Below are 288,358 nucleotides of genomic sequence, written 5' to 3'. Positions count from 1 at the left end.
ATGAGCTGATGGAGGAAGTAAAACACTGTTAGTTAGAAGCAGGATAGGCTTCTTTAAAGAGAAGGGTTTTCAGGGATCGTCTAATGATGGATAGATTGGGGGACAGTCGGACAGATTGGGGTAGGGAGTTCCAAAGGATGGGGGAAGCTTTGGAGAAATCTTGGAGGCGAGTATGGGAGGAGGTGACAAGGGAGCTAGAGAGCAGGAAGTCTTGGGAGGACCAAAGAGAGCGGCTTGGTTGGTATTTTGGGACTAGCATAGTGATGTAGCTGGGGGCAGAGTTGTGGATGGCTTTGTAACTTATTGTTAGTACTTTGAATTTTATTCGTTGGGTGAGTGGAAGCCAGTGGAGGGATTGGCAGAGAGGGGTGGAGAGCACTGAATGGTTGGTAAGGTGGATGAGTTTTGCAACGGCATTCATTATGGACTGAAGGGGGGATAGTCTATGTAAAGGTAATCCAATGAGGAGGGAGTTGCAGTAATCGCGGTGAGAGATAACCAGGGAGTGAATTAGAAGCTTGGTGGTGTCATTAGTTAAAAGGGGGCGTATTCTGGAAATGTTGCGGAGGCTAAAGCAGCATGACTTGGAAAGGGATTGGATGTGGGCCTGAAAGGACAGTTCAGAGTCTAAGGTTACCCCTAACACCCCGGCATGTGGGGACGGACTGATAGATGTGCCATTGATCTTGACAGAGAAGTCAGGGGAAGGGGCACATGGAGGAGGAAATATTAAGAGCTCAGTTTTAGATAGATTCAGTTTGAGGAAGTGGTTTGACATCCACGCTGATATGTCTGTTAGTAAATCTGTCATGCGTGAGGAGACTGATGAGGTGAGCTGAGGGGCAGAGAGATAGATTTGGGTGTCATCAGGATATAAATGGCAGTAGAAGCCACGGGAGGCTATCAGCTGACCCAGGGAGGACGTGTAGATTGAGAATAGTAGAGGTCCAAGGACAGAACCTTGGGGGACCCCAACGGTAAGAGGAGTTGGAGAGGAGGAAGTGGAGTTGTAAGTGACACTGAAGGTGCGATGAGATAGGTAAGATTCGAACCAACAGAGAGCGCAGCCATGGAGACCAAGCATATTGAGTTTTTTGAGGAGGAGGGGATGGTCAACTGTATCAAAGGCAGCGGAAAGGTCCAAGAGTAAGAGTACAGAATAATGACAGTTGATTTTGGCTATTAGTAAGTCGTTTGAGTTTTAGGAGGGAAGTTTCTGTGGAGTGCTGTGGGCGAAATCCAGACTGAAGGGGATCAAGAAGGTTATTCTCAATGAGGTGGTCGCTCAGTTTGTTGTAGACTAAACGTTCAAGGTGTTTGGAGGCAAAAGGGAGTAAAGAGATGTGTCTTAGGTTGTTAAGATTGGTGGGGTCTAGTGAGGCCTTTTTTGGTATGTGAGTGAATAGCGCATGTTTTAGAGGGTTGGGGAAGATGCCAGTAGAGGGTTAAAGAGTGTAGGATAGAGACAGATGGTGACTGTAGTATTTGAGAAGGAACAGGGTCCAGAGGGCAGGTTAGGTGGGCATTAGAAAAAAGTTTAGTGACTTTCTCTATAGTAGCTGGGTTAAAAGAGGGAAGTATTGATTGTGCAGAAGGACAAGGAGTGTAAAGTGAGGGAATTGTCTCAATCTTATTTTTTAAGTGATTAGCAATCTCCTGAGTGAGTTAGTGGGTGGAGGTAATGGAGGACGAAGTAGAGTGGTAAAGGTAGAAAAGAGTTGACAGGGACTGTGTGAGAGGGTGTTAATGAAAGTGATAAAGTAGGTCTGTTTGGCAGTGTGGAGGCAGGAATGGTATTTTTGGAGGGCAGATTTATATTGGCTGAAATCCTGCTGTGACTTAGTCTTACGCTACAGACTCTCAAGAGCGTGGCTCTGTTTTTTGAGGCTTCTGGTATTGTCTGTCTGCCAGGGTTGTAGCGGACGGGGCCTGATTCTGTGTGTAGTGAGGGGGGCGAAGGTATTCAGGGTGGACGACAGTGAACTGTTGTAGACAGAAGTGGCCAAGTTGGGGCAGGACAAGGATGAGATTTTGGCATAGAGACAATTTGTAGCAGAAAAAGGAAGAGAAGGGTTAAGATGGCGAAGGTTTCTACGGGTAATAGTTTGGTAGCTGGAAGGCAAGTAGGAGGAAGATAAGGAGAGAGTGAAACTAATAAGGTGGTGATCAGAGAGTGGAAAAGGAATATTGGAGAGGTTGTGCGGAGTGCATAGGTAGGAGAATATGAGGTCAAGGCAGTTGCCAACAGAGTGAGTAGAAGTGTGTGTCCATTGTTTTAGGTCAAAAGAGGATGTTAGGTTCAGCAGCTTAGAAGTACCGGGAGTGTTAAGATTAACAAGGATGTTGAAGTCACCAAGAATGATTGTTGGAATTTCAGAACAGAGAAAGTAGGGTAGCCAGGCAGAGAAGTCGTCAAGGAAGCTTGATACCGGTCCAGGGGGGCGATAGATCACAGCAATTCTCAATTAAACTGGAGAAAATAGACGAATACAGTGAGCTTCAAATGAGGAGAAGGACAGAGTGCAGGGTGAAAAGTGCTTTGAGGGGATAGGAAGATTCCAACACCACTTCCTTCATAACACTCTTCCGACCCCTGCACTCTGTACATAACACACAAGACCCCTGCATTCTGTACATTACTTACCCTTGACCCCTGCATTCCGTACACTGTGCACTCCTGACCCTTGCGCTTGATACTTTACATTCTCCTGACCCCTGAACTCTGTTCATAGCACACTCCTGACTCCTGCACTCTGTACACAATACACTCCTGCACTCCATAGTTTACATACTTTGACCCCTGTTCTCTGTACATAACACACTCCTGACCCCTACACTCTGTACATAACATACTTCCGACCCCTACACTCTGTACATAACACACTCCTGACCCCTACACTCTGTACATAACATACTTCCGACCCCTACACTCTGTACATAACATACTTCCGACCCCTACACTCTGTACATAACACACTCCTGACCCCTACACTCTGTACATAACACACTTCCGACCCCTGCATTCTGTCCATTACATACTCCTGGCCATTGCATTCTGTACACAATATATTCCTGACCCCAGTGCTCCATACTTTACATACTCCTGACCTGACCCTTGTGACATTTGTATTGTTAAACTTTTATATTTAAGTTTTCTTCAAACCATCCTTAGTTTTTAATAGGACATTGCTAATTTATGCCCTTATAAAAAAGCGTGCTGCACCCTGATGATCTTTGGTCTGTTCCATGTTATTCAGGTCATTCTCCACCTCTAGAGCGTTGCCTAGCCCTGTTATAACTTGCCGCCTCTAGCAGGTAATCCACATAATCCGGTTATCAGAAGGACTGTACACCAGTTGCTGTTTATAGACAGCAATCATTAGAGATGTTTATTGAGCACTGCAAGTGGAAGAGACACAGAAAATATAAAACGGTAATTAAAATTTCTGCTGACTCCTTAGCTTTTAGAGAAAATTAATGTTTTATTTATAACGCCTTAAGATATTCAGCAGAGCCTTGCAAAAAGCAGATAAAACTGCCACTGTTTGAAAGAGCCTAACATCAAGCAAACTGAATGAGCGCCGGGTTCCCAGGAGCTTACAGTTTGTCAGGAAAGATCACTCCTTTAAATGTATTTTTAACTAGATACCGAAAAATGCCCTCTATCAAGTTGATGGTGTTTTATTTTTAGCCTCCACCCGAAGGTAGTGTATTCTGTGGGTGTTTAAATGTCCCCTAGCTAAATATTCCTAATAACTGTTATAAAAGACAAATGCCTTGTGTGTGCGCCTCTACTGCCCCATAGTGGTCGGTTTGTGGTGCAGCAACACAAACTTGCATGGTTTATAAAAGAATAAATATTTGCAATTTTTTGTTTAGGCAAACTTCTAAAATAATACACTATTGTTTGTTGTGGTTTCCCTGAGGTTTTTATTTTAACTGGGCTGTGACGTGATTTAAGAGTGGTTAAAATTAAGAAATAAAAGTGTAAATATACAGAATATATACAAAAAAAAAGATATAAACTTAAGTTCACTTTTTTTTTTAATTTAAAGCAGAACTACGGACAAAAAATGAATATTCAAGTAACAGGAAAAAAAAGGTTTTGCTGCAATTTATCCATGTAAAAACAAAAGGAGGGGGCACACCAGTCTTGTGTATTGACCAAGACACCGTTTACAGTATCTCACAAAAGTGAGTACCCCCCTCACATTTTTGTAAATCTTTAATTCTAATTTTTCATGTGACAACACTGAAGAAATGACACTTTGCTAAAAATGTAAAGTAGTGAGTGTACAGCTTGTATAACAGTGTAAATTTGCTGTCCCCTCAAAATAACTCAACACACAGCCATTAATGTCTAAATCACTAGCAACAAAAGTGGGTACACCCCTAAGTGAAAATGTCTAAATTGGGCCCAGTTAGCCATTTTCCCTCCCCGGTGTCATGTGACTTGTTAGTGTTACAAGGTCTCAGGTGTGAATGGGAAGCAGGTGTGTTAAATTTGGTCTTATCACTCTCACTCTCTCATACTGGTCACTAGAAGTTCAACATGGCACCTCATAGCAAAGAACTCTCTGAGGATTTGAAAAAAAGAATTGTTGCTCTACATAAAGATGGCCTAGGCCAGTGATGGCGAACCTTGGCACCCCAGATGTTTTGGAACTACATTTCCCATGATGCTCTGGCACTCTGCAGTGTAGTGGAGAATCATGGGAAATGTAGTTCCAAAACATCTGGGGTACCAAGGTTCGCCATCACTGGCCTAGGCTATAAGAAGATTGGCAAGACCCTGAAACTGAGCTGCAGCACAGTGGCCAAGACCATACAGCGGTTTAACAGGACAAGTTCCACTCAGAACAGGCCTCGCAATGGTTGACCAAAGAAGTCGAGTGCGCATGCACAGCCTCATATCCAGAGGTTGTCTTTGGAAAATACTGTAGACATATGAGTGCTGCCAGCATTGCTGCGGAGGCTGAAGGGGAGGGGGGGTCAGCCTTCTCAGTGTTGTCAGTGTTCAGACCATATGATGCACACTGCATCAAATTAGTTTACATGGCTGTCGTCCCAGAAGGAAGCCTCTTCTAAAGATATTGCACAAGAAAGCCCACAGTTTGCTGAAGACAAGCAAACTAAGGGCATGGATTACTGGAACCATGTCCTGTGGTCTGATGAGACCTATATAAATGTATTTGGTTCTGATGGTGTCAAGCGTCTGGGGCTGCATGAGTGCTGCTGGCACTGGGGAGCTACAGTTCATTGAGGGAACCACGAATGCCAACATGTACTGTGACATACTGAAGCAGATCATGATCCCCTCCCTGCGGAGACTGGGCTGCAGGGCAGTATTCCAACATAACGACCCCAAACACACCTCCAAGACGATCACTGCCTTGCTAAAGAAGCTGAGGGCAAAGGTGATGGACTGGCCAAGCATGTCTCCAGACCTAAACCCTATTGAGCATCTGTGGGGCATCCTCAAACGGAAGGTGGAGGAGCGCGAGGTCTCTAACATCCCCCAGCTCCGTGATGTCATCATGGAGGAGTAGAAGAGGACTCCAGTGGCAACCTGTGAAGCTCTGGTGAACTCCATGCCCAAGAGGGTTAAGGCAGTGCTGGAAAATAATGGGAGCCACACAAAATATTGACACTTTGGGCCTAATTTGCAAATTTTCATTTAGGGGTGTACTCACTTTTGTTGCCAGTGATTTAGACATTAATGGCTGTGTGTTGAGTTATTTTGAGAGGACAGCAAATTTACACTGTTATACAAGCTGTACACTCACTATTTTGCATTGTAGCAAAGTGTCATTTCTTCAGTGTTGTCACATGAAAAGATAGATTAAAATATTTACAAAAATGTGAGGGGTGTACTCACTTTTGTGAGATACTGTATTTAAGAATAAAAAGTAATGCACTCACAAACAATGATGAGCATCAAGCCCATCACAAAATTTCCAATAGACAAACCAGAACCAGTAGCACACCTCCAGATGGATGAAGAGGATGTCCCAGAGTTCTACAGATGCTAACGCGTTTCACGGGTGACCCCTCTTCATCAGCTGATGAAGAAGAGCACTCTTGAAATGCGTTAGCATCTGAAGAACTTTGGCACATCCTCTTGGTCCATTCAGAGGTGTGCTACCAGTTCTGGTCAATGGACCAGTGCATTACTGAGTGCATTACTTTCTATTCTTAAATAATTGGTGTCTTGGCTAATGCACAACGCTGGTGCGTCCCCCCTTTTGTTTTTGCATGCATAGTGCTTTATGATTCTTCAAGGAGATGGGAAGCAAGGCCAAGTGGATTTTAGAAGACCGTGACCTTGGTTAAGGGCTGGAGATGCCTGAAATCTAGAGGGAGCCTTCCCAAAAGGACTGGTGCCATACCTTAGCGCAGAAGTGATATTGTTTCAACTTGATGTTTGCTGCAATCTATACCTTCAATCAGGAGCTGTGCCCTGCAGTACCTCTTTGCCATCAAACAATGTCCTCGGTCTTTTGGGATGAATAACAGATAATATAATTCAACCCAATTTTTCTCACCCAGGCCATCATGGACCAGCAGGGCCATGGATAAGGGGGTACCACCAGTCCTCCTGTACGGGGCCAGGCCACCAGGGGGGCCCAAGCAGCTGGGTGAATGGGATGTGGACAGGGAGAGTGATCAGTGCTGAGGGGAGGTGATTACTGAAACCGATCCCCTGTATAGGCTCTCTCTACAGCATCTGAAAGCTGGCTTCTTCTCCTCTGCTTTCCACCGGCTTTTAACTGCTGCAGAGAGAGCCATCCAGGGGATCAGTTCCAGTAATCACCTCCCCGCCACACCAATCACTCTCCCTGTGCACCATATGTCTTCCCCTCTGCTCAGACTCTCCTGTGTGCCCACCCCCGCACTGCTGCCAGCTTCCCTCCTCTCCTTCCCACCGGCAGCTGCAAGGTCACAATAGGATACTTTAGAATGGAGATTGGGGGAAGGGTCTGGTAAATATGTTGCATATACCAGCCCAGCCAATTCCTTTTCTGAATGAATACAATGAGTGATCAGTACTCATTGTGGTCATTCATAACTGAAGCATAGTAAACTGTTTATTTGGGGGCCTGTCAGATTGGCCGTATGGGTACCCTAATTTCTAACAGCAGCCCTGTGGACCAGGCATGGAAACCTCTGTGTAGGCAGTAAAGCAGCACAGTGATAAGTTCATCTCTCTGTCACTCTGCTTTTCTCCTCTATCAGCATGCTCCACTATTTGGCTCCTTGTGCTACTTTCCCTTCCTCTCTCTAAACTTTGCTGTAAAGGGACTGCAGGAGTGTGATACCATTGTTCAGCACTGCTTCAGATAGCAAACCTGATTTTGTAACATGTGTGCATGTTTGTATGTTTAGTGTGTGCATGCATGTATGCATATGCATATAGACACTATATTGTGTCCATTATTTCTAAAAACATACCCACATCACCAGCATTTATTTTTGTTAACTAATAGAGCTAAGAATTTTGGATGCTGATGAATGTATCCAGACTGTCTTGCTATCTGAGTGTCATTTACCAGTGATGGCGAACCTCGGCACTCCAGATGTTTTGGAACTACATTTCCCATGATGCTCAACTACACTGCAGAGTGCATGAGCATCATGGGAAATGTAGTTCCAAAACATCTGGGGTAAAAAGTGTGTATATGTCCCTCGAGCTACTCAGAATAATAGGTGAATGTGTGAGTAATAAGTGAATGTAAAAGCACAGAAAATGGATAAAGTGAATAAATCAATCTGCAGCAAAACCTAATAGTGTTCACAGCACATAACAATAAGTATGATGTATAAAAGTGATCTTGCACAGACTGGAAAATATTCTTAAAAACACGTAAAGTGCAATGTGCAACCAATGGGAGTAGTGAAAACCTCAAATATAAAAAGCTATAAAAAAACTAAAACAAAAGGTATATTGGCTCCAACAAGGGACATCAAAAATAGTGTAGGAAGGTGATAGCAAATGTCCAATTCATGTGCAAAAAAATTGGGAAAATAAATAAATGTGCTAAAAAATGTATGTGCAAAAAAAAATTAGAAAAAAATATATAAACAATATATAATAAATAATATATAATATATTATATTATATTATAATATAAATATATATATATATAAATAAATAAATATATATATATATATATATATATATATATATATATAAATAAATAAATAAATAAATATATATATATATATATATATATATATATATATATATATATATATATATATATATATATATATATATATAATATTAAAAGTAGTTCACTACAAGAAACAAAAAATCAATATTTTCTCATCTTCCACGGAGAATGGTGAATAAAGGAGGAATGAATGTTCACAGAGTAGTGGACAGAGATGGTATGATAATGGAAAGCCGAATCAATGCTCATCAGTGTCCATATATGACTAAATTAATTCTCAATAAGTCAGTCTCACAGAACTCTCACCTCGTATACTGTATTAGATCGCATGATTGAATAGAATTTTATAGTGAACGATTTTTAATATATGTTTATTTATATATTTTTTTTCTATTATTTTTTTTGCACATACATTTTTTGCACATTTATTTATTTTCCCAATTTTTTTTTGCACATGAATTGGACATTTGCTATCACCTTCCTACACTATTTTTGATGTCCCTTGTTGGAGCCAATATACCTTTTGTTTTAGTTTTTTTATAGCTTTTTATATTTGAGGTTTTCACTACTTCCATTGGTTGCACATTGCACTTCACGTGTTTTTAAGAATATTTTCCAGTCTGCGCGAGATCACTTTTATACATAAAACATCTGGGGTGCCAAGGTTCGCCATCACTGTCATATATGATTTCAGGGACGTACAGTATTAACAGTTGTAGCGGTACCCCCGTAGGGGCTGCTGAGAATTGTGGTTTGTCTGTCACCCTGCCCAGCCCTGCATTCACTCTCAGGCACTCCAAAACATAAAGCAGTCAGTGAACTTTGTTTTTTTTTTTGTTTGTTTGTTTTATTGAGTGGTATACCCTGTTTCCCCGAAAATAAGACCTAGCGTGATTGTCGGTGATGGCTGCAATATAAGCCCTACCCCCCAAATAAGCCCTAGCTTGTTTCCCCGAAAATAAGCCCTACCCTGAAAATAAGACCTACAAGGACTTTAACTAGGGCTTATTTGGGGGGTAGGGCTTATATTGCAGCCATCACCGACAATCACGCTAGGTCTTATTTTCGGGGAAACAGGGTAATTTGGACGGGAATGGGAGATAGGGGTGAATAAATAGACATAGCAATTGGTTTTGGGACAACTATGTACACTCCCTGTACATACTCCTTCTGCTTCCTCCTGCACAAACTTTCTTGAAGCTCATTACACCTCACTCCACCAGCTCATCACTTGCTGCAGACTGTTACTCCTAGTCACCTCCAGCACATCACTTGGTTCCCCAGGAACAGCTAGCACTAATTGTTGGTTAGGCCTGACACTGACTCAGCCGGGCCCCAATAATGCCGCAGAAAGCGTCTTTGTGCTAGCTGCCCTACTATGGCTACTGATCCCAGTAGCCAATGTAGGGTGCCGGAGAGCCTTGGAAATACTCAGGGACAGCTCGGCTGAACTCGGAAACCCTCGGAAAGGCTCAGAAACCCTTGGGAGCGGAGTATCTCCGAGTGTTTCCAAGTGATTCTGAGTATTTCCGATGGCTCTGAACCGTTCCGAGTGTCACCGGCGCCCCCGCACGTCTCTAACATCCACCAGCTCTGTGATGTCGTCATGGAGGAGTGGAAGAGGACTCCAGTGGCAACCTGTGAAGCTCTGGTGAACTCCATACCCAAGAGGGTTAAGGCAGTGCTGGAAAATAATGGTGGCCACACAAAATATTGACACTTTGGGCCCAATTTGGACACATTTACTTAGGGGTGTACTCACTTTTGTTGCCAGTGGTTTAGACATTAATGGCTGTGTGTTGAGTTATTTTGAGGGGACAGCAAATTTACACTGTTATACAAGCTGTACACTCACTACTTTACATTGTAGAAAAGTGTCATTTCTTCAGTGTTGTCACATGAAAAGATATAATAAAATGTTTACAAAAATGTGAGGGGTGTACTCAAAGTGAGGGTTCACATATACTTTAAAGTGGATGTAAATTAGAACAAAAAAATATATCTGCTTTCCTAATAACAACTGACCACTCTAGGCATAAGTGCACAGTGTGGTCAGTTCTCTAGCTGTACTGAAAACTCAGCCTGCTGTCCTCCAGTGATCAGACCAGTGCTGACATGCCCCAGCACAGCCATTCACTGGGAAGATCAGTGTGCTGAAGTTTCTCCTCCCCCAGCTCTCTGAGCTCCTTCTGCAGCTGAGAGTGAATGTGCAGACTTATAAAAAAAAAAAGGAAAAAAAATATATACAAAAATGTGAGTGCACATACTTTTGTGAGATACTGTGTATATATACATATTATATATATATATATATATATATATATATATATATATATATATATATATATATATATATATATATATTGTTGTTTTGGTGAGGTTTTTTTTTTTTTTTGATGGCCTTCACATTGCGTTCTCACGGTGTGTTTGCGAAGGTTCCCAGGACTTTTACATAAACCGTAGCGCAGGCAGTAAATAAAGCGTATCCCGCTGTGCACACATGACACAATACAGATCCTGCCCTATAAATCCACGCACAAAGAACCTGTACATCAGTGAGCAGAGCGAGGCACGGAGCTCATAAAAACCTCACTGTATAAATAGACTCATCCAGGACAGGCACATCCTGCAGCGTTTAGAGAAGAAAAGGGACATCGAATTCTTTTATTTTGAAACTTAAGAGAAAATCCCCCTGAAGCTGCGCTGGCCGGGGGAGCGGTTTTTCTGATGCTCATTCCCATCAGTCAGCGCTGACTGCTCTTCAGGTATTGGGTGACTGCACACCATCAATACACACATCCACCGAGGCATGGTCTCATCCCCGCCCGCCTATGTACAGATGTATGCCAAGCCGCTGCGGGGAAAACGCCGGCAAAAGAGCAGATGTTACCTTTAGCGACTAATGAGGTTTCGTGCCCTCGGGAGAATGGGAAAGCACTCTGGTTGCTATGGGCAACTGTGCCAGTCTCCTGTGTTCCATAAATTAGACCCAAACTGCTCTGGAGAGAGAAAATGCAGAATGCCCGGTGCTAATGCCAAGAAAAGACTGTTTATTAAAAATACAGGAGGCTAGAAAATGAGAACTTACTACTTTCATGTTCCATAGAGCATAAACCTGATCGCTCCCTCTTTGTATTTAGTTCTTTCTGTTATGAGGTATTAAAGAATATGTAAACTCAACATTTCATATTCCTGGTATGTGTCTCAGTCCCCCTGATTTCCTATTAAAAACTGACCGCACTAAGCAGGAGAGCAGTTCTCTAGCCTGCTCTCCTCCAATGATCAGACCTGTGCTGCCACGCCTGACCCCCACACACACACACACAGCCATTCAATGGGCAGATCAGTGTGCTGCTGTTTCTCCCCCCACCTCTCTGAGCTCACTTATAAAAAATGTGCTAACTTATAAAAAAGGTGTTCAGAATGTCTTTTTTTTTTTTATATCTATACACAAATGCCTTGGCTTTCGTTTCTATTTTAAACGGAATGGGTTGTGAGGGTTCACATATACTTTAAAGTGGATGTAAATCAGAACAATACCAACTGACCACTCTAGGCACGAGAGCACAGTGTGGTCAGTTCTCTAGCTGTACTGAAAACTCAGCCTGCTGTCCAGTGATCAGACCTGTGCTGACATGCCCCCGCACAGCCATTCACTGGGAAGATCAGTGTGTTGAAGTTTCTCCTCCCCCAGCTCTCTGAGCTCCTTCTGCAGCTGAGAATGAATGTGCTCACTTATAAAAACAGGAAAAAAATATTGTTATAATCTATCTATATATCTATACACAAATGTTTTGCCTTTCATTTCTATTTTGAACTGAATGGGTTGTACAACATGAGGGTTCACATATACTTTAAAGTGGATGTAAATTCAAACAAAATATTGTATAACATTCTTTGCTTACTTTTGGTCTGTTAAATTTCCCATCAGAAGCATTATGCTAAACTGTGTCTGCCTGATAAGACCAAAAAATACCTGTTGATCCTGTCAGAGCCAAAAATCCAGAGGGTTTCTAACTCCCTGTGCAGTCTGCTTGCACTGCAAGAAAATCCCAAACAGACCTGCCCTGTTCTCCTATTGGACTACAGAACACCTCCACTTATGGAGAGTGGTGTTCTATTAATTTGAGAAGTGTCACATACACTAAATTACCAAACATATTGGAACTCCTGCCTTTACACGCACACAAACTTTAATGACATCCCAGTCTTAGTCCGTAGCATTCAATATTGAGTTGGCTCACCCTTTGCAGCTATAACAGCTTAATCTCTTCTGGGAAGGCTGTCCACAAGGTTTAGGAGTGTGTCTATGGGAATTTTGACTATTCTTCCAGAAGCGCATTTGTGAAGTCACGCACTGATGTTGGATGAGAAGGCCTGGCTCGCAGTCTCTGCTCTAATTCATTCCAAAGGTGTTCTGTCGGGTTGAGGTCAGGACTCTGTGCAGGCCAGTCAAGTCCTCCACCCCAAATTCGTTCATCCATGTCTTTATGGACCTTGCTTTGTGCACTGGTGCGCAGTCATGTTGGAACAGGAAGGGGTCATCCCCAAACTGTTCCCACAAAGTTGGGAGCATGAAATTGTCCAAAATGTCTTGGTATGCTGACGCCTTAAGAGTTCCCTTCACTGGAACTAAGGGGCCAAGCCCAACCCCTGAAAAACAACCCCACACCATAATCCCCCCTCCACCAAATGATTTGGACCAGTGCACAAAGCAAGGTCCCACCCCCATCCCTAGCAATATATAACTAGGCATCTCTTGGGAAAGGCGCGTTTGTAGATGGGGTTCTTTCTCAAAGTGGGGATATTTCTATAAGTGGGAGCACTTCTGACTCTGCACTTCAGCAAATGCACAAAGCGGAGGAACACAAGAAAACACCTTGAAAAATACCACACAGACTACAGGTGACCATGTTTACACCTTCCGCTCTGCCTCCCCCTTTTAAAATGCACTGTCTACCATTCCTTCTGACAGCTGTGTCCTCTATGCTTAACCGCTTCCGGACCAGCTGCCACAGTTATACTGCGCTAGGTTGGCTCCCCTGCGTGAGCCGTCGTAGCTGTGCGACGGCTCTTTAAGACACCTCCGGCGGCGCGTGTGTGTCCGAAGCGTGTCCCCGGAGCCGATGCGAGTGCCCAGCGGGCGCGATGACCGCCGGGCACCTGTGATTGCTCGTTACAGAACGAGAACGGGGATGTGTATGTGCGTGTAAACACACAAATCCCAGTTCTCTTAGGGGAGAGGAGACAGATCGTGTGTTCATACTAAGTATGAACAACGATCTCTCTCTTCCCCTAGACAGTCCCATCCCCCCTACAGTTAGAACACATCTAGGGAACACAGTTAACCCCTTCATCGCCCCCTAGTGTTAACCCCTTCCCTGCAAGTGTCATTTATACAGTAATCAATGCATTTTTATAGTACTGCATTTTTATAGCACTGATCACTGTATAAATGTCACTGGTCCCAAAAATGTGTCAAAAGTGTCCGATTTGTCCGCCGCAATATCATATTCCCGATAAAAATTGCTGATTGCCACCATTACTAGTAAAAAAAAAAAAATAATAATAATAAAAATGCCATAAATCTATTCCCTATCTTGTAGATGCTATAACTTTTGCGCAAACCAATCAATATACGCTTATTGCTATTTTTTTTACCAAAAATATGTAGAAGAATACATATTGGCCTAAACTGAGGAAAAAATGTGTTTTAAAAAAAAAAAATTGGGGATATCTATTATAGCAAAAAGTAAAAGATATTGGGGGTCATTTACTAAAGGCAAATCCACTTTGCACTACAAGTGCAAACTACAAGTGCAAAGTGCACGTGAAAGTGCACTTGGAAGTGCAGTCGCTGCAAGCAAAATAAAAAACAGCATTTTAGCTTGCACATGATTGGATAATAAAATCAGCAGAGCTTCCCCTCTTTTCAGATCTACCCCTCAGATGTACAGCGACTACACTTCCAAGTGCACTTTCAGTGCAATTTCAAGTGCACTTTGCACTTGTAGTTTGCACTTGTAGTGCAAAGTGGATTTGCCTTTCGTAAATAACCCCCATTGTGTTTTTTTTTTTTTTTCAAAATTGTCGCTCTTCTTTTGTTTATAGCGCAAAAAATAAAAACCGCAGAGGTGATCAAATACCACCAAAAAAAAGCTTTATTTGTGAAAAAAAAGGACGTCAATTTTGTTTGAGTACAGCGTCGCACGACCGCGCAACTGTCAGTTAAAATGATGCAGTGCCGTATCGCACAAAATGGCCTGGTCATTGAGCAGCCAAATCTTCCTGGGCTGAAGTGGTAAAACAAACTCTCCTTCACACCTCTCCTCCACCCCACACCTTATATATACAGTATATCAATCTCACTTCTGTCCTCTCCTTATTACTACGCTCACCAACTCCCGCTAATTTTAAATCCACATGCACAAAAAAACTCCAGGACACTGGTACATGTCCCTTCATATAAATCACACTCCCGCATTACTTCCCTCACCCTTCTGCTTCTCCTAACCTCTGGTGATGTATCCCCAAACCCTGGGCCTCCTTCTTGAACTGTACTCAACGCTCCTATTACCCTACACCCTCTGGCTGAATCCGCAATGCACACAATCTAGTTCCTATTTCTCTTCTTCCCAAGACCAGACTCCCTTTCTCTTGTGCCCTTTGGAATGCCCGCTCTGTCTGTACCAACTCACCTCTCTCCATGATCTCTTTATCGCTAACTCATTTAATCTACTCGCCATTACCAAAACCTGACTTCATAAATCCGACACTGCGTCTTCTGCTGCCCTATTCCACTGTGGTCTTCTCCGGACTCACTCCCCCAGACCCAGTAGACGCAAAGGAGGGGGTGTTGGAATCCTTTTAGCCCCACATAGCACCTTTCAGGTACTTCACCTACCTCCCTCTCTGTCACTCTCCTCATTTCAGGCGCACTGCATTTGTCTCTTCTCCCCGGTTTCTCTAAGTATAGCTGTGATATACCGCCCCCCCTGGACCAGTATCAACCTTTCTTGATGACTTCTCTGCCTGGCTACCCTACTTTCTCTCTTCTGACATCCCCACTATCATTCTCAGGGACTTCAACATCCCTACTAATATTAACACTCCTGCTACTTCCAAACTACTCAGTCTAACTTCCTCCTTTGACCTACAGCAATGGATACATGCTTTTACTCACTCTGAAGGCAATACCCTTGACCTGGTTTTCTCCAACCTATGCACTCTGTGCAACCTCTGCAACTATCCTTACCCTCTCTCTGATCACTAACTTATTAGTTTCACTCCACCTCCTCTCCCTCCAACCGCCTAACGGTTATCCATAGAAACCTACACCACATCAACCCTTCTCTTCTCTGCTACTGACCACCTCTATGACAAAATCGCACCCCTGTCCTGCACCAACCTAGTCACTTTTGTCTACAACACTTCACTTCTAGCCTCTCTGGCCACACTGGCCCCCCTCACTACACACAGAATCAAGTCCCATCCCCTTCAACCTTGGCAAACAGATGACACTAAAAGTCTGAAAAAACATAGCCTTACTCTTACGCCTGTGGTGTAAGACGAAGTCCCAGAAAGATTTCAGCCAGTATAAATCTGCCTTCCACAAATACAATTCCTACCTCCTCACTGCCAAGCGGACCTACTTTATCTCTCTCATGAACACCTTATCATCCAGTCCCCGTCAACTCTTCTCTACCTTTTAACTCTCTACTTTGTCCTCAACTGCCTCCACCCACCAACTCACTCACTGCCCAGGGGATCGCCAATCGCTTCAAACAGAAGATTGATACAATTCCCGAGGAGATCTCTACTGTTCAGATACCCTCCATGCTTTACACTTCATGCCCACAGGCACAATCATTACTTTCCTCTTTCAACCCCACCACTATAGACGAGGGTGCTAAACTACATGCTAACGCCAATCTTACCACCTGCCTCCTGGATCCTGTTCCCTCGCAAATGCTACGTTCACCCTCTGGCTCTATTCTACACTCACTAACCCACATCTTCAATTTCTCCCTCTCTTCTGGCATCTTCCCCAACTCTCTAAAACATGCACTTGTCAGCCCCATACTTAAAAAGCCCATCCAATCTTAAGAACCTACACCCCATCTCCTTGCTCCCCTTTTTATCCAAACTCCTTGAACATCTGGTCTACAACTGACTGAGCAACCACCTTGCTGATAATAGCCTTCTTGATCCCCTTCAGTCTGGATTTCATCCTTAACACTCCACAGAAACTGCTCTCTTAAAACTAACAAACAATCTTCTAACAGCCAAAACCACTGGACACTATTCTGTACTCCTACTCCTGGACCTCTCTGCTGCCTTCGATACAGTTGACCACCCCCTCCTCCCCAAAAAACTCCATGCCTTTGGTCTCCGGGACTGTACTCTTCCCTGGTTCTCTTCCTACTTACTGTATCCAACTGCACCTTTAGCGTTACTTACATATCTACTTCCTCCTCTCCTCTTCCTTTCTCTGTTGGGGTCCCCCAAGGTTCTGTTCTTGGACATCTCCTATTTGCAATCTACACCTCCTCCCTGGGTCAGCTGATAGCCTCCCATGGCTTCCAATACCATCTCTACGCTAACGACACTCAAATCTATTTCTCTACCCCTCAGCTCACTCCTTCAGTCTCATCACATATCACTAATTTAATATCCGATATATCAGTCTGGATGTCACACCACTTCCTCAAACTCAATCTATCCAAAACCAAACCTATTATTTTTCCTCCCCCGTGTACCTCTCCCCCTGATCTTTCTGTCAAAATCAATGGCACAACCATAAGCCCATCCCTGCATGCCAAAGTCCTAGGTGTAATTCTGGATACTGAACTCTCCTTTAAGCCCCACGTCCAATCACTGTCCAAATCTTGTCGCCTCAACCTCTGCAACATCTCCAAAAATCTCCAAAATACGCCCCTTTCTTACCAATGACACAACAAAGCTCTTAATTCACTCCCTGGTCATCTCTTGCCTCGACTACTGCAACTCCCTCCTCGGCTTACCTCTACATTGTCTATCACCTCTTCAATCCATCATGAATGCTGCTGCCAGATTCATTCACATTACCAATCGCTCTGTGTCTGCCACTCCTCTCTGTCAATCCCTCCTCTGGCTTCCGCTCACCCACCAAATTAAATTCAAAATACAAACAACTACTTACAAAGCCATCCACAAGTCTGCCCCAGCTACATCACTGACCTAGTCTCAAAATACCAACCTACTCATTCTCTTCGTTCTTCTCAAGACCTCCTGCTTTCTAGCTCTCTCATCACCTCCTCCCTTGCTCGCCTCCAGGACTTTTCCAGAGCCTCTCCAATCCTGTGGAACTCCTTACCCCAATCTGTCCGATTATCTCCTACTCTATTAGCTTTTAGACCAGGGGTCTCAAACTGGCGGCCCTCCAGCTGTTGTGAAACTACAAGTCCCATCATTCCTCTGCCTGTGGGAGTCATGCTTGTAACTGTCAGCCTTGCAATGCCTCATGGGACTTGTAGTTTTGCAACAGCTGGAGGGCCGCCAGTTTGAGACCCCTGTTTTAGACGATCCCTGAAAACCCTCATCTTCAGAGAAGCCTATCCTACCCACACCTAACAACTTTATTTTCATTTTCTCCATCTGATCTCTCCCCCACACCTGTTACCTTTTGTTCCACTTGACCCTCCCTTCTAGATTGTAAGCTCTAACGAGCAGGGTCCTCTGATCCCTCCTGTATTGAATTGTATTGTAATCGTACTGTTTGCCCTCATGTTGTAAAGTGCTGCGCAAACTGCTGGCACTATATAAACCCTGTATAATAATAATAATAAAGACATGGATGAGCATGTTTGGGGTGGAGGAACTTGACTGGCCTGCACCTAAACCCGATAGAACGCCTTTGGGATAAATTAGAGTGGAGACTGCGTGCCAGGACTTCTCGTCCAACATCAGTGTCTGACCTCACAAATGCGCTTCTGGAAGAATGGTCAAACATTTTCCATAGACACACTCTAAACAGCCTTCCCAGAAGAGTTGAAGCTTTTAAAGCTTCAAAGGGTGGGTCAACTCAATATTGAACCCTACGGACTAAGACTGGGATGCCCTTAAAGTTCATGTGCGTGTAAAGGCAGGCGTCCCAATACTTTTGGTAATATAGTGTATGTCAAACATTTTTCAGGATGCAGGGTCACTTCCCCACCATGCCACATTTCCTATAACCTAATTACAGGTTGGGTGGAGGGAGTGAACCAGCGAGAGTTCACTTTTTGAGTTAAGTTTCCCTATAAGTCCCTGCCTCCTCCACCCCCATCAATGTTGAACAACTTTTTTTTATATAGATAATTCTTTTTAATTTTCTGGGTTTTTTTTTAAATGTTATCTCCTGTGGCCTAGGCAAGAATGACATTTCCTACTTCTGCAGTTTCTTCATATACCCCAGGAGGCTGTGGGAGCCCATTTACCGAGTGGCGGGTGGGCATGTAAAAGGGGCTTTGTGATTGACTAGAATTGGCAGCAAGAGCACAAGTCCCTGACCTGCTCTTGTCCTTTTGCTAGAACACTATCCCACCTGCTGAGGCCGTACCCTCCGCCATATTGCGCCCACTCCGTGCCAGAGGCCTCCAGACGACATTCCCTGGCGTTGACCTTAATACCCCAAGGATGGAATGTCTACACAAATTAGTAGATTTACTGCACTTTACTGATGGAATTTAGGGAATGGCATAACAGGCACTTCACATCGACATACATTCACTTCATAATACATAGTCATTCACATTTAGTGGATGGTCCGCAGTAGCCACATGTGAAAGCATATGCAGCACTTTAAGCAGCCATCTTGCTCCAACAGTCTCTCTGTAGACACCTCTTCCGGGACCCTCCAGGGGAATAGCCCCACTCAGGGAACTCTTGGCCTTTCCTAAAAGGCCTTTTGCAATCTGCCCTATCCCCCATCTCTATAAGGGTCAGAAAGTCTAAGACCAGATCTCCTGGGTGCAGGTCTAGTCTTTCCTAGTCTCTTGCCCTGTACAGGTCCTCTAAGTGCTGGTTACATCTGTGCTTGTACGGGGTGCATGGCTCCCAAGTGCGCTAGGGCTCCTCCCATTCTGGTTTATAACTGGGTAATTACTCACCCATGACTTCACTACAGGAGGGCTCTAACTAAATGGGGCCTAGCACCTGATGACACTGTCTGCTGTAACCAGACACTATTCGAGCACAGAGCCACCTAGTGGCAGTCTAGCTAACTGTACCTGCCTACAGGCAGATCTGGCACGTGTCATTGGGGGCCTGGCTGCCTTAACCCAGAAGAAGCAACTGGGCTCCCGATGACTGAGTGCACCTGAATCACACCAAGATAATGCTGGATCTGCTGGACAGGTGACTATGCTTTCTGATGGTAAAAGGGGATGACTGGGGGAGAAAGCAGAGAGGTGAAGTTTCCCTTTAGCCACTTGCTGATCACCCTTTAGCAGTTTTCCCGCTACAGGGCAGCAGCTGTGCACAGGATCATGTCTATATCTGTGATCCTGACTTTCGTGTAGTGGGTGTGAATGCGCGTTGGCAGCGCCTCACTCCTGCTGTGATTATACACAGTGGGAGCCGATCAGTGGGTACTGCGGACTCGATATCCGCTGGCACCCACCAATTATCAGCCAGAGAGATAGAACGGCATTCTGCCTATGTAAACAAGGCAGATTTCTGTTCTGACAGGAGGGAAGGCATTGATCCTGTGTCTCTGCACAGCAGTGATGACTAGGATCTATGTCTTCCCCTAGTACAAGCACCTTCCACACTGTACACAGGCTAGGCACACATTTAACCTTTTGAACCCCCCCCTGATATTAACCCATTCCCTGCCAGTGTTAATAGTACAGTGACAGTGCATATTTTTAGCACTGATCACTGTAATACTGTCACTGGTCCCCAAAAAGTGTCAGTGTCCAAATATCCACCGCAATATTGTAGTCCCGCTATAAATCGCTGATCGCCGCCATTACTAGTAAAATATAAATAAAAATTACTAAAAATTTCCCATAGTTTGTAGATGCTATAACTTTTGAGCAAACCAATCAATATACACTTGTTGGGATTTTTTTTTACGCAAAATATGTAGCAGAATACATATTGTCCTAAATTTATGCAGAAATTTGACTTTTTCTATTTTTTTATTGGATATGTTTTATAGCCGAAAGTAAAAAATATTGTTTTTTTTTTCAAAATTGTCAGTATTTTTTTGTTTATAGCACAAAAAATAAAAACCTCAGAGGTGAACAAATGCCACCAAATGAAAGCTCTATTTGTGGGGAAAAAAGGACATCAATTTTATTTGGGTACAGCATCACACGATTGCATACCTCCCAACTTTTTGAGATGGGAATGAGGGACACCTATCAGCAAAAGTATGCAGGCATAAGACACACCCCTTGCCACACCCCCTTAAGGGAAAATTGTACAAAAAAACAAGATTTATTAAACCCACAAGTGCTTTTTTATCACTACTATTCCTTTATATTGGCTTTTGGAATTTACAAATGCAGCAAATTAGAAATCAGATGAAAGGTTTAGCACTGGAAACACTTTTTGATAGATAAAAAGTGCATTTTATATACAACCTGGGGCGTTGCTAGGTCTACAAAAGATCTGGGGCTAGAGCCCATAGCAGCATAGTAAAGAAAGTCATACACTTGGGCGGGCATACACATGTATATACAGTAATATACGTGTGTGTGTATATATATCCCCAGAGAGCCCCCCCACTTACATCAGGGTCCCCAGAGAGCCTCCCCCTTACATCAGGGTCCCCAGAGAGCCCCCCCTTACATCATGGTCCCCAGAGAGCCTCTTCCTTACATCAGAGTCCTCAAAGAGCCTCCCCCTTTCATCAGGGTACCCAGAGCCCCCCCCCCCACTTACATCAGGGTTCCCAGAGAGCCCCCCTTACATTAGGGTCCCCAGAGAGCCTCCCCCTTAAATCTGGGTCCCTAGAGAGCCTCTGCCTTAAAATCAGGGTCCCCAGAGAGCCTCTCCCTTACATCAGGGTCACCAGAGAGCCCCCCACTTACATAAGGGTCCCCAGAGAGCCTCCCCTCCCCTTGGGGACCCCTGCAGAGACTCGGGGATATTGGCCTCAGATTCGGAGCTATAACCCCAAAAGCCACCCCCTAGCAATTCCCCTGCATACAACTATATAGATCTGACTGACCAAAATGAGGGACAAATGAGGAGGAATGAGGGACAATTGGACATTGTTCCAAATCAGGGACAGTCCTTCGAAATCAGGCACAGTTGGGAGCTATGCACAGGCTGGAAGGAGGGCAACGCTGGATTCTATAGACTAGCAAGTATGTATTTTTTTATTCCATATACAGTGCCTTGAAAAAGTATTCATACCTTTTTTATGTGATAGGCCAACACAAAGTGGCAAATAATTATGAAGTGAAAGAAAAATGATAAATGGTTTTCAAGATTTTTTACAAATAAATATCTGAAAAGTGTGGCGTGCATTTGTATACAGCGATCTTCCGTCTGATACCCATAACTAAAATCTAGTGGAACCAATTGACTTCAGAAGTCACCTAATTAGTAAATAGAGTCCACCTGTGTGTAGTTTAATCTCAGTATAAATACAGCTTTTTCTGTAAAGCCCTCAAAGCTTTGTTAGCGAACCAACAGCATCATGATCGCCAAGGAACACACCAGACAGGTCAGGGATAAAGTTGTGGAGAAGTTTAAAGCAGGGTTAAGTTATTAAAAAAAATATCCCAAGCTTTGAACATCTCACAGAGCACTGTTCAATCCATCATCTGAAAATGGAAAGAGTATGGCACAACTGAAAACCTACCAAGACATGGCCGTCCACCTAAACTGACAGGCCGGGCAAGGAGAGCATTCATCAGAGAAGCAGCCAAGAGGCCCATGGTAACTCTGGAGGAGCTGCAGAGATCCACAGCTCAGGTGGGAGAATCTGTCCACAGGACAACTATTAGTCGGGCACTCCACAAATCTGGCCTTTATGGAAGAGTAGCAAGAAGAAAGTCATTGTTGAAAGAAAGCCATAAGAAGTCCCGTTTGCAGTTTGCGAGAAGCCATGTGGGGGACACAGCAAACATGTGGAAGAAGCTGCTCTGGTCAGATGAGACCAAAATTGAACTTTTTGGCCTAAAAGTAAAACGCTATGTGTGGTGGAAAACTAACACTGCACATCACCCTGAACACGCCATCCCCACCGTAAAACGTGGTGGCAGCATCATGTTTTGGGGATGCTTTTCTTCAGCAGGGACAGGGAAGCTGGTCAGAGTTGATGGGAAAATGGATGAATCCAAATACAGGGCAATCTTAGAAGAAAAAAAAATAAAGACTTGAAATGCAGCGCTAATGCCGCGTACACATGATCGGAATTTCCGTCAGAAAAAACTTTTATGGTTTTTCCAACGGAATTCCGCTCAAGCTTGCCTTGCATACACAAGGTCACACAAAAGTTCCCTGAACTTTCGACCGTCAAGAACACGGTGACGTACAACACTATGATGAGCCGAGAAAATTAAGTTAAATGTTTCTGTGATTTTTTTGCGTGTCCAAATTGCATACAGACTAACGCATTTTCGGATAGGAACTTTTCGCCACCGAAAAATAGAGAATATGCTCTCAATCTTTTGCTGGCTGGAATTCCACCAGCAAAAGACCGATGGAGCATACACACGGTCGCATTTTCCGACAAAAAGCTCTCGGAGCATTTCCGATCATGTGTACACGGTCTAAGAGAATATGACAACCCCGGAGATCCCTCCGGGGTAGATATTCAAACGTGAAATGTTGAATGATTAAATGAATACACATTAAAAAAAAAAGTGCTCAGTGCATAAATGAGAACAATTAGATAAACTAATGTGGACATGAACTGTTATAGAGCAAAATACCATGAACAGAAGAAACATATATAGTCCATACGTTAGTTACACATAGAACGTTTTCTGATCAAAACTTTTCTACATAGCAATATAGTTATAGTAAACACTCATAAAGTCCATGAAGACATTCAGTGTATACACTCATAAGTCCATGAAGACATTCAATGTATAATATTCCATCTCATGTGAGTAATATTTAGATGTTGCTATTCCTATGAAGAAATTGACAGAACTGTAGTATACAGAGTAATTTTCACACACGGCACCCAGGGATGTGTATCCAACACCAGGGAAGGGGGACGGGTACTCTTACCCCAAATCGTGGACACACACACGCCAGCGGCGGTGGGTCAACCAAGCAAGTAACAATCCTCCAGGACACACTCTCCAACTGGAACTCCTGTAGAAGAGATGATGTGTACCAACATCTACATCCATGGGGCCAGTGATGACACAAGGTATGAGCTGTGACAATGAAGATTCCAGCAAGGTGGTGTTATTTGTCTCCAAAAAAAGAGCATGAATCATAGGAAAAAACAAAAAGGCCTCCACATAGTGCAGATAAATCCGAGATATAAAAATGTATTCAAATATAATAAATAGAAAATCGTACAGACATCAGATGCGCACATAGCGTGATCACAAAAATCAATAAAAAGCGTGGTATGTAGAGCCAAGCAGGCTATGTACCCGACATGTTTCGTACAAGAGGTACTTCAACTGGGGCATAAACCTGCTATTTCACACAATGCCAATATATAGTATTCATACAGTTCAGTTAAAGGTATCCTAAACCGCACCAGCTGGTGTCTGCACTCCCACTGGGATTATTCATCCAATCAAGAGTCTCAGACCTCTACACCACATCATTCACGTCATTGCGCCACTCCCCCCAGGTCTTTCTAGCCATTTATGAGCCTGGAAAATCCTCATTGCTTCATTGCGTTGCCGCCAAATTACATCATCGCACATCGCTGGTAACAACGCTTGCGATCCAAGCCTCGTATTTACTCCGCATCTCATATGTCAGATGCAGGATGGTATGGCAACCAAATGCTCAGTGAAGTAGTGACGCCCATACTGCTGGCATATACGTGGTATCACGTGACTGTATGAGTCATCAGTGGCTGAGTCTACTACAGAGTATATTCCGTGCGGACATAGCCCTCTCTGTGGATAGTGACAAGGCATGCGATGTATGTCACGTGATCAGGAAATGCAGAATCCCGCTGTTTTCCGAAACTAGGCAACAGTGGTGAACGGCTGACAGTAAATAGGCATCTATAGATATGTTACAATACTTGACATATTAATACAAAAAGAACACAGTTATGATGATACATGTCCCAGGGGGTTATAAAATAAGGAGACATAGCCCCCTTGCCGCATGGAACCGGATTTGTCCTTGTATTCCCTAGCAATGGAAAATAATAAAGCAAATGCTTTGAAGGGCAACCGCAATGATCACATTTCAGTAAATCAATGTAGGCCAATAAGATCTAATGTATACGGCGCCAAACATTGAATCAAATATAATAATGGCAAGGTACCCATCATCCTGTATCATCATAAACTGTCATGCAAGAAATAAATTACCAACAATAAAAAATATTAAAAAATATATATATATAAAAAATAGGCAAGTCTACCTATAAGATGACCAAAGGCAAGTATAAATTGTAAGTATGCGGGAAAACAACCTATAGCTCAAGCCTTATTAATAAAAGCATTGATATCCCAGTCAATATTCAACCCATATGGAGAAAAACTTTTAAGCTGGTTCCTAGATTGTAAGCTCTAACGAGCAGGGCCCTCTGATTCCTCCTGTATTGAATTGTATTGTACTTGTACTGTCTGCCCTAATGTTGTAAAGCGCTGCGTAAACTGTCGGCGCTATATAAATTTGGTATAATAATAATAATAATAATATCCAGAATGTCTCTGAGAGACACCTCTTATGCGTGATTCTCCCCTCTAATGTGGGATAAATGTATCAATCAATTGGAATTTAGTACTTGAAGGGTTTTTATTGTGAAAATGCAAGTAATGAGAGAAGTGGGCATCTATTAATGCCCACAGCATGGGATTGTGGTGGTCAAAAAAAAAAAAAAAACTTTTTGTGTAACTGTCTCTTTAAATGCGGACCTGACAGGTCATGAGGATTGCAGGCGGGAACAACGTGAGGAAAAACACGTGTTTCTTGAAGAATTACACGTGAGTGGGGGCTATATAAGACCCCCGCATCTAGGCTCCTGTCACAGTTGACCCAGAGTGATTTGGCGAGCTCCACAGGCTATAATACAGAGCTATCATACGGGAGCTCGCTTGTCACGTGAGGTCATGAAGATGCTCGTCAGAAGGGTCCTCGAGAAGGCAGCATCAGAAGGTGGAGAAGAGTGGCTGCAGAGATGCGTGGCGGAATTTGAGGCAGAGACGGCGCTGGATGCGGGAATGGAAGATCCGTCGGCACCTCCTTCAGCTATCAGAGTGGATAGCGAGCTGGTCTCATCTCTGCCTGGGCTACCCGCATCAAGTCAGCACTCTCAACCCCGCAGGCTACAACAAAGCTTACCCCCGGAGCATCCTAGGTCCTCAATAGCCTTGCGTGAAGAAGAAGAGTCTCGCCCATGTGAAGAGGAGGCTGATGTTGTCACGGCGAATCTGCGCAGTGGCCAGCGCGTTTGGAAGAAGAGGAGGGCATTCTCCCTGTCTCCCCGCCGCGTCAGCAAGGGGAAGAACACGACAATCCCCGCCTCCTGTCAAAGATGTTCCTCTTTCTTTTCAGGTAGTTCCAGGGCAAGCGTCATCAGTTTCCATGCCAACAGTGTCGCAAGTGTCCAGGCTATCACAGCTGGACACTGTGATGGCTCCTCAGCTGCCAGAATCTCCTGCAGGTGCAGCGGTTTCGGGTGCACACAAACAGAACAGTAGTCTACTCAATGATCAATCGCCTGAATGGTTCCAATAGGCGATTGATCATTGAGTAGACTACTGTTCTGTTTGTGTACACCCGAAACAGCTGCATCTGCAGGAGATTGGTGAGCTGGTGAGTCAGCACAACAACAGTTTGCACAATTGCCTTATTCTTTATCAAGATTTACTGATTTTTTTAAGTAATCCACAGTTATCATTACCTGTTTCTTCTCCTGCTAATGTTTGGTCTACAGCTGCTAACAATACGATGCCTTTTGCTCCACTTGCTTCTGTTAATGCTGTTAATGTTAGCAATATACAGGAACCCAATGGTGTATCTCATGTGTTGTCTCATGTTCCTGAAATATGTTATAAGGAGGTATTGTGAGATATTTCACCTTTGGGTTTTCATTTAGCATCAAATACAAAAGGTGAGTTTAATGAATTATTAACATTACTTCCTAGCACAAAGGATTTTTCTATAAAAAATGATAAGAGATCTGATGATGTGTTTGAAGACAGGCATCGTACAGTGCCAAGATCTTTTCATAACTGGTTACAAGCCTTCTGTATTTTTTCGGCAATAATGGGTGAGAAATTCCCTGAAAAATGTAGCGGTTTATTTCAACATCTTGAGCATACTCTTGAGGCTTATAAAAATTTTGGTGGTTTTGGCTGGTATAGTTATGATGAGTCATTCCATCAAAAAATGGCTGTTTATACTAATCTTAAATGGGGGTTGAAGAATGTCGGTTTATGGTTAAACCTCCTCATCCTTCCCCAAAAACAATTTTTTACAAAACAACCGACTTTGAATCAAAATGTTTCTTCGGTATATAAAAAGGGTGTATGTTACGCCTTTAACCACTTTAGCCCCGGACCATTATGCTGCCTAAGAGGACTTTTTCCAATTTGGCACTGCGTCGCTTTAACTGCTAATTGCGCGGTCATGCAATGCTGTACCCAAACGAAATTTGCATCCTTTTCTTCCCATAAATAGAGCTTTCTTTTGATGGTATTTGATCACCTCTGCGGTTTTTATTTTTTGCGCTATAAACAGAAAAAGACCACAAATTTTGAAAAAAAATATATTTTCTACTTTTTGTTATAAAAAAAATCCAATAAACTCAATTTTAGTCATACATTTAGTCCAAAATGTATTCAGCCACATGTCTTTGGTAAAAAAAATGTCAATAAGCGTATATTTATTGGTTTGCGCAAAAGTTATAGCGTCTACAAACTAGGGTACATTTTCTGGAATTTACACAGCTTTTAGTTTATGACTGCCTATGTCATTTCTTGAGGTGCTAAAATGGCAGGGCAGTACAACCCCCCCCCAAATGACCTCATTTTGGAAAGTAGACACCCCAAGGAAATTGCTGAGAGGCATGTTGAACCCATTGAATTTTTATTTTTTTTGTCCCAAGTGATTGAATAATGACAAAAATAAATAAATAAATAAATATTTACAAAAAGTTGTCACTAAATGATATATTTCTCACACAGGCCATGGGCCTATGTGGAATTGCACCCCAAAATACATTCAGCTGCTTCTCCTGAGTACGGGGATACCACATGTGTGGGACTTTTTGGGAGCCTAGCCGCGTACGGTGCCCCGAAAACCAATCACCGCCTTCAGGATTTCTAAGGGTGTAAATTTTTGATTTCACTCTTCACTGCCTATCACAGTTTCGGAGGCCATGGAATGCCCAGGTGGCACAAAACCCCCGCAAATGACCCCATTTTGGAAAGTAGACACCCCAAGCTATTTGCTGAGAGGCATGGTGAGTATTTTGCAGCTCTCATTTGTTTTTGAAAATGAAGAAAGACAAGAAAAAACATTTTTTTTTTTTCTTTTTTCAATTTTCAAAACTTTGTGACAAAAAGTGAGGTCTGCAAAATACCTCTCAGCAAATAGTTTGGGGTGTCTACTTTCCAAAATGGGGTCATTTGGGGGGGGGGGGGGTTTGTGCCACCTGGGCATTCCATGGCCTCCGAAACTGTGATAGGCAGTGAAGAGTGAAATCAAATATTTATGCCCTTAGAAAGCCTGAAGGCGGTGATTGGTTTTCGGGGTCCCGTACGCGGCTAGACTCCCAAAAAGTCTCACACATGTGGTATCCCCGTACTCAGGAGAAGCAACAGAATGTATTTTGGGGTGTAATTTCACATATTCCCATGGCATGTTTGAGCATTATATCATTTAGTGACAACTTTGTGCAAAAAAAAACAAAAAAAAAATTTGTCTCTTTCCTGCAACTTGTGTCACAATATAAAATATTCCATGGACTCGACATGCCTCTCAGCAAATAGCTTGGGGTGTCTACTTTCCAAAATGGGGTCATTTGGGGGGGTTTTGAACTGTCCTGGCATTTTATGCACAACATTTAGAAGCTTATGTCACACATCACCCACTCTTCTAACCACTTGAAGACAAAGCCCTTTCTGACACTTTTTGATTACATGAAAAAATTTTTTTTTTTGCAAGAAAATTACTTTGAACCCCCAAACATTATATATTTTTTTAAAGCAAATGCCCTACAGATTAAAATGGTGGGTGTTTCATTTTTTTTTTCACACAGTATTTGCGCAGCGATTTTTCAAACGCATTTTTTGGGGAAAAAACACACTTTTTTAAATTTTAATGCACTAAAACACACTATATTGCCCAAATGTTTGATGAAATAAAAAAGATGATCTTAGGCCGAGTACATGGATACCAAACATGACATGCTTTACAATTGCGCACAAACGTGCAGTGGCAACAAAATAAATACATTTTTAAAAGCATTTAAAAGCCTTTACAGGTTACCACTTTAGATTTACAGAGGAGGTCTACTGCGAAAATTACTGCCCTCAATCTGACCTTTGCGGTGATACCTCACATGCATGGTGCAATTGCTGTTTACGTTTGACGACTGACCGCCGCTTGTGTTCGCCTTAGCGTGAGAGCAGGGGGCGACAGGGGTGCTTTTTTTTTTTTTTTTTCTTTATTATTTTTTTGCTTTTTTATCTTATTTTTAAACTGTTCCTTTCATTTTTTTTTTAATCATTTTTATTGTTATCTCAGGGAATGTAAATATCCCCTATGATAGCAATAGGTAGTGACAGGTACTCTTTTTTTAAAAAGTTGGGGTCTATTAGACCCTAGATCTCTCCTCTGCCCTCAAAGCATCTGACCACACCAAGATCGGTGTGATAAAATGCTTTCCCAATGGCGCTGTTTACATCCGGCGAAATCTAAGTCATGAAATGCTCGTAGCTTCCGGTTTCTTAGGCCATAGAGATGTTTGGAGCTACTCTGGTCTCTGATCAGCTCTATGGTCAGCTGGCTGAATCACTGGCTGCATTCTCAGGTTCCCTGTTGAGACAGGAGAGCCAGAGAAAAACATGGAAGATGGTCGGGGGGCAGTCTAGAGGCTAATTAGCCGCTAGGATTGCTTTTACATGAAAGCCGACTGCTGGCTGAAAAGAATGATACCAAGATGATACCTAAACCTGCAGGCATCATTCTGGTATAACCACTCAAAGTCGTGAATGGCGTACCTGAAGACAAAAAAATGGTTAACAATAAAACACAGTAAACGGTAAAGTATAAAAAATTGCATACCTGAAAAGCAAATATGGTAAAACATAATAACAATATAACATTGCAGAATAGAATACAGTAAAAAAGAGCAGAACAATAGAGAGAGAGAATAGAGAGAGAGAGAACAATAAAACAACAACTATTTTTTTTTATTTTATATATTTTTTTTTTTACACTTTTTTTGTAACTAACTTTTATACCTGTAACCGGTTCCAGGTTCGGGTCTCTCAAAATGCGATGGCATCTTGGGAGATCCTGTGAAAGTGTGTCCTATTCTGTGCAATGCTGTACCCTACGCTAATACTCAACTAGTGAATGGTAGCATTCAAAACATTCACCAATGCAAAAACCAGGAATGTCAGGACAGGAGGGACAATAATAGCGGGCGTCACGCCTATATCTGCGCTTGCTGCAGACACGACATCTTTTTTGGGGGGGTTCGCTGAGTAGGGGTACTCGGGAGGACATAAAGAAAATGCCTCTCATGCAGCCGACTGCATTTGGTTGGGGATGTGAATGGGGGAAGTACGGGCGCTGCAGAAGTGGTGGGTTCCCAATTATTAGGATTGGCGAATGCAGCAGGAAGGGCATTATGGGCATGACGGGCCTGTTTGTCTTCTTCTTGGTGGCAGCGGGACACTACTTGTGCTTGCCACCTCACCAGCTTGAACTGCACTTATGGGACTCACCACGTCACCAAGTGTTACTGCAGTGCTGGTTTGACTACGACCGGGGTGTACTAGGCCGCTGGTGCTTGCCAGTTCACCAAAACGCTACCAAAAAAACTGTTAGCGATCGCAGGGATCAGGCCTGACTCTGCGAACGCTGCAGTTATGCGTTTAGTGTTTTGTAAGTGACAGTGATCGATCGATACTGCACTTGGGTGGGCTGGGCTGGGCCGGGCGGAGGGGCAAAACGCAGGTGCTAGCAGGTATCTGGGCTGATCCCACTAACACTGCGTTTTTGGGAACCCTAAACTTCTGGGGACGCTAGTATAGATCTGATCGGATCAGATATTGATCCGTTCAGATACTATAACACTAAGGGAGGTGTACAGTGCGTGCGTGGGTGTTAGCGGTACTGGCGCTGCCTGGGGCTGGTGCTTGCCAGTTCACCAAAATGCTACCAAAAAACTGTTAGCGATCGCAGGGATCAGGCCTGACTCTGCGAACGCTGCAGTTATGTGTTTAGTGTTTTGTAAGTGACAGTGATCGATCGATACTGCACTTGGGTGGGCTGGGCTGGGCTGGGCGGAGGGGCAAAACGCAGGTGCTAGCAGGTATCTGGGCTGATCCCGCTAACACTGCGTTTTTGGGAACCCTAAACTACTGGGGATGCTAGTATAGATTTGAGCGGATCAGATATTGATCCGCTCAGATACTATACCACTAAGGGAGGCGTATGCTGCGTGCGTGGGTGTTAGCGGTACTGGCGCTAATCTGACGCTGCCTGGAGCAACGCATATCACCGCCGGGCGATCAGGGGGCTAAACCTTTATTAGGTAATATACGGCGGGTGCCCTGACACTATAAAAAATAAACAAACTAACCAGCGTCACCCGTAACAGTTATACGGTGATCAGTGGTGAAAGGGTTAATTAGGGGGCAATCAAGGGGTTAAAACATTTATTAGGTAGTATATGGGGGTCCCTGTCGCTATAAAACGCTGACGGCGAACCTAAATATTTACCACCCTAACTAGCGTCACCAGTGACACTAATACAGCAATCAGAAAAATGATCGCTTAGCGACACTGGCGACAGGGGGTGATCAAGGGGTTAAAACTTTATTAGGGGGGGTTAGGGGGGTACCCAAGACCTAAAGGTGGCTAACCCTAACTGCCCTAACACAGTAACTGTCACAAACTGACACCATGCAGTAATCAGAGAAAAAAAAAAACTGCTTGGTGTCAGTGTGACGGGGGGGGGGGGTGATTGGGGGGTGATCGGGGGGGGATCGGGGGGTAAAGGGGGGTGTTTTGTGTGGCTGGCATGTTCTACTGTGTGTGTAGTGTTTGTGCACTCACATTACAGTCTTCTCTCCTCGGCGCCGGAACGGAAAATACCGAGCCGAGGAGAGATGACATCATTTCCTTTGCTGCTGTTTAGCATACAGCAGCAGAGGAATAATTCTATTGGCCGGCGGCGATCGCGAGGGGGGGGCCACGAATGGATGGTCTCCCCCTCATCTCCAATCGCCGCTGTACAATAGCCGACCGCCTCGGGCACCGGGGGGGTCCGATCGGACCCCCCGCCTGCGGGAAGCAGATCACGTATATGTACGTGATTCTGCCTGCCCGTGCCACCTTGCCAAAGTACATCGGCGTGAGGCGGTCGTTAAGTGGTTAATGAGTCCCTGTGCAAATGGTCCACCTCATGCCGTTATGAGCATGAGTGTTCTTTTTGTTTTGGGACTCACCCTTTATCTAAATGTTTTAAAAGGACCTATTCCCACACTCAGACCAGGGACAATTCAAAAAGCTCGCACACCAGTGAAGTTGGAAAAAATGTATTCTTGGCAACTTCTCTATCCAGACAAAGCGGAAATTTTAATTGAAGATTTTTCTATAGGTTTTAAGCTTCCAGTTTTTTCTGGTTCCGGTTGCAATATGGTAAATAATCTAAAATCAGTCCATATTCACAGTCAGGTAGTTAGGCAAAAGTTGATGAAAGAGATTTCAGCTGGTCGAGTGGCTGGTCCTTTTGTATCTCCTCCTTTCAAAAATTTTCGTATATCCCCGTTAGGATTGGTACCAAAAAAGGAACCTAATACTTATCAATTAATACCTGATCTTTCTTTTCCAAAAGGCAGTTCACTGAATGATGAAATTGATAATTAATTATCCTCTCTAACATATGCCACCTTTGATGATGCTATTAAACTTATCAGACATTTTGGTAAAGGCGCTCTACTAGCAAAATCTGACATTCAATCTGCTTTCAGGTTACTGCCTTTTGCATCGGAATCTTTTAATTCATTGGGTTTTTGTTTTGAGGGTTCTTTTTTCTATGACATGTGTTTACCTATGGGTTGCTCCTTATCATGTCGGTATTTTGAGACCTTTGCAACTTTTCTACAGTGGGTTCTTTTGCATGAATCCGGCTGTGATGGAATAATCCATTATTTGGATGATTTCCTTTTTATCGGACCTCCAGATTCACCGATATGTGCCTTATTGTTACAATTATTTTTAGCTATTGCACAATTTTTTGGCATTCCTATTGCATTTGAAAAAAACTGTTCTTCCTGCTCCAGTTATCAAATTTTTAGGGATCAGCATTGATACCAATTTGTTTCAGTATCAACTTCCTTTATTAAAAATTTCTCGGCTTCAGACTTTGATTTGCCTTTATCTGCGTCGGAAAAAGGTTTTATTAACCACTTGCCGACCGCCGCACGACTATATACGTCGACAGAGCGGCACGGGCAGGCAAAAGGACGTATATGTACGTCCTTGCCTGCCCGCGGGTGGGGGGTCCGATCGGACCCCCCCCCGGTGCCTGCGGCGGTCGGCAAATCTCCCCCGGCGATTGGAGGTGAGGGGGAGGCCATCCATTCGTGGCCCCCCCTCGCGATCGCTCTCAGCCAATGGGATCATTTCCCTGCCTCTGTATTGTACACAGAGGCAGAGGAAATGATGTCATCTCTCCTCGGCTCGGTATTTTCCGTTCCGGGCCGAGGAGAGAAGACTGCAATGTAAGTGCACCAACACTACACACACAGTAGAACATGCCAGGCACACTAAACACCCCGATCCCCCCCCCCGATCGCCCCCCGATCCCCCCCAATCACCCCCCCCCCCCCGTCACAAACTGACACCAGCAGTTTTTTTTTTTTTTTTTTCTGATTACTGTATTGGTGTCAGTTTGTGACAGTTACAGTGTCAGGGCAGTGAGTGTTAGGCCCCCTGTAGGTCTAGGGTACCCCCCTAACCCCCCCTAATAAAGTTTTAACCCCTTGATCACCCCCTGTCACCAGTGTCGCTAAGCGATCATTTTTCTGATCGCTGTATTAGTGTCGCTGGTGATGCTAGTTAGGGACGTAAATATTTAGGTTCGCCGTCAGAGTTTTATAGCGACAGGGACCCCCATATACTATCTAATAAATGTTTTAACCCCTTGATTGCCCCCTAGTTAACCCTTTCACCACTGATCACTGTATAACCGTTACGGGTGACGCTGGTTAGTTTGTTTATTTTTTATAGTGTCAGGGAACCCGCCGTTTATTACCGAATAAAGATTTAGCCCCCTGATCGCCCGGCGGTGATATGCGTCGCCCCAGGCAGCGTCAGATTAGCGCCAGTACCGCTAACACCCACGCACGCAGCATACGCCTCCCTTAGTGGTATAGTATCTGATCGCATCAATATCTGATCCGATCAGATCTATACTGGCGTCCCCAGCAGTTTAGGGTTCCCAAAAACACAGTGTTAGCGGGATCAGCCCAGATACCTGCTAGCACCTGCGTTTTGCCCCTCCGCCCAGCTCGGCCCAGCCCACCCAAGTGCAGTATCGATCGATCACTGTCACTTACAAAACACTAAACGCATAACTGCAGCGTTCGCAGAGTCAGGCCTGATCCCTGCGATCGCTAACAGTTTTTTTGGTAGCATTTTGGTGAAATGGCAAGCACCAGCCCCAGGCAGCGTCAGGTTAGTGCCAGTACCGCTAACACCCACGCACCGTACACCTCCCTTAGTGGTATAGTATCTGAACGCATCAATATCTGATCCGATCAGATCTATACTAGCGTCCCCAGCAGTTTAGGGTTCCCAAAAACGCAGTGTTAGCGGGATCAACCCAGATACCTGCTAGCAACTGCGTTTTACCCCTCCGCCCGGCCCAGCCCAGCCCACCCAAGTGCAGTATCGATCGATCACTGTCACTTACAAAACACTAAACGCATAACTGCAGCGTTCGCAGAGTCAGGCCTGATCCCTGCGATCGCTAACAGTTTTTTTTGTAGCGTTTTGGTGAACTGGCAAGCACCAGCCCCAGGCAGCGTCAGGTTAGTGCCAGTAGCGCTAACACCCACGCACGCACTGTACACCTCCCTTAGTGGTATAGTATCTGAACTGATCAATATCTGATCCGATCAGATCTATACTGGCGTCCCCAGCAGTTTAGGGTTCCCAAAAACGCAGTGTTAGCGGGATCAGCCCAGATACCTGCTAGCACCTGCGTTTTGCCCCTCCGCCCGGCCCAGCCCAGCCCACCCAAGTGCAGTATCGATCGATCACTGTCACTTACAAAACACTAAATGCATAACTGCAGCGTTCGCAGAGTCAGGCCTGATCCCTGCGATCGTTAACAGTTTTTTTGGTAGCGTTTTGGTGAACTGGCAAGCGCCAGCGGCCTAGTACACCCCGGTCGTAGTCAAACCAGCACTGCAGTAACACTTGGTGATGTGGCGAGTCCCATAAGTGCAGTTCAAGCTGGTGAGGTGGCAAGCACAAATAGTGTCCCGCTGCCACCAAGAAGACAAACACAGGCCCGTCATGCCCATAGTGCCCTTCCTGCTGCATTCGCCAATCCTAATTGGGAACCCACCACTTCTGCAGCGCCCGTACTTCCCCCATTCACATCCCCAACCAAATGCAGTCGGCTGCATGAGAGGCATTTTTATCTCCTCCCGAGTACCCCTACCCAACGAACCCCCCCCAAAAAGATGTTGTGTCTGCAGCAAGCGCGGATATAGGCGTGACACCCACTATTATTGTCCCTCCTGTCCTGACAATCCTGGTCTTTGCATTGGTGAATGTTTTGAACGCTACCATTCACTAGCTGAGTATTAGCGTAGGGTACAGCATTGCACAGACTAGGACACACTTTCACAGGGTCTCCCAAGATGCCATCGCATTTTGAGAGACCCGAACCTGGAACCGGTTACAGTTATAAAAGTTAGTTACAAAAAAAGTGTAAAAAAAAAAAAAAAAAAACACAAACAAAAATATAAAATAAAAAATAATAGTTGTCGTTTTATTGTTCTCTCTCTATTCTCTCTCTCTCTATTCTCTCTATTGTTCTGCTCTTTTTTACTGTATTCTATTCTGCAATGTTTTATTGTTATTATGTTTTATCATGTTTGCTTTTCAGGTCTGCAATTTTTTATACTTTACCGTTTACTGTGCTTTATTGTTAACCATATTTTTGTCTGAGTACAGCATTCACGACTTTGAGTGGTTATACCAGAATGATGCTTGCAGGTTTAGGTATCATCTTGGTATTATCATTCTTTTCAGCCAGCGGTCGGCTTTCATGTAGAAGCAATCCTAGCGGCTAATTAGCCTCTAGACTGCTTTTACAAGCAGTGGGAGAGAATGCCCCCCCCCACCGTCTTCCGTGTTTTTCTCTGGCTCTCCTGTCTCAACAGGGAACCTGAGAATGCAGCCGGTGATTCAGCCAGCTGACCATAGACCTGATCAGAGACCAGAGTGGCTCCAAACATCTCTATGGCCTAAGAAACCGGAAGCTACGAGCATTTTATGACTTAGATTTCGCCGGATGTAAATAGCGCCATTGGGAAATTGGGGAAGCATTTTATCACACCGATCTTGGTGTGGTCAGATGCTTTGAGGGCAGAGGAGAAATCTAGGGTCTAATAGACCCCAATTTTTTCAAAAAGAGTACCTGTCACTACCTATTGCTATCATAGGGGATATTTACATTCCCTGAGATAACAATAAAAATGATTAAAAAAAAAAAAAATGAAAGGAACAGTTTTAAAATAAGATAAAAAAGCAAAAAAATAATAAAGAAAAAAAAAAAAAAAAAAAGCACCCCTGTCCCCCCTGCTCTCGCGCTAAGGCGAACGCAAGCGTCGGTCTGGCGTCAAATGTAAACAGCAATTGCACCATGCATGTGAGGTATCACCGCGACGGTCAGATCGAGGGCAGTAATTTTAGCAGTAGACCTCCTCTGTAAATCTAAAGTGGTAACCTGTAAAGGCTTTTAAAGGCTTTTAAAAATGTATTTATTTTGTTGTCACTGCACGTTTGTGCGCAGTTGTAAAGCATGTCATGTTTGGTATCCATGTACTCGGCCTAAGATCATCTTTTTTATTTCATCAAACATTTGGGCAATATAGTGTGTTTTAGTGCATTAAAATGTAAAAAAGTGTGTTTTTTCCCCAAAAAATGCGTTTGAAAAATCGCTGCGCAAATACTGTGTGAAAAAAAAAATTAAACACCCACCATTTTAATCTGTAGGGCATTTGCTTTAAAAAAATATATAATGTGTGGGGGTTCAAAGTAATTTTCTTGCAAAAAAAAATAATTTTTTCATGTAATCAAAAAGTGTCAGAAAGGGCTTTGTCTTCAAGTGGTTAGAAGAGTGGGTGATGTGTGACATAAGCTTCTAAATGTTGTGCATAAAATGCCAGGACAGTTCAAACCCCCCCAAATGACCCCATTTTGGAAAGTAGACACCCCAAGCTATTTGCTGAGAGGCATGTCGAGTCCATGGAATATTTTATATTGTGACACAAGTTGCGGGAAAGAGACAAATTATTATTATTTTTTTTTTTTTTTGCACAAAGTTGTCACTAAATGATATATTGCTCAAACATGCCATGGGAATATGTGAAATTACACCCCAAAATACATTCTGCTGCTTCTCCTGAGTACGGGGATACCACATGTGTGAGACTTTTTGGGAGCCTAGCCACGTATGGGACCCCGAAAACCAAGCACCGCCTTCAGGCTTTCTAAGGGCGTAAATTTTTGATTTCACTCTTCACTGCCTATCACAGTCTCGGAGGCCATGGAATGCCCAGGTGGCACAAACCCCCCCCAAATGACCCCATTTTGGAAAGTAGACACCCCAAGCTATTTGCTGAGAGGTATAGTGAGTATTTTGCAGACCTCACTTTTTGTCACAAAGTTTTGAAAATTAAAAAAAGAAAAAAAAATTTTTTTTTTTGTCTTTCTTCATTTTCAAAAACAAATGAGAGCTGCAAAATACTCACCATGCCTCTCAGCAAATAGCTTGGGGTGTCTACTTTCCAAAATGGGGTCATTTGGGGGGGTTTTGTGCCACCTGGGCATTCCATGGCCTCCGAAACTGTGATAGGCAGTGAAGAGTGAAATCAAAAATGTACACCCTTAGAAATCCTGAAGGCGGTGATTGGTTTTCGGGGTCCCGTACGCGGCTAGGCTCCTAAAAAGTCCCACACATGTGGTATCCCCGTACTCAAGAGAAGCAGCAGAATGTATTTTGGGGTGCAATTCCACATATGCCCATGACCTGTGTGAGCAATATATCATTTAGTGACAACTTTGTGCAAAAAAAAAAAATAAATAAATAAATTGTCACTTTCCCGCAACTTGTGTCAAAATATAAAATATTCCATGGATTCAACATGCCTCTCAGCAAATAGCTTGGGGTGTCTACTTTCCAAAATGGGGTCATTTGGGGGGGGTTTGTGCCATCTGGGCATTTTATGGCCTTCAAAACTGTGATAGGTAGTGAGGAGTAAAATCAAAAATGTACGCCCTTAGAAATCCTGAAGGCAGTGATTGGTTTTCGGGGCCCCGTATGCGGCTAGGCTCCCAAAAAGTCCCACACATGTGGTATCCCCATACTCAGGAGAAGCAGCTAAATGTATTTTGGGGTGCAATTCCACATAGGCCCATGGCCTGTGTGAGCAATATATCATTTAGTGACAACTTTTTGTAATTTTTTTTTTTTTTTTTTTTTTTTTCATTATTCAATCACTTGGGACAAAAAAAATGAATATTCAATGGGCTCAACATGCCTCTCAGCAATTTCCTTGGGGTGTCTACTTTCCAAAATGGGGTCATTTGTGGGGGTTTTGTACTGCCCTGTCATTTTAGCACCTCAAGAAATGACATAGGCAGTCATAAATTAAAGACTGTGTAAATTCCAGAAAATGTACCCTAGTTTGTAGGCCCTATAACTTTTGCGCAAACCAATAAATATACACTTATTGACATTTTTTTTACCAAAGACATGTGGCCAAATACATTTTGGCCTAAATGTATGACTAAAATTGAGTTTATTGGATTTTTTTTAGAACAAAAAGTAGAAAATATCATTTTTTTTCAAAATTTTCGGTCTTTTTCCGTGTATAGCGCAAAAAATAAAAACGGCAGAGGTGATCAAATACCATCAAAAGAAAGCTCTATTTGTGGGAAGAAAAGGACGCAAATTTCGTTTGGTTACAGCATTGCATGACCGCGCAATTAGCAGTTAAAGCGACGCAGTGCCAAATTGTAAAAAGTGCTCTGGTCAGGAAGGGGGTAAATCCTTCCGGGGCTGAAGTGGTTAAAGAACTCCAGTCTTTTTTGGGAATGTTAGCCTTTGCGTCTCGAATTATGCCTGCTGGCAGAATCTTTTCTAGGAGACTGTCAATGTCAATGTCCGGTTTCAAATCCCCTTTTTCGCATATTAGCCTTACTTCAGATCTAAAAGATGATCTTTTAGTCTGGTCACAATTCCTTATGGATTATAACGGTCGGACCTTTTTTCAGGAAGAATTTGTTTTTTCTGCAGATATGGAATTGTACACTGATGCTGCAGGTTTGCTTGGTTTTGCAGCGATTTGGCGTACGCACTGGTGCTGTGACTCTTGGCCTCTTTTTTGGGTTTCCAGCAAATCTACAAAAAATATTGTTTTGTTGTAATTGTTCCCCATAGTAGTGGCCTTTGAGATCTGGGGTGAATTTTTCGCTAACAAAAGGATCTTAGTTCATTCAGACAACAAAGGAGTGCTTTTCGCATTAAACTGTCTTTCTTCCAAATCTTTGTGTGTAATAAAACTTCTGCGCTATTTTGTCTTATTATGCCTAAAATTAAATATTTGGGTTAAGTCAAAATATGTTCCTGGTAAGCATAATGTAATAGCTGATGCATTATCTCGTTTCCAGATGACCGGTTTCAGGCAGCTTTTTTCCCGAAGCGGACCTAGTCGGTTACTCTTGCCCAAGTCATCTGTGGGATTTGATCTAACCCCTGTTTTTTCGGCTATTCAGTATTCTTTTGCTCCTAGAACATGGACCGAATATTTGGTTGCATGGAAAAGATGGCTCTTATTTAATGAAGAAACGTGTTTCTCTGGGTTTTCACCTACGGAACAATCAGTTTTGGCTTTTCTTTGTTCACTCATGCAGAAGAAACTATCTTTTAACCATATTAATAAGAGTTTGGCAGGAATTTCTTTTTTCTTAAAATTTTATAAATTGCCAGTTTGTAATAGTTTTTTCTCAGTCCGCCAAGCGCTCAAAGGATATAGGAGACAAACTTTTACACCTGATATGCGTAGACCCATTTCTTTGGATTTATTAACAAAAATTTGTTTAACAACTCCTTTTGTGTGCCGTTCAGAATATGAAGCGTTGTTACTTCATTCAGCTTTTGTTCTGATCTTCTTTGCAGCGCTTTGTATTTCTGAAATGGTTCCACATAATAAAAAAGGTAATTCAGGTTTAAAATTTGAGGAGGTTTCAATTTCACAAGGTGATGTAAAGGTTTTTATCAGCAGATCAAAGACGGACATTACTGGTAAAGGGCATTGGCTTACTTTACATGCCTGTGGCGACTCCATTATTTGCCCTCATGTGGTGGTTTCAAAATATCTTTCTTCTAGGCCTTCATGTTCGGGTAATTTTTTGGTTCATTTAGACTATTCCCCCCTCACAAAATTTCAATTTTCAGCCTTATTTCAGCGCTGTTTGTCTCATTTAGGTCTTTCTCATCTTAAATTTTCTACCCACTCATTCCAAAAAAATTATAAAACAAATAATAAAATATATATAAAATAAATAAAATGTGTATGTTTTTGAATTATGTCTTTATATATTAATATTTAATAGTTTATTCTTTTGTACAGGCTACATTCCCATGAGAGAAGTGGGCATCTATTAATGCCCACAGCATGGGATTGTGGCGGTCAAAAAAAAAAAAAAAATTTTTGTGTAACTGTCTCTTTAAATGCGGACCTGACAGGTCATGAGGATTCTAGGCAGGAACAACATGATTTCAGGCGGGAAAAACACGTGTTTCTTAAAGAATTACACATTAGTGGGGGCTATATAAGACCCCCACATCTAGGCTCCTGTCCCAGTTGACCCAGAGTGATTTGGCGAGCTCTCCTTCCCTCCCACCCTGTCGCAGCCCCTGTTATGTGGTTTGTCACCCTTGGATCAAGGGGGGACTTTTGCTGAATGTTTTTTATTTATGGTATTTGCTCGAGTTCTATGACTGAGCGAGATATTGATATTTTAAAAGTTTTTAAAGTTTCTATTTATCGATGAATTTATTAAAGAAAAGATTGATACATTTTATGTTTATATACCAATAAAGGTGCCGCGGCCATTTTTATCACCATTTAAAAAAAAAAATAATAATAATAAAATATATATAAAATAAATTGTGTGTGTTTTTGAATTATTTCTTTATATATTAATATTTAATAGTTTATTCTTTTGTACAGCCTACATTCCCATGTCTGTGGTTTGTGCGGCCTTATTTGATAAGAGCAATATGCTCGTTTACCCTAAAGGAGAACGTTCTAATAGTACATCCTACATACTGCTTATTACATGGACACATGATAAGATGATAAGACAATAAAGCTAGTGGCATATGTAGTAAAATATTTCTTTTCGTAAATTGCAGACATGGTGGTAGATTCAAAACTTTCGGTTTTCCTTCGTCCGCACACATTGTGTATGCAGACATTACATTTCCGACACGGGTAGTATCCCTTAAGGTTATTGAAAAAAGTTGGTCTAGTGGGGAGATTAATCACATTAGGGGCAATCTGATTCCTTAGGGATGGAGCTCCCCTATAAATGTCCCCAGCCTTGTCGGGAAGGACAGGGCCCAAAAGTGGGTCGTTTTCAGTACTTTCCAGTGGCGATTCGAGATGCTTTTAATTTGTTTGTGCTGTACAGAAAATTGGGTAATAAAAGACCATTTCAATTTTGCATCAGATGTGCGTTTAGGTTATTCAGTAATAAGCGTACGTCGATCTAACAAAGAGACTTTGTTAATTTCTTCATCAATGTTTTGTTTTTTGAATGTGTATTCATTTAATCATTCATCATTTCACTTTTGAATATCTACCCCGGAGGGATCTCCGGGGATGTTATATTCTCTTAGCGCTGCATTTTCCATTTTTTATTTTTATACACAATATGTCTTATTGTTGATGCTGGCTGCTGTTTTTTTTTTTTTTTTATTAGTAGCGCAACTTTTTTCTTACACATATTCTTAGAAGAAAGTCTGCAAAAGACTTGAGACTTGGGGCGGAGGTTTACCTTCCAGCAGGACAACAACCCTAAACATACAGCCAGACCAATAATGGAATGTTTTAGATCAAAGCATATTCATGTGTTAGAATGGCCCAGTCAAAGTCCAGACCTAAATCCAATTGAGAATCTGTGACAAGACTTGAAAATTGCTGTTTACAGACGCTCTCCATCCAATCTGACAGAGCTTGAGCTATTTTGTAAAGAAGAATGGGCAAAAATGTCACTCTCTAGATGTGCAAAACTGGTAGAGACATCCCCAAAAAGACTTGCAGCTGTAATTGCAGTGAAAGGGGGTTCTACACAGTATTGACTCAGGGGGGCTGAATACAAATGCACGTCACATTTTTCACATATTTATTTGTAAAAAAAATTACCATTTTCCTTCCACTTCACAATTATGTGCCACTTTGTGTTGGTCTATCACATAAAATTCCAATAAAATACATTTACGTTTTTGGTTGTAACATGACAAAATGTGGAAAATTTCAAGGGGTATAAATACTTTTTCAAGGCACGGTAGGAACAATTACCAGACACTACAAATAACATTTTAGTTAGGTAGGAGTGAAGTTCCCCTTTAAGGTTTCAGCAAGCGTCTGCTCATGTTGTCTCCCGTCAGTCCCACATTGTCTGATGTAATGGGAGCTGGTGTCCTGTCAGATGTGGCAACCCGTCAGAAAAGGTAACGGAAGTGATGTTCCACCACCGCCATCTTGCTACACCCCACACTCCTCCACAGTAGTGATACACTGAGAAGGGGGCGAGCGGACATCTTGTTACACCCACCGGAGTTTTGTATTTCACAGTTATTTTTAACAGTAAACAGAGCATATATCATAGCTCCAAACTGTCCCTGATTTCGAGGGACTGTCCCTGATCTGGAACAATGTCCCCCTGTCCCTCATTGCCACTCATTTGTCCCTCATTTTGGTCTGATCTATATAGAGTATATAAAATGCACTATTTATCTTTCAAAAAGTGTTTCCCAGTGCTAAACCTTTCATCCAATTTCTAAAGTGCTGCATTTGTAAATTCCACAAGCCAATATAATGGGAATAGTAATGGTAAAAAAAGCACTTGTGGGTTTAACCAATCAATATCTTTTGTACAATTCTCCTTTAACCACTTAATAAGGACCAGCCTAGTTTTGGATTTTAGGTGTTTAAATGTTTAAAACAGGTTTTTTTGCTAGAAAATTACTTAGAACCCCCAAACATTATATACAGCTTTTTTTTCTAACACCCTAGAGAATAAAATGGCGGTCGTTGCAATACTTTGCACCGTATTTGCGCAGCGGTCTTATAAGCGCACTTTTTTGGGAAAAAATTCACTCTTTTGAATAAAAAAATAAGACAACAGTAAAGTTAGCCCAATTTTTTTTTATATTGTGAAATATAATGTTACGCCGAGTAAATTGATACCCAACATGTCACGCTTCAAAATTGCGCCCGCACGTGGAATGGCGTCAAACTTTTACCCTCAAAAATCTCCATAGGCGACGTTTAAAAAATTCTACAGGTTGCATGTTTTGTGTTACAGAGGAGGTCTAGGGCTACAATTATTGCTCTCACTCTACTGGTCGCGGCGATATCTCACATGTGTGGTTTGACCACCGTTTTCATATGAGGGCACTACTCACGTATGCGTTCGCTTCTGCCGCGCGAGCTCGTCGGGACGGGGTTTTTTTTTTAAAAAAAAATTTATTTTTATTATTTATTTTACATTATTTTATTTATTTTTACACCGTTTAAAAAAAAAAATTGTGTCACTTTTATTCCTATTACAAGGGATGTAAACATCCCTTGTAATAGAAAAAAGCAAGACAGGTCCTCTTAAATATGAGATCTGGGGTCAAAAAGACCTCAGATCTCATATTTACACTAAAATGCAATTTAAAAAAAAAAAAAAAAGTCATTTAAAAAAATGACATTGAAAAAAATATGCCTTTAAGAGGCGTGGGCGGAAGTGACGTTTTGACATCGCTTCCGCCCAGCAGTGTCATGGAGACGGGTGGGCGCCATCTTAGCCTCACTCGTCTCCAGGCACAGCACGGAGTAGGACGCGATTGCTTCCGCTGCTACCGACGGCTCCGGTAAGCGGCGGAGGCCACCGGATCGCGGCGGGAGGGGGGGCCCCCCTCCCGCCACCGATAAAAGCGATCTCACAGCGAATCCGCTGCAGAGACCACTTTTATCAGAAAGAGGACCGCCACACGAAAACGGGGATACCGGGGTTATGGCAGCTAGCTGCTTCCATAACAATGATATACCCCTTCAAAGTTTGGACGTACATCGGCGTGCGGTGGTCCGGAAGTGGTTAAGGGGGTGTGACAGGGGGCGTGTCCTATGCCTGCATAATTTTGCTAATAGGTGTCCCTCATTCCCATCTCAGAAAGTTGGGAGGTATGATATATGGTGAAATACAGTATTTAGAAATCCATTGGACTGTTTACATGTAGAATTATAAAAGCAGCGGTGTTCTGTCAGATTAGCAAACCTGTGACATCAGCAGGTTTGCCACTGCTTTTAAAATTCAACATCTAAACAGTCCGTTGGATTTCTAAATCCTGTATTTGACCTTATAAGCTCTGTTTACTGTTAAAAATAAGTGCAAAACGCCGGTGGGTGTAACAAGATGTCCGCTTGCCCCCTTCTCAGTGTATCTTTACTATGGAGGAGTGTGGGGTGTAGCAAGATGGCAGCGACAGAACGTCACTTCCATTACCAATTCTGATGGGTCGCCTAATCTGACGGAACACCTGGATTACAATGTACACAACTGGCTTCTTTAAAAGGATAATACAAAGTGCAGCGTTATGTTCAAAGGTCAAAGCCATAAGACAGTCTGTCAGATTTCATACATTTCCTCATTTGCTACAGTAAACAGAAATCGGATTGCTATGGATTACCATTGTCTGAGCTGTACCATGGCTGGGGAACCACAGGTAAAGACAACAAAAACTCCCTGAATTCTGGTTGGTCTCTTGGTTGTTGGCTTGGCACGGCTCCATGATGTCATTTGTCATCTGAAGCTTTCACATCCGGTTTACAAATTAGCCATACACTTAAAGCGTTATTAAACTCCAAAACCAAAAATGTCATATACTGCAGCTTTCCAATCATTAGATGTGGTGGCTACATTAGTTTTCTTTTTTTCTTTTTTTGACTTTTTCCCTCTGTTTTCACCTGGTGATCTGGCCAGTAACACACCTCCTGTATTAGAGTCCTCCCACTCTGGATAAAGGAGCACAGGGGGGGTACCTTTGGACAGCAGCATTGTCAGTCTGGGGGAGGGGGTGTGTTAGATGTACTAGCAGATTTATATACACTAACAAATTCAAACCAAACACCAGCTAAAACTTTATAAGAAGTAACAGCAAACCATTTTTTTTTCCTTTTGGGATAAAGATTTTACATAAATAAATAAAAGCTGGACATTTTAATCACTTGCTGTCTGGCCCATAGCAGTCTTACTAATTATTTTAATAGAAAAAAAAATCTATGTACCTTTTTCCTAATGAATATACCACTGTCATATGACCCAGATCTTTCCCAGCCTGTCTGCAAGGAAACATAAGCAGGAGGAGCTTCTAGTCCTCTGCTGCTGGTCACATGTTCAAAGTTTAAAAAAACAGCCTTTGGAATACAGAGTAAAAAGAAATAATTAATATCAATACACAGTTTTTAATTGTCATACAAATATATATTTGAAATCAATTCTTTATTCATTTTTGGCAATAACATGAGGTGGACGGACTGTCAAGCCCCTCCAGCCTGTGTCTTAAGCAGTGGCGGCTGGTGGTATTTTTTTGGGGGGGTCGGCAAACAATGCCCCCCCCCCCCCCTGGTAGGTTGGTTGCCAGCCCCACACTTACCGCAGCTAGGTTGCGGGCAGCACTTCCTCCAGGCTTCCCCTGCGTCTCCTCCTTCTCGGCATCACGGTGGCTTCCGCCGTGCATCCCCTCCCTCCTCCTACTAGGCAACCAATAGGATCTTTTCTCCTCTCGGGCAATCAGGTGATGGGTCTCAGGACTCGCTTTCGCTTCCTGATTGGCCGGGAGGAGAATAAGGAAGACAATAGTGAATAGACAACAGCCTCAGGCTCTAATCATGTGCTTCCAAAAAAAAAAAAAAAACCCATTGGAATCCATGCATCCGGCGCCCTGCATGTAGATTAGGGGCCAGGCACATGGATTAGGGGAGCGGTGCCCCTGCGCCCCATATGGACTGGTCACTGGTCTTAGAATAAGTAGGAGGTGAAACCTCCATTAATCTACATGTAATATCCCACCCCTATTGTGTTTAGCTGGTTAGTGGGCATGGAGGAGGAGGAGGGAAGGAGTGGGCTGTCATTTACCACTGTGTATACGCTCACATGTGTGACTCTATAGTCACATGGGCTACTCAGATGTGATAGGGAGGAAATGTTCAGCATAGAAATTCACTGAAAACTGAGCATGTGCAGAGTTGCCAACACTGCTCTGCAAAATCCCTAGATGAATTGGGGACATGGACAGAAGGGGGAGATAGAGAGCAGCAGGATCAATCAGTTTTTTTACAGAATACAGAAAAGAAATCTCATAGTGACTGAGTGAGTGTGAACAGCATGTAATACGCCATTTATTGATAGTTTTTATGATGGGAGTTTAGTGACACGTTAACCCTTGCAGTGTGGGTACAGCCCCACTACAAGTGAGGATTTTCAAGTTTCTTGGAGTTTGGCTTTAAGGATTCTTTGTATTGTTATTCTCCATAAGGCACAATACAGCACATATGCCAATAACTACAATAAGCCCTTAAGGAGGTTGGGTCCTCTTAAAGAATAAGTGTACGTAAATATTAGTTTAATCCCATGCTAGGATTATCCAGTGTCTTCAATATCAGGAGCTATTATATGACAATTTCTATACAGTAAAGCTTTCAGTCTACTATCAGTAAGCTTGTGTCAACAAACAGAGAAGCCACACAGAGGTGTCTCTGGTTCCCTTTGGCTGTACAAATCTAAATGACATTCATGCCAATTGTGAACAAGATTTAAAAGATCTGGCTGAAACCATGCATACTAAAAGGGTGCTAAGCAGTTTATCCAGCATAACTCTATACAGATCACTGCGTATGTTTGGAAGACAGGGTAATGGAAATTAGGGGGACCCTTGGTGAGGTGGAAAAGAGTCAAAGTTATATTTGCAAAGATGCTTCATTTGGTTGGAAGTAATAAAACAGCCAAAATGTTCAAAATCTGTAATTACCCTTTAAGACATTTTTTAATGGCATACACATAATATTTATTGTGAAAAAGTATTCATACCCCTTGCAATTTTCCACATTTTGTTATGGTACAACCAAAAACGTAAATGTATTTTATTGGGATTTTATGTGATACCCTGTTTCCCCGAAAATAAGACCTAGCGTGATTGTCGGTGATGGCTGCAATATAAGCCCAACCCCCCAAATAAGCCCTAGTTAAAGTCCTTGTAGGTCTTATTTTCAGGGTAGGGTTTATTTTCAGGGAAACAGGGTAGGGCTTATTTGGGGGGTAGGGCTTATATTGCAGCCATCACAGACAATCACGCTAGGTCTTATTTTTGGGGAAACAGGGTAGACCAACACAAAGTGGCACAGAATTGTGAAGTGGAAGGAAAATGATAAATGTTTTTCAAAATTATTTACAAATAAGTATGTGAAAAGCGTGGCGTACATTTGTTTTGAGCCCCCCTGAGCAAATACTCTAGAACCCCCTTTCGCTGCAACTACAACTGCAAGTCTTTTTGGGGATGTCTCTACCAGCTTTGCACATCTAGAGAGTGAAATTTGTGCCCATTCCTCTTTGCAAGATAGTTCAAGCTGTCAAATTTGGATGGAGAATGTCTGTGAACAGCAATTTTCAAGTCTCGCCAGATGCTCAATTGGATTTAGGTCTGGACTTTGACTGGGCCATTCTAACACATGACTATGCTTTGATCTAAACCATTCCATTGTATCTCTGGCTGTATGTTTAGGGTCATTGTCCTGCTGGAAGGTGAACCCCCACCCCTGTCTCAAGTCTTTTGCAGACTCTAACATGTTTTCTTCTAAGATTGCCCTGCATTTGGCTCCATCCATCTTCCCATCAACTCTGACCAGCTTCCCTGTCCCTTCTGAAGAAAAGTATCCCCACAACATGATGCTGCTGCCACCATGTTTCACAATGGGGATGGTGTGTTCAGGGTGATGTGCAGTGTTATTTTTCCGCCACACATAGGGTTTTGCTTTTAGGTCAAAAAGTTCAAGTTTGGTCTCATCTGACCAGAGCACCTTCTTCCACATGTTTGCTGTGTCCCCCACATGGCTTCTCTCAAACTGCAAACAGGACTTCTTATGGCTTTCTTTCAACAATGGCTTTCTTTTTGCCACTCTTCCATAAAGGTCAGATTTGTGGAGTGCACGACTAATAGTTGTCCTGTGGACAGATTCTCCCACCTGAGCTGTGGATCTCTGCAGCTCCTCCAGAGTTACCATGGGCCTCTTGACTGCTTCTCTGATGAATGCTCTCCTTGCCCGGCCTGTCAGTTTAGGTGGACGGCCATGTCTTGGTAGGTTTGCAGTTGTGCCATACTCTTTCCATTTTTGGATGATGGATTTCAGCTTTCGGCTTCAAACGTGCTTGGGATAAACATAAATCTATAGTCAGACAACAAGGTTAATAGAAAGAAACACAATAAAAACCAAAAAAAAATGGACATACTAGATGGACTATTCAGTCTTTTTCTGCTGTCACGTTTCTATGTTTCTATGATTGAAAAGTGCTCTGTGAAAGCTTGGGATATTTTTTTTTAAAAAACATCTAGGGCAATCAAGGGATTAACTGTGTGCCTAACATGTGTTTTTGTATGTACTATGTGGTGCTTTCACTAAGGGATGTGCTGGTTTTCTCTGCTTTTTCAGGCAAAAAAAACGGCACATCCCCGCTGTCAAGACAGAGCTCTGCATTGTTTACATAGACAGAGCTCTGTCCTGTCTTCCTCCTTGCTGATCAGCAGGTGCTGGCGGTCATCCATTGGCTGGCACCCACTGATTGGCTTGTGCTGTGAGTCTAATCACGCGTACCCCCTGCCAGGAAGAGCAGAATCACATTTATATATGTGATTCCGCACAGCCGGCCCACACTGTAGCAGTAAAGCTACAGTGCCCAGTTGGCCAGGGGGTAGAGCACATAAACCATAGACATCAGGTTCACATTACATTTTTTCTCTTAGAAGCTCATCTTTCAGCGGTCAATTAGTAAAAAATGTTGGTGCAACCTACGTAAATGTAATGTGCTGCAGTGATGGTAATCTTCACTATTTAGTTCAATGGTATCCCACTAGAGAGGGCTCACAAGAAACCTGCGAGGGGCCCAAGGTTTCCACTGCCCAGAGTCCTATTCAGAGTTTATTCCAGGGCTGTATACAGCAGTCTTTCTCATCCTTTTAACCCTGGAGGAACCCCAAAAATCATTGTCAGGTCTTGAGGAACCCTTACTAAAACCAATTTATCAGGGATCAATAGGAACAATGCCCCTTATACTGGTGGCCAATAGGAAGAATGTCCCCCTTAAAGTGGTGCTCAGAATGCCACCCTTAAAGACAGGTAAAAAGATATTTGGTGTCATGCTGCTGGCTTTGCTAAGTGATGGTGAACCTTGAACTCTGTAGGCACCATCAAAAAGGTGGTTTATCAGCCACAGCTCAAGGAACCCCTAGCAACCTCTGGAGGAACCCTGGTTGAGAATGGCTGGTATATAGGGTATCCATTGTAAAATATTTTTATTTTCTGGTTATCTGTTATGAAATATACTTTGTATTCATTATGGAATATTTGAATTGGTTATCCGCCATAGTGTAACATGGTATTCATTATGGAATATTTGAATTGGTTATCTACCATGGTGTAACATGGTATTCATTATGGAATATTTGAATTGCCTCTGTCTATTTATTCTATAGGTTTGTTTCCATTTCATATATCTGTCAGTATAACCTCTGTAAATACCATGAGTATGAATTGCTATTTCCATAATGTGCATTGGATCAATAAAAGTCCCTCACACCATTGCATTGTATCCTGTTGTGCTGTGGATTTTGCCCTTTTTCTCCTATTTGTCAGTAGAATCACACACAGGTCATCTATTCTGCATGGGGGAAGTGTCAGACTTGTAATAGGTTAAGAGGAACATAAAAGAGGCTGTAAAGTAAGTGCAATAAGAAAAAGGTCATAACAGCTTCAAATGCCACAGTATATTGTAAATACTTGTTTCCTCTCTATTCACACGTTGCATGGTTGACACATACTCAGCCAAATTCTCATGCTTTGCTGGGTTTCTGGGTTCTGTTCCAACCAGGGACAGAATAGCACAGCCATTCTCAACCAGGGTTCCTCGAAACCCTGAGATCCCTCCAGAGGTTGGGTCCAACTCCACTTGGCGGAACCAGAGACATGATACTAGTGATCTTTCTAGCTGCCTTTAAGGCTAGATTTAGACATGCATCTAAATTTCTCTTTCTTCTGAAGCATGATTGGCCTTCTGATCGTGCTTCAGAGGCTACTGACAGGCGGTAAGGAAGCGATGTGACACCTCCTCGCCACCTGCTTTAACCTCATTTTTGCTGACAAACTTACCGCAACTGCATGCATTGATCAGGGTTACGGGGAGTTTTGTGGCACTTTTCCATTTGCTTGAGTGTCTCGGCAAGTCCGACGATCGCTACATGTCAGGTAAACTTTGCTACGAGTGCGAAGGCCAATCAAGAAACCCAAACTCACTCATCCCTGTCTTCATGGACCTTACTTTGTGAACTGGTGCGCAGTCATGTTGGAACAGGAAGGGGCCATCCCCAAACTGTTCCCACAAAGTTAGGAGCATGAAATTGTCCAAAATGTCTTGGTATGCTGACGCCTTAAGAGTTCCCTTCACTGGAACTAAGGGGCCAAGCACAACCCCACACTGTAATACCCCCTCCAGCAAATGATTTAGACCTGGAGAAATGTCTAGCCAACAGGAGGTGTACAAATATCTGGGGACACCGTGAGAAGGGGCCTGGAAACAGGATCCAAGAGACTGTTTGCTGGTAACCCCTTGTGTGACTGCATCAGTGTTGCCGAAGTGGGGCTTGCCCTCATGGGTGACCCAGAAGTGCTTGTGTTTCTAGTCTCTGCTGAGAGGGGGATGTCCCTGTAAAAGTAGACAGAATAGAAAGTGTCCTCTAGATACTTTGTGCACCGAATTTGGAGTGTCTTGAAGATTCCCTGCACCCCAACCATGTTCAACCAGCAATAAAGAGACAACCACTGCCTGGTTATTGTGAAGTGAGGGGCGGCACAGTGGTGTAGTGGTAGCACTCTCGCCTAGCAGTAAGAAGGGTCACTGGTTCGAATCCCAACCACGACACTACCTGCCTGGAGTTTGCATGTTCTCCCTGTGCCTGCGTGGGTTTCCTCCGGGTACTCCTGTTTCCTCCCACACTTCAAAGACATGCTGGTAGGTTAATTGGCTTCTGTCTAAATTGTCCCTAGTATGTATGAATGTGAGTTAGGGACCTTAGATTGTAAGCTCCTTGAGGGTAGGGACTGATGTGAATGTACAATGTATATGTAAAGCGCTGCGTAAATTGACGGCGCTATATAAGTACCTGAAATAAATAAATAATAAATAAGTGAGACTGTCCAAGTGTCATGTGCCTGGCTGCCTGTACTCAAATAAGAAAAGAACATGGGCAAATTAGCGAGCCCTGTCAGGGGTTTGCGCTACATATTCAAACAGGTAGTACCTCACCCTCTCCCAATTATATTGGAAAGGTAGATGTTATTGTCTACAAAATGAATGGGGGATGTGAAAATTGTTGAATCGCCCTGTTCTAGTTTCATAATCCCATCCTTGGTGTCAGGAAGGCTTTATAAATGTTAATCTTTCAAATTACATGGCTGAAGGTGAGAATTGTTGTCAAAACGCTGGGGTTGAGATGTTATAACAGCATTATATGTGGAAGACAGATGGTGTTGAAGGTCCAATGCCCGTTCATTGATGGTTAATACAGTCTAAAGTAGATGGCCTCTCTCATGCCTCTTGTGAACCAGATTTCATACAAGAGGCCATTTTTATACATCAAGCTGAAATGACCATTGTTGAACAAGGATGGATGCTTTCAAAACCATCTATATTCCACATAAAAACTATTTAACCCCTTGATGCCAGCCGCATGCATATTTGCAGCCGCTTGGCGGGTGGGCCTTAACGCTGAGTGGCCGCATATATGCCGCCCTGTTAAAGCAACTTACCGTGCTAAGAGCACGCTTCCAGCATGGTAGCTGGCAGGCATAGGTGTGCGCAGCCTATTGCATTAGGGTGTGCACCCTAAAGCTCAAACACACATGCATGTGTGTGTGTCTACATATATATGAAATCGGCAAATTGATCTCTCTGCCGGCACAGTGAAAGAGAAGAGCATAGACACTTCTCTTATTGCAGAGCCAGTAAGAGGTAGATCTTTCACATGTTCCTGCTGCTACACAGAGCGATAATACTAATGCGCATGGGGTGATTAGGGTGTGTCTGGGCACACCTGGCACACCCTGTGCGCACGCCTATGCTGGCAGGTACCAGAAAGCTCCCAATGCATGCTCGCAATTGAGAGCTTTCCGATCATATGACCGCTGTGATAGCCAATCACAGCAGTCACATGATCCGAATGCCTGCCTCCACCTCCTGGATTTTAGAACTGCTAAAGGGCCCAGAGGCAGTCGGCGTGAAGAGTTTAACCTCTCTACTCAATTCATATGACATTTTAACATCTCTATTCAATTCAAACCATCAACCATGTAAATCAGAAGGTCAAAGATGAAGCCCTCCTGACACCAAGGATGGGATTATGCAACTAGACCAAGGCGGCTCCACTTTTTTCACATCTCCATCTTTTTCTGAGGCAACATCTGCCTTTCATGGCTGATTGGGTCAAGGTATTGGTGCTACTCATAAGGACATAATTGAGGTATTGTCCTGACACTTATTGAAACTGAAGAAGTGGCTTGGACAAGCTACGAAACATCTTCAAAATTACAGAACAAACCTGGTTGAATGTGACTATTACTAGCTATACCATGACCTGGATAAATGAGAACCTTCACAGACGTAATGGAAAGGTTTGTTTTAAGTTGATTGCTCCCAGCCAGAGCACGTGTTCTTATGTCATACCAATTTGACTAAACCGCATGGGGGGGGCACTTAGGCGCATGATAAAACACGCATTTATTAAATGCGTACATTTGAATATGTTCTTTTTAAAACAGAATAATGTATTGTAATGTAATGCCAACAATATTTGTCAAGCTACACTTTTCTTTCAGAAACTTAGTAGCGTGCTATAGAATAGCGAATCGGAATAGGAAGTGCTATACGTATACAAAGAATAAAGTGGCTGACACTTGTAATTCTAAGAATTATACACTCTCCTTACTGCCTGTATCTTGCTTTGCTGTTTTTCATATAGCTAGCTGACCTACTTTAAACCTACAGGGACGGATGTGGTAGCACTGTGATACCTCATTGCTAGTGATCAGTCCACACTATGGTTTCCAGTTAAGTGGGTCAGATATGAAATAATCTTCTTCATATGCTATGTGTTCTTTTTATACACGTGCAGCATGAAAGTGGAAACATTAGACTGGATCCAGCTTATCTAGATGTGCCTTTTTTCGGAATGCGAAAATGCAGAAAAGAGGAATTGGACATGCAGTGACTCACTAATTCACTAATTAAAGGTGTATGAAAACTCAAGAACAAAAATGCATTATATTGCAGTTTTTAGTCATTAGATGTGGCAGCCGCATTAGTTTTATTTTTTTCAGGCTATTTTCCTTTATTTTGACCTGCCAGTAACACACTTCCTGTCCAAGAGTGACAACGTTCACTCACTGTACTGTATCTATAGAGGAGCAGAGATGAATTTCTGGCAGAATCAGCAGGTATTTTTGACAGCTATACAGATATAACAAAACTATTTTAATTGTACATTTAAGAGAAAAAAGAGAGAGAATAACAGAAGTTCATTGTTAGGTTTATATACACTTTAAGACTTGTTTTGCCATATTTGTTAGAGTCTAGGTTAAAGTGGTTAAATTATTTCTGCCCCTCTGCAATAACCAGATGTACTACACAGCATGTGTGTTTTTTTGTCTTGTTTTTTAATTTGGCAGCTAAAAGACCTTTTTTTTTGTATCGCCAATGTGGGAGGGGCTGAGTTTCCCCTTTGACGTCAGCCTGGCGGTCAATCGGTGATGTGAACAGAGACATTTAGGTGCAGAATTGAAAAAAAAAAAAAAAAAACACACACTGTGTAGTGCCTCATGTTATTGCAGAGGGGTTGGCAGGAATTGGAATCATTAACTTTTTTCAGACTAAATAGTGGCTGGAGGGGTGGGGGGCGAAGGAGACGGCTCATTACACAGACTTAGAAGCTGACAGGGAGAGAGGGAGGGGGAGAGAAGAGAGCAGCTGGATGGCGGAGGCAAAAAAGACTGACCACGGTATCATGGATCAGCAGTCATCATTTCTGTGGTCAGCACACTAAGGGGGGACACAGGAACAGGCAGGATCAACCAGGTATATTACAACATAGAAAGGGCCAGTTTCTATTGTACTGGCTAATTTTGGCCGATATTTGTCCTGTATGTACCCAGCATTAGACTCTCTTGCTTTGCTCCTTTCTTCTCCAGAAGACAGTTAGTGATGTGGTCCCTCTGATCTAATTTATCCTTAAATTTGTATGATGTTAGATTCAGACCACTTTTCATGAATTCCGATGATCTGAGCCAAATCCCAAATTTGATGTTATTTTTTGATAGTTCGGATTCCTAAAGGGTTTCTGAGAGAAAGGAACCAAAGGATGCTCCAAAGGCTGCTCTTACCTTATGTCTGATTTTGCTGTTGCCTGAGCACCCTTAGCTTGACTGCCAGTGCCACCAAATGCAGCCTTTCTATCTCAGATTTTTGGTCCCATTGCCTCATCAGGCCGGGCTGCCAGGAACTTTCAAAACCACAATTTTTCATCATTTGCTTCTCTGTAATATGCATTTTTGGAGCCTTGTTCAGACGATCTTTGACTTCAATGTCTTCAAGTTCAGAAATTCCGAATTTCAGAGGTTCAAAAATGTAAAAAAAGTTCAACCAAACCAAAACTTAAAGAGGAGTTCCACCAAGGGGGTCCATTAAAAACACTTTGTGTGCCCTTAAGGAGCACACAAAGTCATAAGCAGTCAACCAACCAAGAGAACTATATCCATATTGCATTCATTTATCTAGTAATCCAATGTGGACAGCTTTGTTTTTAGCCAATGAATTTCCTGCATTGCCTTACAGAATGCCAGGAAGGTGTGCCAGAGCAAAAAGTGTATCCACCATTTGAAGGCTCAGCAAGTAAAATAAGAAGAGGCACTGAGAATATTTAAAGAGAAACTCCAGTAAACAGCTAAATGCACATTTGAAATACATATAATGCAGCTGTGTTACCTGTCAAAGAGTTTGCAATTCTTTCCAGCCAGTCTTGAGATTTACACAGCTATGTCTAGCATCAGAGCTACATTGTGACCTGACCTTTCTTTGCTGCAGTGAAACAATGTAGCTTGGTCACCTCTCCTCCCTCAGCCACTGATTGGACAGTGAAAGATCAGCACACTGATGAGCTCACCCCTCTGCTTTTCCCTTATGTCAAAATGTTCCTTGTCAGCTCATTTACAACCAGCAAATGTGATTGGCTCCCAGTGCTCCCCCTCTCTTGCCCAATCTGAGCTCTACTGTATAGAGAATTATTCTCTGCTGCATAAACTGATTCTTTTTTGAATATCTGCCCAGAGTGCACCTTTGAAGATATGAATAGGCAGTCCACTATGTTAGTTTTCAGGGCTGGTTTAAGTAACATGTTCATGTCATGCACTTTAAGAAAAGAACAAAAGCTGTGACTATACAGGTTTTGCTAAAGAAATGATCAGTTTCTGAAAAGAAGCTTCCTTTGAAGACCATAAATTTAGCCTATTACCTCTAGGCACGTGATTTTTTCCCCCGCTTTGTAAGAAACAAAAATGTACCACTAGGCATCACTGACCTGTGCCTACAGGCTGAAAAACAAAGGGGACTAGTTGCATCTACAACTCACGTGATGGAACCAGTACAAAGACCTTGTAAACCCAAAAATGCACAGGGATGAGTATTTCTGAGTTTGGTCAATACAGAGAAGAGTAAATGGGTTGCTCACCATCCCCACCTTACCTGTAGAGATCACAGGCTCACAAAAGACCCAGATGAGAATTTGATCTAGGGGTGATGGTGTGGACTTGCCACTTTCATGCCTTGTAGGAACAATCAGGTAGTTTCATATAATTGCATTTGTGGCAGAGAAAGGGTTAAATTGAAACTCTAATTTTGTTGTGAAAAGCAACAATTTCCTTTATTGTAAGAATTTAGGGAGATTATTTGCCGATTCTTACTTGCTCCTTCCCTCTAGATATGAGATTGTCAATACCCTTAAACTCAAAGAAGTGGGTGTGCTAAGTTAGAGGGTCTGGTGGTCTCTACAAAAAACCTGAAAGCTGAACGTGTTACAGAGGTGCCCGTCGTTAGATTGTGGATCATGCCATGTGGAGGAATGACTATTCAGATTACGACGATGACCTTAATAATGGAGTAAAAACTAGTAAAAAAAGTCCTAAGTGCAACCACTCAAGTGTGAATACACTGTTACAAATAAAGAAAAAAAAACACATACATGGGGAGGAGCAGCCTATGACATCACTGGAAGTCTACTGGCTGCCATTTTCTGTGAGCTAATTTGTATATACTTGCCTGTATCCTGTTATGTACCAGTGTAGTGCATTATAAAAGTTGAGTTTTCATTTTATTGGGTTAAATTTAATAAAAATATTCTTATAGTTACAGGTGCATCTCAAAAAATTTGAATATCATCAAAAAGGTAATTTATTTTAGTAATTCAATTCAAAAAGTGAAATTCATATTTTATATAGATGCGTCGCACACAGTGTGATATATTTCAAGCATTCCTTTCCTTTAATTGTGATGATTATGGCTTACAGCTAGTGAAAACCCAAAATTCAGTATCTCAGAAAATTAGAATATTACATAAGGCCAATAAAAAAGGGATTTTTAAAACAGAAATATTGGCTTACTTAAAAGTATGTCCATGTACAGTATAGTATGCACTCAATAATTTGTTGGGGCTCTTTTTGCATGAATTACAGCATTAATGCAGCATGGTATGGAGACGATGGGCCTGTGGCACTGCTGATGCGGTATGGAAGCCCAGGTTGCTTTGATAGCGGCCTTCAGCTCATCATTGTTGGGTCTGGTGTCTCTCATCTTCCTTTTTGACAGTACCCCATTAGGTCAGGCGAGTTTGCTGGCCAATCAAGCACAGTGATGCCATGATCATTAAACCAGGTATTGGTACTTTTGGCAGTGTGGGCAGGAGCCAAGTCCTGCTGGAAAATGAAATCAGGCTCTCCATAAGGCTGGGCAGCAGAGGGAAGCATGAAGTGCTCTAGAATTTCCTGGTAGAGGGCTGCGCTCACTTTGGACCTGATAAAACACAGTGGACCAACACCAGCAGATGACATGGCTCCCCAAATCATCACTGACTGTGGAAACTTCACACTGGACCTCAGGCAACTTGGATTCTGTGCATCTCCACTCTTCCTCCAGACTCTGGGACCTTGATTTCCATGGGGAAAGGCAAAATCTACTTTCATCGGAAAAGAGGACTTCGGACTACTGAATAGTCCAGTCCTTTTTCTCCTAAGCCCAGGTAAGATGCTTCAGACGTCTCTGGTTCGGGAGTGGCTTGACACAAGGAATGCGACAGTTGTAGCCCATGTCCTGGATATGTCTGTGTGTGGTGGCTGTTGAAGCACTGACACCGGCCGTAGTCCACTCCTTGTGAATCTCCCCCAAATTCTTGAATGGCCTTTGCTTCACAATCCTCTCAAGGCAGCAGTTATCCCTGCTTGTTTACCTACATATAGTTACATAGTTACATAGTAGGTGAGGTTGAAAAAAGACACAAGTCCATCAAGTCCAACCTATGTGTGTGATTATGTGTCAGTATTACATTACATATCCCTGTATATTGCGGTCATTCAGGTGATTATCTAATAGTTTCTTGAAGCTATCAATGCTCCCCGCTGAGACCACCGCCTGTGGAAGGGAATTCCACATCCTTGCCACTCTTACAGTAAAGAACCCTCTACGTAGTTTAAGGTTAAACCTCTTTTCTTCTAATTGTAATGAGTGGCCACGAGTCTTATTAAACTCTCTTCTGCGAAAAAGTTTTATCCCTATTGTGGGGTCACCAGTACAGTATTTGTAAATTGAAATCATATCCCCTCTCAAGCGTCTCTTCTCCAGAGAGAATAAGTTCAGTGCTCGCAACCTTTCCTCATAACTAAGATCCTCCAGACCCTTTATTAGCTTATAGTTACATAATTAGCTTATAGTTACATATCTTTTTCATACCTTTACATACCTTTTTCTACCACAATTTTTTCTTCCACTCAACCTTCCATTAATATTCTTGGACACAGCACTCTGTGAACAACCAGCTTCTTTAGCAATGACCTTTTGTGACTTACTTGTGGAGGGTGTTAATGACTGTCTTCTGCACTGTCAAGTCAGCAGTCTTCCCCATGATTGTATAACTTACTGAACGAGACTGAGAGACCGTTTAAAGGGAAGCTTTACAGGTGTTTTGAGTTAATTAGCTGATTGGAGTGTGACACCATGAGTCTATAATATTGAACTTTTTCACAATATTCTAATTTTCTGAGATACTGAATTTTGGGTTTTCACTAACTGTAAGCCACAATCATCATCAAAATTAAAAGTAAGAAATGCTTGAAATATATCACTCTGTGTGTAATGAATCTATATAATATATGAGTTTCACTTTCTGAATTGAATTACTGAAATAAATAAACTTTTTGACAGCATTAAAATTTTTTGAGATGTGCCTGTATCGGGAGAGCACTATTTGTGCTTGTATCTTTTTTTGAGTTTCCTGCACACTTTTATTGGGGGGTTCTTGAGGTGGGAGATGGATTGAGATTGCCTGTGGGAAGGAAGGAGAGCATCATCCATGGCACAGTAAACCTGGCTTAAAGGGAAAAAGCGCATTAGAACTAATGAATATTGGCTCTAACTATAAGGTGAGAGTTTTGGCATAATGGTGATGGGCACAGCACGATAAGATTAGGAGAAATGCACATATATGTTTAAAAGAAGATCACAAATTTTTTTCAGCACAAATGATAGGAAAATAAAATAATGGACACACATTTTTACGATTGAGAGGCTTTTTATTTTTATTGTTTGGATGCACATGATTGTGGACTGTTAACACTGCTTAACATTTTTTCATGCATATTTTGGATATAAGAAATACATGTTTAATAGTTGCCTATACATATAGAGAGATTGTTGGTTTAAATTTTAATATTATATTGCACAGCACTGTAGAACATTGAATTTTTTTACTTGATAATGGAGTATTTATCAAACATTTGTATCAAACATTTTTAGAATGTAATAATTTAATAAATACACGATTATCAAGATCTTCGTGGTAATGTGGATATTCATTCCTCAACATGGTATGATCATAAAAACTAACAATGGCACCTCTGCGACATGTACAACTTTAAACACACATTTGGCAGCACACCATGGATCTTCAGATAGCATCCAAAAACTTTTATTTAAAATGATCACATCACAGCAGAAGAGTGCAATGTTTCGGGGCCACACTGGACCCCATCGTCAGGCATGTGATAGGTGCATACAGTAGTGCAAGGACATTTAAGGTACCTTCTACCAATTAAATACAAGGCTGTCCTCTGCCATCTGACATCATGTGACTTCATAAATACCTTAAACAAAGAACCATAATGGTATCTTTACATGCCGATCATTAGTTAATGAATAAATGAAGAGGAGGTCTCATTATTGTTGTGGATCCCAGCCTCATATCTCAAATGTGTACAATAAAGCTCAATACCTGACTGGACACATTTGAAAGATGTGCCCGATTGAGGAGACACAATTAGCAGGGTCCAGTGTCATTGTTGCCAATTGGCCGAACCGTTACCCAATTCATGTGCACTGCTGTGGCAGCACCAGCGCACTCGGGCCAGCTGTGCTATGGCAACAAAGATGCTAAAGGCTGGGCTGCAGATGCCATGGATATCCATGACATCAGGACTCCCATTCAACGTTCATCTTTCAGGTTTTTTGTACTGACCACCATCACTCTACCATTCTGACATACCTTGGATTGGGCCCAAGCCCAGTTGAGAATTGACAGCGACGCTCCTACCCTTTCTATGGAATCAGCCATATTCTCCCCAAGGTCTACATCCAAGTTGCAGTCACCATTCTTATATGGCCACTTACAACCTCAACAATGTAAGTCCGACCACTGTCACTCTACCATTCTGATGTGCCTTGGATTGGGCCCCCTTGAGCATTGAAACCGACTCTCCTACCCTTTCTGTGGAATCAGCCATATTCTCCCCAAGGTCTACATACAGGTTGCAGTCACCATTCCTTTATGGCCACTTACAACCTCACCAATGTAAGTTCTACTCCTTTTTTTGTTTTGCTTGTTTGATTTGCTACGTTTCTCTTTTACACCCATGAGATACCTAACTACTAAACCATAAAGGGCTCTCCGGCATTCACCTATTTTCTCTTTTTTGTGGATGTTTCCATGCATTTGCATCACTAGGAACACCCTTTATACAACACAGAAGTTGGAGGTTCTGGCCGCTACAATCACATCAGTCGCATTGTTCTAATAGGAGGAAAACTGCTAGAAACAGCATTAAGCTGATTTCATAAGCAGTCACTGCCATTTCTGGGGGGTTCTGTACACAGTGTACACAATGCTCCCGGAGTTGGCAAGGAAGTAACATTTGAACATTTGAAAAAGCATAGCTGGCTGCAGATTTTGAAAGGAAAGTTTGTGTTTATTGAATTACATTACAAAATTACCTGCTTAGTAAATATTTTATGTTATATCCATTGCATTTGGTCAAACTGGAATTTTCCTTTTAGGGCTAATATATTCTGAAAATAAGACTTAGTGCCTGTCCACTGGTCTTGGACTCAGGACACCAAGACAAGTCCAAAGAAGGTTTTTCCTTCAGCATAGTCTACAAGGTGCGGATGGCTTACATGGACATACAGCTTTTGTCCCACTTTTAGGTTGGCAAGTCCACCCTGGCTTAGGCTGGCTGACCAAGTTTCAAGGTCCGAGGGAGGGCTATTTACACTTTCTGACCCAATCAGCAGGGTGAGGTTTACATTGGTAGATTCATGCAGAGTGATGACCTCGCTGTGCAGTCTTATATCGGTATTCTTGCCGGTGAAGCCAACCTGACAATAGACGTAGTAGAGACCTTTGCGTTTGGTCACCAGAGTGGTGATTGGAGAATGTGTAACATTACGAGTGAATGCCACTTCCGAATCGGAGCTCCATCCCATAGTATGCATCTGTGCTGGCCTATGGCCTGTGGAGGAAGACAATGATTTGGTAAGTGTGGTGTGAAATTCATATCATTACATGAGGCTTCAGATCTTGATTGTGTATATGACAGTTCCAATATAAAAGGAAACACACCAAGGGTAATACACATGCTTTTCACTCCTACAATGCCAGCTGCTTAACTGTCATGTTGATCCTAAGCTAAAAAAAAGATTTGGCTAAAAATACATAGTATATTGGTGGAGCAATACTGGCAGGGCCACTGATAAGGAGATACTGCCACCCCTCCTGTATGGAAAATATTAATTAAAGCGGGATTACGGCCAGCGAAAATTTTTTTTTAAAGTCAGCACTGTAGCTGCTGACTTTAAATAAGTACACTTACCTGTCCTGGGTGCCCGCGATGTCGGCCGCCCAAGGCCGACCCGTCCCTCGGCTCTCGGGTCCCGGCACCACCATCTTAACTAAGGGAAACAGGCAGTGGAGCCTTGGGGCTTCACTGCCAGTTTCCTACTGCGCACACGTGAGCGGCGCTCTGTGAATGGCCCCGTGGTTTTCTGGGAACACACACAGTTTCCTGAAGGCAACGGGGCCGCTCACTGACAAACAGGACACGCCGCGGAATAGGAAGAGGCATATTAGGAAGACTGCCTAGCAACAAGGGTTCAGGTAAATTAAAAAAAAAAAAATTTTCACTTTTTTTTTTTTTAAGATTTTTGGTGCATTTTTTTTTCAGGGTGGCCCTCCACTTTAAGAAAGACCATCTGTAAGTCACCTACTGGAGTTCTAAACCAATCCTTGAAGAAAGAATTAAATATCCAAGTATATATATCATAGCTCCCAACTGTCCCTGATTTCGAGGGACTGTCCCTGATTTGGAGCAATGTCCCTCTGTCCCTCTTTCCTCCTCATTTGTCCCTCATTTTGGTCTAATCCATATAGTTGTATATAAAATGCACTTTTTATCTTTCAAAAAGTGTTTCCCAGTGCTAAACCTTTCATCCAAATTCCAAATAGCTGCATTTGTAAATTTTAAAAGCCAATTAAAAAGGAATAGTAGTGGTAAAAAAAAGCCCTTGTAGATTTAATAAACCTTTTTTTTCAGTTAATTCTCCTTTAAGGGGACGTGACAGGGGGGCGTGTCCTATGCCTACCTATGTTTGCTAGTAGGTGTCCCTCATTCCAATCTCAAAATGTTGGGAGGTATGTATATATTCCGAAACATGTTGGGATCTTTGGTGTCCATCGACTCTGTTTTGACCTCCAAATTGTGAGATCATCATATGGTCTAGAATTCAGTTGTGTTTATTATAACTTTCATATGAATATCTTTTTGTGTTTTAAAGCTATTATATGTGACATTTATGTCATTTTTTGTTTGTGTATATATATAATTTTCTAATCAATACATTTCTACTTTACTATACTTTTTTCTACTCTGTATCTGGTATTTTTCTTTGCCCACAAAATCCCTAGGAGCACCCTCCTCTTTTCTCCCCCTCCTGTATGGGGCATGGGCCCTGGGCCCCATCAGTTCATCGGGGAGGCCCAGGCAGCTGACAAGCAAGGGGAAGGGGATAGTGGACAGGGTGGAAGATTGGTGCGGTGGGGTTTGGGGCAATTACTGAAACTGATCCCCCTGTGACTCCGCCTGCAGCAGCTGAAAGCCGACTTCTCCTCCTCTCCCTCCTGCCGGCTGCAGGGGGATCAGTTCCAGTAATTGCTGCCTCGCCACACCGATCACCCCCACTCTCCACAATCCCTTTACCCCTGCTGCCCAGGTATTGTTTTAGGATAGAGAGTGGGGGGGGGGCTGGTGGGGAGAGATACCAGTAAATATGTCAGATTTTTCCTTTCCTTTTCTGAATGAACACAATGAGTGATTCATTCTGATCACTCACCATGTTCATTCATAACTGGAGCATAATATACTGTGTTTACAATGCTTCAGTTTGTGGGAGAACAGGGAGCCTCTGTACAGAACATTCATGTTCATTCATTTGCAGTGCAGCTGAGGCTGCAGAGAATGGAATGGGGGATCTTTGCCCTCAGTTCCTTTTTCTGTCTCAAAATTGAGACATCAGGGGTCTATATAGACCCCTAATAATATTTCACCGAAACCACTCCAACAGCATTGTGAAAAAAAAGAAAATTGAGAAACATTTTAAAAAATAATTAAAAAAACACAGCCACAGGTCCTAGTTTGACAGATGTAGGTAAAATTGCCCTGAATACACGCTGCCTGTATTCAAGGATATACACCTGCACACAAACGCCTGTCTAAAGGCTGGATTCACAGCTATGCATTTTTTGTGTTTTTTGCATTCTGCAGATTTGCACTACAGCCCATTTAACATGGTTTCCTACGGAACACGTTCTGTAGAGCAAATCTGCAAAATTCAAATAGCACTAAAAATGCATAGATGTGAATAAAGCCTTATTAGGACCTGTGGCTGTGTTCATACAGCTGCTGCATCCCCATAGCGTAACATGCAGGCTGTGCTGCCTGCACAAAGCTCTAGCCGCATCAAAAAAATCATTGATTCACATTGTACATTCCACAGTGCCCATGTGAATGAGCCCCAAGACCTCATTCACACACAGAGCTTTTCTTTTTTTTTTAAACTTAATTTATTTTTATCTTAGGTTTAGCAGGAATCTTGTAACTTATGTTGTGTCTACCAATGCTGATTTTAATGTTCTTTTAGCGAAAATATTGTTTTGATATTTTTATGGGGTCTGTCAGGTAGACTGTACAGGACTCTGTGATTTCTAACAGCAGCCCTGAATACTGGTATGGCAGGGTAGGTTAATAGCATCCATGTAAAATACCGCAAAGCAAAAGTCTATGTTAAATCTGTCAAGGTCATTGAACACATTAACCAATACTCAATATATGAGTGGTGCATTCCCCACACCAAATCATATACTGTACAATGGAACCTTGGATTACGAGCATAATCCGTTCCAGGAGAATGCTTGTAATCCAAAGCACTCGCATATCAAAGCGAGTTTCCCCATAGAAATCAATGGAAACGAAGATAATTTGTTCCGCATTGACTTCTATTACATGCAACACCGCATGTGACCAGAGGTGGGGGGGGGTGCCGGTGAGCCTTGGAAATACTGGGGGACAGCTCGGAAAGCCTTGGAAACACTCAGGAACGGAGTACTTCCGAGTGATTCCGAGTATTTCTGAACGGCTTTGAACCGTTCAGAGTGTCTCCGGCCCCCCCTGCACCTCTGGCCAAATGCGGTACTGCACTGCCCATTAGCTTGAATTCTGCTTGTTTTGCGAGGCAACACTCGCAAACTGAGTCAGAATTTAAAAAAAACAGTTCGTCTTTCAAAACGCTCGTTAACCGCGTTACTCGTAAACCAAGGTTCCACTGTACAAGCTTTGTGTGAGGTAGGGGATGTAATAGCCTTAATATTACCAACTTTGGCTGCAAGCACCTACTATTACATTTACTTACCAAGATTTCATTTTTAGATTGGGTTATTACTGGTGGACCTTACAGGGGTCCTGACTATTCTCTGTTAAACAGATTAACTAAACCAAGGGCCAATTCACACTGACTTGCGCTAAAATACATTCACCATCCATTTTAGTTGCGTTTTAACGCACGGTGATGTCCGTTGACATACATTTTGATGTCTATTAACATACATTTTGCATTTTAGAGCAAGGCAAAGCAACATTATGGTGTAAATAGGACACATTGGAAATGATTATTTTTAAGATGTCCTTCCGTTGATCTGCGCTAAAATGCACTGGTGTTAATCGGTCCTAAATGACCAGAGAACATGCCATAGATTGCCCTCATCGTAACAAATATTTTAGGTTTCCCCTTGGAATCCATGGATTTCTATGTCTAGGACGGTAATGTAATCAGATTTCCTCATAGGATATTATATGAACCAATGTCCTCATCTAGATCTCGTGCTGTGTTGCTTGTTCTCCTAAAGAGCTCCTGGGATCTCCCACCTGAACAATAGGGATGAGTAGCAAATACAGGAGGTATTCACATTTTTTTAATGACACATTGGGGTAGATTTACTAAAACTGGTGCACCCAGAATCTGGTGCAGCTGTGCATGGTAGCCAATCAGCTTCTTATTTCAGCTTGTTCAATTAAGGTTTGGCAATAAAACCTTGGAGCTGATTGGTTTCTATGCAAAGTTGCAAACGATTTTGCACTCTCAAAGTTTAGTAAATAACCCCCAATGTGACTTAAAAATGATACTATACATACACTTACCTCTGTACTTTCCCCTGGATAAGTGGACAGGCAGTTCCACAAAACATGTTGACGTGTATCCAGCATGATATGATTAGCAATGGGCTTGAGGCAGAGGTTTGCATGTTGATTTCATGAGTATGGAGTCAGTATTAAAAAAAATGACACTGTATGAATGTTTTAAACATATGCACAGACACAACGAATGATCGTCTTATTGTTTGTAATATGATTATCACTTTTGATCGTCAGCTCCATCTAGTGGCCATAATGCTGTATTTTCTTAAAATACCTCAGTCAAAAGAAATACCTCACAATAACCACTAGATGGAGCTGATGATTATAGGTGATATTCATATTAGAAACAATACGTCAACCATTCATTGTGCCAGTGTGAATGCTTAATACATTCACACAGCAAATTGTTTATTAGCTCTTAAAGTGTTACCAAACCCACAACAGTAAAATCAGTCTGTATATACAGTAAAGCATGCCTGTTATACTCACTGTGGAACCTAAGGGGTTAATCCTCTGCATTGTGAAAAAAGGCTGCTTGATCCTCCTCTTCTTCCACTGACTCAAAAACATGTCCGGATAATACAGAGCCTTTGGATTCAGGCTGCACATGCTCAGTTTGGTGTGTATTGCTAGAGAGTTTTTTTTTTCCTGGGAGAGTGCATGTGATCAGCACAGGGCCAATCAGCACTGTCCAGACAGAGGGTCAGGGGTCCTGGATCCTGATAGGACAGCTCAGTGCAGTGTGAAAATGCCTCCTACAAGATTTAAAGTGGAGTTCAGCCGAAAAAAAAAAATTAAAAGTCAGCCGCTACAAATACTGCAGCTGCCGACTTTTAAAATAAGGACACTTACCTGTCCAGGGCGCCTGCGATGTCCTCACCCAAAGCCGACCCGTCCCTCGGCTACGGGTGGAGACGCCAGCATCTTCAGTAAGGGAATCAGGAAGTGAAGCCTTGCGGCTTCACAGCCCGTTTCCTACTGCACATGCACGAGTTGCGCTGCGCGTTCTGAGTGGTCCCTGCTGTCTTCTGGGACCTGTGTGTCTCCCAGAAGACAGCGGGGGGGGGGGGTAGAGGAGGGGCCAGACATGGCGTAGATCTTTCACCGGAAGTAGGAGCAAATACCTGTGTTAGACGGGTATCTGCTCCCCCCTGAAAGGTGCCAAATGTGACACCGGAGGGGGGGAGGAATCCGAAAAAGTGGAAGTTCCATTTTTGGGTGGAACTCCACTTTAACCAGGCACTGATAGAAGTCACAAGACTGCTATATACTGCTGATGAGAAAAGATATTTAGCTGTTTATATTTAAAGGGGTTGTAAAGTTAATTTTTTTTTTTTTTTTTAAATAACAAACATGTTATACTTACCTTCACTGTGCAGCTCGTTCTGCACAGAGTGGCCCCGAACCTGGTCTTCTGGGGTCCCTCGGCGGCTGTTTCAGCTCCTCCCCGCAAGCATTTACCACCTTAATGCGAGCTCCCTTGCACGGTGGTGAGTGCTTGCGGGCGTGTTCCCGTGATACAGCCGGCGGCTATAGCCGCTCGCTGTATCACTCGGCCCCGCCCCCCGGCGCGCCGCGTCATCGGATGTGATTGACAGCAGCGCGAGCCAATGGCTGCACTGCTTTCAATCCATCCACTGCAGCCAATCAGCGACCAGGCTGAGCTGCAATGAAGATGACGAGGACGAGCAGCGAAGATTCGAGGCGTCAGGTAAGTAAAACGGGGGGCCTGGGGGCGGCGGTACTGTCAAAAGTTTTTTCACCTTAATGCATAGAATGCATTAAGGTAAAAAAATTTTTACCTTTACAACCCCTTTAATAAAACTATTGCATTTCCATGTTCTGTGTACTGTGGGAGACCAGATATAGTGAATGCAGGGTCCTGGGTTTAACGGTTCTACCTTAATGAAATTACAATTATTTTTACAGTATTTGAGTTGTTAGATCACTTGGTGTACCTTTAAAGTCCCATTTAGCCTTTTTTTTTGTAGTTTTATGTTAAAGCCCAATTTACCCGTCACTGTTTATTACTGAGATGTAGTCAGGTTGCATATACAGTTCAAATATGTGGCTTTTACACTATTTTAACTGATAAATGCTGCAACAAGGGTTAAAATACGCTTCACTTACACATAGGACTTACACACGGAAAGTCAAATTGCGGCCGTCTTATACAAAGTGGTGGCCTGGTAATCTTGTGGTCCAACGTGGCCCTCCAAACACAGCTTCAATCAACAGCACTGCTAGCTTAAAGCTGCCTTCAGTGGGTGTGTTGGACCACAGGAGAGCCGAGTCGCTGCTTGTGTGTGAGAGTTGCAGTCTACGCTTCTAGTGCTTACAGCATAGGAGGTTTTAACCCTTGCTGCAGCATTTAGTTGATAAAAAGTTAAAAAAAAAAAGGTAAAGACTGTATATAACTGTCTATGCAGCCTGACTGCATTATAGCAATAAATAAAGAGGACTTAATGGGCTTTACAGAAGAAATTTATGTTAAGAAATAAAAAAAAGACAACTCACCAATTAGATGTGCTGCAGGTTTCTTGGAGTTCATTGTTTGCCAGTTATTCTTCTTTGGACCTGCAAAAAAAAAAAACAAAAAAAAACAAGGTGATGGAGTTGTGTAAACCTGAACTGGTCTATATAGGTCATTGGAAAATGGGGGACATTTACTGGGGGGGGGGCAGGGCCTTCAGATCTAGCTGCACCATCTCCTTATTTTAGTCACATATAATTAAAGTAGCTTGCAAAATTATTCACCCCCTTGGCATTTTTCGTGTTTTGTTGCCTCACAACCTGGAATTAACATGGATTGTTTGAGGATTTGCATCATTTAATTTACAGAACATGCCCACAACTTTGAAGATGTTTTTTTTTTATTGTGAAGCAAACAACAAATAGGACAAAATAACAGAAAAAGTCAATGTCCATAACTATTCACCCCCTAAAGTCAACACTTTGTAGAGCCACCTTTTGCAGCTATCACAGCTCCAAGTCGCTTTGTATAAGTCTCTATGAGCTTGCCACATCTTACCACTGGGATTTTTGCCCATTCCTCCTTGCAAAACTGCTCCAGCTCCTTCAAGTTGGATGGTTTGCGCTTGTGAACAGCAATCTTTAAGTCTGACCACAGATCTTCTATTGGATTGAGGTCTGGGCTTTGACTAGGCCATTCCAACACATTTACTTGTTTCCCGTTAAACCCCTCAAGTTTTGCTTTAGCAGTGTGTTTGGGGTCATTGTCCTGCTGTAAGGTGAACCTCCGTCCTAGCCTCAAATCACACACAGAGGGGTACAGGTTTTGCTCAAGAATATTCCTGTATTTAGCACCATCCATCTTTCCCTAAACTCTGACCAGTTTCCCAGTCCCGACTGCTGAAAAACATCCCCACAGCATGATGCTGCCACCACCATGTTTCACTGTGAGGATGGTGTTCTTTGGGTGATGTGATGTGTTGGGTTTGCTCCAGACATAGCATTTTCTTTGATGGCCAAAAAGTTCAATTTTAGTCTCATCAGACCAGAGCACCTTCCTCCGTACATTTTGGGAGTCTCCCACATGTTTTTTCGCAAACTCAAAACGTGCCATTTTGTTTTTTGCTGAAAGTAATGGCTTTCTTCTGGCCACTCTGCCATAAAGTCCAACTCTATGGAGCGTACGGCTTATTGTCATCCTATGTACAGATACTCCAGTCTTTGCTGTGGAACTCTGCAACTCCTCCAGGGTTACTTTTGGTCTCTGTGCTGTCTCTCTGATTAATGCCCTTTTTGACCGGTCGGTGAGTTTTGGTGTGCGGCCGTCTCTTGGCAGGTTTGCTGTTGTGCCATGTTCTTTCTATTTGGTTATGATAGATTTGATGGTTCTCCTAGGGATCATCAAAGATTTGGATATTTTTTTTATAACCTAACCCTGACTTGTACTTCTCAACAACATTGTCCCTTACTTGTTTGGAGAGTTCCTTGGTCTTCACGGCAGTGTTTGGTTAGTGGTGCCACTGGTGTGTGTGGTGTGTTAGTGGTGTGACACTTAGATTGCACACAGGTGGACATCATTTCCAATGGCGGCTGGTGCTCCAAATTTTTGGGGGGGCGCAAACAAACAACAAAAAAACACCAGTCGCAGCCACTGTCATCAAAACGCAGCCACTGTGTCATCAAAAACGCATCCACTGTGTCATCAAAACGCATCCACTGTGTCATCAAAAACGCATCCACTGTGTCATCAAAAACGCATCCACTGTGTCATCAAAATGCATTAACTGTGTCCACTGATCCCAGACACCATGATTGTCTCCTTAATAGCAGCCAGCATCTCTTTAAACAAGGGGGGCAAGTTATCAAAGAAGGATACTCACAGTGATTTGGGGGGCTGGAAGAGCATGCTGTATGTGCTAGGGGCCACTTTGGGAGCAGAGAGGATTTGTGCCGGGGTCTAATTTTATATTCAACCCCCCTTCTAGCACAAATCCTCTTTGCTCGCTAAGTGGCCCCTAGCACATCCAGCATCCTCTTCCAGCCCCCCAAATCACTGTGAGTATCTTTCTTTGATAACCTGCCCCCTTCCCCTGCAAGTGTCATATTCAGACCTCAGATCAGCACGTCCTGTTGATGTGTCCATTCTTCTCCCCCTCTGTCTGTGTATAGGAAGGCACTTGGAGGTGTCTTCAGTCCGTGTGTTAGTGTGACAGGAGAGGGGGGATGGGGAAGAGAGGGACAGATGCAGCTGTGCTGTGCTGGAGCTCACCCTCCTTGCGGCCACTACATAGACCAGACTGGAACCCGTCCCTCATGCTGCTCTCTTACCTTCCTCCTGCAGCTTCGCTCGGGCCGAAGAGCGGAGCTGCTGACGTCGCTTCCGGCTTTCGTCTGTTTCACGAAAGCCGGAAGTAACCTCGAGACTTGAAAAGCAATGCTCCCGCCCATAGAATTACACTGATTCTATGGGCGGAAGCTAAGCGGCGTTTTCGATTGCGCCGCAAGGCGGGTTAAAAGCCCGCAAATGAAGCACCACGTCTGCAATCTCGTGATTGCATTGACGTGGCGCTTCCCACAGTGCACTTTGTTAAAGGACTTTTTTTTTTTTTGGTTCTTAAAGGGGCCGTTTTAAAATCTTTTTGAATTTTTTTGACTACAGGAGGGGGGGCGAGGCCCAGGCGCCCCCTATGGACGGGCCGCCACTAATCATTTCAAAAAGGCCCCTTTCACACTGGGGCGGGGGCGGCGGCGGCGGTAAAGCGCCGCTATTGTAAGTGGCGCTTTACCGTCGGTATAGCCGCTCTGTCCCATTGATTTCAATGGGCAGAAGCGGTGAAGGAGCGGTGTATACACCGCTCCTTCCCCGCTCCTAAGATGCTGCTAGCAGGACTTTTTTTCCAGGGCTTTCACACTGGAGACAAAGCAGCGGCATTTTTGGGTCGGTTTGCAGGCGCTATTATTAGCGCAATAGCAACTGCAAACTGCCCCAGTGTGAAAGGGCCCCTAATTATGTGACTTCTGAAGGTAATTGGTTGCACCAGAGCTTTTCATGGGCTTCATAACAAAGGGGGTGAATACATACGCACATGCCAATTATCAGTTTTTTATTTCTGAAAAATAGTTTTATGTATATATTTTTCTAATTTTACTTCGCCAACTTAGACTATTGTGTTTTGATCCATCACATATAATTCAAATTTAAAAAAACATTAAACTAAAGGCTGTAATGTAACAAAACAGGTAAAAAGCCAAGGGGGTGAATACTTTTGCAAGGCACTGTAAAGTCAATATGTCACCAAATATACAGTAATTAATTCAAATGGGCAAAAAATGCATAAGCAGAGGTCACCTTTAATAAAAACATCAACCCACTGATCTGTGCATGTAGAAATATAATCAGTTATATGCAGAGCAACTCAGGCGGTAGGAGGGTTAATAGCCAAGCTGGATAATTACAGAAATTGTCAAGATTTGCACTTAAACTCAGTTGTCTATATATCTTGATCTTCTGTTTTTGGCACTCAGTTTTTTCTGTAGGTAATGCATTATTTTCATATTGCATAGGGGTGGGGGTTAATGTGGAACAACTATAACCCTACATAGGTACCATCCCAAAAGAAGGATATCAAATTAAAAGTTAGAGTGTGGTAGGGTGGGACTTTGTATGTACCTTTGTTGGGTTTAAATAAAGATGTATGCCACACATTTAAAAGAGATATATTTAAACTTTATTTTTCATCTGTTGTTTAAAAACGTATTATAGTTATACAGTTAGTTATATAGTTATACAGATACAGTTACTGTTAAATGGGTCCAGGACGTGCTGATCCTGGTACAATGAATCAAAGAGTATGGCCTACGCGTTTCACGGGAAGCCTTGCTTCGTCAGGGACTTAGAATAGCATGAATACAATAGAAATATTGCAGTAACCTAAGAATACAATATTGACCTAATTATAGATCAATGTTAGCAAATATTCGCGTTTTTTAATATAACAGACATATAACATTTCCAAAACAGTAACACTGAGAGATTATAAAGTATTCACAGTTGCCCAAATAATCTTATAGCAAAATTGATATAACTTGACATACTGGTCCAGTGGAAAAGAGAGCCTGCGGAGCCCGTGTGGATAACCTCCCTGTGCTCACTCCTAAATGTATATAATTATATCATGAGTATTTATGCTGATATTATGTCTGTAATAATGAGTATACAGGCCAAGAGTTTTAATTTAAAAAAATCACACCTGATGGACCAGTATGTCAAGTTCTTAAAGTTTTACAATTTAAAGGTAAATAAATTGATAAGACAAACTAATTAAAAAAATAAAGGTTTTATTTTATAGTTTGATAATCTGAAAAGACTCTGAGCCTCCCTGGCTTGCCCCTAGTCTATGAGATACCGCTGGATATCAAATAAGCTGTACGTAATTCCATCTCGATAAAAAATGAATTGTTATATCAACTTTGCTATAAGATTATTTGGGCAACTGTGAATACTTTATAAACTCTCTTATTGTCAATGTTTTGGAAATTTTATATGTCTTTTATATTAAAAAACATTAATATTTGCTAACATCGATCTATAATTCTGTCACTATTGTATTCTTAGGTTCTGCAATATTTCTATTGTACTTGTGCTATTCTAAGGCCCTGATGAAGCAGGGCTTCCTGAGAAACGCGTAGGCCATACATACTCTTTGCTTCATCGTATCAGGATCAGCACATCCTGGACCCAATTAACAGTAACTGTATCTGTATAACTGTAATACATTTTTAAACAACAGATGAAAAATAAAGTTTAAATATATCTCTTTTAAATTTGTGACATTCATCTTTATTTAAACCCTACAAAGGTACATACAAAGTCCCACCCTACCTCACTCTAACTTTTTGATTTTATAGCATTATTTTCATAATTTGCTCCAGGCGTCCAGGTTTGCTACTTTAAAGCCCCACTCCAGTCAGTAAAAAAAAAAATTGCCCTTGCCCTTGCCCATTTCCACCCCTGCATTGAAAGGGTTAAATGCTCATTAAGTCTAGGGGTAGAAAAATTTGCTGCAATGCATACTTTATTCCTTGCTCTGGCAGGCTTCCGCCATGCTGTGCGACCAAAACCTTTGCTCTTCTGCACTCCCGCTTGTGGTCGCTCTCCGATGTCATCATATTCAATGCAGGACCAACGGTCCTCCATTGTATGTGGGGACAGCGAGGGTCCATCTACAACCTGTAGCATCTGGGGGCCAATAATGAATTACAGCTTATTCCTCTACCCCTTGACTTAAAGAATATGTAAACCCAACATTTCATATTCCTGATATGTGGCTGCTGTACCATGTACTTGTATGAAAAGTATTCTGTTCTCTTTGTATTACTTACCTGCTAGTCCCTCTGCTTTCCTATTAAATAAAGCAGGAGAGCACAGCGTGGTCAGTTCTCTAGCTGTGCTGGGAACTCAGCCTGCTCTTCTCCAACTCTCAGACTTGTCCTCACACCACCCCCCCCTGCACAGAAATTCACTGGGAAGATCAGTGTACTGCTGATTCTCCTCCCCCAGCTCTTATGCAGCTGTGAACAGAGGGAATGTGATCACTTATAAAAAGGGGGAAAAAGGGTATTTATATATATTTTTTTTTATATATATATCTATACACACATGTTTTGTCTTTCATTTATACTTTAAACTGAATGGGTTGTTTTAGAAGGTGTCATTTACAATCATTTTATTGAGAATTTAACCCTTGCAGTGTATGTGTGTGGGGGGGTTCACTGTATTTTTTTTAAATCCCAGACTTAAAGCGGAGTTCCACCCAAAAATGGAAGCTCTGCTTATCTGACTCCTCCCCCCCCTCCGGTGCCACATTTGGCACCTTTCAAGGGGAAGGGGGGAGCCAGTACCTGTTTTTAACAGGTACCCATCCCCACTTCCGAGAGATCTCGCCGTGGTGAAATTACCCCCCCTCCTATTTCCCCCCATCCTGGGAGTGCAGCGTGCTTTGCGCATGTGCAGTAGGGAGCCGGCTGTGAAGCTGAAAGGCGTTACTGCCGGTGTCCCTTAACACGAATGGCGGCGGCAGCACCCGAGAGCTGTTGGAAACATCGGCTGGGGTGCCAACATCAGTATGTGTAGCTGCTTTTTTTTTTTGTCGGGGGGGGGGAGGGCGGAACTCCGCTTTAAGTCCTTGGGCAGTCCTAACATGACCCTTTGTAAATCAAATCTCCTTGTCGAAGTAAAAGGTAAAAGTATATGCCAGAATATTTTTTAGGACATTAGATTGTAATTACTGAATGGATACAGTATGTGTATGTATTTAGTTTAATTTGGTCAATGGATAAAAACAAAAAATTTTCTGGTGACAAAAAAAACACATTTTTGAGAGTCTCAAAATATCTTTGTAAATTTAGGACTGTGCCAGTTGTGCGAGTTAAAGCATTTTTAATTGTCAGAGTAATACAGGCCACTCATTTCACAGTGACTTCTTATGAAATAATAATAATAATATTGAATATTACCTTTTGAGTAATTGGCCGACGCCTACGAGAAAAAAAAAAATATTTTAATGTAAAAAAATGTATTCCAGAGAATGCAAGCACTGACATGTTAAAAAAACAAAAAAACTTATGCTCAAGTTCAGCTACATTCAGACACAAAATTTAGGGAGTGACATCTTTTGTGATGGGGTGTTATATGGCGTTTGAAAGGAAGAGCAGGTTTATTGTCTGCTATGGTCAGGACTAAAAAATATGTCTCTAGATACCTAAATATCACATACCATTTGAAATTCGCAATACAGTATATCAGGATTTTGTATTCTTCATTTGAGCCAACAGGTGGCGCTTTAAACTCCCTTTTACATATTTTCCAGATAATCTTTGTAAACAACTTGTTTGTTTATGGAACTCAATAGCTCAATGTCAAGTTTACAAACATAAGTCAATGCGGCTGATTTACTTATCTAACTGAGTGTTCACTAAGCTTAGTAACTATAGTGAAGTTAACAAGCGAATAATGCTAAAGGCTGCTGCACATGGCTTACATTACCAGATTAATTTATTAATGTTTTAAAATAAAGGGTTTCTATGTATAATTTGTAATGAATATTGTACATGGGGCAGCCATATTTGCCCATCATATACCCAGGCTTTAATTGCTGCTTTGTAGTGCTACACAATAGTAATTCTTTATTGCTACTTCTTTATAGGGTCCATTTATGAAAAATTTGTTGGACATACAGTATGTCAAAAGCATTCGCCCAGCCATTATGAATTCTGACAGCATTTTGCTTAATATGCTAAAGGCATTATTTTATCCTTTTTTTTTTTTTTTTTTGGCATTTTTTATATATAAAAAAAAGTTGGCTGATTTATTAAAACAATGCATTCCCTATGTGGCTGACACCTTATCTCAACAGAGAGCTCCCTCTAGTGGCTATTCCGCAAATCTCTATAGCTAATCTAATTTTTAAAAAAATGGAGGAACAAGCTTGCACACATGTAAAAGACATATAAAAAAAATTACTAAATGCTGCAATAATTCATATTCTGTGCTTGCTGAACATCAATCATATTTTCCTTTAAGCTTCAAATAATACATTCCAATGCACCGTAACAGGGTTAAAAAGGAAAACAGGAAATCAACTATGAGCTTAAGAAGGTTTATTGAGCTATTTGCGGGGTGTCATTCTCAGTTCCTGATATATCCAAGCATGTGAGTGTTAGCATTTACCTCTCACTGACACCCACCTCCTCCAGCTTTGTCATGCTGTCATCATCACTGTCCCTTTGTCCCCCCCCCCCCCCCCCCCCCATACGCTGATGTACAAAACAAACACATAGGTTTATACAGAATGGTGAGGTGTATACAAAATTGATTGACATATTTGGCTTATTCTGTAATATGGTAAAAAGCTGTGCTTTTCAGCAATGGTATAGACGGTGGAGGATACTGGTACTTAACCATATCTGTAAGTAGGTACTTTACATCCTAAGGAGCCATATTTAAAAAAAGAATTTGGGCAGTTTAGATTTTGTGTATTTTAATCCGCAGAGAAGAGTGCAATGGAAAAATAGCAGCCTATTAGAATTGTAGGCTAAATTTGCAGCTGGCAATATGCATGGCCTTACTTAAGTGGGTTGAATACCTTAGGTGACTGTAGGAATCAATGGTGGATCACTGAAAAAAAAATCAAAGATAACCCCCCCCTCCCCATTTGATACAGCTAATATTTAAAGGCGATGTATGTTTAGAGGTTCTTAAAACCCAACTCTTGGCTTGGGATCATTAAGAGTTCCCTGTGGTGGCTTATCTACAAATCTTTCCATTTTGTATATTGTAAAAAAAAATCCAGAAGCGCTTGTATAAATAGAGTCACATTAAACTGACTTTAAGGTCAACACTGCAATAATGGCTCAAAATATGCAGTCATTAAAAACAATACCTTTCCTTTACTAGTGGCTAGGTCCATCACATGTACATTGGCCATATTATAGATCCAGATGTTGGGAGAGCAGCACAACAGGTGGGTAGATTGGGCATTTGCAGAGGTGTATTTTGATTTTGTGCTGCCCTAGGCAAGACTAAAATCGGGCCACCCCAGCTTCGGTATAACGTTCTTGTCTCAGGGTCTGATGAAGAAGATGCAGCCATTCACAGTGAACAGCTGTGGCTTCCTCATCAGACCCGGAGACATGATTGGTCCAAGTGCCACATATGTGGTCAATGAAGCAGAGGATGAGGTTAGCGGGACATAGGACAGCGTCTGCAAGGCAGAGGATGAGGCAGTGATGAAGCTGCACTGATATGCGGCACTGATGGGCACCGATAGGTGGCATTGATGGGCACTGATAGATGGCACTGATGGGCACTAATAGATGGCACTAATAGGTGGTACCGAAGGGCACTGATAGGTGGCACTGATGGGCACTAATAGGCAGCACTGATGGGCACTAATGGGTGGCACTGATGGGCACTAATAGGTGGGATTGATGAGGAGGCACTGATTGGCAGTACTGATTGGACGCACCGATGGGAACTGATAGGCAGTACTGATTGGCACTGATAGGCAGCACTGATGGGCACTAATTGGTACTGATTGAGAGCACTGATGGGCACTAATTGACAGCACTGATGGGCACTGATTGGCAGCACTGATGGGCACTGATTGACAGCACTGATTGGCACTGATAGGCAGTACTGATGGGCACTTTTGGGACTGCACTGATGATCAGGACAGTGATCATCAGTGCCCTGATTATCAGTGCAGATGTCCCCTTGTACATTTGCCGGTTTCTGGCTCTCCTCTCCTGTGATAACCGGCAGATGTGTTTGTGATTGGACACAGCTGATCACGTGGTAAGGAGCTGCTGTGATTGGCTCTTTACCCTGATCTGTGATTAGCTGTGTCTGAAGGACACAGAGATCACAGATCACTCCAGGTGCTCGCTGCAGAGGGCGCAGTTCTGGGAGGGCGCTGTAGCCATTTTATTTCGCCCCTTGAAAAATGCCACCCGAGGCAAACGCTTTTTTGCTTTGCGGAAGATATGCCCCTGTGCGTATGTGTACATTGAATGTGATTAACTTTTTTGCCAATCAAGTAATGCATGCATGCGACAGCAAGTGAGGGGAAATTTACTGCCCACACATTGCACATATGCATCCATAATCAGGAGGTCTGATTAGCCTGCAGTTTCCCGACTAGGTATTTCTCACTTGCTTGCTGCAGAGGTTCTGCTAGACCTGTGATCCTATTTGCATGTGTTGTTTGGCTTCTGTGCTCACTTATGTGTGTCGCCTGGTATACTGTGGGTTTTTATTTCCTTCCCGTCTATCACTTTCTGGCCTGCCTCCTAGTTTGCTGCCCTGTATAAGACATGCTCAGTGCAGCCTGTGTTGCCTGAGCAACTTCCTAGTTTTCTGAGCTCCTGTTTGCCTAAGGTTTTGTGTATTCAGCATCTGACTTCTCATGTACTGACCCTGGCTTCGCCTTCTGTTTGTGCTTGTCCGCCTCCCGCCCTGACCTCGACTTGTTTCTCAGATCCTCCTCTGTCTCCTGCCATCTGGACTCTGCAGGGGTCTCCATATTGTCAGCTGGGTATACCTGGGGCTGCCACCTGGTTCCAGCTTGCTTCAAGTCTATCCCCACCATCAGGGTCCCTGGTGAAGAAGCAGGCTGGGGTGGGATGTCACTCGGGAAATCTTAGGACTGACTACTGAATGTCTGTGCTTAGAGTTTTGTCACTAAAGTGGACTTATCTCTCTCAAAGTCTTCTTTATTACACTTGTCACCCGTCGTTACCAAAAAGACAAACATTAAAAATGCATCTTACAATTATTAATTCCTTCATCATGCACAGGCATAGCACCCACTACCCCCTAAAGATAACTAAGGACACTCAATCGTCCAGTGGGCTCCTATTTCACCTCAGGGTTGAGTTCTTGACTTTTTGAAAGATCGAAACAGCCGTGCAAAAAATTGTCGAACAGCATCTGCATCAAATCAGATTCCGCCGCTGTTTGGGTATTTTGACAGCTTGTAGCTTTCAAAATACCGTAGTTGCAGCAGGAAATTCGTTCATCCACACAGAGCAGCATGGATGAACAAATCCTTTGGATGCAGCCTGTAGTCTGAACTAAATAAATCGATAGCCTTGAAGACGTCACATGATGTGACGAAACGCATCGGGGTGGGGCCTAGTGATATCATCACCCATGTACAGGAAGACTTTGCTATTTTTTTCCACATCTGACTTTTACAGCATCTTTGGGATTCTGAAAAGGTCTGCACACCCTAAATGTGTGAAGCTTTGTTCCTATGTGCACTAGTGGAAGTGCGCTGGAAAAGGTGAGCTTTTATTCTGTAGTTTTTATTAAAGATATGGTTTTACATTTCAACACGATGTCCGTTTTTTCCTTTTTTCATGAGTACTCCACTATACGTATCAGATATTGGATTGAGTATATCTGGATAAGGATCCTGACACTGGCTATATATATACCCCAGGGGAAGGTTCAAAGGGACCTGCTAAAGGTCCAACTCAGAGGTGAGGGCATAGTTTTTGAAGGTGGAGGTCAGTGGCAGCTGGGAGGAGCCAGTGACAAGCAGTGCTGTGTGTACACTGTTGGTGTGTGAGGAGATCCCAGCTGTTAGCTGTATGCAACTGACCTTACTATATGTGATTTATTCTGCTGAAAAGTGTGAGTGAAGTTTTTACCCTTATTATATAGGGATTACATATCACACTGCCTGCGCAATGGTCTTTCTTTCTTTGTTGTTTCATACTGCAAAAGTTCTTTGAAAGCCAGAAGCCAGCCCAGGCTAATGAGCAGCTGAATATATGAGCAAGCCAGTTATCACTGGGGATTACTCATTGAAACCTGTCTATATTCATCAAATCACCAAAGACGTTATATTTTTTCACAGCAGTATGCTGTCCTATTGAGATACCTGTGCACTGTGGTTCATCACATTAATATATCTTATCTTTATTTTTCTCTTTTTAATTGTGTTCAATAATTTATTATCACATTGATATTTAGTTATAGGATTTTGTTATGGTGAAGGATGTTATGTTATTTATAATAGGCTCTGTTTGATTATTTTGCACATGATTCACTAATCATTAAGAGATCACACAATGTTATATTGGGAGGTTAATATTAGCACATTATACATTTTGAAGAGATTGGATTGAGCATATCTGGATAAAGATCCTGACACTGGATATATACCAACTCAGAGGTGAGGGCATAGTTTGGAAGGTGGAGGGCAGTGGCAGCTGGTACACAATATTTTGGGGGGGCAAACAAACCTGCCCCTTCACTCACACCACCGACAGGGATGGGCAGGCGGGGATAGGACGGGAAGGTGGCGATCAGTCCGGTCTTATCTTAGGAGGCTACTCCTCGCTCCAGGCTCCTGGCTGAACAGGCATTGCTTCTCCTCCCAGCCGAACAGGAAATGGGTCCTGAGACCCGATTGGCCGGGAGTCCTAAGACTCCCTGGCCAATCGGGTCTCAGGACCTGCTTCCTGATTGGCCGGGAGGAGAAGCAGGAAGACATTAGCAAATATTAATTAGCTAATGTCACACAACTGGGTAGGCTCAGGGCGCAGTGCTCTGTGCCCTGAGCCCACCCTTTTTTGAAGCCAATTAGAGCCTCAGGCTCTAATCATGTGCTTAAAAAAGAAAAATTGGAATCCATGCATCCGGTGCCCTGTATGTAGACTAGGGGCAGGACGCTTGGATTGGGGGGGGTGCATGCGCGGCCGCCACTGGTGGAGGGGCACTCATGGCAATTTCTGCAGAGTTACAACGGATTCACAGAAGAGTGTGTTTATATTATGACTTTGTTCATGTCTATATATATATATATATATATATATATATATATATATATATATATATATATATACTCCCTTCGCTATGGCTGTCCACCCCCACTCCTGTTCATTCTCCCCCCACCAGTCCCCTTTCTTTCCCCCTCCCCTTGTATACATTAGTCCCACCACACGACACGGACCTCATTGTCATCACATCCCCTTTTACACCAATTTTGCACTACATTTATTTGGCCTAAGCACCTCCTACTCTTATTGTCACATGTTCACCTTAGGTGTGCCCGGGTCCACCCGGGTTACCACCCGTGATGTGTGTCACCGTTGGACCAGCCCCCCCCAGCTTCCGACACTGATGCCTTTGGGTGGTCCGTGGTCCTTGACATTACGCCTCTAGCTGCATATATACTTGTAAGTGATCTATTGGGGGGGTCTCCATCTTCATTCTCCTCCCCTCTATTGATACAAGATTATTTATCTAATTGTTCATCTCCCATTTGCAGATACACCACGTGCTTTCTCCTGATGAGCGGCACCAAGCCGCAAAACGCGTTGAGATAACAACTGCCATATACCAGCATACTACAGCTCTAACAGTTTCTATTATTTATATATATTCGTACCATCACATTATGTGACAGTGACCAGTAAGGTCATAGGCCATGCAGATGTTACCTTGCAACATTTTTGTACCCCACTGGGATATATGGTGGACTCTGTAACGCTATCATGCTACCCATTTTTAACCATGTTATTATCAGTTACCACTATTTTAGGAATGGATGAGCAATGATGAGTTCAGGTCAGGGGCATTTTCTGAAAGCAGTGGGCCTGTGTGTAGGACCATAAGTTGGGCCCCCGCAGCTGAGAAAAAGTCGTTGGATGTGATTTTCATTGCACTGGATACTGGCTGTGTGTCAGGGCTGGGCTCAGCCCTTCCTTCTCGTTCAGCTGTCGGCTAATTGCCAGCTCCTATCTCTCCACAGTTACTCAGCTGTTGATGATATCCTGCTCATCAGTCCTGCCTATTTAAGCCGTCCAGTCCAGAGGTTCTCACAAAACTGCACCCAGTCTCTTCCCCATCACTAAAGCTGACCATCGCAGCTACAGCAAAATTAGAGAACAAATGTTTCCCATCTTTTACAATGGGTGGGGGCACAATGCCGCCCCCCAGTGCAGGTGCGGTGTGGGGAATTCTGAAATTGTTATGCATTAGTGTCTCACTGACACTTCCCTGCGCTGCTCTGCTGATGGGGAGGGAGTCGAGGGCAAAAGAGGCTTTGTGTGCTGGGGGTTGCCTACCCCTTGTATAGAGGCATTAGTTTATTGTTCACAATATGGGGGTAGCGCTCCACCATACATCACTTATACTCTTAGTTTATGTGGGAACATATATAGGTACACAGCGGCAGACCCCATTTTCTTTTTTTATATATCTATATATTCATCTTTAGTTTTCATTTTGTATTTGCATATAGCAGCGCAGGGGATCAGGCACTTGCACATATTGAAACAATCGATATGTGTATGCCCAGCTCATACTGTAGGTGTGTGCAGGCCATTGCATTAGGGTGTGCACCCCAAAGCTCAAATACCACAGGCCTTTCTCTGCAGCCTCAGCTGCACAAGGCAATGAATGGGAAGTGCTCTGTGCTGAGCGGCTTCCTGGTCATTCACAAACTGAAGCATAGTAAACACAGTTTACTATGCTTAAGTTATGATTGAACACAGTGAGTGAGTGTGTTCACTGTGTTCATTTAGAAAAGTAAGGGGCCGGTAAATGACATATTGAGTAGCCCCTTTACTTACTCCTGAAACATCCCCCCCGCAGCAGCCGGGGAGAGAGGAGATGAAAGGAGGGAAGCAAGCAGCACTGCAGTGGGAGAGCACAGCAAGTGGGTAAGCCTTGGCAGTAGGGGGAATCGGCACCACAGAGAGTGATTAGGGTGTGCCCAAGCACAGGGCTGGTGCCACCACTAGGCAAACTAAGCAGACGCCTAGGGCACACTGCTGCCTAGGGTGCTCCGGCCACTGGTGTTCCTACTCACTTCTCTCTGCATCAAGCAACTAAGTCCCAGCTGCAGCAGGTAGCTGCCACTCCATTCGCACATAGTGTCAGAGGTGCAGCGGCAGCGGAGGACTGTGTCTGTGTCCCGACTCCCAAAGGAATAGAAGCAAGTGAACATTCATTGATGGGCACTGGTAGGCTGCATTGATGGGCGCTGGTAGTCTGCATTGATGGGTGCTGGTAGGCTGCATTTGATGGACGCTGGTAGGCTGCATTGATGGGTGCTGGTAGGCTGCATTTATGGGTGCTGGTAGGCTGCATTGATGGGTGCTGGTAGGCTGCATTTGTTGGGCACTGGTAGGCTGCATTTGTTGGGTGCTGGTAGGCTGCATTTGATGGGCGCCGGTAGGCTGCATTGATGGGTGCTGGTAGGCTGCATTGATGGGTGCTGGTGTGGCTGCATTGATGGGCGCTGGTAGGCTGCACTGATGGGCGTTGGTAGGCTGTATTGATGGGCACTGGTAGGCTGCATTTGATGGGTGCTGGTAGGCTGCATTGATGGGTGCTGGTGAGACTGCATTGATGGGCGCTGGTAGGCTGCATTGATGGGCGCTGGTAGCATTGATGGGCACTGGTAGGCTGCATATGATGGGCGCTGGTAGGCTGCATTGATGGGTGCTGGGAGGCTGCATTGATGGGCACTGGTGAGGCGGCATTGATGGGCGCTGGTAAAGCTGCATTGATGAGTGCTGGTAGGCTGCATTGATGGGCGCTGGTGAGGCTACATTTATGGGCGCTGGTGAGGCTACATTGATGGGCGCTGGTGAGGCTGCATTGATGGGCACTGGTAGGCTGCATTGATGGGTGCTGGTAGGCTGCATTGATGGGCGCTAGTGAGGCTGCATTTGATGGGCACTGGCGAGTCTGCATTTAAAGGGCGCTTCATTAAAAAGGTGGGGTATACATGGGCAGGGGAAAGGGGGTGGAGTCAGGGGTGGAGCCAGGGAGGCGGCAAAATGAGGTTTCGCCTAGGGTGTTAAAAATCCTTGAACCAGCCCTGCGCAGGCATACCCTGCACACGCCGATGACCCAGCTTATCATTTCAAACATACATCCATGCATTGTGTGGAAACAGATTTGGCTGATTACAATGATTTTTAAATATTGACATTGCATTGCAAGTTAGGCCATGTTTTGTGGCCAGGCCCATCAGTATAGATGTAAATAATGCTGAGCTAAATATGACTTTCAGATTACAGTTTGCACCCATGGGATCTGATTAATAGCACTTAATTGATGAGATGGGCTCTGATCAAGTCCTAGGTGGCATGTTATAGCCCCTGGCACCTGACCTGGTCAGTTGATCATCCTTCAGGGTGTTGCTGGATTGGAAACGCACACATTGCAAACTCCAGCGTGCTTTCCGTTCAGCAACTTTGACCTACAGTGGGTCCCAGGAGAGCCCATAGCAGTTATTCTGTCTGGATATGAATTGTTTTTACTGGGTTGTGAATGTAAACTCCACTACTCAGGCAACATACAGCAATATGAAATCCACTTAACGTAAAGGAAATGGAACACGGCGCAGCACTCAAAGATACAAACTAACAAACGTTATTCTTACTTTAGTTGAGTAAAAGGTAAAAGCACGAAATGGCGAATAAAAAAAAAAGTAATAAACCTTGCCTACAGCTATTTCTATTGTGTCTGTGCTTTTTCAAGGCGAGCAGGATGCTTTTTATATCCCGCTCTTTGTATTTTGTACTTTTGCAGAAATTAAAGAAAATTAAAGTTTTCCCATTTACGGCTTCATTTACTCAGCGGCACTAAGTGTTGTGTAGGAATCAGAAACCAACTTAAGCTGGCCATACACGGTTATATTTTAGTTTAAAAGTTTATAGGAAAAAAAAGCATTTCTCAAAGCATTCTTTCTTGCCATCATAAGTCCTAAAAATTTCATCCTGCTATTTGAATGGAATCCCAAATGCGTTAAACGGGTTTCATTAAATATGTGCAAATTATCCAAAACGAAAACCACATTCTGTCTGTTCAAGAAAAAATTTCCACCCTACTTGTTCCAATTTTTTTCATCACTACCATCCAAAAAAACGAATTTCAATTTAAACCATTATAAAATTGTACGAATGTTGGATACATATGACTAAAGTAAATGACAATTTGTATTGTTAATTAATAACTTTCAATAAAAGTTTATTGTTAAAAAAAAAAAAAAATTGTACGAATGTTCCAAAAGCAAAAAATTGTGAACAAAATTCTATTGGTGTATGGGTAGCTTTCAAGTGTTAGTTCACCTTTACAGAAAAACTGTAATGCCCTGTACACACGGTCGGATTTTCCGACGGAAAATGTGTGATAGGACCTTGTTGTCGGAAATTCAGACCGTGTGTAGGCTCCATCACACATTTTCCATCGGATTTTCCGACACACAAAGTTTGAGAGCTTGCTATAAAATTTTCCGACAACAAAATCCGTTGTCGGCAATTCCGATCGCGTGTATACAAATCCGACGGACAAAGTGCCACGCATGCTCAGAATAAATAAAGAGATGAAAGCTATTGGCCACTGCCCCGTTTATAGTCCCGACGTACGTGTTTTACGTCACCGCGTTTAGAACGATTGGATTTTCCGACAACTTTGTGTGACCGTGTGTATGCAAGACAAGTTTGAGCCAACATCCGTCGGAAAAAATCCTAGGATTTTGTTGTCGGAATGTCCGAACAAAGTCAGACCATGTGTACGGGGCATTAGGCTCCATGCACACTGGACGTTAATGAATAATGTTATAAAAATGGCAGTAGCTTTGCAGTGAGTCTTTCAACGTTTTCTAGTGTTTTTGCAATAGCGTTTATTAGCGGTTTTTTCGTGTTTTTCCGCGTTAGCGTCTTTTAGCATTCTTTTTTTACATTTTTTTTTTCAAAAACGTTAAAAAAACGCTGGTGAGCCATGTTTTTGAGCGTTTATCGACGTTTATCAGCGTTTATGAGCATTTGGCGTTTTTTGTGGTAAAACAAACGACTCCTGAATGCGATTTTATGGTGTTCAGAAAACAGCCCATAAACTCCACTGCTGATAAAAATTCCAAAAACGTCCATGTGTGCATGGACACATAGGATAACATAGAGTGGAGTTTATGGGCTGTTAAAAAAACACCCAAATTCAAAAAACTGCATTTTATGATCTTCAGTGTGCATGGAGCCTAAAGGTGAACTAACGCCGTACACCCTCCCCACCCCCTTGGTCCCTGCTGTACTTGCCTCCGGCGATCCTGAGCTGTCACGGCTCCTGCAGCCAGTCCAGCGGTCTGGGGAAATCCCCACTCTATTCCCTCTTCTTTGTGCAGCACTTCCCTGGACGGAGCAGAGAGATTCTGATTGGCCACCACTGTCAAAGTGAATGTCTCTGGTCCATCCGTGAAGCTCTGCAAAGAGAAGGAGGAAGAAGAGCGGTAATTTCAAATCTCTGGACCTGAACGAAATTCTTTTGGTGTATGGGCAGCTTTCAAGTGTTAGTTCACCGTTACAGAAAAAATTTAAAGGTGAACTAACGCCATACACCCTCCACACCCCCTTGGTCCCTGCTGTACTTACCTCCGGCGATCCTGAGCTGTCAGGGCTCCTGCAGCCAGTCCAGCGGTCTGGGGAAATCCCCGCTCTTTTCCCTCTTTTTGTGCAGTGCTTCCCTGGATGGAGCAGAGAGATTCTGATTGGCCACCACTGTCAAAGTGAATGTCTCTGGTCCATCCGGGAAGCGCTGCAAAGAGAAGAGGGAGCAGAGTGGGGATTTCAAATCTCTGGACCTGAAAGAAATTCTATTGGTGTATGGCCAGCATTCAAGTGTTCACTTTTACAGGACAAAATTTAAAGGTGAACTAACCCCATACACCCTCCGCATCCCCTTGGTCCCCGCTGTACTTACCTCTGGCGATCCAGAGCTGTTAGGGTTCCCACAGCCGGTCCAGCGGTCTGGGAATTTTGAATCCCTGCTCTTTTCCCTTTTCTCTTTGCAGCAATTCCGGGACAGATCAGAGTGATTTGAAGAGCGGAGATTTCAAATCTCTGGACCTGAACAAAATTCTTTTGGTGTATGTGAACGATTCTGATTGGCCACTGCTGTCAGTGAATTGTTCTGGCCCGTCTCAGAAGCGATGCAAAGAGAAGAGCGGCTGCGGAAGCCCTAACAGCTCAGGATCGCCAGAGGTAGGTACAGCAGGGACTGGGGGAGTTGTACATAGTTAGTTCACCCGTAAAGGTGAATTAACCCTTTAAGGAGGAGCTTCAACACCCTCCTTTATTAACTCCTCTTATCTGTTATGCAGGGTTGTCCTATTGTCACATGCTCAGTGAATTCATTGTTTGCCTGTTGCGATCTTCTGCTCCACTGCCAAAGCTCAGGTCCAAGAACCATCATTTTATCTGACGTCATTAGGGGCTGGCTGTTTCCTCTTTGTTCTTTTGGCTGACCCCAATGACACTCTGCCAGTTCCACCCACTGGCTGCTGTGTCTGCTCCTGCGACATTCTTGGTATATGTGGCTTATCCACCTTACAAACTACTTGGCGTCTGCTACCCCTCTCTGCCAATCCCTCTATTGGCTGCCACTCGCCCAACTAATTAAATTCAAAATACATGTTCAATTTCTTGTACAATCTTCCTTTAGATTTACCAAAAACCATATAATATGAGGTCAAACAAACTAAACAACTTTCAATCGTATCCAATTGAGCAGGCTTTTGCACTACATAATTAAGGTAAATCTAAAGAAAAATTGAACATGCATGGCCAGCTCTACAACAACTTACAAAGCCATCGACATCCTGACCCCAGCTACATCACTAACCTGGTCCAAAAAAATACCAACCAAATCGTCTTCTTCACTCCTCCCAAGACCTCCTGCTCTCTAGCTCCCTTGTCACCTCATTCCATGCTCACCTCTAGGACTTCTTCCGAGCCTCTCCCATCCTCTGGAATGCTCTACCCCAAACTGTCCGACTATCTCCTACCTTGTCTACGTTACGACGATCCCTAAAAACTCGTCTCTTCAAAGAAGCCTATCCTGCCTCCACCTAACAACTCAGCACATTCGATTGTAAGCTCTAATGAGCAGGGCCCACTGATTCCTACTGTATTAAAGTGTATTTTATTTGTACTGTCTGCCCTTAAATTGTAAAGCGCTGCATAAACTGTCGGTCCTATATAAATCCTGTATAATAATATGTGGCGGGTATATTACTGCAGGGGTAGGGGCAGATCAAGAATGGGGGCCGGAGTGGACAACTTTTAAAATGTAAACAAACAAAAAAAGTATTTTCTACATTATGGAGGGCGGAGGAAAAGTAATTTTTTGGAGTGAAGGCCCACTCTAAGGGCGTGTGTCAATTGGCTTTTGCGTCTGATGGGTTTTGTATTCCTAAACAGGTCTATAGAAAAGCAAAACCTCTTTGAAGCAAGTCAAATGCAAGTCAGACGGAAGTGAACTGCAGGTCCAATGGACCTGTCAATGAATTCTGCATGATTTCAAAAGCATCTGAAACTGCAGTCTACTTAAAGTGTTACTAAACCCACAACAGTAAAATCAGTCTGTATATGCAGTAAAGCATGCTTGTTATACTCATTGTGGAACCTAAGGGGTTAATCCCCTGCATTGTGCAAAAAAGGTTGTTTCATCCTGTCTTCTCCGAGTCTCCCCTTCTTCCACTGTCCCCAACCCATCATCTTATAGAACAGAGCCTTGTGGGCACTCTGCACATGCTCAGTTTGTTGTGTATTGTTTGAGAGTTTTTTTTGTTTTTTGTTTTTTTTTTGGGGGGGGGGGTGCATGTGATGAGCACAGGGCCAATCAGTACTGTCCAGACAGAGGGTCAGGGTTCTTGCAGCCTCATAGGACATTTAGAGGTGAATAACCTTGTGAAAACTCCTCCTACAAGTGTTAACCAGACATTGATAGAAGTCATAAGATTGCTGTATACTGCTAATGAGAAAAGGTATTTAGTAGTTTATATTTACTAAAATAATTGCATTTCCATGTTCTGTGTACTGTGGGAGACCAGATATAGTGAATGCAGGGTCCTGGGTTTAGTAACAACTTAAATGCCCAAAGCTTGTCAGCGTAGGCCTTTAGCTTAGAATGCAAGGGTAAAAGCTGGATTTTTCTCAAAATTCCCTTCTCTAAATCCCCCTCATTACAAAATTTGCAAATGACACACCTCAAATGTAGACAAATGTACTGTCTTTTTTACTGTGGGAGTGTTCCAGACCTCATTTGTACAGTTCTGGGGCAAGAACATCGCAATATGTAAGGCTCAGGTGGCAGCAGAGAAAAGCTACACTTGTCTGTATCTGGGGCCTGTCACTACATTTACAAATTTGGCATACAGGGGTTTGTATAACACTGCCCTTGCCCATTCTAGAAAACCCATTTCTGATTGGCTGATTCGGGAAGCCCCAGATTCGGGAAGCCCCAGAACCATTGCTCTCAGCAGTGTGGGCTCCGGGAATAAAAGGCCCCATATATAAAAGGCCTAAAAAAATAGCAGATTTGGTTGCCCTTAAAAATCTGATTTTCATTACTGGTTTGTAGTTTCACATATCTACAATTTTTGGGTAAGATAAAAAGTTCTCATTGCAACTCCAGTGCAAGATAATTAATGAATTAGCGCTCTCTATGTGGACTGTCCAGTTTCGGGTGAAACGTATCAGCGGAAGAGGTCCGAGGAGGGACTTTGTGTTTCTTGTAAGGAATAATAAAGCTGTACTTGTGTTGGATTTTACAGTTCTTTCGTTTAGATCTTTTAAATTATACACTATATTGTCAAAGTATTGGGACATGAACTTTAATGGCATCCCAGTCTTAGTCCGTAGGGTTCAATATTAAGTTGGCCCACCCTTTGCAGCCATAACAGCTTCAACTCTTCTGGGAAGGCTGTCCACAAGGTTTAGGAGTGTGTCTATGGGAATGTTGACCATTCTTCCAAAAGAGCATTTGTGAGGTCAGACACTGATGTTGGACGAGAAGAAGGCCTGGCATAGCAGTTCCCCTGTTTACATCAGTGTGCTCAATCCCCCCTCAACTCACCCCCCCACATAATACATCACAGTCCCCCCTCCCCTTTTACATCAGTGTCCTAAGCCCCCTGCCTTCAAATCACACACCCCCTTCATATCACAGCCCCCATTTACATCACAGTCCCCCTTTCACATCACAGTTCCTCCCTGCACCCTTACATCACAGTCCTCCCTTTACATCAGTATCCTAAAGGGATGTCCATCCCTATATGACTACAGTGTACCCATCTTCTGATGGCTCCTTCCAGCAGGATAATAGGGATGGGCGAACGGTTCAGCCCGAGCATAAGTTTGGGCCGAACCTTGGTTGTTCGGATGTTCTGCGATGCGGTGTTCGGGGAAAATTCGAAACACCGTTAAAGTCTATGGGACATTAACATGAAAAATCAAAAGTATTCATTTTAAAGGCTTATATGCAAGTTATTGTCATAAAAAGTGTTTGGGGACCTGGGTCCTGCCCCAGGGGACATGTATCAATGAAAACAGTTTTTTTAAAAAAAGGCCGTTTTTTCGGGAGCAGTGATTTTAAAAATGCTTAAAGTGAAACAATAAAAGTGAAATATTCCTTTAAATTTTGTACCAGGGGGTGTCTATAGTATGCCTGTAAAGTGGCGCATTTTTCCCGTGTTTAGAACAGTCCCTGCACAAAATGACATTTCTAAAGGAAAAAAAAGTCATTTAAAAGTACTAGTGGCTATAATGAATAGTCGGTCCCAGCAATACAGATAAAAGTCATTGAAAAAAACGGCATGGGATCCCCCACAGTCCATTACCAAGCCCTTTGGGTCTGGTATGAATATTAAGAGGAACCCTGAACCAAAATTCTTTTAAAAATTGCGTGGGGGTCCCCCCAAATTCCATACCAGGCCCTTCAGGTCTGGTATGGATATTAAGGGGAACCCTGCACCAATTTTTTTTTTTAAATGGCATAGGGGTCCCCCCCAAAATCCATACCAGACCCTTCAGGTCTGGTATGGATTTAAAGGGGAACCCCGCGCCAAAATTTAAAAAAAAATGGCTTCGGGTCCCCCCAAAAATCCATACCAGACCCTTATCCGAGCACACAATCTGGCAGGTCGCAGGAAAAGAGGGGGGATGAGAGAGCGCCCCCTCCTCCTGAACCGTACCAGGCCACATGCCCTCAACATGTGGAGGGTGCTTTGGGGTGCCCCCCCAAAGCACCTTGTCCCCATGTTGATGGGGACAAGGGCCTTATGCCCACAACCCTTGCCCGGTGGTTGTGGGGGGCTGCGGGTGGGGGGCTTATCGGAATCTGGAAGCCCCCTTTAACAAGGAGACCCCAGATCCTGCCCCCCCCCTGTTTGAAATGGTAACGGGTACATTGTACCCGTACCATTTCACAAAAAAAGTGTAAACGTTTAAAAAAAAACACAAGACACACTTTGGGACAAGTCCTTTATTAAAAAATAAAAATGTCCCACGAAGTCCATTCATCTTCTTCTCTCGCTCTGCCGACGAACCGAAAAAAAAAAAACGCAAGCCACCACCGATGACGCATCCTTGCAGGTGACAGCCCTTTTATAACGGAGGGCGGGGCCACGCGGTGATGTACTCGGGTGACCCCGCCCCCCTCTGACTTCCAAATGGCTTCCCAGTGGCGTCAGAGGGGGCAGGGCCACCCGTTTTTTTTTTTTTAATTGGCGCAGGCTTCCCCTTTTTAAATACGGGAAAAAATGCGCCACTTTACAGGCATACTATAGACACCCCCCAGGTACGAAATTTTAAGGAATATTTCACTTTTATTCTTTCACTTTAAGCATTATTAAAATCACTGCTCCCGAAAAAACAGCCTATTTAAAACATTTTTTTGCATTGATACATTTCCCCCGGTGGCAGGACCTGGGTCCTCAAACACTTTTTATGACAATAACTTGCATATAAGCCTGTGATGCTATCATGTCAATATGGAGCAAAATCTCTGAGGAAAGTTTCCAACACCTTGTTGAACCTATGCCACGGAGAATGAAGGCAATTCTGAAGGCAAAAGCCTTCCAACCCGGTGCTAGCAAGGTGTACCTAATAAAGTGGCCGGTGAGTGTATTTAACTAACCAAAGGGAATAAATGATTGAAGTTGACATTACCCATTGTATCATGGTAATGGTTGCAATCAGTGCTATCAATACATTTACTCTGACATCAGGTTTTACAGGCCTATTTCACAGAAAATACTACCGTCACTTCACGCCATGGGGTGTATTATACCAATATTTCTCTCTCCTCCATCCTTTCTCAGCTAGCTAGGATATATCTGCCCTCCACAAGACCAGTATAAATATTGATTACTTGCTTCTGCTGGATCTTTATTTGTCTCAATAATCTTAATAACCTTCACTTCCATCTCTGCACATTTTTCAGCTTCTCTTCCCACTTGGCTTATCAGTTCAATGAAACTTTTATCAGTGTGACATTCTGTAAGTGATGCTAATGCACAGAGTAGTACATAAGCTCCTACATAATTGATGCACAGCAAGTACACTTGTAAAGGTTAACCCGTCCATTGCTGCATGTTTGAACAATGTGTGGGCAATCAGTCAATGCGGAACCTCAAGATGCTTACTATCTTGCAGGCCATGGCATGGTTGGAACGCTAAAGACTGCTTACAGGATCAGTTCATACATTGGCAATAAATTGGTCTTTAAGCAACAGCTAATCAAAGCTTCCTTGTCGCTGTATCTCTAGCTCAGGGGTCTTCAAACTGTGGCCCACTGGCCCGTTGCAAGATTTTATGTGGCCCTTTGAGGACACATTGATGGGGACTGAGGACTTTGATGGGGACTCCGATGGAAGGGGACTCCAATGTAAGGTGGACTTTGATGGGGATTGTGATGTATGGGGGAACTCTGATGCAAGGGGGACTCCAATGTAAATTGGACTTTGGTAGGGACCCTGATATAAGGGGAGCTTTGATGAGCTTGAGTTTATTAGGAATCTCTTTGCTTTTATTTTACAGATTTTTTTTCTGTTGTTTTAAAATATATCCTGCTGATTACAAAAAAACTCAAGTTGATTCATTCATTGATGAAAAAAGTTTTGTCTCACGAAAATTTGTAATATATACAATGTGGCCCTTGTACTAAAACATTTGGAGACCTTTGCTCTAGCTCAGGGGTCTCCAAACTTTATAAACCAAGGGCCAGTTTACTATCTTCCAAACCTTAGGGGGGCTGAACTGTCGTCAGCGGGAGAAGAAAATGTCCTGGCGTCAGTGGGATTAAACAATGCCCCATCATTGGTGTCAGTGGGAGAAATAGTGTCCCATCATTAGTATCAGTAGGAGGAACAGTGTCCCATCATTGGTGTCAGCGGGAGGAATAGTGCCGCATTAATTGCTATCAATGGGAGGAATGGTGCTCCATCATTGGTGTCAGTGGAAGAATAGTGATCCATCATTGTTGTCAGTGGGAGGAATAGTCCCCTTTCATTGGTATCAATGGGGGGAATAGTGCCCCATCATTGGTATCAGTGGGAGGAATAGTGCCCCATCATTGGTATCAGTAGGAGGAATAGTGTCCCATCATTGGTGTCAGTGGGAGGAATAGTGATCCATCATTGTTGCCAGTGGGAGGAATAGTCCCCTATCATTGGTATGAATGGGGGGAATGGTGCCCCATCATTGGAATCAGTGGGAGGAATAGTGCCTCATCGTTGGTGTCAGTGGGAGGAGTAGTGCCTCATCGTTGGTGTCAGTGGGAGGAGTAGTGCCTCATCGTTGGTGTCAGTGGGAGGAGTAGTGCCTCATCATTGGTGTCAGTGGGAAGAATAGTGACTCATCATTGGTGTTAGTTGAAAGAATAGAGCCCCATTGTCGGTGTAAGTGGAAGGAATAGTGCCCCATCATTGGTATTAGTAGGCGGAATAGTGTCCCGTCATTGGTGTCGGTAGGAGGAATACTGCCCCATCATCTGTGTCTGTGGGAGGAATAATGCCCCATGCATTGTTATCAATGGGAGGATTAGTGCTCCATTATTGGTGTCAGTGGGAGGAATAGTGCCCCATCATTGGTGTCAGTGGAAAGAATAGTGCCCCATTGGCAGTGTCAGTAGGAGGAATAGTGTCCCATCATTGTTGTCAGTGGGTAGGAATAGTGCCCCATTCATTGGTATAAATGGGAGGAATGGTGCTGCATCATTGGTGTCAGTGGGAGGAATAGAGCCCCATCATTGGTATCAGTGGGAAAATAGTGATCCATCATCGGTGTCAGTGGGAGGAATAGTGTTCCATCATTGGTGTCAGTTGGAAGAATAGTGCCTCATTATTGGTGTCCCATTGTTGGTGTCAGTGGCAGAAACTTTGTCCCACTGTTACTGATGGTGGAGGGAATAATGCCCCAAGGGCCCAGTAAAGGAAAGCAAAGGGGGGAATTAGTGCCCCATCATTGGTATCAGTGGGAAGAATAGTGCCTCATCATTGGTGTCAGTGGGAAGAATAGTGCCTCATTATTGGTGTTCCATTGCTGGTGTCAGTGGCAGAAACTTTGCCTGGGCCACAGTTTGGAGACCACTGCTCTAGCTGAACCCTGCAAGCTAACAGTAGTACTGGAGCACTGATATGGTGGAAGGTACAGCTACTGTCTAAGAGTGGAAAGAGGGTTCTTTACAATAAGAGCTGCGAAAATGTCAAATAATCTTCAGGAGCTAGTTGTAGCCAGCACAGCAAACTGCTTCAAGGCTAAATGAGTTTATAAATGCACAAAATATAAGTGGCTATTAATATTTACAAGATATCCCACATTACTATTCCATACCAGAACCTGTCCTCTGGGCATTAGGGGATATATAAACCTGGAACATATAGTCAATGCAAACAAGTTGTTGACCTTTTCATTCCTTCAATTCACGCTGCCCAATCATTATTTATTTCGATTTTTACAGCTGTAGCATTCCTATCAGGCAGAATTTGGTTCAAGTCAGATCACAGTGCAATCATCCCCTCTGGAGGTCACGATGCGAGACCCTGATATGCCTAAATCTATGTCTACTATTTATGCAAGGCTGAAAACCTCTGGGACTGCAGCGTTAAGTGTGTTTGGTACGTCGACTGGAGCTGCATGCTGGAGATGCATATCAGAACAGGCCAACTACTTGCTAATCCTCTGGCTCTGCAACAAAATTGAGGATTTTTGGGGGGACGTAATAAATGTAATTTCCTCTCTATTATTCACATACTACTAGATATAACTGTCTGCCTGTTGGGATTGGTTTGGAACCATTGGCCCCAACCAGGGTAATTCAAACTTTGCTGAGGTATACGTATACATATATATATATATATATATATATATATGAGGTGACCCATGAGAGCAGGGAATGGCTGAGTAAGATACCTATGTCAGTTTTTGTTTTTATTCTACTGTTTTATGATCTTCCTTTATTTTTTGTTGATGGACGCATCAAAAAGGGAGCAGAAATCTCTCCTTTAAGGACACAGTGAAAAAAAGCCAGAATGTGTTCCAACTCCTCCGTGCGCAATGGCTATGTGCAATTTTTTTCATGGTTCTCTAGGAAATTATCAAATTTTAGCAACTAGCTATCAATTTCCTTCCAACTAGCTATAAAAAAGTTTTGGCTGAAGTTCCACCCAAGTATGTTCTTCAGTGTCAGTCATGTGACCAATGCCACTTTGGTGGATCACACTCAAAGCAGAGCTGCTGGCTGGCCTCTTTTGATTAGGCTTTTTTTTTTTTTTATTCTTTTGCAAAGGTAGTGATGAGTTTGGGAAAATCTCTGTGAAGTTGCAGGGTGTTGGGTGAAAATAAATTGTTTCTCCTCATTGATCAAATTATTTGGAGAATGGAATATGGAACAAATAAAAATCAAAGTTGGCCATACACATTGCAGTCAAATCTAGATATTCTTTTGGCAGCAACCCGAAAAAACAACCAACATGCATCCAATTAGATTGTACAATTAGATCACTTGGTCATTTCAAAGTGTCTGTAGATGCAAAACTTTTTATTTAATTTTTTGATTTAGAAGGAAAGGGTTTAAATCCCTATCAGGTAATTTTTTTGCTGTCCGTGTCCTTCTGGGGAGATTTCACCTCTCTCAATGTCTAATAAACGCAACAGGAAATGAGAGGAAATCTCTCCAAAGTGTAGCTCCATCCAAAAAGAAAAGTTCTGCTTTTCTGCGCCCTCTACCTCCACTGCCACATTTGGCACTTTTTTTTTTTGGGGGGGGGGGGTACTCACTTCCAGCTCAGTTCACTGTGGGAATCTGAGCCAGAAATTTGCCCCCCCCCCCCTCCTTCCCCCACGGTCTTTTGCCACACATCACAGGTCCCAGAAGACTGTGGGACATTCACAAGGCACAGCACCACTCGCACATGTGCAGTAGGAAAACAGCTGTGAAGGCTTCACTTCCTGTTTCCCTTACTGTATATCATGGCATCTGCACCCAAAGCCGATTGAAGAATCGGCTTGGGTGAGAACATCGCTGGATCCCTCAACAGGTAAGTGTCCTTATATTAAAAGTCAGTAGCTACAGTATTTGTAACTGCTGACTTTACATTTTTTTGAGGGATCCTGGAGCTTCTCTTGAAACAGTTGTCAAAGGAACACAGGAGGATTTTCCCTCACTTCTTGCTCTGGTGACTACTCAAAATGTTTGGATTTCGCCACACTTGTTTCTGTGACAATGGCCACCAGGTCAGAGGGCTAAATCTCTCTAGCGGAGACATACACCATATTACCAAAAGTATTGGGATGCTTGCATTTGCACGCACATGTACTTTAATGGCATCCTAGGCTTAGTCCGTAGATCCGTGGACCTTGCTTTGTGCAATGGTGTGGGGTTGTTTTTCAGGGGTTGGGCTTGGACCCTTAGTTCCAGTGAAGGGTTCTCTTAAGGCGTCTGCATACCAAGATATTTTGAACAATTTCATGCTCTCAACTTTGTGGGAACAGTTTGGGGGTGGCCCCTTTCTGTTCCAACATGACTGCGCACCAGTGCACAAAACAAGGTCCATACAGACATGGATAAGCGAGTTTGGGGTGGTGGAACTTGACCGGCCTGCACGAGTCCTGACCTCAACCCGATAGAACACCTTTGGAATGAATTAGAGCGTAGACTGAGAGCCAGGCCTTCTCATCCAACATCAGTGCCTGACCTCACAATTGTGCTTCTGGAAGAATGGTCAAACATTCCCATAGAAACACTCCTAAACCTTGTGGACAACCTTCCCAGAAGAGTTAAAGCTGTTATAGCTGCAAAGGGTGGGCCAACTTAATATTGAACCCCTACGGACTGAGACCGGGATCCCATTAAAGTTCATGTGCGTGTAAAGACAGGCATCCCAATACTGTTGGTAATATAGTGTAGATAGCAGTTAAAACTTGACAAATGGTCTAACCCTTTTTTACGCTATCTAAAAGGGAAAAATGCCTTTACATACACTTTAAGAAAAGTAGATAAGCTGAAAATTCTTTCCAAATGAATAATTAAAAAATGTGGCAAAAACTTGGCTTTACTGAGACTGCAAAATGGGAATCCATTCACTCGCCCACCCTCAAACCATTTTCTGATTAAGTCCCCATGGTTATCACCCAACATTACAACGAGGTGAAAGGATTCATCCTTTTCTTACAGGGAGTGGGAGATTTTACTGTATGTAATAATGAGCACGTTTATGACGCAGAGCTATAAGAATTTCATGATACATTTGGTCCATGGCAAAAACTAAAAATAGCAAAGAAAATTAGCAGAGGCACATTTTTTCAAACCAATGGCCATTCCTGGTAGTCAGGAACAGTTGGCAGCTCTGGCGTAATCTACAGTACGGCAGGCACCAGTGTCCTCAGAAAAGGACTATATCAGCGCTGTACAAATACTAGTAATAAATATGATTTGGCCACATCCTGTTTTGCAAGCTAGCATGCCTTGCTGCACAGCGTAACCAGCTGAACGGGCAACAGACAGATAATATCTCCCATTATTGTTAGTGACGATACTGTGCCAGTGAGCCCTGTGGGTTAACCCGTGAATGCCTACTCACCTTCGGTTTGGCTCCAGTGCCAAGGTCACATACCGTCAAGACGGCTAAGAGAACAGATAGGAGTCGCAGCCAGCTTCCTGCCATCACTTGAGCTTTCTTCGCTTATTGGCATCTGTAAAAATATACTATGAAGCGGTCTTATAGAGAGAGGAAGGGGATGTCCCTACCACAGTTTCCTTTGTACTACCTGTTCAAAGGGGATGACGTGATGTGGAAAAGGGGGCCCTCCCTTCAAGGTTGGGGAAATTACCATAAAAAGATTTGGGACATATCTTAAAAATTGCATGACCAAGTTACTCTTAAAAAAATAATCAAAACAAAACCACAATAAATGAATGATAAATACATAGCTGAGTAATGTATATGAAGTTTAAGAAGGCTTTTTTAAGAATGGGAGCTTGGGTTTTCCCTTTTGGGGCACCTTTTCCATGTATTACTATGAAGATGACAACAGTATAGTGTGCCTCGTGTAGGCTCCATAAAAAGCCATCTCTAGGGCCTAAAAAGATATATAAAAAAGTGTAGCGCTATAAACTCCAAACAATTAAATATATGGTGTTTAAACACGATATAAAGTGTATAAAAAACAGTTAGATGTTAGTATCGAGAACTATGATGTACTTTATATGGTACAAATACTGTGTACTGTGTACAAATACTGTGGTTGGTGAACTGGCAGACTTTATCTACCATCCCGATTTGTTTTAGAAAATGACAATCTGCAATCAGCTATCTTTAGTTTCTGGCATGCATGGGAAATCTGTAGACCCTGGTGCATAGGCTCAATTGCCATCTTTGTTTGGAAGCCACTGAGGATATCTGAGAAGACGTATCATCTTGACCAGTTGGTCACTAAGCCTTTTTGACTTGGATGACGTAAGTCCTCTCAAGTCAACAACCTCTGGTAAGCCTCTCGATGCCTTCGGTAATGGCTTTTGAACCACCAACAGCTCTCCTGCTCACTTTTGTTGCTTCCATACTTCCACTTGCCTGTTTGATCCAGTTGAACCCTTAACCCTAACGTCTAGGTTGACACTGGTCCCTCCTAATTATTTGCCTTCGGTAAGCCCCCTAAGACCCTTGGTGGTGGCTTCTTCAGTTTTATTTCATATCTTCTCAACAACATCGGTGGATTTTTCTTCATAAGAATTCTGAGTGGTGTCAACCCCATTTGGACTCTCTGGACTTTACTTTATCTATATTATCATTTTCAAATCTTTATTATTTGTATTTCATATATGTACACAGTGTATCATATAGTTTACACTAATATTGCGTTGTTTGTTCACTCTGTATTTGTTATGTACACAGTATTTGTACCATATAAAGTACATCATGGTTCTCAATACTAACATCTAACTGTTTGTTATACACTTTATACCGTGTTTAAACACCATATATTTAATTGTTTGGAGTTTATAGCGCTACACTTTTTTGTATATTTTCTAACACTTGGGTCTATAGGTGTGTTGGCTGCTATTCAATTCCAACTTTTTACGCAGCGCTGTATTACTTATATTTTTTATTCCTTTAAAGATGACAATCTTATAGTGCCCCCCAAGTAGAGACTCCATAAGAATATATTAGAATGTATTCCTCTCTGGGACACTCACCATGTTTTCCTATTGAGGTGCCAGCATTATGTTGCCCTTAGTGGAGTCTCCTTGGAAAAGAAGTAGCATGCACTCTTCTATGGAACATTCATGTTTTCCTAGGGAGATGCCTGCCTTGTAGGGTCTTTCATTTTTCGGGCATATTCTATATGTATTCTTACAGGGATGCCAGCATTGTAGGAGCTCCTAGCTGAGTCTCACTAGAAATATAATGGAGAATGCACTCCTCTGTGGGGCAAATTCTTCATGTATACCAGCATGATAGTGCCCCTAGTTAAATCTTCTATTGGAATATATGGAAAATGCACTAATCTCTGTGGCATGCCCCATGCATTTCTTTGAAAATGCCATAATTATAGTGCCCCCTACTGAAGCCTCCATGAGAATGAAGAAAAGTGAATAAAGCACTACTATCTGAGGCATATGCTTGTGTTATAGTGCCCCCTACTGTAGTCTCCACAGAAATATATAACAAATGTACTCCGCTTTATGGCATGCCACCATGCATTACTAGTATGGAGATGCCAGGATTATAATGCCCCTTAGTGAATATTCTATATAAATATATGGAGAATGGACTGCTCTCCGAGGCATATTCTCCATGGTTGCCAGTATTATACTGTCCCCTAATGTAGCCTACATAGAATATATGAAGAATGCACTTTTTTTCTGGGGCATATTCTCAATGTATGCCAGCAATATAGTTCCCCCTAGTGAAGTCTTCTAGGAATATAAAGGAAATGTTTTTCTGCATGGGGGTATTTTCCTGTATTCTTATAGAGATACCAGCATTGGAGTGTCCCTTAGTGTAGCCTCCATGGGAATATATGGAAATTGCACTCCTTTTTATCGCATATTCTCTGTCTATTCCTATGGAAATGCCAGTGTTAGAGTGGCCCCTAATGAAGTATTCATTAAAGTAGATGGAGAATGTAGTCCTCATTGGGTTATATTATCAATGTATTATGATATAGATACCATCATTCTTCTGCCCCTTAGTGGAGCCTCTGCAGCGCTCACTAGGGTTGCCATATCATCCTTTTAATCCAGGACACATATTAATTACACAGGTTCTGAGGCTAATTTAATGTAGATAAGGCACCAAGTGAGTATAATTACCACCTTAATCAACCACAGAACCTGTGTAATTAATGTGTGTCCTGTATTAAAGGGATGATGTGGCAACCCTAGCGCTCACCCGCATAAGGGCCGCTGATTTGTCCTCCAGGTTCTTTTCCCAGTTTTGATGCTGTATTGTAAACTTGAACTTGAATGGGGTGTAGGGAGCTGTGGGATACTCCAGCAACCCTGTTCAGTAACAAGAGAACACGCTCCATTTTATCAAAGCTTCTTAGTACAGTCCCTTTTGTAGCAGCTAAGGGAATGAGCAGCACTGAGACATCAGAGGAAATGTCCCACAAGCAAGCTTCTGGCACTGATGCACAAAGGAGAGTAGCTGCAGACAGTCATTACGATCCTACATTCAGGTCTGTACTCGCAATGTCCCTGGATACTTGGATACCTGCTTTTAATATCAGACAGACATTTTTCCTGTGAACTCTCCAGACTCAGTGAAATCCCTTTATCGGGTGCATCTATTCTCAGAACAGTAGCCCCCTCTTCAGCTCTAGCCTAGCTGGAACCTTGATGAGCTTCTGTAAGAATGTCAGCTGCACTTCCCAGAAAGGCAGTATCCATTCAGGCCCGGAACTTCTCCTCCTGGACAAAAACAGGACTGCCTCGGGCTCCAAACTATTTATGCACTCTCCAGCCACATTCTGGGCACCCCCCAGGGATTGGTTGAGACCACATACAGTAAATATTAAGGTTGTCGATTTGCCTTTCCATCCCACTACATTCTAGAATCCTCCATAAAGCAGGGGGAAGCAATCAAATCCTCAGCCAGCGGAGCCCAGAACAGCCCAAAGCAATCACAAGCTGCTCCACTGATTACAGGGGAGCCCAAAAGAACTAAATTTACCTAACTTTCCTATCTCCTATCTATGAGGGTACTACACCTCTATAGGTATAATTGCACTCCTATCTGGAATATGTTTCTCATGTATTCCCAGGCATTATAGTGCCTCCTAGTGGAGCCTCCATAGTAATATATGGAGAATGTTTTTTCTCTGGGGTACTTTTTCCATGTATTCTTATAGGAAAGCCAGCATTTTAGTGCCCCCTAGTGGAGTCTTTCAAGGAATATATGGAGAATGGACTCTCTGGGGCCTATTCTATACATATTTTTAGGGAGATGCCAGCATTATTGTGCTCTAGTGGAGTATACATAGGAATCTGCAGAGAATGCATTTCTCCACGGGATCGCTTCAGATTCATGTATAACAGTGCATATAACAATTTTTTGAGTCTTCCTTTTTACCACTAGAGATAATGTGGTGGTTTGCTATGGGTAACACTTTGTTATTGAGGTTTCAGTTCTAAAGTTCAATCTCCCTCAAATTAAACCAAAAAGTACATAGTCATCTAGCTGATGTAGTTAACTCCCTTTATTTGTAGCAAATCTGTCCGGGAGCGAATTGCCAAGGGTCCTGTGAATCTTCTTAGAAATTTGGCAAACCCAAATAGGCAAATTACAGTCAAAAAAGCATGGGAAGCTGGGCCTTGCCATGAGAGATATATTAAAACATAAAAACATTTTGTAAATGCTGTGCAATGGGAAGATGTTCTTTTCATGCAGCTTCAAGGACAACATTGGAAAATGCAAATCATTTAAATAAGATGCTTGGGGAATGCCTATAAGCCATGTGTGGTATAAAACTGGCCACCAGCAGGACATTTTTAATGAATTGGTCAAAATGTGCTAGAAAAAAAGAGTACAGGCAATGTTTTACTTGTATTAAGTATTAATAGACTTCAGAGGGCACAGCAGTGAAAACATGTCCTGCATCAAGGAAATGTTAAATAGCAAGGCTGGGCCTAAATTTACTAGAGACAAATGGCACAGGCTGGAGCTTTAGTACCAGAATGATGATACCGCAGAGGAAACAGTAGTGTAAAATTGGTCAGTATCAGGACAGGCCCTTGGTTGTGTAGTAGAATGTCAGTGTCCAGTTTGCATTGCTCCTGTGGTTACTGATCCCAGCACCGCCTCTTCAGGCACAGCCAACCCACCTGGCTTCAGCTGCCCCTTTCACTAGCCCGCCAGTCCTCCAGACTGACACTCACCAGCCCACCCAGCTGACTCTCAGGAGATGCCCCAGACATGCTGACCTGCACTTGCTGTCCTCTTTCCCTTGCCTCCAGGAAGAGTTTCCTCCATGTGTTTTGGCAGGATCCTTCCAGCATCAGAGCCCCAGCCTATGGTCACCCCCCTCCCCCCAGGCTAGGGGGCTTCCTCAAGGGCTACCAACAACCAACTCAGAACTCCATCTCCAACTTCCACCTAGCAACAGTTAACAGGAGACTAGTGAGGAGGAGGATAGGCTACCTACCCACACCAGCCTTCCAGGGCCATCTTTAATATGGATTGGACCCTGGGCCCACCTGCATGCAATTTCGCTCTCCACCTGCTGTAAACCTACAATAAATAGCAGCTAAACTTAGTTTAGTGTAGCAGATCAGGCAGCAATTGTGATTGGTTGCTAGAGGTTACAGCATATCATTTCTGCTTTCTGATTGGTTGCTAGAAGTTACTGCACATCACACCGCCCCTAGCCCCAAAAACCAATGGGTGTGCGGTGATGATCAGTGGCAGTGGGGGGGTTGAATGGTAATAATGGCAGGGCTAGGGGGGGAGGGAGGTGTGATCATTGGCAGTGCTGGGGGGGGAGGGAGGTGTGATCATTGGCAGTGCTGGGGGGTTGGTGGAATCAGTGGCATTCGTTGGGGATAAGATCAGTGTCAGTGCTGGGGGTGGGATGAGTGAAGACAGCGCTGGTGTGGATGAGATCACGGGCAGTGCTTGTAAGGGGGGGAAATCAGTATCAGTGCTTGGGGGTGGGGGGAATCACTAGCAGCTTGGGGTGGGTGTGATCAGTAGCAGTGGTGGGTGGAGATCAGTGACACTCACTTGTCCACTCAGTTCCCCCTGCCTGCATGTGAGAGAGAGATACCCAGTACCTTCCATAGGAGATTCATGCTGGCCAGCAGCGGGCAGTGCCCATTCTCCTGGGTGAGGTGCTCTGCGCCTTCCATCAGAGTCCCGGACTGCATGCGCCTCCCGCCGGTCCTCAGGAGCCCGTTTGATCCCCCAGCAGCCACTGATGCTCTGGTGAAGGTGCCCCAGAGGAGGTAGCTTAGCGGAAGGGAGTGCTCTGGCAGAGGTCCCCCAGCAGCAGGGAGTGCTCTGGCAGAGGTGCCCCAGCGGCAGGGAGTGCTCTGGTGGAGGTGCCTCTGCATTTGATCCCTCCATGTCCGTCGGTGCCTAATTACAGGCAGCAGCACGCAGGCTTCACAGATTTGGGCACGGGAGTACTCTGGCGAAGGTGCCGGAACGACGTTCCAGCACGTTCCGGCAGAAAAAAAGCCCTGCTTTTGCTAATAGGCGTCCCTCGTTCCCATCTGAAAAAGCTGGGAGGTATGGTTAACCCCTGGCAGTGCAGATGCAGCCCCACTACAAGGGAGAATTTTCGTGTTACCTGGAGTTGGGCTTTTAGGGTATTATATACTGATCCTGCATTCCCACATTGGCTTGCATAGAATCCTTCACTTCATCCTTGCACTGAACTGGTAGAGTGGCGGCCGTGCCTTGAATATCCACAGCAAAGAAGTCAGGTATCTCCTCATCTGGAGAGTCACCTTGCTCAGCAGTGAAGGTGAATGAGGAAAGAACAAATGAGGCCATCCTACTCCCCTGCTGTCTTCATGTACATCTGTTGCGGATTTCACATTACAATGCACTCTGGATGTGGGATGCAAGTCACAGACCCTATTTGCATCTGCGAGCGGAGTTGTGTAACAATGCAGGCAGCAGAGGGTGTGCCCAGATGGGACATTAGGGCCAATGATGTCCTCATTACCATCCCTAGAGAGGCGGCGCAGAGCCATCTGGCTGCAGCACCCATCCACTTCACCGCATGCAGCCTCTGCCAAGTCACCGTCCTTGCCACTCATGAGACGGCTCTGAAATCAGTAGGCAAAAGGTACACCTTATATACGACATATATGTTTTAAGAGAACAGAAACTAAAGGGACCATGTGAAAAAGACCATGTGCAACAGACTAGAAGGACCACCATCTTAAATAAAAAGGGTATAAAGCTAAAGACACAGATTCAAACCTATGAAACACTAAACATATTACTGCAACGCACTGTCTATCTGCATTGCCATTCATTCATAGACAATGCAACAGGTTCACAATTGCCCTGAACTCCAAGATAAGGCAATACACTATATTGTCAAAAGTATTGTGACACCTGCCTTTACACACACATGAACTTTAATGGCATCCCAGTCTTAGTCCGTGGGGTTCAATATTGAGTTGGCCCACCCTTTGCAGCTATAACAGCTTCAACTATCTGTCCACAAGGTTTAGGAGTGTGTCTATGGGAATGTTTGACCATTCTTCCAGAAGTGCATTTGTGAGGTCAGGCACTGATGTTGGGCAAGAATGCCTGTCTCGCATCGGGTTGAGGTCAGGACTCTGTGCAGGCCAGTTAGGTTCCTCCACCCCAAACTCGCTCATCCATGTCTTTATGGACCTTGCTTTGTGCTCTGGTCCAAATCATTTGGTGGAGGGGGGATTATGGTGTGGGGTTGCTTTTCAGGTGTTGGACTTGGCCCCTTAGTTCCAGTGAAGGGAACTCTTAAGGCGTCAGCATACCAAGACATTTTGGACAATTTCATGCTCCCAACTTGTGGGAACAGTTTGGGGATGGCCCCTTCCTGTTCCAACATGACTGCGCACCAGTGCACAAAGCAAGGTCCATAAAGACATGGATGAGCGAGTTTGGGGTGGAGGAACTTGACTGGCCTGCACAGAGTCCTGACCTCAACCCAATAGAACACCTCTAGGATGAATTACAGCGAAGACCGCTAGCCAGGCCTTCTCATCCAACATCAGTGCCTCACCTTACAAATGGGCTTCTGGAAGAATAGTCAAACATTCCCATAGACACACTCCTAAACCTTGTGGACAGCCTTCCCAGAAGAGTTGAAGCTGTTATAGCTGCAAAGGGTGGGCCAACTCAATATTGAACTCTACGGACTAAGACTGGGATGCCATTAAAGTTCATGTGCATGTAAAGGCAGGCGTCACAATACTTTTGACAATATAGCGTATGTTCCTAATACAAGAGGTATGTGTATTCTTATTAAATCTTGGTGTGCTTTGTGTATTTCTTCTAAGTCTGTGCAGTAATCCAGTGCGAAACTTCACCTCTGTGCAGGAGCTTCCTGTAATAAAGACCGGTCACTGTTGCTCTCTCTCCTTCTGCAGAGTGACTGGTCTTGTCGCCGCCCCCTCCTGTCGTTTTCTGCAGGCAGCCTGTAGTGGGTGTGGCCTGCTGAGTGCCTCCCACAGCTCTGCTCTCTGCACAGGCTATGTACAGCACAGTGATGGTGTCACTTCTACTTTTACTATGTACTATCTGGGTTTGCAAAGATATTTTGGTGGACACAAAGTAGATTTATATGCTTTGTGCTTATTGAGTGGAATATTCCAATAAATGTTTTTGTGCCCTCAGTTCAGGTTTAAAGTGTTGCTAAACCCACAACAGTAAAATCAGTCTGTATATGCGGTAAAGTATGCTGGTCAGTGGCGGCCCGCTTATTAGAGGTGCAGGGGCGCCGCCTCCCTAATCCATGCATCCGGCCCCTTATCTCCATGCAGGGCACCGGACGCATGGATTCCAATGGGTTTTTTTTTTAGAAGCTGGAGGCTCTAATTGGCTTCAAAAAGGGTGGTCTCGGGGCGCAGAGCACTGTGTGACATTAGCGAATGAATAATATCTAATACCTTCCTGCTTCTCCTCCCGGCCAATCAGGAAGCAGGTCCTGAGACCCGATTGGCCAGGGAGTCTTAGGACTCCTGACCAATCGGGTCTCAGGAACCACTTCCTGTTTGGCCTGGGGGGAGAAGCAACGGCCCCGACTCGGCTCTTTCCTCCGCAACCTTCTCCCCGCATAAAGTAAGGCCATTGATCGCCTCCTTCCCAATTGCGCGATTGAGCTCCAAGGGGGATAGTGTGAAGGCCAGGTTTGTTTTGCACCCCCCCCCCCCTCAAAAAAAAATGTTTTGAGCACCAGCCATCACTGATGCTTGTTATACTCACTGTGTAACCTAAGGGGTTAATCCTCTGCATTGTAAAAAGGCTGTTTGATCCTGTCTGCACAGATCCTCCCTCTGTCCCCAAACCATCTCTTGATAGAAAAGAGCCTTGGAGTCACTCTGCACATGCTCAGGGTCAGGACAGAGGGTCAGGGGTCTTATAGGACAGTCAGAGTAGAATGCAAACTCCTCCTACGAGCTTTAACCAGACACTGATAGAAGTCACAAGACTGCTATATACTGCTGATGAGAAAAGGTATTTAGCAGTTTATATTTACTAAAGAAATTGCATTTCCATGTTCTGTGTACTGTGGGAGACCAGATATAGTGAATGCAGGGTCCTGGGCTTAGTAACACTTTAAGGCTCAGTTCACATACTGTATATGCAATTTGGACGCGTTTTGAACCGTGACATGTAACATTGATTTCCATTTAAGCTGTTCACATATATGCGGTGTATCCGCAGTGTGAATTTTCTGAGCACTGCGGTGCGGTTCAGGTGCGAATTCTATTGGAACGCTTCTGATTTGCACATGTGTTCAGGATTCAGTATAGGATTTTAGCACAGATTGCTCACTTACTACAGGAGTTGACACCTATCCATACCTCCCAACTGTTCCTGATTTCGAGGGACTGTCCCTGATTTGAAGCAATGTCCCTCTGTCCCTCATTCCTCCTCATTTGTCCCTCATTTTGGTCTGATCTATATAGATGTATAAAAAATGCACTTTTTATCTTTCAAAAACAGTTTTGCAGCACTAAACCTTTCATCTGATTTCTAAATTGCTGCATTTGTAAATTCCAAAAGCCAATATAAAGGAATAGTAGTGGTAAAAAGCACTTGTGGGTTTAATAAATCGTGTTTTTTTTTGTACAATTCCCCTTTAAGGGGGTGTGGCAAGGGGTGTGTCCTATGCCTGCATACTTTGGCTGATAGGTGTCACTCATTCCCATCTCAAGCAGTGACTGTGCAGGGGACATGCTGGAGAGGAAGTGAGTATTGCAGTCTGAACTGATTTATTATGGTAACAGCATCACATTTATTTTTTAAATGAAAGCAGTGCAAGTACCTGAATGTGACTTGGTATCAGCCTCTTGCAGTCCCCTGTACAGCAGAGCTAGAGTGTGAGAGGGAGAAGCAACACAAAAAGCCAGTCAGTTCATGCGCTGACCCAAAGCATGCTCATAGGAGGAGAGAGTAGGGTGGCTAGAAAATGAGCTCGTTACTGAGCTGCTTCTCTTCTCATTGTCCAGTCACAGGCCAGGGTGACCTGGGCTCAAAGGAAGTGGGAAGAATGGCGCTGGCTATCAGACTGAGGACACCCGGTGGCAGAAAAAAGTACTGCGGGGGGAAATCTCTCGATTAAAGCTGGATATTACAGCAAAAGATGGGTTTGTTGGTTTATTTTTGAAAGGCAAATGATTTTTATTTTGTTATTTGTGGCTAAAGATGCTGAAAGTCCATCCAATTGATATGATTATCCACATACAACTGCTTTCTGCACTGCTACCATGCAATTAAAACGTTCCACCAGAGGGCAGTGCTTGAGTGATGGTTTAGGGCTTCTTCACACTGATGTATCTCCAGGGTTCATAATGCAAAGTGCAAGGTGCATTTCAATGACAACAGTGCATGGGGTCATACATACAGTGTCTTGAAAAAGTATTCATACCCCTTAAAATGTTTCACATTTTGTCATGTTACAACCAAAAACGTAAATGTATTTTATTGGGATTTTATGTGATAGACCAACACAAAGTGGCACATAATTGTGAAGTGGAAGGAAAATTATAAATGATTTTCAAAATTTTTTACAAATAAATATGTGAAAAGTGTGGGGTACATTTGTATTCAGCCCCCCGGAGTCAATACTTTGTAGAAGTTCCTTTCACTGCAATTACAGCTGTAAGTCTTTTGGGGATGTCTCTACCAGCTTTGCACATCTAGAGTGACATTTTTGCCCATTCTACATTGTAAAATAGGTCACGCTCTGTCAGATTGGATGGAGAGTGTCTGTGAACAGCAATTTTCAAGTTTTGTCACAGATTCTCAATTGGATTTAGGTCTGGACTTTGACTGGGCCATTCTAACACATGAATATGCTTTGATCTAAACCATTCCATTGTAGCTCTGGCTGTATGTTTAGGGTCGTTGTCCTGCTGGAAGGTGAACCTCCACCCCAGTCTCAAGTCTTTTGCCGACTCTTATGCCATGTACACACGACCGGACTTTTCGACCGAACTGGTCCGACAGAACAAATCCGTCGGACAATTCGACCGTGTGTGGGCTTCATCGGACCTTCAGCGTATCTTTTCTGTCGAAAATGTGACAGACTTTACATTTAGAACATGTTTCAAATTTTTCCGATGGACTTGAGTCCGGTCGAAAAATCCATTCGTCGGTATGCTAGTCCGATGGACAAACAACGACGCTAGGGCAGCTATTGGCTACTGGCTATCAACTTCCTTATTCTAGTCTGGTCGTACGTCATCACAGTCGAATCCGTTGGACTTTGTTGTGATAGTGTGTAGACAAGTCCGATTCGACGGAACTCTGTCGAAAGTCCATTGGAAAAACCGTCTGACCTTTGATGCCGAAAAGTCCAGTCGTATGTACACGGCATTACAGGTTTTCTTCTAAGATTGCCCTGTATTTGGCTCCATCCATCTTCCCATCAACTCTGACCAGCTTCCGTGTTCCTGCTGAAGAAAAGCATCCCCACAACATGATGCTACCACCACCATGTTTCACAGTGGGGATTGTGTGTTCAGGGTGATGTGCAGTGTTAGTTTTCCACCACACAGTGTAGTAGTGTTTTTCTTTTAGGCCAAAAAGTTCAATTTTGGTCTCATCTGACCAGAGCACCTTCTTCTACATGTTTGCTGTGTCCCCCACATGGCTTCTCACAAACTGCAAACAGGACTTCTTATGACTTTCTTTCAACAATGGCTTTCTTCTTGCCCCTCTTCCATAAAGACCAGATTTGTGGAGAGCACGACTAATAGTTGTCCTGTGGACAGATTCTCCCACCTGAGCTGTGGATCTCTGCAGCTCCTCCAGAGTTACCATGGACCTCTTGGCTGCTTCTCTGATTAATGCTCTCCTTGCCCGGCCTGTCAGTTTAGGTGGACGGCCATGTCTTGGTAGGTTTGAAGTTGTGCCATACTCTTTCCATTTTCGGATGATGGATTGAACAGTGCACCGTGAGATGTTCAAAGCTTGGGATATTTTTTTATAACCTAACCCTGCTTTATACTTCTCCTCAAATTTATCTCTGACCTGTCTGGTGTGTTTCTTGGCCTTTATGATGCTGTTTGTTCACTACGGTTCTCTAACAAACCTCTGAGGGCTTCACAGAACAGCTGTATTTATACTGAGATTAAATTACACACAGGTGGACTCTATTTACTAATTAGGTGACTTCTGCAGGAAATTGGTTCCACTAGATTTTAGTTAGGGGTATCAGAGTAAAGGGGGCCAAATACAAATGCACGCCACACTTTTCACATATTTATTTTTAAAAAAAATTGAAAACCATTTATCGTTTTCATTCAACTTCACAATTATGGGCCACTTTGTGTTGTTCTATCACACAATATCCCAATAAAATACATTTATGTTTTTGGTTGTAACATGACAAAATGTGGAAAATTTAAAGGGGTATGAATACTTTTTCTAGGCACTGTATATGTTTCCAAATGCATTAAAGTGATTGTCGTAATCCAGAGCTGTCAGTATTTGGTAGTATTTGCCTAACCAAGATCTGTCTCAGTTTTGTAGGCATGTATTGTTTGCATTGTTCTAATAAAACTTGATTAAATACAAATGCATTAAAGTACATATGCGTTAATGAATGCATTTTGAAAATTGTCTAATGTGAATGAATTCCCAAGGGAATTTGTTTCTCCTGCCCGCATGTCCTTATTGGGTGCTGTAAAGTGGGTGGAAGGTGGACCCTATGTCCCCCTGTACCTGAAAGCACAGGGTGTATCACTTTGCAGCTTCAAACACACGGAATAGTGGAGAAACAATAAAAAGGAGACTATACAGAGCTGTGGGACTGGCACGTCTAGGCGACACATACCACATGTGTTACTTAGAGGTTTATGTTTTTAAAAAAAATGCCTCGTCATCACAAATAGTCCCCATAGTGTGTCTAATATGTGTATTTCCTATGATCGTCAGTGCCATCTAGTAGCCTTAATGTGGTATTTTCCCCAAATACTGCAATCAGGTAAATGACCACTAGATGGAGCTGACGATCATAGGAAAGTGGACACATTACAGGGATTATTTTTATAAATAGACCCTACAGTTATATAGCTAGGATAAAAAAATAAAATAAAAGATCAATGAAGTTGTCCATCGAGTTTAACAAAAAAACAAAATGAAATACATGAAATACCTGCAGCTGATCCACAATGCAAAAGATATATATATATATATATATATATATATATATATATAGTGGGGACGGAAAATATTCAGACCCCCTTAACATTTTTCACTCTATATTATATTGCAGCCATTTGCTAAAATCATTTAAGTTCATTTTTTTTCCTCATTAATGTACACACAGCACCCCATATTGAAAGAAAAATACACAATTGTTGACATTTTTGCAGATTTATTAAAAAAGAAAAACTGAAATATCACATGGTACTAAGTATTCAGACCCTTTGCTCAGTATTTAGTAGAAGCACCCTTTTGATCAAATACAGCCATGAGTCTTTTTGGGAAAGATGCAGCAAGTTTTTCACACCTGGATTTGGGGATCCTCTGCCATTCCTCCTTGCAGATCCTCTCCAGTTCTGTCAGGTTGGATGGTAAACGTTGGTGGACAGCCATTTTTAGGTCTCTCCAGAGATCCTCAATTGGGTTTAAGTCAGGGCTCTGGCTGGGCCCTTCAAGAACAGTCACGGAGTTGTTGTGAAGCCACTCCTTCGGTATTTTAGCTGTGTGCTTAGGGTCATTGTCTTGTTGGAAGGTAAAACTTCAGCCCAGTCTGAGGTCCTGAGCACTCTGGAGAAGGTTTTCGTCCAGGATATCCCTGTACTTGGCCGCATTCATCTTTCCCTCGATTGCAATTAGTCATCCTGTCCCTGCAGCTGAAAAACACCCCCACAGCATGATGCTGCCACCACCATGCTTCACTGTTGGGACTGTATTGGGCAGGTGATGAGCAGTGCCTGGTTTTCTCCACACATACCGCTTAGAATTAAGGCCAAAAAAGTTCTATCTTGGTCTCATCAGACCAAAGAATCTTCTTTCTCACCATCTTGGAGTCCTTCAGGTGTTTTTTAGCAAACTCCATGCGGGCTTTCATGTGTCTTGCACTGAGGAGAGGCTTCCGTCGGGCCACTCTGCAATAAAGCCCAGACTGGTGGAGGGCTGCAGTGATGGTTGACTTTCTACAACTTACTCCCGACTGTATCTCTGGAGCTCAGCCACAGTGATCTTTGGGTTCTTCTTTACCTCTCTCACCAAGGCTCTTCTCCCCCGATAGCTCAGTTTGGCCGGACGGTCAGCTCTAGGAAAGGTTCTGGTCGTCCCAAACGTCTTCCATTTAAGGATTATGGAGGACACTGTGCTCTTAGGAACCTTAAGTGCAGCAGAATTTTTTTTGTAACCTTGGCCAGATCTGTGCCTTGCCACAATTCTGTCTCTGAGCTCTTCAGGCAGTTCCTTTGACCTTATGATTCTCATTTGCTCTGACATGCACTGTGAGCTGTAAGGTCTTATATAGACAGGTGTGTGGCTTTCCTAATCCAGTCCAATCAGTATAATCAAACACAGCTGGACTCAAATGAAGGTGTGGAACCATCTCAAGGATGATCAGAAGAAATGGACAGCACCTGAGTTAAATATATGAGTGTCACAGCAAAGGGTCTGAATACTTAGGACCATGTGATAATTTAGTTTTTCTTTTTTAATAAATACACACGCGAGACAGGGGGTCTGAAAAAATTTCGCCCTGATCCCCAAAGGCAACTTATACTCCCCGAATCAACAATCTGCAGTGTTATTTCCAATAAATAATATTAGCCAGTTGTATTTGATGCATTTGGAATCAGATTCAGAGAGTCGGCTAGAAGCAGCTGCTGTGGAAGTCTATTAAGAAGCCTTTCCATATGCGCAGGTTAGACCTCTTTTATTCCAGAAACCCCGCTTGTCTCTTGCAATAACCTTGACGTGAACAAGGTTTGCTAAATGGACTGTAGCGCTAACCCCCCAAGGGGCCGCTGGAAATAAATTGGGTCCCCTTTATTCGCTCAGAGGTCACCCGCCACGTGTTCAATCCCAGAAGCACACAAACTCAGGCTCCGTCTAGGAGTCTTTTTAGTTTATTGCGGATCTTGAACAAAATGAAAGTGATTGTAAACCCTTTAAAAAAAAAAAAAAAAAACCTGCAAGACAAAGGCATAATGAGCTAGTATGCATAGGATACTAGCTCATTATGAATTACTTACCTGAGATCGAGGCCCCTGCAGCGGTCCTCGTTCACCGCTCCGACATCTCCCCAGGGGGTTACTTCCGAGTATCGCGGCTCCGGCGCAGTGATTGGCCAGAGCCGCGATGACATCACTCTCGCACATGCGCGCGGGAGCTGCTGGTAACGGCACAGTATAACTGAAGCAATGGCACCTATGTGATGAATGGGAGGCCGTTTTCAGGCGCTTTTTAGAGGCTATTTCTAGCGCTAAAATGCCTGAAAACTGCCTCAGTGTGAAAGGGGTCTAATGGTAAACAGAACAAATAGAGAGAGGGAATTTCCCTAACAGAGAGACAGACAGCAATAAAAATTGACAGGGGTTGTAATCCATCTCCACTACATCCAAAACTAAAAAAAAAAGCCTGTCATGTGTTTTGCATGTGGGTAGAGTAGAGACAGGTCATCGGTCAACCATCTGGGACAGTGCTTAGCATCAGGGAGAGGTTCCAGACGAGTAAGGAAAGTGCAGGAACATGCCATCATACCTGGAAGCCTCCCCACTTGGGATCGGACCTACCAGGCAGCATCCTGATGCTTTGGGCACACCTGAGACCTACTCATACTACTCATCACTGTATATCCTACGAGTGAGTGGTCGGGTTGCCTTCCCGCCGGGCTTGTGTATTGCTAAACTTCAATTCCAAGACAGTTCTGATTCCTGCACCTGGACTCTGAGTGTTTTTTTCTGCTGCACCTACCCAAAACCTGTAAAACTCGTCCATTGAAGTCAATAGGACAGCTCTACAATCGCAAAATTGGCTTGTAGTTGCAGCGTAGTATTTCAATACAAAATCGCCATTGAGATTGCTAAAAAGAGTAAAAAAAAGGAGGTGTTCAGGAGGATCGGCTCCTGAACACCTGGAAGCCACTGCTTTACCCGTAAAGACTGCTGCCCATGGGGCCTAAAAGACAATAGTCTCTCTACCTTCTTTCTTCACCTGTGGAAGAGTGCAGCATGTACAGGATGGATGCAGCACATGGAAATAAATAGGAGCCAATTTACTAGCCCTAAGATGCAATTGTTGAGCGCCACCCACAGGTGAAACCAGACATGGCCAATAGGGCAGACCTTGCAACATTAATGGGTGGGCACCCTTTCCAAAAAAAAGCAGAGTAGCATAGAAAAGGGTCACATTGAAGGAGCCGTATCACTACCCTACCTATCAGTTATGCAACTTCGGGAGGTGAAGTCATACAGTCCAACCTGGCCAACAGCTAACTGTCAGTATTTCCAAACCTTGACAAGGTATGCCAGCTATTTGTAATTGCATGTACCAACAAGCTCTGCAGCGTGCGCTAATGGCTGCAGTTCAACAAAGAGCTGGGAGAGCCACAGGCTGCAATCAGCTACAAAGCCGGAGACAGAGATGAGACTGGAAGCCTTTAGATGTCAGGTGGAAGGAGAGAGCGCAGGGTGGGTGCTGCTGAGAAATGTCAGGGTGAAGAATGACAGGCAGAAGGGAGGGAAAGGTTAGAGGATGGAGGTAAACAGGAGGTGGAGTAATAAGGGGAGGGTGAGCGAGACAGCTTGAATGAGAAGAAAACAGAGGAAATCATTGGAGGATATAATAAATACACACAGATAACTGAGGAGCATGTATGGGAGGGGACCATGGAAGGAGAAGATAGTAGCGGAGGTAACCAGACACATGGAAGATCACAGCTCTCCAGCCCAGATCTACAGGGGCAGAATATAGGGGCAGACTACCATTCTGAATGGCAAACCAATCTTTCTTGAGCTTTCCCCAGACATGGCATCTATTAAAAAGGAAAATGAGAAATGGAATGTTCCCTAGTGAGGAAAAATAAATGTATATACCCTATGGCAGCGGTTTCCAACCATGTATATACCCTCGTAAATTATCTAATAAAAAGACACTGTTAAATGTTTTATACAGAATTAAGGTACAAAAATAAATAGTAACAACAAAAAATGTATCAGTGCCCATCAGTGCAGCCTATCAATGCAGTCTATTAGAGCCCATCAATGCAGCTTTATCAGTGCCCATCAATACAGCCTATCAGTGCCCATCAATGCAGTCTATCAGTGCCCATCAATGCAGCCTCATCAGTGCCCATCAATGCAGTCTATCAGTGCCCATCAATGCAGCCTCATCAGTGCCCATCAATGCAGCCTATTAGTACGCATCCTATCAGTGCCCATCAATGTAGCCTCATCAGTGCCCATCAATGCAGCCTCATTAGTGCAGCCTATCATTGCCCGTCAGTGCCGCCTCATCAGTGGGGCACCATTCCTCTCACTGACCCCAATGCTGGGACATCAGTGCAGCCTATCAGTGCCCAACAATGCAACCTATTAGTGCCCATCATATAGGAAACTAATAGCTCCGCGCTTAGGTAGTAAAGGAACTGCAGCCCCCCCAACACAGAATCACACCAATGTGGAATTCTAGAAAATTAAAGTCAAATGAGCGGTGATTGGCGCTGTTCCACTGAAGGTGTCTCAAGTGTAAAAAATATGTGTATCAAATAGAACAATAAACAAAACTAAACAATATATAAAATTGAGACACCTTCAGTGGAACAGCGCCAATCACCGCTCATTTGACTTTAATTCTATTAGTGCCCATCAATCCAGCCTATTAGTGCCCATCAGCACAGCCTATCTGTGCCCATCAATGTAGCCTGATCAGTGCCCATCAATGCAGCCTCATCAGTGCCCATTAGCTCAGCCTCATCAGTGCAGCCTCATCAGTTCCCATCAACGCAGCCTCATCAGTGTTCATCAATGCAGCCTATCAGTGCCCATCAGCGCATTTTATCAGTGCCCATCAGTGTGCATCAATGCAGCCTCATCAGTGCCCATCAATGCAGCCTCATTAGTGCTGCCACATGGAGGAATCGGGAAGAGAGGAGGCCGGATCACACAGAGAGTGGATCTCCCACTGTGAGATAGCTTGGATCCTAAACGCTGGCTGCTGTCAAAGTCCCGCCTCCTGGACTGGCTCTTATGATAGACATCACACTACTTCAGTTTGCCGGCATTGGACCAGTGTGCTGTCTATCACAGAAGACGGTCCAGGAGGCGGGACTTTGACAGCAGCCGGTGTTTCAGATCCAAGTTGTGTCACAGAAGGAGTTCCCCTCTCTGTGTGATCCGGCTGTCTCTCCTCTCCACTCCCTTCCCCTGGCCGATGCTGGAACATCAATTTTTCCCATTGACACCATTGCAGGGACATCATTTCTCCCCTTGACCCCAATGTTGGGACATCATTCCTTCCCTGGACTCCAATGCTGGGACATCATTCCTTCCCTGGACTCCAATGCTAACACCGTGCTGGCCACTAATACAAGCTACAGTCTGCCCCCCCCCAAAAAAAAACCCAGTGAACTGACCCTGGGTTAAGTGGAGGCGTAAAAGCCAACACAGTAGGGCAGATAGGTTAGATAGAGGTGTAGAAGCCAGCACAATGGGGTCAGATATGTTAGATGGAAGGGTAAAAGCCCACGAAGTATGGGAGATAGATTAGATGGAGGTAAGAGGGGTAAGAGCCAGCATTATGGGACAGATATGTTACATGGAGGGGTAATGGCCAGCACAGTGGGGAGATCGGTAACATGGAGGGGTAATGGCCAGCACAGTGGGGATATTGGTAGGATGGAAGGGTAATAGACAGCACAGTGGAGGAGATCAGTAGGATGGAGGGGTAATAGACAGCACAATGGGGGAGATTGGTAGGATGGAGGGGTAATGGCCAGCACAGTGGGGAGATCGGTGGGATGGAGGGGTAATAGACAGCACAGTGGAGGAGATCAGTAGGATGGAGGGGTAATAGACAGCACAGTGGGGAGATCGGTAGGATAGAGGGGTAATGGCCAACACAGTTAGGCAGATAGGTAGGATGGAGGGGTAATAGACAGCACAGTGGGGCAGATAGGTAGGATGGATGGGTAATAGACATCACAGTGGGGAGATCGGTAGGATAGAGGGGTAATGGCCAGCACAGTGGGGATATCGGTAGGATGGAGGGGTAATAGACAGCACAGTGGTTAGATTGGTAGGATGGAGGGGTAATAGACAGCACAGTGGGGAAGATAGGTAGGATGGAGGGGTAATAGACAGCACAGTGGGGAGATTGGTAGGATAGAGGGGTAATGGCCAACACAGTTAGGCAGATAGGTAGGATGGAGGGGTAATAACCAGCACATTGGGGCAGATAGGTAGGATGGAGGGGTAATAGACAGCACAGTGGAGGAGATTGGTAGGATGGAGGGGTAATGGCCAGCACAATGGGGGAGATCGGTAGGATAGAGGGGTAATGGCCAACACAGTTAGGCAGATAGGTAGGATGGAGGGGTAATAGCCAGCACAGTGGGGGAAATAGATAGGATGGAGAGGTAATAGCTATCACAGTGGGGAGATCAGTTAAATGGTGGGGTAACAGTCAGCACAGTGGGTGAATTAAAGTGTAATGGACAGCAAAGTGGGGCAGATACAGTAGGTAGGCTGGAAAGGTAGAGGCCAGCACAGTGGGGAAGATAGGTGGGATGGAGGGGTAATAGACAGTACATTGGGGGAGATCGGTAGGATGGAGGGGTAATAGACAGCACAGTAAGGGGGAAATTGGTAGGATGGGGGTAATGGCCAGCACATTGGGGAGATCGGTAGGATGGAGGGGTAATAGACAGCACAGTGGGGGAGATCGATGGGATGGAGGGGTAATAGCCAGCACAGTGGGGAGATCGGTAGGATGGAGGGGTAATAGACAGCACAGTGGGGGAGATCGGTTGGATGGAGGGGTAATAGACAGCACAGTGGGGGAGATCGATGGGATGGAGGGGTAATAGACAGCACAGTGGGGAGATAGGTAGGATGGAGGGGTAATAGACAGCACAGTGGGGAGATAGGTAGGATGGAGGGGTAATAGACAGCACAGTGGGGAGATAGGTAGGATGGAGGGGTAATAGACAGCACAGTGGGGAGATAGGTAGGATGGAGGGGTAATAGACAGCACAGTGGGGGAGATCGGTTGTCTATGTAGATCGGGATAAGTCTGATCGGTCGCAGTATGGACAGCACAGCCCCGTTGATGGGGATTTGGGGTGACGGATTGGGACCCCCGAGTCCCGGGCGGTCAGGTAGGGGGACGGACAGTGTCGGGGAGGAGAGGCGGGCGGGGAAGGGTGGAGAGATGGAAGAAGCGTCACGGTCGGAGGGTGGAGAGACTCCAGGCACACACACACAGACACTGCAGTGACAGCACAGGGAGACTCCCAGACACTGCAGGGGAACCACAGGAGCTGACACTCTACACTGCAAGGTGAGTGCTGGGGGGAGGGCGGGCTGTCCGGTGCTGCACGTGTATCCGAGCGACTTCCATGTCCCGTGTATGGGGGGGGGGGGGACATCGCCCGACACCCCACAACTTCATCTTCCGACTATCGGAGAAGAGATCGATAACGACCCGTACGATGCTGCACCCCCATACACTGTGCGATGTCTCTATACTCCGGACCCCCTCCCTACATAACTCCTCCATACTATCCTGTTGCTGCAATAGTTCCCCCATAAACTGCTCCTCATATCCCCATTACTCCCCACTCTCCCCCCCATTCATATAGTTATCCCTATACACTCTATATGATGGCTTTATACTCCTGACCCCCCATTTTCCAATATACTGCCCTGTCCTTGCATTAGGAACCCCCCCCCCATAATCTATTAAGTCTTTATACCCCCTGGCACCCCCCAATTCCTGTATACTATCAGATTCCTGATGTAGTTACTGCATATTCTCTATTATTTCTTTTAAACCCCCCCCCAAAAAAAATCCTTTCCACCACCCTATCCCTGCAATAGTTACCCCATATTCTCTTTATTATGTCTTTATACTCCTGAACCCCCCACATTATTGTATACTGTCCTACCCCAGTACTAGGAACTCCTATACTCTATTATATCTGTATACACCTGACAGACCCCCCATTCCTGCTCTAGTTACCCCATACTCTCTTTATTATGTCTTTTATACTCCTGACACCCCCTCCACTCCTGTATACTATCAAATTCCTGCTGTAGTTACTGCATATTCTCTATTATTTATTTTTTACCCCCACCCCCCCAAAAAAAAAATCCTGTATACCATCCCATCCCATCACTAGTTACCCCATTTCCCTTTATACTCTTTATTATGTCTTTATACTCCTGGACCCCCCCCCCCCCCCCCCAATTCCAGTATACTGTCCTATCCCTGCACTACAGTACTCTCTTTATTATGTCTTTATACTCCTGATGCCCACCACTCCCAATCTCTGTATACTGTCCTACCCCAGTATTAGGTACCCCCATACTCTCTTTAATATGTCTTTATACTCCTGACCCCCCCCCCCCCCCCCCCATTTCAGTATACTGTCCTATCCCTGCACTAGTCACCCCATATTCTCTTTATTATGTCCTAATACTCCTGAACCCCCCACATTATTGTATACTGTCCTACCCCAGTACTAGGAACTCCTATACTCTATTATATCTGTATACACCTGACAGACCCCCCATTCCTGCTCTAGTTACCCCATACTCTCTTTATTATGTCTTTTAAACTCCTGACACCCCCTCCATTCCTGTATATCAGGGATATGCAATTAGAGGACCTCCAGCTGTTGCAAAACTAAAGTCCCATCATGTCTCTGTGTGTCATGCTTGTGACTGTCAGAGTCTTGCTATGCCTCATGGGACTTGTAGTTCTACAACAGCTGGAGGTCCGCTAATTGCATATCCCTGCTGTATACTATCACATTTCTGCTGTAGTTACTACATATTCTCCATTAGAATTGCTCCTGCATACCATCCTACTTCTGAACCGACCCCCCACATTCCCTCTTAGTTATAGGGCACTAGGTGTTTAGACTATTGATCCTGCCCCCCCCCCCCCCCAATGTCTGTGTAAGTGCATCACAATTGGAACTGCTGACCCCATACTGCCACCTTCATATGTGTATTCTTGTATTTATACCCCCCATTATAGGTCACTATATCTATATACCCCGGTTCCAACGCCACTGTTACTCCCTCCCAGCTCTTCTATGTTCTCCTTTTTCTGAGGTTCTCACCCCTCCAACTGCCGGTCTGGTATAGGTCCTTACACCGTCATCCTCCTGACCCTGCGTCCTCTACTATTGCTGTGCCCATAGCATTCACTGTCCTTACACTGTCATCCTCCTGACCCTGCGTCCTCTACTATTGCTGTACTCATAGCATTCACTAATTCAGTAGACTCTGAGCAGTGATCCTGCACTTCTCCTGTGACCACACAGCTCTTGAACCTATATAATCCTCGTCCTGCATGGGTTACTTCCCATATAGTCGTCTATACATCTCTCATCTCCTGACCCTGCTCCCCCGTACCTATCTATACACTTTGTGTATGCTATCCTTTTTCCTGCACTAGTTACCCTTATAAGTTCTTAATTATGATCTGTGCCTCCCCATTCCAATACGGATTTTTTATACCATCCTGTTCCTGCACTAGTTATCCTTATACGTTCTTTATTATGTCTTTATACTCCTGGTCCTTCTCGGCTGATTTCTATATAGCTCTTTTATACTATCCTATTCGTACACTAGTTACACCTATACAGTCTTATTATGCCTATATATTTTTGGTCTTTGGTCTTGCTCCCCCCCCCCCCCCCAATGCCTATATGGATTTTTCCTACTATACTATTTACCCCTTATATGTTCTTTATTTTGCCTTTATACTCCTGATCCTACACCCTGCATGTCTATATGGCTTTTGTATACTATACTATTCCTGCACTAGTTACCCCTATACATTCTTTCTTATGTCTTTATAATCCTGGTCCTGTACACCCTGTGCCTATATGGCTGTTGTATAGTATTATATTCCTGAACTAGTTACCCCTATACATACTTCATTATGTCCTTATACTCCTGACCCCACACCCTGCATGCCTATATGGCTTTTGCATACTATCCTATTCCTGCACTAGTTACCCCTATACGTTCTTAACAATCCTGGTTCTGCACACCCCATGCCTATATGGCTTTTGAATACTATTATATAACAACACTAGTTACCCCTATACACTCTTTATTACATCTTTATACTCCTGATCCTACACCCTGCATGTCTGTATGGCTTTTGTATACTATACTATTCCTGCGCTAGCTACCTCTATACAATCTTTATTATGTCTTAATAATCCTGGTTCTGTACATCCATGCCTCAATGCCTCTTGTATAGTACTATATTCCTGCACTAGTTACCCCTATACATTCTTCATTACGTCTTTATACTCCTGACTCTACACCCCGCATGTCTTTATGGCTTTTGCATACTGTCCTATTCCTGCTCTAGTTATCCCTGTAATACTTAATAATCCCATGCATGTATGGTTCTTATATACTATTATATTGCTGCACTAGTTACCCATATAGATTTTTTATTACTCCTGATCCTGCACCCTGCATGCTTATATGGCTTTAGTATACTATCCTATTCCGGTACAAGTTACCCCTACACATTCTTTATTATGTCTTTATACTCCTGATCCTGCACCCCCATGCCTATACAGCTTTTGTATACTATCCTATCCCTGTACTTGTTCCCACTATTCGTTCTTTATTACATTTTTTTTACTCCTGATCCTGTTTCTTCCTTATTTCTATACAGCACTTGTATGCTATAGTGGCACTAATTGCCACTATATGTTCTTTATTATGTTTTTATATCCTGGATTCTATTCTTCCCTTATTTCTATACAGCTCTTTTATAGTATCCTGTTCCTGCACTAATTTCCACTATATGTTCTTTATTATGTTTTTATACCCTGGATTCTGTTCGTCCCTTATTTCTATACAGCTCTTGTATGCGTTTCTGTTCCCTATACTAATTCCCCCATACACAGATGACTACAAATCATTACACCCGCACTCTGCTACCTTTTGTCCTCTAACTCACCTAGAAGAAGCAACAAGCCTGCAAAAGCCACAGCGTTCTACCTAAACTCCCATCAGCTGTGTATTGTCGTTCAGCATGGCAGTACGTTGTTTCTGCTGTTCCAGCTGCGCTCAGTTCTTCAATGGGAAGTTAATGGATCTCATTGCTGACCCACAGCTTCCGACATCTGTAGAGCAATTCTTTCCTCATTCCTCCGTCATCCCACATATGGCAGCCATCCCATTTCTGGGATGAGTTTAGGACACCCATTGTCAACCAGACCTCTGTGGACCCCTAGGGTTCCTCCAGAGGTTACTAGGGGATCCTTGAGCTGTGACCTTCCATTTGATGGTGCCGCCATAGTTCTGGGGCCAACGGCATGACGACAATGGTCTTTTTAGCTGTCTGTAATGGTGGCATTCTGACCACCACTGTAAAATGGGAATTTCCCACTGATCACCAATATAATGGGAATTTTTCCCAAAGATCACCAATGTAAGGAGAATTTTTCCCACTGACCACCAATGTAAGGAGCATTCTTCCCACTGATCACCAATGTAAGGAACATTCTTCCCACTGATCACCAATGTAAGGAACATTCTTCCCACTGACCACCAATGTAAGGGACATTCTTCCCACTGACCACTAATGTAAGGAACATTCTTCTCACTGACCACCAAAGTAAAGGGAGTGCAATTGATGAATTGTTTTAAGTAGGTGTTCCTCAAGGCCTGAAAATAATTTCAAAGGTTCCTCTGTGTTTGAAAGATTCAGAGAGGCTGGTCTAGGACGTGGCTTCAGGAAATGTTCCTTTTTTTTTTTATTATCACTGCTTTTAAAATGCATAAAAATGGTTATATGACAACCTAAAACAATAACATTTGAGTCTCTGCACGTCTTTTACTCAGCAGAAAAGTGTTCCCGGAATGTACTTCTGGTCACTCTGTGCTCTTCACACACGTAATTGCAAACCAATTCACATTGTTACCCCTGTCCTCTGGCTTAGTTGTGACTACACAATTGTGCTTCTATATTTTCATGCTTTTTTTTTTTCTTTTAGCACGTGTTTTGATGCACAGGAATGCGTTTTTTGTTTTGGCCAATGAAAGTCAAATCCAAGTCTGGGGTAGGGGCCTGGGAACTGCAGCGTAATTTAGCCTTGACACTCGCATGCATGCCTACGGGCGTATTTTTTTCAAAACAATTACATTTGACATCTTGTAAAAACACACCCATACCTATGCGTTTGAAAACGCAAGTGTTGGCAGTTACGCTGCGCACAGTGTTTTTTGTAATACATGTTAGTAGGCTAAATTATGCAGCAGCTGTGGCTCCCGGGTGCCCCAACAGCAGGCGGTTTCTACTCTGTAAGGCCGTACGCCGTCTTGTGCATGAGCCCTTAAATGACACTAAGCTATAGCCTTATTCTTCCAAAATAATCAATACACATCCACTGCTAAATGACCCTGTAATTTATTTATCATGAAATCATTTCTTATTGTCTTTTTGTCTCCTTGTAATGTCTGCTGTGAGCTCCTGAACTTCTCCTTCCCACCATCACTTCCCTTGTTAAAAGCAGCACACATACAGTGGGGGAAATCATTACTTAATCCCCTACAGACTTTGTAAGTTTGCCCACTTACAAAGAAATGAAGGGCCTATCATTTTTATCAGGGGTGTGCTAGGTCTACAAAAGACCTGGGGCTAGAGCCCATAGCAGCGTAGTAAAGAAAGTCATACGCTTGGGCGGGCATACACATGTATATACAGTAATATACGTGTATGTGTATATATATCCACAGAGAGCCCCCCACTTACATCAGGATCCCCAGAGAGCCCCCCTTATATCAGGTTCCCCAGAGAGCCTCCTCCTTACATCAGAGTCCTCAGAGAGCCTCCCCCTTTCATCAGGGTACCCAGAGGGCCCCCCACTTACAACAGGGTTCCCAGAGAGCCCCACTTACATTAGGGTCCCCAGAGAGCCTCTCCCTTGCATCAGGGTCCCCAGAGAGCCCCCCACTTACATAAGGATCCCCAGAGAGCCTCCCCTCCCCTTGGGGATCCCTGCAGAGACTCGGGGCTATTGGCCCCAGATTCGGGGCTATGGCCCCAAAAGCCACCCCCTAGCGACGCCCCTGATTTTTATCATAGGTGTATTTTAAATGATAGAGACAGAATATCAACCAAAAATCCAGAAAAAAACCCCACATAAAACAAATGCTATAAATTAAGGTGCAGTTCAGTCATGTCATGCTGGAAGACCCATCCATGACCCATCCATGGCCCATCCATGACCCATCTTCGGTGTTCTGGCTGAGGGAAGAAGGTTCTCATCCAAGATTTTACAATACACGGCCCCATCCATTGGCCCTTCAATGTGGCAAAGTCGGCCTGTACATTTAGCAGAGAAACAGCCCCAAAGCATGTTTCCACCTCCGTGCTTGAGTGTTGATTGGTGTTCTTCAGGTGATAGTCTTGATTTATTTTCCTCCAAACACGGTGAGTCAAGTTCATGCCAAAGAGCTCAATTTTGGTCTCATCTGACCACAGCACTTTCTCCTATCCCTTCTCTAAATTATTTAGATGTTTATTGGCATGACTGTACATGTGCCTTCTTGAGGAGGGGGACTTGCTGTGTTTGGAGGAAGAAAAATGCTGACTATGACCCTAAGAACACCATCCCTAAAGTCAAGAACGGAGGTGGAAACATTATGCTCTGGGGCTGTTTCTCTGCTAAAGGTACAGGCTGACTTTGCTGCATTGAGGGGCCAATGGACGGGACCATGTATTGTAAAATTTTGGATGAAAACCTTCTTCCCTCAGCCAGAACACTGAAGATGGGTTATGGATGGGTTTTTCAACATGACAATGACCCAAAACATACAACCAAGGCAACAAAGGAGTGGCTCAAGAAGAAGCACATTAATGTCATGGAGTGGACTAGATATTCTCCAAACCTTAATCCTATAGAAAATTTATGGAGGGAGCTGAAACTTTGAGTTGCCAAGCGACAGCCAAGAAACCTTAAAGTGGGTGTTTAAGCTTCTCTAACCTGTATACACCATCAGCACTGCCTCCTATTGTAGTATCCCCCTCTGTGTGTGATTTATAAAAATAAATGCTGCAAATACCTAATTTCCCTGCCAATCACATGACTGGCCAGCTTTCTCCTTCTCCTCTGAGGGATGCAGTAGGGGGGGCTGAGATTTCCCTGTTGATGTCAGTCTGGAGGAGAGAGCTGGCTGGTCATGTGATCGCAATCTCGGCTCTTAAATTAGGTATTTACAGCATTTATATTTATAAATCATTCACAGAGGGGGGGACACTGCAATAGGAGGCAGTGCAGATGGTGTAAACAGGGTTTTTTTTTATCAAATATTTTTTTTTTTTTTATTATTATACATACAAACAAATAATATATCAAATTAATTCATTAAATGTCCAAAAATGAAAAGACACAGAACTGGTGTATACAGGTTAGTGTTATGAGAGCAGCAGGAGGGGCGGCTAACACACAGACAGAGGGGGGAGGGGGAGAGGGAGGAGGACACAGGAGCAGAGAGGAGAGCAGGCTGCTGATGACAGAGGCAAGTAAACTGACCACGATGTCGGGGCTCAGCAGCCATCATACACCGTGGTCAGTTTACAGAGGGGTGGGGAGAAACTGGCAGGATCAGCCAGGTTTTTTAGGTATTACAGGGGGCCAAATGACACAGGCAAGCATATAACATGCTTTTAAAGGAGCAGGATCCATTTTTCTTTTTTTCTTTTTTTTTTTTTTTTTGGGGGGGGTTAACAAACGCTTTAAGGATTTAGAGAAGTTCTGTAAAAAATAGTGGACCAAAATCCCTCTTGAGATGTGTGCAAACCTGGTCACCAACTACAAGAAATGTCTTACCTCTGTGCTTGCCATCAAGGGTTTCTCCACCAAGTACTAAGAAATGTTTTGGGGGATCAAATACTTATTTTACTCACTGAACTGCAACTCAATTTATAACATTTGTATCATGTGTTTTTTTGTTTTTTTTTTGGATTATTTGTTTATATTCTGTCTCTATCATTTAAAATACACCTACGATAAAAAATTATAGACCCTTCATGTCTTTGTAAGTAGGCAAACTTAGAAAATCTGCAAGGGATCAAATAATTTTCCCCACTGTAGTACAGACAAGCACTGGCTAGGCACACATTTAACCCTTTGATCGCCCTAGATGTTTAACACTTTCGCAGCCGGTGTCATTAGTACAGTGACAGTGCATCATTTTTAGTACTGATCACTGTATTGGTGTCACTGGTTCCCAAAAAAGTGTCAGAATGTCCGCCGCAATATTGCAGTCCCGCTATAAGTCGCTGATCACCACCATCACTAGTACAAATACTCCTCGTTTAACGACTTACCTGTTTAACGACCGCTCGGACTTACGACCAGCTTTTCCCACCCGAACGACATGCTATACATCATTGTATTGTATAGTACAGTACAGAATTTTCGTTTGTGTTCTGTACTTATGCGAATTAAAACAACGTTATTGAGCTGGAGTTTTGTGTTTAGACCTTTTTTTTTTTCACAATACGGTACAGTACAGTTGTTAAAAATGCTTAAAATATTGATTACTTGTGGCTCCTCATCTAACGAGCAATTTGTTTAATGACCTGGTCGTTGGAACGGAACCTGGTCGTTAAGTGAGGAGTACCTGTATAAAAAAAAAAAAAAAATAGAAAAATTCCATTATACAGTGCCTTGAAAAAGTATTCATACCCCTTGGAATTTTCCACATTTTGTCATGTTACAACCAAAAACGTAAATGTATTTTATTGGGATATTATGTGATAGAACAACACAAAGTGGCACATAATTGTGAAGTGGAAGGAAAATGATAAATGATTTTCTCAATTTTTTTTACAAATATGTGAAAAGTGTGGGGTACATTTGTATTCAGCCCCCCCTGAGTCAATACTTTGTAGAACCTCCTTTCACTGCAATTACAGCTGCAAGTCTTTCTGGGGATGTCTCTACCAGCTTTGCACATCTACAGAGTGACATTTTTGCCCATTCTTCTTTGAAAAATAGCTCAAGCTCTGTCAGACTGGATGGAGAGCGTCTGTGAACAGCAATTTTCAAGTCTTGCCACAGATTCTCAATTGGATTTAGGTCTGGACTTTGACTGGGCCATTCTAACACATGACTATGCTTTGATCTAAACCATTCCATTGTAGCTCTGGCTGTATGTTTAGGGTCGTTGTCCTGCTGGAAGGTGAACCTCCACCCCAGTCTCAAGTTTTTTGCAGACTCTAATGCCGCGTACACACGGTCGGACTTTTCGGCTACAAAAGTCTGACAGCCTGTCCGACGGATTTTCGACGGACTTTTGGCGGACTTGCGGCAGACTTTCTAACGAACGGACTTGCCTACACACGATCACACAAAAGTCTGACGGATTCGTACGTGATAACGTACACCGGACTAAAATAAGGAAGTTGATAGCCAGTAGCCAATAGCTGCCCTAGCGTGGGTTTTGGTCCGTCGGACTAGCACACAGACGAGCGGATTTCTGGGTCCGGGGTAGTTACGACGTAAAGATTTGAAGCATGTTTCAAATCTAAAGTCCGTCAGATTTGCGGCTGGAAAAGTCAGCTGAAAGTCCAGGGAAGCCCACACACGATCGGATTGTCAGCCGTATTTTGTCCGTCGGCGTCCGTCGGACTTTTGTAGACGAAAAGTCTGACCGTGTGTACGCGGCATTACAGGTTTTCTTCTAAGATTTCCCTGTATTTGGCTCCATCCATCTTCCCATCAGCTCTGACCAGCTTCCCTGTCCCTGCTGAAGAAAAGCATCCCCACAACATGATGCTACCACCACCATGTTTCACAGTGGGGATGATGTGTTCAGGGTGATGTGCAGCGTTAGTTTTCCGCCACACATAGCGTTTTGCTTTTAGGCCAAAAAGTTCAATTTTGTTCTCATCTGACCAGAGCACCTTCTTCTACATGTTTGCTGTGTCCTCCACATGGCTTCTCCCAAACTGCAAACAGGACTTCTTATGGCTTTCTTCTTGCCACTCTTCCATAAAGGCCAGATTTGTGGAGTGCATGACTAATAGTTGTCCTGTGGACAGATTCTCCCACCTGAGCTGTGGATCTCTGCAGATCCTCCAGTTGTGTATGGGGAGGTGATCTCAATGGAGATTTATCTTGATTGGCTATTTACCCCTATATATATACACAGCCAAACCATGACACACTAGCGATAACTAAGCACCAACCCATGGTGTGAAACGCGTAAGCTGTTTGCCCCTTCCTCTGTACAGTATGGACTGACTGTTTTTGGATTTTTAATCTAGAAATAGAGGGTGTTGTATCGGTGTGCGGCCAGCCAGGACTGTTTTCTTGTTCTTTGATTCACTGCAGAGCCTGCACCTGTGTGCCTCACTAGGGCGTGTATTCTATGGAGCCCTTGTCTGGGAGCAGCAACCTTCTCTCTTCTGTCTGGTGTGTTCCTTGGCCTTCATGATGCTGTTTTGTTCTTGAGGGCTTCTGTATTTATACTGAGATTAAATTACACACAGGTGGACTCTATTTACTAATTAGGTGACTTCTGAAGGTAATTGGTTCCACTAGATTTTAGTTAGGGTTATCAGAGTAAAGGGGGCTGAATACAAATGCACGCCACACTTTTCAGTTATTTATTTGTAAATTTTCCTTTCACTAGACAATTATGTGCCACTTTGTGTTGGTCTATCACATAAAATCCCAACAAAATACATTTATGTTTTTGGTTGTAACATGACAAAATGTGGAAAATTCCAAGGGGTATGAATACTTTTTCAAAGCACTGTATATAGCATAGATTGGTTTGCGCAAAAGTTATAGCGTCTACAATCAATATACGCTTATTGGGATTTTTTTTTACCAAAAATATGTAACAATACATATTGGCCTATACTGATGAAGAAATTTTGATTTTTTTTTTCCATCTTTTTAAACTGGATATGTTTTCTAGGAATAAGTAATAAATATTGTTTTTTTTTTTTTTCAAAATTGTCAGTCTTTTTTTTTTTTTGTTTTGTTTATAGTGCAAAAAATAAAGACATACGAACAAATGGCACTAGTGTGAACGTGGGCTAAGCAAAAGCATTGTTACATACTGGGCATCTCAGTGCCGGTTCACACTATAGTGACTTGGGATCCGACTTATCACACCCCAAGTCGCTGGACATAAGAAATTCTATTATAGTTAATGAGAGCCGTCTTATTGTACACTACTGAAGTCAGAAAAGGTTCCTATACTACTTCAAGGCGACTTCTAGGCGACTTGTACCCATAGATTTCAATGGAAGTCGCCTCCAAGTCGGATCCTCATCTATAGTGTAGAGCTGGGCAATTTTCTCCAAAAAAAAAAAAAAATCTGCGATTTTGTTTGAAAAAAAAACTCGATTCATGATTCGAATCGAGTTTTTTTTTTTCGATGGACACCGCGCCGGAATCGATTTGAATCTTGAATCGAGTTGAGAGGTCAAATAGATTCAAAATTTCAGCAAATCGATTTTTTTAGATTTCTTTTTTTCTTCACCAGGACCGGCGCTAACACCGTGCCGGTCCTGAGGAGCTGCGGGCAGGAGTTTTTAGGTGAGGCTACGGCTTCGGCCTAGTTCGCAAGGCCGGAGGCCACGGACTAGGCCGAAGCCGCGGCCTCGCCTAAAAACTCCTGCCCGCAGCTCCTCAGGACCGGCGCGGTGTCGGCGCCGGTCCTGGTGAAGAAAAAAAAAATCTAAAAAAATCGATTTGCTGAAATTTTGAATCTATTTGACCTCTCAACTCGATTCAAGATTCAAATCGATTTTTTTCCCCAGCCCTACTTTAGTGAAGTGACTTTACAGGAAAAAAGAAAAGAATTTACCCAGGAAGAGAACAGGAACAGCAATTATGTCACAAGAGCTGATTAGCTCTGATTGGCCACAGGCAAAGTCGCCTGTCCTGGAGGCGACTTGAAGTTGCGTTGGAAGGTGCTTGAAGTCGCCTCAAAAATCGCCTTGCAAAGTCGCACTGTAAGTCAGATTGGCCCTGTTTGAACCCTCCCTGGATATCTTCATATGGATATATCGTTGCAGCTGTTCTGTCCTATCAGCCAGCGGTGCAGGAGTCGCTAAACGTAAAGTGCAGTTTCTGTAAGGACCAATCAGAATCTGAATTCTGGTTGCTGTGGGTTCTGGCACTGCTGACCAGCAGCACTCGTTTGCTATGTGTAGAGCAGGTGCTGTTTATACCTGTTAATCCATCAGAATGTCCCTCAACCACCCTCTGTACTCTCCTAATTACCAGCCACTACATCTCAGGACTGTTACTACCATTCTCTAACTCATTAGTGATTTATCCTTCATTTGGCCTGTCAATCGATGGTTGCTTCGTTCCCCACCACTCCTTGTTCTAGAAGCAGGCAATAAATCTCAGTGGTGACCCCACATTGCCCATTTCTTACAGAACCTTATACTTATACCCAGTGATGACGGCATACTCTTCTGTTCTTATAATCACTACCCTCGTGGTGCTGCCAGCTCGCCGCTCATCCCCCCCCCTCCTGCCGTCTCCAACCACTACCTACAGCAACAGACCTCTGATGGGAGCTGACCATTGTGTGTGCAATTAAAGCAGACTTTCCCCCAAAATGGAAAATTCTCGTACTCCCCCCAGCTTTTTTTTTCTGGGGAAGAAGCACTTTTTTTTTTCACAGGTACCCGCTCTGTTTTTTTTTGCCTAGATGGGTATAAGGTGCACTTGGCTCACTCTCCGCCACCCACAGCCTCCTAGGACGCATGTCTTTCTGCATTACCATGCCTGGCACATGCGCAACGAAGAGGAAGGGAGGGAGGGACAAGTCTTGCTGCACTGCCAGGTCTAGCACATGTGCAGTGGGGGAGCAGGATGGAAGTTGGGAAGTGACAGCTGTCTGCTAAATCCAAGATGGCGGCGCTGGAAAGCCAAAGCCTGGTGAGGAATTGGCTGTGCGGAAGACAGCGCTGGACTCCGTGGACTTAGTATTTTGTAGCTGCTGATTTTTCATTTTACAACCTGAATGAAGTTCCTGTTTAAAGTGGATCTTCACTGCATCTGAGCACCACAAACCAAAAACGCTATTTAATTCTTTTCTAATATTCCAAGCAAACTCCCCCATCCATCCATGTCTCCATGCTTTATTTTGTTGGGAAATCACTTTGAAAAACAACTCCCTAGCATTTCTGGCTGTGGCCATCTTGAGTAAGGGCAAATGATTCATGTAATACCTCGGATTGCGTGTAACGCAGTTTACGAGCGCTTTGCAATACGAGCTATTCATTTAATTTTTTTTTAATCTTGACTCGATTTGCGAGCGTTGTCTCGCATGACGAGCAGGATTCAAGCCTTTGGGTGGTGCAGTACTGCATGTGGCCAGAGGTGCGGGGGCGCCAGTGACGCTCTGTTCCCGAGCATCTCTCGAGTGGTCTCCGCGTGTCTCCGGCGCCCCTGCACCTCTGACCACATGCGGTACTGCATACACCAGCAGTGGCACTGGAACGCATTATCTGAGATTCAATTGATTCCTATGAGGAAATTTCGCTTTGATATACGAGTGCTTTGGATTACAAGCATGGTTCTGGAACAAATTATGCTCATAATCCAAGGTACTACTGTATTTACTTCCTCGGATCCATCTGCCTTTGGCACAAGCATGCATGCAGGAGAGTGTGCTTAGCTGAGAGCTCCTCCTCTCCTGAAGACTCCTGAGATGTATGACATCATTTGCCAAGGCAAGAAACCAGGAAGTAACTGAAGAAATGTAAAAAAAAATAAAATAAAACGAGTAAATATAATATACGGTACTTTCGGATCTGTTTACTAATACTAGCAGCATGAGGATTAAAAACAACAAATGTTGATTGGGAGAGTTTAAGTGATAGTAATGGCTTGTGTTTGTTATTAAAAAAAAACATTTTATACATACCTGATCTGTGTAGTGGTTTTGCACAGAGCAGCCCGGATCCTCCTCTTCTCGGGTCCCCTGGCGGCACTCCAGGCCCCTCCCTCCCGCTGAGTGCCCCCAGAGCAAGCAGCCTGCTCTGGGGGCACCCAAGCAGGTGCACTCCCGAGCCGCTGTTCTGCGTATCCATTCACACAAAGAGCTGCGGCTTGGCTCCGCCCCTCTCTGTCCTCATTGGCTCACTGACCGTGATTGACAGCAGCTGAGCCAAAGGCACCCACTGCTGCTTTAACTGATGAGGAGTGAGAGTCCCCGGAGAGCCGAGGTTGTCATGCACATCGCTGGATCAAGGTGGGGCTCAGGGAAGTATCTGGGGGGCTGCTGCACAGAGAAGTTTTTTTTTTTTTTACCTTAATGCATAGAATGCATAGTAAAAAACGTTGAATCTTTACAACCACTTTAAGTTCCACTTTAAAGATACTGATACACCGGCAGGGAGAATGTTTAATATGCCAACCAGATCAGTCAGATAACTTTTTCTTTTGATAGGTCTGTGGCAGCCTCTCTGTCCTGCCGCATGCACATTTAAAGCTGAACTATAATATGAACTGAAATATTGTTTGTATACAAGAGCAATGTGTATTCCTGTTTGAATCTTGGTGTATTTTCTTCCAGATCCGTGCAGCAATCCAGTGCGAGCTTCCTGTAATAAAGACCTGTCACTGCTGCCCTCTCTCCTTGTGCAGGGTGACTGGTCTTGTCTCCGCCCCCTCCTGTCGTTTTCTGCAGGCAGCCTGTAGTAGGTGTGGCCTGCTGGGTCCCTCCCACAGCTCTGCTCTCTGCACAGGCTATGTACACCACAGTGAGGATGGTAATATCTGGCTTTGCAAAGACACAAAGTGGATTTATATCCCTTGTGGCTATTGAAGAACATATTTAAATGAATGTTTTCATGCCTGAAGTTCAGCTTTAAATAGACATTTCGGCTGATATCACATGCCCTGCTCTGCACGTAGCCAAACAGGAATTTGCAGCAACTGTCTGATCACTGTGATGATCATCCCGTACGGTCAGATGGTTGTCTGAAATAATTGGTCTCAAACATTTGATTGATTCTAATACATTTAAAGAGGTAGTCTATCTAAAACTGGCATTCCAGGTTGGAGTTAACCACTTAACGAGCGCCCTATAGTAGATTTACTGCTACAGGGGGGCTATTCTGTGCAGCCATACTGCACGTGTGTGTGTGTGTGTGTATGTATGTTTGTGTATATATTATGATATGATTCTGCGCCTCTGCCTAGGGGGCGCATGCACGCGCACCTGTGCAGAAGCTGATGAGCAGGTGCCCTGCAATGTATGTCTGACGGCACTAGTCAGGAACAGACGTTCGACAGAGCCCTGCCTATGTACACAAGGCAGAGCTCTGTCCTGACGAGGGGAAGTGATTGGACTTTGTTTCTCTGCAAAGCAGGGAATAAAATCCAGCACATCCCTCAGTAAAAGCAGTACACGGTTTACACAAAAACACTGGTTAGGCACACCTTTAACCCTTTTATGGCCCCTGATGTTAACCGCTTCCCAGCCAGTGTCATTAGTGTCATTAGTACAGTGACGGTGCATATTTTTAGCACTGATTTACTATGTTAGTGTCACTGGTTCCCACAAAGTGTCAGTTAGCGTCCGCCGCAATATCGGAGTCCCGCTATAAGCGGCTGATTACCACTATTACCAGTATAAAAGACATTTTAAAAATACATATTCCAGTATATATCCCATAGTTTGTAGACGCTATAACTTTTGCGTAAACCAATCAATTTACGCTTATTGGGATTTTTTTTTTTTTTTACCCAGAATATGTAGCAGAATATATATTGGCCTAAATTTATGAGGAAATTAGAATTTTTTACATTTTTTTTTTTTTATCGGACGTGTTTTATAGCAGAATGTAAAAAATATTTATTTTTTTTAATTTTATGTATTTATTTATTTATTTTCCGGTCTTTTTTTGTTTTTATAGTGCAAAAACAAAAAACACAGAGGTGATTAAATACCACCAAAAGAAAGCTCTATTTATGGGGGGGGGGGACATACATTTTATTTGACTACAGTGTCGCATGACCGTGCAATTGTCAGTTACACAGTGCTGTATCCCAAAAAAAATGGCCTGGTCATGAAGGGAGGTAAATCTTCCAGAGGTGAAGAGGTTAAAATGCCTTAGGGCTTGCTCACACTTTGGCCCTCCTGATCTGTTTTTCGGCAGTTCTAATCTCTGCACGCTGGTCCTAAAATATGTGCGAAATTGAATGGTCGGTCTAAGCGCTATCTGCATTGTTTTTACCACGGCTACCTATTGTGTGGCTAGAACAGTCCAGTTGCCTATAAAAGCGCTCTTCTGCATCCAGTGCAATTTTAATGAAGCCTTCAACTGGGCCACACACGTTACAGTATGATTGTACAAGCTCTATTCAATTTGCTTTGGATTTTCCAACAACCAAGTCATGTAAGGGTCTACCGTAATAAGCTATTTGATTTTTATCCAATCAGACACGCCTCCACCGGGCACCCCAGATTTATCTATTTCAGGTACTTCTATAGCTCCATCAATTTACGCGTCAATTTAGATATACATTGTACATTCACATCAGTCCCTGCCCTTAAGGAGCTTACAATCTAAAGTCCCTAACTCACATTCATATACTAGGGCCAATTTAGACAGAAGCCACTAAACCTACCAGGATGTCTTTGGGAGTGTGGGAGGAAACCGGAGTACCCGGAGGAAACCCACGCAGGCACAGGGAGAACATGCAAACTCCAGGCAGGTAGCGTCGTGGTTGGGATTTGAACCAACGGCCCTAGTGCTAGGCAAAAGTGCTAACCACTTAGCTGATTGGTTAACCACTTGGCGACCGCCGCACACAGATATACGTCGGCAGAATGGCACAGGCAGGCACATGGGCGTACCTGTACATCCCTTTAAATTTGCTGCCTATCGGGCGCGCGCACCCGCCGCACGCCACGGGAGCGTGCCTGCGGGTCCCAGGTACTCGATGTTCTATGGCGGCCTGCGATTGCGGTGCGGAGAGGCAGAACGGGGAGATGTCTATGTAAACAAGGCATTTCCCTGTTCTGCCTAGCAACATGACAGGGATCCACTGCTCCCTGTCATCGGGAGCAGTGATCGCTGTCGTGTCATTGGTAGCCCATCCCCCCCCATTTATACACAGGGTCGGATTTTCCAGTGGAAAATGTTCGATGGGAGCTTGTTGTCGGAAATTCCGACCGTGTGTAGGCTCCATCGGACATTTTCCATCGGAATTTCCGTCACACAAAATTTGAGATCCGGATCTCAAATTTTCCGACGACAAAATCCGTTGCCGTAAATTCCGATCGTGTGTACACAATTCCGACGCACAAAGTTCCACGCATGCTCGGAATCAAGCAGAAGAGCCGCACTGGCTATTGAACTTCATTTTTCTCGGCTCGTCGTACGTGTTGTACGTCACCGCGTTCTTAATGTTCAGAATTTCCGACAAGATTTGTGTGACCGTGTGTGTGCAAGACACGTCTGAGCCAACATCCGTCGAAAAAAAATCAGTGGATTTTGTTGCCGGAATGTCCGATCGTGTGTGCGGGGCATTAGAATCACTCCCTAGGACACACTTAACCCCTTGATCGCCCCCGAGGGTTTAACCCCTTCTCTGCCAGTGTCATTTACACAGTAATCAGTGCATTTTTATAGCACTGATCGCTGTAGAAATGACAATGGTCCCAAAATAGTGTCAAAAGTGTCCGATGTGTCCGCCAAAATATCGAAGTCACAATAAAAATCGCAGATCGCCGCCATTACTAATAAAAAAAAAAAAAAGATTAAGAATAAAAATGCCATAAATCTATCCCCTATTTTGTAGACGCTATAACTTTTGCGCAAACCAATCAATATACGCTTATTGTGATTTTTTTTTTTTTTTACCAAAATATGTAGAAGAATATGTAGAAGAATACATTTCTTTATATATTTTTTGGGGATATTTATTATAGCAAAAAGTAAAAAAATATTGCTTTTTTAAAAAAAAAATTTCACTCTTTTTTTTGTTTATAGCGCAAAAAATAAAAACCACAGAGGGGATCAAATACCACCAAAAGAAAGCTCTATTTTTGGGAAAAAAAGGATGTCAATTTTGTTTGGGTACAACGTCGCACGACCGCGCAATTATCAGCTAAAGCGCCGCAGTGCCGAATCGCAAAAAATGCTCTGGTCAGGAAGGGGGTAAAATCTTCCGGGGCTGAAGTGGTTAATCTATAGGAGATTGTTGTGTGTGTATTCATCTTTACAATTTATGAGATTCTGATAATTCCCACTTGAGTCTTGGTTCCCGAGGTTCCAGGTCAGCACACCTCTTATGGCATTTAAGGCCGGCCTTACTTGGTTCGAGTCTTGTCCAGTTCAGCAGGAAACCGGCCGAGATTCAAATCATTAATGGGCAGGCTGAATATACCAAGTTGATCGATTGATCAACTTGGGTACAACCAGCCTGCTGGATTTTCTTGTGATTATCGCTAACGGCTGCTATAGCCGCTAACAATAATCACTGTCTTCTCCAGGCGGGGGGCGGCTTCACCTGCCCGACCCCCCCCCCCACCGGGAGCAGACATTTGGGTTGATTTACTAAAGGCAAACAGACTGTGCACTTTACAAAGTGCAGTTGCTCCAGAGCTTAATAAATGAGGTAAAGCTTCACTTTGCAAAGAGTACCCAATCACGTGCAAGGAAAATATTTGCACATAATTGGATGATGGAAGTCAGCAGAGCTTCTGCTCATTTACTAAGCTCTGGGTCAGCTGTACTTTGCAAAGTGCACAGTCTATTTGCCTTTAGTACCATATATACTCGAGTATAAGTCGACCCGAATATAAGCCGAGGCACCTACTTTTACCACAAAAAACTGGGAAAACTTATTGACTCGAGTATAAGCCTAGGGTGAGAAATGTGCAGCTACTGTAAATGGAAAAGAGGGTCAACAATGCCCATTTGCAGCCATAGATCCCCCAAACTTCAAACTCGGTAGTTAAGGGTTCCTAAATGCCCCCTAGCTGCAGCCAAAATTTGGGGTCTCTGGACCCAAAGGGTCCTGAAACGACATTGCTGCAGATGGACACAGTTGACCGAGTTTGGGGCCCCGTATCTCGGGGCCACTTGGTACTAGGAACCCCAAATTTGTCGTGCAAACCCAGTGGAAATAGCACTACAACATATCCAAAGCTGTGGTTCCTAAAACCAAGTGACCCTGAGATATGGGGCCCCAAAGTCGGTTCAGAAAATGTCAAGCATTTTCTGAACCGACTTTGGGGCCCCTTATCTTGGGGCCTCTTAGTGCTAGGAACCCCAGCTTTGGATATGTTGTAGTACTAGTTCCACTGGGTTTGCACACTAAATTTGGGGTTCCTAACACCAAGTGGCACCGAGATACGGGGCCCCAAATTCGGTTCGGAAAATGTCAAGCACTTTTCTGCAGAAGAGAATGACATTTTCCAAACCGATTTTGGGGCCCCATATCTCAGGGCCACTTGATGCTAGGAACCCCAGCTTTGGATATGTACTGCTAGTTCCACTGGGGTTGCACACCAAATTTGGGGTTCCTAGCACCAAGTGGCCCTGAGATACGGGGCCCCAAAGTCAGTTCAGAAAATGTCATTCTCTGCTGCAGAAAAGCGCTTGACTCGAGTATAAGCCGAGGGGGGCACTTTAAGCACAAAAAAATATGCTGAAAAACTCGGCTTTTACTCGAGTATATACAGTAAATCAACCCCATTGTCTCGGCAGGAGGGATTCCCCTGTCAGCACTGTCTGTGTTGATGGGGGAATAGTGCAAATTTCTTTATTGCAACCTGTGGTTGCAGGAAAGAATTTTTTTTTGCAGGAAAGAAATTTGCACCGTGTATGACCTGCCTAAGAAGGGTTACCACTCTCCTTGGGTTTTTAATTCATCACTATGAAGGATGCAAAAGAAGGGGGTGGGGGGAATAGCCATACTGCAGTAGGAGGAGTGAGACTCCTCGTGCACTGGAGACAGATTCAGCCACTGTGCCAAGGAGCTCTCCCTGAATGCTCTGATCTAATCTTTGCGCACATAGCTGATCAGAATTAATCCTATAAAACAACAATGCTTCCATCCATTGGTGACTGGCATATTTTTGGCAGCACGTAAACCATGAATGGTAAAATCTGGTTACTGCCTTCTGCGTCATTGTTCTCAAGCTTGCCATAAAAAGCCCCATCCATAAAGATGGGGCTGTTCAAGGCTACCCTAGGGAGCAATAATGAGCGCCCCTTATTGCAGACAGAGGTTTGCCAAACAAGTTGATAATCATACATGTGTCCCGATGAGGAGCACAGAAGCAGCGACCTGCTCCAGCGAATACAGAAGATATGGTTTTGTTTCCCTATCCATTGTCCATCCTCAACTGCATTCATTCATTTCTTCCTTCTGCTGCATCCCTCCCTGCTGTAACCTCCAGACACAGCTCAATGTCACTTTGTGTGATGTCGTATAACTCTACTGATTATGTAGGAACCTTAGCGGATACATCTGTCATCGAGGGGCTTGGCCACCCCGTGAGATTTGTAACCTCATAAAACTATTCTAAATACCCTTTGTTGGCATTTCCCTTGTTTTTCATTGCGGCTGAGGCATCTGTCAATGAGGGGCTTGATCATATGCTATAAAGCAATGAATAATTTTGCATATATTTGAGCCCTGGTGCTAGCCATAGATAAGCAAATACGTAACCAAGAATGACAGTGATAAGACATCTGCCGATCTTTGAAGGCACATAGGTGGGAATGCCTAAAACTCCCAAGATTGACAGAAGCAGAGCCAGGAGAGATGGTAGGATCTAGCCCAGCCTTTAGCAACCAGGTTTCCATGGAACCCTAGGGTTCCTCCAGAGGTTGCTACGGGTTGCCTGAGCTGTGGTTGATTGGTTTACTGCCTGAAGTGACCACCAATGTCAGGGGCAGTTCTTTATTACCCACTTGCATAAGACGGCACTTCTCCAATGATCACCAGGGTACTGGTGACCTACTCGGACCACCAATGTCAGGGGCAGTTCTTCATTACCCAACTGACTAAAGAGGCACTTCTCCAATGATCACCAGGGTACTGGTGACCTACTCTGACTACCAATGTCAGGGGCAGTTCTTCATTACCCAACTGCCTAGGGAGGCACTTCTCCAATGATCACCAGGGTACTGGTGACCTACTCTGACCACCAATGTCAGGGGCAGTTCTTCATTACCCAACTGACTAAAGAGGCACTTCTCCAATGATCACCAGGGTACTGGTGACCTACTCTGACTACCAATGTCAGGGGCAGTTCTTCATTACCCAACTGACTAAAGAGGCACTTCTCCAATGATCACCAGGGTACTGGTGACCTACTCTGACTACCAATGTCAGGGGCAGTTCTTCATTACCCAACTGCCTAGGGAGGCACTTCTCCAATGATCACCAGGGTACTGGTGACCTACTCGGACCACCAATGTCAGGGGCAGTTCTTCATTACCCAACTGACTAAAGAGGCACTTCTCCAATGATCACCAGGGTACTGGTGACCTCCTCTGACCACCAATGTCAGGGGCAGTTCTTAATTTCCCAGCTGCCTAAGGAGGTATTTCTCCAATGGTCGTCACGGTACTGGTGGCCTACTCTGATCTGTAAGGGGCAGTTCCTCACTACCTCCATAAGTATCTCGTCAGTACATTTGATAGTGTTGACAGAGACTTGATGAATTTAATTCAAAAATGTGTTTTGCTTTTAACATTAGATTGCAGAATGAATGGAATTTCGTGAATGAAAACCACATACATTGTAAGAAATGTGTTTATTAAAGTGATATTAAGGCTGGGTTCACACTAGTGCAAATTGGATGCAGGGCAATAGCAGGACATTGTGACCGGCTCTCTATGGAGCCGGTTCACATACCTCCACTGTGGCTCCGATGCGAATTTGCATCTTTTGGTCCGTTTCAGGTCCAAATTTAGCCAAAAATTGGGCCTGAATCGGACCTAAAACAGAGGGGATGCATCGGACCCCTGCTGTGAGCCGCATGTGGCAGCAGTGTGAACCCAGCCTCAAGCTTTGTATTTGTTTACATTAAAATAATAAACATGTTATGCTTACCTGCTCTGTGCAGTGGTTTTGCACAGAGCAGCCCCGATCCTCCTCTACTCGGGTCCCCCGCCGGCACTCCTGGCCCCTCCCTCCTGCTGAGTGCCCCCAGAGCAAGCAGCTTGCCATGGGGGCACCCAGGCAGCCTCGCTCCTGAGCCGCTGCTCTGCGTGTCCATTCACGCATAGAGCTGTGGCTCGGCCCCACCCCTCTCTCTCCTCACCGGCGCCAATGGCGCCCGCCGCTGTCTCAACCAGTGAGGAGGGAGAGTCCCCGGAGAGCCGAGGCTCTCATGCACAGCGTAGGAAGAATATCAGGCTCAGGTGAGTATTAAACCCCTTTCACACTGGGGCGGTTTTCAGGCGCTTAATAAATAGCCTCTGCTAAGCGCCTAAAACCTGCCTCCCATTCACAACAGTGTGACTTTTCACACTCGGGCGGTGCGCTTGCGGGACGTTCCCGAAAGTCCTGCAAGAAGCATCTTTGGGGTGGGTTGGGAGAGCTGTATTTAGCGCTCCCAAAATGCCCTGCCCATTGCAATGAATGGGCAGTGCTTCCAAAGCGCTTTGAAAACGCAGCAAAACGGGAGTCTTTAACCCTTTTTTGGGGTTAAAAGCGCCTCGCTAGCAAGCGAAAAGCGTCGCAAAACACACTGCTTAAACAGCGCCAAAGCAAGCGGCGCTTTACCGCTAAGGGCCGGAGCTTTCAATGTGAAAGCAGTCCTGGGGGAGCTGTTGCACAGAGAAGCAGTGTTACAACCACTTAATATCAATTTTTTTTATCCTCTGCTTTTTTCATAACTTTGAAAATGATTGTTAGAAAATCAAACGTTCAGAAAATTAAAACTTTTGAATGAAATTCTACTAGTGTATGGCCAGCTATAGGGGACTTTCTCCACTGACAACCACTAGTGGTTACATGTATTTAAGGTGGAACATGTAACATATTCCAACTCCTGCCGTCAATTCCGCCGACCTCCCCCGCTCTGTGACAGTGTGCGGGGGATCTTCTCCCCCTACCTGCTGTCACTTTTTGAAAAGAACGCGGCCGTGCAAGCTCCGCCCACACAGCTGCGTCATTCATTTTCGGGTTTCCTGTGAATATGTGAACTACAACTACCATCACGATCACCAGAACCCAACAAAGCCTCAGCGCTCACTGTATCTCATAGCTAAGGATGAGCTCAGGCGTGTTCACAAGCCGCACATGCCGAGCCCGCCAGAAAGTCGGCACTGCACAGCGCTAATCACAGGCAGTGAGACATTGTCCCGATGTGAAAACAAAATAGAAAGCAGTGCAAAAGAAAAAAAGAGGGGGGGGGGGTAGAAAGCAGTATAAGAAGCCTAAGGTGGTACCAGGACTCGACATAATATACAGTGGATGTAAAAAGTCTACATACCCCTGTTAAAATGTCAGGTTTCTATGATGTAAAAAAATGAGACAAAGATAAATAATTTTAGAACTTTTAACAACTCAATTGAAAAACAAACTCAAATCTTTTGGGGGGTGGGAGGAGTTAAAATAAAAAACTAAAATAAATGGTTGCATAACTGGGGATGTAGCTGTGTTCAGAATTAAGCAATCACATTCAAACTCATGTTAAATAGGAGTCTTTACACACCTGCCACCATCATTTTAAGTGCCTCTGGTAAACCCCAAATAAAGTTCAGCTGTTCTAGTAGGTCTTTCCTGACATTTTCTTAGTCGCATCTACAGCAAAAGCCATGGTCCACAGAGAGCTTCCAAAGCTTCAGAGGGATCTCATTGTTAAAAGGTATCAGTCAGGAGAAGGGTACAAAAGAATTTCCAAGACATTAGATATTTCATGGAACACAGTGAAGACAGTCATCATCAAGTGGAGAAAATATGGCACAACAGTGACATTACCAAGAACTGGACGTCCCTCCAAAATTGATGAAAAGACGAGAAGAAAACTGGTCAGGGAGGCTGCCAAGAGGCCTACAGCAACATTAAAGGAGCTGCAGGAATATTTGGCAAGTACTGGCTGTGTGGTACATGCGACAACAATCTCCTGTATTCTTCATATGTCTGGGCTATGGGGTAGAGTGTGAAGACTGAAGCCTTTTCTTACGAAGAAAAACATCCAAGCCCGGCTAAATTTTGCAAAAACACATCTGAAGTCTCCCAAAAGCATGTGGGAAAATGTGTTCTGGTCTGATGAAACCAAGCGCTGCAATTTTTTATTTTATTGTTGTTTAGAGGTTGTTGTGTTTTTTTTCTCTATTGCTAGCAGCTCTAATTTTCACTAACGCTGATTTTCTTTCTCTGTTTTGATGAAACCAAGGTTGAACTTTTTGGACATATTTCCAAAAGATATGTTTGGTGCAAAACAACTCTGCACATCACCAAAACACCATACCCACCGTGAAGCATGGTGGTGACAGCAACTTGCTTTGTGGGTGTTTTTCTTCAGCTGGAACAGGGGCCTTAGTCAAGGTAGAGGGAATTATGAACAGTTCCAAATACCAGTCATTATTGGCACAAAACCTTCAGGCCTCTGCTAGAAAGTTGAACATGAAGAGGAACTTCATCTTTCAGCATGACAATGACCCAAAGCATACATCCAAATCAACAAAGGAATGGCTTCACCAGAAGAAGATTAAAGTTTTGGAATGGTCCAGCCAGAGCCCAGACCTGAATCTGATTGAATTTGCGGGGTGATCTGAAGAGGGCTGTGCACAGGAGATGGCCTCGCAATCTGACAGTATTTGGAGTGTTTGTGCAAAGAAGAGTGGGCAAATATTGCCAAGATGTGCCATGCTCATAGACTCATACCCAAAAAGACTGAGTGCTGTAAAAAAAATCAAAAGGTGCTTCAACAAAGTATTAGTTTAAGGGTGTGTACACTTATGCAACTATATTATTTAAATTTTTTTTAATTTTTACTTCCACCTAAAAGATTTCAGTTTGTTTTTCAATTGAGTTGTACAGTTTACAACTCACATTAAGGCTACTTTCACACTGTAAACGTCCCGCGTTAACGGTAGAGCGCCGCTAGATTTCGTGCCGCTTTTTGTTCGCTTTTTTGCCGCTTTTTGTCCGCTAGCAGTGTGCTTTTAACCCCCGCTAGTGGCCAAATAAAGGGTTAAAAGTGCCCGTGTTGCAGCGCTGCCAGATCGCTTTGCAGGCCCTTCAGCAGCGCTGCCTATTCATTTCAATGGGCAGTGTATACACCGCTCCCAAACCGTCCCAAAGATGTCGCTTGCAGGACTTTTCAGAACGTCCCTCAAGCGCACTGCCCCTGTGAAAGCACTCGGGTTTCACACTGGGGTGGCATGGGAGGCATATTTCAGGTGCTTTACAGGCGCTATTTTTGGCGCTAAAACGCCTGAAAAAACGCCTTCAGTGTGAAAGGGGTCTAAAGGTCGAAAAAGTTCTGAAATGGTTTATCTTTGTCTCATTTTTTTACATCACAGAAACCTGACATTTTAATCAAGGGTGTGTAGACTTTTTATGTCCACTGTAGATATACGAGAAACAATGTTTGCCAGGTAAGTTTTGGACAGAGAGCTTTGCCTTCTTCAGAAAGGATAAACATATTCCATAGTCTCCAAGTTTTGGAGTACTTTTCATGTTCATGCTGTGCTGAGAGCATCAAGTCCTCTAGTTTATTGATGTCCTCCACTTTGCATTTATTATTTTTCATGAAATTGTGAAACTTCCCCGTAATTTTCCTGTCTTCGTTTCTTCTTCTTATTACCGTACTTCCTTCTTCTTCTACCCTTTTTATTTTTTATATTTTTTTATTTATACATTTTTTTTTTTTTTTTTGCTTCATAATTTTTATGGAAAATTCTGATGATCAGTCTTGGGTGTCAAATATTCTAGTATGCCGTATTCGTTATTTTGGAATGGAAAGTTTCTACAACTTAATGATCATGCAAATGTACTGTGAGCTGTAGATCAACGAGACCTGACTGTTATTTAAAGGGTTCCTTTGGGGTGAAAAGGTTGAGTAAGGCTAATTCAGCCATTCAAATCCCAATGACTGTCACAAGGGCTGACAAAGTGTCTATTCATATAGAATACAGAACAAACGGCCATATACATTTCCCTATGTGTCCACACACATACATTTCCCTATATGTCCACACACATACAGCCTTCATAGATAAGCATTTTCCTGTAAAGGTTGTTTGCGTGTGGTTTGCATAATAGCTAGTTTGTAGTCCGATCGTCTCACAAACATGTAATATTTCCTAATGACAGTTCGGAAAAAAAAACACTCGAATGACTGGAGCAGATAATGGTCTTCTGTTGTTGTCTGGACCTATTCATTTCCCAAAACATACTAAATGTGTTGGAATAGCTTATCTGATGGGCACCATATACCATCAATTTCTATTTTGGGTGCAGCAACCTTTTAAAGCAATTGTAAACAGAGTAACAATTTGCTCAAACCCATTTTTTTTTAAAACTATGCAATTCTTTTCACTAATGTTGAGCGAACGGTCCGGCCCGAGCCCCTAAGGTGAACGGTCCGGCCCGATCATGAGTTCAGGCCAAACATTGGCTGTTCGCCCCGTTCAGGGAATTTGCAAGGTGTATGGCGGGTGTTGGTCCTGCCGAACGCCCTGCAATGCCCTGTGTGCTGCACAGGGCATTCTGTGCAGTGATTGGGCAAAGCTTTGCCCAATTAGGATGCAGTAAAACTTGTTGTTGAGGAGCGGGGCCGGGAAGCCGGCCGCAGCATCCTTAACAACCGATGAGTCATCAGCTGTCAATGGGTAAAACAAAAGTAAAAATAGTAAAAAAAAAAAAAAAAAATGGTGTGGGGTCCCCCCCAAAATTGATTCCAGACCCTTATCCAAGCATGCAGCTTGGCAGGTCAGGAAAGGGGGAGAGGACAAGCAAACACACCCCCCCCCCCCAAACCATACCAGGCAACCCCCCCATGCAAAGCACCTTGTCTCCATGTTGATGGGGACAAGGGTCTCTTCTCCACAACCCTGAGCTGTGATTGTGGGAGTCTGTGGGCGGGGGCTTAGCGGAATCTGGAAGCCCCCAGATCCAGGCCCCCCTTATGTGAATGAGTATGGGGTACATAGCACCCCTACCCATTCACCAAAAACAGTGTCAAAAAGTAATAAAAACACAGAGTCAGTTTTTGTCCCCCGATGTAAATCCATCATCAATCACGGTGCCCGCTGCACCCGAAAAAGAAAAATCCATCATCAATAACGGCGCCCGCCTTCACTGACGGCTGACCGCCGAATGCCTCCTTCGCCCTTTGACCGTTCTTCTATAGGTAAGGGCGGGGCCACCTGGTGACGTTACCTGGTGGCGCCGCCCTTGTGACGTCAGCAGCCAAGCATCCACCGGTCCATGACATCACAAGGGGGAGGTGCCACTGCCGCCTCTCTGAAGTGCTTTGGGATGCGGTCGCAACCTCGCCTCCTTGTGTATAATGCAAGGTTAATAGCCCTGCACTGTACCGATGACATTGAGGAACTGCATAGAGTCTGGAGTGTCGGACAGAAGACAACAGTGCTGGACTGAGGGATAGGATAAGTAATACACCTGACCTCTGCAACCCTAGGCTAAACATGCATTTAACCCTTTGGTGGGTGGGCAGTTTAGGGGCAGATTTTGATTCAGCCATTAAGGTCCTTGTGCAAGGGATAGAGTATAAATACACCTGCCCCCTGCATCCCTAGACTAAACAAGCATTAAACCCTTGCAGTGCTGGGGAGGGGGGCAGTGTGGGGGCGGCTTTTGTCTTCTTCCCAGAGTTCAGCTTCAAAGTAAGACCTGATGATTCTGCCATGAAGGTCCTTGTGTGAAGGGTAGGGTAATAATACACCTTACTCCTGCACCCCTAGAATAATTTGTGCATTTAACTCTTGCAGCACCGGGTGGGGGGCAGTGTATGGGGAGATTTTGTCTAATACGCAGAGTTCAGCTTCAAAGTAAGACCTGTTGATCTTGCCATGAAGACCCTTGTGCAAGGGATAGGGTATAAATACACCTGGCCCCTGCATCCCTAGACTAAACATCCATTTAACCCTTGCAGTGCTGGGGAGGGGGGGAGGGTCCAGTGTAAGGGTAGATTTTGTTTAAATCACAGAGTTCAGCTTCAAATTTAAGACTTGTTGATCCCATCATGAAGGCCCTTGTGTGAGGGATAGGATAAAATTATATATTTATTTATATATATATATATATATATATATATATATATATATATATATATATATATAATGACCCATGCACCCCTAGACTAAATTGTGCATTTAACTCTTGCAGTGCTGAGTGGGGTAGGGCCCAATGTAAGGGGGGGATTTTGTCTAATTCCCAGAGTTCAGCTTCAAAGTAAGACTTGTTGATTCTGCCATGAAGGCCCCTATGCGAGGGATAGGGTAATAATGGGGGGGGGGTGGGCAGTCTAATGCCCCGTACACACGATCGGACTTTCCGACAACGAAACCGTGGATTTTTGTTCGAAGGATGTTGGCTCCAACTTGTCTTGCGTACACATGGTCACACAAATGTTGGCCAACAATTACAAACGTAGTGACGTACAAGACGTACGTGATGTCTCCATTACGAATGCTAGTTATATCTCTGGCTCGTACTTGATTCCGAGCATGCGTGGACTTTTGTCCGACGGACTTGTGTACACACGATCGGAAAGTGCGACAACAAACATTTGTTGGCGGAAAATTTGAGAACCTGCTAGCCAACATTTGCTGGCGGAAAGCCCAACAACAAATGTTTCGATGGAGCATGCACACGGTCGGACTTTCCGCCAACAAGCTTACATCCAACATTTTGTTGTCGGAAAATCCGATCGTGTGTAGGGGGCATAAGGGTAGACTTTGCCTAATTCCCACAGTTCAGCTTCAAAGTAAGACCTGTTGGTCTTGCCATGAAGGCCCTTGTGCAAGGGATAGGGTAATAATACACCTGCCCCCTGCATCCCTAGACTAAACAAGCATTTAACCCTTGCAGTGCTGGGGAGGGGGGGGGCAGTGTGGGGGCGGCTTTTGTCTTCTTTCCAGAGTTCAGCTTCAATGTAAGACCTAATGATTCGGCCATGAAGGTCCTTGTGTGAAGGATAGGGTAATAATGCACCTTACCCCTGCACACCCCTAGACTAAATGTGCATTGAACCCTTGCAGCACTGGGTGGGGGTGTCAATGTAAGGGTGGCTTTTGTCTAGTTCAGAGTTCAGCTTCAAAGTAAGACCTGTTGATCCTGCCATGAAGGCCCTTGTGCAAGGCATAGGGTAATAATACACCTTACCTCTGCGCGCCTGTACTAAACATGCATTTACCCCTTGCAGTGTGGAAAGGGGGGGGGGTGCTGCAAGGGTTTATTTTATATATTTCTAAGAGCTCAGCTTTAGTAAAAGCTGCAGATTTAGAAATGACTCTAACGTGTTAGAGCTTGTATGATATTTTAGTGATTAGGTTTACATAGAAAATCTGGATTAATGGCTTCCTCACAATGTATGGATATTTTTATAGGTCAAGCCGATGTAGTAAACCTTTCCATGTAAACGTTCCCTGACCCCTCCACGCTGCAGTCTGGTTGTAATGTTGTTATTTTCTGTTTTTTTGCTGGCACTGTCCCCTTTTGTGTCATTATCTGCCGCATTCTGCCTGTAGCCATCACTAATATGTCTATAAAATGCTCACACACCACTGGTTCACTATCTGTGCATCGTATGTGCCGCTCCGTTCAATAACCTTCCATCCAATCGCCAAACAGCGTTATCACTGAGCCCCCCCCCATCCCATACAGCGGGCCCCCTCTTATCTTCCTTATTATTCTGCATGTCACCATATCTGTGTCTTGTCAAATATAGTATAGTGCATCCCATTAAAGCTGAACGCAGAGCTATAATGACCATTTAATGCAGGCATGTATTTCTTTAAAAATAATTAGATGTCATTTTTACATACAGCTAGTATAATTACCTTAATCTGGCTGTATATCAGCTCCCTGTTATACCCTAAACAGTAGCACTTAAAGCGGAGCTCCAGCCCCCCCCCCCCCAAAAAAAAAATCAGCAGCCACAAATACTGTAGCTGCTGACACTTACCTGTCCAGGGAGCCCACGATGTCGGCACCCCAGCCGATTTTTCAATCGCCTCTCGAGTGCTTCCTCCGCCATTCGTGGTAAGGGAAACCGGCAGTACAGCCGGTACCCTACTGCGCATGTGTGAAGCGCGCTGCACTTTCTAACTGGCCGATGAAGGAGGGCTGAACTTCTGGGGGACTTCGCCGCAGCCAGCTCTCCGGGAAGTGGGGACAGGTACCTATCAAAAACAGGTACCCGTTCCCCCCTTCCCCCTGAAAGGTGCCAAATGTGGCACCAGAGGGGGGGGGGATTGTAAACGATCACCGTGTAAAACAACACATTCAATTTGAGGCCCCTTTTAAACGGGGCGGAACCATTTTGGCAGACTCCGCTTGCTCAGCGGGGGACCGATCCCCTGATCCCCACTGAGCAGGATGATGCTCACTGTGCTGAGGCGGACCTGTCAGAGCCCCGTTGGACGGATGGGGAATGTATGGCCACCCATCTGCTTTCAGCTGATTTTTTCAGAGGACAAAGGGTGGCCAGATCGAGTCTGTCTGAAAAACAGACAGGCAGACCCGATCAGTCCAATCGTGTGAAAGGGGCCTAAAATAGAAACTAAAAAGTAAAACGTTTGCATATAGATATAAAAAAACATTATAAATACTTTTTTCCCTTTTTTTTTTTAAGTCATCACATTCCCTCTGTTCTCAGCTGCATAAGAGCTGGGGAGGAGAAGCAGCAGCACACTGGTCTTCCCAGTGAAAGACTGTGCAGTGGGGCTGTGTCTGGACAAGTGTAATCATTGGAGGAGAGTACACAGTTCCCAGCATAGCTAGAGAACTGACCACAGTGTGCTCTTCTGGCAGGATCACCAGGGATTTCATACAAGGAAGCAATACAACAAGAACAGGAGACTTTCTCATACAAGTAAGTACATGGTACAGCAGGCACATGTGAATGAATGAATGATTTGTAAAGCGCTGCAAATGCGAACTGAATCGCCTCAAGGCGCTGGATGCATTCTCTGTTGTCAGCTTCTCAGAAAAGGAAGGTCTTTAATTTTTTCCTGAAGGCCTGGTGGTTTACTTCCATGCGGATGTTGGTTGGGAGAGCATTCCATAGTCGAGGTCCTTGGACTGCGAATCTTCGTTCTCCCTTTGCTTTGTAGCAGTATTTGGGAATGGTAAGGAGGTTTTGGTTAGCTGATCGAAGACTGCGATTCGGTGTGTAGTGTTTTATTTTCTCGCGGAGATATAGTGGGGCGTTTCCTTGTATGCATTTGTGGGTGAGGCAGAGGGTCTTCAAAGTGATCCGATTCTTCACGGTTAGCTAGTGTAGGCTCTTTAGGGAGGGGGAGATGGATTCCCAGGGTTTTTTTCCTGTTAACAGTCTTGCCGCCGTGTTTTGGATGAGTTGTAAGCGCGCAAGCTGATATTGGGGTAGTCCTATGTAGAGCGAATTTGCGTTCTCGAGTCGGGAATTGATGATTGTTCCCACAACTCCCGCTTTGTCCTCTTCTGGCATGAAGGGGATGAGTCTACGTAGCTGGCGGAGGAGATGGTGGGATCCGCTCACCACTGATCCTATTTGTGCATCCATTGTCATTCCTGAGTCAAAAATGACTCCGAGACTTTTGGCTTTGGTGCTGGGGGAGATGGTCTGTCCAAGGATGGTGGGAGGTGTCCATGGAGTCTTTATTTTGGAATTTTTGTTAGCTTGTAGGAGAAGTAGTTCTGTTTTTGATCCGTGGAGTTTGAGGGAGCTAGTGGTCATCCAGTCATCTATTAAAGTGAGGCATTTCTGTAATTGCTGATGAAGGTCTTTTTGTCCGTTGATGCGAAGGTAGAGTTGGGTGTCGTCAGCGTATGAGTGGAAGCAAAGATCGGTTTTCCTGATGATATTGAGAAGTGGGCGGATGTATATGTTGAATAGTACTGGTGACAAGGGTGAGCCTTGAGGGACTCCACAGGAGACTGCCCGGGTTTCCGAGGTGAATGTTCCTAGTTTCAGGCATGTCAGGAATATGAAGTGTTGGGGTAACAAGGCTCCATTCGCACCTGAGCGTTTTGGAATTGTGCGATTCTGCCTGTGATTCCACAATCGTAGGAAAATGTGGGGCGCCTTTTGCCATAACATTATTTTTTAATGGTATCTTCTTGGGAGAAGGGCAGCACTAGGAGGAAATTGGGTCTGCTGCATACATATGTCTTGATAGGGGATGTGGAGAGGAGCAGAGTGAGAATAGATGACCTATGTAATTCATGACCAGATAGCAAACTGATAGGGGGGGGGACACTCCCCTGTTCCTTAAAGCGGAACTCCACCCACGCTTTAAAACAAAGTTCCACCCAAAGTGGAACTTCCGCTTATCTGATTTCTCCCCCCCCCCTCCGGTGCCACATTTAGCACCTTTCGGGGGGCGCGGGTACCTGTTTTTTTTTTTTTTTTTTTTTACAGGTACCCTGTCCCCACTTCCGGGAGATCAGGTCCCGGCGAAGTACATCAGCAGCTCAGCCCCCCTCCTCCTCCCTTCTCTTCTGCCGGATCAGTTGAGAGAGCACAGTGCGCTTCGCGCATACGCAGTAGGGACCCGGCCGTGAAGCCGAAAGGCTACACTGCTGGGTTCCCTTACCACAATGGCGGCGGCAGCACCCAACCAACCAACCAATGTACACATCGGCTGCGGTGCTGACATCACTGGACATCACTGGACTCCAGGACAGGTAAGTGTCCTATTGTTAAAAGTCAACAGCTACAGTATGTGTACCTGCTGACTTTTAAAGAGGCAGGCGCAACTCCTCTTTAAGACCTTCTCCCCCGCTCCTCTTTGACATTTGGGGGGGGGGGGGGTGGTTACCTGGTTTTGACAGGTTCCCTCTTCCACTTCCGCTCTGACTGCCTATGTGATCTGAGCGGAAGTTCCCCCCCTCCCTCCCCACGGGACCATTCACAATGCGCAGTATGTCTTGCGCATGCACAGTGGGCACCCGGCTGTGAAGCGTCAAGCTGTCACAGCCGGGTGCCCACAGTTAAGATGCCGGCACCGAGGACCAAACACGGTCCCGGTGCCCCCTCGGGAGAGCACAGCACTGGATCCTGGTACAGGTGAGTGTCTGATTATTAAAAGCCGGCAGCTAAAGTTTTTCTAGCTGCTGACTTTTAATTTTCAGAAAACCGACCGGAGCGCCTCTTTAACTCGAACAAAGAAAGTGATGTCACGCTTCTGGCTGTACAGAGGTTTGCATAGTGTTTATTTATGTATTTTTATTACACGCCATTATATAGCACCATTATTTTACACAGCACTTTACATACTGTACATTTGCATCAGTTCCTGTCCTCAAGGAGCTTACAATCTAAAGTCACTATCTCACGTGCATACATACACATACTAGGGCCAATTTGGATGGGAGCCAATTTACCTACCAGCATGTCTTTGGAGTGTAGGAGAAAACCCAAAAAAGCCCACACAAGCACAGGGGAACATGCAAACTCCATGCAGATGGAATCCTGACCAGGATTTGAACCAAGGACCCCCTAGCTAGTTTAGCCGCGTTTGCATGCTGCGTTTAGCCGCGTTTTTCCGCATTTGCATCTAGGAGCGTTTATTTAAGATAACATCATAGCACCCTCGCAAAGCCCAAAAAACAGTATTATTTAACTATTTCAGCCATTCTGTGAGACCAAAGTGAGTATCAGCAGCTGAGAGAGCAGCAGTGTACTTGTATCTACCTCAATTTCGGTGTTTTTACTATGGATCCCATAATGAGCATATGTGAGAAAATGCTCCTGACATTGCTGTTGATGAGGCTGGAAAGACGTCGGAAATCGTGTGCGAGGACCAGAAACCCTAACCCTGACCCTAACCGTTAACCCTAACCCTAAACTTGTTCTTCAAGGGGAAAACCATAACCCCTTAACCCTAATAGGAAACCCTAACTTGTTCTTCAAGGGGAAAACGCTAATGGGAAACCCTAATCCTAACCCTAACTGGAAACCCTAACCCTTACCATAACCCTAAACTTGTTCTTCAAGGGGAAAACCCTAACCATAACACCCTAACCCTAATAGGAAACCCTAACCATAACACCCTAACCCTAATAGGAAACCCTAATCCTAACTTGTTCCTCAAGGGGAAAACACTAATGGGAAACCCTAATCCTAACCCTAACTGGAAACCCTTACTATAACCCTAAACTTGTTCTTCAAGGGGAAAACCCTAACCATACCCCCCTAACCCTAATAGGAAACCCTAACCATAACACCCTAACCCTAATAGGAAACCCTAATCCTAACTTGTTCTTCAAGGGGAAAACCCCAATGGGAAACCCTAATCCTAACTCTAACCGGAAACTCTAACCCTTACCATAACCCTAAACTTGTTTTTGTTCTTGTAACTTGTTCTTCAAGGGGAAAACCCTAACCCTAATCATTGTCGAAGTTACCTAGAATTTAACATGAGGGAAAAATGCAATTAAAAAAGCCAGATATTAAATTTCATGCAACTGTGTTTGATCAGGTCGGGGGTAAAGCTCGATGGTGGGGTCATCTGGTTGAAATCTAACAACATAGAGGTCAAATTCCAATTCTACTTTGGCTAACAGCAATGCTGGTGGTGTATTGGATTGGATCACGGGCTCATTAGGGGTATATAAATGGTCTATGAAGCATAGCAAGCAATTACAAGTTTTTTTAAATTTTAATTAGTGTTTTTTCATCATTTGCTATCCTTTTTAAGTTTTGTAATGTAAAATAAATAGGGCCTTTAAAAACGCTTCTAAACGCAAAACGCGGCTAAACGCCGGTACCGCGTTTAGCAGCTGAAACGTCGGAAACTTTGGGGTCTGAACTAATTTTCTAATTAACTAATCGAAACACAACTGCCTAAAAACATCAATAAACAAACCTGTGTACATGAACACATAAGATAACATTGGATTAGTTCAGCGGCAGCTGAAAAAAGCAGCCAACTGCCTCTGAATGTCAGTTTACCAGCAGCAGTGTACATGAGGCCTTAGTGTGAACGGAGGCTTAATACAGCATACAGTACTCCATTCTGGTACCAAATCAGTCTGTAACTGTAATGCTGTAATATTATCATTGCATTAAATACATTTTTCCTATGTTGCTTAGGAGGATCTGCGAGGTCGCCTCCCCATGTGGATTGTTTGCACAGACAGTGTGACTCCAGTTTACAACTGATAAAGAGATCTGCCATCATAGTACAGACAGGGTTAAGTATAGTAAAGAAGCTCTCCAGCCTTCTCCTTAGTATTACATAGAAGGGGAAAGCTAAGTAAAATATTTCAGCAAGTAAAATAGTAAGTCGCCTTTTTTTTTTTTTTTTTTTAAAGTAAAAGCAAATGTGGAAATACACTTTGAAGCGGTATTAACCCCAAAACCAAAAATGCAAAATATTGAAGCTTTCCAATTTCTTAGATGTGGTGGCTGCATCAGTTTTCTTTTCTTTGGCTTTTCACCTGGTGATCTGGCCAGTAACACACCTGATGTATTTGTGAGACACAACTCTGGAGGAATGAGCATAAGAGGTACAGCAGACAGCAGCGTTGTCAGTCTGGGAGGGAGGGAGGGTAGTGTTTCGATGCATTAGCAAATTTAGAAAAACTTAAGCCCCATACACACTATCAGATTTGCTGCTGATTTTTGTCTTCAGATTTACCAAAACCATATTATATGAGGTCAAACCTTAGGAGTTTCAATTTGTATGCAATCAGGCAGGTCCTTGCACTACTTGGTTTTGGTAAATCTCAAGACAAAAATCAGCAGAAAATCTGATAGTGTGTATGGGGCTTAACAAATTGAAGCTAAACTCCAGTTTACACTTAATAAGCAGTTACAGCAGTTTTTTTTCCTTTTGGGATGAAGGTTTTGCATGAATGAAGAAAGAAAGAAAGCCTAAATAAGAAAACAAATACAGTCATCACATCTAAGCTGCAATATAATACATGTTTTCTTGGTTTGCTTGGCTGCTTTAAGCCTTTCCGCTTACACAGTTTAGCCACAGCTAGTTTTTATGCTGCACGTCACCTTGGAAAATCTCCCCCAGGCTAGCATCTCTACAGGCCTAATAGTATTGGCCTGGGGGTGAATGTCCCCCTCCTTTCCTGTACCCCTGCCTGGTCCCCTCCTATACCTCAGCCCAGTCCTCCTGTGTACCCTTTCCCAGTCCCCCCCTGTGCCCCCCAGCCCAGTCCCCCCCCAGCCCAGTCCCCCCCTGTGCCCCCCAGCCCAGTCCCCCCCTGTGCCCCCCAGCCCAGTCTTCCCCTGTGCCCCCCAGCCCAGTCTTCCCCTGTGCCCCCCAGCCCAGTCTTCCCCTGTGCCCCCCAGCCCAGTCTTCCCCTGTGCCCCCCAGCCCAGTCTTCCCCTGTGCCCCCCAGCCCAGTCTTCCCCTGTGCCGCCCAGTCTTCCCCTGTGCCGCCCAGCCCAGTCTTCCCCTGTGCCGCCCAGCCCAGTCTTCCCCTGTGCCCCCCAGCCCAGTCTTCCCCTGTGCCCCCCAGCCCAGTCTTCCCCTGTGCCCCCCAGCCCAGTCTTCCCCTGTGCCCCCCAGCCCAGTCTTCCCCTGTGCCCCCCAGCCCAGTCTTCCCCTGTGCCCCCCAGCCCAGTCTTCCCCTGTGCCCCCCAGCCCAGTCTTCCCCTGTGCCCCCCAGCCCAGTCTTCCCCTGTGCCCCCCAGCCCAGTCTTCCCCTGTGCCCCCCAGCCCAGTCTTCCCCTGTGCCGCCCAGCCCAGTCTTCCCCTGTGCCGCCCAGCCCAGTCTTCCCCTGTGCCGCCCAGCCCAGTCTTCCCCTGTGCCGCCCAGCCCAGTCTTCCCCTGTGCCGCCCAGCCCAGTCTTCCCCTGTGCCGCCCAGCCCAGTCTTCCCCTGTGCCCCCCAGCCCAGTCTTCCCCTGTGCCCCCCAGCCCAGTCTTCCCCTGTGCCCCCCAGCCCAGTCTTCCCCTGTGCCCCCCAGCCCAGTCTTCCCCTGTGCCCCCCAGCCCAGTCTTCCCCTGTGCCCCCCAGCCCAGTCTTCCCCTGTGCCCCCCAGCCCAGCCTTCCCCTGTGCCCCCCAGCCCAGTCCCCCCCTGTGCCCCCCAGTCCTCCCCTGTGCTCCCCAGCCCAGCCCCCCCCCTGTGCCCCCCAGCCCAGTCCTTCCCCCTGTGCCCCCCAGCACATACCCCCTCCCCTGTGTCCCTCAGCCCATTCCCTCCTCCCCTGTGCCCCCAGACCAGTCCACCCCTGTGACCACCAGCCCAGTCCTCCCCTGTACCCCCCAGCCCATTTCTTCCCTGTGCCCCCCACCCCATTTCTTCCCTGTGCCCCCCAGCCCATTTCTTCCCTGTGCCCCCCAGCCCATTTCTTCCCTGTGCCCCCCAGCCCATTTCTTCCCTGTGCACCCCAGCTCATTTCTTCCCTGTGCACCCAGCCCAGTCCTCCCCTGTGCCCCCTAGCCCAGCCTATTCATCCTCTGTGCCCCAGTCCTTCCCCGTACCTCATTCTTGTCCTTCCCTTCACCCCAGCCTAGTCCTTCCCTGTTGCCAGCGGTACTAGAGCCAAATCTAATAATGCCTGCTGATCTAAGCGCCCTCCTTTATTTGCAGGCACCTTCATCCCAGACCTCCGTTGTCTTTCCAGAGATCCGGATCTGCCGCTCTAAACTGTCTTCAGGCCTCTACAATATCCTATCTGCAGACATGACATATATCTCAATGAACAGCCACGTCTGGTCCTCACGCAGCACTGCGTCCATCCTGCTCATCTATAGACTAATACATGATCCATCATCCCCCCCTCCAGTCCCAGAACATTACTGTGTCCCCAGCCCTGCACTTCCTGCCCCGCAGCCCTCTCTGCCGCCCTGCGCTGTGTTTGCTGTAAGCAATGTAATTATCACTTAGCAATGAACAGCTGTATATTTATGTAAACAATAGGGATGGAAAGCAAAACATCCACCAGCAAGACATACGTAGTTCTACATATGTGCACCCGAGCACACTGCCTGCATGCATGGGGTCTCTGACGTCTGTAAACAACGATCTCGATCGGATACATATTTGTCCGCTCGTTCACAGGAGTAAACAGATATAAATCTTCTCTGAAATGTTAGTTTGCACAACTGGTTGCGTGTCTATCAGATGCTGAAAAATGTATTTCGTCTTTCGGGATGGTGGGGGGGGGGGGGGGGTGCTGATACTTTAAGCAGATGTTCAGCCAAAAGTCATGCTCAGAGTTTTGGATAGAAGAAGGATCAGAACCGCTGTGGGGAACTGCTATGGAGGCGTCCCCGTCTAGAGATGGGGGGACATGTCAAGGCCAGTGTCTATAGGGCAGCACAGTGGTGTAGTGGTTAGCACTTTCACTTAGCAGTAAAAAGGTTCGCTGGTTCGAATCCCAATCACGACACTACCTGCCTGGAGCTTGCATGTTCTCCCTGTGCCTGTGTGGGTTTCCTCCATGTACTCTGGTTTCCTCCCCACACTCCAAAGACATGTTGGAAGGTTAATTGGATCCTGTAGTGATTGGCCCTAGTATGTATGTATGTGAGTTAGGGACCTCTAGATTGCTCCTTGAGGGCAGGGACTGATGTAAATGTATAATATATATGTAAAGCGCATAAATTGACGGCGCTATATAAGTACCTGAAGAAATAATAATAATAATACAGTGCCTTGCAAAAGTATTCACCCCCCCCCCCCCCCTTGGTATTTTTCGTGCTTTGTTGCCTCACAACCTGGAATTAACATGGATTGTTTGAGGATTTGCATCATTTAATTTACAGAACATGCCCACAACTTTGAAGATTTTTTGAAGATTTTTTTTTTTTTTTTTTATTGTGAAGCAAACAACAAATAGGAGAAAATAACAGAAACCCCCCTATTCAAAGTCAATACTTTGTAGAGCCACCTTTTGCGGCTATCACAGCTCCAAGTCACTTTGGATAAGTCTCTATGAGCTTGCCACATCTTACCACTGGGATTTTTTCCCATTCCTCCTGGCAAAACTGCTACAGCTCCTTCAAGTTGGATGGTTTGCGCTTGTGAACAGCAATCTTTAAGTCTGACCACAGATTTTCTATTGGATTGAGGTCTGGGCTTTGACTAGGCCATTCCAACACATTTACATGTTTCCCCTTAAACCACTCAAGTGTTGCTTTAGCAATGTGTTTGGGGTCATTGTCCTGCTGGAAGGTGAACCTCCGTCCTAGCCTCAAATCACACACAGAGTGGTACAGGTTTTGCTCAAGAATATTCCTGTATTTATCACCATCCATCTTTCCCTCTGACCAGTTTCCCAGTCCCAACTTCTGAAAAACATCCCCACAGCATGATGCTGCCACCACCATGTTTCACTGTGGGGATGGTGATCTTTGGGTGATGTGATGTGTTGGGTTTGCGCCAGACATAGCGTTTTCTTTGATGGCCAAAAAGTTCAATTTTAGTCAGACCAGAGCACCTTCCTCCATACATTTTGGGAGTCTCCCACATGCCTTTTTGCAAACTCAAAACGTGCCATTTTGTTTTTTGCTGAAAGTAATGGCTTTCTTCTGACCACTCTGCCATAAAGCCCAACTCTATGGAGCGTACGGCTTATTGTCGTCCTATGTACAGATACTCCAGTCTCTGCCGTGGGACTCTGCAGCTCCTCCAGGGTTACCTTAGGTCTCTGTGCTGCCTCTCTGATTAATGCTCTACTTGCCCAGTTTGTGAGTTTTAGTGTGCGGCCGTCTCTTGGCAGGCTTGCTGTTGTGCCATGTTCTTTCCATTTGGTATTGATAGATTTGATGGTGCTCCTAAGGATGATCAAAGATTTGGATATTTTTTTTATAATCTAACCCTGACTTGTACTTCTCAACAACATTGTCCCTTACTTGTTTGGAGAGTTCCTTGGTCTTCATGGCAGTGTTTGGTTAGTGGTGCCTCTTGCTTAGGTGTTGCAGCCTTTGGGGCCTTTCAAAAAGGTGTGTATATGTAATGACAGACCATGTGACACTTAGATTGCACACAGGTGGAAATCATTTCACTAATTATGTGACTTCTGAAGGTAATTGGTTGCACCAGAGCTTTTTATGGGCTTCATAACAAAGGGGGTGAATACATACGCACATGCCAATTATCAGTTTTTTATTTCTGAAAAATAGTTTTATGTATATATTTTTCTAATTTTACTTCACCAACTTAGACTATTGTGTTCTGATCCATCACATAGAATTCAGATTAAACAGACATTGAACTTAAGGCTGTAATGTAACAAAATAGGTAAAAAGCCCAAGGGGTGAATACTTTTGCAAGGCACTGTATTAGATGCTGAAAATATATATTTTGTCTTTCGGGATGGTGGGGGGTGCTGATTCTTTAAGCAGATGTTCAGCCAAAATTCATGCTCAGAATTTTGGATACAGAGAAGAAGGATCAGCACCTGGGGCGCTGCTATGGAGGCTTCTCCTTCCAGAGAGGGGGGGGGGGACATGTCAAGGCCATTGGCATAGATCAGAATTTGAGCTGTGGGAGGTCCTTCAAACACCCCCCCCCCAATGGGCTATAGTCGAATTGTGGCCTACAGAGATGAAGAAGGCACACTGCTGACATCTATACGTTTTTGGCTGGCTGGAAAATTATCAGCCGAACAAAGTCTGCGTCCAATCAGATGCAATCATTGTTCGGCAGCACCATTGTATTTAGGCAGCTGTGGTGTTAGCGAGGAGGGGGGCATGGAGCTGTGCATGGATAGCTTTAAACTGGACACGCATGTTACAAACTGATTGCACAATCTCCAACAGCTATTGATACAAGGACCTGCCTGATTGTGTATCAATGGAATGAATTGTTTAGATTGTTTAGGCCCTTGCACTGCAGATGGTATAGAGATTGAAAAAGAAGATTGTGAAATGTAAACTCACATGAATCATGTAAAACAAAAAAATAGTGAGCGTCTTGCGAGAAAAACAACCCCTCTTTGATAAAATATGGTCCCCTTGGCTCGCCTACTTGCAGGTCCCAAACAATGTTTTGGGAACACTTGATGGCAGATCCCCGGATGGATTCACCTTCTCTTTTTCCCCTTTCTTTAATTATTCTTTTCTCTCTTATTCCCACTGGCAGCCCTGTGACCGGTCGCCCCCCCCCCCCCTTTATTTCCTCCTTTTCTTATTAATCTTCAATAAATTGTCAGTAAAAAGGAGCGATACCCCATGAATGACCATCAGTAGAATGACAATGGAGAGATAATTTGAATTGTTTAATATAAGCTAATTGAGTGATCACGCACTTTTGACGTGTTCAATGTCATAATTTCTATGTATGTCACAGGCGGACCAGACAAGTCGTCCCTGTGGTGGCCTTTATTCATTCCTTAGGGCATTATGGGGATAAGTTAAGTAGCTTTTTTCATATATGTGATCTTCCTCTTTTTGGGGGATTATAAGGGAGGTTCGTTTTGCTCCTCTCGCCCATGGCTCTTCTACATCCCCTCTTTTATCACTTGTCTCTTTATATTATGTATGTACAGTGAGGGAAAAAACTATTTGATCCCAATGGCGGTTCGTCCATAAGGGCGCACGGGCTCCGCCCCCTCTCTCCAGCCGCCCCCTCTATCACCAATAGATAGATGCATGCATTGCATAAATCTGTTCATGGCTGCCGCTTCCACCCCTTTTTCGGGCGCCTGTATTACAGCGGCGGGGAGTGTTTTTGAAGCACCTGATTAAAGCCTCTAATAGACATAAAAAAATGTAAACAGTGAGCGCCATACTTGGCGCACATTGTTCACCCAGCTGTGTTAGAAAAGCGAATGAATATTCACTTTCCTAACACTGAACTGCCTCTCCGCCAATCAGGTGCTTGGGTCTGTTACCTGTCACCTGATTGGCTAAAATGACAGGCGCTGTGATTGGACGCCTATTAGGCGTCCAGTCATAGGAAAGGGCAGGAGGAGATGATGGGAGAAGACATCGAGAGCATGGAGGACGCCGCCCGCTGCCCCACCGAGACAGGGTAAGTGCCGGGCAGAGGGCAGGGGGGGCACAGTGGCAGCATTTGATGGGCACAGTGGGAGCATTTGATGGGCACAGTGGCAGCGTTTGATTGGCACAGTGAGGCTGCAATTGATGGGGGTTTTTTCAGAATTTTTCCGTTTGTTTGCGCCCCCCCACCACAAATTTTGAGCACTACCCACCACTGTTTGATCCCCTGCTGATTTTTGTACGCTTTTGTACGCTTGCCCACTGGCAAAGAAATGATCAGTCTATAATTTTATTGGTAGGTTTATTTTAACAGTGAGAGACAGAATAACAACATAAATATCCAGAAAAACGCATTTCAAAAAAGTTATAAATTGATTTGCGTTTTAATGAGTGAAATAAGTATTTGATCCCCTATCAATCAGAAAGATTTCTGGCTCCCAGGTGTCTTCTATACAGGTAACGAGCTGAGATTAGGAGCAAACTCTCTTAAAGCCATTCTATGCATTAACATAAAAAGCCTTCTATGTACAGCAACCACCCCAGCACCCCCTAATACTTACCTGAGCCCCATCTCTATCCAGCGATGTTCACGAGTGTCTTGGCCATTCGAAACTCTCCCTCCTGATTGGCTGAGACACAGCAGCGGCACCATTGGCTCCCACTGCTGTCAATCAAAGTCAGTCAGCCAGTCAGGAGAGAGAGGGGGCGGGGGGGCCAGGCCACAGCTCGTGTCTGAATGGACACAGAGAGCTGTGACTCGGCTCGGGTGCCCCATAGCAAGCTGCTTGCTGTGGGGACACTCAACGGGAGGGAGTGGCAAGGAGAGCCGAAGAGGGACCCGAGAAGAGAAGGATCCGGGCTGCTCTGTACAAATCTACTGCACAGAGGAGTTAAGTAGAACATGTTTGTTATTTATATTAAATAAAATAACAGACTTTACAATCACTTTAAATACAGGGCAATCTTAGAAGTAAATGCAAAAGACTTGAGACTGGGGTGGAGATTCACCTTCCAGCAGGACAACGACCCTAAACATACAGCCAGAGCTACAATGGAATGGTTTAGATCAAAGCATATTCATGTGTTAGAATGGCCCAGTCAAAGTCCAGACCTAAATCCAATTGAAAATCTGTGGCAAAACTTGAAAATTGCTGTTCACAGACGCTCTCCATCCAATCTGACAGAGCTTGAGCTATTTTGCAAAGAAGAATGGGCAAATCTTTCACTCTCTAGATGTGCAAAGCTGGTAGAGACATCCCCAAAAAGACTTGCAGCTGTAATTGCAGTGAAAGGTGGTTCTACAAAGTATTGACTCAGGGGGGCTGAATACAAATGTACCCCACACTTTTCACATATTTATTTGTAAAAAAAAAAGTTGAAAACCATTTATCATTTTCCTTCCACTTCACAATTATGTGTCACTTTGTGTTGGTCTATCACATAAAATCCCAATAAAAATACATTTATGTTTTTGGTTGTAACATGACAAAATGTGGAAAATGTCAAGGGGTGTGAATACTTTTTAAGACACTGTAGCAGGTGGCAATAATCGCATGTAAAAAATTCAACAGGCTGGTTGTACCCAAGTCGATCAATGGATCAACTTGGGTACAACCAGCCTGCCCATAGATTAATCAGATCTCAGCTGAACCAGCGAAGATTCGATCCATCTATGGCTGGTTTTAGAGGGGTCTGCAGAGTGCCTCCTTCGTCTCTGTAGGTCTAAAAGTGATTGGTCATCGTATGCAGCTGTTCATTTGTAGCTCTAAGGATAAACTGGAAGATTTTGGCAAAATTAACTATTTCACTCAATTAAAGCAAGCCTTCACCCTCCTTGGAAAGTCCCCCCTCTCAACCAATCCTCCCCAACTCTACACAAATAGGGCAGTGTTTCGTTTTTTTTTGTCTTCGTAAAAGCGCAGCCCCGCCCCTCCGTGCACATCATTCGCCTAGACGAATGACGTGCATAGCGCTTGCTGGGCCACCTGGGATATGCACGTCACGTATCCCAGGAGGCCTTGAGTCTTCCATTCAGCTAGTAGGAGGGGGGCGGGCCTATTGATGATGTCATGAATAAGATGGCGGCGCAGGACCGAGCTGTGTCTGGTCACCCTGGGCATTGTTTGTGTTTCATAATTGCTACAGGTTTATCCTAACAATTGCTGTAATGCAATCAAGCAGCATTGTGAATTATATGTTAGCCTGCTACCTTGTTTAACCACTTCCCGCCCACTGTATGTCCTATGACATCCTGGGCTTTGAGTGGGGATATCTGAATGATGCCTGGCCACCCCCAATGCATTCCACTCCGCCCCTCGGAGCCCCTCCACCCCTTATGGGTATCAGCGATCGGTGAACCGGAGAAGGAATTCACCAGTGGTAGAAGTTCACCATAGAGAATACCGCAGACCAGATGGTCCCCGGCAGTCTCTATGACCTTCGGAGGCCGGGCGCGACATAATGACGTCACGTCCAGCCCCGGCAGTGTTTACAACTGTATTTGGCTGGAAAGGCTGAGATTTTTTTTTTTTTTTAATCTTAGGCTTTCCAGGCTAGAGAGATGTGTGGACTTTTAGACCTCACATCTCTCTGTAAAGAGGACCTGTCATGCCCTATTCCTAGGGATGTTTACCTTCCTTGAAATAGGAAAAAAGTGATCAAAAATAAATAAATTAAAGGGAAAGTGTAAAAATAAAATAAACAATAAAAAAAAAAAAAATATTTCAAGCGCCCCTGTCCCCGTGTACTCGCACGCAGAAGCGAACACATACGTACGTCGTGCCCACATATGTACACGGCATTCAAACCACACATGTGAGGTATCGCCGCGAAGGTTAGAGCAAGAGCAACAGTTCTAGCCCATGACCTCCTCTGTAACTCTAAACAGATAACCTGTAGAAAACGTTAAAGCGTCACCTGTGGAGATTTTTAAGTACCGAAGTTTGGCGCCATTTCACGAGTGTGCACAATTTTAAAGCATGACATGTTAGGTATCTATTGACTCGACGTAACATCATCTTTCACATTATACAAAAAAATTGGGCTAACTTTAGTGTTTAGTTTTTTTTAATTCACAAAACAGTTTTTTTTTTCTTTACAAAAAAAATGTGTTTGAAAAATTGCTGCGCAAATACTGTGCGACATAAAAAGTTGCAACAACTGCCATTTTATTCCCTAGGGTCTCTGCTAAAAAAAAAATGTTTGAGGGTTGTGAGTAATTTTCTAGCAAAAAATTATGATTTTTACATGTAGGAGAGGAGTGCCAGAATTGGCCCAGTATGGAAGTGGTTAATAACAAGGCTAAAGATGTAATGCCAACAAGCCGTCCTAAAGGAGTTGTAAAGGCAGAAAGTTTTTTTATTTTTTTATTATTCTATGCATTAAGATAAAAAGCCTTCTGTGTGCAGCAGCTGCCCCAGCACCCCCTGATACTTACCTGAGGTCCCTCTCTGCCAGCAATGTCCACAACTGCCTTGGCGTCCGAGATTCTCCTTCCTGATTGGCTGAGACACAGCAGCGGCACCATTGGCTCCCGCTGCTGTCAAGCAAAGTCGGCTAGCCAATCAGGGGAGACAGGGGTCGGGGCTGGGGCTCCGTGTCTGAATAGACACAGGCAGCTGTGACTCAGCTCGGGTGCCCCCATAGCAAGCTGCTTGCTGTGGGGGGCACTCAACAGGAGGGAGGGGCCAGGATCACAGAAGAGGGACCCAAAAAGAGGGGGATCCAGGCTGCTCCATGCAAATCCACTGCAACAGAGCAGGTAAGTATAACATGTTTGTTATTTTTATAGGGGAAAAAAACTGACTTTAAAATCACTTAGTTTTCGAGGGGGGGGGGGGGGGAGAAATCCACCATGTAGTTCATCTGTGCTTCTGCAGAATAATTGAGAATGGTTTACTTTGCAGTACAAACAGCTACAAAGGTCAACGAGGGATTGCATTAAAACCATTTTACTGGTTGGTAAGAACATGTAAAAACTTCTATAGCCTTGGAACAGGTGCACTTTATTGTCCCCTAGTGCATAGCTATTTACCTAGAGCATTGTTTGCGTTTCGTAATCTCTACATGTTTATCCTCACAATTGTAGCAATGCAATCAAACAGCATTGTGATTTATATAATAACCTGTTACCTTGTATAATAACAAGGATGAAGCTGTAATGCCAACAAGCCGTCTTAAAAGGAAGTTGTCGAGGGGGAAAAAAAAAATCCGCCATGTAGTTCCCCTGCACTCTGGAAGAATAATTGAATTTTAGCACTGCTCAGATTTATAATTCATGTCCTTTTTGTTTTTCTCCACTCTCGTGCTAACACAATTCATGGAGAATATTGTGTTTAATGGTCGGGAAAGGAAAACCATCCCCTCGTTACCGCAAGTGATTGGACACAGAACACGAGACTCGTGGCGGGGAGGATTTTTTTTTTTTTCCTTTGGTAAACAGTAATTAGTTTATTTTGTATTTCCGACTTTATTATTCCCAGTGGGAGGGAGATCTATGCATGTATCTAAGAAAAAAATCCACATTTTATGACAATTTAAAGTGGATTGGAATTATATTTTTTTCATCGCAATGGATGCATTCTAAGTAATGTGTAAGTGTAACACTCCCAGGTATTTATGCAGGGCTGCTGTTAGAAATCACAGGACCCCAACCACCCCCCCCCCCCGACCGAAAGTGACTGAGGACAGCGATTTATCAGTCCCTCCCTCTGCAACCTCAGCTGCACAGATGAATGAATAGGAAGCGCTCTGAGGCTTCCTGCTCCTTCACAAACTTAAGCATAGTAAATACATATTACTATGCTTCAGTGATGAATGGACGCAGGACCGGAGTGATTGGTACTGATCGCTGTGTTCATTCAGGAAAGGAAGGGGCCAGAAAATGACATATTTACTGGCCCCTCCCCCCCCCCCCCCCCCCCCCGCTTTCCATCCTGAAACATCCATATGTGTGCCTGCAGCAGCTTCCAGCGGGAGAGGAGGGAAGCCAGCAGTGCTGCGAGGCAGAGGAGTGGAGGGAAGCCAGCAGCGCTGCGAGGGAGAGGAGGGAAGCCAACAGCGCTGTGAGGGAGAGGAGAGGTGGGAAGCCAGCAGCGCTGCGAGGGAGAGGAGGGAAGCCAACAGCGCTGTGAGGGAGAGGAGAGGAGGGAAGCCAGCAGCACTGCGAGGGAGAGGAGAGGAGGGAAGCTAGCAGCACTGCGAGGGAGAGGAGAGGAGGGAAGCCAGCAGCGCTGCGAGGGAGAGGAGGGAAGCCAACAGCGCTGTGAGGGAGAGGAGAGGAGGGAAGCCCGCAGCGCTGCGAGGGAGAGGAGGGAAGCCCGCAGCGCTGCGAGGGAGAGGAGGGAAGCCCGCAGCGCTGCAAGGGAGAAGAGGGAAGCCCGCAGCGCTGCAAGGGAGAGGAGGGAAGCCCGCAGCGCTGCAAGGGAGAGGAGGGAAGCCCGCAGCGCTGTGAGGAAGAGGAGAGGAGGGAAGCCAGCAGCACTGCGAGGGAGAGGAGAGGAGGGAAGCTAGCAGCACTGCGAGGGAGAGGAGAGGAGGGAAGCCAGCAGCGCTGCGAGGGAGAGGAGGGAAGCCAACAGCGCTGTGAGGGAGAGGAGAGGAGGGAAGCCCGCAGCGCTGCGAGGGAGAGGAGGGAAGCCCGCAGCGCTGCGAGGGAGAGGAGGGAAGCCCGCAGCGCTGCAAGGGAGAGGATGGAAGCCCGCAGCGCTGCAAGGGAGAGGAGGGAAGCCCGCAGCGCTGCGAGGGAGAGGAGAGGAGGGAAGCCAGCAGCACTGCGAGGGAGAGGAGAGGAGGGAAGCTAGCAGCACTGCGAGGGAGAGGAGAGGAGGGAAGCCAGCAGCGCTGCGAGGGAGAGGAGGGAAGCCAACAGCGCTGTGAGGGAGAGGAGAGGAGGGAAGCCCGCAGCGCTGCGAGGGAGAGGAGGGAAGCCCGCAGCGCTGCGAGGGAGAGGAGGGAAGCCCGCAGCGCTGCGAGGGAGAGGAGGGAAGCCCGCAGCGCTGCGAGGGAAAGGAGGGAAGCCCGCAGCTCTGCGAGGGAGAGGAGGGAAGCCCGCAGTGCTGCGAGGGAAAGGAGGGAAGCCCGCAGCGCTGCGAGGGAAAGGAGGGAAGCCTGCAGCGCTGCGAGGGAAAGGAGGGAAGCCCGCAGCGCTGCGAAGGAGAGGAGGGAAGCCAGCAGCGCTGCGAGGGAGAGGAGAGGAGGGAAGCCAGCAGCGCTGCGAGGGAAAGGGGCACACTGGGGGGCCCAGACAGCAGGTGGAAGCGCCGCATGTACTAGAACCTCCTGCAGTGCAGCCGGAGGGAGAAAGAGGAGGAGAAGCTGGCAGCACTGCAGGGGGAGGCAGAAGAGGATCGGTGTCTGCAATAAGACAGTACAGCTGGCCCACCTACTCAGCGGGTGCCTGGGCCCTCCTACTCGGTGGGTGCCTGGGCCCTCCTACTCGGTGGGTGCCTGGGCCCTCCAACTCGGCGGGTGCCTGGGCTCACTTTTGAACTGATGGGGCCCGGGCCCAGTACAGGAGGGCTGGCTGTACTGCCTTATCAGCGGCCCTGTATTTATTACTTCTCATAGAGATCCCAGTACTCCCCCTGACAATGCCGTCATCTGCTATTCTCTGTAGAAGGATAGAGCCACCGCTGTCCAGGCTTCGGCCAACCGTCTACTTTCTGAACTGGGAAGCTGGTTCAGCAATGACATAATTCTTGTGACTTGCTACAAAGTTACAATGTACAGTCTTATCCCTGGGGGATAAGAGAGAAGATCAAGGCAATGCTTCCTCCTGCCTGCAGTAGACTGATGACATCATCTCAGCCCTTACTGCATCCTCCCACCTGATGACTTCTTACAAGTGTACAGTTTGATCACCAGGGGAAGGATACTGAGGAAATGCTTACTCCTGCCTGTAGCAGATTGATGACATTATCTCAGTCCCTACTGCAAACACCTTGGGACTTCCTACACGATTACATTGTACAATCTGATCCCTGAGGGAGAGGAGACTGAGCAAATGCGTCGTCCTGCCTGCACCAGACTAAAGACATATTCTCAGCCCCTACTAAAGCCTCTCACCTCTTGACTTTCTCCAGCGTTACGATATACAGTCTTTTCCCTGGGGGAGAAGAGACCAAGGAAATGCTTCCTCCTGCCTGCAGTAGACTGATGACATCATCTCAGGCCCTACTGCATTTTCCCACCTGGTGACTTCTTACAAGTGTATATAGTCTGATCATTTGGAAAAAGGAGACTAAGGAAATATTTTCTCCTGCCTACTGCAGACTGATGACATAATCTCAGCCCCTACTGCATCCTCTCACCTTGTGACTACCTACAAGGTTACAATCTACAGTCTGATCCCTGGGGAGAGGAGACTGAGGAAATATTAGTCTCCTGCCTTCTGCAAACTGATGACATCATCTCAGCATCTACTGCAACCACTCTCCTTGTGACCTTCTACAAGGTTACAGGGTACAGTATGATCACTGGGGAGAGGAGACTGAGTTAATGCTTGCTTCTGCCTGCAGCAGACTAATCACATCATCTCAGCCCCTATTGCAACCAATCACCTTGTGACTTCCGACAAGGTTACCATGTACAGTCTGATCCCTGGGGAGATGAGACTGAGTAAATGCTTCCTCCTGCCTGCACCAGACTGAAGACATATTCTCAGCCCCTGCTAAAGCCTCCCACCTTGTGACTTGCTACAGCCTTACAAAAACAGTCTTTTCCCTGGGGGAGAGGAGACCAAGGAAATGCTTCATCCTGCCTGCAGTAGACTGATGACATCATCTCAGGCCCTACTGCATCCTCCCACCTGATGACTTTCTACAAGTGTACAGTCTGAACACTTGGGGGGGGGGGGGACTGAAGAAATGCCTTCTCTTTCATGCAGAAGACTGATTACATCACCTCAGCCTAAGACCTAAGTGAAGCCACTGATTGGGACAATAGAGGTTTATTTTCCTTGTCAAGAATGTATTCATACAGATCTGTAAAGTTGCTGAATGGTCCACTTTAAGGGTACTTGTCAGTCAATTTGGAAAATTTGAAGCTATAATAAATTGTCCAGATTTTTATTTATTTATACTTTTTAAAAAAAAGATTTTGGTGAGACCGTCACACTTTGCTTGCATGCTGGTCCGTAATTAAATTACAGTATTTCATATCCTCATATGATACTTTGATTAGTAGGTCCCTTTAAAGGGGAATTTAATATTTATTACCATTTAGACCAAATAAAGTTTTGTTTTTTTCTTTAAAAATAAAAAATGTTGCATATTAATATAATGTATTCTCTATTGTAACCATTAGGTGGCGATTTGGGCTCTTTTTTTTTTTTTTTTTTTTTTTTTTTAAGCTACGTGTCTTTCTCAGCTTTGCCTGTTTACAGAGCTCAGAAACTCAAGCTGAGCTTTGCACACAGAAATAATCATAGCAGTGGCTCATCTCTTATTGGGCAATCCATTCTGTTGTTTCAGTCAGACAAACTAAGCCTAAAAGCAGGCAGTGTCTGCTGTGCTGTCTTTATTTTGGGAAACGTGCTGGCCCCCACTGTACAGTGCATGCACATCTGTGCGTTGTGATGCAGCGAAGGACAGGTGTGTTTGTTTGCATTGTATATGTGTGCAAAATAAATGGCAATGCACCAGGGATATACTACGCAGTATGGTGCATGTGCTTTGTTTGTAGCGCACAATACCGCACGTGCAGGTGTGATTTCATCACCAGTGTTTGCCAGATTTCAATGGGATGATTAAGTCCTTGAACGATTGAATCCATTCAAATGTGTATTTGTCCTTGAATCTTGGTGTGCTTTGTGTATCTTTTCCAGATCTGTGCAGTAATCCAGTGTGAAACGTTACCTCTCTGCAGGGGCAAGACCTGTCACTGCTGCTCTCTCTCCTTGTGCAGGGTGACTGGTCTCGTCTCCGCCCCCTCCTGTAGTTTTCTGCAGGTAGCCTGTAGTGGGTGGAGCCTACTGAGCCCCTCATCTCTGCACAGGCTACTTGCAGCACAGTGATGACATCACCGCCACTTTTATAAGGTAACATCATGGTTTGTAAATGCATTTGGTGCCCTCGTGGTTACTGGGGGAATGTGTTTATGAAAGTTTGTGCTCGGAGTCCAGCTTTAAAATAAACATTTGGGATTGTTTAAAAAAAAAAAAAAAAGGCAAAGTTCTCCCTTCACTGGTAGCCGTGTTCACATGAAAAGCGGCTGGTGGATTACACATTCTGCGGTGTCAGTCCTGGGTAGGGAAAGGAAAAGTTTTTTAAGGACTCGGACATTCCTTCCAGGAGGGAGGTGAATGCATTTGTTCACTTGATTGTAGCTTTGGACGGGTTGAATTACCGTCTTTCTGGCCCCCGTAAACCTTTAATTAGCAGAACTGAGGCCAGGCCGGACAAGGAATCTTCTTTTAGGGTATATTTTGGTAAACAGTGTGCAGTGTTGAAAGGATTTCACATACTTTGTGAAAGTTCTCTTCTCATAGGACTTAAAGGCGGCTCTGATCTTATGCTTTTTTTTCTCTGGCTGTGTGACAGATGAAGACCTAAGGTGCTATTGAGCAACAGCGGGTCTTCAAAGGTGACGGTAATCAATGGTGCCACTCTTACACAGCTTCTGGCATTCTAGAACATTTCTCAGAAAAACCTTAATATAGCTACTGTATGCTCATGGTTTACTGAAAAGAGGAATGTGGCCACTCTGAAAGTTCAAGCTGCCTGGCTGTCCATCCAGAAGCTTCGATACTTCCGGGCCAATCCAGTAGCTTTAATGCCAGTCTGGCAGCTTCAATTCTTCAATGCCAAACTAGCAGCTTCAATACTGTATTTCCAATTCACCAGCTTTACTAGTTTAATGCTAATCCAGCAGCCTCAATGCTAATCCAGCAGCTTCAATACTATATTTCCAAAACACTAACTGTATTATTTCAATGCTAAACCAGCAGCCTCAATACTGTATTTCCAATCCACCAACCTTATTACTTCAATGCCAATCCAGCAGCCTCCATGCCAGTCCAGCAGCTTCAATGCTGTATGTCCAATTCACTAGCTTTATTACTTCAGTGCTAATCAAGCAGTCTCAAAGCTGGTCAAATATCTTCAATTATTCAATGCCAATCCAGCAGCTTCAGTTCCTCAGTGCCCATCCAACAGCTTCAGTTCCTCAGTGCCCATCCAACAGCTTCAGTTCTTCAATGCCAATCCAGCAGCTTCAATACTGTATTTCCAATCCACCGACATTAATACTTCAATGGCAATCCAGCAGCTTCAGTTCTTCCTGGTACAATGTTTTTTATTGAAATATAAAAAAAAAAAGGGGGAAAACCCCAGATAATGAGTTCCCACGCAGGGGATATGTACAGAAACATAAGAAAAAGGTTTTCATGAAAGCACATAATGAACATTTTTAAGTGCATTATATCAATCTGACATTGACCCGTCAGCCAGGGCCGGCGGTCAGTGCGCTATGCCCAAGCCGTAAGGCCTAGGGGCTAAGGCGGACAAAAGTGAGTGGAGTTGTCCGCAAAACAGGGTAGGGGGAGACAAACAAGCATGAGAAGGGAGGAAAGAAGAGAGAAGAAAAGAGAAAAAAAAAAAAAGGGGGAAAGCAGGGAGAAAAAGAACACATGTACAACAACAGAGGGGGAAGGAGGAAGAGATACATGAATAGAACAGAAAGCGGCGGACGAGAGGCCCAGAAAAAGACTGGATGGGAGGGGGAAAAAGAGGTCCCTCAGGCTGGAGTCTAGGTCAAGTTGGATCTACAGACCTAGACTAGTCGGATTTAGATTGGGGAGTGTGTAGGACCACCACGGGGCCCATACCTTAAGGAATTTAGCATGGGAGTCATGGAGGATGCTGGACATTTTTTCGTGGATCATGAGGGTCGTCAAGGAATTCTTCACCTCTGCAAATGAGACAGAGGGTTTTTTCCAAGCCCTCGCTATTGTTCGTTTGGCGGCAATAAACAGGTATGTAGCTAGTTTTTGTTGATGAGAAAAGAGGCCCGGGAGCGGGCAATGGAGTAATGCAAATTTGGGGTCTTTGCGGAAGGGAGCATGAAATAGGGAGGAAAGTAGACCAAAGACCCTTGACCAGAAGCCTATAAGACGGGGGCAGGACCATCACGTGTGCAGTTCATCTCCTCGTTGACCGCAACCCCTAAAGCATCTGTCGTTGTATAATGGGTTTGATTTGGCGATACGGGCTGGAACCCAATACCAGCGCAGGAGGACCTTATAGGCCGCCTCCAACGTGGCAGTGTTAAAGGAGCATTTTGCTATGCTGGACCAGGCCTTACTCCAATCTGCGAGATCTATGGGAGATAGGTCGCGTTCCCATTTTAGCGTATAGGAAAGGGTAGTGGAATTGTTGCCGGCAGTTAGTAAGGAGTATATCATGGAAATGGTGCCACGAGCACCTGGGCAATGTTGGCAGAAGTGCTCAAAGGCAGTCATTTGGTACGGAAAGGAGCCCAGGCGTCAAAGGGATATTATCCAATGTCGTAGTTGGATATAACGGAAGAGTTCGGCAGGTGGAGCTTCATGGGTCTCTCGAAACGAGGACCTTGTGGGGAAGGCACGGGTATGAAGAAAGTGGCGAACCAGGAAAAACCCCATGGGTGGGCCACCATGAGAAGATGTGGGGTTGTTCTAGGCCAGGTGGAAACATAGGGTTATTCAAGAGGGGAAGCAGCGGTAAAAATGGGGACATAAGCTTGCCCGAGTATCGTATCGAGTCCCATAATTTCAGACTGTGTATCATAAGGGGGCTGGCAGAAGGTGGTCGCATTTTAGGGGGTAGCCACAATAGTGCGGAGATGGGGACAGGCGCGCAATTGGGTACTTCCAGGAGAACCCATAAGGGGATATCAGAAGTGGCGTGGAGCATTGGGAAATTTGGGCTGCTTGGTAATATTTTGCAACGTCCGGAACGCCCAGCCCACCCCGTAACCTAGGAGCATAGAGCGTAGAGCGGGAAACCCTGGGGCGTTTATGTGCCCAGATAAAGGCGAGAAGTCTGTTCTGAAGCAGCCTCAGGTAGAAGGCAGGGACCTGGACAGGAAGGGTTCGGAAAAAATAAAGAATCTTCGGAAGGATGGTCATCTTGACCGCATGGATACGTCCGATCCAGGATAAGGAGGGGAACCGCCAAGATGACATGAGAGTAGTAATTGTACGTAAGAGTGGGTAGTAGTTGGCGGAGAAAAGGGAAGCGTAAGAGGGGGTCAGCTTGACGCCCAGATAGTCTAGGGAAGAGCTTGCCCAGCGGTAAGGAAAGGAAGATTGGAGGTGTAAGATTAGGGGGTCTGGGAGAGTTACATTCAGGGCGGTAGTTTTGTGTGGGTTAATACGGAGGCCGGAGATGGTTGAAAAGCATGTTAGAAGGGCCTGGAGATTTGGTAGGGTGGTGATGGGATTGGTGAGGGTCAAGAGGGCATCATCAGCGAACATATTCAATTTATAGTTGTCACCTGCATAAGGGATGCCTGTGATATTAGGGTCTGCCCTAAGGGCAATTGCTAGCGGCTCGAGGGCAAGCACAAAGAGGACTGGGGATAGCGGGCAGCCCTGCCTCGTTCCCCTGGAGATAGGAAAAGAGGGCGAGAGGCAACCAGCATAACGAACGGAGGCAGAGGGGGTTGAATAAAGGGCCGACAACCATGACAGAATCGAGTCGCCAAAGCCCCAACGTTGTAGCACGTAGCGTAGATAGTCCCATGAGAGGGTATCGAAAGCTTTATATATGTCAAGAGAGAGAAGAAAGCCTGGGATTTTGCGTTGTTGTAATAGGGTGATTAAGTGGACAACCTTCCGGACATTGTCCCCCGCCTGACGGCCAGGTACAAAGCCCACCTGGTCTCTGTGAACCAAGGAGCGCAGATATTTGTTAATGCGAAAACACAGGATTTTCCCCAAAAGTTTCACATCCTCATTTAATAGGGAAATTGGGCGAAACGCCTGGGGTTCGTGAGCCTCCTCCGTGGTCTTAGGAATCATAGAGATATGAGCTCGTAAAGAGTCCGAGGAGGGCAGCGCACCTTGTTTCATGCTGTTGAAGTAGGCCGTCAGGTGGGGGAGCAAGAGGGGAGAGAGTTTGCGATAGTATAGTCCGGTGAAGCCATCTGGGCCCGGGGCTTTTGAAACACGAATACCCTTGATGGCCTGAGCCACCTCCAGTTCAGTAATGTCAGCGTTAAGAGTCGCACAGGCTGCTGAGGAGAGAGGCGGTAGATGAAGATCACGGAAGAAGTCGTCCGCGAGATTGAGAGGGAAGGGGGAAGGTTTGCTATAAAGCGAGGCTAGGAAGTCTGCCAGGGCCGCAGTGACTTTGCTCGGATCCGAAGTGAGGTCTCCGTTGGCAGTCCGAAGGCGGATTGGCTTATGGCTATGAGATGTAGCGTTGAGTTTTTTAGCCAGCATTGCGCCCGGTTTATTTGCGCAGGAATAAAATTTATGTTTAGTCCACCGCAGGGCCTTTTCGGCTTGGTCGGAGGCCAACAAGTCTAATTCGGCTGCTAGGGTGTCCCTAGCTTTCCTGTTTGCTAGTGAGGGGTGGGATTTCCACTCCGCATCCGCGGAGGCCAAAAGAACTGTAAGTTCCCGGGTCCGCTTTTCTTTGTGGCGTTTGCGGGAGGATGCCAGTTGCCTCTCATGGTAGCCTTATGGGCCTCCCAAAGAGAGATGGGCGAGGACACGGAGCCTACATTTTCCTTAAAGAAGGTTTGGAGTCGTGTCTGGATCTCAAGAAGGGCATCTTGCGTTGTAAGGCAGCTTCAGTTCTTCAATGGCAATTCACCAGCTTCAGTTCCTCAAAGCCAATCCAGCAGCTTCAATTCTTCAATGCCAATCCAGCAGCTTTAGTTCTTCAATGCAAATCCAGCAGCTTTAGTTCTTTAATGGCAATCCAGCAGCTTCAGTTCCTCAATGCCAATCCAGCAGCTTCAGTTCCTCAATGCCAATCCAGCAGCTTCAGTTCCTCAATGCCAATCCAGCAGCTTCAGTTCCTCAATGCCAATCCAGCAGCTTCAATTCTTCAATGCCAATCCAGCAGCTTTATTACTTCATTGTCAAACCAACAGTCTCAATACCAGTCCAGCAGCTTCAATACTTCAATGCTAGTCCAGCAGCTTCAATATTATATTTCCAATCCACCAGCTTTATTAAGTCAATGCTAATGCAGCATCCTTGATACTGTATTTCCAATCCACCATCTTTATTACTTCAATACCAATCCAGCAGCTTCAGTTCTTCAGTACCAATCCAGCAGCTTCAGTTCTTCAATGCCAATCCAACAGCTTCAGTTCTTCAATGCCAATCGAGCAGCTTTATTACTTCATTGTCAAACCAACAGTCTCAATACTTTTATTTCAAATCTACCAGCTTTAATACTTTGATGTGAATCCAGCAGCTTCAAGTCCAATTCAGAAGCTTCAATGCCTTCTGGAACGTTGACCTGTACCAAGTATAGAAATGAGGAATCCCTGACCTTTTTACGGTTTTGGTTTGCTGCATGCTTACTACAGACCTCTAACTCCAAGGTATTAAACTCAAAGGTTCTTGAGAAAGGGTTTTTGTTTTTCACTCCCAAAATGTTGGGTGTCTTCCCACCTTCGTCTTTTCACCAGGATTCAATCTGTTAGCTTATTCCATTGTTGTATTGTGGTACTTAACCCGTTGTAGGTGATATCACAGCTACTTAACTTTGTTCATGCAAGCTTTGTTTTGCATTCTGGCACAGTTAACATTACATATTATGGCAGCCTTTTCCAACCACGGTTCAATGAAACCCTAGGGTTACTAAAGAGGTTACTAGGGTCCCTTGCGAAATGCCCAAATTCTGCCTCTTGGATACGTAACCACTGTCACCAATGGTCACTACTTTTGTTTAGCCAGGCAGAATTCTTCTTACTGACCAGCAATGTAGGGACATTGATCCCAATGGCCACCAATGTAATGGTGTGTCTCTCTCTCTCAATGATCCCAAATAGAAACAATATTCTTTTCTCTGACCACCAGTGTAATGGGTTCCTTCTTCCAATGATCGGTAATGCAAGGGGCACTCCTCTCACTGACCACCAGTGTAATGTAGTGCCTCTCCCAATGATCACTAATGAAAGGGACATTCCTCCCACTGACCACTAATGTAATGGGGTCCTTCTCCCAATGATCACTAATATAAGGAGCATTCTTCACACTGACCACCAGTGTAATGGGTTCCTTATCCCAATGATTGCTAATGTAAGGGGCATTCCTCTCACTGACCACCAGTGTAATGTGGAACCTGTCCCAGTGTTCACTAATGAAAGGGGGCGTTCCTCCCACTGACCACCAATGTAATGGGGTCCTTTTCCCAATGATCACTAATATAAGGAACATTTTTCCCGCTGACCACCAGTGTAATGGTGTCTCTCTCCATGCGATCACCAATGTAAGGGAAATTTTTCCCACTGACCACCATTGTAACTGTTGGCGCTATATACAGTAAATCCTGTATAATATTAATAATAATTGGATCGCTCTCCCAATGATTACTAACAAAATGGACATTCTTCTCACTAACCACCATTGTACCGTCCTCTTGGAACCCTGGTTGAGAAATGCTGATCTAAATTGTGTGTGTGTCTCTCTCCCACTTTTCCTCTTTAGGTACCATTTCCCTGATGCTCTAGAACAGGGGTGTCCAACTTGCAGCCCACGATGGCTATGAATGCGGCCCAACACTAACTTAGTGAACACATGCGACCAAAGAAAAATTTTACAGTATCTCTTTACTGGACTTTTATATGTTTTATCATCCCAAAGAAAAATATCCCACTCTTACAATCACACCTTATTCATGTCATCGGTTTTCGGCAGCACCTACAGTGTATTTGTGCGCAACTGTTATCTCAAGAATGAGGCACACGAAGGGCAAAATTAGAACCAAAATATCTAAAGAGCACCTTGAGAATTCATTGAGAATTGCTACTCCATCCATCCAACCAGATATTGATGCGTCTTGTTTGTCAAATATCGCACTAGTTTTATGTTGTCCTCTTTTATGATAAAATATTAAAAATAAATATGAAGTTTTATAACTTAGGTACTTTATCTATATCAGTGATCATTAACTTGTGATCTGCCTGACTTTGTCTGCTCATCAGCTTCTCCTTCTTGTTAGTGTACTTTAACCGCTTGCCGACCGGCGCACGCCGATGTACGTCGGCAGAGCGGCACGGCTGGGCAAATGGGCGTACCTGTACGTCCATTTGAATTTCCCGCCGTGCCCGTGCGTGCGCACCGCCGGCGGCGCGCGCGTGCGCCGGCCGGGAGCTCCGTGAGTCGGGTCGCGGGTCCCGCGGACTCGATCGCCGCGGGGATACCCGCGATCGCCTCACGGAGCGGATGAACGGGGAGATGCCGTTGTAAACAGCATCTCCCCGTTCTGCCTAGTGACAAGTGTCACTCGATCTCTGCTCCCTGTCATCGGAGCAGAGATCAGTGACGTCACCCACACAGCCCATCCCCCTACAGTTAGTAATCACTCCCTAGGACACACTTAACCCCTCCCCGCCCCCTAGTGGTTAACCCCTTCACTGCCAGTGTCATTTACACAGTAATCAGTGCATTTTTAATCGCACTGATCGCTGTATAAATGACAATGGTCCCAAAAATGTGTCAAAAATGTCCGACATGTCCGCCATAACATCGCAGTCACAATAAAAATCGCTGATCGCCGCCATTACTAGTAAAAAAAAAATTATTAATAAAAATGCCATAAAACTATCCCCTATTTAGTAAACACTATAACGTTTGCGCAAACCAATTAATAAACGCTTATTGCGATTTTTTTTACCAAAAATATGTAGAAGAATACGATCGGCCTAAACTGAAGAAAAAAAATGTTTTTTTTATATATTTTTGGGGGATATTTATTATAGCAAAATGTAAAAAATAATGCGTTTTTTTCAAAATTGTCGCTCTTATTTTGTTTATAGCGCAAAAAATAAAAATCGCAGAGGCGATAAAATACCACCAAAAGAAAGCTCTATTTGTGGGAAAAAAAGGACGTCAATTTTGTTTGGGAGCCACGTCGCACGACCGCGCAATTGTCAGTTAAAGCGACGCAGTGCCGAATTGCAAAAAACGCTCTGGTCAGGAAGGGGGTAAATCCTTCCGGGGCTGAAGTGGTTAAGCGTGGCCCAAGACCATTCTTCCTCTTCCAATCTGGCCCAGGAAGGTCAAAAGGTTGAACATCCATGCTGTTTTGCTGCCATTTTACAGTCCTTTTCAGTCTATGTAAGGCTTTAAGTACCTCTCTCCTTCACTCCGAGGAGCCTCTTGTAGTTAAAGGGGTTGTAAAGGTTCACATTTTTCACCTTCACGCATCCTATGCATGAAGGTGAAAAAACATCCGACAATACCGCCCCCCCGTTTTACTTACCTGAGCCCGTTCACCTGCTGAGCTCACCCCCAATGTCCTCTTTGCCGCTCAGCCTGGCCGTTGATTGGCTACAGTGGATGTATTGAAAGCAGCGCAGCCATTGGCTCGTGATACAGTGAGCGGCTATAGCGCCCACAAGAACTAAGGGAGCTTGCATGAAGGTGTTTAGTTCTTGCGGGGAGGCGCTGAGACAGCCGCCGAGGGACCCCAGAAGACCAGGTTCGGGGCCACTCTGTGCAAAACGAGCTGCACAGTGGAGGTAAGTATAACGTTTGCTATTTATTTAATTTTTTTTAATTGCCTTTTCAACCCCTTTAATGGCATATGTGCTGTATTGTGCCTTATGGAGAATAACAATACAAAGAATCCTTAAAGCCAAACTCCAAGAAACTTGAAAATCCTCACTTGCAGTGGGGCTGTACCCACACTGCAAGGGTTAAAGTGTCACTAAACTCCCATCATAAAAGCTATCAATAAATGATGTATTACATGCCATTCATACTCACTCAGTCACTATGAGATTCGTTTTCTGTATTCTGCAAAAAACCTGGTTGATCCTGCTGCTCTCTATCTCCCCCTTCTGTCCATGTCCCCAATTCAGCTAGGGATTTTGCAGAGCAGTGTTGGCAGCTCTGCACATGCTCAGTTTTCAGTGAGTTTCTACCCTGAGCATTTCCTCCCTATCACATCTGAGCAGCCCATGTGACTATACCACAATGGTAAATGACAGCCCACTCCCTCCTCCTCCATGCCCACTAACCAGCTAAACATAATGGGGGCAGGATATCACATGTAGATTAATGGAGGCTTCACCTCCCTCTTACTCGAAGACAGAGGCTGGAGGGGCGTGACACAGCCTGTGACTGGCACAAATTCACCCACACCAAGTTATTTCCAAATAAATAATAAAGATTTGATTTCAAATACATATTTGCATGACGATTTAAAACCGTATATATGTATTTTTACTCTGTATTCCAAAGGCTGTTTTTTTTTTGTTTGTTTTTTTATATATTTTGAAAATGTGACAAGCAGCAGAGGACTTGAAGCTCCTCCTGCTTATGTATCCCTGCAGACAGCCTGGGAAAGAGCTGAGTCATGTGAGAGCAGTATATTGATTAGGAAAAAGGTACTTAGATGTTTTTTTTTTTAATTAAAATTACAGTGCCATCATCCAAATACAGAAATAAAAGGGACAATATAAATTAAACAGTGTGTGTTTAGAATCACTTTAATCACTTCCCACCCAAGGTACGTCATATGACCTCCTGGGTTTTGAACGGGAATATCTGAATGATGCCTGCAGCTACTGGCATCATTCAGATATCTTTTTCAGCCGGCGATTCCCTACACCATAAGAACGATCATAGCGGCTGTTCCACTGCTTGATTGTTCTTATGGGTGGCTAAAGATACAGATAAAATTTCACCTATGGGGATTTTTAAGTACTGAAGTTGGCGCCACTCCGCTAGCATGTACAATTTTGAAGCGTGACATGTTGGGTATCTATTTACTCAGCGTAACTTCCTCTTTCACATTATGCAAAAAAAGTGGGCTAAATTTTTTTTTTTTTTATTTTTAAAGCATGAAACAGTTTTTTCCCCGAAAAAATGTGTTCGAAAAATTTCTGCGCAAATACCGTGCGAGATGAAAGGTTGCAACGACAGTCATTGTATTCTCTAGGGTCTTTGCTAAAAAAAATATATGTAATGTTTAGGGGGTTCTATGTAATTTTCTAGCAAAAAATGATGAATTTTACATGTAGAAGAGAAATGTCAGAATTGGCCTGGATGGCAAGTGGTTAAGGATACAATCGCGGCCCCCATTTCTACGCCAGCTTGGGACTTTTTTGTTTCCTTCATTTTGGTTCTCCCAGTTTCCACCTCAGAGTATCCATCTTGACTTGCATCTTCTCCTAATGCCGACATCCTAGTGAAAGGGCTTCACCATCTGTTGACGTAACCTGACATTCTTCTTCGACCAAGTCACTTCATTGTAAGGGTGATTTTGTCTATCGTATTTATTAAAGTGATTTTATCTGCATCCAGTGCGCTCTGGTTATGCTATGGAGCTGTAGTGTGCAGATGTGGCCAAGAGAACTTGCAGCACTGGTTGAGAACAAATCATGGAACTGCAACTCAGATGGAGGTGAGCATGCATCTGCAGAGGGTGGGGGTTGGTGAATTAGGTTAGATCAGGGGAAGGGGGTAAAAATGGTAGGTGCACTTTGTTTTTAAAGTGCACTTTTCATTTAAGGACACACTTTAGAGGTTAAAAAAATCATTTTCAGTTAAAAATATTAACAGCACATTGGCCCAGGCACTAGACTAACAAAAATGGAGGTACCAGGAGTAGGGGGCAAGCGTAAAAGTGACTGAAAGTAACCACATCCATACCGCTTAATGTCAAATGACATCCTGAGCTTTCAGTGGAGCTATCTGAATGATGCCTGCAGCTACAGGCATCATTTAGACATTTTTTTTCTTTTTCTGCCAGCAATTCCCTGCACAGTAAAAAAAAACAATCCATAGCGGAAGATCAGCTGCTTCATTGTTTTTACAGACGGCGTAAGGGGACGCGTTCAGTGATCCGGAGAAGGAATTCGCCAGTGGCAGAAGTTTACCATAGAGCTGACCAAGGACCAGATGGTCCCCGGTCATCTCTATGACTCTCGGAGGTCAGGCGGGATGTTATGATGTCATGTCAGGTCCCGGCAGTTGTAAACACTGGCGTGTGTTCGGCTGGAAAGCCTGGGGATCTTTTTTTTTTCTCAAGCTTTTCAGCCTAGAGGAGAGATGTGGGGTCTTGTAGACCCCACGTTGCTCTATAAAGAGGACTCTATTACAAGGGCTGTTTACATTCCTTGCAATAGGAATAAAAGTGATAAAAACATAAAAAATTTAAGGAAAAGTGTAAAAATAAAAGAAATAAAATAAACAATTAAAAAAATTAAAGCACCCCCGTCCCCTCATGCTCGCACGCAGAAACGTACACATTCATAAGTCGCATCCGCATAAGTAAACTATGTTCAAACCACACATATGAGGTATCACCATGAACGTTAGAGCGAGGGCAATAATTCTAGCGCAAGACCTCCTCTAACTCTAAACTGGTATCGTGTAAAAATATTTTAAAGCGTAGCCTATGGAGATTTTTAATTACCGAAGTTTGGCGCCATTCCACGAGTGTGCGCAATTTCAAAGCGTAACATGTTCGGTATCTATTTACTCTGCGTAACATCATCTTTCACTTTATATAAAAAAAATTTATATATAAAACTTTACTTTTTTTTTTTTTTTTTAATTCATGAAAATTCATGAAAATGTTATTTTTCCCAAAAAATCTTGTTTGAAAAATAGCTGCGCAAATGCCGTGTGACATAAAAAAATTGCAATGACCGCCATTTTATTCTCTAGGGTCTCCGCAAAAAAATATATGTATAATGTTTGGGGGTTCTGATTAATTTCCTAGCAAAAAAAATGATGATTTTTACATGTAGAAGAGGAATGCTAGAATTGCCGGGGTATGGAAGCGATTAAGGGTCCCCTTTTAAAGTTGTAGTAAACTTGTTAAAAAAATAAATAAATAAAATGTCCTCCTGCCAGGCAATGTTACAATGTGCTAACATCGTCTGCTAGCACAATATGTCAAACTTGCCTTAAAACCTGCGTGCTGTCACGCTGACAGGGCTTGCATCTTCACCAGGTCTTCCTTTCAGGTTTGCGGGCTCTGGTCCTTTGAATGGAGGAGCATTCATAATGTCACTGGTGCCGCCCTCCCTATCCATGCTCCCGACCCCGACGCGGGCGCATGAATACTTATGAAGGGGGGGGGGGGGGGGTTTGCAGCACATGATTAAAGCTAGAGGCTCTAATAGGCTTCAAAAAAAAGGGTGGGCTCGGGGCGCAGAGTACTGCGTCCTGATCCCACCCAGTTGTGTGACGATGGCGAATGAATTTTTGCTATTTTCACCCTAAATCTTCTCCCCGCCAATCAGGAAGCAGGTGTGAAACCTGTTTCTCCATTGGCCAAAACGTCAGACGATCCTATTGGACGCCTGACGTGGAGCCAGGAAGGAAGCCGCTGGAGCCAGAGAGGACCCGCCACCCTGGAGCTGCTGCCCGGACCCCGCAGCCACTAGCCTGGGGCTGCTGCCCAGACCCCGCTAGCTTGGAGCCGCTGCCCTGACCCCGCACCCGCTAGCCTGGAGCTGCTGCCCCAACCCGCACCCGCTAGCCTGGGGCCGCTGCCCGGACCCCACAGCCGTTAGCCTGGAGGCGATGCACGGACCCCGCTGCGCTGGATGACACCCCCCATCTATATGGATCTACCTATCCAGGTAAGTGCTGGACCAACCATAGTGCCGCTCCCCGGGGGGGGTGATTGTTTGTCACCCCCCCCCAACAAGAAAATCCACCAGTCGCCACTGCTCCCACGGGAGTCACTGTTAACAGCACAGTGCTCTGAAGGAACGGCATACCCATGACAAATATTTATTTAAGCATTACAGCAATAACATCATCCAAAAACTGACGCATTTTGGCCTTTTGATGAAGGACGAAATGCGTCAGCTTTGGAGGATGTTATTGCTGTAATGATTAAATAAATATTTTCTATGGAGAAGCTGTCCAGTTGCCGGCCTGTACTTTCTATGGATCTTTAATGCAACGCACTGCCTTCCACCGCCGGCACACAGTAGAGTAGATACTAGCCCACAGCTCTGCTGCAGGGCATAGTAATGATTTAAGTTTCACATAGACAATTTTTAATAAAGTTTAGGAAAAAAAAAGTAAACTACCTTGCATTGTAACAACACAGGACACTGTCCCCACCCCTGGCACTCAATGGGCACTAGCCCACACCTCAGACATGCTGCATTTATTTTCGGAATGCATTGGCGCTCACTTGAGGTCACAGTACATTTTAGCACAGCAGCTCTGCTAGGAGTGAATTAAACTTTGCAATTGTTAATAAAGTTAAACAAAGGAAAGTAAACCGTTTCTTGTACTGTGACAACTGGGGATTGCACCGATGCCATTTTTTTTTTTTACGAGTACCAATACTTTTTTTTTTAGTACTCGCCGATACCAATTACCGATACCTACCGCAACTGTTTTGTTTTCACTTCAGCTGTCAGCAATGGTACAAAGCATTGAAAAGTTATTTACAAATGAAATCAATTTTTTTTTTTTTTTTTAATTTTGCGCTTTTTCAATGTGAAATGTCTAAATATATGTTAATATATGTGTGTAAAAATATTTACTAACAAAGCAAACAAAAAAAAGTTTTCATTGTTTATTGTTTATAAAATAGACGTGAACAAAAAAAAAAAAGCAAGAAAATAATAATTAAATGGAGGAGAATAGGTTTTAATTAAGCGTTAATAAGGGGTTAAACAGAGGAACATTTGTTCATCCCTTTGATCTGCAGATGAAGAAACAGAAAGATACAAAAAGAAACAGTGTTTCTTTTAATTTTAGTGTTTCAGCGGTTAAGCGATATTGTTAATAAACATTGCCGGCTGCTTTTTTTTTTTTTTTTGACAGCTCCAAATCTAGGACTTCTTCAACATTTCAGCTGTCAACGGGGGAGACCCACTGACAGCTCAAAGAACCGAGCCTGAAAGTATCAGTTTCAGGTATCCGGGACATTTGCACGAGTACCGATACTTGTGCAAATACTCGGTATCGGCACCGGTACCAATGCTAGTATCGGTGCAACCCTAGTGACAACACAAGTCATTGCCCCCCACCGCCGGTACACAACGGTCTCTACTAGCCTGCACACTGAAATGGAAAGATTTAGTGTGCGGCTAGTGTGAACGGGCATTTAGCAGGGAATACGATTTATAATCCCGGTTACATTTATAATCACGTGAAAGAGTCATTTTAAAAATATGGATATGAAATTAAATTTTCAAAATATGGAACAGCAAAACGAATGCAAAACGTGGATCATGGCAAAAGTGACCCACGGCTAAATGTTTCAATATTAAAATAATATACTTTGTTAAAATACATTGTTGTCTCCCTGTTAACACATCCATCATCAGGGATAAGTATCAGATGTTACGGTATCATGCTCCTGACATTATAATACAGGGAAGTCCCCTTGGCTTTTCACCTTACATGCAAAGAAACATTTCCTTCTCTTTTATATTGCTGTCATCATCCTCCCATATCCACACAGGTGCCTTCTGTATATTGCCCCCACACACCTGTCAGTCTCACCTGTCCTGTATCCCGCTAGCTGTCTCCACCCGCAATGCTTTGTTTGACATGTTTTGTGTTTTTCATTGTGGTGCGCGTGTGCAAACACTCTACCGTTGACGTATATGATGGGACCATTTCATAACAGGCAACACTCAAATTTTCCTAGATAATGTCAATCTGATTAGCTTACAGTAAATAGACTGCTGTGTGCAACATGCGTATGGCGGTCTTTAACGCCGTGATGCCACATACACTATATTACCAAAAGTATTGGGACGCTTGCCTTTACACGCACATGAACTTGAAATGGCACCCCAGTCTTCGTCCGTAGGGTTCAATATTGAGTTGGCCCACCCTTTGCAGCCATAACAGCTTCAACTCTTCTGGGAAGGCCGTCCACAAGGTTTAGGAGTGTGTCTATGGGAATGTTTGACCATTCTTCCAGAAGTGCATTTGTGAGGTCAGGCACTGATGTGAATGAGAAGGCCTGGGTTAGCAGTCTCTGCTGTAATTCATCTCAAAGGTGTTCTATCGGGTTGAGGTCAGGACTCTGTGCAGGTCAGTCCAAGTTCCTCCACCCAAACTCGCTCATCCATGTCTTTATGGACCTCTTTCTTGGAGGATGATGGTAATAAGCATCTCATATATTACTCAGTTTATCAGAGATTCTGTTTATTCAGTGCATGCTGCTGAACAGGTAATGGGGGTATTATCATTCTGTTTACTTTGACTTTCTCAGATTACACTACAAATACAGTATATACTGTATACAATAGGACTAAAAAATACAGAGACATGTGCGTTTTAATGAGAATGCCCTAAGTCCATATATTGCTGATGTAACTTCTCCTATGTGTATTTTAAGATTGTCAGAGACTGATTGCTGAGGACAGAAATAGCACAGGTGTCTTAAGCCATATACAATGTTGGCGAGTCCAGAGGCAGGAATGGGTATGGGTGCGGTGATTGGTGGCATATTTTCCAGTTCAACCACAATCCTGACATTGTTTCTCCGCAGAAGGATGAGGAAGGTTGGGGAGAAGTTACAGAACAGATTCAACTGTTAAAAAAAATACAGATGTGTATTTCTGATAACACAAAGTAAAAGAAATAAAGGAGTCTGATGGTAAAACGAGACGCATGCAGGTATAACGAACAGCTATAACTAACTTTTGTGTTTTCTAAACATTTTACGCACGTGCAATCTGGCCTTGGGCTTACCCTTGCTCTTGATCATTTGCATAGAACCTCATTTTCTGTATCACTTCTATATCATGCATCATGGTCCACCCCCAGAGTTGTCACAGACAAGGCCACATCCCCAGAGTTGTCACAGACAAGGCCACATCCCCAGAGTTGTCACAGACAAGGCCACATCCCCAGAGTTGTCACAGACAAGGCCACATCCCCAGAGTTGTCACAGACAAGGCCACATCCCCAGAGTTGTCACAGACAAGGCCACATCCCCAGAGTTGTCACAGACAAGGCCACATCCCCAGAGTTGTCACAGACAAGGCCACATCCCCAGAGTTGTCACAGACAAGGCCACATCCCCAGAGTTGTCACAGACAAGGCTACACCCCCCAGGCCAGCAGTCATGGAAATTGTAGGCTTCTGGGTAGAAATAAGCGCTCTCCTATCAATCTTTGAGAGGGTGCAGTATCACATTCACTTTAATGGGCTGTCCTGGTACTAAACCTCAGCCTTTCATTCAGCTGTCGTATTCCAGACCAATAACTGCCTGCCAAGGCTCTGACATGTGATAGGGGATAAGGGACCTGTTTGCTAGCAGTGAGAGAGACATCAGTGTGCTGTGTGGAAGGCTCCACTTGTGGACTGTGACCTGCTGGATGAAACAAATGAGGAGTCTTTACCTTCCTTAGATTTGACTGAGCTGAAAGCATCCGGGTCACCTTGATAAGTGCCTTCATATTAGATATCTTCAAGGATCCTCACCTTTACAAGCCTGATCGACACAGTGGGTGTATACCCATCTGTGTCCAATCGTTCCGGTAAGCCCCCCTCTAAAAACAGTGGTGGACCTTCTATCAACACTATATCGCCTTTCCACACTTCCTGGTGTTAGATATATATATTTTTAGGATTTCTTCACGGACTCATTTTTAGAACACTAACCAACAGTGTGTCACAAAATATTATCCGAGTGTTATGTTCACAATGTATATCACTTAGTATGCCTACCAATTATGATATTGCATACCTATTGAATCTACGTACCAACATTGTATGATATGAACTAATGGTATTCATCACCCAATTCATTTCTTAGCGCTGCACTTCCCTTTACATCATACAAATAGAATATGTCTTCTAGGGGGTGAACCTTGGGCGCCTCCATTCATATAGGCCCAGAGTGCGGCTCCGGAGACTGATAAGTGTCTCTACTGTGAAGGTAAAGAAATGTCCCTTGAAGTTCTCTGTGGTCCAAAGATAAAGTATAGTCACCACTGCTTAGGAACAGAATGACAGGAGTAGGACTAGACATCAGGAGGGGGCTTAATCTGAGCATGGTAGACGTTAAGGATCCATGTACAACCCGGACCGGGGTACCTGGATTTCACTGATGGCACCTTAGACCAGAGGTTTCAAAGTAGTGGACTTCCAGCTGTTGCAAAACTACAAGTCCCATGAGGCATGGCAAGGCTGATCATTACAAGCATGACTCTCACAGGCAGAGACATGATGGGACTTGTAGTTTCGCAACAGCCAGTTTGAGACCTCTGCCTTAGACCTTTCTTAAACAAGGGTTGCGTGGAACCCAAGGGTTCCTTTTAGAGAGGGTTAGGAATTCCTTGAGCAATGTACAATTTTTACCTCTCAGATAAGTGACCACTGACATCAATGATCTTTTTAGCCATCTGTAAGAGGGGGATTCCTTTCAATGACCATGCCTGTAAGCGTTGACCATCATGCTAAAGTACTGTGAGCTGTAGATACAGCAGTTATTACCAGGAATTCCCTAAGATTGGAAAGTAATTTCAAGGTTTTCTCCATGTTAAAATGGTTGAGAAACACTTTTGAGGCAACGCTAGGTTCATTATAACCTCCAACTGCCCCATGTGTTCTACTTTCTCATAGACACAGAGTTATACAGTGTCTTGTGTATCTCATGACTACAAAATCATTTTAACAATCTGTTCTTCTTCCTCTACAGATGCTCCATGTGTTTAACCCACTTCGCAAATCTGGCAGCGACACTTGCCTTTCTCCCGATAACCCTCAAAATTGGAAACGTGTAGCGATCCGAAGAGCCCCTCCTGCTGACAACCCAGACCCATCCTCCCAAAAAGGTCCCGCTTTACCCATCCCGGAGGTGCGGGTGGAACGTTCCTTTAGTGCCGGTAACTTGGTTTGTGACAGCGATGAAGAGGAGGGGGCGGATGGAAGAACTCTGGGGGTGCCTGGATCCATGTGGAGGACACGGAGTGAATCCCATTTGGACACGGGAGGCAGGGAGGAGCCTTTAGGGGAAAAGGGCAAGTCTAGCAGTGGATGGAGCTTACCGTCACCAAAGACCATGAGGAAGAAGAGAAAGGCAGCAAAAGTTTCAGCAGCAAAACAAAACCTCCTTTCATTTTTTATGGGATCCTTTAAGGTAAGTTTAGGGGTGCTATGCTATTTGAGGAGGAAGTAGACACCAAAAGTCCTTTCCTCTAAAGGGTGACGCAGACAGAAGGGAGCTATGAGTCTCTCCTCCTCCTGTCGAGTGGCACAGCTACACTATATTGCCAAAAGTATTGGGACACTCACCTTTACACGCACATGAACTTTAATGGCATCCCAGTCTTAATCCGTAGGGTTCAATATTGAGTTGGCCCACCCTTTGCAGCTATAACAGCTTCATCTCTTCTGGACAGGCTGTGCACAAGGTTTAGGAGGGTGTCTATGGGAATGTTTGACCATTCTTCCAGAAGTGCATTTGTGAGGTCAGGCACTGATATTGGACGTGATGGCCTGTCTCTCAGTCTCCGCTCTAATTCATCCCAAAGGTGTTCTATCAGGTTGAGATCAGGACTGTGCAGGCCAGTCAAGTTCCTCCACCCCTAACTCACTCATCCATGTCTTTATGGACCTTGCTTTGTGCACTGATGCGCAGTCATGTTGGAACAGGAAGGGGCCACCACCAAACTGTACCCATAAAGTTGGGGAGGATGAAATTGTCCAAAATGTCTTGGTATGCTGACACCTTAAGAGTTCCCTTCACTGGAACTAAGAGGCCAAGCCCAACCCCTGAAAAACAACCCCACACCATAATCCCCCCCTCCACCAAATGATTTGGATCAGTGCACAAAGCAAGGACCATAAAGACATGGATGAGCGAGTTTGGGGTGGAGGAACTTGACTGGCTTGCACAGAATCCTGATCTCAAGCCGATAGAACACCTTTGGGATGAATTAGAGCGGAGACTGCGAAACCAGGCCTTCTCGTCCAAGATCAGTGCCTGACCTCACAAATGCAATTCTGGAAGAATGGTCAAACATTCCCATGGACACATTCCTAAACCTGGTGGACAGTCTTCCCAGAAGAGTTGAAGCTGTTATAGCTGCAAAGTTTGGACCAACTCAATATTGAACCCTACGGACTAAGACTGGGATGCCATTAAAATTCATATGCGTGTAAAGGCAGGCATCCCAATACTTTTGAAAATATAGTGTAGAAGGGATCTATGAGTCTGTCCTCCTCCTGCAGGATGACACAGAAGGGAGCTATGAGTCTGTCCTCCTCCAGGGTGACACAGATAGAAGGGGGCTATGAGACTGTCTTCCTCCTGCAGGTGGAAATAGAGGAGGTCTATGTATCTCTTGGAGGATGATGGTAATAAGCATCTCGTATATTATTCTGTTTACTTTGACTCTCTCAGAGTACACCATGAATACAGTATATACTGTATACATTAGGACTAAAAAATACAGAGACGTGCGTTTAATAAGAATGCCCTAAGTCCATATATTGCTGATATAACTTCTCCTATGTGTATTTTACGATTGACAGAGACTGATTGCTGAGGACAGAAATAGCACAGGTGTCTTAAGCCATATACAATATTAGCGAGTCCAGAGGTAGCAATGGGTATGGGTGCGGTGATTGGTGGCATATTTTCCAGTTCAACCACAATCCTGACATTGTTTCTCCGCAGAAGGATGAGGAAGGTTTGGGAGAAGTTGCAGAACAGATTCAACTGTAAAAAAAACAAAAGCAAGAAAAAAATACACATGTATTTCTGATAACACAAAGTAAAAGAGATAAAGGAGTCTGATGGTAAAACGAGACGCATGCAGGTATAACTTTTGTGTTTTGTAAACATTTTACGCACGAGCAATCTGGCCTTGGGCTTACCCTTGCTCTTGATCATTTGCATAGAACCTAATTTTTGGGAAATTACACTTCTGGATCATGCATCATGGTCCACCCCCAGAGTTGTCACAGACAGGGCCACACCCCCAGAGTTGTCACAGACAGGGCCACACCCCCAGAGTTGTCACAGACAGGGCCACACCCCCAGGCCAGCAGTTATGAAAATCGTAGGCTTCTGGTTAGAAATAAGCGCTCTCCTATCAATCTTTGAGAGGGTGCAGTATCGCATTCACTTTAATGGGCTGCCCTACGTGCAGCAAAGAAGCTCAAGTCTCCTTGTGCGCGATGCATGTTTATTTAACCGCGTGTATGGCGCGCATTTTCATGCTAGCAACACTGCGCAGCTTGCTTTCTGATCTTGGGGTGCCATTACCAATAAGGCCTTGTTCACATGGGGCGATTACATGCGTGCCCCATGCAGATTTGTTTTTTTTTATGGGTATGGGGCTGCACAGGTGTTGGGTGCATCCTCATGCCGGCAGTCCCATTGTTGTCTATTGCAGGTATGGATATCTTTACATAGTTACATTGATCCAAGTTTGGAGAAATGTAACTATGTCCTATACCATGCATGTGGGATCCCATACTGCAGACCGGATGTGGCCCTTTGCTTGCCATTATCTGGCCCTTGGGACACTATTCCTCCCACTGACACCAACAATGGGGTATTATTCCTCCCACTGACACCAATGATAAAGCATAAATTCTTTCTCCGCCACCAATGATGGGGCACTATTCCTCCCACTAATACCAATGATGGGGCATTATTCTTCCCACTAATTCCAATGATGGGGCATTAGCCCTCCCACTGACACCAATGATGGGGCACTATTCCTCCCATTGACACCAACAATGGGGCACTATTCCTTCCATTGACACCAACAATGAGGCACCATGCCTTCCACTGACACCAATGATGAGGCACTATTCCTCCCACTAATACCAACATTGGACACTATTGCTCCCACTGACACCAATGAGGAGACACTATCTCTCCCACCAATACCAACGATTGGACACTATTGCTCCCACTGAAACCAATGATGGGGCACTATTTCTCTCACTGACACCAATGATGGGGCACTATTCCTCCCACTGACACTAACGATGAGGCACTACTCCTCTTCCTCCTCTATGCGTATTTGTTCCCTTTGTGTTTTTTCCAGTTCCTTTTCGGGTGACACGCTTCATGCGATTTTTAACCCCCAGCCCTTTAAGGGGTTTCAGATGCCAGGGGGTGGGGTTTATGATCATGTGATCGCCGTGGTTGGCTATCACAGCGGTCACATGATTGGAAAGCTCCCAATTGCAAGTAATGATCGGGAGCTTTCTGTTAGCTGCCGGCAACTGTTGCAGAGCGCGCCCTCTCGGCAGAACTATATTTACATTCTGGTACGCAAATATGCGTCCGCTTGGCGTTAAGGCCCACCCACCAAGAGGCCGCAAATTTGCTTACTGTCCACGCCAAGGGGTTAAAGGCGCGGTTTGTTGTGATTCCCACAGGATCCTGATCATGGCAGAATTGCATTGTGTTTGGGGTGCCCAAACATCATGGCACCCAAGTGCGTGTTTCGCAGCGATTGCCACATGATTTGATCTTACAGGCAGAATCGCGACGATTCTACCCGTGATTACAAATCGCAGAGTGTGAATGAGGCTTCGAGATGGGCACATCTTTCTACAACTAAAGATAACAGATTTGTCCATCCACTGCTGAGACCACTGATCATGCACAACTTTTTATTACTTTTTTTATTGTTCATGCTCAATTTTTTGACCCGATCAATGATGTTTAATATTGCGTATTGATAGAATATTTTATGGATCACCAGTATTTTATGTTGTCGCTAGCAAGGGCGCCAATATGCTGCCAGGGTTTTTCAAGGGATGCTTCGTCCTATCGCGTCTCAGTTTGGAATCGGTTCTTTCTTAATCGTACGTGTACTTTATGATATCCATACTCTTGGTGGAAGATGCAGCGTTCAGAAGAGGTAAAAGGGGAACTTTTGCAATGCAGACACAACCTAAAATTAAACACAGGAACCTTTGTGAAAGCGCGTGTTTGCATAAGAAGTCTGAAGGAGGATATCAAAGATATTCTTGTCGATGGCCAGAGAGGTGTCGAGAGCTGGAAATGTGATGACCCTGCATGATGACAGGTGGGTGTGGTCCTGAGTGTGAGCCATAAAACTTGTGTCTGACACTCCTCCATAGGAGCGTCAGGACTCTGATGTGAAAGGAGGGGGTGGGGGGCTGAGGACTCTGATGTGAAAGGAGGGGGGGACTGAAGACACTAATGTGAAAGGGGGGGCCTGAGGACTCTAAAGTGAAAGGAGGGGGTGGGGCTGAGGACTTTCATGTGAAAGGAGGGGGGGGGCTGAGGTTTCGAATGTGAAAGAAGGGGGTACTGATGACTCTGATGTGAAACAGGGGGATGATGGACTTTGATGTTAAAGGGTGAGGCGAGGACTCCAATGTGAAACAGGGACTCTGAGGACTTTAATGTGTGTGTGTGGGGGGGGGGGGCGGCAAGATGTGAAAAAAAAAAGGGAAACCGCAGACTCTGGTGTGAAAAAGGGGGCTGAGGACTCTAATGTGAAGAGGGGGGGCTAACAACTCTGATGTAAAAGTGGGGGGCGTGGACTTTAAATGTGAAAGGGGGTGAGGATTCTAATGTGAGAGGGTGGGGGGCTAAGAACTCTGATAGTAAGGGGGCGAGGACTCTAATGTGAAAGGGGGGTGCTTTGGACTCTAATGTGAATAGAGGGGGGCCAAGGACTCTAATGTGAAACTCTAATGTGAAAGGGGTGGGGGTTGAGGACTCTGATGTGAAATAAGGGAGGGGCTAAGGACTCTGATGTGAAAGCAGAGCCAAGAACTCTAATGTGAAAGGGGGGCTCCAAGGTCTCTGATGTGAAGTAGGGGGCTGAGGACTCTGGTGTGAAAGGGAGAGTACTGACTGAAAAAAGATTGAGAAACACTGCCATGGGGTCACTACAGAAGGACTACAGAACACCTCCCTCTATCATCTTGTCCACAGCATAGAGGGGAGATGTTTTATAGCCACTGAGAAGGTAAACCTATCGATTTACCGGTTTCAGAAAACTGTTACATTCCCAGCATGCAGGGAGAGATAACTGTCATAGTTGCTTGTGCTCCCAACCAAACTGTCAAACCATCAAATATCTGGTGTCATAACTGATCACATGTGCAGCATCATGGCAGTTGCAGATCTAACGGAGGCCAAGATGGCAGCTTCCATGGCTGAAAAAGATAAGAAGGTTTAGTTCGGCTTAACTGTTGGTAGTGGAACATAGGGCACAGGAAGTTATCAGCTCACAAAGTTTCTGGCAGGATCAACAGGTATTTTTGCACTTCTTGAACACCAATAAGAAAACCCTTTTCATGGTAGATTTACCACCCCAAAGGGAGCCAATAAGTCCATAGTTGGTGTTTACATTCACTGTAATAGTTGGTTGCTGTAGGTTGGTGCGTCGGCAACCTTTCCCCGGGTCGTTATCGTTATTATTATTATTCTTCTTCATTTTCTGCTTTTTTAAAGCAACAAATTCCTCCAGAAACAGAACTGTTTTCTCTCAGCTCACTAATGAGCACAAAACGCAGAACATAACAGACTGGCATTTCATGTGTTTTTTTTTTTGTACCGTCATATTGCACGCAGCTCGCCTTTAACGTTTGCCAGATCTGAATCCCGGCAACTCCTTCCAATCTGGCAGCGACCATCTTTACAGATCCTGCATCTGTTACCAAGGTAACTGATGGGGTGATGGTGGGCAGAGAGCCCTGTACACAAAATCCTGTGTGTAGAGGGGAGTCGGGAGCCTTGGCCGTTGTGTTGTCCGCGTTCAATTCCTGACAGGTGTGGATTTCGGCCAGGGGTGTATGAACACCGAGGGAAAGCGTTGTCATTTTTCATGAAGTAAACCTAAATGGGTGACGTCTTAATTTGCTTAAGCGTGGGGTATCCTAGACAGTCCCCACAATCTTTTGTTGTCGCTTGTTTTTTGCATCTCAGGGCTGCGGATCACCTCTGTCGCCTGTCAGCCATTTCCTGTCTATATGCACTCACTCCAGTTTTGGCTGGACCAGCTTAAAGGCATAGTTCATGTTCACCAAAAAACCTGCAGATAAGGGAACGTCTGTAGACAAAAACAAGCCGTGCAGCTTTCCCCAAAGTTGAATTTTGCCCTTGCTATAAGTGTAGACCATTTACGTACCTCATGAAGCCTGACTGGAATACTGCTAGAATGTTGCTAAGGACGTTGCTAGGAGAGACTCAGCTGATAGTGTTCACCTCCGCCATCACAGGAGTGAGCTCGCAAACACTGAGCTCAGAGCTACTGTATCAGGGGAGAGAAACAGGCTGTGAGGAGGATCGAATCAGAGAAAGAGCTCACTGGTGTAATGGAGGAGGTGAGCAGTAATGACTAGGCCTCACTTAGCAACGTCCTGGGAATATTCCAAAGTGAGGCCTAGTCATTACTGCTAACCTCCACCATCATAGCAGTGAGTTATTTCTCTGATTCAATCCTCCTCACATGCTATTTCTCTCCCCTGATACAGTAGCTCTGAGCTCAGTGTTTGAGAGTTCACTCCTGTGATGGTGGAGGTGAACACTATTAGCTGAGTCTCTCTTAGCAACGTCCTTAGCAACATTCTAGAAATATTCCAGTCAGGCTTCATGAGGTACATAAATGGCCTACACCTATAGCAAGGACATTATTCAAATTTAGTCAGAGCTGCACAGTTTGTTTTTATCTACGGATGCCCCTTATCTGCACAGGCAGTTTTGTGGTAAAGATGAACAAACTCTTTAACTACTTCAAACCGCCATCATTGTACGTCAGTATTTTGACATAGAGTACCAGGGTTATAGCAGCAGATAGCTGCCATAACCCAGGTATTTTCTGAAATGGCGGGCGGTCCTCTTTATGATAAAAGTGGTCTCTGCCGCTTACCGGACCCGCCGGTAGTGGCAGAGACTATCCGATCCTTTCCCCTCAGAGGCTGAGTCGAGTGAGGGAATGATGGCCCCCACTCGACTCAATGACGTTGGATGACGGAAGCGACGTCAAACGTCACTTCTGCCCAACGGCCTTAAAGGGGACATTTTTTTTTATTTGAAAAAAAAAGGACTTTTTAATTTTTTTTTTTATTGCATTTAAGTGCAAATGTGAGATCTGATTCCTTTTTGACCACAGATCTCACAATAAAGAGGTCCTGTCATGCTTTTTTGTATTACAAGCAATGTTTACATTCCTAGTAATAGGAATAAAAGTGATCCAGTGTAAAAGTGAAATAAATAAGAAAAAATACAATTTAAAGCGGCCCGTGCTCGCACGCAGAAGCGAACGCATACCTAATTCGTGCCCGCATATGTAAATGGTGTTCAAACCACACATGTGAGGTATTTCAGCGATCGTTAGAGCGAGAGCAATAATTCTAGCAAAAGGCCTCCTCTGTAACTCAAAACTGGTAACCTTTAGAAAATTGTAACGTCACCTATAGAGATTTTTAAAGGTCAAAGTTTGTCGCCATTCCAGGAGCGAGGAATTTTGAAGCATCGCATGTTGGGTATCAATTTACTCGGCGTGACATTATCTTTCACAATATAAAAAAAGATTAGGCTAATTTTACTGTTTTCTTATTTTTCCATTCAAAAAAGTGTATTTTTTCCAAAAAAATTGCGTTTGTAAGACTGCTGCGCAAATACGGTGTGACATAAAGTATTTCAATGACCGCCATTTTATTCTCTAGGGTGTCTGAAAAAATATATGTATATAATGTTTGGGGGTTCTAAGTAATTTTCTAGCAAAAAAACAGATTTTTACTTGTAAACAACAAGTTTGAAAAATAGGCCTAGTCCTTAAGTGGTTAATGATGGAGGCATGCCTGCGCAATTAGTGTCCATGGGGCCTTGCCGCTTGTAGTTTCCACCATTAGGGCTCATACACACAACTGTATCTGGCCACATAGTGTAAATTCCAGCATATTCCCAGAGTTGTACGCCCATACGCATGTTAAGGTAGACAGTTGCGTATAGCCGCGTACAGCCATTAACTTCTATAGGAGGCTGTATGTAGCACCGGTGGGCTGACGAGCAGGAAAATATCCTATGCAGCCAGATACGGCCATGACTGTACATATGAGCCCTTACATGTGACAGGTGACAACACAGGAGTACAATTGGAAGACAGTTGTCACCCCCTAACAGGATATGTCTGAACATGGCTCTTCCTGGTGGGATCACCAGCTATCATTTTAACCACTTAAGGACCAGCCTCGTTTTGGATTTTAGGTGTTTACATGTTTAAAACAGGTTTTTTTGCTAGAAAATTACTTAGAACCCCCAAACATTATATATGGTTTTTCTTCTAACACCTTAGAGAATAAAATGGTGGTCGTTGCAATACTTTTTTTTTGCACCGTATTTGCACAGCGGTCTTAAAAGCGCACTTTTTTTGGAAAAAATTCACTTTTTTGAATAAAAAAATAAGACAACAGTAAAGTTAGCCCATTTTTTTTTTTTTTTATATTGTGAAATATAATGTTACACCAAGTAAATTGATACCCAACATGTCACGCTTGAAAATTGGGCCCGCTCGTGGAATGGCGTCAAACTTTTACCCTCCAAAAATCTCCATAGGCGACGTTTAAAAAATTCTACAGGTTGCATATTTTGTGGTACAGAGGAGGTCTATAGCTAGAATTATTGCTCTCACTCTACCGGTCGCGGCGATACCTCACATGTGTGGTTTGACAACCGTTTTCACAACCGTTTTCACTCGCGTATGCATTCGCTTCTGCGCGCGAGCTCGTCGGGACGGGGGGTTTTAAAAAAATCTTTTTTTTTTTTTTTTATTTTTATTATTTATTTTACATTATTTTATTTATTTTTACACTGTTTTTTTAAAAAAAAAGTGTCACTTTTATTCCTATTACAAGAAATGTAAACATCCCTTGTAATAGAAAAAAGCATGACAGGACCTCTTAAATATGAGTTGTCACCCCATAACAGGAAGTGTCTGAACAGGGATCAACTGTCCGTTTAGGCCTGGTTCACACCTAGGCAGGTTGCAGTTTGCAGTTTGCATATTCCAGGTGCATTTTGCATTTTTCAATACACAATTTTGATCCATTGAAGTCTATAAAAAATAAAAAAAAACAGAAAAAAATCCCTGGCCCTTTCCATAAAATGCACAGATGTGAACGTGACCCATATGAAAAAAATGCTAAATGGACTGTAGTGTGTTTTTGCAAGACTGAAAATGCACTAAAAAATGCATAGGTGTGAACCAGGCCTAAGTGTAAATAGGCCCTGAGGGCTTGGCAAACCCGTGTTCCATGCTCATTTCCCACACCACGTTCAAAACGCACTGCACTGCAGCTTGGGTTGTCACCTCATCCCTTTAAACCTGAACACATATGAATTACACAGGTTCTGAGACTAATTTAGTACAGATAAAGGCACCAAGTGAGTTTAATTACCACCTTAATCAGCCACAGAACCTGTGTAATCAATATGTGTTTGAGTTTAAAGGGATGAGGTGGCAACTCAAACTGCAGCAGGCGTCAATGCAATGCTAACAACACCCCAAACGCAGGTCGCAAATGCAGTGTGTTTGCCTGCATCAGTCAATGTATATATTTGTCAGCACACCCTCGATCATCAAATGTTTTCTGAAAGTTTTATTAAATAATGATTACCTCACAAGGGACAAAGTGCAAAGGTACTATTTTTGGTGCAGTGCAGTCCGATTTCAGGCAGAAAAACGCACTGCATTATTAATCGCACAGGAATGCGAGCAGGAACCTGTGCGATTCCTGGTGTGAACTGAATCCGAAAACGAGTGAACGCGCGTCGTGCCTCATGCCTCCATGATGCCGCCTTTTTCTGCTCTCCTCAAATCCTGAAGCTGCACCAACAAAATGGTTGCCGGGCTTCTGTTTTATTAACCCACCCAAACAATATGTGTTAAAAAAAAAAAAGAGGAATGCCGAGTGCGGTTATTAGAGCAAACTGCTATAAAAAGAAAATAGTTTGGCAGATTTCTCGGCAGCCCGTCTCATTATTGGATAAATTTAGTCTGGATTTTCATGGAGCTGTAGGCTAGAAATGGCAGGAGGCCGGGGGCTGAGGCGGGATGGTGGCGCTGTGAGGGGAAGACAAGCCAGTACACAGTGAAGGCCTCTGAAAATGTATAAAAATTTGTGTACAATAGCTGAAAGAAGGATGTTTGGGGTCTTTAGATGTGACCCATTGTTTCCTGTCGCCTCCTTTCCAATCCCTATCCCTCATAACACAGCTGCTTTCCCATAACCCCCTGACTTATAACCTTTTATTTGTAGGTCGGATTTATAGACCTTTTTTTTTTTTTTTTTTTTTTTTTTTTTACAAAAACAGCTAAACAAAATAGCAAAAAAATCCTTGTTTTCCTTTTATGTAAGATGGATTTGAATGTATTGGGGCTCATTCACATTATCGGCAGTGATCTGCACTCGTCCACACAGGCTCAACACAAGGACATGTTTTTTTATAGGCCCTGCTCACATCACAGTGGTGCAGACATCCCAACCTGCAACCCCCCCCACGGCAAAATATTTTTTAAATCACATTTTTAATATTTTTTTTCTGGGGAAGGGGGTGGGGGTGGGTGGTTATGTGGCAGTGGACGGTGTCAGTAGTTTTTTTTTATTTTAATAATTGATTTTTTTACAATTAAATTTTTTATTTTTTATTTTTCACAATGCTTTTTGGGGGGGGAGCAGGTTGGGGCAGTGGACAGTGTTGGTAAGGCAGGGGAGAGTGGTGTCAGTACAGTAATACCTTGGATTGAGAGTAACTTGGTTTGAGAGCGTTTTGCAAGACAAGTAACATTTTTTAATACATTTTGACTTGATATACAAGCGATGTCTTGATATACAAGTAGCGTCATGTCATAACTGAGTATCTTGGGACGTGCCCCAAGACGACATTATTATATGACGAAACGCGCGTCGGTGCACTAGACGTGATAACGTCATTGCGTTTGGTGCTACTGAGTGAACGGGCGTTCGCAAGCCGGCCGGCTATCCTTGCTGATTTCAAGAGTGCTTTTTGTAAGTGTGTTTTTCCTTATTTTATTAAATTATATTACCAGATTTACACTATGGAGAGCTTCCTTTTCTCATTTTTTGGGTGACATTTGGTATCCATTCGTGTATTCTGCTCGATCGAGCTACCTGTCCATCGGCTGCCCATCTCTCCTCTACTGTGCTGACGCCATTGGAGTGGTTGTCCTGATTCCTTGGATAAAGGCCCTGGCTGGGTATTACCCGCAAGTTCAATTAGCTTGCCTTTTGGTAAGCGTGCATTTCATTTGGTGTTTGGCACTTATTGGTGGTGGAAGATCAGGTATTATTTATTCACCTATTTGAACACTATTTCAAAAATCACGGACTGTTTTCAAATTTTTTTGATTAATTCAATTCATTTGATTTAATCTTAGCCTTGGACTTTTTCACTTTTATTTTTCACATTCACTATGTAATTAGAGTCATAGGTTTGATTACTCATTTTCATATATTGTCATATTTTTTATTTATCAGTACCTTTAGCGCAGCTATTTTTTTGGTTACAACTGAGTATAAGCCCTGGTTCACATTGGTATGACTTGACATGTCAAATCGCATGTCAAATCAGCGGCAATTGCCGGCAATAACACCGTCCTAATCGGTGCGACGCTGCATTTGCGGCGCCGCACCGATTTCAAAAAGTAGTTTCTGCACTACTTTTTGCGATCTCGGGCTACGATTTACATTGAAACCTGCACAGATGTCTCTGAAATCCGGCCAAAATCGGGACTGACATGCGGGAGTGAAATTGTGCAAGTTCAGCCTAACTCGTACGGCTTCATTCCCGCAGCTCAGTGTAAACCTTACAAGCAAAACTGTACACACTTTAAAAGAGAAGAGAGGCGCCTCTAAGTGTAGCAATATGGTTACATCTAATGAAGGTACAACATTTAGGAACTCACATGGTTGATGATTAAAAGAGGCACATCTAAGTATGCTGGCATCCGGGGTAAGGCTGTCCACATAGACCATCCCCCGCACCGCCATCAAAGTCATCCCTTCCATGCTGCGCTCCACGAGCGGTTCAATCGCTCTACTGCAGGGTAGTCTTCCCGGTCACGATTGCAGACTGACAGCAGTGAGAGCCGGCGGTGCGGGGGATGGTCTATCTGGACAGCCTTACCCCAGATGTCTGCATACTTGATGTACCTTTTAATCATCAACCATGTGAATTGCTAAACGTTGTACTTTAATTAAATGTAACCATATTGCTACACTTAGAGGCGCCTCTCTTCTCTTTTAAAGTGTGTACAGTTTTGCTTGTAAGGTTTACACTGAGCTGCGGGAATGAAGCCATGCGAGTTCAGCTGAACTTGCACAATTTCACTCCCGCATGTCAGTCCCGAATTCGGCCGCAATTTCAGAGACATCTGTGCAGGTTTCTTCACAGAATTCTTCACGTTAATTCTTCATGGCACCTCGATGCATCAGACAAGCGTGCGTTCATTCGCGGCCGTCATGCACGGTACCACAGTAGCATGCGGATTGGTATGGCACGCTTTTAAAACTTAATGCCTGCAGTACCTTTTCCCGTTTTTCCCATGTAATTGGCAGCTTATTAAAATGAATGGACTACCTTAAGGGCTGGTTCACACCACAAAAACGCACTCCAGATCTGTTCTGGATGTGTTTCTGCATTTGCGGTTTTAACACGTTTGTGACAAGTTCTGGTGTGTTTTTGCTGCGCTTCCGTATACATTTCAGAAGCTTTTGTTTCTTCTTTTTTCCTGTTCTTTTTTCACTGTACTGGGATCCTGTGTGTTTTTGATGCGTTCCAGTGCATCTTTGATGCGTTTTACCGTGTTCCAGTACAGTCCAGTGCAGAAAAAATGCAGCATGTTTTACTTATTTTTCTGGAACGCCCTGGAACTGATTGCAGTGGTGTGAACTATGGCATTGGAAACCATATAACCTACTTTCCATGGACACTGGACAGCATGTGGTGTGACCTGGCCCATGAGTTCCAGGGCTTTTTTTTTTCTGTATCCAAAACGCCTAGAAAGTAGGTTACATGGTTTTCTATGGAATAGTACACACCAGTGCTTCCAGTTCCAGAAAAAAAGAACATGCTGTATTTTTCCATCACAGCACAACTGTACTGGAACACAGTAAAATGCATCAAAAATGCACCAGAACACGCATCAAAAAATGCACTGGACCCCAGCACAGTGGGGGAAAAAAACACCTGGAAGCGCATCAAAAATGCACTGGAACGCATCAAAAATGCGCATGCAGGAACTCACCCGGAACAAATCTGGAGGACGTTTTTGTGGTGTGAACTTGCCCTAAACGCGCCCCCCATAGGAAGGTTCAAAGTAAGCGACTTTGAGTGTGAAACGCCTTAACGCATCTCCTTGGATCTGGTGCTGTGATGTATTTATTGTGATTTTGCAGTTACTGTAAAAATGATTGGGCGACCCTGTTAGACATCGCATGTGATTTGCACCGCACTGCTGTGCAGATCACATGCGAAATCAGCCATACAGATTGTATGTATGAATTGGCATCGCATTTGCACCAAACTGGTGCAGGACCTTTTTTTGGTCCGCACTGGGATCGGATCGCATGAGTGTTCACACCTAGGCGATCCAATTCCTGCACAATTTGGCACCGCAATCTGCGAACCGATCTGGGGGTGTCATTAACTTTGCATTGACAATTGCAGCAGATCGCAGATGTCAGCGTGAACCGCCGGCAGGTGACATGCGATGCGGGAACCCGCACTGGAATCGCGCTGGTTCCCGCATTGCATATAGGTGGATCAGGACTCAAGCAAAGAGTCGGTTGAAAATATCAAGCAGTGAACTGGCTTTAACCACTTGACCACCAGGACGTTTATAAACGTACTTTGGCAGACAAGGGGTTAAAAAAAAATTAGGAACGTTTTCAACCAATTGATGACGACTTTTAGGATACGTGATAGTAGACGGTGATGAGTAATCTGCTGCTGGAGCCCCCACACTTCCAATGGAGTATAGGAGGAAGAACTTCTGTTTTTGGCAAGCTCAGGATAGGTACCGGAAATATATATAGCCATTGGCTTCATTACACTGCGGGAATTGAGATCATATCTTGTCTTCCAATGTTCTGTACATCCAGATCCTGCTTGGAATGTGGCCGGGTGGCTTTTGCCGGGTAATGATTTATACAAAGCAAGGAACAGAGCAACGTGTGAAGAGGCTTTGTGTCTGACATGGAGAAGGCGCGGATTATAGTTGCGTCATATAAGGAAACAAAAGAATTAGGGGGGGGTCAAAGTTTGCGGGTGAAATTTCAGGATTACGTGTAAGATTACCTTGGCACCTCCAAAAAAAAAAAACATATGCTTAATAGGGATTGGTATTATTATATTACCAATACCAGCTTATTAATAATCCATTTATTCATCTATTTTTAAAAAGAAATTTAAATTTTTTTTTTTTTTTTTACCTTTGGCGTGGAGTTTCTCTTTTCTATCCTATGATATATGCTTAATGTTGAACTAAAAAAATTTAAAAGATCAAAATTAATAGCCCATTAAAAGATACTTGCCTTAAATTGGGGGTCAGCAACCTGTAGATCGCGGTCAGGTAACTGGTAGATTGCGGTCTGGGCTTGCTGACCCGACATCCCAGAGCATCAATCAGAGTGCATTGCAGAAGGACTACTTGGATGGTTGGAGCTGTAGTTGTAGTAGATTGCTATTAGACGTCTTTCACACTGACAGTGCCCGCCATTTGCGCTAAAGCGCCGCTCGTTTTAGCAGCGCTGTTTAAGCACTTCAGCCCCAGAAGATTTGATTGCTCAATGACCAGGGCATTTTTGCGATACGGCACTGCGTCAATTTAACTGACAATTGCGCGGTCGTACAGCGCTGTACCCAAACAAAATTTGCATCCTTTTTTTCCCACAAATAGAGCTTTCTTTTGGTGGTATTTGATCACCACTGCGGTTTTTATTTTTTGCGCTATAAACAAAAGAAGAGCAACAATTTTGAAAAAAACACAATATCTTTTACTTTTTGCTATAATAAACATCCCAAATTTAAAAAAAAAAACAAAAAACAAATTTTTTCCTCAGTTTAGGCCGCTATGTATTCTTCTACATGTTTTTTGTTAAAAAAAAATCGCAATAAGAATATATTGATTGGTTTGCGCAAAAGTTATAGCGTCTACAAAATAGGGGATAGATTTATGGCATTTTAATTTTTTTTATTAGTAGTGGCGGTGATCAGCGCTTTTTATCAGGACTGTGATATTGTGGTGGACACATCGGACTATTTTGACATATTTTTGAGACCACTGATAATTATACAGCGATCTGTGCTATAAAAATGCACTGATTACTGTGTAAATGTCACTAGCAGGGAGGGTGTTAACACTAGGGGGTGATCAAGGTGTTCCCTGTGTTCTAACTGTGTGTGGGGGGGGGGTTGGGACTGTCTAGGAGGAGAGAGAGATCTGTGTTCATACTTGGTATGAACACACGATCTGTCCCCTCTCCCCAGAGAGAACTGGGATTTGTGTGTTTACACACACAGATCCCGGTTCTCACCCTGTCACGAGCGATCGCGAATGCCGCCAGTCATTGCGCCCCGCTGGTCACTCACATCGGCGGTGAGCGCGTGCCCCCTAGTGGTCAAAAGGTGAAGTGACGTAAGGTAACATTGTTTCACCCAGGGGAGCCAACCTGCCGCAGCACAACTGCGGTGGCTGGTTAGGAAGGGGTTAAGCGGCGCTTTTCGGCCGCTAGCAGGGTGCTTTTAACCAAAAGAAAGGGTTAAAAACTCCCGGTTTGCAGCTGTTTCAGAGTGCTTTTAAAGTGGATGTAAACCCACTCTCATCCTTTCTAATCCTTTCAAAACTACTGCCATAGGGGTTATCTATAAGGATATACATGCCTCCTGCATGTATCCTTACCTGTCAAATGTCTCCCCTCTGTCTGTTATGGGACAGACAAAACTGCAAAAACTGCAGACTTTGTGGGTGGGTCTGTTGTCTGGAGCTCGGTGGGTGGAGTTGTGATGTCAGTAGACTCCCCGCCCACCTCTAAACTCCCCTTGTCATAATGCATTTTTTCCTGTGTATTTCTTACACTGAACTTCTGCTATGATCACTAACATCCAGTCAAAACCCAGAAAAGTCACCACATGACTTCAGCATGCCCAATCATGCTGAGATGTGGAGCAGCCAATCCTGGGAGAGCTGGAGAAGAAAGGAGGAGGGGATGTGAAGTACACAGAATGTCTTTCTCAGGCTGGTGCATGAGAGATGTAAATCACCTGTCACTCACAGCAAGGGGGAGAAAATGACTCCTATTTCTGTGTGTGTCAGGTTTCATCTTCTTAAAAAAAGATAAGAGGATTGCTCAGAGCTGGATTAACTCTTCGTGGCAAGACTGGGCACCGATGACATGAAATCCTATACTGTACAAGATGCAAGCCTTAATTAATTTTTTTTCAGGTTTACATCCACTTTAAGGCCCCTTTCACACTGGGGCGGTAGGGGGCGTCGGCGGTAAAACGGCGCTATTTTTAGCGCTGTTTTACTGCGGTATTCGGCCGCTAGCGGTGCGGTTTTAACCCCCGCTGGCGGCCAAAAAAGGGTTAAAACCCCTCATATAGCGCGGTATAGCCGCGCTGTCCCATTGATTTCAGTGGGCAGGAGCGGTTTAGGAGTGGTGAATACACCGCTCCTTCACCGCTCCAAAGATGCGGCTTGCAGGAGATTTTTTCTTCTCCTGCCAGCGCACCGCTTCAGTGTGAAAGCCCTCGGGCTTTCACACTGAAGAAACAGCAGAGGCTGTTTAGGGGCGGTTTGCAGGCGCTATTTTTAGCACAATAACGCCTGCAAACCGCCCCAGTGTGAAAGGGGCCTAAGGCTCTTTGAAAGCGCTGCCCTAGTGTGAAAAGACACACTGCAATGAACGGGAGGCGGTTTTCAGGTGCTTAGCAGAGGCTGTTTATAGCGCTAAAGCGCCTGAAAACTGCCCCAGTGTGAAAGGGGTCTTATATCCTGTGGGTTTGGTGCACTTTCCGAAAGCAGGAGTTTTGGTACGCTTTCAGAAAGTGCATCACACCTGCAGGATATAATAGATATCTATAGCAAAGCACAGCTAACCCAGGAAAGTTGCAGATACATTTGCTGCACCCGCAGAGCAGGTAAACTGCAGCACATCAGTGTGCAAGCAGCCTTATCGGGGGCTCACAACAATAAGGGTACACTTAACTTTGCAGTTTGGGGGGATGGTGAAACCCCATAGTTAAGATATGTTTTTACCACCCCCTGCCCCAACCGCACTCCCTTTAGCTGTAGTGGCCAGGGGTGTACACATGCTGCAGAAGGAGTTATACGCCCTGTCATGGTTGGTGGGTGTAGCACCTGCCAAGGATGACCCATTCAAGTGAATGAGGCTGCCCTGCAACTTTGTGCAGTACAGCAAACAAGGAGTTAAAGCAGGCAGCGTTGTGTTGCTTTCTCATCACCTGCTTTAACCCCTTGGACCTCACAGATGCATGCAGTTGCTGGGCACTTGCAGAGTGGGCCCATTTACCCCCCAACTTTGTGTGAACGAGCCTTAAGGGTGCCGCTTCCCGAATGCAACTAAGGGGTCATTCACAAGTACAGCAGGCACTGCTGCTCCTCTGAAAAGCGATCCAATGTGTTGCCTCCTCACCATCGATTTATACCCATAATTGCCATGCAATGCACACGATTGCAACACGTTAGTACGGCAATTAGAGGTTTTAATCAGATGTGAGGAGGCGATACTGTGCCTGGTGATCTTTGACTTTTCCCGTGTTGTTCAGGTAGATCTCCACCTCTTTAAGGTTGCCTACCCCTGCCTTAAATTTAGAGATTTCCCCTGCAATACTCTTTTCCACCATCAGGTGTCCTCAGTTTGAAAGCCGGCATCAGTCAACCCACTTCTGAGCCCAGGCTTTCCTGGATCTGCCTCCGCTTGAGACTGGACAATGAAGGAGAAGCACCACAGTGATAAGCTCATCTCTCGGTCACTCTGTGCTCTCATCCTATCAGCATGCTTCTTGTCAGCACATTGGCTCTTTGTGCTACTTCTTCCTCTCACATTTCAACCATGCTGTATGGGCCTGCAAGAGGCTGATACCAGGTTAAATATTAAAACCTACACTGTTTGCAATAAAAAATATATATTGAATGATAAATATGAATGATTACAGGGCTGCATTCATTTGTGTTTTTTTAGCTGCCCAGAGATCAGCTTTAAATCCTAACCCCAGTATGCAAGTATGCTTTGTTAGAGTTATGCAAACTTTATATTTTTGGATAGAGTGGAGAAAAGTTAGAACCTCTGTCATGTATTTATTGCTGTCTGTGTCCCCATTGGGGTGATTTTTCCCTACTTCCTTTCAGTTCATGAAGTGATGGGAGGTTTCCTCAACAAAGACACAGAGAAGAAAAATGTTTTGGTTTAGGCCCCTTTCACACTTGTGCAACTTATCCTGCGACTTGGGACTGCAAAGTCACGTGACAAGTCGTACCCCATGATTTCTAATGAGTGCCGTTCATATCTGTGCGACTTCAAAGTAGTCCCTGCACTACTTTGGTCTGACTTTAATGCGACTTGAGGTCCATAGACCTCAAGATTACACAGGCATTGCTTCGAGTCGCTGCAAAAATGTGTATTCCTGTTTGTGCTTTCCTGCCCAGGTAACGACGATTCATACTAGCCCAATATGCCATTATCTTGGGGGGGGGTCCCAAGGGTTGACAACTGCTTTAAAGTGCTTGTAAAGTTTCAGGAGGGAGAGTCCCGGACGGAGGAGGCACTTGTGGACATCGCTGGATAGAGATGGGGCTCAGGTGAGTATTAGGGGGTGCTGGGGCAGCTGCTGCACACAGGTGTTTTTTTTTTATCTTAATGGATACAATGCATTAAGAAAAAAAACCTGCTTGCTTTACATCAACTTTAAGTCCAAGGAGGTGCATGACATCTCCTGGGCTTATCTCTGTTACATCTGAGGGTTTTATTGCACTCTCAAAAGAGGGCTATCGCTGTATTTCCAGGAGCCCCACGCTGATGCTTCAGGTCTAAGCATCTTCCAACATTAGGGTCGGAGCAGCTGCTATGCCTGCCCCCCCCCCCCCTCCTGCCCAATCACAGAAGCCTTTGTATTATGTGAACTCATTCACAAAATACAAAAGCTTCTTTGAATGGGCAGCAGAGGGGAGGGCATAGCTGCTATGCCTGCCCCTCCCCTCCTCCTGCCCAATCACAAAAGCCTTTGTATTATGTGAACTCATTCACAAAATACAAAGGCTTCTTTGAATGGGCAGCAGAGGGGAGAGGTAGGCATAGTTGCTCTGTGTGCCTCTCTTACAGCCCCAAATGTCAGTGTATGCTCCATGCTCCGGCAGAGCCATAAAACCTGTCAGATATAAATAATAGAGATGGGTTGGGGAGATGTCATGCACCTTCTTGGACTTAACCCATAGTGTGTCTGCACTTTTTACAAAGCGGCTGAATTCCTGGAATTCAGCTTTTAGTCTTTCCTGAATAAATAAAGTGTTGAGAGCTCTTGAAAACTGACCCTTCGTGAAAAATGGAAAGTCCATTTCCCTGCCAGAGCTTCTGCAAACTTTTGCCGTTACTGTAAAATAAAGTATTTTATTCCATGACTACGGCATGATTAATTTTGTCATGGAGATTTGTTCTCAGTACGTATCATTATGAAGTACTTGGTGGGTGGGTGATAAAGGACATAACTGACCAAAAGTGCTCTGCACTCCCGCTAACCCCTTCTTATCACTTTTCCCTTTTGCAGTCGCTGGCCTCAAGTGTGGAGACAGATATAGGATCCGTCTGTGAAACTGACAGAGCGCCAAGGCACAAAAAGAAGGAGTGAGTATGGAGATGAGTTCTCTATTGCTCCCCATGTGTGGGGTTTGTCTATTTACGGATTTTTAACCACCCCATTGGGCCTCATTTTAATGGGCTTTGAGAGGAAATTTTGATGAAATCCCTATAAAAAAATGTTTGAGGGTTGTATGATGTTTCATTACCTAGTACCCACATCCCAAACTGTTCAATGAGGAATGACACTATAATGATAATAATTATTTTATGGGATATTAACGATACCAAGTCAATCCAAAACTGTATTTATTCTTTTAATTCAGGATGTACACTATATTACTAAAAGTATTGGGACACCTGCCTTTACACGTACATGAACTTTAATGGCATCTCAGTCTTAGTCCGTAGGGTCCCTTTTCGAGTTGGCCCACCCTTTGCAGCTAAACCTGCTTCAACTCTTCTGGAATGGCTGTCCACAAGGTTTAGGAGTGTGTCTATGGGAATGTTTGACCATTCTTACAGAAGTGCATTTGTGAGGTCAGGCACTAATGTTGGACGAGAAGGCCTGGCTCGCAGTCTCCGCTCTAATTCATCCCAAAGGTGTTCCATCAGGTTGAGGTTCAGGCCAGTCAAGTTCCTCCACCCCCAAACTCGCTCATCCATGTCTTTATGGACCTTTCTTTGTGCACTGGTGCGCAGTCATGTTGGAACTGGAAGGGGTCATCCCTAAACTGTTCCCACAAAGTTTGGAGCATGAAATTGTCCAAAATGACTTGGTATGCTGACACCTTAAGAGTTCCCTTCACTGGAACTAAGAGGCAAAGCCCAATCCCTGAAAGGCAACCCAACACCATAATCCCCCCTTCACTATATGATTTGGACCAGTGCACAGAGCAGGAACAGGACAATGTCTAGCAGTATCTGGCAACAAACCAAACACTGGAGGGAGGGGGAAATATAGAAGCGGAGCTAAATACCCTCCCTGCAGCTGGGAGACACCCGCTGGTGGACACAGGAGCTACAACCTTCTCCTCTGGGAAGTGCCACCAGCGGGTGATCCAGGTCCTGACACCCTGACTGCCACCCTTAATCCAACTCAGCACCTCCTTAGGGTTGTACACATACCACAATGTTTTCCTTTGGGGCTGCAGCAAAAATGATACCCCCTGTCGTGTTTGAAAGGCAGTACCATCGCCAAACACGACCCATTCAAGTGGTTAAAACAGAAGGGGGCGGCATATCACCTCTCAGCCCCCTGCCAAACGTCCTCTTAAAGACAAGCCACCACAGAACCCTTTTAAGTAGGGCGGCAAGGGCTGCCACAAGTGTAAAGGAGCCCAAAGGTCCCCAGATCCTCATCAAACCAAAAGTTGTGTACAAGGCCAGGTGGTGTAGCCTTGGGGAACCAATCCACACTTTGTATCCAGAAAAGGGCAGGCACCTCTCTAAAAGTCTTTTCTATGGTCCCCAAGTGCATCAATCCCTGTTTCCAATGTGGTGGACAAGTGTTTTTATTTTTTTTCTTTAACGTGAACTGGAGGAATAGATATTACTATTTTAACTGTACAATTTTGGGTTGATTTGGAACTGGTAAAGTCCCATTTAATAGTAATAAAAATAGTGTCATTCCTTACATTTGATAAGTTTTTTTTCTAGTTTTAGGAACATTCGGCAACACCGCCTCCTATATTATCATTTTGGAAAATGATTTTGTACACATCAATATATACTAGGTGTTACTTGCACCATTATCCAGACACCGTTGGTTACCACCACTTTATAATTGTCCCAAAAGAATTATATTGCAAATCCATGTAAATGCCTATTAAGTGAGAATATAGGTCCCATAAACTATCGGTGGCGCACCATTAACCACTTGACCGCTGAAAGATTTACTACTCCCTTCATGACCAGGCAATTTTTAGCGATATGGCACTGCGTTATTTTAACTGACAATTGCGCAGTCATGCAACGCTGTACCCAAATAAAATTTATATAATTTTCTCCCCACAAATAGTTTCAATTGATGGTATTTGATCATCCCAGTTTTTATTTTTTGCGCTATAAACCAAAAAAGACCCACAATTTTGAAAAAAAAATATATATTTTTTACTTTCTGCTATAAAACATACCCTATTAAAAAAAAAATAGAAAAAAACGAAAAATCTAACTTCTTCAAAAATTTAGACCAATATGTATTCTGCTACATGTTTTTGGTAAAAAAAATCCCAATAAGCATATATTGATTGATTTGCACAAAAGTTATAGCGTCTACAAACTATGGTATAAATCAGGGGTCTCAAACTGGTAGCCCTCCAGCTGTTGCGGAACTACAAGTCCCATCATGCCTCTGCCCGAGGGAGTCATGCTTGTAACTGTCAGCCTTGCAATGCCTCATGGGACTTGTAGTTTCACAACAGTTGGAGGGCCGCCAGTTTGAGACCCCTGGTATAAATATTTATTTCGACTTTTTTTTTTTTTATACCAGTAATTGCCGCGATCAGCGACTTATAGCAGGACTGCGATATTGCGGCGAACAATCGGGCACTAACTGACACTTTTGACACTTTGTGGGGACCAGTGACACTAATGACACTGGCTGGGAAGGGGTTAAACATCCAGGACGATCAAAGGGTTAACTGTGTGCCTAACCAGTGTTTATGTGTACTGTGTTAGGTGCTTTTACTAAGGGAATTGATGGATTTTATTCCCCAAATCCCCCCCCCCCCCCGAAAATATTCCCAAAACCCCCCCCCCCCCGTCAGAATGAAGCTCTGCCTTGCTTACATAGGCAGAGGCTTGTTCTGTGTGTATGCCCGATGATCAGCGGGTGCCAGCGGACATCCAGTGCCCGGCATCCAAAGATCAGCTTCTGCTGTAAATTATCACATCAGAAATGGCCCGCCGGCGGCGCGTGCCCCCTTGGCAGAAGTGCAGAATCACGTGTATATATACGTGATTCTGCGCAGGGGGGCCGCCCTGCAGTATATCTGCTATGGGCCGGTCCAGAACTGGATAAAATCAGGTAGCATCATTTATACTGGTGTGCAGGGGCGGACTGACCATTGAGCCACTCGGGCACTGCCCGAGGGCCCTGGGCCACTAGGGGGCCCCATAATCTCCTATTGCCCAGGGGCCCTATGAGTTATCAGTCCACCCCTGCTGGTGTGCCAAATAAACAATGAATTGCAATGCATGCCGATATACCTTGGGAAGGTTGAAACGTATGTGCTATGTAATTTAAAAGATTGTATATATTTTTCTAACTATGCTCCACTGATAGTTTATCAGGCCCGGAGTGTTTGACAAGCATTTGCAGAGTGATCTGTAAAAGGTCTAAGGGCTTTTTAATTCCCCCAGAGACTGCTTTGTGCTGAACAGTGTATGCAATGCTGTCTTCAAAGCTTCACAAACGTTAACAAGAACACCATGAACACTTGCAAGATATGTCAACATTGCCAGTGTTTTGAGAAGTGCTATGCAAGGTTTGAATTGTTTACACCCATTTAGGCCTTTTAGTCACTGCCCATCATAGGAGTTCATTATCTGATACCCAATTATACACGATAGGGCCAATCTAGGGGGGCACTAATAAACCTGCTAGAATGTTTTTGGATTGTTGGATTGTTGGAGTGACGTGGATCATCCAAAGGGAATGTTGACTGTGTCAGCACCAATGCTATACCTGAATAAAAGTGTTCATGAGTCATATTCTATACTCATGGTATTATTATTATATAGGATTTATAGCGCACCAACAGTTTGGACAATGCTTTACAAAATAAAGGGAGACAGTACAGTTACAATACAATTCAAATGAAAGAGGATTAGGGTGGGTCCTCTTTTTAAAAACTTACAATCTAAAAGGGAGAGGCAAGTGACAAAATGTAATAACTGTGAGGCTATGAGTTGATGGAGAAAATAAAATTTTAAATTGTTAGAGGACGGTGGGTAAGCCTCCCTAAATGATGCGCTTTCAAGGAGCGTCTAAAGATGGACAGAGTAAGAGATAACCAAACAGATTGGGGTAGAGAGTTCCAGAGGAAAGGCTCTGGAGAAGTCCTGGCAGTGAGCAAGTCAGGTGGTGACAAAGCATAGCAGGAGGTCTTTGAAATAGAGAAGAGAACAGAGTAGGAGATAGCTGGACAGATTTGGGTAGGGCGTGCCATAGGGTGGAAAGACTCTAGCGAAGTCCTGGAAGCAAGCATGGGAGGAGGTGATGAGGTGGTTAGATAGCAGGAGGTCTTGGGGGGAGAGAAGAGGACAGTTAGGGTGATATTTTAAATTTTCAGGAATTGCCTAAAGCTGGACAGAGCAAGGACTAGCCATACAGATAGGCTAAGGAGTTCTAGTGGGTAGGAGAGACTCTGGAGAAGTCCTGAAGGAAAGCATGGGAGGAGGTGACAAATGGCCTAGGGAGCAGGAAGTCATGGGAAGAGAGAAGAGGACAGTTAGGGTGATATTTCAAGTTTTCATCGATTGTCCAAAGCTGGACAGGTTGGGGTAGGGAGTACCAGAGGGTAGAAAGACTCTATAGACGTCCTGGAGGCAAGCATGAGAGGAGGTGATGAGTTGGTCAGATAGCAGGAGGCCTTGAAGGAGGTCTTTGTAAGAGAGAAGAGGACAGTTAGGCTAATAGGAAGATGGGAGCGGATCTGGAGAGGTCCTGGAGGCAAGCATTGGAAGAGGTGACAAGGGGCCTAGAGAGTAGGAAGTCATGGGAGGAGAGAATAGAACAGTCAAGGTGATATTTTGAGTTTTCGGGGATTGTCTAAAGCTGGATAGAGTAGGAGATAGCCAAACAGTTTGGTGTAGGGAGTCCCAGTAGATGGGAGAGGATCTGGAGAAGTCCTGGAGGCAAGCATCGGAAGAGGTGACAAGTGCCTAGAGACCAGGCAGTCTTGGGAAGTGAGAAGAGGTATTGGGAGAGCAGAAGAGGATGGTTAGGGTGATATTTTGAAATTTCAGGAATTGTCTAAAGGTAGTTTTAGGTAGCCAGACAGATTGGAGTAGGGAGCTCCAGAGCATGGCAGAGACTAATGAAGACCTAGATATGAGCATTAGAGGAGGTGATGAGGGAGATAGAGAGTAGGAGGTCTTGAGAAGTATAAAGCAGATGGTTAGGGTGATATTTTGAGATGAGGTTAGTGATGTAGCTGGGGGAGAGTTGTGAATGGTTTTATATGTTGTTAGTATTTTGATTTTATTTATTGGGCGAGTGGAAGCCAGTGGAGGGGCAGTGGACACTGAACGGTTGGTATGGTGGATGCATCTGGCAGCAGCATTCATGATAGACTGAAGCGTGGATAGCATGTGTAAAGCTAAGCTAACTAGGAGGGAGTTGCAACAGTCGAAGTAAAAGATAACAAAGGAGCGAATAAGTATCCTGGTGGTGTCTTTGGTTAGGAATGGGGTGTATTTTGGAACTGTTATGGAGGTGAAGGTGACACCTTCATAACTATATATGTATATAAATGTGTATATATGTTATATGACTTCGATTTTCTCTATCGCAGACAGAAGCACAAAAGAAGCCATTTGTCTCTGTTCCGACTGTGGCCATCTCATTCATCTCATATTACACGGTAATACCTTGTATAATTTATATGTATATCTTGTGCATTGTGTCTCATTGTATTTTCAGCGAGCATTCATTTCTATCGTTGAAGCTTACCGGGAAGGTAATTGAAATGTAAGTTCAGCTTTTTGACTTATGTAGTACTCCACATTTTCATGATTATAATTCATACCCAGATTAGTGGGGACTCCCTCTAGTGGCTGTATGTATGTCATGCAGTGCAGTCAGGATATGTGATAGTCATTAAGGGTCTTTTATTTTAGTTCAAAGTGTATCTTAGAAGGGCAGTAAAGCATTGCCATTGTGCAGCACTACTAAGGAAGAAACAGTGCCTGCCTATGTAATGAGCAAATATGTCTCTTCCCAGTGTATTTATTATTTTTAGTTGTTTTTTAACCACTTCCCCCGGGTTGACATCATTTGATGTTGGGGACTTGAAGTGGAGATATCTGGATGATGCCTTCAGCTACAGGCATCATCCAGTTTTTTTCTTTTTTTGTTTTTTTTCAGCCGGCGATTTCCTGTAATATAAAAGTCATCATAGCAGCTGTTTAGCTGCCTGATTGCTTTTACAGGCTCATCCCGCCGCCCTCCGGTGCTTTTCTGCCAACGGCAGTTTACCATAGAGATGGCCATGAACCAGATGGACCCTCGGAGGCCGGAAGCGACATCATGGCCTCACTTCCGGCGCTGGCAGATGTAAACACTGATGTTTTTTTTTTAGATAGAAATTTTTTAATCTCAGGCTTTTCAGCAAAGAGTAGAGATGTGGGGACTTATAGACCCCAGATCTCTCTGTAAAGAGGACCTGTCATGCCCTATTCCTATTACAAGGGATGTTTATATTTTATTCCTTTTAATAGTAATAAAAGTCAACAAAAGGGAAAGTGTAAAAAAAAAAAAATTTAAAGCACCCCCTTCCCCAAGTGCTCGCACACAACACATACAGCATATGTAAATGGCGTTCAAACTACACGTGCGAGGTATCGCCGGGAACGTTAAATCGAGAACAATAATTCTAGCATATGAAGATTTTTAGGTACCGAATTTTGGCGCCATTCCACAAGCGTGCGCAATTTTAAAGCATGACATGCTAAGTATCTGTTTACTCAGCGTAACATAATCTTTCACATTATACAACAATATTGCGGTAAATATTGTGTTTTGGTTTTTCTTAATTCATGAAAGTATTTTTTTCACAAAAAAAACGCGTTCAAAGAATTGCTGCACAAAAACCGTGTGACATAAAAAATTGCAAAGACTACTATTTTATTCCCTAAAGTCTCTGCTACATATCTATAGATCTATATATCTATGGATATATAGATATATATAATGTTTGGGGGTTCTAAATAATTTTCCTGCAAAATAATTATGATTTTTACATATAGTAGAGGACTCCCGGAATTGGCTTGGGTGGCAAGTGGGTAAAAAAAACCCAATATTTTTGATCTAGCCTCCTGCCATGTTATCTGCGGAAACAATAAAAGCATAACAGCTCTAGACTCCCTCCAGCCGCACAGGACCACAACGTGGCTGCAGCGGCCTGGGCTATGGTGGAGCCATCTATTGGTTGGCTTGGCTTGAACGCACTCATTGACAGTACATATCTCACTGCTACAGCTAGGGTCAGAAGCTGGTGGCAGCTTGTAGCTAATGATAGGGGGGGCCTTATATATCTCAGGATCCAGGATGTATCATACACCCACATAAAGACCATTGGATGTATCCTGCAAAAGTGCAAATGATAAATCTAAGTATGAACCTCAAGGAGGGATGTGGTGACCACATAAGGACCAAGGAATGGGCAGAATCGTCAGGGTAAATTATTATTATAGAAACAAGTTTTTAAAACATTAAATATGCACATAGCCCAAATCTACATCAGGCCTCTCTCTTTTTACAAGTATTTCTGAAATGTCATTGACTAAACATTTCCTTTAATGGGACATTTCCCTATTTGCATTTTAAAGGACAATGATGTTTCATTTATTTTTGGTGGACCATGACACAGTCGGTGAATTGCTCTCAGATTACGCCGAGCTTTGCATTGATGTGTGCCGTGATAAAAGATGCCAATTTAGATGTGTTGGAGAAGTCTTTAATTGTCTTCCCTTATCCGTACTTACTTCTCTCCATTGCAGGCCCAGCGTAGAAGACGTCCAGAGCTGGAGGCAGTCCCTTGACATCCTGCTTGCTCATCCATGTGAGTAATACAGTGTTTAAAGTAGAATAACGCTTAGCACTGTTTCAGTGTGAATTGGACACACAAGATAATCTCAGTGTCATTTACAGAATAAAAAAGTAACATCTTTTCTGTAAAACCATAAATGCGTACCTTCTGTAGGGCCCTTGCGTTAGATTTTGGTGCCAGAAGATTGATTGTTGGTTTTCAGTATAGAGCTTCTGATGCAGAGCCCAATGCCCTGCCCTGAGGTGTCCCCACACTTCTCCACCCTCTTCCCTGACACCAATCCTCACACTAACTTTACCTGTAACCTTCAAGTAGAACTCAAAGCAAAACTTTTATTTTCATTTTGGATAGAGTAAGGAAGGGTTATAACTAGGGTTGCACCGATACTAGTATCGGTATTGGTGCCGATATCGAGTATTTGCAAGTATCGGTACTCATGCAAATGCACCGGTACCTGAAACCGATACTTGTTCTTTGAGCTGTCAGTGGGTCTCCCCTGTTGACAGCTAAAGTGTTAAAGAAGTCCGGTAATTGGAGCTGTGAAAAAAAAAAAAAAGCAGCCAGCAATGTTTATTAACAACATTGTTCAGCTGCTGAAACACTAAAATAAAAAGAAACATTGTTTCTTTTTGACTCTTTCTGTTTCTTCATCTGCAGATCAAAGGAATGAACAAATGTTCCTCTGTTTAACCCCTTATTAACCCCTAATTTACTGTAATCAGCCTTAATAATCTCCCTATTCTCCTCCATTTAATTATTATTTTCCTGCTTTTTTTTTTTTCACGTCTATTTTATAAACGATAAACAATTAAAACTTTTTTTGTTTGCTTTGTTAGTGAATATTTTTGTACATATATATTAACATATATTTACACATTTCACATTGAAAAAGCGCAAAATTAAAAACAAAAATCAATTTATTTCATTTGTAAATAACTTTTCAATGCTTTGTACCATTGCTGACAGCTGAAGTGAAAACAAAACAGTTGCGGTAGGTATCGGTAATTGGTATCGGCGAGTACTAAAAAGAAAAGTATCGACGGTACTTGTACTCTTTGTAAAAAAAATGGTATCAGTGCATCCCTAGTTATAACCCCTGTCACACTTTTTTTTGTTGCTATCTGTCTCTCATATGGGGAGATTTCTCTTCACCTCCTGTCCCATAGCCACAGCAGGAAGTGAGAGGAAATCCCTCCAAACTAAGGGAATCCCTGGTTGTCACCTGAATCACCAGAACTAGTGTCCCCAATAGAAAGATTTTCCCACTATTACAGTTTTTGGATTTTCTTTTAGACTGGGTTCACACACATTGCTGTGCAGATCACATGTAATGTCTGTGCGATGTGAGTTCAGCCATTCAGATTTGTACGGCTGAATCTGCATCGCATTCGGGCTAAAATGGTGCAGAACCCTTTTTTTGGTCCGCTCTGGAATCAGATCGCATGGGTGTTCACACCTATGTGATCCGATTCCTGCACCATTTCACAGTTCACACTACGATCTGCGAACCGATCTGGGGGTGTCATTACCTTTGTATCGACACCCGCAGCGATTCGCATAGGGCAGTGTGAACTGCCTGCAAGAGACATGCGATGCGAGAACCCGCACAGGAATCGCACTGGTTACCGCATTGCATATGTGTCTTACTTTCACTTTCGGTGATAACAGTAAACAGGACAAATGGAGATGGTGAATCTCCCTAATGGGGACACAGACAGTAATAAAAAGCTGACAGAGGTTCTAATCCCTCTTCATTCTACCCACAAAATTTAGCCTTTAGTTACACTTTAAAGCGGTAGTAAACTGCAACAAAAAAAAAAAGAAAAAATAGGCCCCCGGGTGATTTTAGTCATATTCTGCTAGTATGCATCGCATACTAGCAGAATATGACAGATTTACCTGAAAACAAAGGGTCAAGGGTCACGGCGCTTCCATCTTCATCCAGTCTTCCTTCCGGGTTCGCGGGCTTCGGCCGTATGAATGGTGTGCCGCGATGAGTCACGGCCTCGGCACAGAGCTCTGAAGGAACGGCACTGGTATGCTGTTCCTTCCTTTTATTATTACTTTTTTTTTACTATTATTTTGTATTTTTCTATTATTTTTTAACACTTTAAAAAATGTTTTAATTAACCTTATATGTATATACACAAGCCCCCCATATAGCTCTGAGCAGGTGAAAGGTACTCTTTATGGATACCTCAGGGCTCTACTCTGCTCTCCACAGCAGATAATCAAGCACAGATCTGTATAGTAGCCAGGGAATGACAGATGTGAACTCAGAAGTGATGTAATACAATATTGCTTCTGGGTTCATTAGTTGCAGGTGGATCGGGGAACAGATGTACCGCAGTTCGGGGCTCCCCCGATTAATGGGATAGCCTGAGTACCACAGGAGCGGGGGGGGGGGGGGGGGGGTTGCACCTTTAGAGCCCTGTAAAAGCGATTACTTTTACCTGAAAGCCCTTTGCTGCTCTAAAAATCAATACCAACCTTACGGCAGCAGCAGCTGTGATCTTGCTTTAAGCCCTTGAATACCAGGACATTTACAAAGGTACAAGACGAGGGTTAAAGAATATGAATGGCCATTTATCCTTCGGGAAGTTGTTTTTCATGTTTGGTCATGTTAAAACATTTTCTTAGATTATTGCTCTCTCTTTGTTCTCTTCCTCGGGATTTATGTTTATTCCCAAATTCCTTTTAAATTTTATTTTTAACATGGATAAATTCCCATATTGGCAAGTGATGTTTCTTTCCAGTTTCCAATATGGCGCTTTTAGGTCCAGCCACTTGGGTCTCAGATCGAGGCGTGGTTCCGTCTGTTCAGTATATAGTGCGATGAGTCAGTGCGTCGCCCGTGCCCCAGGACTACGTCAGAGTGTGACGAAACGCGCGTCGGGAGGTGTGGCGTGCTGACGTCATCGCGCTGTGTACCCTAGTGGATGGGTGTTCGCTTGCCGGACGGCTTTTTTATCTTTGCAAGTTTACTTCTTACTACGTGTAAGTGTAATCTTTTAAATGCTTTTAATGCGATTTACACTATGGCGAGTTCCTCTTCCTTTTTGGTTACCCTCTGGTCCTCAATCGAGACCACAGAATGATCGAGTTCCCTTGGCTGTTTGCTGTGTGTTCCTGTTACATCAAGCATTTGAGAGCTGTCATCGCCATTTCTTTGGAACAAGGCCCTGGCGGGGTTAATAGCCGCAAGCTCATATTAGCTTGCCTCTGGTAAGCACGCAATCTATGTGGTGGAGGAGCACCAGTTTGTGGTGTTGTCACAAGTTATATCAAGATTTCACATGTTTACGATTATGGACTAATCTATAACCTCTCGTGGTGTTGGGAGCAATTTCAACATATATGCACAGTATTTGCACTTTTTGTGTGTTTCATCAATCTGTGGTTAATATATTTTCTTAGCGCAGCTCCATTTCTATCTTTATGGGTTAAAGAGACCCTGACGCTTTTCACTGAATGGGTAAGGTGACAGGGTCTTTAAAGGGGTAGCTCACCTTTTCAGAAAAAAATGAAAAGGTGTCTGCACTGTACTTTCCCTTGTGAGTGATGAGCGATCAGTGCCCACACAGTCGGTGTGGCCTTTCTTCCCTTTCTTCCTGTAGGGCTTCCAGGACAGATCAGAACCATTCTGATTGGTTAGCGGAGGTCCGTGACCACTTTAAGTATTCAGAATCGCTCTGATCTGTCCCAGAAGCCCTACAGAAAGGAGAAGAATAAGGCTCTGTTCACACCTAGGCGTTTTTTGGGCGTTTTCCTGCTGTAAGCCCCAGCTCTAAAAACGCCCAAGACAAATCCCATTCATTTCAATAGCCCCTGTTCACATCTGAGCGTTCTGTCACTTGAAGCAAAACACCAGTCTCTCAAAAAAGTTTCTTTTTTGGCAGATTACAGGCGTTTTCTGCTTTTTACATTGGTGACCTTTTGACCTGTACAAAATCGCGGCAAAAATGGCGCGACTTTCTGGCTAAAAACTAAACGCCTAGGTGTGAACAGACCCTAAGAGCAGGGATTTTAAATCCCCGGACCGCTGCGCTGACAACTCATCACCCACATAGGTAAGTGCAGCTTGAAAAGGCGAACTTACACTTTAAGTAAACCTAACACCTTGTTTGCATACTTCTGCATTGTCATACTCTGCGTTAGTACCACAATTCCCTGATTCGGTATCCATGCTTCAGGCGGATAGATTTGTACAATAAAAAAATAAAATAAAAAATAAAATAAAAATATTTGAGCCTCCTCTCTTTTTCTCTCAACTAAAAATATTAGTTGGTTGTTTTAGTGATTTTTGGCAGCTCCTTGTCCTGAGGGAGTGCATAGAGATGATATTTTCAGTGAACTGGACAACTCCGGCTGCAAATGGCAATGATCTTGTGTATAGGAGGCTCCTACCCTGCTGAGCAGCCCCTGCCCTGTATAGATTTCTTGTGCAGTCAGAGCCCCCCCCTTACACTTACCTGAGCCCGATCTCGAGCCAGAGATGTGTACTGATGGGCACTGACACGCTGCACTGGTGGGCACTGACACGCTGCACTGATGGGCACTGACACGCTGCACTGGTGGGCACTGACACGCTGCACTGGTGGGCACTGACACGCTGCACTGATGGGCACTGACACGCTGCACGGATGGGCACTGACACGCTGCGCCGGTGGCCACTGACACGCTGCGCCGGTGGGCACTGACGCTGCACCGGTGGGCACTGACGCTGCACCGGTGGGCACTGACGCTGCACTGGAGGGCACTGACGCTGCACTGGAGGGCACTGAGACGCTGCGCTGGAGGGCACTGAGACGCTGCGCTGGAGGGCACTGAGACGCTGCGCCGGTGGGCACTGACACGCTGCGCCGGTGGGCACTGACACGCTGCGCCGGTGGGCACTGACACGCTGCGCCGGTGGGCACTGACACCTTGCTCTGGTGGGCATTATGTTACACTAATGGGTATGAACTGATAATCAGTGCCCCTGATTATCAATGTAAATGTCCCCTGTCACAGGACAGCCGTTATCGGCTTTCCTTTCCTCCCGCTGTGACAGCGAAGGGGAAAGGAAACGCTGATAACCAGCATTTGTTTACATGTAACCAGCTGTGATTGGCCCTTTACCTCGATCTGTGATCAGCTATGTCCAAAGGATGCTTCCCCTGGGAGTGCGCGGGGGGAGGGGTTCTTGGAGGACATCAATAGACTCCCTCCCAGAACTGGATGTCCGTGCTAGAGCCGTGCTCCGTCTTGCGGCTCAAGCGCAGGCTGCAAGTGGGAGGTGGATATGGCGGCTGACCAAAAACCCAGGCGCCAGGATGCAATTTCTATTTGCCATGGCGACCTGGCAACTGGGATTTGTCGATGTGGCACAGTGACCTCTCTGATATTATTTTATCATTTATTACAGATACTACAGATACTTGTATAGCGCTGGCAATTTACCCAGCACTTTACATATATATTGTACATTCACATCAGTCCCTGCCCTCAAGGAACTCATATTCATACACATACTGGGGCCAATTTAGACAGGAGCCAATCGACCTACCAGCATGTCTTTGGAATGCGTCTTTACAATAAATAGTGGAAATTCATCCTTGGATTGTTGGTGATTTCCTATCCTAGATTTCTGGCTAGGGCCAGTTCACACCAGAATGCAGTGCAGGAAAAGGTGTATTCCATGTGCTTTTCCCGTACTGCGCTCAAAATGCACCGCCTTTGCGATCTACTGTGAGTGGCAAAGCATTGTTAGTGGCACCCCAAACACAGATTGCAAACGCAGTGCATCTGCGGGCACCAAATCGCATGGTAAGACTATTTTGTGAACAGTAGCAACAAAGCCCCCCTGTTCACTCTAGCGCGGTTCGTTGTGCGTCTGCTGTCACACGAATATGGAAATCACATTATTCTCTATGGTGCCTATTCATATCAGTGCAAAAGTGTAAGGTGATTTTTGAAAAGGTGGAGTTTCTTTTGGTGCTACACGGTGCACTTTTGGTCCCATAGGCTTAAATGGGATTGCATGAAAGACACATATACATGTGTTTTTTGGCATGCTTTGGGTGTGTTTTTTTATTTTTGCCTAAAATGGTTGTAAAGGCTCAAGGTTTTTTACCTTCATGTATTCTTTGCATGAAGGTAAAAAAACCTTCTCTGTGCAGCAGCCACCCTAATACTCAGCTGAGCCCTATCTTGATCCAGCGATGAGCATGAGAGCAGTGGCTCTCCCAGGTCTTTTCCTCTTCATTGACTGAGACAGCAGCAGGAGCCATTGGTTCCCTCTACTGTCAATCACAGCCAGTAAGCCAATGAGGAGAGAGCGGGGCCGAGCCATGCTCCGTGTGTGAATGGAAACACAGAGCAGTGGCTCAGGAGTGAGCCTGCTCGGGTGCCCCCAGAGCAAACTGCTTGCTCTGGCGGCACTCGGGAGGAGGGAGGGGCCAGGAGCGCCGGCAGGGCACCCCAGAAGAGGAGGATCAGGGCTGCTCTGTGCAAAACCATTACACAGAGCAGGTAAATATGACATGTTTGTTTTTTTTTAAATGCCTATAATATCACTTTAAAGCCTCGTGCACACTGGATTTTTTTTTAACGTGGCTATTAAGGGCGTTTGCCATTTTTATTTCCTGCCTCTAAGTGCCCCGAGCTTTTTATGTATCCAGTTTATAGAGATCCAACCACCAAAACCTAAATCGTTGCCAACATCCCAATTAGAACAGTATTATAAAAGAAGTACCCCCAAAAAAGATACTCGGGACTTTGGAGGCAACAAATCAACAATATATGAAAAAAATATAGAAATTTATTATAGTCAAATATGTGGTGCAGACAACACCAACAAAAAGTTACCGGTACATATATAGTTTAAGCCAAATAGTATGACAGATATAAAGCAAAAGCAAATCCTTCAGTTTTACGCCCAACACGTTTCTAGACCTATGTAGAGTCCTTTTTTCAGGGGCATTTCGTTTGAAGTAATATTGTTATTCTATAATGAGATAAATTCACACATGAGATTCATATTAAGGGTTACAGGGGATGAACATCGTTGAAGCCAAGTAAAAACAAACGTACCCGTCAGATAAAGAAAAAGCAAAAAAGAACCTGCCACAAAGAGTGTGGCCAAGATGGAAAACGACACAATTACTGCAAACAGGTACAGGTGGGTGCGACACTTGAAGAAGATTGTGGACCCTTCAAAGGAAAAGGAGGAAGCTCTTTCCAAAGAGTCTCCTCCTTTTCCTTTGGAGGGTCCACAATCTTCTTCCCCTGTAACCCTTAATATGAATCTCATGTGTGAATTTATCTCATAATAGAATATCAGTATTACTTCAAACTAAATTCCCCTTGAAGAAAGGACTCTACATAGGTCCAGAAACGTGTTGGTCGTAAAACTGAAGGATTTGCATTTGCTTTATATCTGTCATACTATTTGGCTTATGCTATATATGTAATTTTTTGTTGGTGTTGTCTGCACCACATATTTTACTATAATAATTTTCTATATTTTTTTCATATATTGTTGATTTGTCGCCTCCAAAGTACTTCTTTTATAATACTAGTCTATGTGTCCATGCACACATAGGCATTTAGAGGCAGGAAAGAAAAAAACCCACACCCAGCGCGTCCAGATGCAGTGCGTTTTGGCTGAAAAACCACTTGACGTGTGCAAATGCTTGAGCGTTCATTCATTTGAATAGGCAGAATAAAATAATTATTCTGGTCAATGAAATTAATTAACACCCAAGTATTCTTGACGCGCCTAATTGTGTCACACACGTTTTTCAAGCGTCAAGCAATTTTTTTTTCTGCCAAAACGCCACCAATCGGAAAGGCGTCTATAGCAAAACGTCCAGCGTGCATGAGGCCTAAAATGTAGTCTTCCTCCTAGCAACAGTGATGTCACAGCAGATATTGCTAGTGATTGGTAAAAAACAAAACTCACAAAGCCGCTTGAAAAATATGCTACAAAAATGTACTGGAAGAAGCGTGATTATGCAGCAGCAGTAGCGTGAATCCAGGCTTTCTCTAAAATACTTTATGTTCACAAACGGTTTATACAGTTATACAGTTATTTCCTCTGACCGTCAGCACCATCTAGTGGCCAATATGCAGTATTTTTTCTGAAATACCTCAATATGGTAAATACCACAATATAGCCTCTAGATGGGGCTGATGATCATAGGAAATAACTGTATTAAGTAAAATATGGTCCAGATTAATGAGAGCTGGATGAAAGCGTTTTTTTTTTTAATAAACAAACCCCTTAAAGCGGGGTTCCACCCAAATTTTGAACATTATCTCTATGCATTCTCTTCCCTGCCTAGATGCTGACATGCTGTGTAAAAAAATTTAAATCGCCGTAATTACCTTTTTTTTTTCTATTCTTCTTTGCACTTCCTGGTTTTCCTCCCATGGGAGTAGGCGTGTTTCTAGCCTCTCCCAGACCTCCCACAGTCCCCTGGGAGCTAGTCTCAGGCTTCCCAGCATGCATTGTGCAACAGCGTCATCACAACATCTCGGTGAATGCTGGGAGCACAGCATTCACCGCATCCAGGAAATACATGCTTGTGGGCTTCAAATGCCCACAATGAAGATGGAAACCGCCTTCAGTGAATTTTATAAGTTATTCTTTACAACGAAATCGGACACAGGCGGACTTATTACACAGAACATGTGAGTAGATAATCATGAGAAGAAAAGTTTGTGAATGAACTCCAAAAAAAAAAAAACGATAGATAGGTGGACCCCCGCTTTAAGTAAATGTAAACCATAAATGAAATTTTGTTTGCTACAGCACTGTTCATAAAAAACAGCTACTGCTTTTTTCATTAAATGTTTGTTTTCAATTGTTTGTTGTATCTCGGTGCTGCTGATTTTCTGCAGCCACTTCCTATTTACATGCACTCCAGTGATGGCTGCATGACATTTCTCCGGCTGTATTTACTAATGGGTGACAACAGTGGACCATGCTGGTGTAATGTATGCTGAAACTTGTTGTCTCTATCAGAGGCCCATGTGACAACACAGGAGCTTAATTGGGAGACAGGGACAGGGCGTTGTCACCCCATAACAGGAAGTGCCTAAACAAGTACCTTCCTAAACAGGAAAAGTTTCAGACTCAGACTGGCTGATGCTCCCCTGCAGCAGAGATCATGTGATCAGATGCCGAGGCTTTTGGTCATGTAACCAGCAGTGTAGGGAGGCTAGAGCTGCAGTTTCCCCAGGAGAGGTCATTATTTCAGCCCTTCTTTTACTCTTTATGTATCTATTCCAGGAAGCCCGCTAACCGGTTTAATTTCACATTGGCTCATTGACTTGACATTGATTTGAGAGAGAATTCTTTCCATTGCTTCTCCGCTATGTAGCAACACAAATATTGCTGCCTGCTGTCGTCATCGTTACCTTGCTTGAAATCATATAATTATAACAATCTGTCTGGTTCCCTGTCCAACATGGGGACTTCATCCAGCCTGGCTTGTAATTACCAGCAGTTATTACTGGGGGTTATTGTCCATGGTTGCAATTGTTTCTTGGTTACACAATCACCAACAAAGCTTTTCTATGACGCCAAGGCTGCTGTGGGACTACAAGCCCCAGCATGCACACAGTCTACTGATCCTTTAGTAGAACAACATGTCCCATCGTGACTTTGAGTTATAGAGTGCCACAGCAGAATGCTCTTTAGAGGAGCGGCATGTGAGGACCAGCCCTTACATTGTTCTAGCTGTCTCCTTGGACTTCATAACACCTCCACCTTTATGTTATGGAGAAACATATGTTTACTGTGCAGTCCCCTTTGTATCACAGTGCCCCTTTACAGTGCAGTCTCCTTTATAATCACTGTGCCCCTTTACAGCATAGCCCCCCTTTACATTACAGTGCCCCCATTTACAGAGCAGTCCTCATAACATTAATGAAAAGTGGACTGTACTGTAAAGGGGGCACTGTGATGTAAAGGGGACTCTACTATAAAGGGGCACTGTGATGTAAAGGGGACTGTACTATAAAGGGGCACTGTGATGTAAAGGGGGCTCTGATGTAAAGGGGTACTGTAAAGTGGGCACTGTGATGTAAAGGGGGCACTGTGCTGTAAATGGATACTGTAAAGGGGCACTGTGATGTAAAGGGGACTGTACTGTAAAGGGGGCACTGTGATGTAAAGGGGTACTGTTAAGGGGACTGTACTGTAAAGGGGGCACTGTGATGTAAAGGGGACTCTACTGTAAAGGGGCACTGTGATGTAAAGGGGGCTGTGATGTAAAGGGGTACTGTAAAGGGGGCAATGTGATGTAAAGGGGCACTGTGATGTAAAGGGGACTGTACTGTAAAGGGGGCACTGTGATGTAAAGGGGTCTCTACTATAAAGGGGCACTGTGATACAAAGGGGGCACTGTGATGTAAAAGGGTACTGTAAAGGGGGCACTGTGATGTAAAGGGGACTGTACTGTAAAGGGGGCACTGTGATGTAAAGGGGTACTGTAAAGGGGGCACTGTGATGTAGAGGGGACTGTGATGTAAAGGGGGCACTGTGATGTAAAGGGAGCACTGTGATGTAAAGGGGGCACTGTGATGTAAAGGGGGCACTGTGATGTAAAGGGGTACTGTAAAGGGGGCACTGTGATGTAGAGGGGACTGTACTGTAAAGGGGGCACTGTGATGTAAAGGGGGCCCTGTGATGTAAAGGGGTACTGTAAAGGGATACTGTGATGTAAAGGGGTGCCGTGATGTGAAGGAGAACTGTGGACACTGATACAAGGGGGGACTGTGCTGTAAAGGGGGGTTGTGGTGTGAAGGGGGGCTGAGGACATACTCCATAAATATCCCATCCCCCGACCCATCCACACCCCTCCCCAATCCCTGAGAAAATTGGCTGCCATGAAACCGGTCCCTGGTGCCAAAAAGGTTGGGGCCGCATGTAGCGCATATTACGCAAAGATAATCACCGGGTTTTGGCTCCTCGCAATACAGATAGATTATGAATGGTGCTAATTGTGAGTCTATGAGCGGAGCAGAAGACTGGAGCCATCTGAGGCTGGAGATATAAAAAGAACATTTCATCCGAACAAATACCAAATTATGAGAAAAATACTTTCCACGGCTGAGTAACTATTTCCTGCGAACCAAAGACGAGTGCCTGATTATAGACGTGTCATCGATGGGAGAACAAATAACTCGTACAATGTGGTGACAACTCCTACATAGTGAAGTAGAAAACAGAATGACAGTGCTGGAGATCGCAACTTTAGGGCTCATTCACATGAGCAGACAGAGGGACATAAAAGCAGACAGTTGAGATGCAGTTTTACTGTCCCCTGACCTCCCACCTAATGACAGAAATCCAGCCCCTCAGGGCTGTACCTTTGTGGCAAAAAATGAAATCACATGTTGCGTTCAGCAGGTGGTACTGCATCCGACCCAACGCAGTCAAATGAATGGGCCCAAGCACACAATTGCAGCGTGGTGGGTTGGCATTTTGAGGGTTAACATAGGAGGTGAGGTGGCAATATATTGCCTCCTCACTTCCCATCAGACACCCTCTAAAAAGTGTTTTGACCATGGATCACTTTTCAGAGGAGTGGCAGTATAGCCACACATACTAAGAAACAAGCTGCTAAAAGCTGCTCCTATATATTGGCCCGCAGGGCCATGTTTGGACACAGCTGAGCCTTCTATGTTAAAATATTATATTTTTCCAAGATAGCACTATAATTATAATTAAATGGTGTTCTATGTTGCTAGGGCTAAAATTATAGGTATGTATTGATTAAAAAAAAAAAAACTTGTAGTGTTTTTCATCCTGTGAAACCGTACGTTTGTTCTTTGCAAATGTGGGGAAAACGCAAATGTTATTAGGCTACTTTTTTTCCAGGTTGAATGCACTTTATAGAGTGAATCAGGAAAATACCACATTATGGCCCCTAGATGGAGCTGATGATCATAGTAACTAAATATGGTCAGCTCCATCAAGTGGCCATAATGTGGTATTTTTTTTTTTTTTTTTTTTTTATAATTACACCCCATAGTGTCTTTACTAGTGCCACAGGCTTTGTGCAGCTTAGTGATAGTATCACTGCAACTTTTACAAGGTAATATCTGTGCACAACGTGGATTAATATCCTTTTCCTCTTACATTCAGGCTTCGTTCGCACCAGCACGTTGCGGAAATGCTCTCAAAATTGCGCACTTTCCCACAATGCACAAGAACAAGCTGCCCCCTTTGCATATACGCAGCTGTGCCATTAATTCTTACTGACACCCCCACGCATCTTTCAAACGCGCACGCCATGCATTTTTTTGTGCATGGTACTGCATTTTTTACAATTTTTTTGCACATTTCTCAAGCATCGGGCAGCCCATTGAATTTAATGGGAATGAGCAGGAATGCACAAAAGGCACACAAAATTTGGTCGCGCCTCTATGGTGTGAATGGAGCCTCACAGTCCAGGATCTCAGGAGGCTTCCCCTTTACACCTGATTTAGAAGTCCTTTATTTTATTGCCCCGGCATTGTCTGCCTGTTTGTGCCAGTGCCCAGCATCCGGCTGGGGTGCCAACTATGCATCCGCATGCAGCTTTTGATTGATCTGATGTCCTGGGATTGAGGGTACAAATATTTGCAGGTACCATAAGGGGTGTTTGCATTTTAGCTGTCTTGTTTTTTGTTCACCTTCATGATAGTGACAGGTTCTCTTTAATAGCGCTGTGTGCCAGAAATGCAGGATTTGCCATAATATAGCAGCTGGAGAGTGGCAGGCTGATGTTCAAAAAAAAAAAATGTGTATGTAACCTGATTCTTCTATGGCACTAAGTGCTTATTGCTGTAGACATAACCTTTAGAACAGTCTCAAGTGCCACCACTAAAACCTTCACATAAACAGTAACTCCCTGTGAGCCAACACAGCCTTAAAGAGGAGCGGTCATCAGTACTAAACCAGTGAAATCAACAATGTGAATGTTTAGTATAGTGACAGGGTTAGGGCACTTAAGGCATGCTAAAGTGGGCTTTTAATCAATATTCAGCTGCCTAGAAGCACATGCCTGCAGCAACTCATTGCCCACTGCTATGGCCGAATGCCAGGCCATTCTGTACAGGCAAAGCTCCAAAACTACTCAGAAGAAGGGGCAGGGCCACTGCAAGGCATCCGCCTGTACTTTATTTTTTTTTTAGAGCTCAGCTGAACTTGCAGTTTCAATCAACTTAATACATTCAATACAAACGGTGTGCAAAGCATTAAGTTTGTTTTCTTTAGAAAGCAACCATAGCCTAAGTAGAAAGACCTATCCCTTGCCAGCATGCTGCAGAGCTGTTGCGGAAGCAGGGGTCTTTCTGTAGGGATCCAACATGCCCACTTCTGAGCTAGAGGTCTCCAATCATCAGATAGTTGCTGTTTTTTTCTCAAACAAAAGGTTTTTGTTGAGCAGAAGAAATAAAACATACATATCCCAGAGCAACATAAGTATATAAAGATTGTAGATATTAACATACATGTATTTACATCAATGTTCACCACGCTGTCTGCATTGATCTTCATCTAGGGCCCTTTCACACTGGGGCGGTTTGCAGGCGCTATTGCGCTAATAATAGTGCCTGCAAACTGACCCGAGGGCTTTCACACTGGAGCGGTGCGCTGGCAGGACGGGAAAAAAAGTCCTGCCAGGGGCATCTTTGGAGCGGGGAAGGAGCGGTGTATTCACCGCTCCTTCCCCGCTCCTGCCCATTGAAATTAATGGGACAGCGCGGCTATACCGCCGGCAAAGTGCCGGTTTTTGACCCTTTCTCGTCCGCTAGCGGGGGGTAAAACCACCCCCCGCTAGCGGCCGAATACCGACGGTAAAGTGCCAACGCCGCCCCCGCCCCAGTGTGAAAGGGGCCTAAGTATACAGTCCATAACAAGGTCCACCAGGACTGAACCAGCAACATCCACCCAGGGGGACCATAATTTATCGAATTTGCCTCTTCTACCCCTGTGTTGATAAATAAGCTTCTCAAGGTGGATGGTATCCCCCATTTGAGAAATCCATTCCTGTACTGTGGGAGAGTCCGTGGACTTCCAATGCCTCAGAATTAATTTGCTCTTCTGATTGAAGAGCGAGCTATAGCTCTGATTTAGCAGGGACCTCTGCAAAAGAAAGCAAAGGTCCTGCTCTGCAGCATGCTGGCAGGATACAGGCTTCTCTACTTAAAGTAACATTAAACCTTCATTTTTGTTTTTTTAAATTAAAATAACAAACATGGTATACTTCGCTGCTCTGTGCAGTGGTATTGCACAGAGCAGCCCCGATCCTCCTTTTCTGGTTTCCCCACTTGTTCTCTAGGCCCCTCCTCTTCGTCAATGGAAATGATTTGGACCAGTGCACAAAGCAAGTTCCATAAAGACATGCATGAGAGAGTTTGGGGTGGAGGAACTTGACAGAGTCCTGACCTCAACCCGATAGAACACATTGGGGATGATTTAGAGCGGAGACTGCGAGCCAGGCCTTCTCGCCCACATCAGTAGTGCCTGACCTCACAAATGTGCTTCTGGAAGAATGGTCAAACATTCCCATAGACACACTCCTAAACCTTGTGGACAGCCTTCCCAGAAGAGTTGAAGCTGTGATAGCTGCAAAGGGCGGGCCAACTCAATATTGAACCTTATGGACTAAGACTGGGATGACATTAAAGCTCGTGTGTGTAAAGGCACAATACTTTTGGTAGTATAGTTTGTGTGTATGTATGTGTGTATATACTGTATATAATATATATATAATATACACACACACATACAGTGGGGAACATGATTATTTGATCCCCTGCATATTTTGTAAGTTTGCCAACTTACAAAGAAATTGTTACCATAGGTCTATCCTAAATGATAGAGACAGAATATCAACCAAAAATGCAGAAAAAAAACACATGATACAAATGTTATAAATTGAGTTGCAGTTCAGTGAGTAAAAGAAGTATTTGTTTCCCCTACCAACCAACAATAATTCTGGCTCCCGCAGACTGGCTACAGTATGTTCTCATATGGTAGACAGATTTAAGAAGGTGCTCCTAATGACAACTCGTTATGTGTATAAATGACACCTACCCACAGAATCTTTCTTCTATTCAAACCTCACCATCGTGGGCAAGACCAAAGAGCTGTCAAAGAACATCAGGGAAAGGATTGTAGACCTGCACAAGGCTGAAATGGGCTACAAGACCATCGGCAAGAAGCTTGGTGAGAAGGAGACAACTGTTGGAGCGATTATTCGCAAATGGAAGAAATACTAAATAACCATCAATCGCCCTTGGTCTGGAGCTCCATGCAAGATCTCGCCTCATGGGGTAAGAATGATCATGAAAAAACTGAGGGATCAGCCCAGAACCACACGGGGAGGAGCTTGTGAATGACCTCAAGGCAGTTGGGACCACATTGAAATCCTGCAGGTCCGCAAGGTCCCCCTCCTCAAGAAGGCACATGTACAGGCCTGTCTGAAGTTTGCCAATGAACATATAAATGATTCAGAGAAGGATTGGGAGAAGGTGCTGTGGTCGGATAAGACCTAAATTGAGCTCTTTTGGCATTAACTCAACTCGCCGTGTTTGGAGGAAGAAAAATGCTAACTATGACCCTAAGAACACCATCCCTACAGTCAAGCACGGAGATGGAAACATTATGCTTTGGGGTCGTTTCTCTGCTAAAGGTACAGGCTGACTTTGCTGCATTGAGGGGCCATGTATTGTAAAATCTTGGATAAGAACCTTCTTCCCTCAGCCAGAACACTGGAGATGGATCATAGATGGGTCTTCCTGCATGACAATGACACAAAACATAGCGCCAAGGCAACAAAGGAGTGGCTCAAGAAGAAGCACATTAACCACTTGCTTACTGGGCACTTAAACCCCCCTCCTGCCCAGACCAATTTTTAGCTTTCAGCACTGTCACATTTTGAATGACAATTGCGTGGTCATGCTACATTGTACTCAAATTACATTTTTATCATTTTTTTCACACAAGTGGAGCTTTCTTTTGGTGGTATTTTGTCACCACTTGGGTTTTTATTTTTTGCTAAACAAACAAAAAAAGACATTTTTGAAAAAAAAAAAAAAAGTTTCATAGTTTGTTATTACATTTTGCAAACGGTAATTTTTTTCCTTCATTGATATTCGCTGATGGTGGGCACTGATGGGCTGCACTGATGGGCTGCACTGATAGGCACAGGTAAGATGGCACTGATGGGCACTGATAAGACAGCACTGATGGCCACTGATAAGATGGCACTGATGGGTGGCACTGATGGGCACTGATAGATGGCACTGATGGGCACTGGTAGGTGGCACCGGACACTGGTAGGTGGCACTAATGGGCACTGATAGGTGGCACTGATGGGCACTGGTAGGTGGTATTGATAGGCAGCACTGGTGATGAGGCACTGATTGGTGACATTTATAGGTGGCACTGATAGGTGACACTGTGGGCACTGATGGGTGGTACTGTGGGCACTGGTAGGTGGTGCTGGTGGGCACTGGTAGGCTGCATTGTTGTGCACTGGTAGGTGGCACAAGTGGGCACAGAAGCAGAGGCTCTCCAAGATTGGGACCAATGTCCCTCTCACAGCCGCCAGTGATCAGCTTTTTTTTGTTCTCCTCGCGCTACCTGCGTGAGGAGAAAAAAATAGCCGATTACCGTATCTGTTTACATCACATGATCAGCTGTCATTGGCTGACAGCTGATCACATAGTAAGGGGGCGGGATCGACCCCTTACTCCGATCTGTGAACAGCCGTGTCTCATAGACTCGCTGGTCACAGAGCGCGCCGCGCATGCCCTGCAGGGGGCGCGCAGGCCACTCGAGCACAGGAGGACGTTTATGGATGCCCTCCCGGCAAAGTAGGTCTGCGCTGCAATCGTCATTCGGCTATAGCGCAGATGGGAAGCGGTTAAGGTCATGGAGTGGCTTAGCCAGTCTACAGATCTTAATCCTGTAGAAAACTGAGCTGAAACCTCGAGTTGCCAAGTGACAGCCAAGAAACCTTAAGTAAATAAAGAAGATCTGTAAAGAAAAGTGGACCAAAATCCTTCCTGAGATGTGTGCAAACCTGGTAACCAACCACAAGAAATGTTTGACCTCTGTGATTGCCAACAAGGGTTTCTCCACCAAGTACTAAGTCATGTGTTGCTTGGGGATCAAATATGTGTGTGTGTGTGTATATATGTGTAGATAGATGTATATTTTTATCTATCTATCTTTTTTTTTTTTTTTGTTTCTTTTTAATATTTAGCCCGCTAGCTGAACGAAAAGAACTAACAATGTATGGCCAACATGTGACGGTGTGCTGTAATCATGTCTGCGCAGAGCAGGACCCGCGTTCACCAGTTGTGAACTGCAATGAGTAGCTGTGATGTATATTGCATTATATCGCTGTGTGATATAGTTAAACTGTGGGAGAAAGCACATATGGCTCGCTGCCTCAAGGTCAATTCATATCATTCTGCAGATAGATAAGGATGTGTTCTGTTGTCTGTTCCTGCAGTATGAAGCGTCTTCTTGCGCCATCACTAACCTTCTCTGAGGCCTGCGATGTGTACAGCCTGTCGTGTTATGAAGCAAAAGAGCCATGTACAGTAACCCAGAGCAGGCAGTCAAATGTCTATATATATATATAATTGGGGTTTGTGGACATGGCTCACACAATGTATGCTAGCCTTTCAAGTGGGTTTTGTGTTTGTTCTGCAGATGTAACTAATAAAGTTCATGTGGGAGAATCACCTCAGAAAAATGCACAATGTAGTGTAAAGAAAACCACTGAAAGTAACAATTCATATATGTTCATTTTCAGCGCTAGGATGTTGGTGTGGGTAGTTTTTGATGTAGAGGGTAGTGAGCGGTGTTGCGCCCCAAAATTCCCCTCACAGGAACGCTCCCTCAAAAGCAGGGTAGTACTAAGGCCTCTTTCACACGGCCGATCCGTTCAGGTCCGCCTGTCAGTTTTTTTAGGCAGACCTGAACGGACCCTCCATAGACATCTATGGAGCGTCGGATGTCAGCGGTGACATGTCCGCTGACATCCGACCCGCTCTGATCCGAAAAAGTGTAACGGAGGAAAAACCTACTTTTCCATCCGTTATCGGATCGGATGACGACGGACTCTACGGTCCGTCATCACCCGATCCCCCATAGGGGAGAGCGGCACTGTGACAGACCTGTCATTTTCCTGCTCAGCGGGGATCGGCGGAGCGATCCCCGCTGAGCAAGCGGATATTCACGGGGTGGATCATCACTGATCCACCCCATGTGAAAGAGCCTTACAGAGACCCTGACATTTAGCCCCCATTCACACCGGTTTCACAGTTCCTGTTGTTGGAAATGTTCAAATCGGTACAACTCTGACTTTGCGGTGCCGCACCGATTCGAAAAAAGGTTCCTGAACTATTTTTTGCGGTTTCAGGTGCGATTTGCATAGACATCTGTCAGATGTCAGGCAAGACGCACCTGAAATCACACTGACCTGCGGCTTTGAAATCGTGATAATTCAAGTGAAGTAGTGCGCTTTCAAAGTCGCATTCAGTGTGAACCAGGGCTAAAGTGGAACTAAACCCTTCGATTTAACTGTTTCTCAAAACAGGCCTCATACAAATAGGCGTACAGTGAGGGTAAAAAGTATTTGATCCCCTGCTGATTTTGTACGTTTGCCCACTGACAAAGAAATGATCGGTCTATAATTATTTTAAAGGTAGTTTTATTTTAACAGTGAGAGACAGAACAACAAAAAATATCCAGAAAAACATTTTAAAAAAGTTTTAAATTGATTTGAATTTTAATGAGTGAAATAAGTATTTGACCCCTTCGCAAAACATGACTTAGTACTTGGTGGCAAAACCCTTGTTGGCAATCACAGAGGTCAGACGTTTCTTGTAGTTGGCCACCAGGTTTGCACACATCTCAGGAGGGATTTTGTCCCACTCCTCTTTGCAGATCCTCTCCAAGTCATTAAGGTTTCGAGGCTGACATTTGGTAACTCGAACCTTCCGCTCCCTCCACATATTTTCTATGGGATTAAGGTCTGGAGACGGGCTAGGCCACTCCAGCACCTTAATGTTCTTCTTCTTAAACCACTCCTTTGTTGCCTTGGCTGTGTGTTTTGGGTCATTGTCATGCTGGAATACCCATCCAGGACTCCTTTCATATGCCCTGGCTGAGGGAAGGAGGTTCTCACCCAAGATTTGACGATACATGGGCCCCGTCCATCGCCCTTTTGATGCAGTGAAGTTGTCCTGTCCTCTTAGCAGAAAAACACCCCCAAAGTATAATGTTTCCACCTCCATGTTTGACGGTGAGGATGGTGTTCTTTGGGTCATGGGCAGCATTCCTCCTCCTCCAAACACGGCGAGTTGAGTGGATGCCAAAGAGCTGGATTTTGGTCTCATCTGACCACAACACTTCCACCCAGTTCTCCTCTGAATCATTCAGATGTTCATTAGCAAATTTAAGACAGGTCTGTACATGTGCTTTCTTAAACAGGGGGACCCTGTGGGCATTGTAGGATTTCAGACCTTCACGGCGTAGTGTGTTACTAATTGTTTTCTTGGCGACTATGGTCCCAGCTGCCTTGAGATCATTGACAACATTCCTCCATGTAGTTCTGGGCTGATTCCTCACCTTTCTCGTGATCACGAGGTGAGATCTTGCATAGAGCCCCAGACCAAGGGAGATTGACAGTTTATTTTGTGTTTCTTTCATTTGAGAATTATCGCACCAACTGTTGTCACCCTCTCACCAAGCTGCTTGGTGATGGTCTTGTTGCCCATTCCAGCCTTGTGTGGGTCTACAATCTTGTGCCCTGACATCCTTGGACAGCTCTTTGGTCTTGGCCATGGTGGAGAGATTGGAATTTGATTGAGATTAGGAGCACTTTAAGAGAGTGCTCCTAATCTCAGCTCGTTCCCTGTATAGAAGACACATGGGAGCCATAAATCTTGCAGATTGATAGGGGATCAAATACTTATTTCACTCATTAAAATTCAAATCAATTTATAACTTTTTCTAAATGCGTTTTCTTGATATTTATTTGCTTTGTCCTGTCTCTCACTGTTAAAATAAACCTACCATTAAAATTATAGACTGATAATTTCTTTGTCAGTGGGCAAACATACAAAGTCAGCAGGGGATCAAATACTTTTTTCCCTCACTGTATTACAGCATACACCCGAGTGAGGACCATGTTTACCTGCATGGGGATGTACCAGGTGTTCCGTGCCTCCCTGTGCAGGCAGGCGCATTGATGTCTATAGGAACGGCGGCATGGACACAGCTGCCGCTCCTTATGTACACTGGTGGTGTGATAGTGACACCATCCCATCCTATTGAATAGGCAGATAAGTGTACTATACCGCAGAAGAGACATTGCATCAATATATATTTTAGTGATTTCAAAGGCATTCCATAGTCACGGCGTCTATAAGTAACACTTCAAATACTGGCTCATGTATTAAATAGTCTACAGCTCTCATTTTTGATTCACCAGGCAAGGTTATTAAAAGTTCATGTAACCGTACATTGTATAGAGAGAACAATGTCCATTTCTTTTATTAAGTCAGATCAGCTAGGCGCGCTGTCCCAGGGGGTATCACAGACATCTTTCATTTCCTCTGTGGCAGTGGTCTGTACTTTTCCACGTCTACTTAGGGCGCATTCACACCTCTGCGTTACTTTTTTGCATGTATGTCGAACATGTGTTATCACACGTTTACCATGCATGCGTGTTAAAAAGTGTATTCAATATGTATGGGCCTCAGTGCACCAAAGATAATGAATGCCACACTTTTCTTAACCTCTTCCTGCCCAGCCCTGGCATCCCTTTAATAGGATATGTACACCCGGGGGGTGGTGTGAAGGTCCGGTGATCATGTGATTGGCTGTCACGGTGGTCGCATGGCGGGGAGCTGGTCCCACCAGCTACAGATGATTAATGGGGACCTAAAGCTGTCTTTGACAGCTCAGTCTCTGTGCCAAGAGAGCACACAGTGAGTGCGCTTACAGCACAGAAGTATCGGTCATCCAGTGACCCATATGTATGTCATGGGGGCGTTAAAGCACACTCTTTTGCTGCCGCACATACAGTGAGGAAAAAAAGTATTTGATCCTCTGCTGATTTTGTAGGTTTGCCCACTGACAAAGAAATGATCAGTCTATAATGTTAATGGTAGGTTTTTTTTTTTTTTTAACAGTGAGAGATAGAATAACAACAAAAAAATCCAGAAAAACGCATTTCAAAAAAGTTATAAATTGATTTGCATTTTAATGAGTGAAATAAGTATTTGACAGCTTCGCAAAACATGACTTAGTACTTGGTTGCAAAACCCTTGTTGGCAATCACGGAGGTCAGACGTTTCTTGTAGTTGGCCACCAGGTTTAAACACATCTCAGGAGGGATTTTGTCCCCCCCCCCCTTTGCAGATCCTCTCCAAGTCATTAAGGTTTCGAGGTTGACATTTGGTAACTCGAACCTTCAGCTCCCTCCACATATTTTCTATGGGATTAAGGTCTGGAGACTGGCTAGACCACTCCAGGGCCATAATGTGCTTCTTCTTGAGCTACTCCTTTGTTGCCTTGGCCGTGTGTTTTGGGTCATTGTCATGCTGGAATACCCATCCATGACTCCTTTCATATGCCTCGGCTGAGGGAAGAAGGTTCTCACCCAAGATTTGACGGTACATGGCCCCATCCATCGTCCTTTTGATGCGGTGAAGTTGTCCTGTCCCCTTAGCAGAAAAACACCCCCAAAGCATAATGTTTCCACCTCCATGTTTGACAGTGGGGATGGTGTTCTTGGGGTCATAGGCAGCATGCCTCCTCCTCCAAACATGGCGAGTTGAGTTGATGCCAAAGAGCTGGATTTTGGTCTCATCTGACCACAACACTTTCACCCAGTTCTCCTCTGAATAATTTATATGTTCATTAGCAAATTCAGACGGGCCTGTACATGTGCTTTCTTAAACAGGGGGACCTTTCGGGCGCTGCAAGATTTCAGTGCTTCACGGCGTAGTGTGTTATCAATTGTTTTCTTGGTGACTATGGTACCAGCTGCCTTGACATCATTGACAAGATTCTCCCATGTAGTTCTGGGCCGATTCCTCACTGTTCTGATTTCTCACTCCACAAGGTGAGATCTTTCATGTAGCAACACACCGAGGAAGATTGACAGTTATTTTATTATGTAATTTAAAATTATAAACTGATCATTTCTGTGTCAGTGTGCAAACATACAAAATCAGCAGGAGATCAAATACCTTTTTCCCCTCACTGTATGGGTGGCAACAGATTAAAGATGAACTTCGGGTATAATCTTAATTGTGCATTTACTTGGCGCAATGGAAGTATGTAGATCTCATACCTAAGGGACCTCTGGGGAAGCTCATAATCACTGTAGTAGTCGGGCGCCACTACAGCGATCGCTGTGATCTTCCAGATTCTGTGTGACCAGCTGCCCCACTGCATCTTGACCACGGGGGGGGGGGTGTCAATCGCTTGCCATCTCCACCATTCATAGAATGCTTTTTTTTTTCAGGCATTTTCTGATCTAATGAGGTGGGAATTGTGACAGCACTGCCCCTTCTCTCCACCTCATCCAACCGCAGAACGCCTTGTATTCTCAAAAAAAATACAGGGCATTCTGTGAATAGAGGCAGTGCCATGCTAGCGGTCAGTGTGCAGAGAGGAATCAACTCACGCAGAACATCAGCAGGACCCAGAGGACTGCAGCTATCATCTTAGTAGCACAGACTACTATAGTGTTTTCCAGCAGCCCATCTGGTATTGGATGTGTGCTAAGGTGGAGTAATGTAAGTATGCAATCCAAAAAATTCCTGGAGTCCCTCTTTAAGAAGCAAGAACCTAAGTATGACCCATATAGCACAATAAGCAAATGGAGTTCAATAATGTCCAGATGAATGGCAATGGAACGGTAGTCCCAAAATAAACAGTTCGTGGAATAAGTCCAACATAAGTGGAAAATCTTCACTTCTGTATATCATTGGTTATACGATCTTGAACAGGAAACAGATGTAATACCCTTACCGGAAAAGGTGGATTTGGATGCCAGTGACACCGAATCAGACAAGCTCAGAGATCCCAGATGGAAGGAGGTTGGTCCAAGAAACCCCGGATCTCAAGGGGAATCCTCCCTCTGTAGTCCCAATCACGACTGCTGGTTCTGGAAGGCCGAAAGGGGAGTCCAAGCCACATGGAAGTCTCAGATGTATAGGTGGTTCCCAGAAAATATATATGAAAGCGCCAGTGGTGCAGATCAAACGATGTATTTATTGGATGACACCAATAATCGACAAACAGTATAAAATAGGTAGGGAAGAGTGTAGCTCGCCCTATACCATATGTCACATTTTTTCTTAACGCAATGCACTGCAGCAAACAAGATCGTTTGCGTTGTGTTAGAACGCAGGCATGCCGCAATGCGTTGTGTTAGTGCTTTGGGGTGCTATTCAAAAGGAGTGGTAATGCACTGCAATACATGTGTTTCTGTTCATTTGCAGTAATGACTACCTTGTGAGATTCAATTTAGATTTCGACTATTGTGCTCCAGACCCATACAGAACACTCTCCATCAGGTTCAGGGACAGGGCCAGGACAAGGAGTGGGCAGAAGGGGGCGGTTGACCTAGGCGCAGCAGTGTATGGGGGCGCTGGATGACCTTGTCCCGAGACTGCTTCCCATCCACCTATGAAATGAAATGCAGATCCCAAACACTCTTGTATACAAGTGTTAAATCCCACACGAATCTGACTACAGCACACTGAAATCTGATTGGTTGTTTTTTGCTACTGCCCCTTATCACTAGTCCTCATGCTGCCTTTTTAAACACTGTCGGTAGAGTTTATGTATTCTTTTTTTTTTTTTTTTTTTTGCTTTTTTTGGAATAAAACATACAGTTTTAATAACATCTGATACAAATTTAATTGCCACACAGGGGACTTTGTAATTTAATGTTATTAATGAATGATTCTTTCCATTTCAATCCACAGCTACCTAAGGTTTTTTTTTTTTAAAAAAAATTCCAGTAGAAGCGCTTTTCTCTTTTAAGTAACCATAGCAACAATACTCACTTTGTAGACAGAAATTCCTGGAACCATTCTTATAACTGGCTCGCTGCATTTCTCAGAAGTCTACACAGAGCTTGAGGCTAAATTACAAGCATCCCTGGCCATGTGAGGTCAATGCTGAACCAACGGGCGAGCTTTGTTTGTCTTACATCCCTGGCCAGGTCCCTAACCCCTTCATGACCAGGGTCAAAACAAAACCTTAATGCCCAAACCCAATTTTGCAACTTCGACATCTGTTAGTAAAACTGTACACATTTTAACAGACTTTTTTTTTTAAGGCCCCTTCCAAAGGGGGTGGGCTCTGCCTGCTCAGCGGGGAATTTGTCCACTGAGCAGGCTGATGGCTGTCCCTTGTTCACTCCGCTTATGCAGAGCGGATAGAGACACAGCCCACTGTCCTTCCTCTATGGGCGGTCAGATGTAAATGGACCGCCTGTACAATTACACCCGACTGCCATGCAATCCACCAGATGGATGGGGAACGGATCCCCATACGTCTGGATAGGATCAGATGGGATGTCAGTTGACTCCCCCGCTGCTCCACAGAGGAGACTGAAGGGTCTGATCGGGTTCCTCCTGAAAAATTGACAGGCGGACCCGAATGGGTCTAGAGGAGGAAAAGATGCAATGTTTCTTCTCCTCCTAGAGGGAAAGTCTTTTTCTCCAATTCACAGAGGAAAAACATCACAGGGGCTGGCTACAGAGTGAATGATCATTGTCATAACCTATCAGAGACTATCACAGTGATCAGGATCCAGAATACCCCGGGTCCCAATTGTTAGTAGAGACCCAGCGCTGTCACCGACAGTCTGGTCTCTTTGTTGGGAGCGTGCAGGCGGACGTCCAGCCTTAAAGTACACTGGATGCCACAATGATGTGTTAATTGGTCATAAAGGAGTTAAAGACGAACTCTACTTTTGTTGAGAAAAAAATCCCTTCTGGGTGATCAGTGTACATTACAGGGATGTTAACAAACTTTGCAGAAGCATTCCTACCTGTTTCTGCTCTGAAGAAGTAGCTCTGTATGAACATGTTCTGTGCAGACTGTTTCTGAATGGGAGGGTCTGTTTTATTATAATCTCCTGGTTCACTCTCAGTGTTCTAATAAGGAAACTTTCAGGGTCTGCATCCCTTTAGAAGTAATTAGCTCTGTAGCACCCTCTAATGTGTGCTACTAGTAGCATACCTCCCAACATTTTGAGATGGGAATGAGGGACACCTATCAGCAAAAGTATGCAGGCATAGGATACACCCCTTGCCACGCCCCCTTAAAGGAGAGTTGTACAAAAACACAAGATTGATTAAACCCACAAGTGCTTTTTTCCACTACTATTCCTTTATATTGGCTTCTGGAATTTAAAAATGCAGCAATTTGGAAATCAGATGAAACGTTTAGCACTGCAAAACACGTTTTGAAAGATAAAAATCAGACCAAATGAGGGACAAATGAGGAGGAATGAGGGTCAGAGGGACTTTTCTCCAAATCAGGGACAGTCCCTCGAAATCAGGAACAGTTGGGAGGTATGTAGTAGTGACAGTAGATAAACTATACTCTGGCCCAGGGATAAACCTGAGTCACTGAATTTGGGTCAGGCTTATTCTAGGCCAGGGCTGGGTGACTCGTCCTGGCAGCTCCCTGGTGCACCCTCCTGTTTCTAGAATGTTGGAAAACATTCTAGAAAATAGTGGGTGGAAGCTAAAAGGGGTTGCCTTGCATATTTAGGGGCCTTTAGCCAATCCCCAGGTTGGGGTCCTGGCAGGGAACTAAGGAGCTCTTAAATAGACATGGGCCATGCCAGTAGGGAAGTTGGGTGGAAGATGGAGAAGCAGTGCTGAGGAGTGGGTGCCGGTGGCCCTTGAGGGACCCCTGCTGGGGAGGGGTTTTACCTCGGGCTGGAGCTCGAGAGGCTGGCCTGGAGGGATCCTACCACAGGGGGCAGTTGGAGGGACCCTAACTGGAGAGGCAGCAAGGAGAGACAGTGAGTAGATCAGCATGGTGCAGGGACAGGCAAGGGGAGAGACTGCCAGCTGTAGCAGTGCTCTCTTGAAGACAGCGGTGGGCCAAGTCTTTCTCCAACCTTGCCCTGGGGAGCCTCCATGTGCATGTGTGTGCGTGTCAGTCAGGAGGACTGGGAAGAGAAAGCAGCCAGGCGGGCTAGCATTTTCTGCAAGCAGTGAAACTGGAATCAGTGTCCGCGGGGAAGCAGAAGGTGGTGTAAGATGCTGTTCACTCCTTATGTACTACTTTAGGGAGGGACTGGGAGTTCCTAGCCTGTAATGGGCTGTTGCTAAGCTGACAAGAGACTGTTAGCTCCTCCAGCAGTGAGCCAGCAGAACCCGTACAAAAGGGAACTAAGTTTGTGTAGGAGGAAGGAAGGCGAGGAATCTGTAAATAGGGAGGACGTTTTCCCTAGTTCTGTTTAGTTGGGCATCCCATAATCCCTTACCCCATCCAAGTTATCATGCTCCTAATAAAACAACAAAAACAAGCCAAAGGACTGATTACTGTGTCTGGATGCAAGAAGGAAATGCTGTGTGACTGGCTGTGTAGCAGTGGGGAACCCTGACTGCAGCAATTCCTACTGGGGTAGTTTAGCAAGTATCACACCAAAAATGAAATTCCTATTGCAGAGGATGCCTAAAAATCTGACTTGTATTTTAGTGCAGACAGCTGGGAAAATCAGTGAGCCAATCACACAAGCAGGAAATGACAGTATTGGGGGTGTTATGTCATCAGCCGTATAGAAAACACCTCCAGGTAGCCATATTGCATTGGATTTTACAGAAAATGGCAGCACTGCAGATTGAAAAGGAAAGTCAATTTTTAATAACATTAAATTACAACGTGGCTTGTGTAGTAATTGTATATGCTTGCTTTTTTTTTTTTTTTTTTTTTTCTTATTTATTATATTTTTTTTTCCACGAAAATGGAGTTAGCCTTTAAGTTTTCTGGTGCTGCGTGGCTAAACGTGTAGAAACAGTCAATGTACACTTTGACTGCGGAGCTTAGACAAGGGCCACCTTCCTCAGTGCCCAACAGCTGAACAGAACGAAACAAAAAATAACATGGAAAGGGGGGCATTAAAGAGAACCTGTATCATGGGCACAGTACAGATTCATACTAAAATATTGGCATCCTTCGTTTTTCTCCCAGGCTCCCTTAAAGCGATATAGTTCATGACACATGGTACTGACAATATCCTTTACAAATGTGCCTTCTTCTATCTTTCTTTGCCTCCAGATGGACGAGCCGTCTTTCGGGTATTCCTGCAGTCAGAGTTCAGCGATGAAAACCTGGATTTCTGGTTGGCCTGTGAAGAGTACCGAGATACGCACCCTCATTTTATCCTCAACAGCCGAGCTCGCAAAATCCATCAGCACTACATCGCGTTTCAATCCCCAAAAGAGGTAACGCGCTCTGCTCTTGAAAACTCATCTACATAGTAATTGTATCTAAATTGAGTATGTAACACTATAATAACATTTTGGGGCTCTCGTGCAAACACTGGGCATTTAGCCCCGAAACATGAGATCCTGGCGTTGTAGGTGCAGAGTCCAGCCCCGCTGCCAGCAGCCTGTTAAAAGAGAGGCCAAAAGTTGCTGCAGCTGGACTTTGCACCAAGCGGTAATAATATTTCGGGCTGTATACACCCAGGGAAAGAAGACTACTTGTATTCCAGGCATTTTTCCATTGGCCCATTACTGCCCTAAGCGTTCGTAGCACCTAATGGACCATCCGGCCACAGCAGCTGTCAGCCTCTCACAGAATTTATCAGGCTGCTGGCAGCGGGGCTGGATCTGTGCCTTCCTCCTTTACCTTAGTCTCATGCACTGGGGCTAAACATCTGGCACGCATGAGGCCTCAAAACAGAGGTCTCAAACTGGCGGCCCTCCAGCTGTTGCAAAACTACAAGTCCCATGAGCCTTTGCAAGGCTGACTCCCTCAGGCAGAGGCATGATGGGATCTTGTAGTTCTGCAACAGCTGGAGGGCCACCAGTTTGAGATCCCTGCCTTAGAAAGAATATTCAATTTTTCTTTCCGTGAAAGAGATTTAGCTGGGGGGTCCCAATGCTTTGAATTGCCAAGACCCAATGGAAGACCTGTTTGAGTTCTTGATCCTGCATGTCTGTGGTTGTGTGGTGAGGAACACCTAGTAAAAATAGACCAAATGACTTGATGGTTCATTGCGATTTCTTTATTGGTTCAGGAAACAAAGTGCAACCAACATGTTTCGGGGATGTGGACTCCTTCTTCATGGCCTTGGCAAACTCTAGTGGAAGGTTTGGACTGTGCACATTGTAAAAGCTGAAGTACAGAAATGAGGAGACTAATAATTATTTTCCTGTACCTACCTTATAGGACATTAAAATGGCAATTCATCCCTCTCCATTCACTTTCTCCCATTTTCCTCCAGCCCTCTTCTCTCGCACAATTGGATTTTTTTTTTTTTTTTTTTAGAAAATACTTTTCTTGGGAACCCTAGTTCCTAGTTCCTCTCCTAGGCAGGAATTCTGTATGCAGTTGTCCATCGCCTCCTAGGATACCTCCTTCACACATCACAGGGAGCCATAGAGTACTCATGCAATGCTTCGTCAAGGGACCATGTCTCCTTATTGTTTTTTCAGTTGGCCTTATGACGATACCGCGCACGCGCATCATCACAATGCCAGCTGCAAGAACCCGGGAGAGACCGCCGCCCCCCCCTCGATGACATTAAAAGTAGATGGCAACACCCGACCAGGTGTGCTGCGGCTTATCCCTAGAGCACACCGCTGGATCACTGGGCGTCTGTTTTTTGTGCACAACCTAACTATAGAGGTGGGGGGGGGGGGGGAGTCCTTTAACCGCTTCAGCCCCGGAAGATTTTACCCCCTTCCTGACCAGAACACTTTTTGCGATTCGGCACTGCGTCACTTGAAATGACAATTGCGCGGTCATGCGAAGTTGCACCCAAACAAAATTGACAACCTTTTTTCCCCACAGATAGTGCTTTCTTTTGGTGGTATTTGATTGCCTCTGCGGTTTTTATTTTTGCACTATAAACAAAAAAAGAGCGACAATTTTGAAAAAAACAATATTTTTTACTTTTTGCTATAATAAATATCCCCCAAAAATATATAAAAAAAAATGTTTTCCCTCAGTTTAGGCCGATACGTATTCTTCTACATATTTTTGGTAAACAAAATCGCAATAAGCGTATATTGTTTGGTTTGCGCAAAAGTTATAGCGTCTACAAAATAGGGGATAGTTTTATGGCATTTTTATTATTAATTTTTTTTTTTCTACTAGTAATGGCGGCGATCTGTGATTTTTATTGGGACTGCGACATTATGGCGGACACATCGGACACTTTTGACACATTTTTGGGACCATTGGCATTTACACAGCGATCAGTGCTATAAAAATGCACTGATTACTGTAAAAATGTCACTGGCAGGGAAGGGGTTAACCACTAGGGGGCGATCAAGGGGTTAATTGTGTTCCCTCTCTGTGTTCTAACTGAAGGGTGGAGGGGACTGTCTAGGAAAGATGACAGATCTCTGTTCATACTTCGTATGAACAGATGACCAGTCTCTTCTCCCCTCAGAGAACCGGAAACTGAGTGTTTACACACACAGATCCCAGTTCTCAGTGTGTCACCAGTGATCGCGGGAGCCCGGCAGAACTCGCATCGGCTCGGGGGGCGAGCAGCGGGCGTGCCCCTAGTGGCCACAGTTATGTAACATCGCTTCGCCCAGCCGTGCCATTCTGCCATCGTAAAACTGCGCCGGCTGGTCAGCGAGTGGTTAAAGTGATTGTAAACCGAAGCATATCCCTCAATAGTGTGTACTTGTCTCAATTAGGAGCACTAAAGTGTCATTTCTGTCTTTTACTGTCCCTAATACATCTGCCGATAGAATAGAGCCTTGGGGGCACTCTGCACATGCTCAGTTTGGTTTGTTTTCCAAAAATTTTTTTTTTTTGGAAGGTGCATGTGATTGGCACAGGGCCAATCAGCACTGTCCAGACAGAGGGTCAGGGGTCCTGCAGCCTCATAGGACAGTCAGAGGAGAATGAAAACTCCTCCTACAAGCTTTAACCAGTGCTCAGCCAGACAATGATAGAAGTCACAAGACTGCTATATACTGCTGATGAGAAAAGATATTTAGCAGTTTATATGTAATAAAATAATTGCATTTCCATGTTCTGTGTACTGTGGGAGACCAGATATAGTGAATGCAGGCTCCTGGGTTTAGTAACACTTTTGGCCTCATGCACACTGGACGTTTTTGACGTTTTTACAGCAGCTGTTTTTGGCTGTAGATGTTTTTTTCTACAGTCATTAAACTCTCCATCATGTTATCCTATGTGTCCATGCACACATAGGCTGTTATCGGCAGTTTTGGGCAGTGGCGTTTTTGAGCAGTAAAAAAAAAAAATTAGTGGGTTCTGAGAGACGTTTTTCAACTGTAAAAACGCTCCAACGCTGATAAACGCTGATAAACGCTCAAAAACAGCACTCAGCAGCGTTTTTAATGTTTTTGATCCATTGAAAAAAATAAATACATTTTTTTTCTTCAAAAAATAAAACACTAACGCGGAAAAGCGCTAATTAATGCTAAAAAACGCTATTTCAAAAAAGTTGAAAAACTCACTGCAAAGCTACTGCCGTTTTTATAACATTATTTTAGCACCCAGTGTGCATGAGGCGTAAGGCTCCATGCAAAACTGGAGCTTTTTCTGGATCCCAGATTGCTGGCCAAAAACGTTGGTTGAAAAGCGCGCTTTTAACAGCGTTTTGTACTAGCTTTTTTTTTTAGCGTTTATGGGCATTATTAATAAAAATACACAGAGGACACTCCAAAAATCCCACAATGCATTCCCAAACTCACACAATGCATTGAAAAAAGTAGAACGCTGAACGCTAATTAACGCGCGTTTAGCGTTTTCTAGCTTTTTTTGTGGTCAGAAAAACGGCACTTTGAATGCGATCTTATGGCGTTCAGAAAACGGCCCATAAACTCCACTGCTGATAAAAGCTAAAAAAACGTCCATGTGTGCATGGACACAAAGGATAACATAGAGGGGAGTTTATGGGCTGTTAAAAAAAACACCCAAACTCCAAAAAACAGCTGTTTATGAGCTTCAGTGTGCATGGAGCCTAAATCAATATGCATCATAATACAAGGCAATCTGCATTAGAGGAAAGTGAAATGAATTTCCCTAGACAAAAAAAAAAAAAAACCTGTTGCTGTAACTGATTATGAAGTGTTGAGCCGGATTTTGACTTCAGTTAGTGTATCTAAATCTGCTAGTACGTCTAACAATCCCCTTCCCCCGGACTGAATATTCTGCTGTCTCCTGTGCTCCTTCATCCGGAGTGGGGGCACTTTATTACAGAAGGTCTGTTACTGGACAGATCACAGGTGAAAACAAAGGGGAAAAAAAAACAAAAACGACTGCAGCCACCACATCTAATGATTGGTAAGCTGCAATATATTAAACTTTTGGTTTTGGGTTAAAAACTGCTTTAACCTACAACTGAACACGTGCCACGGGCATGATGCTTTGCTTTGCAGAGACAGCAAAAATTCCACCCCTTGTAACGTTGGGCGGTCAGCACCGCCGCAAAATGTGACCTATTCACGTGAATGGGACCACGTCGCAGCTGCCATGCAATCGCAGATAAAGCACTCGGTTACAGAGTGGAGTGGTGCTGTGGGCTTTTCAGGGTTAAAACAGGCGGTCTGTAGGTGACCTATTTTCTCCCAGCTGCCTGTCAACCGCCCTCTGAAAAGTGATCTGAATATACACAGCTTGGGAAGTAGCCTTTTACCCCATTAAGATCAAATCACGAGAGATTTGAGCAAGTTTATTATTCATGACCCCCTTTGACCGCCCTACCCTGGAGAAAAGAAAGATCAGAAGGACGCCGTAGGTGTCGGATGGGGGGGGGGGGCATCGCGGGATGCTTTGTCATTATTGGCGTTTAGTGTCTTCTCCAGGAATGTGCGCTATCTCCGGGGATTTGTCAATATTGCTGACACTAATCCTAAGCAAGGAGAGGACTATGATGTCTTCATCCTCTGTGGCAGTGATTGCACATTTGCTAAATGACTTCGAAGGTCACGCTTAAAAGCATGTTATGCGGTTTAGGAGATAATCCAGTCTGTGTTTCAGGGACACAGTTACCAGGTCTTCTGTCTCTGGGACAAATCTTGTCATAAAAGTGGATGTAAAACTTACACTTCATTATGAATCCTCCTGGAACATGTCCGCCTATTAAAGTTTATGACTGTAAACTTTCTTTCTGGCCAAAAGTCTAGGCAGAGATCACATGACTTCTGGCTGTCTGACCATTGTGGGTGCTTCACATCCTTAGAGAGTCTGTTTTCAATCGGGCAGACCCTATCCGGTGACCATGCAATGAAAGAAGACGATCAGAAAGGAACAGACATTTTTTTTTACATGCTTTTATCATTTTTTTAAGCTTTCTCTTCAATAATTTTGTGACATTAAACATTGACATCTGTAGGGGGAGCTCTTAGATGCTCAGTGCAATTACTATATTTCTTTCTCAACAGTTGAGATATCCGCTGGGATTTTTTTTTTTTACACACCCCCTGTTAAAATGTCAGGTTTCTGTGATGTAAAAAAATGAGACAAAGATAAATATTTTCAGAACGTTTTCCTCCTTTAATGTGACCTATAAACTTTACAACTCACTTGAAAAACAAGCTAAAATATTTTAAGGAGGGGGGTAAAAAAATGTGGTTGCATAAGTGTGCACACCCTCTTATAACTGGGGATGTAGCTGTGTTCAGAATTAAGCAATCACGTTCAAACTCATGTTAAATAGGAGTCAGTACACACCTGACATCATTTTAAGTGATTAACCCCAAATAAAGTTTAGGTGCCTCTGATTAACCCCAAATAAAGTTTAGCTGTTCTAGTAGGTCTTTCCTGACATTTTCTTAGTCTTAGTCACATCCTACAGCAAAAGCCATGGTCCGCAGAGAGCTTCCAAAGCATCAGAGGGATCTCATTGTTAAAATGTTTCAATCAGGAGAAGGGTACAAAAGAATTTCCAAGCCATTAGATATACCATGGAACACAGTGAAGACAGTCATCATCAAGTGGACAAAATATGGCACAACAGTGACATTACCAAGAACTGGACGTCCCTCCAAAACTTAAGAAAAGACGAGAAGAAAACTGGTCATGGAGGCTGCCAAGAGGCCTACAGCAACATTAAAGGAGCTGCAGGAATATCTGGTAAGTATTGGCTGTGTGGTACATGTGACAACAATCTCCTGTATTCTTCATATGTCTGGGATATGGGGTATAGTGGCAAGACGGAAGCCTTTTTGCCTTTTTTTAGGAAGAAAAACATCCAAGCCTGGCAACATTTTGCAAAAACACACCTGAAGTCTCCCAAAAGCTTGTGGGAAAATGTGTTATGGCCTGATGAAACCAAGGTTGAACTTTTGGCCATAATTATGTTTGGCACAAAAACAACACTGCACATCACCAAAAGAACACCATACCCACCGTGAAGCATGGTGGTGGCAGCATCATGCTTTGGGGGTGTTTTTCTTCAGCTGGAACAGGGGCCTTAGTCAAGGTAGAGGGAATTATGAACAGTTCCAAATACCAGTCAATATTGGCACAAAACCTTCTGCTAGAAAGCTGAACATGAAGAGGAACTTCATCTTTCAGCATGACAACGACCCAAAACATACATCCAAATCAACAAAGGAATGGCTTCACCAGAAAAGATTAAAGTTTTGGAATGGTCCAGCCAGAGCCCAGATCTGGGTCTGATTGAAAATTTGTGAGGTGATCTGAAGAGGGCTGTGCACAGGAGATGCCCTCGCAATCTGACAGATTTGGAATGTTTATGCAAAGAAGAGTGGGCAAATATTGCCAAGTCAAGATGTGCCATGCTGATAGACTCATACCCAAAAAGACTGAGTGCTGTAATAAAATCAAAAGTACTTCAACAAAGTATTAGTGTAAGGGTGTGCACACTTATGCAGCCATATTATTTTATTTTTTTACTTTTACTTCCCTCCACCTAAAAAAAATTCCAGTTTGTTGTTCAATTGAGTTGTACAGTTTATAGGTCTGAAATTATTTGTTTTTGTCATTTTTTTTTTTTTTTTTACATCACAGAAACCTGACATTTTAACAGGGGTGTGTAGACTTTTTATATCCACTGTAGGTGGATGCTGCATCTATCCCCCGCCGGCTCTAACACTGTGAACCGAGCGATCAAACACCGGCAATCACTCGGTTCTCAGAGCTCTGTGAGCAGAGAGCTGGTGACTGTCAGTCATGTGGGTGGATCCCGACCATATAGTAGCAATCCTTCCCGAGCCAGGACCAGCTCTGTGACATCGGCCCACAGCGGGTCACAGGAGTGCTGTACTTCTTTTAAGTTAGCCAGCTGATAGACTGATATTGGGAGAAAGACCATTGTGCAGCACTGCTAATTAGTAAGCAAAGCGTGGGTATTTACTGAGCACATGGAAAGGATTCCTACATTAAACTGTCCTCAAAAGAGGAATTAAGAGGAGGAATCAAAATTCCCCTGGTTTTGGAAGAATGAACTCTGGAAAATAGACAAAATCGACCCATGCATTGGGGCCCCCACGGAACTGCAAGGGGGAAATGCTTATTAAGTCTAGGGGTGCAGGGACACAGTGTTTTACTTACCCTATCCATCAGCCTGACAGGCTCCATTGTAAGTGGAAGAGGCAAACATGTGACCACCGCTGAGAGTGCCTAAGAAGGCGGCAGTGCTGGACTGGTTGCATATGTAGCTGCAGGGAGCCTATCGGAACCAGGAATAAGGTAAGCAATACACCTTACCCTTGCACCCCCACACTAAACATGCATCCAACCCTTGCAGGATGGGGGGTCTGACCCTGCAAGGGTAAATCCCTGGAGTTCAGCTTTACCGCTTTAGCTCTGAAAGATTTTACCTCCTTCATGACCAGGCCAGTTTTTGCTATTTGGCACTGCGCTACTTAAACTGGCGATTGCGCAGTCATGCAATGCTATACGCAAACACAATTTATATCATTTTTTCCCACAAATAGTTACATAGTTAGTCAGGTTGAAAAAAGACACAAGTCCATCCAATTCAACCTTAAAAACAATAAATAAATAAAATAAAAAATATTGTGCAATCCAGTATACCCAATTACAGTATACAGGTAAAAGCCAGTAAATTAGAATATTTTGAAAAACTTGATTTATTTCAGTAATTGCATTCAAAAGGTGTAACTTGTACATTATATTTATTCATTGCACACAGACTGATGCATTCAAATGTTTATTTCATTTAATTTTGATGATTTGAAGTGGCAACAAATGAAAATCCAAAATTCCGTGTGTCACAAAATTAGAATATTGTGTAAGGGTTACATTTTGAAGACACCTGGTGCCACAAACTAATCAGCTGATTAACTCAAAACACCTGCAAAGGGCTTTAAATGGTCTCTCAGTCCAGTTCTGAAGCCTACACAAACATGGGGAAGACTTCAGATTTGACAGCTGTCCAAAAGGCGACCATCGACACATTGCACAAGGAGGGAAAGACACAAAAGGTTATTGCTGAAGAGGCTGGCTGTTCTCAGAGCTCTGTGTCCAAACACATTAATAGAGAGGCAAAGGGAAGGAAAAACTGTGGTCAGAAAAAGTGTACAAGCGATAGGGATCACCGCGCCCTAGTCAAGATTGTGAAAAAAAACCCATTCAAAAATGTGGGGGAGATTCACAAGGAGTGGACAGCTGCTGGAGTCAGTGCTTCAAGATCCACCACCAAGAGACGCTTGAAAGACATGGGTTTCAACTGCCGCATACCTCGTGTCAAGCCACTGTTGACCAAGAAACAGCGCGAAAACCGTCTCACCTGGGCTAAGGAAAAAAAGAGCTGGACTGCTGCTGAGTGGTCCAAAGTCATGTTTTCTGACGAAAGCAAATTTTGCATTTCCTTTGGAAATCGAGGTCCCAGAGTCTGGAGGAAGACAGGAGAGGCACAGGATCCACGTTGCCTGAAGTCTAGTGTAAAGTTTCCACCATCAGTGATGGTTTGGGGTGCCATGTCATCTGCTGGTGTCGGTCCACTCTGTTTCCTGAGATCCAGGGTCAACGCAGCCGTCTACCAGCAAGTTTTAGAGCACTTCATGCTTCCTGCTGCTGACCTGCTCTAAGGAGATGGAGATTTCAGGTTCCAACAGGACTTGGCGCCTGCACACAGCGCAAAATCTACCCGTGCCTGGTTTACGGACCATGGTATTTCTGTTCTAAATTGGCCAGCCAACTCCCCTGACCTTAGCCCCATAGAAAATCTGTGGGGTATTGTGAAAAGGAAGATGCAGAATGCCAGACCCAACAACGCAGAAGAGTTGAAGGCCACTATCAGAGCAACCTGGGCTCTCATAACACCTGAGCAGTGCCAGAAACTCATCGACTCCATGCCACGCCGCATTAATGCAGTAATTGAGGCAAAAGGAGCTCCAACCAAGTATTGAGTATTGTACATGCTCATATTTTTCATTTTCATACTTTTCAGTTGGCCAACATTTCTAAAAAATCCCTTTTTTGTATTAGCCTTAAGTAATATTCTAATTTTGTGACACACGGAATTTTGGATTTTCATTTGTTGCCACTTCAAATCATCAAAATTAAATGAAATAAACATTTGAATGCATCAGTCTGTGTGCAATGAATAAATATAATGTACAAGTTACACCTTTTGAATGCAATTACTGAAATAAATCAAGTTTTTCAAAATATTCTAATTTACTGGCTTTTACCTGTATACCTTCAGTTAATCCAGAGGAAGGCAAAAAACCCCAGCAGAGCATGCTCCAATTTGCTACAACAGGGGAAAAAATTCCTTCCTGATCCCCCGAGAGGCAATCGGATTTTCCCTGGATCAACTTTACCTATAAATGTTAGTACACAGTTATATTCTGTACATTTAGGAACCACCTCTGGAGGGATTCTATTCCACATTTTCACATCTCTTACTGTGAAGAAATCTTTCCGTATTTGGAGATGAAATAGAGCTTTCCTTTGGTGGTATTTGATCACCTCTGGGTTTTTTATTTTTTGCACTATAATCGAAAAGTTGATAATTTTGAAAAAAAAAAAAAAACACTATTTTTTACTTTCTGTTATAAAATATATCTAGTAGAAAAATGTAAAACTCAAATTTCTTCATACATGTATTCTGTATATGCATTTCTGCTACATGTCTTTGTTTAAAAAAAAAATACCAATAAGTGTATATTGATTGCTTGAAAGTTATAACATCTACAAACTATGAGATATATACTGGAATTTTTTATTTTTTTGTAATACTATTAATGGCGACAATCAGTGACTTATATCGGGACTTCAATAGTGAAGCGGCCAATCTCACACTGAGGCTACTTTCACACTGAGGCGTGCAGGCGCTGTCGATACAGCGGTGCTAAATATAGCGCTGTTCTATCGTCGTTTTAGTGGCGCTAGCGAGGCGGATTTAACCCCCCGCTAGCGGCCGAAAAAGGGTTAAAACCGCCCGCAAAGCGCCGTTTTGCAGGCAGGTTTGCAGCGCTGCTCCATTGTTTTCAATGGGAAGGGGCGGTAAATACACCGCTCCTAATGCGCTCCAAAGATGCGGCTTGCAGGACTTTTTTGACCTCCCTGCAAGCGCACCGCTCCCGTATGATAGCCCTCGGGGCTTTCACACTGGTGTGCATTGAGCAGCTCTTTCAGGGCGCTTTGCAGGCGCTATTTTTAGCACTTTAGCGCCTGCAAAGCGCCTCAGTGTGGAAGGAGCCTAACTGATACTTTGTGGGAACTGGCTAACTGCCACTGACCTCTCCATTTATACTAATACAATGATCAGTGCTAATACTATACACTGTATTAATGACACTGGCTGGGAAGGGTTAACATCTGGGGCAATCAGAGTTAAATGTGTGCCTAACTACGTATAGTATGTGTAATGTGTGCTGATTTTACTAAGGGTGTGCAGGTTTTTTTCCCTGCTTTACAGGGAAACAAAAACCGATGCATCACCGCTGTCAGAAGCAGTGGCAGCCGTCCATTATGGGCACAGGGGTGCCACCCCCCATCCATGCGTCCGGCCCCCTAATCTACATTCTGGCGCCGAACGCATGGCTTCCAATGGGTTTTTTTTTCTTTTTTAAGCACGTGATTAGACCCAGAGGCTCTAATAGGCTTTAAAAAAGGGTGGGCTCTGCGCCCCAAGCACACCCACTTGTGTAACAATGGCAAATTAATATTCGCTATTTTCTCCCTCATTCTCCTCCATGCCAATCAGAAAGCCCCTATTGGCCAGGGAGTCGGCCGCCCTCCGGGGGGGTTATGTTAGTTTGTGTTGCCCCCCCCCCCCCCCAAAATTTTTAGCACCAGCTGCCACTGGTCAGAAGAGAGCTTTGTAATGTGCGTTGGGGTAATGCATGCATTAACACATGCGTGTCCCCCAACACATAGATGTAAGTCGACCCCTAAGACCGATGTCACATTACAGTAAGAGAATTGCTAAAATGTGCGGAGACCGCACTCACCTGCTTGTATGTGTCACTTCCTTGCCAGCTGAATGTGCAAGGTGCCAATCCCTCCCAGGTGAAAACACAACAGAATGGCGTTGACGAGAGATTGGCGCCTCACTTTATCCAGAAGGTGAGAGAGAGACACATGCAAGCAGGTGAGAATTTCTGATTTGCAGGTGAGACAACAGCAGAGAAAGTTGCGTCACCTTCCTGGCTGTTCTGTCTGGCAGAGCTTTATGAACCACAACAGTGGCTGAACACAATTCCAGATCCTTCGGCACAGAAGACATCTTCCATATGTGTTTGTGTATTTCCTTTGCTTGTCTGGAGTTCAGCTTTGAGCATCGTGACTTTTTAGCAAATGAAAATGCGACAGATCTCAGCGCCGCAGTGTAAAAATATCCTCGTAATGGTCTTTAAACGCTCAGTGCAACCGCAGTAAATAAACTGTTATCACAGCTTGAAGCTGCCCGGCGCATGTCAGCGAGCGAATGTTGATAGTGCCTTGTCATAGGCAGCCTCTCTCGCTCTCGCCTTTAAAGGGCATACTTTTCCGATGACAAACACGCTCTTAAAAAGAGTCCCAGGCTTAGAAATAATGTTTATTTTACTCCGCTTTTCTTTTTCTCCGGCAGTCGGTGTGAAATCAATCACTAGGATCTCCGCTTTCTTGCTGGATCTGCTCCAAGATTTCCACTTTGCTGGTGAAGGGCAGCTCCGAAATTTGCAGCCCAGAACATCAAATCATAGATTCTTCCTATGGACTCAGACTTTTCATTTAGCTACTTCAAATTCTTATTTGACTTTTATATATTTTTAGTGGCCACTTTAAAGCTGAATTCCGGGGAAAGGGTTCATTCACACTAGTGGTTGGGGTGGTTGATCCAACTGCTACCCTCTTTAGCTGCAGAGGCCGGGGGGTGTACACATGCTGCGGCCACAATGCTTTGCTTCACAGTCGCAGCAAGAATTATACCCCCTGTCACTTTTCAGCGAATGGGAACGCACTGTAAGCGCCCCGCAATTGCTTGCCATGCATGCTAGTGTGGGGATCAAAGGGTTAAAGCCTATCAAATGCTCACTGAATGGTAATCCGAGAGGGGATCCCTCTTCAGAGAGCACCACTAGTGTGAACAAGCCCTTACAGTGGGGCCACCCGAGGCCTGCAGGGGTTCAATGCTTGTTTAGGTCTAGGGGGGGGCACAAAAAAACAGTCCCTCCATACCTTCAGGCTGTAATACAGGTCCCTGAACACCCCCACCCCCCGACCTCATCAAGTCTAATGCAGAGCCCTGTCTTGGACATGGGGGGGCTGAGGAACAGTCCACTACCGGAGCATAGTGGAATATAGGAGACCGCCGACTGCCAGGGGAGCGGAGGATCGGGTAAGTAAAATTGCTTTTTGAGTCTAGATCTAAAGAAATATTTAACTCTTGCAATGGGGGGGGAGGGGGGGCAAAGGGAGGATGTTTACTTTCTTCACTGCATCTGAGCACCACAGACCAAAAACACTTTTTAATTCACATTAATATAGTTTCATAGTAGGTAAGGTTGAATAAAGACAATAGTCCATCCAGTTCAACCTGTGTAGGTGTACATGTGTCCGTGTCTATAGGTATTTCCCATATCCCTGCATGCTGTGTTATTTAAGATGCACATCCAAGAGTCTCTTAAAAAATATTCATACTCCCCACTGACACCACCAGTTGTGGAAGAGAGTTGCACATCCTTATTGCCCTGACAGTGAAAAACCCCCTGCGCAGTTTGGGGTTAAACGCTTCTCCTCCAATCTCATTGTGTGGCCCCGTGTCCTTTTACACTCCTTGACTGTAGACTGAATAGTTTATTTCCTATGCTGGGATCACCATTGAGCTATTTGTAAATTGCTATCATGACTCCTCTCAGGCGTAGTTTCTCCAGCGAGAATAAATTTAGTGTTTGCAGTCGTTCCTCGTAATTGAGGTCCTCCAGTCCCCTTATTCGTTTCGTTGCCCTCCTTTGGACTCCCTCCAGTTCCAGCACATTCCTTCTGAGGACTGGGGACCCGAACTGGACAGAATACTCCAGATGTGGCCGGACCAGAGTTTTATAAAGTGACAAGATTATAGTTTTATCTCTGGAGTAAATTCCCTTTTATTATACATGCTAATATTTTGCCGGCTTTGGTAGCTGCAGCTTGACATTGCATGCTATTGCTCAATCTGTCATCTACTAGGACCCCCAGATATTTCTCCATCCTTGATTCCCCCAGCGGTTCTCCACCTAGTAACGAGTTTGCATTTATGTTTTTTGCCCCAAGTGCATTACTTTACATTTTTCCAGATAAAACCTCATTTGCCATGTAGTTGCCCATTCCATTATTTTGTTCAGGTCTTTCTATAAAATTTCTATATTCAAAGAAAACTCCCCCCCATCCATCCATGTCTCCACGCTTTATTTGGTTGAGAAATCACTTTGAAAAACACCTCCCTAGCATGTCTGACTGTGGCCATCTTGAGTAAGGGCAAATGATTCATGTAGCATTTTACTTCCTGAATTCTATCTGCCCTTAGTTCAGGCATGCAGGCAGGAGGGTGTGCTTAACAGAGAAAACCCTCCCCTCTTCTCTTCCACTCCTGTCGATTCCTGGGATGTATGACATCATTTGCCTAGGCAAGAAACCAGCAAGTAACTAAAGAAATTTATGATATGATATACTTTCCTATCTATGTACTAATCCTATCAGCATGAGAATTAAAAATAATCAATGTTAATTGGGAGAGTAAATTTCCACTTTAAAAGTATATGTAAACCCAATTAAAGCTAAATTCTTATATAAGCATTAACGTCCATGTCATTTCAAAAGTCACTTTTAATCATTTTAAACCTTCAGCTTTCATTTAAAATAATACCTGATGGTTTCCCCGACCCTTCCCCAAGGCATCCACCATGATAGAACAAGATCTCTCCACCCCGACCTCCGGGCTTTGCTATGGGGGTATGGGCAAAAATTGTTCCTCCTGTCTAATTTCTCTCCACTAACAATTGCAGCACTACACCTATGGTACAAAAAGGGATTGTCATCGATATTATCCACAGACCCCTCACCACTTACATCACTTTTTGACCACCCTGCCCCCCCCCCCCCCAGGGTATAGGATCCAACACGGTGGGCCCATATCTCCATTCTACATGGCCTATAGCAGGGATCTTCAAACTACAGCCCTCCAGCTGTTGTGGAACTGCACATCCCATGAGGCATTGTAAAACTCTGACATTCACGGACATGACAAGGCATGATGGGAATTGTAGTTCCTGAACAACTGGAGGGCCATAGTTTGAAGACCCCTGGCCTATAGCAAGCTCATTTGTACACCCAACCTTGGGCACATCCATTATACCAGGAGAACAGGGTAACTGGTTTACAGCTCTCCAGATATCTTCCTTCTGTTCGGACCTGTTCTCCTCTTCCCAAATCCATAGGCCCTTGACAGGCTACAAATAGCTGTGCTCTCTCACAAATACACCCAAACATCAGCTCTCCACCATTTATAAATTACAACACTCGCTGATCCATGACCAACCCCCATCTTACACCAGGAGGTGGGCCACGGACCTAGGAAAGGATCTCTCTCTGGCTGACTGGAAAAGTCATTCCACTTCACACATAAATCCTCCACCTCTTGTTATACACAAGAGAAGAACTTTAAACTCTTATCTAGGTGGTACAAGGACCCTCAATCACTCCATAGAATCTTCCCCTCTGCCCCCACTTCATGTTGGAGATGCGGCAACGCAGAGGGAAGTTATCTCCACATATGGTGGGAATGCAGAGCCATTCAACCCCTCTGGTCCCAGGTTTTCACCATCTACAGTAGGCTTTATGATCGACCACCGACACCCACACCAGAGGTAGCTCTATTATCTATGCTCCCGGGCTCCATACCCTTGCAAAAACATACTCTAGTAAGATTTTTCCTATCGGCAGCCAGACAACTTATACCCCTTTTTTGGAAAACCACTACCACCCCTCCCCTGTCTTCCTGGGTCTCAGTGGTCAACGACATTATGAGCATGGAAGAGATGATAGCCTCAGACAATGATACCTTTGATAAATGTAAAACTCTCTGGCTCATTTGGATCGAATACTCTACCTCTGATGCCCTGAAAACACTATTGACCAGCCTCAACTGAACTAAATATATCCTGTGCCCTTGACCCTCCGGAATGTTGCTGTACTGTAGGAACTAGTAGGGTGCCATTGCCGACTTTTCTTCCTAAAAAAAATACTAGCTGTCTGGCATTCAAGCTGATACAGATCCTTAAATACTTTTTGCATAACTGACCTGGGTCAGGGCCATGTATACAAATACAGATCATTCTCTTACTGTCCCTTTTAGGCTGCTTTCACACTGCTCCAGCGCAAAATTGTGTTAAAAAGGTATGCGTTTTTGCCTGGTTTCCGGTGCGTTTCCTGGGTGCCTATTATAGAGCATTCACCTGTGAAACTTTGACATGTGACTGAAACAAACCCACCAAAAACACAATGCTGGTGCGTTTTTGATGCGTTTTCTGTTCATTTCAATGGGGACTTCCGTTTTTAGATGCGGACCTCGTGAAGTCCAACACAGAGCCCATAGCCCTACATTGGACATAAAGTTGCTGAGGGACGGTCCACTGCCAGAGTGTAGTGGAATAGAGGAGACCGCCAACTGACAGGGGAGCAGAGGATTGGGTGAGTCATTTTGTTTTCTTAGGTTTTTGTTTTTTTAGGCTACTCCAGCCTTTCTCAACCAGGGTTCCTCCAGAGGTTGCGAGGGGTTCCTTGAACAATGATGGCTTAAACTATCACCTGAGCCTGCATAGTTCTGCTTGGCAGAGCCTGTGGCATGAGAGCATTTCCTGTTTGCTCAGGTGAGTAACCAGTCACGCCAAAGATCATGTTAGCTCTCTGTAAAGGGGGGCGTTCTTCTCACTGACCACCAGTGTAAGGAGTATTCTTCCCACTGACCACCAGTATAAGAACTATTCTTCTCGCGGACCACCAATGTAAGGAATATTCTTTCCACTGATAACCAATGTAAGGAGCATTCTTCCCCCTGATCACCAATGTAAGGGGCATTCTTCCCTTTGACCACCAATGTAAGGAGCATTCTTCCCCCTGATCACCAATGTAAGGAGCATTGTTCCCACTGTCCCATAATGTAGGGGGAGACCAGATGAACAACCAATGTAATGGGTATTCTTCCTAATGACCACCAGTGTATGGAATATTCTCCTCCCTGATCACCAATGTAAGGAGCATTCTTCCCTCTGATCACCAATGTAAGGAGCATTCTTCCCACTGATCACCAATGTAAGGAACATTCTTCCCACTGTCCCATAATGTAGGGGGAACCAGATGGACCACCAATGTAATGGGTATTCTTCCTAATGACCACCATTATAAGGAGCATTCTTCCCACTGACCACCAGTGTAAGGAATATTTTTCCCACTGACCACCAATGTAAGGGCCATTCTTCTCCTTTATCACCAATGTAAGAGCCATTCTTCCCACTGTCCCACAATGTAGGGGGAACTACATGGACCACCAATGTAATGGGTATTCTTCCTAAAACCAGTGTAAGGGGAACGCTGCTGTTTGACTAGCAGTGTGGTTTAGATAATGTACCTCAATTTGTAAATCATTTTTAGCCGAGGATCCCTGAGACCTGAACATTTTGTCAAGGGTTCCTCTGGGTTAAAAGGGTGGAGAAAACCCGTGCTGCACAAAATCTGCCGATCCTTCTGCCAGGTCAACCAGACAGTGCCAGTTTCATCAATAACAGTAGACCATGTGACTTGGCCCTTTAGGTCACTTCGGGGAATGCAAGAGCTGTATGCTGTGTTTTTTTTTTTTTATTTTTTTTTTTTTGCTTTTGTTTATTTGCAAAAAGGTACTCTTTTAACAACACAATAGTGATGAGTTTTGTTACTGCTGTGTCTGCTGGTGTTATATTTTAGTGAGAGGTCCACTTTAAGTCCAAGTAGCTGTAAAGTGAGAAAAGCCGGTGTTGCCGTGTGAACCAGACATCAGTGACCCTCCCAGTGGTATAACTGGCTTTCATCCTCTCTGCCCTAAATCTGTATTTCATTTGCTACGGTTTATTTTTTGCACAAGGCCTCACAGAAGACCAGACTGTAAAATTCACCATGACGCGGAAATGTCACATGTTGGGTAGACCAGGATCCTCTTTCAGAACAAAAGTCAGAAATAGAGATGGACAATTGATTGCCATGGAAGTTCTCTCTTTTTTTTTTTTTTTTTTGGAGATGCAACCCTATTAAAGCATTTCTGAAATCTTCACACTGCTCATGGTTCTAATGCCTTCTTCCGGTTATCTTTCGATGCGTTGGCGTGGGAAATCTTACGCTCACTGTCATCTTCATTTTATTTTTCATTCATAAGCATTCAGTTCTCATGTGTTCCCGAATGCAAATGATTGTAAGATAACGCCATACGAGCTGCTATTCCATCATTCACATCTCTCACCATCCCAGGGGTCCCACCCAAAGCCTTTTCTGTAATTAGCAGAATTCATTTATGTGGAACTCTTGGCAAACAGTTGAATTTTCCAGCTCCAGGTTTTATTGCGGTCTGTGCGCCCATTAGGGAGATTTGCCCTCTCAATGTGTCTTGTTTATCATTATCACTTAAAATAAAATCCCAAACTCTGGGTTGTCACTAGAACTGGAATAGAGGGGAAACCTTCCAATGGGGACACTAGTTCTGGTGACAACCAGGGATTCCCTCACTTTGGAAGGATTTTCTCCCACTTCCTGTTTTGGCTATGGGGCAGGAAGTGAAAGGGAAATCTCCCCCAGTAAGACATAAATAAAAAAAGAAAAATCCTGACAGGAGGTATAACTTTCCCTTCCAAAATGAAAAAAAAAAGTTTTGCCTTTTAGTTCTGCTTTAACCACTTCAATACCGATCACTTTCACCCTCTTCCTGCCCAGGCCAATGTTTAGCTTTCAGCACTGTTGCACTTTGTATGACAATTGCACGGTAATGAAACACTGTATCTATATGCAATTTATCCTTTTTTTGAGACTGATAGAACTTTCTTTTGGTGGTATTTAATCACCCCTGCGGTTTTTATTTTTTGAGAAATAAATGAAAAAAGCCTGAATTTTTTTTTTTTCACAATTTTCATTCTTTTTTTATTTGTTTCTCAAAAAATATGAAACTGCAGTGGTGATTAACCGCTTCAGCCCCGAAAGATTTTACCCCCTTTCTGACCAGAGCACTTTTTGCGAATTGGCACTGCGCCGCTTTAACTTACAATTGTGTGGTCGTGCGACGTTGCACCCAAACAAAATTGACGTCCTTTTTTTCCCACAAATAGAGCTTTCTTTTGGTGGTATTTGATCACTTCTGCGGTTTTTATTTTTTGTGCTATAAACAAAAAAAAAAGCGACAATTTTGAAAAAAACACTATTATTTACTATAATAAATATCCCCCCAAAAATATATAAAAAAAAATGTTTTCCTCAGTTTAGGCCGATATGTTTTCTTATACATATTTTTGGTAAAAAAAAATCACAATAAGCGTATATTGATTGGTTTGCGCAAAAGTTATAGCATCTACAAAATAGGGGATAGTTTTATGACATTTTTATTTTATGTATTTTTTTTATTAGTAATGGAGGTGATCTGCGATTTTTATCGGAACTGCGACATTATGGTGAACACATCCGACACTTTTGACACTATTTTGGGACCATTGTCATTTATACAGCGATCAGTGCTATAAAAATGCTATAAAAATGCACTGATTACTGTGAATGAAGGGGTTAACCACTAGGGAGCGATTAAGGGGTTAAGTGTGTCCTAGGGAGTGATTCTAACTGTGGGGGGGGGTGGGCTTCAAGTCACATGACAGGGAGCAGTGATCTCTGTCATGACACAAGCCAAAACGGGGAAATGCCTTGTTTATATAGGCATTTCCCCGTTCTGAGGCTCCGTGACACGATCGCCGGGAGACTGGCGGACATCGAGTCCACCAGTCACGCTGTACGCGGCGCGTGTCCTCCTGCTATCCCCGGCTCTTAAAAGGGACGTACAGGTACGCCCATTTACCCACCACTGCCATCGTTCTGACGTATATCGGCGTGCAGCGGTCGGCAAGTGGTTAAATACCACCAAAAGAAAGTTCTATCGGTCTCAAAAAAAATGATAAATTGCATATAGATACAGTTGTGCATGACCACTCAATTATCATATAAAGTGCGACAGCGCTGAAAGCTAAAAATTGGCCTGGGCAGGAAGGGGGTGAAAGTGATCGGTATTGAAGTGGTTAAAGCAGAACTAAAGGCAAAACTTTTTTTTTCATTTTGGAAGGGAAAGTTATACCTCCTGTCAGGATTTTTATTTTTTCAAAAACTTTTTCTTTGTTTCTGTAATGCCCCTTTCACACCTACGAACCGTTCATCCGTTTTTCATTCATCCATTGACGGATGAAAAATGGACATCAATGCATTCCTATGGAAAAACCCATCCCTTGGAAGGACAAAGACCTGACAGAGGTTTTTTTACGTTTCCACATTCTTTCTATTCAAACCTAAAACGAAAAGTTCAGGCTTTACATATAGTTTAAAAGGCTAATGCCTTCAAATCAATTTAATTTTCCTTTTTTTAAGATTATAATTTCATTTTTTTTTGTATACATATAAATATTTGTTATGCAGAAACTTTTAATACAGGGTTCACCCATGATAAAGGATACATAGAGCACCAACAGTTTGCTAAAGAAAGTGCCCAGCAGAAGCTGTTTTTTTGGACTGTCTTTCTAATTGAAGTGATTTATAAACGTTCTTTTTTTTTTTTCTAATAACAAACACATCATACTTGCCTTCTCTGTGCACCGAATAGCCCCGATCCTCCTCTTTTCTTATCCTCCACCTGTGCTCTTCCCCTCCTGCTGAATGCCCCCATAGAAAGCCGCTTGCTATGTGCGCACTTGAGTATGCTCACTCCCGAGCCAGCTGTGTGTGTCCATAAGACACACAGAGCATTGCTCGGCCCTACCCCTGCTCCCTCCTTGCTGGCTGTGATTGACAGGGTTCACCCATGATACATGATGAAGCACTAACAGTTTGCTGAAGGAAGTGCCCAGCAGAAGCTGTTTTTTTCGGACTGTCTCTTTCTAATTAAATGTCCTTATGATTCTGTCAAATTGAATCATCTCCTGCCCCTTATGAACAGGGGAAAGGGGGAATGAGTTATGCATTCAGTTGTGTGTGCAAATTTTAACCATTGAGCCACATGAACAGGTATTTGTTTAGTTAGGATTTGCTGGCAAACATGAAAAGGGACCCAAAGCACCACCTTGTGGCTGTGAATATACAGTATATTTATTAATGAGCAATATTTCCTGTTTGGCTGGAAAAAAAGTATACTAAGTCTTTTCACAGCCTGTCAGATGCTCGCTGAAGAGTGACCCGAACATGGATCACTCTTCAGAGACCAAAGCAAGTGTAAACAAGGCCAGAGGGCTCTTTTACACAGGCGTTGAATTCTAAAAATGCACCTATGAGCATTCTGGACACGTTGCACAGGTGTTTAAGTTGCTTCAGGCAGCGCTCCTCAAATGCCCTATGAGATGTTTGGTTTTTTTTTTTCATTTTATTATGAGGTTAAAATGGGAAATGATCACTTTTGACAATTTGCAACCACACCAAAAACATGCTGTCAACAACATGAGTGCGTTTAAAGTGCGTTTTTGCAGTGCACTTGTGGTGGATTTCAATAGAAAGGAATGGAAGCAGCTGCCAAGCGCCAGCGCCTGCCGTACTCTGCAATAATTTTTTCCTCACCACGATGCCAGGCAACACTAACACTGCAGTGTGTACACCTCCATTTGCTTCTGTTTCAAACATTTTGGGTGGCATTGATAGGTGTTCAGGAAGCATTAAAAATGTGACTCCACCTCCTATTTTTAACACGTGTGTGAAAGAGCCCTTAGGGGCTTTTCACACTAGCAGTTCTCTCTGAAGAACGATCTGTGTTTGGATTTCTCTTCAGAGAGTATTTGACAGGTGGTGAGGAAGTTTATCACCTCTTCACTGTCTGATTTAACCCCTTACCCCTTTAACCCCATACCGCCTGCAAAGCGGCCCCAATCACTTGAATGCACTTGGGGTATAATTGTCGGCGTGGCATAAAGCATTGCGGCCATGACATGTACCTCTTTGGCCAAAAGTTTTGAGAATGACACAAATAATAATTTTTGCAAAGTCTGCTGTTTCAGTGTTTTTAGATCTTTTTGTCAGATGTTACTGTGGTATACTGAAGTATAATTACAAGCATTTCATAAGTGTCAAAGGCTTTTATTGACAATTACATTAAAGTGGTGTTCCGGCCAAAATTATACTTTTTAAATAAAAATACCCCTATAATACACAAGCTTAATGTATTCTAGTAAAGTTAGTCTGTAAACTAAGGTCTGTTTTGTTAGTTTATAGCAGTAGTTTGTTATTTTATAAACTTATAGCAGGCCGTGGCCATCTTAAGTGTGGGCATCTGAAGCCAGACTGTATTTCTTCCTGGATCTCATCCTTGCAGATCTCGCACATGCTCAGTGCAGCACAAGCAGTGTAATAGGTTTCAGGTCAGGTTTCCATAGCAATGGCAGTTTCAGAGGAAGTTGCCGCCCCTTCCCAGAAGGCATTGAAAACAGGAAATGATGCAATGGGCCGCGGCCAGGGAGGAGGAAGTGAAAAATAAATACAGCAGATATACAGTAGGTGCTGAGAAAAAAAATTTTTAAAATATCCAATTTGTTTACAGTGCACAGTTTAGTGAGGGATGCTGAAGAGTTGTAAAAGTGGCTGGAACTCCACTTTAAGTTTATGCAGAGTCAATATTTGAAGTGTTGACCCTCCTTTTTCAAGACCTCTGCAATTCCCCCTGGCATGCTGTCAGTCAACTTCTGGGCCACATCCTGACTGATGACAGCCCATTTTTGCATAATCAATTCTTGGAGTTTGTCAGAATTTGTAGGGGATTTTTTTTGTTCACTCGCCTCTTGAGGATTGACCACAAGTTCTTAATGGGATTAAGGTCTGGGGAGTTTCCTGGTCATGGACCCAAACTTTTGATATTTTGTTCCCCGAGCCACTTAAGTTATCACTTTTGCTTTATGGCAAGGTGCTCCCAGCATGCAGGAAAAGGCATTGTTCTTACCAAACTGTTCTTGGATAGTTGGGAGAAGTTGCTCTCAGGGGATGTTTTTGTCCCATTCTTTATTCATGGCTGTGTTTGGCAAAATTGTGAGTGAGCCCCACTCCCTTGGCTGAGACGCGACCCCACACATGAATGGTCTCAGAATTCTTGACTGATAGTAGCGCTCACCTTTTCTTCTCCAGACAAGGTTTTTTCCGGATGCCCCCAACAATTGGAAAGGGGATTCATCAGAGAAAATGACTTTACCCCAGTCCTCAGCAGTCCAATCCCTGTACCTTTTGCAGAATATCAGTCTGTCCCTGATATTTTTCCTGGAGAGAAGTGGCTTCTTTGCTGCCCTTCTTGACACCAGGCCATCCTCCAAAAGTCTTGCAGATGCACTCGCACCTGGCTACTGTCATTCCTGAGCAAGCTCTGCACTGGCGGTGTCCCGATCCCGCAGCTCAGTCAACTGTAGGAGACGGTCCTGGCGCTTGCTGGACTTTCTTGGGCACCCTGAAGCCTTCTTCACAACATTTGAGCCTCTCTCCTTGAAGATCCGATAAATGGTTGGTTTAGGTGCAATCTTAGTAGCAGCAATATCCCTGTCTATGACACCCTTTTTGTGCAAAGCAATGTTGACTGCACGTGCTTCCTTACAGGTAACCGTGGTAACAGAGGAAGAACAATGATTTCAAGCACCACCCTCCTTTTTAAAGCTTCCAGTTATTCTAATTCTAAAGCCCTCGTTCACACTTAGGGCGACTTTAAAATCTGAACTCAAACCCGCATTTCAGTGCGAGTTCGGGGGCAATTTGAAAGACATCTGTGCGGGTTCATGCACAGATGTCTATTGAAATCGCCCCCGAAGTCACCAAAAGCAGTGCGTCGCACCGATTCGGATAGTGCCATTGCCGGCAATAGGCTCTGATTTGGCATGCGATTTATCAAAAACGATGTTTTATGGGGACCTGCCTAGTCTAACCAGCCAATCTGTATCCAATCAGACAGGTCCTTACACTACATAGTCTTTAGTGGATCTGAAGGAAATTGTACAAATTGTAATGTATGTAGTAAATCTAGCACGCTGGTGTATAGGCAGGGTTGCTCCTAAATTTACTTGCCAGGTATAGCTACCTTGGCCCATTGTTAGGGATCAATTGATTTCACTCGAAGTCTGTAATTGCTGCACTTTTCTCTTTTGCCACTAGGTGGCCGGTACCTGGTGGCATTAGATACGAGAAGGGCAATGCAAGGTCAGATTATGGGTATATATGGGGTATCCCAGCCAATGGGCAGGGAATTACTTAAATCCCTTGGCCTGCTGGGAGAACCTATATGTTTGGGTGGAGTCCGGTGATCAGTATTCTGTACCACCTGGACGGCTGTCTGGGTGGACGTGTGTTGTATTGCCCGGGCTGCTAGGCCGGAGTTTGGGCCTATCCCAGGCACATCTGACTGCTAGGCAGGGTTGGGATTGCGGCTTGCAATCCAACCTAAAGTGATGGTTCTGCCGGCCAGAGAACCTGTCATGGTCAGAGGTAGAGGGGAAGCTGTCGCCAGTAAGGGACCATCCACCTTATTACCAGGGACCACAGTGACTAGCTGAAGCAAGTACCGGAGCAGTATTCTCACCAACCGGGGATGGGGAAGCATCGGGAAACTTCAGTGGGTATCGAGCCAGGGACCCAGCCAGCGGAGGTGACGCTTGCAGAGCAGCCTTGTGTGTCAAGCTAGTGACTGAGCAGGCCAGTGGGGTGAATCTTAAGAAGTATCTTGAGTGCCAAGCTAGAGACCCAGCAGAGAAACGGGGGTGACGCTTGCGGAAGATACTACAGTGAGGACTGAAGGACCTCAAGGGATTCAGTGGCAGTGAATCATCTAGTCTAGTGAGAGAGAGACTAGGAGCTCAGTGGGCTGTAGAAATACAAGAAGTGATTGTATTGGAAGTGAAGGAACTGTTGCACTTTGTGTTAGAAACCGTTGCCATAGGAGACAACATTCCTATACATGCAGATGTGGCGTCTTGCTTGATGCATTTCCCTGCATGGCTGTCCTCCTGTAAAAGTCTTGGTGTCTGCCAATTAACCTTGCAACTACCTAAGGGTGTCCTGGCCCTAACCCTCTCTCCCAAAATTCTGTTAAGAGTAATAAAATCTCTTTTGCATTCAAGAAGTGTCTGGTGCCCATGAATCTACCTTGCATTACACCCACTATGCCTTGCAACCCACCATATACAGAAGGATGTCAGCTATCTCCGTCCCTGGAGGTTCTCATAAGACCAAAGGAGGCCTGGGACCTTGCTACATAAGCTTAACCACTTGCTGCCCGCCCTATTACAGATTGACGGCGGCAAAGTGGTTTGATATTCCTGACCGGACGTCATATGACGTGATCAGGAATATCAAGCCGCTGCGCGCCCCCGGGGGCGCGTATTGCGGCGATCGTTGTTGTGGGGTGTCAGTCTGACACCCTGCAACACTGATCTAGGTAAAGAGTGTCCAATCTCGGCTGATCATGATGTAAATAGGAAGAGCTGGTGATCGGCTTTTCCTCACTCGCGTCTGACAGACGCGAGTAGAGCCGATCGGCTGCTCTCCTGACAGGGGGGGGGTCTGTGCTGATTGTTTATCAGCACAGCCCCCCCTCGGATCCTACCCAGGACCACCAGGGAAGCCGCCCAGGACCACCAGGGAAGCGATCCACACTGGACCACCAGGTATGCCCCTAGACCACCAGGGAAATGCCACTGTGTGCCCAGGCAGCTGCCAATCTGTGCCCAGGCAGCTGCCAGTCAGTGCCCACTTCAATGCCTACCACTGCCAGTGCCACCAGGGATGCCCATCAGTGCCGCGTATCAGTGCCACGTATCAGTGCCCAGCAGTGCCGCCTGTTAGTGCCCATCAGTGCCCAGCAGTGCCGCCTATCAGTGCCCAGCAGTGCCGCCTTTCATTGCCCATCAGTGTCGCCCATCAGTGCCAACCAGTGCCGCCTATCAATGCCCATCAGTGCTGCATATCAGTGCCACCCATCAGTGCCGCCTACCAGTGCCGCATATCAGTGCCGCATATCAGTGCCCGCTCATTGATGCCACCTCATCGGTGCTGCCGTATCAGTGCCTGTCAGTGCTGCCTTATCAGTGCCCATCAGTGAAAGAGAAAACTTACTTATTTACAATTTTTTTTAACAGAAACAAAAGCAAAACTTTTATTTTTTTCAAAATTTTCGGTCTTTTTTTATTTGTTTTGCGAAAAATAAAAACCGCAGAGGTGATCAAATACCACCAAAAGAAAGGTCTATTTGTGGGAACAAAATGATAAAAATTTAGTTTGGGTACAGTGTAGCATGACCGCGCAATTGTCATTCAAACTGCGACAGCGCTGAAAGCTGAAAATTGGTCTGATCAGGAAGGTGTCTAAGTGCCTGGTATTGAAGTGGTTAAAGTATAACTAAAGGCAAACCCTTTTTTTTTTTGTTTGAAACATGGTGGAGAGGGATTCGAACTTTAAAGTGGTTGTAAATGATCACCTTGTAAAACAACCCATTCAGTTTAAAATGGAAATAAAAGGCAAAACGTTTTTGTATAGATATAAAAATTATAAACATAAATGCCTTTTTTCCCTTTTTTCTAAGTGATCACGTTCCCTCTGTTCTCAGCTGCATAAGAACTGGGGGGAGGAGACGCAGCACACTGAGCTTCCCAGTAACCGGCTGTGCAGGGGAGGCGTGTCAGGACAACACTGATCATTGGAGGAGAGCAGGCTGAGTTCCCAGCATAGCTAGAGAACTGACCACAGTGTGCTCTCCTGCTTAGTGTGGTCAGTTTTTAATAGGAAAGCAGAGGGACTGACGGGAACAGCAGGGATTTCACCCAAAGTTAGCAATACAAAGAGTACAGGAGTCTTTCTCAAGCAAGTACATGGTACAGCAGGCACATTATCAGAAATATGAATTGTTGGATTTTTACTGCTGTCTGGGTTTCTTTAAAGCATTCGTTAACCCAACATCATTTTTAATCCTTCCTTACTGTATCCAGAACTGAAAAGAAGGAGCTTTTGGCTTGACATACACTTTAATTATTAAGCAAAAACTTTTTGGCAAGCTCCGTCAGTCCCTAAAGAAAGGCAGCTTTTCTTATTTGGTCTCTTCGCGGTTATTTGTTTTGGCTTTCAGTTTTAACTTGACCTGCCTGCTTACGTGTTGGAGGAAAACTTAGTCATAGCACTTCCTAAAGCACAATCCACCATGAACCCGCCATGGTTATTATACTGGGTGTGTGTATTCCTGCTGACTATATCTCATTTGTCTTCAAAATTTAAAGAGAAGAGCCGCAGTTCTACATTTCAAACACAAATTGCTCATTGGAACATGCCAAAGATAATTTAGTCCTATTAAAGGGTAACTCCATTTTCGTGGTGGATAAAAAATAGCAAATAAAGAAAAAAATAATAAAGCGTATACAATTGTGAAACAAATAATTTTGTAATTGAATGTTATTAAAAATGACCTTTCCTTTTCAATGTGCAGCTCTGCAATTTTCTGTACATGCAATGTAATATGTTCTGTACATAGAATGAGTACTGACCACCCACCACAAACATTATTTCCTGCTTGTATGATTGGCTCACTGATTTTCCCATAAGTCTGCACTAAGAGACAAGTCAGATTTCAGGCATCCCCTGCAATAAATTTTCATTTTCGGTGAGATGCTTTCAATAGGAAATCACGGCTAAAGGGATGCAGGCCCAGCAATTTTCCTAATTAGAGCCCTGCAGGTGCAGCAGCTGATAATTGTGAAACCACTCCCAGTAGATTCACTTTGCCACATGGACACAGAGAAACACACAGCTATTTCTCCAGAATAACTAAAGGTAGAAATTTGCAACAAAGTTTGTTAAAGTCCTTGCATTGTACATGCAGTGCCTTGAAAAAGTATTCATACCCCTTAAAATTTTCCAGATTTTCTTATGTTACAACCAAAAATGTAAATGTATTTTATTGAATTTAATGTGATAGACCAACACATAATTGACACATAATTGTGAAGTGGAAGGAAAATGATAAATGGTTTTCAAAATTTTTTACAAATAAATATGTAAAAAGTGTGGGGTACATTTGTATGGCGCCCCCCGGAGTCAATACTTTGTAGAACCTCCTTTCACTGCAATTACAGCTGTAAGTCTTTTTGGGGATGTCTCTACCAGCTTTGCCCATTCTTCTTTGCAAAATAGCTCAAGCTCTGTCACATTGGATGGAGAGTGTCTGTGAACAGCAATTTTCAAGTCTTGCCACAGATTCTCAATTGAATTTAGGTCTGGACTTTGACTGGGCCATTCTAACACATGAATATGCTTTGATCTAAACCATTCCATTGTAGCTCTGGCTGTATGTTTAGGGTCGTTGTCCTGCTGGAAGGTGAACCTCCACCCCAGTCTCAAGTCCTTTGTAGACTCTAACAGGTTTTCTTTTAAGATTGCCCTGTATTTGGCTCCATCCATCTTCCCATCAACTCTGACCAGCTTCCCTGTCCCTGCTGAAGAAAAGAATCCCCACAACAGGATGCTACCACCACCATGTTTCACGGCGGGGATGCTGTGTTCAGGGTGATGTGCAGTGTTAGTTTTCCACCACACATAGCGTTTTTCTTTTAGGCCAAAAAGTTCAATTTTGGTCTCATCTGACCAGAGCACCTTCTTCCACATGTTTGCTGTTTCCCCCACATGGCTTCTCACAGACTGCAAACTTGACTTCTTATGGCTTTCTTTCAACAATGGCTTTCTTCTTGCCACTCTTCCATAAAGACCAGATTTGTGGAGTGCACGACTAATAATTATAATAAATTGAGAGTCTGCGCTTAGGATATTAGAAGGGCTGCTGCCTCCCCTTAATTAATTCCTAATTAGGAGTTAATTGGATGTATTAGAAAAGGAAAAATGGGGAAATTGGCGCTGCCCTATTAATCAATAGAAATTTACCAAACCTTATAAAATTATAAAATTGTGTGTAAAACAAAAAAAGTACTTTTATAGGTAACTTAACCCCTTCATTGGTGCCAAAATTTATAAATATATAAAAAATGTTTCTTTAAAGTGAACGTGCTGATCCTCTGTGTTGCTTAAATAATTATCACGGTGTGTGGGTTTGGTTTAAATTTGCTCCACCTCTGTTACAACATATCAACTTTGTTAAAAATTGTCATTCAATAGCCTCCTATAGTATTAGTGTCACAAAATTAGGGGCTAACAGTAACCATGTGAGGGTCTCCTTATATCCCTTTTAAATACGGTACCAAAAGTGCACTGTGCATGAAGTGAAACAAAGGTGCATTGAACTATAAATACTAAAATACATATAGACTAAATTCATATAAACAAATCCATAAAGACATAAGTCCAGACCATTAGTATTCTTATAAAAAGTACATCTGTGGGAAATGAAAGTCCCTGAAATAAAACCCAAACAGGGTAAAAAAGTCTTAATATTAGAAGAAAGGATGTTTAGGAACGTCAGGATCGGTTAGCATGCATTCACAGCTGTCCAAGGGGTGGTAATAGGTGACTCCTGTGCATGTAGAAACTGGTGACTCCAAGTGCTCCCCCCGTGCTCCCCCACTCACCAGAATCCGTCACCCTCAAAGGGGTATTAGGCAAGAGAGTGGGTGCCTCAGGATGACTGCCTCTGTTGGATGTCCCTCTACCGCTCTGCTCATTTATGGGTTCCTTCTTATGTGGTGGTAGTGAGGATCCCCTTCTCTGAGTCTGGATGTTTCCACTATTTTCCACCTCCGTGCTGTTAAATCCTCCTCCCGCAAAGAAAACAGACAGGGAGCTTGTATGGTGAAGTACGTCCGATTTATTCAAAGATTAAAACGTTTAAAAACAAAGCAACCGACGCTGGATGCAAGAGATGGGATCGGGAAACGAATCCGAGCGTGTGTCCCACCTTGCGTTCCAGCCGGCTCTTCCGGGTATGACGTGTGAGCGTGACTCCGCCTTACGCGTTTCGTCATCAGACGTTGTCAAAGACACAACGTCTGATGACGAAACGCGTAAGGCGGAGTCACGCTCACACGTCATACCCGGAAGAGCCGGCTGGAACGCAAGGTGGGACGCACGCTCCTATTCGTTTCCCGATCCCATCTCTTGCATCCAGCGGCGGTTGCTTTGTTTTTAAACGTTTTAATCTTTGAATAAATCGGACGTACTTCACCATACAAGCCCCCTGTCTGTTTTCTTTGCGGGAGGAGGATTTAACAGCACGGAGGTGGAAAATAGTGGAAACATCCAGACTCGGAGAAGGGGATCCTCACTACCAGCACATAAGAAGGAACCCATAAATGAGCAGAGCGGTAGAGGGACATCCAACAGAGGCAGTCATCCTGAGGCACCCACTCTCTTGCCTAATACCCCTTTGAGGGTGACGGATTCTGGTGAGTGGGGGAGCACGGGGGGGAGCACTTGGAGTCACCAGTTTCTACACGCACAGGAGTCACCTATTACCACCCCTTGGACAGCTGTGAATGCATGCTAACCGATCCTGACGTTCCTAAACATCCTTTCTTCTAATATTAAGACTTTTTTTACCCTGTTTGGGTTTTATTTCAGGGACTTTCATTTCCCACAGATGTACTTTTTATAAGAATACTAATGGTCTGGACTTATGTCTTTATGGATTTGTTTATATGAATTTAGTCTATATGTATTTTAGTATTTATAGTTCAATGCACCTTTGTTTCACTTCATGCACAGTGCACTTTTGGTACCGTATTTAAAAGGGATATAAGGAGACCCTCACATGGTTACTGTTAGCCCCTAATTTTGTGACACTAATACTATAGGAGGCTATTGAATGACAATTTTTAACAAAGTTGATATGTTGTAACAGAGGTGGAGCAAATTTAAACCAAACCCACACACCGTGATAATTATTTAAGCAACACAGAGGATCAGCACGTTCACTTTAAAGAAACATTTTTTATATATTTATAAATTTTGGCACCAATGAAGGGGTTAAGTTACCTATAAAAGTACTTTTTGTGTTTTACACACAATTTTATAATTTTATAAGGTTTGGTAAATTTCTATTGATTAATAGGGCAGCGCCAATTTCCCCATTTTTCCTTTTCTAACACGACTAATAGTTGTCCTGTGGACAGATTCTCCCATCTGAGCTGTGGATTTCTGCAGTTCCTCCAAAGTAACCATGGGCCTCTTGGCTTCTTCTCTGATTAATGCTCTCCTTGCCCGGCCTGTCAGTTTAGGTGGACGGCCATGTCTTGGTAGGTTTGCAGTTGTGCCATACTCTTTCCATTTTCAGATGATGGATTGAACAGTGCTCTGTGAGATGTTCAAAGCTTGGAATATTTTTTATAACCTAACCCTGCTTTGAACTTCTCCACAACTTTATCCCTGACCTGTCTGGTATGTTCCTTGGCCTTCATGATGCCCTTTTGTTCACTAAGGTTCTCTAACAAACCTCTGAGGGCTTCACAGAACAGCTGTATTTATACTGAGATTAAATTACACACAGGTAGACTTTATTTACTAATTCGGTGACTTCTGAAGGCATATGGTTCCACTATATTTTAGTTAGGGGTAAAGGGGGCTGAATACAAATGCACTCCACACTTTTCAGATATTTATTTGTAAAAAAAACGTGAAAACCGTTTATCATTTTCCTTCTACTTTGTGTTGGTCTATCACATTAAATCCCAAAAAATACATTTACGCTTTTGGTTGTAACAAGACAAAATGTGGAAAATTTCAAGGGGTATGAATACTTTTTTAAGGAACTGTAGATCACTCAGGGGTGAATATGAAAAACTAAATATGTTCAACGCATTGAAGATTTTTGTGTAGTTGGAGGGGGGGGGGTCTTTTGCTTCACTTATTGCGAGAGAAGCACCATCTCCCAGACACAGAGGTCTACCACTACACCCAGTTACTTCATTTTATAAAGTCTTTACAATGTCGAGGAGATATTTCTAGTTGAACTGCTTTTGAATTTATGCAGATCATATGATAAACAATCTGGTTTTATATCGGCAATATATGCCATGCTGATTTCACAATCTTTTAACCACTTGCCTACTAGGCACTTTTACCCTCTTCTTGCCCAGGCCAATTTTCAGCTTTTAGCACTGTCACATTTTGAATGACAATTGCGCGGTCATGCAACACTGTACCCAAACAAAATTTTTATCATTTTTTTTTTCACACAAATAGAGCTTTCTTTTTGTGATATTTAATTACCACTGGGTTTTTTATTTTTTGCTAAATAAATTAAAAAAGACCAAAAATTTTGAAAAAAACCAAAGTTTTTCATGGTTTGCTATAGAATTTTGCAAACAGGTAATTTTTCTCTTTCACTGATATGCGCTGATGAGGCTGCACTGATGGGTATTGATAGGCTGCACCAATGGGCATTGATGAGGCGGCACTGATGAGCGCTGATGGACACTGGTGGGCAGCACTGATAGGTGACACTGATGGGCACTGATTGGCAGCACTGGGGGGGCACTGTTGGGACTGCACTGATAATTCAGACACTGATGATCAGTGTAGATGTTCCTTTCACAGAAGCTGGTTATCAGCTCTCCTCTCCTCATACTGTCAGCATGAGGAAAAGAATACCAATAACCTGCTTGTGTTTACATTGTGATCAGATGTGATTGAATACAGCTGATCACGTGGTAAAGCACCGCTGATTGGCTCTTTACCCCAATCTGTGATTAAAGGATGAAGCTAAAGGTCACCATGATCACAGAGCACATCGCAGCGGGCACAATCACAGGAGGACGTCATATGATGCTCTCCCTCAACTGGCTGGCCGCACTGTAGCCATCATTCAGCAGAAATGTTACTATCACAGGGGTACTTTATAGGCATTCTGCTATTTTAAATGTCAACATTGGCTGATTAAGTTACATAATGGGTTTTTTCAACTGTAACTTTTCAAATTGGTAACTGTTTTGTATGTATCATCTGAAATCTGCTAATACAAATGATTAAGATATATAAGTGTTTCACCAGGCCTGCAGAAACACCGCTCAGCGCCAAACACCCAAACAGACCCAAGATGTAGATATATTAATATTAAATAAAAAAGAATAAGTAAATATTCACAGGTGCATAACCGTGAATAAACACCAGTATGCAATTAAAAGTTAGACATAAATAAGATTGAACTCCATTGTGTCTGTCTAGGCAGAGAGACAATCTAGTGAGCAGCAGCCGTCTCAAACCAGAGAAAAAAACAAATAAAAAAGCAGTGTTATAAAGTAATCACCATTTAGACTAAATTATCACATTAGACAGCGCTAATGTTGAGCATTTGAAACTTGTGGCCAACAACACATATATGGACAGTCTTATATCAGAGAAGAGTCCTTTAAAAGAAAATCCCTTATAAAGGGAAGTGATGAAAAGTTCAGGGTGTAATTCAAATAATCAACAGGTGATCTTGAAAAAAACAATCCTCCACATGCACCTTCCACCGATCACTGTGAGATCCACCCGGTGACAAACACTCTCCCCCTAGGGGATTAAACTCACCAGAAAAGGGGAGTAATAAAACCTTCAGAGTCGGCACTCTTTAGAAGTAGTATGTTGCCATCATTACTATACACAGGGTCACAGGTTTGCAGGGCTCATAATGAATCAAAAAAAAGGAGAAAGAATGGTGCACATAGCATAATCTCTGTTGAAGTCAAAGGATATGACGAAACGCGTCAGGGCGTGGCCAACACGACGCAGGAAGTGACGTGTGCGCTCCACCTGAGTCATCTGCACAACCAGGAAGTACTGAGCCTTTCTTGTGTAGCGGCGCTGACAGCTTTGGGTGAAGTGTACACACTGGCAATGCCTGTTTGATTGATTGCTCACTGTTTGTTTTATTTGATGTACGTAATTTTATTGAAGGGGGGTTCTTTGTCTGTCTTTGTGCAAGGGGTTTTGAAGCAATAAACAGGATTACGCTATGTGCACCATTCTTTCTCCTTTTTTTTGATTCATTATGAGCCCTGCAAACCTGTGACCCTGTGTATAGTAATGATGGCAACATACTACTTCTAAAGAGTGCCGACTCTGAAGGTTTTATTACTCCCCTTTTCTGGTGAGTTTAATCCCCTAGGGGGAGAGTGTTTGTCACCGGGTGGATCTCACAGTGATCGGTGGAAGGTGCATGTGGAGGATTGTTTTTTTCAAGATCACCTGTTGATTATTTGAATTACACCCTGAACTTTTCATCACTTCCCTTTATAAGGGATTTTCTTTTAAAGGACTCTTCTCTGATATAAGACTGTCCATATATGTGTTGTTGGCCACAAGTTTCAAATGCTCAACATTAGCGCTGTCTAGTGTGATAATTTAGTCTAAATGGTGATTACTTTATAACACTGCTTTTTTAATACAAATGATTGTAAACAAAAAGCTAAATATGCAGTTTATCCAATGAAAGAAATACAGTGACAAAAAGATGACCTAATGCTAATTTCCTATCTGTTAAAGAGGAAGTAAACCCCGATGGGTTTTACTTCCTCTTTTGCTCCCCGCAAGGCCTGCAAATTAAAAGCATAATGGTAATTGTATAACACTTACCTGCAAACAAAGCCTGCGCTGTCCCCTGTGCAGGCCGCGTCCATCTTTGCCCTTCTTCCTTCCGGGGCCGCGGACTCCGGCTCTGTGACTGGCCTGAGCCGCGTGACGTCAGTCACGGCACACGCTGGGGGATGAAACGGCACGGTGGTCCGTTTCTTCACAGCGCATGTGCCAATGATGACATTGGCGCACTACAAGTGAAATATCTCCTAAACGGTGCACATTTAGGAGATATTTCCACTACCTATAGGTAAGCCTTATGCCCCGTACACACGGTCGGACTTTGTTCGGACATTCCGACAACAAAATCCTAGGATTTTTTCCGACGGATGTTGGCTCAAACTTGTCTTGCATACACACGGTCACACAAAGTTGTCGGAAAATCCGATCGTTCTGAACGCGGTGACGTAAAACATGTATTCCGGGACTATAAACGGGGCAGTGGCCAATAGCTTTCATCTCTTTATTTATTCTGAGCATGCGTGGCACTTTGTGCGTCGGATTTGTGTACACACGATCGGAATTTCCGACAACGGATTTTGTTGTCGGAAAATGTTATATCCTGCTCTCAAACTTTGTGTGTCGGAAAATCCGATGGAAAATGTGTGATGGAGCCTACACACGGTCGGAAATTCCGACAACAAGGTCCTATCGCACATTTTCCGTCGTAAAATCCGACCGTGTGTACGGGGCATTAGTCTAGGCTTACCTATAGGTAAATGTCACACAAAAGGGTTTACAACCACTTTAAAGCAGACACTGAGTCAAAAATAAATAAAAATAAAAATTGAATAGCCCATTAGAAGAAGAAATTAAATGGAAAAATTGAAAATAAATTATCACAATACTCAATTCAATCGAGAATTGTCCACTGCAGTATCTTTTTCTGCCACAAGATGTCCTCAGTCTTTTGGGTTGAATGGTAGACAGCATCATTAAACCCACTCCCTCTGAGGCCAGGTTGTCATGGACCCGTTCCAACATATGACACTAGACCAGTGGTCCCCAAACTGCGGCCCGCGGGCCAGATGTGGCCCTTTGCTTCCCTTTATCTGGTCCCTAGGGCACTTTTCCTACCACTGACACCAAAGATGGAAAACTATTTATCCCATTGACACTATAGATGGGGCACCATTACTTCCACTGACACCAATGATGGGGATTATTCTTTCCACTAATACCAGTGATGGAGCACTATTCTTCCCACAATACCAACGATGGGGCACCATTCCTCCCACTGACACCAAGGATGGAGATTATTCTTCCCACTAATACCAATACCTCCTACTGCCCACAAGCATTATGTCATTATTTTACCCACACTGACCACCAGGTCTAACGTGTTTTCTACTCCCACTTGCCACAGTGTGGTCCTCCTAAAGTCTGAAGGATAGTAAATCAGCCCTTTGCTTAGACAGTTTGGAGACCCCTGCTCTAGACAGTGAAAGTAAAAGCAGCACAGTGATAAGGTCTTTATTCTTCTTTTTTTTTTTTTAATAAAAATAGAGGTATATAAATAGAGGTACTGTATTTATATAGCACCAACAATCTATGCCTTACAGAACGTTTTATATTCATACACCCAGACATATATACATCAGCCCCTGCCCTCAAGGAGCTTACAATCTAAGGTCCCTAGCTCACATACATTCATTTACTGGAGCAAATTTAGACAGGGGCCAATTAAATTATCAGCCAGTCTTTGGGCGGAAACCCACACAAGCCTCAGGAAGAACTTCCAAACTCCTTGCAAGTAGTGTCCTTTTTCAGAGGACACCAGTGCTTTAAGGCAAAATTGGTAACTGCTGTGCTGTGGAGCAAGCCACTGTTCTTTGCAGCAAATCAATTCAGCACATGCATTTATTTGCTCGCTGTGCTGCTTCTCTCTATACCCAAGATAAGCTCTGCGGTGTAAAGAGATGCTGAGATCAAGTCCGATTCAGTAACATAAAATACAACTAATGATGTATTAATAAATACGTAACTGCATCAATTTGTGTCTTTTATAACTGCCTAGAGTTCAATTATAAAGTATAACTAATTTTTTTCTAGTTTTGGATGGAGTGGAGAAGGTTTAACTCCTTGGTGTCGGCCGCGCGCAAATATGCGGTTTCTCAGCGGCCGGGCCTTGGTGCTGAGTGGCCGCATATTCGCGTGCTCCCGGCACAGTTACCGGCGGCTAACGCAAAACTGATCATGTGGCAGCCAATCATGGCAGTCATAGGACCTTAAGCCCTGCCTCTCAGCTTGTAAAACCCCTTAAGGGGCCGACAGGCGCCGGCTCCGAGGGGTGAAATTAGAACACCTGTCAGGTTTATATTGCTGTCTGTGTCCCCGTAAGGGAGATTCACTCTCTCTTTGTCCTGTTCACTGTTTACCGGTATTATCCAGTAAAAGAAAATCCCAAAATGTGGGCTGTCCCCAGAACAGTAATAGAGGAGAAATCTTCCACCAGGGACACTAGTTCTGGTGACAACCCTCAGTTTGGAGGGATATACTCTCCCCTTTCTGTTTTGGGACAGGAAGTGAAGGGAAATCTACCCAATGAGACACATATAGCAAAAAAAAAGAGTTTAAACCCTCCTTTACTGTATCCAAAATGAAAAATAAAATTGCCTTTAGTTCTACTTTAATGTAAACCTGACATCCATTTTAATTTTAAAAAAAGTGAAAGCTCTGCCTCAGAGCCAACACCACCAGTTGACCGCTATTAGCACCCTATGGGTTAAACTACACAAAAGAATGCAGTATCATTTTTATCTGACTGCCACATGCTGATTGTGTAAATCACACCATAGGCGGCCATTTGTTCCCATCTGTGTATCGATTGATTTCTACTCTTAGCACTCTTTAGACTCTTGCCTTAAAAAATTGTGGAAAGTATATTAAGTGTGTTTTATTTCCAAGCATATATGAAGAAAAATCATAAGACCAACATTTCGGGGGCAAAAAGTTCCCCTTCTGAATGTGCAACCTTGATGAAAGGGACCTTTGTGTCCCCGAATTATCCGTCTTGCTGCTGTACTTAATGTATGCTTTCACGTAAAACTCAGTTTATATATTTTTCGGAGTGTGCCAGCTATCTGTTACCTGGTGTTTGTAGCGCCACCCAATGTATTTTAAATGCTCATAAAGGTAAAAGTTCAGGATGGATCTTCTCAAACTTAAAATGTCTCAAAATACTTTTTCCTATAATTATCTTAAAATCTCTCCTTTCTGCAGATCAATTTGGATGCCAGCACAAGGGAGCTAACCGAACACAACCTTCTAGTCCCCACACGCTCAACATTTGATGAAGCTCAGCGAAGAATTTACGGCCTGATGGAACGTGATTCCTACCCACGATTTCTTCGTTCTGATCTCTACCAGAGTATGCTCCATCCACCCAATGGAGCCTGCTGAGTGAGGAAGAACAGTATGGTGAGCGCGGGGAGGAGCCAGCTTAGTACCTGGCTAAAGGGACTGCCGTTTTAGCTTTTCAATGGACCGTCTTAGAAAGGTTTTCTTGAAGGACTGCATGACCTGTGTCAAGATGGAGTCAGTCATGCCAAAGCTTGCCAGGAGTGGCTATTTTGAACAATGAGTATCTCTTAAAATATGCCCCCATTTTGATCCTGCGCGGACCAAAATGCTTCTATGCCATAGCCTTCTTGGCTAAGCCATTTTTGAACTGTGGAGCTTCTTGCCTTTACTTTTTTGCCGTTTTGAATCAGAAAGTAGTCAGAGATGGCTGCTATGATTCAAGGTAGAGTCTGTCGTGTCAGCGCTTGTAGTGGATGGTGACCAGTGTTAACACTAATGGATCTATACAAAGAAAAGGTCTCCCGCAGGGGTCTCGAAGGTCGTAAGGTTGGATCGTCTTTAAGAGACGCTTCATCGGTGGTGACCGCTTGCCTAAAATAACTTCCACTTAGAACACTAATTACGTCTGAAGATCAGAGCCAGACAGACAGACGTAGGCCTCCCTCATCTCGGAGGCCATTTTGAACACTAATTTTAAACCAAGTCATCTTTGTTTTCTGGTAAGTTGTAATTAGATAGGTGGGTTTTTCTCTTTTCTGATGACCACCAATGGTTGAAGAGTCAAAATCGATGTAATATATTTTAAATTAATTTTTTTAATTATTTTTTAAAAAAACAGAAACATTCATTTTATTAGGTTAAAACCTGCTGATTTCAGAATTGTTATCAATCCTGGGGGTTATCCTGCCATGGTACATTTTCGCCTGCAGGTCAGATCACTGTTGTGGTCCAGTTATGCATAACAAAGGTCAGCCATTTTGAACAACGTCACTTGAGCCATCAGCCATTTTGAGCTCAGTCCTCTGTAACTCCACAGAGGTAATGAACGGCCACGTTTAGAAAAACCATTGACCAGTGCCGCTCCTGCTCTCCCCCCACCCCACCCAAAGTCTCTACCTTTTGTTAACACTATGGATAACCTTTGAAGCCTTGCGCCTTTTTCTTTGCACTGTTAAAAGCCTTTTGCGCCTTTTCTGCTATTTTTTTAAAATGCCTCCATATTGATGCACTGAAGCCATGTCCCGCTCCTGCACCCCGATGATGCACGTTGCTGCCTCAGTTCAGCTGGCCACTATTTATATGGCCCATGTAGCCGTCACCTCTTAATGTTGTCCATTTTTTTTTTTTTTTTTTTGTGTGTGTCGAGTCATACTTGTCTGTAGTCACCATGTTGGAAATTGTGTCAGCCATTTTGAAGAAGTCCGTTCCCTAGCAGGGATCCTAAGCCTCTCAATAGCCCTTTTCCCAAATTGAGGATTACTTTATTTTCTACTTTCCTGTTACGGCCTGCATTGCCCTTCCATAACTTCCCTGCTTGAGACCTGCAACGTGTTGTACATCATTTACTTGTGGCGATAAGTTTGAAATCAGGTTAAAAAAAGTGTTTTGTTTTTTTTTTTTGGGTTATGAAGTCTAAATGTTTTTTATGAGTAACTATGTAACTAGTCTTAAGCACTGAATAAAGATCTACAGTATTCACTCCTGTCTCCTGCAGTTTCTTTCACTCAAGGCGTTAAGAGCAATGGTGACTCATCCACAAGCTGCCGAGGTGCCATAAAGTGCCGGCTTGAAGGGCAAGCACAACTAAACTACAGCTTGGTTTATTTAGAAGGACAATAAAAATGTAACTTTGGCCTCCTCTTAATCAGACGGGCCAAGTGCTTTACAATCATGACCTTCTATTCCTTTTAAGAAGACGTGGTGGGATCAGCTTAATCATTTCTGAATTTAGCTAAAGCTAAATTATCCATTTTTGAAACCCCACTGTGGACTTCTCCTACCTGTAAAGTGTACAGTGCCTTGCAAACGTATTCACCTCCCTTTGGCTTTTTACCTATTTTGTTACATTACAGCCTTTAGTTCAATGTTTTTTTTTAATCTGAATTCTATGTGATGGATCAGAACACAATAGTCTAAGTTGGTGCAGTAAAATTAGAAAAATATATACTTAAAACTATTTTTCAGAAATAAAAAACTGATAATTGGCATGTGTGTATGTATTCACCCCTTTTGTTATGAAGCCCATAAAAAGCTCTGGTGCAACCAATTACCTTCAGAAGTCACATAATTAGTGAAATGATGTCCACCTGTGTGCAATCTAAGTGTTACATGATCTGTCATTACATATACACACATTTTTGAAAGGCCCCAGAGGCTGCAACACCTAAGCAAGAGGCACCACTAACCAAACATTGCCATGAAGAAGACCAAGGAACACTCCAAACAAGTAAGGGACAATGTTGTTGAGAAGTACAAGTCAGGGTTAGGTTATAAAAAAAATATCCAAATCTTTGATGATCCCTAGGAGCACCACAAATCTATCATAACCAAATGGAAAGAACATGGCACAACAGCAAACCTGACAAGAGACGGCCGTACACTAAAACTCACGGACCGGGCAAGGAGGGCATTAATCAGAGAGGCAGCACAGAGACCAAAAGTAACCCTGGAGGAGCTGCAGAGTTCCACAGCAGAGACTGGAGTATCTGTACATAGGACGACAATAAGCCGTACGCTCCATAGAGTTGGGCTTTATGGCAGAGTGGCCAGAAGAAAGCCATGACTTTCAGCAAAAAACAAAACGGCATGTTTTGAGTTTGCGAAAAGGCATGTGGGAGACTCCCAAAATGTATGGAGGAAGGTGCTCTGGTCTGACGAGACTAAAATTGAACTTTTTGGCCATCAAAGAAAACGCTATGTCTGGTGCAAACCCAACACATCACATCACCCAAAGATCACCATCCCCACAGCGAAACATGATGGTGGCAGTATCATGCTGCGGGGATGTTTTTCAGCAGTCGGGACTGGGAAACTGGTCAGAGTTGCGGGAAAGATGGATGGTGCTAAATACAGGGATATTCTTGAGCAAAACCTGTACCACTCTGTGTGTGATTTGAGGCTAGGACACGGAGGTTCACCTTCCAGCAGGACAATGACCCCAAACACGCTGCTAAAGCAACACTTAAGTGGTTTGAGGGGAAACATGTAAATATGTTGGCATGGCCTAGTGAAAGCCCAGACCTCAATCCAATAGAAAATCTGTGGTCAGACTTAAAGATTGCTGTTCACAAACGCAAACCATCCAACTTGAAGAAGCAGTTTTGCCAGGAGAAATGGGCAGAAATCCCAGTGGTAAGATGTGGCAAGCTCATAGAGACTTATCCAAAGCGACTTGGAGCTGTGATAGCCGCAAAAGGTGAATAGTTATGCACGTTGACTTTTTCAGTTATTTTGTCCTATTTGTTGTTTGCTTCACAATAAAATAAAAAATAAAAAAAACATTTTCGAAGTTGTTTGCATGTTCTGTAAATTAAATGATGCAAATCCTCAAACTATTCATGTTAATTCCAGGTTGTGAGGCAACAAAACATGAAAAATGTCAAGGGTGTGAATACTTTTGCAAGGCACTGTATCTATAAACTAAGAACAAACGTTGAAGCTGAAGCTTACAAGTCCTTAGTTTTCTATCAGGCTTTTTCTTTATTATCACTGCCAGGCTTCTTTTTTCTTTATTGCCAGTAACCTGCTTCCTGTTCTAGGGTGACATTTCTCATTGATTGTACTGTATCTATGAAGGAGCAGTGTTGTCAAATAGGAGGAGGAGTATCACCTTTTTTTACAGTATACAGTTCTGGATGAACAAAGTACATGTAGTATTTTGCCCTGGACGCTAGCTGCAATGTTAGACAAGGTGCTCCGCATTGACACACATCCTCCCAGAACCACAGGTAACCATTTGCCTACTGAGCACTTTTACCCCTTTCCTGCCCAGGCCAATTTTCAGCTTTCAGCGCTGTCACACTTTGAATGACAATTGTGTGGTCATGCAACACTGTACCCCAACAGCATTTTTATCATTTTTTTCACACAAATAGAACTTTCTTTTGGTAGTATTTAATCATAACTGGGTTTTATCAAACAGGTAATTTTTCTCCTTTACTGATGTGTGCTGATGAGGCGGCACTGATAGGCTGCACTGATGGGCACTAATGAGGTGGCACTGGTGGGGACTGATGAGGCTGCACTGATAGGTGGCACTGATAAGCACCGATAGGCGGCACGGATGGATGACACTGATGAGGCGGCACTGATGAGGCTGCACTGAGAGGTGACACTGATAAGCACCGATAGGCAGCACTGAAGGGCATTGGTAGGCGGCACTGATGGATGACACTGATGAGAGGGCACTGGTGGACACTGATGAGGCTACACTGAGAGGTGGCACTGGTGGGCACTGTTGGGTCTGCACTGATAATCAGTGCCCTGATTATCAGTGTAAATGTCCTGATTAGAGAAGTCAGTTATCCAGCTCTCTTCTCCTCTTTACCTCTTTGGCTCTTTACCTCAATCTGTGATCAGCAGTGCCCCCTGGACACTGCGATCACAGAGCGCGCTGCCCGTGCTGTAGCCATCATTCGGCTATAGCGCGGTTGGCAAGTGGTTAATAAGCAGACATTTGATTTGCTCATGAGTTGTCATGTGGGAGAAACCAGCAAAAAACGCAGCAGAAATGCATAAAAAAAGCAACCACTGCATCTTTTCATACATTTCTGCTGCATTTCTATTGAAGTCTATGGAACCAAAAACACAAACTGCTGCAGGAAAAAAAAGTCCCTGACCCTTTCCAAGAAAACACACTGGTGGAAAACGCAGAGATGTGAGCAAGACCCATAGGAAACCATGTTAGATGGACTGTAGTTTCTGCAAAACTAAAAAAAGCACTGAAACGCATAGGTGTGAAACAGGCATAGGGTCCACGGAATAGGTTGGAGGAGGACGGGTAGCAGAGGAGGCTGCATTGCTAAACTGATAAATGTGTCAAATGGCTTGCTCTGCAGTGTGACAGAGGTATATGAAAATCACAAGACTGGCTGAGCAGAATTACAAATTTTTGGCAAGTAACGCAGCAAATTTTTAAAAAATTTTATATGTGTATTTAGCCATTTGCCTGCCTGCACCCGAAAGATTTTTTCCTGGATTGGAAGTAATCAGTAGATCCATACAACTTACAAGTTTGATCTATTGAGTTTGTAAGTTCAGTCCTCAATGAAAAATGAAAAGACTTCCACTTCAAAGATCTGGAGGCTGTTCTTAAATGTGGGACTACATCACAATCAGCTGTAGTGTCATTCTTAACTGGCGGGCTCGGCACAGCGGCCACGGTGTAATTTTAGTTTCCAGGCACACCGGCCAAGGTGTTATTTTAGTTTCCAGAGAAATAAGAAAATCCTGTTCAGACCAATTTATAAATCCAAAGGATTTTTTAATGAGAATTTCCAATTTCAATTGCAGAACCTTACCTTTTAGCTGTAGAAAGGAGAAAAATTAAAGGACAAGGATGAAAATTTTTGGATGTTGTTCCCGGGCTGTGAAAAATCCTAAGGAGTGTAATGCGCATGTTTTTGGAAAACTGTAATCCAGAAGTAAAACTTTCATTGGCAACGAGTTTTTGTTCATGAAATACATGAATTAAATGAAAACAGATTGTGTGGTGTACTGAGTATATTAAAGTTATTTTAAGGTTAAAACATTATAATAAAAAAATTTCCCTTGCAACAAGAAAAGGAACTCCCACGCCGCTAACTCTTTCGTCCTGCGTTCCAATATTTGCTATCCTGACGGGCCTGGAATGCTTTCCTTTTTTTAATTCAAATGCGACACCAATCCTCATGCGCCTGGTCTAATCTCATTAATGTATTCTTTTTTTTTTTTTTTCATTGATTATATAGTCATTGCATTGAGTAATTTCAAAACAGTATCCAAAGGCAACAAGCCGGACCCAGGTGCCAATTGTACATCCCAGTGTCAATAGGAAGGATATTAGTTGTTACAGAAAGGTCGGATTGCAGCGGGAACATTAATATGTATCAACCATACAAGAGTTTGAAAAGTACTGGCACAAATTATACAATATGACATGGGGTCCAAATAGTCCCAGGCAGAGCGTTCGGCATTCATGGGACATTGGGACCCCAATCCAGCCAGTTCACCTCGGGGCAATAAGGCATGGGTGACCAACTCAGCACAAGGCAATGTTTTTAAAAGTTATCCTTATTATTGTTATAAAAACAGGATGAGGGAATGTCATACCCACTGAGACGAGGGAATCTAGGGACATAGAGCTGAGGGAACTAAAAAAAAAGGGGGGGGGGTTGTGGGGTGGTATAGGGAAGACTAAGAGGATTGGGGGGCTGGGGAGATTACTGTATTCTTTACCACTATCCCCCTCCTCTCAACATCTTCCACTTCCACTGAAAAATGGCAATCAGATCTAGGAGTAGTGCTAGACGCCCAGGATTGGTCCCAAATTTAGAGCATCACTAAATCCTGTTCTGTTAGTGTTTTAGCCATCAAGATGAATTACAAAGTGATAACTAGATGGTATCTGGTCCCTTCTAGAATTGCTCGTTCTTTCCATGGGTACCCTGCCCAGTGTTTATGAGGCTGTGGGCTGCTGGGCCCCCTTTTTTCATACATGGTGGACTTGTCCTGTAGTATGTCCATTTTGGATCGATGTTTACCAGATATTTTCTGAACTGTCCGAGTCCCCCAGTCCCATAGATCAGTGGCCATCAACCCTGTCCTCAGGGCCCACTAACAGGCCAGGTTTGCAAGATAACTGAAATACATCACAGGTGATATCATTTGCTGCTCAGTGACTGCAGTATTCTAGTCTGCATCTCCCCAAGGTAATACATAAAACCTGGCCTGTTAGTGGGCCCTGCGGACAGGGTTGATGACCACTGCCATAGATGGTATCTGGTCCCTTCTAGAATTGCTCGTTATGTCCAGGGGTACCCTGCCCAGTGTTTATGAGGTTGTGGCCTTCTGGGCACCTCTTTTCATACATGGTGGACTTGTCCTGTAGTATGTCCATTTTAGATCGATGTTTACCAGATATTTTCTGAACTGTCCGAGTCCCCCAGTCCCATTTTCTTGTCAATACATTTTCCCGAACCTTAAACCTCCAGTATTACCAAATAAAATTTTAAATGTACACATCCTCACAGCAGCAAAGCAGGCTATTGCTAAGGTGTGGAAAATGCCTAACTTTTTCCTAGGTGACATGAAATCCAGGATTAAATTTATCCTCCTGCATGAAAAAATAGAAGTGAAGCTCATTGATTGGAAACATTTCAGGCCTTCTGGCTACTCTGGACTTTCTTCCAGCGAAGGACCTGGACCTTATGTCCTTATGAGCTGCCAAGTGGGCCTGTCTTTCATTTACTCTCAGCCCTACCTACTACCCGTGCTTTATTTTTGTTTTATGTCCAGTTCCCCTCCTTGCCCTCCTTCCCTACTGTCTACCTTTGGATTCTCCCATGCAGTCTTTCCTCAATCCTTCCTTTAGCCTACACTATTTATTACATCCCACAGCTTATCTGTCCCTATTTAGTACCACAATTTTGTGGAATACCTGGTACTTTAGTTTTAAGACCTATGTTGGACAGCAGATGGGTTGTACAACTGTGACACTGTGTTATCTCTTATTCCAATTGTCTGCTTGTTCATATATTTGAAAATGAATAAAAAGACTGAACCAGAAAAAGATTTCCCTGACCAGGTAAAACAACTGCATTATTCTAGAATTATATATAAAAAAAAAAAAATTGGTTGCAAACATTATTGCTCACTTACATGATGAGGGACTATCGTTTAGTCCAATTGAATCTAAGTGTAAGGATGACCCAAACTCCCTAGGGCTGATTTCCCTTCTGTACTGCACTCTACTATCTAACTGCACTCCTCCTATGCCCCTAAATTATATATGGAAATGGGAATTAGATGTACGCACTGAACTGGAACATGATGAGTGGGCGCAAATTTGGGACATCACCATATCATGTTCACGCAGGGTTTCAGCAATAGAAACTAATTATAAAGTGATGCTGCCGTGGTACATGGTACCTAGGCAATTAGTGCATGTGATCTTTGGCAACCCCTTTGCGGCTGTTCAGACATGGGTACATTTCTACACATACATTTCTGGATGTGCCCTGTTGCTCAAAGACTCTGGGCATAAATATGCAAAATCTAAAGTTCTCTCTTCCAGAAATCGTTTCCTTTGCACCCATATGAAGCAATTTTAAATCAGAAACCTCCAGGTGTCTCTAAACATCAAGTTATACTCCTGACTCATAGATGGAACCTTGCTTTGTGCACTGGTCCAAATCATTTGGAGGAGGGAGAATTATGGCATGGGGGTTGTCTTTCAGCGTTTGGTGAAGGGAACTCTTAAGGTGTCAGCATACCAAGACATTTTGGACAATTTCATGCTCCCAACTTTGTGGGAACAGTTTGGGGATGGCCCCTTCCTGTTCCAACATGACTGCCCACCAGTGCACAAAGCAAGTTGCATAAAGACATGGATGAGCGAGTTTGGGGTGGAGGAACTTGACTGGCCTGCACAGGGTCCTGACCTCAACCTGATAAAACCCCCTTGGGATGAATTAGAGCGGAGACTGCGAGCCAGGCCTTCTTGTTCAGCATCAGTGCCTGACCTCACAAATGCACTTCTGGAAGAATGGTCAAACATTCCCATAGACACACTCCTAAACCTTGTGGACAGCCTTCCCAGAAGAGTTGAAGCTGTTATAGCTGCAAAGGGTGGGCCAACTCAATACTGAACCCTATGGACTAAGACTGGGATGTCATTAAAGTTCATGTTCGTATAAAGGCATGGTCTATGGTCTTTCTGATCCCTG

At 44.0% G+C, this 288,358-nt stretch overlaps 2 protein-coding genes and 1 long non-coding RNA gene across 3 annotated transcripts; 1 reads left to right on the top strand and 2 right to left on the bottom strand.

Annotated features, from left to right (window-relative positions):
• Positions 1-59,203: 59,203 nt before the first annotated feature.
• Positions 59,204-97,744, bottom strand: LTB (lymphotoxin beta). Its single transcript, XM_073598466.1, has 4 exons — positions 97,582-97,744; positions 74,657-74,678; positions 68,186-68,245; positions 59,204-61,435 (listed from the first exon to the last, which is right to left on the bottom strand). The coding sequence occupies exons 1-4, from the start codon at positions 97,663-97,665 to the stop codon at positions 61,032-61,034; spliced, it is 570 nt and encodes a 189-aa protein (XP_073454567.1). The 5' UTR covers positions 97,666-97,744; the 3' UTR covers positions 59,204-61,031.
• Positions 97,745-118,046: 20,302 nt separating this feature from the next.
• LOC141107610 (regulator of G-protein signaling 3-like) lies at positions 118,047-281,132 on the top strand. The gene is made up of 7 exons (XM_073598465.1): positions 118,047-118,200; positions 186,781-187,221; positions 206,899-206,975; positions 212,447-212,515; positions 214,653-214,714; positions 242,031-242,197; positions 279,354-281,132. Exons 2-7 carry the CDS (start codon positions 186,781-186,783, stop codon positions 279,531-279,533), a joined length of 996 nt encoding a protein of 331 aa, XP_073454566.1. The 5' UTR covers positions 118,047-118,200; the 3' UTR covers positions 279,534-281,132.
• Positions 242,804-253,469, bottom strand: LOC141107611 (uncharacterized). The gene is made up of 3 exons (XR_012235936.1): positions 253,364-253,469; positions 247,017-247,178; positions 242,804-243,095 (listed from the first exon to the last, which is right to left on the bottom strand). It is a non-coding gene; the product is annotated as an uncharacterized lncRNA (long non-coding RNA).
• Positions 281,133-288,358: the final 7,226 nt, after the last annotated feature.

This window comes from Aquarana catesbeiana, linkage group LG09 (genome assembly GCF_042186555.1).
Source record: "Aquarana catesbeiana isolate 2022-GZ linkage group LG09, ASM4218655v1, whole genome shotgun sequence".
Classification (NCBI taxonomy): Eukaryota; Metazoa; Chordata; class Amphibia; order Anura; family Ranidae; genus Aquarana; species Aquarana catesbeiana.
The sequence above is the reverse complement of the archived record's forward strand: the minus strand, read 5'-3'. Positions and strand labels throughout refer to the sequence as shown.

Excerpts from the sequence above, each read along its gene's own strand:
- LTB (XM_073598466.1), bottom strand. The coding sequence starts at position 97,665 with ATGGCAGGAAGCTGGCTGCGACTCCTATCTGTTCTCTTAGCCGTCTTG. Across the intron at positions 74,679-97,581 it reads GCACTGGAGCCAAACCGAAG|GCGTCGGCCAATTACTCAAA; the intron begins GTGAGTAGGCAT and ends TTTTTCTCGTAG. Across the intron at positions 68,246-74,656 it reads GTCGGCCAATTACTCAAAAG|GTCCAAAGAAGAATAACTGG; the intron begins GTAATATTCAAT and ends TTTTTTTTGCAG.
- LOC141107610 (XM_073598465.1), top strand. The coding sequence starts at position 186,781 with ATGCTCCATGTGTTTAACCCACTTCGCAAATCTGGCAGCGACACTTGC. Across the intron at positions 206,976-212,446 it reads CCAAGGCACAAAAAGAAGGA|ACAGAAGCACAAAAGAAGCC; the intron begins GTGAGTATGGAG and ends TCTCTATCGCAG. Across the intron at positions 242,198-279,353 it reads CGTTTCAATCCCCAAAAGAG|ATCAATTTGGATGCCAGCAC; the intron begins GTAACGCGCTCT and ends TCCTTTCTGCAG.